Genomic DNA, 280,359 nt, shown 5'->3' on the forward strand with positions numbered 1-280,359 from the left:
GCTCGTGGGGCAAGTGTTTCGTTCCGTTTTTGTTTTCTTCGTGCTTCCGCACGCGCCTTTTGGAACTCGCGTTCGCTACTCGAAGACGCGTCCGGTGAAAGGATCCATCCAAATAACGCATCGTCCTGCTCATGGGATGCGTGTGTATATGTGGCCTTGGCTGCAAGAGAAGAGAAGAGGATGCCCGAGATCAGTAGGTTATGTGAAACGGTGTTCTTGGGTGAAATCAAATCAGTAAAACGGCCTCCCCTAGAAACAAGAGCGCGCCCTCACCCTGAACGGGGTGAAAGGGAGTGAAGGAAGCGACACACACACACACACACGCACTGGGAGTGGAGCGAAGGACATCGATAAGGACATCGGGAGTATGGTGGGCCCAAAACAAAAAAAAAGAAAGCCAGCAGGGAGAAGCACGCAATTTGTGCGCGCGTTTATTGAAATTAATCCCCGACGGATTTGATGTGATATATTGTTTGTCCTTCCCGTGCGATGTCCTTCGTCCTTCGCCGGTCCTCTTTTATACCGGTGGGAGTGTTCCGTTCGGTGGATGCGTCCGGATGTTGATGACGGTGCAGATAAATTTTTGTGCGAAGCCCGCTCAATTAAAACCCACGAGCGAAATGGGCGCCCTTTCGGTTGGCCCTTTTGGCTTTTTGTGGGTGACTTTCGGCGCCGGCTTAGAGGTCGGAGACGCCACTTTCGCTAATCCTTTCGCTTCGGTCTTCTAATCGACACGTGAAGTGAGCTGTCCCCAAAAACGATGCGTCCTTCGTTTCTCCCTACTGGCCCTGCAACCTTCCGAGAAGCTATAAAACTTGCACTACAACCTTGAAATGTGCTCTTGCGCCCAGCAGCGAAAGGGCGGAAAAGAAAAGCCATCGCTATTCGGGACGCAAATGAAATGCGCCCGGCATGATGATGGCGGTTGGCAGTAAGTAGAAGTTAATTAAATTACCACAAATAAAAGGGGATCATTTGCATGTCTTCTGGCAGGTAATAAAAAGCCAGAAGAAGTCCCGAACCGCCGGAGCGATGCTCCGATGCTCAATCAACGCGGCGATTCAGGTCGAGCGCAACTTGCCCCTTTTTGCGCTCTTACACGTGCCCGAGCGCGCTCCCCGGGGAGTTTGTCCCGCACTAGGGGGTGAGTGAAATAAAAAAAAAGAAAACACATTTCATAAACGGGTTTTGCGACTCGAGACTCCGGTGATTTCGAAGGGTGGAATCGACATAAGACGGTATGGAGGAATACAATCGGCTCACCCTTCGAAAGGGCCCCTGGGCGGATGTGAAGATAATGCGACATTAATATACACACTCGTACACCGGGCGGGCGACACTTGCGCCCTGAAGGCAGGATGTAAGGAATCGTCCCCGACTCCAAGGCGCCCGAGCTGCGGTTTTCGGCGGGAGTTTGATATGACTCACGTACCCTTGTCCTGCGTGAAAGAGGGGCTCCGGAAGGGTGTGGGTGGGGTACGAGGGTGCACCAGGTGCCAACTGAGGGCCAGCTGTATGGCACAGGGTGACGGGAGTACGGTGAGTGCGGGGATTTTGCGAGCGACCGCATTATTGCCGCTTGTCTTCCGTGTTGCCTACCTTTCGGGCGCGCACGTCGAGCCGGGTGACGCTCGATTTAATCAGCACAAACCGAGCGCAGGTGCTCATCGGTAAAACCAATTTAAAGTTTTACATATTCCATTTCGAAGATTTGCTGTTCCTGTTGCGCGTGTGTGTGTGTGTGATTGCGACGTTTGCTCATGTGTATTTACAGTAGCGGAAGCCAGCCTGCTGCTCTTGCTCTAGCGAATCGAAGGTAAAGCATCCGCCGAATCGGACCGATTCCCAACCGACCGAAGGATAAAGCCCGTCGGTGGGGTGGATCGGGTCCATAAAATTCATTGTCCCTGCCCTGGACCGGAGTTCGAGCACTCGCTTCAGCAAAAGGGCAGCAAGCGCAACGGCGAAGGATCGAAATCACTTCACACTTGCCGCCTGTGCCACCGAAGCGACTCGGAACCGTTCGAATCGGTATCGTTCGATTGGCAACAAAGCCCCGGACGCGCTCGGGGAGATGGAAGCAATTTAAGGGCCGATGAATAACTCGATGATTCGAAATTGAATTTTAAGTACTGCTCCAATCGACAACCCGAGGTGCAGGACTGTGTGCAGGACCTAGTCCGGGCCGTGACCATTCAGCGCATCAATTACACCGAACCGCTCTTTAACCGGCTTCCTCGGGGTCGGTTAATTTCCCGACCAGATTTAAACTCAAACACACAGCTGCGCTCGATGCGCACCGAAACTTCGATGCCACCGCAAACAGCGAACAGGAGGTTGACATACGGCTAGCAAGGACATTCCTCAACCGAAGTGGGCCGGTAAAAAGAAAGGATAATCCCTCGCCTGAAAGCACGCTAGAAATGTGACGTCTTCACACCTACCGTACCGCGACATCGGGCGTGAACAGCGACATCCTGGCGCGGGCTCGACGAATGCCACAGATGCAGCCAGGACACGCGAAGGGTGGAAATAATTTATCACGAATTTTATTCGCCCACCCCGTGTCCCTCGGATGGTTTCGCAGCTTACTTCCGTCTCATCGCGTCCGGGCGATGAATTACCCCTTGGGCGATTATGTTTTCCCGGCTCCGGTGCGCGTGTCCTCGTCGTTCGAGGATGTCGCCTCAGGCGGAATGTGTGCCGGCAAGCCAAAGCATGCCAGCACCGAATCCGCCGGCGAAAAGGTGGAAATTAGATGTCACTTAGGTGTCATCCCCCGATAAGCCGCACAAATGCACCCGCCAATCCGCCATCGCGTATCCGTGCTCGGAAGGACCAACCGCAGGCATCCTTCGGTGCTTCGGTGGCAGTTTTTTCTTTCTTTGCTCTCCCTCGCTCCCCGAGCTAGTGGGAAAATAATATCCCTTCCAGTTTATATTAATGCTTTATATAAATATTTCTTCCCGTACCTCGGAGGATGTGAATTAAAAGGCGCTCAATGTACATTGGCCAGCATCGGGTTTGTCGGCTGCCGAGCACGTGAGGAGGGGAGTTTTCCCATTTTTCTCCTTTTTCCCATTTTTTGTTGTTGTTGTTTTGCACTTCCACGTCGACCTGTCACCGGCAAAAAAGGGCCACCGGTCGGTACCTTGCGTCGGAAGCAAGCCTGAATGAAGTCAAATTAAGGTAAATCCGCCTCGGGCCCTGTCCCCCGGGGGCCGACCGAAACAATGAAGGGAAAAACCGGCGAAAACGCCTCGCCGTGCCGGAGTAAATTACACGTTTGATTGATTAAAAGTACACGCTCACTGCAGCCGTTCGTGGGTGGGTGGATGCTGACAGCTGCCCTCTGTGAAGCGTGTTTTTCCAATCCCAAGTACACTCGGCTTTTCCTCTGGCCTGCGTCCAAAACCCCGGCTCTCTGTGTGTGTGTGTAATTGATCAGATGTCAACATAACGGAAAGCAAACAAAACGCACAAAGAACCGGGCGGTGGGAGACCCAGATCGCTCGAAGTGACAACAGCGCGTTGAGGTGAGATGTAGCTGCGCCTTAAACGTCAGAGCGTCAAGGCGACATCTCGGGTGGCGAATAAGACGTGGAAAATAAAATAAAAAAGGACATTAACAGAAGCACGGGCGCACAAACACGGGAAGCAGCCAAGTGTTCGCCAAGTGGTTCGCGAGAGCAGCGTGGCATCACGAACACCAGAGGACTCGGCACGTCCTGGAGCTGACAACGTGCGCGTAAGTAATTATGGCACATCTCAGAAAATTAACCGAATATTATTTCCTTTGTGGCACGCACCGCAGCGTTCTCGAAGGGCCAGTTTTTTTTCGGCTCGCCCGGTCCCATCGTCGGTATGTGCAGGTGTAGGTGTGTATGTGTGGGTGGGTATGTGGCTGCGATGTGACAAGGACAGAGCAGGCGTAGAGCAGAATAATTTCCGGCTTATTTAAAGTTTTGTGCGAACAACTTTTTCACTTTCCGTCGACCTTTTCGCCTTGCTCCCGGCTGCAGCTTCCGGTTTGCTTCCAGCGAGCGAGGATCATTGTTCCGTCGACGTTCTTGTGTGTGTGTGAGTTGAAGGAAGGGGGGGGGAGGAGGTTGGGTTTTCATTTCCTCGTTGGCAGGCACCTTTATGCATCGCTTTACATATGACACTTTGAGAAGCATCGAAAAATGACATCCCTCGTCATAGCCCTAGCAGACGTCTATATCTGTTGAGAATGCATCGCTCTTTTGGTAGTTCTTAAATTGGTAGTATTTAATCTCTATTGAACGTTCTTATTATGTTCGACAAGTCAAGAAAACTACGTCCTCTGGTAAAAGTCCTCTTCGACGTTGTGAGTTTTCCCGATTGCTGTCATAAGCTAGCCAATTATGTTGATTGTTTGGTCGACTCTTACTATGAATACTTTGAATTTAGATGACACTTGCAGTTGCTTACAACATTGGAAATATACAAAATATCTTTTCCTTGGCAAAAATCTTCACAAAACAAAATATCCTTACAATTTCAAAATTATTCCTCTCGCAAATGGCAGTTTTGGATAAGTAAAAAAGACGTCCTTTTCACGACCCTTAGTAATGATGCATTTGTGGTACCCACATCAAGATACTGCTCTTCACCCTTAGGCATTACTTTCTCCAGTACTCTCGCCAAAAAAGGGCATCTGTTTTACATCCCCACCTTTCATCGGTGGATCGGGAAATTTAGCATAATCACACGGTTCGGCCGCGTGCCGCAAGTGAACTAATTCGTTAATTCGGTGAAATGAGATTAACCGGCGGGCCCCGGGGGCGAGCACCTTAATTGAATTAATCCCGCCGACGGCACGACTGGCCCCATTAACGGCGAAGGACGACAGAAAGAGGGAGACCTGCCGCCCACCCAGCCCGTGTTCCCGGTGACACAAAACAGGTTAAAATTTTAATTAGATTCCACACCCAAGCCGAGGGATGTAGTGGGAAAATGCTGCCACTCTGCGTTTGCGGTTCCACTGTTGCGAGCGCGTGAGGGTGATTACTCCAACCTCCCCCCAGGAAAAACCTACCAGGAGCCACCGTTCGCACGCGTATTACACGCGTTTACGGCCTTGCCCGGCCCTTCGTACCTGATGCTGGCAGATAATGCCGCCCGGAACCGCGGCAGGGGTGTGTTTTAAAAAACCACATAAAACGGCGTTACGAGCGCGTTGATGGCGGCGCGTTAGGTTTGAATTACTTCCTGGCTCCGTACGGCTGGCGGCTCCCACAAATGGGGCTCATGTTCATGGTCGGGTAGGTACTACTCCTGCTACTACCGCTTTCACCCGACCGGCCGATTCCCAATCGCTTAATTTCAATCGAGCCGGTTGGCGTGGTTTGGGAAATATGTCTCACTCTCACCCGCACGGTAAATGATAATGACACTGATAAAGACGCGAGCCGCTTTTCGCGAGGGAAAACCTGTACTTTGGGTGCACCGGACGGGCGTGTGTGGTGTCGCTTTCCCGGTGTGGGCCGCGAAACGGTGGCATTTTGCGTGTGCCATTAATTTCGATTTATTTTCTCGCCCCGTCATGCCAGACGCCCGCGTGTCGCTGGCGCGTCGATGAGTGAATCTTTCTTTAATGCCGTGCTGCTTACTTTTTTCTTCCTCTTCTTCTTCTCCTTCTTCTTTTTAATGCCGACCCTCCCTCCGAGCCCTTGGACCGAGGGCCGTGACTTTCACCCGTCGGAGTTTGACGCCGTTGATGTTGCTGCTGGCTTTTTTCCACCAACAAAAGGTTCCCTATTTACACAGCCCTCTGCCGTTCCCTTCAGCTCGCTTTTATCGATTCCTCCCACCCAAGCCTCTCCCCACGACCCCGTCCACCCTCTCGTCCTTGGAGGACGATGCGCGACAGGATGGCGCCCCCGGGAAAGCCCGACAGCGTGCGGAAAAACAGCAGCCACCCGAACGCGGACGCACATTTCGAAGGTAGCTAATGTGTTTATAAATTATCGGCTACCACTACTTATCGCAGATGACGTGGCACAGTGGCCGCCTCGCAGGGTGGCGCACTTTCGACGCACTCGTTTGATGTTTGACGTGCGAGAGCGTGATGGTGCGATGGCGCACAGTGCGCGAATACGAGACGCACGCGGGCGATCTTGTCAGCTTCGCGCCACTGCTCGACATTTTGCGTCATTCCACGACCATCCTTGGGGGGGGGGGGCAGAAATCGGCCAGAAATCGGCCAGCATCTTCCCTTTTGCCATCCCCTTCACGCCGCGTTTTGACAATTTGCCAGCGACCGAAACGGCCGGCTTTAATGACTTTAACGAAATGTGCCGTGGCCGGATCGATTTCCAAGCCGGAGCGTTTCCGTTACGCCGTTTCGGTTCCCGAGTGACAGCGAACCCCCGTAATCGATTTGACGTTCGATCGTGGAGGCTGTGTCGGATGTATGTATCAAGGCGGAGACCGACCCGTCAATGGAGCGGGCTGGCCGTGGAAAAAAACAGGACATCATTTAAATGGATTGATCTCACGCCAGGCATTGAAGATGGTATCGACGGGCAGGACGAAATGTAAACGAGCAGCCGTTGAATCGTACAGCTCCCGGAACCAAGCTCCTAGAAACCTAAAACGAGTCCCTTCTTCCGGTTTCCGGAGTCCGGAGTCTGGAGACACCTTACCAGAGGTGAAATGGGACAAAATAAAGCGAGCTGCAAAAGCGAAGGCATTAGTTTATTAATCGCCTTCGGAAAAGTTCAAGCCCAAAACACGCTTCCTGTACCGCCCCAAAGTGCTCGAGCGAAAAACTGCTGACCTCGGTGTCGATGCTGGCAGCCGGGCGATTGTTTTCGGCCCATGCCAGAAATTCCCTCAGCTGTCAGGACACCGATAATGTTGTAGCGAAGGATTTAAGCTGCTCGAGCCGCCCACCCTTCGTGTTTTCTCGTTCGCGCTCTCCTTTTCTTGCTCACTCGCGCAAATCAGCAGTCCTCATCCCGAAAGGATCCGAGGCGTGCCCTTTGCCTTTCGCCTTGGAGTGTTCGCTCGCTTTTCCAGCAGCGCAGGTTTTCCGCCGGCGTGGCCCTTGGCCAGCACCTGTTCCGTCCGGGCTGGCGAGGAGATTATTTTTCGTGAGATTATTTTCAATTTCTGTTTACACTCGGCATTAGCAATACGGAGCACCTGCGCAAAATTCCATCCATCCATTTATTTGCCTCCCTCCTCCCCACGAGGACCTTCAAGGACAGCGGCGTGGAAATTGGACAACCGTAGGCACTTTGAAACTTTCCCCGAAATGCCAATTGCTTTCATTTCGGGAGCGACGGGCCATTTTTACGCTTCAATTTGCGCGACGGCGGCAATTTCCTAGTCGCAGTTGAATTTTCCGAATGCGCTCGCTGGCTGCAAATAATCCCCCAAAATCCAGTGCCCTTCGGGCCCTTTTTCCGGGCGGCTCTCGAAACCGGCACAAAAATGCCCTACCATTTCCGGCAGGCGTGCATCTGTTTACCGTTCGCCTTTCTTACCATCCGGCGAGTTCAAACCCACCAGCAGTTGAATGAATGCATTGCCACCCTGCCGAAGGTTAGGATGAGACAGGGTTGATTTAAACGCTCCCACCACCGGATGTGCATCTGCTCAGCCAAGAAACGCTAATGATGATGCTGCTCGTTTGCCATCAAACACTCCCGGCTGTGTGTGTCCCGGCACGCGTGAGACGAGAGTCAACGCTACTAACGTGCGCTAGACCTGCTACAGCAGGTCCACACGGGAATCCACATCACTCTGCTGGCTTAGATGGCTCGATGAAGCGCGGTGTACAGGTGTAGCGGATGCAATATTCCCTCCTGCAAACACCGAGTAAATCCGGCATTTGTCACACTCCGTCGTCGTTGTCGGATCCACGTTCTGCTGACATCGACAAATCCATCATCCTTGGCTCCCACGTGGCGGTAGCCCGGACCACGACGACCCAGCCTGTCAGGAGTGGCTTTTGCGTAGCTTGATAAATTGGAACATTGAATAATTTTACTCCCCAAGGTTCGGCACCACCCTGAGATGACGACGGAGGCCTCCGACACCAGCACCAAGGGTTCGCGGGTGAAGATTTCCGCAAGATTCGTACCCCTCACCGGAACACAACCGCTGCCTGCAATAAAATCGAATATATTTCATGCTCCGATTCGAAATCTGCAAAAGTTGCTGTTTTCCGAATTTGATATACAGGCGGTTTGCAAGCCCCCTTTCTGCTCGTCCACACCTGCTCACTCTCGTGGCACGTGGCATTACGGTTCTGTATGTATAGCCGCTGCTTGATTAATGCATCAGAAAGTGACTGGAACCTTTTCCGAACCTGTCTGGCACCCTTTGTGCCGTGCAGTTTCAGTTTCCCTTGCGTGAATTAAAGTCCTTTTTCGGGCGTCCCTTTCCACCTTCGGATGAACGAACGGTACGATTGATAAATGCTTCAAACAATCAGACTTTATTCAGCAACCGCAAAGCGGGATTCGATGCTTTCATGTGATCGATTTTCTTTCTACTTCAAGTTTAACATACACGCGATGTCACACAACAAGCACGTTTCTTGACATCGCTCGGTGAATCCTGTTCCAGCACAGCTTGATCTTAGGTGACATCTTGCAAACTTTCTCCTTTTTGGAGGTAAACACGCCGTTGACTCCTCTTCTCGAAGTACAATCCGCATAATGGTGCCTCTGTCGCAGATGAGCGTCTAGAGTGGGCGATCTGCAGTACCAGGCGGGTGTTTTTTTCTGTTTCAAGCACAGAAGCGAAACCCAGCTGAAGTGGTTTAATTTTCGCTGATGGAGCCTGTCACTAGACGTTGCGGCTGATGGGTGGCATGATGCGCTGCTCCATAATGGAAGCGTAGGCCGTTCTCAACCCCTTTTCCCGAACAATACAGGAAAGCTTAGATAAACGAGACCCGCAAAAACCGTATCAAAATCAGTCTTTCTTCCTTTGTTGCGAACTAAGCGTAACAAAAGGGTGTTTCAAACGAGGACTCCAAGACGAACCAAGGAAAAGGAGTGTTTTGTTTCGGTTTTTTATCTTTGAAAAAAAAAACGGTGCCACCTACGGGTTTTCTTAACGCGACATTTCTCGCATTCCTCCACATTTGCGACATGTGAGTGAGTGTGTGAATGGCTTGTTTTTTTTTTAAATCCCTTTGCACAAGGCCCTTTGCAAACAGATATCAAATTATTTCATGTCAAGAGATTACGAGGTGTCTCTAGAAAGCGTGCTCCGATCGTTTGAAAGGTGCCGTGCTATCGTGGATGGAATCGGAAAGAAAATTCCTACCCAACTCTTCTAAAACGTGTGTGTTTCTAAAGAACCATCAGCGAGGCGCAATCAAATGGATGTTTTTCGTTTGTTAGATTTTTTTGTTCTTGTATTTGTTTCATGTTACGAAGTCATAGAAAAAATGCAGAACGAAGCCCGGAACGTAAAAGGCAAGGTATGAATGGCAATGCTGATAATTGTGGAACCTAGTGGAGGTGGTATACTATGGCGACGTGCAACAAAGAGCCTCTCGCGCCAATTTTGGTAAAACGTGCGATAAAACTACGCGTACGGCCTACTGCTTCACCACGCTACCGTGACGGGATGGGTTCTTTGATGTTTCCTGACCTAAGGATGCTAACAAAGAATTCGGCTTCAGAGAGTGTTTAGAAAGGAAACCCGGGAAAATCTCGGCACCCTTTGTTGTGGCCGTTCAGAATTACTGCTCATCCGGCGGATCGTAATATGACGCTACCGAATTCCATGACCAGGCGCAAATCACTATTGATATCACTTTGCTAGCTGATGGAATGATGGTAAATGGTGGTAATATTTATTTATGCCTTTTCCTCAATTCAATATTCAGTTGTATAAACGAGCACGTTTCAATGTACTTCTACCTAGTTCTGATTTTTAGAAATCACGTTCGAGTGGTATAAAAAACGAATTTTTAATTAATTTACCACACTCATATACACTCACATGTATATCATATGAAAGCAAAGAGAGATACAGATGATTTCTGTCGAAAAGATTGCGCGGTTTTTCGCTTTCCTTGTGCAACGAACATCCTTATAAAACCACCCGCTTAATCTTAAACGGTTCTGTGGAATCTTGAAGCTATGACGAAAATCTCACTGCTTTCCTATCAACTGTAGCATGGGGCCATATGCCGATAGAATGCTAACGAAAATGGCAGTCTGCAACGTGAAGGTCTAACGACTGGCTTGACGAATTCCTTATCAGATTCTTTACCCATCCTGCCCACCTTGCTGCCCCATAGCAGGATGTTTGATTACTGATAGTTGGCCAATTCGCAATCCAGTCTAATAAACACACACATCCACACGAACACTCGCACACATGCAGACGGGCGAAGATTGAAGCGACTGCACCATGATTCCCCTGTCGAGAGGGTTTTTATCGATAACCGTGGTATTTGAAGTTTGCCGAGTGTTCCTGGCAACGGCACGCTGCGCACGTGGCTGCGCTGTACCACAAGAACTCTGCATTCGGGGGGTATCCATGTGCATTTAACGGAATTTGGTGGCAGTAACCGTTTTGGTGCCGCTGTAAGAACGCAATAAATTTTGCAGTATTTTGTTCGGCAGAATGCTGATCCAGTTACGTTACAACAAAGATATATATTTGTTTGCAAAATAGTTCCTTTAACCTATTGTGTTTAGGCCTAATTAGTGGAAATCTTAATACAAATGTAATTTGTCATTTAGAATCCTTTATCCGCGATAAACTTAGATCAGTCAAATATTTTTGGATGCTTTTTTCTTAATAAATATTGTAAAATTCATGACTAAACAGAATTAATTGGAAAAGATTCTGCCCATACAAATGCCCAACAGCTACATCAAAATAAATTCATCTACTTTTAAGCGTTTTCGACGATTTCATGATTAGTCGATGAAAACGCTTCAATCATTCATTCGTAATCGATCATATCGCTTATCTTTCTTAGAGCTGCTATATTTCACTTCAAATTCACTGTTATGTCACCATTACCCAAGGATTTTAAACCTTTTTACAATAAACATACAGTTACTTAAGAAAAAGAACAAATACATTAACTAGCAAATCGATAATGATCCGAAATGTAAATCAAACTCGATACACGTGGCCTGAACACGTGGAATATTTTCGAACAGCAAGCGTTTCAAAGCCCTCCTAAAATTTTTCCTAGTTCCCTCATGATGTTCTTGAATGAAACAATAAATTATTATGTTATTAAACTTAACATGTTGTGCTTACAAGTACCATTCTAGCCGTTAACGCTCTTCGATTACGGGTTCGTTCACTGACAGCTGCTACGCGATGAAAACATGCTTTCGCGTAGCCACAGCCTCATAATTTTGACAGCGCACAGTGTGGCATTTGTCCAGAAAGGTCTCTTTTTCCGTGCGTGCCAGCACAATATTCGTCAAGTTTTCCGGCATTTCGTTTAATTAACACCTTGCCGCCCGTCTTCGGTCGTTAGTTGTTGTTTTTTGTTTAATCTTTTGGTCAAAGTCACGGTTAATGCCATTTAGCCAGTCCAATCCAGAGTGTGTGTTCGTGTTCATGTTTTAAAGTGGTGTTTTTTAATATAATTCGTTCTCGATATAACTACGCAAGTAATAACTACTGCCACAATTACCGCACCAAGAAAGCACAAAAATTACAGCAACCAACCAAAAACCAACCAACCAAGAAACCCACATCAACCTCTTTCTTTCTCTCTTTCGCTCTGTTGATCGCTCTGTTTTATGTACCATGTGTATTTGATAGAAATCGAGACATCTTGCGTTTTATCATTTTGGGGCTAAGTGATTGATACACTGCTAGTCATAACTATAGCAACTGCAACGGGTTGTGCAACATACTTCCGGGGTGCATGCGTTTCACTCCATTGGCTCCATTTGAAACTGCATTTCTTTTGCTCACCGACGATGCACTCTCGACAAGCCCATTCTCGCCCCGAAACCCATCTCGTACCACCCCATCGCTCATTGCACCCGAACTGCATCGGCTCCATCCCTCATGTTTTTAAATTATTCCAAAACCTTCGGTTCACGCCAACACCAAAGGGTGGCATTATGATTAGCGGTGTATAAATTAACGCTGCCTTTTGGTCAAGCAATCAAGCCCGCGGGAACGCCAGTGTATGCGTTCCCGCCCCAAGGCGTTTTATTAGCATAACAACAACGGAGGACTGACGAATTTATATCGCCTCGCGATATATCGTCCCTCCGACCACGCCACGGGCGCATTGCCGAGCTGATTTTATCGTTTCTTTTCCAACATGCTTACAGACCGACCGATATTCGCACGTCCGTTTGTATCATATTCCAAATAAACACCGAGGTCAAGAAGTCTACGTGAGTTTTGTGTTCGACCTTTTCTTTCGTTTATTGGCTGCAAATCTGCACACAAAATAAATAAAAAGCGTCTCTCGTCTAACGTTGCCGGACGCGCAGTGTTGAAGCCGATTAGAGAAGAGAAATAAAAAAGATGCTTCTCAGCCGAAATAAGTAATTGTTGATTTTACCTTCCTTTTATTTAACTTTTTTTCAATTTTTTTCTTCCTCCTTTTCCAACCGCCTTACTTCTTGCCAGACGCCTTGACACAATAGCCCCCAGAGCCCATGTTCATCCCGCAGCAACCCCTTCGGTCAACTAATCAATTCTTATACTAATTTGTTTTTATCATACTACTCAACTGCATGCTTCTTTAACATTGGGTCCATCAGTTTGCTGAAACTGAATCGGATGAAACTAGTTCAGGAAGCTCCGTAGCGAAATGAAGCGCCTCGTTTCGCGACGGGCTTCACAATAAACGAGCTAAACTAATCACAACCTAGAAATATGTACTGTTTGCCTGTAAATGTATGTTAATGGATTAGTTAGCCCTTCGCTATTGTTAATATATATTTCAATTATTAAAGTAATCATGCCGTCAGAGTTAGCCATTCAGCTTCGTTAACCTCTTAGAACATTGCGTTGCCAACATAACTAATGCCATTTTCGTATCCGACCTCTATGCCGGCAATGTGAATAATGTTCACCACCCATTCAGACTCGGAAGTATACGTCCGGCGAAGCATTTAAAGCTCGAAAGCATGGATGCTCCGGCAACATCCGACATCGTCATCATCAATGGAAACTCACACCCGGATCTAGCGAATTTGATTGCCAAGTATGCCGTACCAACGATACGTAAAACTTTAAAAAGGACGAACATGATGGTGCCTGCAAAAGCTCCGAAATGGTCCAGTTAGTCGCGACAATGCCTCCGTTGTCCGAAAACGTCTCCTAGTCACGGGTCGCAAACAGCTGCAGACACTTTCTTTCGTATTTTAAAAGCTGTCTGTCGCCAGCAATACCATGACGGGTTCAATATCGATCAAACGGAGTCTTTTGCATGTACCTTCGATCTATCCTTTGCCTCGCAAGGCCATGGCTTCGTCCTAGAAGGTAAATGTGTTCCCCAGAGTGCACTATTTTCAATCCTTTTTTTTGTATTCTTTTTACCAAAAAAAAACCCTCTGCGGCAGTCGGCTTGGTGTGGCAAATGGGGGATGCGCGGTTTATCACAAAACTAATCGTGAAACCATGGTAGAAATTGGCGATTCCGTGCGAGGCAAAGATATCTATATCATACAGACCGGAACAAAGTGAGTACGAGGTCCGACCCAGTGGCACTGGAACTCGTTTCCAGTAGGTATTGTCGTACAATCCACCCAGAAATCGTATACGGAAGCTTTGCGAACACAGCAGATGAATATTCATCATCAATTTTCTTTACTCCCCTGCGCAGAGACGTCAACAACAACATTATGGAGCTGCTCATTATGGCCTACGCCTGCAAAACCTCGTCGGCGAAATCGATTGTCGGTGTCATCCCCTATCTGCCGTACTCAAAGCAATGCAAAATGCGCAAACGAGGCTGCATCGTTTCCAAGCTGCTAGCGAAGATGATGTGCACGTCCGGACTGTCGCACGTCATCACGATGGACCTGCACCAGAAGGAAATCCAGGGCTTCTTCGACTGCCCGGTCGATAACCTGCGCGCCTCACCGTTCCTGTTGCAGTACATCCAGGAGAGTATCCCCGACTACCGGAACTCCGTGATCGTCGCCCGGAATCCGGGTTCCGCCAAGAAGGCCACCTCGTACGCGGAACGGTTGCGTCTCGGCATTGCCGTCATCCACGGTGAACAGAAAGAATCCGAGGCGGACGAGGTGGATGGCCGCAACTCTCCCCCGACACTACCGAAATCGCGCACAATGGACGTGTCCGGGGGTGTGCCGATTCACCCAGCGAAGGAAAAACCCCCCATCAACGTGGTGGGTGACGTGGGCGGTCGGATCGCGATCATGGTAGATGACATGATCGACGACGTGCAGTCGTTCGTGGCCGCCGCCGAGGTGTTAAAGGATCGAGGCGCCTACAAGATCTATGTGCTGGCTACGCACGGACTTCTGAGCCAGGACGCACCCCGGCTGATCGAGGACTCCGCGATCGATGTGGTGGTGGTGACAAACACGATACCACACGAGATCCAGAAGATGCAGTGTCACAAGATCAAAACGATCGATATCAGTATTCTACTAGCGGAGGCCATCAGGCGCATACACAACAAAGAATCGATGTCGTATCTGTTCAAAAACGTCACGCTTGAGGACTAAAGCCGAGAGGCTAACCAGGCCTAGCGATCTGGGGCCGGCGTGCCCGTAGATGGTTCCGTATGGGACCGGTTCTTTTTGGTTTCCGTATGCGTTTTAATTTCCCTCATTCTGGTGTCCCGGCGAACGCATTTACTGTTGCATCCTGCACCCCGCAGAGACCACGATAGATCGGCAGAGGCCGGAAGGGCGACTGCAGGGACCAGCACTTTATATATTCTCATGAAGATTTTTTTTTATGCAATTGTATCATTTATCCCACTTTTAAACGATTTATCACTTTTTGTCACACCTTCCCAGCAATTTCTTATGTTTGAAATTTGCTCAAATCTGTTTGCCTCTCCCTTCCCGGTTCCTCTCTATCCTCCCCAAACCCCCAATACACACGAACACAATCACTTATATATGATAGTATAGTCAATATAGTGTAGCAATATAGAAGTTAGAGGATACAGTTGCAGGATATAACAATCTGTGAAAAAGGTGACAAAATTGCGAATTTGTGCGGCAAGCAAGACTTGCTACCATTTTGTTTTGTTCTCCTCCACACACAAACCCCCCCCCCCCCCTTCTTCCTTTCCCTATCCCCAACTCTCCTCGCAGAAGAGATGTTTAGGCAGATCGCTGGATAATAAAGTACACGCAATGATTTTGGAATTTTATTCCGTTGTTAGATAAACTTGCTGCTCTCGCTGCCATCCGATGGGTGTAATGCCGTGTTCCGCTGTATTCTTGTTTCTCTTTCGTTTTCAATCCCACTCCTGGCCTCCTGCTTCCGTTCCGAAAAGGACTCTCGCCAAGGTAACGAGTAGACGAATGCTGGGCGGAAATGCGTGACAACACAACCGCTATAACATGGCCAATGCAAATCGGAGCCCGAATGAATGCACCTCAGTTCGAAAAGAGCTTCCGACTTTTTGTTCTTTTTTTTTTCTTTTAATAATTTCAGATGTGACAGGGAGTAAAATGTGTTGTAGAGTAACATTTGTTGCTTGCTTTGGTAACATGGGACATCTACCGGATGATCACGGTCGGGTATCTTGATATCGTTCTATCTTTGGTGTGTTTCCTGTGCTGTCTTCGGTTGTTTGAAGATGCGGGGAGCTTGAAGATTTCAACAATTCACCTGAACATAACGTGCTCGCTTGATCACGATATATTCCCCTCTCTATATTTCTCGAAGCACTCGCATCCTGAATCCTTGGTCTCTTCTGCCTGATCGGGATGTGCTTTAGTTCGTGAATTCCTTGGGCTATGGGCGCTACAGTACTGGATATGCTTCGACGTCCTCGCGAAGGTTTGGTCACGGCTATACATGTACACACACACACACAACGCACACATACATCCCCTTACATTTCGCAGATTACCGTCGCCAGCCGGAGGTCAGATTCGTCGGCCATGCGGATAGTCACCATCGCCTGGTTGTTATGTCGTCCACTCGAGATAAGCCGCACAGAAGTCGTACCGCAGAGGATCGTCTGCTCGAGGTCCATACGTCCACGGCTGCGACCACAGATCGTGCTAGATCGCATCAGCTGGTAGGACGGATCGAGTCCTGTTGATCCTCCAATCTCGAGCTTATCATCCACCCTAACGCGCTCGCACTACGTGGAAGTTGTAGAAAGCAGTCGAGATGAGCTAAGGTAGATGGTACGACCTACCAGGAGTACTTACGTAATGGACACTCTCATTGATTTCTCCTACTTCCATGGCGATCACGGAGACGACGGCAGGAAACAAAGCGATCAGAGTGCAGTTCCGACGGTGGCCATAGTTGCGGAGCATGTAATACGGAGCCAGTCCTTCAGCCATGATGTTGCAAGCTGGAAAAGCACGAACACGCACGTTAGATCCACGACACCCACGTTCACAGGAGTTACAGCATACTAACGTTTCGCGTTATAGAGGAAACGAGCCGACAGTACGAACGATCCACGCACCGGAATACGATATTGCATAAGGGCTGCATTCTGACTGGACCGGAATACCCAAGTATTAGAGGCCGCAGCCTTCACAGGCCACGGCCCACCACTATGCTCATTGCAGAACTCCTGCACACGAAGATCCAGCGGTTTCTCGTGATCCCGTTCACCCGGGAAGTACTGCCCATTCAGTTCCCAACCATCGACGAATGCCATCAACCCTCCTGAGTGGCAATCCACGTTGACCTGCTTCATCGTCACCTCGATTATCTGATCTGGATCGGCGACGAAATAGATACCGCACACGGTAGAGGCCGCAGCATCGACGTCCACCGCAGATGAGTCACCGGTTTCTGCGGTCAAACCGCCGGTTTCAACCTCCACCGTATCCCTGTGCGCCATCCAGTGGGCATGCTTCGGTGTGGATCGCATCGGTGGTAACTTAACGAACGAGAACTCGCCTTCCTCAGATGTTACGTGCATGCAATCTGCTCCATCCGGCGGCGGGAAAACAGAAGAGATGGAAGACAAACACGATAAAGCAAACAGGCAGCGCCACTCCACAGGGCAGAGGATGTCGTTAACCCGCAACACCGCACGCAGGAGCATGAGCTGCTGTCAATTGCAGAAAAGTTATGTTGCCTCAAGCAGTTGGTGGGCATTTCCCATCCTCGGGCCCGTGACAACCATCAACCGGCTTAACAGTTACATCTTGTGTTTGTCTTCTTCATGCGGCATGTCCTCTTCATCACACTCAAGCCCGCGAGCCTGTCATGTCACGAGTCCTTCAACCTCCTGTACGGCACAGGGTTGTTCTGCGTGACGCGCTCGGCAGGATTACGCTGTTCGTGAAGGGCGTTGGGGGCAGGCTTTGGGAGTTTGGCACAAGTGGGCCGCTGGTTCCTGCCCCATCCACCTCACTTCCCCTCGAGTGCCATCCACCCACCCCACAATGATCTCCATCAAAACGGCGGCCACCTCTTCGCGACTCACCCCAACCATTTGTACCTACCCGAAACGAGATGAACTTTCTCCTGGGATGCCGCCTGCTCCAGCTCGAACGATCGTCGTACAGCATGCCAGGCCTGTAAAGATGAGCGCTTCCGTTAAACAAAGATTAGCTTTTGTGCTCCCGCGAAATTGGGCCCTCTCGGAAAGGGTCCCAATTTCGGGTGCTCGAAGCTGAACTAACGTAAATAAAAAGCCCAATAAATTGCTACGAAAACAGCGCTCCATGCTATTAAGCAGCTGTGTGTGTGTGTATGTATGTATGTTTGTGGGGGGGTTTTTATAACATCCGCCGGCCCTTTCCTGTTGGCAGGCTCCTTTCGTTAGGGGAATTGAGCCATTAATAGGACCAAACATCCCTTTTACCCTTTTCTCTGCTCAAACAAAGGATGCCGAAAAAATGTCCACTTTGAAATTAGTTTTTCTTGCGCCCTCCTACCAGGATTCCCCCCTCCCTCCTACCTCCTATCCCCTACCGTTCCGCAACAGGCAGACATCGAAAGGCGCACAACACCAAGATAGAACCATCCACCGCACGGAAGCACCGTTTTATTGCAATTAATTCGGTTTCAAAATGCACAAAAGCGATGGGGAAAATTAATTACAAAAAAGGGCAATCCCCGCCCAGGGAGAGGAGGATTTTTCTCCCTTCGCACCCACCATTTTCGGGCCGGTGTTTCGCGTGCTAATGGGAAAAGGAAAAGTTGCGCACACCTCGCAGCGCCGGCGGACGCCATACCGCGAAATGAAACGCAAATATAGCATAATGAAATTGTGCACAAATATTCAATTTGCCCCCTTCGCGGCTCGCTAGGTCACGAGCCCGAGGCTCCTAGGACTCGAACGAACCGAACGCCCTCCTTCACGGGGTCCGACTGTATGTTTGCTTAAATATTGATTCCGACAGGCAACCTTCGCGCTAGGACGTCCTGTGGTTGATTTTAATAGCATTAAAATGTACACCGCTGGTACTGCAGATAGTTTTCCATCAGCCCAGGGCCCAGGATGAGGCCCTTAGAACCCACACTCGATCGCAACTCGTGTTGAAACGCATGTTCGCACACCTTTAATATTAAATCACAGCTCCAACTGCGAAGATAGGCGTATTCTACCTTCTACGGGTACGGTTCGGATTCAATTATGAGCGAAATGTGCCCAGAAAAGTGGCAACATGTGCAAAATCGGGCAGCCCCCTAAGGGCTCGTGGCTTTTGCCGAGCAGCGCGAATGCAAATCGAGCAAATGGCGAGGACTCACCTCGAGCCGTGGGGTGGGCAAAAGGAGCTAAAATGCAAATGCAAACCAACTTTCAAAGGCATATCCTCGCGCGCCCCCGAGAAACCCCCGAGGACCACAGAAGCGAGTCCGTATGCAGATCCTCGAAACCACGCGTTCCGTAGCTCGGTTCGCATATGCTCATGAAATATGCAACGGAAAGGCGATGGTGCTGGTGCTGGAAAACGCGCTCGGGAAAGGGATACTGAATACTGAGAGGAATACACACATACGCGCACGCACACACGTGCATTGTTGGCTCCACGAAGGCTCGGGAAATGTCACGCTCGGGTGGAAAAACAGCCGATTTGAACTACTGCCAACCGGGCGCATGCAACAGGTGGAGTCAATGGTGGAGTCCTTGCACCGATCACGGGGCAGAGGAATGCCATCAAATGGAATAAATTAAACCCGAACAAAATAAAACTAAACGAGCCGCTCTGCGTGGACACGGTTTGCAATCCTACCTTCGCCTGGAAGCAGAGTATCAGGACCTGAAAAAACAACATCATCACACCTCGCATGGCCATCCTTCGTTGGGTGCAGGATTCGCTCGCCTGCCGTTGTCGTCTTTGCTGCCCTGGTCGATTGTGTGGCACCGTAGCCCATACATGGAGACCGAAACGCGTGAGGCAAAAAGGACGAGAGAAAGAAAAGACGGAATTAAGCAAACAGTTCACATTACCACAGTTCGCAGCTCGAGGAAAAGGATGCTCGAATCCAGGCAGCATGTTCTGTGGGTGCTAGATCCTTTTTTCAGTCGATTCCGGCGATGCTCATTTCACTTTACTTTCAAATTCAAATTAACAACCCCAAACGCTCGTGCTCAAACTCACTCACGGAAACACACACTTAACTCACTCACTCACTCAATGAACTGAAGTTTGAAGACGTGCGAATTTTCCGGCTCCTTTGACCCTTGGAGGCAGCTCGTTGCGTGGCGCAGCAGATCACAAACCTCGCAATTGATCGTATTGCTCAGTTAACCCGTCGAACTCGCAGACGCCGTGATATTTTTTCACGTTTTCCCGCAGTGACCAAGCACTATTTTGAACCCATCCAAAAGGGCCACAACAGCCTGGTGATTGATGGAAGATGATTGCTGGATGCTAACGTTGAAGAAACACACTGTTCTACTGGTTCGCAACTCCGCAACGCACTGCCAGCATCCGGTCGGTCAATTTTTACGACGACGAATGCGACCCACCGGCGGCGGTTGGGCCCGTTTTAAAGCGCACCGTCCTTCGCCCTTTGCACCCATCCGGCGAACCATCCCTCGGTTGTGGCCTCTCTCACGCGCGCTCTCTCGCTCCCTCATTCTGTCTGGCCAAAGTGCTCCCTGTCTGTTCCACGTGAAACACTGGGCGCCTCCATCGTGGTAGGATCTCGCATTGGCTTGAGTAAATTCACCCATCTCTCTCACTCTCAAGCCAGCATCCTTCTTCTCTCTCGCTTCCTCTTGTTTCCTCTCGTAATCTCACCGCGTGCAGGCAGGAAATGCTGAGGAAAACTCCTGGAGCGAACGGTAAAAAGAACTCGCCAACCGATCAGCGAGCGAATTCAAATATTTTGGTCTCGTTCGCACCGACTGCACGCAATTCGCAGCATCCATCGCTGGCGTTGCGTGTTCCCCCGCTCTCCCCTTTGTGTATCGACCCTTCCCACACGCCCTTTCCCATGCTCCAGAGACTGCTCGGTAGCGGTTACGAATCGCGCGCTCTCCATACGGTACGAGAAGCGATGAAGATAAAAAAAACTCCACCCCCAACGGAACCTCCCAAGCGCAGCCTTGGAGCCTAGCGTTTAGGAAGTCGGGTGAGCGAGCTGTATGAGTGCACATTTTCTTACCGCGCCGTTTCTGCGGATGTGGAAACTTTGCGTAACGTAAAACTTTCACTCGAGCGACTTGAACTTCGTGACGTTTTGTGACCCGGGGCGAGGATCCGCTGGAAAGGCGGGCCTCGGGAGAGCGGTGCAGAGGTTCCATCAACGGCAAACAATGGTATCGCGACAACAAGAGCGATAATATTACACCCCGCTCGAACTAATGATAAATGTTTTGGGAAAGGAATTTGCAATTAACTCCCGCTCCTGGGAAATGGACGCCAGTGGAAACGAATTAGGATCAGGCCCCGCACGGGTACGGGTTTTAATGGAGCCACTACTTGCTGCCGTCACCGTCAAGGGCATGCGGGTGGTTCGTTCGTCATCCGGTCTGTATCCTGTTGCATGGCCGCTGGACCACCCACGCCGAACAGGAGGCCTCCGCGAGGTCGGAAAATAAAACTCCCAACATGCGAGCGCGATGGAAAAGCCTGGTTTTCCCGCACCCGCATCGAAAGAGCGTCGAATATAAGATCTATATTTTCGGTCTTTTATGGCTCACCCTGCCCCTGAAAGCAAACAAAAACGCAAACTCCCCCCGAGCGTCGTGCTGCAAGCGAGATCTATATTTGCGGTTTGGCGGGAAAATCGAAGCCCACCCCGAAGCGACTAGCTATAAAAGCGAAAAAAGGGGCGCAATAAATAAACGATAACGGGTCCCGGCGCTGCCGCGGGGTCAGCGTGAAGGGCCGAGACGGTTGACAAGTGGCGCCATCGCTCCGCCGACACCAGAGTTGCTGCGAGGTCCGTCAGGATAAAGACCAACCTCTGCTCGATCGTACAGCAACGGTCCAGGTCCGAGATGGGAGTGTTGATGCAACGGTGGAGCAGGATGATCGACGGCATGGTACAGTCCGTAATGCACCCCGGCGGAAGCGACCTGCAGGATGTCGAAGAGCGACCTTTTTATTCGCAACTGAAGCGAGACAGAGACACACCGGGTGTCGCTACTTACCCAGCGCTAGCTTACCCGTTTAAGCCCATTCATGGAGGCGAGCAGCAGGGCCAGCTTCGCCATAAGGAACGCTTTACCGCTGAGGGCTGTGAGGAACTGAAATGCGATCGGGATGATGAACATCCCAAACACCGTCACACCGAAGATCATCATCGGAATCATCTGCTGCCGGCGTCGGTGTCGTCCTGTGGAAGAACCATCGCCAGGAAGCACGAGTTATCGACGCAAAGCAAAACTGAACACGTGTCTCGAAACCACAGGTGGTACGAACCTTCACTTCTGCTGGTGGTACTGGAAGTTCCAAGCAGACGTTGGTCGCCAAACCGTACCGCCAATACCGTTCGTTGGCCACGCAATCCTGTCCCTTCCGACAACGGCAAATCGATCTCGAGCACGTGCGTTTCCAGCAATCGTCGAAGTGCGTCCAACACGGAATGGCTCCACGTGCTCGCGCCAACATCCTGAGCTTCGGAGTGTTTCCTGTGGGTGATAGACACGCAGTGTGATTAAAAGCGAATGCTTGAAATCCAACGTTGTGGGATAATTCACCCCGAGATGACATCGTTGAGCGACTCGTGCGCTTGCACTAGCTGGATGCCGTCAAGCAGCGTTATACGGGGTGCTAGTGAAAAATGCCGAACGGCTGCTAGACTCTGGTTTTTGACGCAATCCCACCGGGACACGGGTGCCCGATCCAGGCAGGTTCTCGCCAGGTCGCTGGCCTCTATGGCGAGATCACGCACCAACGAACTGTGCACTGGTGCGACCACCATCAACAGGAAAACAGCAGCCAGCAGCAATGCTGACCGTTCGATTGCTGGTGACATTGAGGAAGCGAAAGAAAGATCCACGGCTTGCGACTGAGTTCCCGCAGATCTGAGCGGAGGTTGTCTTATATACCACCTGGCCAAGCATCGTCTGGAGGGCAGTGAACCGAACAAAGGCAATGATCTCGATAGTTCCAGTTGCCCGATTATGTTCCCGATCCCAGAACGTAATTGAAGAGCGTTTCGGATGAATGAATCGTGGCAATGCTCGGATGCTTCCAACTGACCGGTAAATGATGGGTTTCGGAATCCCGGGAACCGTATAATTGTCGACTCCCAATCGTTTCTAACCCTTTACTGTCGTAGGAGTACAGAATATATGAGGAATAATCAGTACAACATCTAGCAAATGGTCGGTGCCACTTGCAACAAACTTGTGGTGCTTCTCAAAGGGTTATCTAACTCAGAAAACGATTTATATACATCGGTCGGTGAACGACATTGCTCAGAGTAGCCTTATATATTGTTGCAGTAAAGCTGGTCCTTTGGTAGCTCGTTCTGTTAAAGTCTTATTCGGGAAAAGCATATTTATTCATCCGATTCAACTGATATACTGAGATCTGTTCACCCAATCAACCAACTATCAGTCACCTAAAAAGTCATCTCAATGTTCAATATCACCAAGCAACTACATCCCCGCCATTGCCAAAAGAACCAGTAGGTGAACCGAGTGGTGCTGTAAAAACAATCCTTATACACTTGCTGTTTATAATAATAATTTTATTTGTCTACTTATCGGACTACTTAGCGATGAGGTGATTTTGTTATTTTGCCCGTTTTTCTTTATTCACGCTTGTTTCATCTTCATCACGATCGTTTGGTATCGTGCACTATAGTAGTATATCATCACAAACCACACGATGCTCAGTAACATGCTCTCCGCTTCGAAATGGCGAGATAATGTGCTCGTGGTGTCTGTGGATGCATACATCTCATAATAACGTAGCTATGTGAGCAGACGCGTGCGTTCCTGTTATGCAAAGTGCCACCTATCCTCTAGAGCCGATGGCGCACAGCAAAATGCTAGGCAAAATGGCAAACAGCTTACATTTCGATATCCTTCATCGACTTTGGTCGACAACAAAACTTATCCAAAAAATGCCGTGATTGCTGTGTAAAAGATGACTGGTAGTGAGTGACAACACGCGGCTCTCACTGCTAGCGAACGGTGCGTTCGCTAAGGCGAATAAATTCGTAATATGTGTTGCCATGAAGGTTGTAGTAACACAAGTCGTAGCAGCAAAAGTAGTAATAGTAATAACCGTACAAGATATAATTTGTGTTCTGTTCTGTAGGAAATATGCAGTAACAACAGCAGCGCCAGCAGGCCTCTCAGGAGTGCGTGCCAGCCTTATCATGAGGCTTGGCGTTTGAGCACCGTGCTACCGAAACGTGGTAGGCTTAGGCCAAACTTTGTCTCAATGCCATTCAACATGGGCAGGGCCGCCTGGTAGCCACCGATGTGGTCCGGATTTAGCCGTGCTACATCGACCTTCGACTTCGCCACATCAGAGCCGGCCGGACGCGATCCTCCGAAGTCGACATACAGCATGCGCTGCAGCAACTCGTACGTCACCAGCGTTACACCGAACTGCGGGGACGACCGAAACACGCGAGCTGTGGAGATATGACAGGTGTCAGTGTTATCGGGATCTTATAGAATATTGGAAAGGTTGTTAGAACCTACCAACTGTTCCCTTCCAAAAGGCACGCGGGCCCTCCTCGGCCATAATTTTCCGCGCGGCGTCCATCACTCCGTTGTAGGTCGTCTGGCCAGTACGCGCCACCACCTGCAGTCTCGTCTTGATAACGTCCGCTGGTGTAACAAGCGAGGCTGCTGGAATACCCGCGATGGCACCAGCTGCCAGCAGTGTCAGTGGATGGTTATAGCCTTCCTCGTCAGCAAAAGCCGCCTTCGTATGTGCGTACATCGGAAAGTATATGGCGGAGAACGGCACGTCTCGCAACAAACAGGCCCGAGCCCCTTTGTAGAGTCCGAACAGGCCAAGTTCACGTACTACGCTGAGGGCGCGAACCTTGGCACCTCCCGCAATCTCACCCGCGACTTGCAATCGAATTTTGACAATTTCCAGTGGGTTCGTAAAAATCACTTGAGATCCTCCGGCCTGCAAGGTGAAATGAAAAGTATTGAGAAGTAGTACAAGGCTCCTTGATAAACCCACAAGCCCTTGATCCAGGGCAGCTAGCAAACTCACACAAGCACCAGCTAGCACCTCGGCCCAGGTCGGAATGTTTCCCTGCTTATCCGTCAGCTTATCACGCACTAAATCATTCACCGTCAGCTTGATGGCCTTCTCTGGAGCAACACCCATCAGTTGCGGAACCAATCCTCGGTACAGTCCTAGAAAGCCCTCATGGCGAATAACCTGTTGAGGAGTAGAATTGAATCATGAGCTATGACTTCTCAAAGTAAACTGCACTAGAGCGTGACTTTACCTTTTTACAGCAATCCCACGAGTTTCGATAGGCCACTTCTCCGATGAACGATCCGGTGCGTTGGTTTTGCATACGAGTTTTCACCAAATCGATGGGATAAACGGCCGTGGCACCGACAGCTACACGGGAATCATTCACCAATGAAATGATACAATCAATAAGCAATATGTTTTACAATCAACTGTCAATTATCATCATCTACCTCCGGCAACGGAGCCAAGCGTAAACCGGTAAGTGCTCTCCAGCATCTGAATCAGGAACGATCGATCTGCAGGTGATTCGACGGCCTTGATTTCTGCCAACCGATGGGTTATGTTTTTAATGTAATGCTCAGGAGCAATGTTGCTCAGATCATTGTACACGATGCGCCTGTCGTTATCAAATTCGAGTAAATCAAAAGCAAAATTGCATTAATATATAAACTATCATGCCCAGCATCAGTGCATGTATCAATCAAACGAAAATATTCGTATGTGCAAAATAAAACAAATGTACAGATATAGCAACATGCAGCTAACATAAAAAGCATTTCTACTACTCAACTACAATATTAAATTATAATAACAGCAACGCTTGCGACAAACGAACGAAAGGACAAACTTATGTAAAGCTCTCAAATTTTGAAATGAACAAACAAACAGAGCAAATATACATTAATAATGTGTTCGTTCCAATCTAGTTCATAGTACGCTGTGCTAATAGATCGTTTCCACGATTTTATTTTCAAATTTACATACTATACATAAACTCCGTATCGCTGTTGCATTATTTTGTGTTATATGCAAACATTAGTATTGGGCCACGTGACTCAATAAATCGCATTATTAGTACACAAACCCAAAGTATATTACACTCGAAATACTTATAAAAATGGCCATATGATTCTTTTAATTCATTTGCTGTGTTGAAAAGTTAATAAAGCAAACAAATATGAGTGAATAGAAAGTTATCAATGTGTATCAATGTTTATGCATATAAAAGAATGTGCCAAACGGAAAGTCAAATTTATGCTCTTTTATAATTAGATCGTAGAGCTACAGCTGAGATAATTGAGAAACTAATTCTTTGGTCAATATGGTTACAGTTACGAGAGATAGCACTTGCCTATTTTTGTCTATCGTTTTGCTATGCCGCCACCAAATCGATGTACTACACACGAGTTAGGTGATGTATAATGATAATTATTGAGTTAGTTGGTTTTAGTGGTTGGTTGCAGTTGTGGAGTAGCGCACATGGCAATTGATGGAGATAAAGGGTGAGTTTCGTTCGTGGCAGGTTGGTGCGTGTGTGGCAAAAGAGAAGTAGAAAAGAGACAAAGATAAAAGAAATTGATATTCAACAGTTGATAACACGTAAAGAGAAGAACAGCAGAGTCACTAAATCCAATTCAACTCATCTCCATCTCTGTTTGCGCAATATTCGGCAATATCTTTCTCGTAAACAAAATGTAAAACATTACTCATAATTCGTATGGAAACTAGTTAAACAGCATTGTAATTATTCACAACACCTGGACGTAAAAGAACACAGAAAACAACAAATGATGAATGCAAACTAAACTCAAAAACGCAATGAAAATCGTAGAGCGTAGAGAGCATTATAGAGAGGGTGTGTAAAGTGATGTTATGTACCTTTGCAGCCAACAGTGTTATACCATAATGATCGAACGTTGAAGAACGCGAAGGATCTGCTTGCGTTAAGCCTTTAGGTTAATATTCATTGCCTCTGCACATCGCTTTAAAAGCAGCGCCAGGCAACACTGAGCTTGATTTTTTTCAAAATGCTGTACATTGCATTGCGGACATGAGCAACAATGAATGACGATGATCTGTGCAAGACGTAGACGTCGACGATAACCTTTTTCGATGACGATGAACAACGGCAACAACGATGAACGAAAGAGCATATTATGAAGAGAAATTAACAAGAAAAAAATACGAATGCATAGTAAACACAAACGGGTACAGTTGTTGTGTGGGATGTAGGAGTAGTAACAGTAATTAGCGATGCTAACTTATACATTCAATATAGACTGCTAACAGACGTCCTTTGCTTGCCAGAGGTTTTTTTTACAGTACATCAGTGATTCAATAATGTTAAAGAAAAAAGAAACATTAAACAGTACCACACGACGGCGGAAAACAATATGAAGGAAAACCGATAACCGAAAGGACATCGACATTCAATTAAGGAGGTAATCAGGAGATGATGAGCACCGATTCAGGTATGAGTTTGGTGTGATTTGGAGCACTGTGATCCGAGGGACATTTACGGTACATACCCACTTTGATGGATCACGCCGGTCAGCTTGAACAGGATGTCGATTTCGAGCGGTGTGATTTGGCTCATCGTTTGCGCGGAATGCAGCAGTTCGTCCTTGGTAATCGGCTCGAGCCGGTTACCGCTCGTGGCGTTCAGGTAAATGCGTTTGATCAATTCCATGTTGTTGAGAAGCGAGTTAAATGCCATAAAGTAGGGAAAGCTCACTCTGTGCCCCTCAGTAACCTGTGAAAATGGCAAACATGAGCTCCTGCAACGTGCAAATAAGCGAAAATTTGTCGTCTACTCACCGCTACCAAATTATCTCGCACTTCATTCGTCAGCAGGTGTTTCTTCACGTTTAGCATGATATCCTGAAAGTCGAGGGCCGAGATAAACCCGGAGCCAGAGGTGTCCTTCAAACGGAACGCCTCCATCGCACACTCCTCATGGAAGTCGTGCAAAAACTGGCTAAACTCGACGTAATTTATATCACGCTGCCGATCCTTGCCGAAGTAAAGCTGTATGAAAGGGCCGTCCAGTTTGAACGGGATTTTAGCGTGCAGATCTGTCTTTTTGAAAACATCGACAAACTCACTGTACGTGACCGAGCCGTTACCGTTACGGTCGAACAGCTGGAAGGCGGTTTTGTACAGAGCGTCCGGTGTGCAGAGCAACCCCTCGAACGCCTGAAATTCGGCGAACGAGATAAGTCCGTCCTTGCTAGTGTCGGCAATGCCGGCGATCAGTTTGGTGGACTCCTAAAAGGCGGAAAAGCCAACGAAAAGAAAAACACACTATTGAAAACTATCCTTCGCAAATGTCTGTTTAGCTCGAGCAGTCTCGAGCCGGCCCGAGTCTGAGGGCGATGCGAGTGTGGAACTGCAGCAAATGCAGTTGCTGAATTTGATTGTAGAAATACGCCGAGCGATCATGGTGCTAGCGATTTTGATGGGGGAATGGTGCAAACTAATTCGATTGACTCGTGGAACCCAGTCACCTCATTGTACGATTGTCCGAGAAAGCTCTTTACGAAGTCCTCGCTGGTCATGAGCAGCTCGCCGTTGATTTGTTGCGTCGCATATTTGGTGAATATTTCCCGCAGCTTGTCCGTTGATGCACGCTTTATATGCATCAGATTCTAAAACGAATGGAGATAGAGAGGAAAAACAAGTGAAAATCGCTTAGCTAGCGTAACAGGCGCAGTTTCACAAACAAGAAGTTTGTTCCCCAGATGGAGGCAAAACAGAGAGGAATAAATAGGAATAAATAAAAAAAAATATAGATACGATTAAATTACGCAACTCTTCGGTCACGTTACATAAGAAAAGGTTACTAAGGGTCACCCTAGACCGAGATGTTACACACTTTTTCATCCTTCTCCTCATCACGATTTTCCTTATTGGCCATGTTAGTCATAACGTTGAAGTCGAGGTTGTTTTTAATCAAAAACACACTGCTCTAACACATTCACAAAGACAAATACACAGTACTAATGGTAAGAAAAATTAAATAAAATTAAATACAGCCCAAGATAACTCGCTAAACCAGTTGACTACACTACAGAGAGGCTAGCAAATATGACAAAATTGCAGTTCACTTAGATTTGATTCCACACAAAACGGGAGCTTAGACAGATTGATACGAGGATTGATATGAGTGATCAACAGCCACAAGGGTCAGAAACAACATGTAAATTTCAGCAAATGTGCGCTACAGGCATCTTTTACTATGATGGCAAATGATAACGACGAAGTAAATGTTCGTTCTAGAGATCCTTCCACGGTGTGTTCCAACAAACCGGGAACCAAATCGAAGAACCGCGAAACGCGATAAGAATCTAGTTCGTTCACTTCGAGCGGGAAACAGTCGTAAACTGAAAACTGGCGAGCAACTGGGTCTGGGAAAATCGCAGGTGTTCGCAGCGTACAAGCTGAAAAATACTCTGATGAACACTTGAGCAGCGCCGAGCTGCTTGAGTACGCATTTTTGCAGTTTCTTTTTCAAATCCTAGGGGTGGTTCAGGCATTTTTCGCATTTAAATATTCTCGTACATCCTGTTACGCGTGCGCCGTAATCACGCTCACCGTGCGTGAATTGAGCCGAACGCAGCTGCCCTGAAAGAATGCCCGCAAGGTTTTGCCAGTGTGAGAGCTGGATATTACACGAAGCTACGCAGGTCTATCTTGGGACGGTACGGGCGAACGTTTTTACAAACAGTACCATCAGTAGTTGCGTAAGGTGTGCATCGTCAGTCTCGATTAGTTCCCACCCAGAACGCCAAATTCCGCGGGTATTTAACCTTCGCAATAGTATCCCTCAGAATTATTCAGCAAAATAGCAAATAAACCGGGCTAGCATCTGGGTATTACTCTCCCGGCACAAGGTGACCTGCCCCAAACCCTAGTGGAATTATACGTTATCCCTGAGTAGATAAAATGATATCAATATTGCTGGATAAGAACCCCGCTGATGTACATACATTAGGTAATGACTCTCATTTTACAGTCCGTTCCACGGCGAGAAGGCAAGATGGAATGCGCAATAGGAAGGCAAAATTGAGAGATGCATCTAATTCACAGCATGCTGCAAATCAAATTGACTAACAAATCTAACACTTCTGCTGTGCGTTACCCCTACAAATGCCTTATAATTGATTAGCATTGATTTCTGCATTAGTCTGTTCGTTAATTTAAAGGCTACTCTGTTTTATTACGTAAACTGTATGTTTAATTTTACTTTTTTTATGGATCAAGATCTCGATTCAGTATCAATTATTAAAAGTATGGTAAAAATGTCACCCTATTTGTTGTATCGATAATACATTCAAAACTTTCAACTGTTGTTAATAGTTTGTTTTCGTGTTCCCATTCCTGAAACCCAAAGACTCCGTGATCCATTGCATGCAACCCAGGCGAAACTTCGACAAACATGCAACCCTGCCTTTTAATGAGTGAAAAACAACCGTCACTAACGTCATATCTGACCTTAAAGTAACCGTAGGGAGATAGGAAGGAAAAACAACAACAATATTCGCAGCAGAAAGCCCTTGAAGAAATGTTCCATGGACACTGCTGCTATTTTACACCAAGTCATTCATTATGGATATAGATATTATCTAAAGGACCTCAGAATCCTTCCGCAAGCTAGGCAGCAGCGATTCTCACGCTTGTATTCGAGGCCACGTTCGAACCGTCGCCTCCGAACAGAGGTCATGAACAAATATCAATACTGATTCATCGACACAATGCAAACCTATTCAAATCAATAGCACATCGATTCTCAAAGAACGACACCGATTGAGCTGATAAAAAAACCGTCAAAAACTGATAATTAACTGTCCATTACCATCTTGAGGATCTCCGTTCAATGTGTCACATCATACGCAAGTTAGACGCATCCGACTCGCCTTTATCAGTTGCAGCTAATCGTGCCAGGGGCAGAAACCCTTTGGCGAACTGCAGGGAAAATCCTAAATGTGACTGGCATGCTGGAGGGCGATGACTTCAAGGGCTATTTCGTGTTATGCTAACGACTGAATGGGAACATCGCACAAGGTCAAACCGGTTGTTTTCGGTAGGATCAATACCGAACAGTACATGTAATACTCTTCTGCACCGCAGCCTCTGATTGCCGGCATTATCGTTTACCTCTGATATTGGTCGCGATTCCAGCTTCATGATTAGACCGCAGCTTGATATCCGCTCGTTCGTTCGCCTCAAACACGCGCACGTTGGCAAATGGCTCGCTGACGCTGCGGATTAAGCCTAATCAGTTAGACCTTCGACGGATGATGGTGCTCCCGCTCCAAGCGCTCGCTGGGCCCTCTCCTGCGGCCTTTTGATCGTGGTCTGAACTTCGAATGGCTGACGAATGGTCCTTGCCACTAGACGGGAATCTGCACGTCGGCTGCCTCAGACCACGCAAACCACACAAACGCGCGCACACGGCAACTGCGATGAAAACACGGCGAAGAAACGGGCTTCAGCGGAATGCAAACAAACGTTTCGTCCGATTGTGGTGATGGAAGGAACAGTACTAATCGTACCCGTATTGTTTCTAGCGCTCTGCCTGGCTAATCGCTTGTCAGATTCCAACAGCTAGTGCCGTTGGCCAACGGCTACGTTTGCTGTGCGTTATTCCGCGACTGGAACGTGGCTGGGCTGGCGAGCGCGACTGGTACAAGGCCACTATGACAAAACAGCCTGTCCTCGCGATTTTCGCCGTCCCGAGAAAAGTTCCGAGAAAAATTGCGATTATTAAAAAAAACGAAACGCAACTGTCAACCGACCGGAAATTTCCAACTGTCAAAATCGAAAATCTTGCAGGCTAATGGAAGAATTATTTTCACAAATCATAATGATTCATCTTTTTACCGTACATCGTTTCTTTCGAGTTCTTTAATATTCGTAGGGTAGCTTATGCTGCACAATCATTGGAGTAATTTAGTATATCGCCAAATCAAAATTGGCTGGAAAACATGATGTTTGTCAAAGGTTCACGAACTGCGTCTCGTAATCGACCAAGTAGTTCATCCTACGTATCTTTTTTATCATGCCATTACTGATAACCACATAGAAGCGTAACATGCGCTATTTGCATTAGCGTTTTATTCATAATCACAACGCTAGCCCAATTTCTTTCATGTACTATATCAGAAAAAATCGTACAGTGAGATACATTTATATTTTAGTTCTCGAATCGCTTCGTCTTACAATTCATACAAACACTCCTCACGTGCTGAGATGGTAACGCTCAAATTCTACATGTCCTTCAAAAGCCAATGAAAGTGATTTCGTTTGGGATGAAATGGTATCAAAACTGTTCAACGCTCATTAAACGGCGCGTATGAGTCCCTCTTCGTTGTAGATCTAAGTAGGTGTAAGTTATTATAATACAAATGGTAAGCAATATACCAACAGCTAAGCGACGCTCGCGAAACAATCTATAAATTCAGCGTTCCAAATATAGTTCTTATTAGATAAATAAAGCGCAAGAGAAAACATCAACAATCATACGATTTAAATGTTACAGCGTATAGTTGGAGCCATGCGACACGCATTGTTTCGGCGAAAGCTGTATATAAAAGTAGGCACAATTAATTATCGTAAATCGATTATTTTCGCATCACGAATATCGCTCATAACAATATGCTGGGCCTCCTGCAACATTGGAATGGATAGGGAATTAATTTTGAGTATAAAATTTTGCTCTGGGTTTTAATCTCACTCACGACAAACAACGATTGCCCATTTGTGTGCGGGTGAAATCCTGTTTGACGACACTGCGAAATATAATCCATCCCGTACGAAGTGAGATTGAAGAATCCAGTTCTGAAAAATGTATGAACAATAAATAACCAAACAGTAATCAGTCCTGCGTAAGGGATGTGGGGGGGGGGGGGCTCAGACGAGATTCGATACTATCGGGTGTTTGTGCCGCACGCTAATGCTTCGGCTATCGAGAACCCCTAAATCTTAGTATCGGTCTAAAAACTTACTCTCCATACTTAGGCGAGCACACAATGGCGATAGCTTCCTCCAACATCAGTTGATAGGAACAATGCGTGTGCAAATCCACTGAAGAAAGAAATGCTGTTTGAGATGGATGAGTCTGTAAATGGATAAGGAGAATTATAAATCGTACTTAACATTACCGCAGACTATTGCAGATATTACATGAATCCATCCAAGCGTGATCAGATTGTACTGATCCTGCACAACCGCGATTTCCTCTTCATTCATTGTGTTACAACTATCTGATGTACCGCTCTGCTTTGGAAATATCACATGAGTTAAGCTAAAACCATTGTCTTCGAATCTACCAGCCAATATGGCGCACGTTTCCAAGTTTGCTGCCGTGTTGGCAGCGGCTAACTCCAGAAATTTCTGCATCGTGTTGGACGGCACAACTATAGACCGGAACTCGGAAGCAAGACTTGCTGGTTGACGCATGGTTTGTGGTTTTAATGCACGGTCGAAACGTCGGTCTTCTCCTGCTAGCAGTAGCCCTGTTGTTGGGAGCGCGCTTGAATGACTTCTGTCTGTTAGAAAGTCGCTTGGATATAGAACTTGGTTGATCAGCTTAACGTCATTGTCCGAAATAACTGCCACTTGACTTGGCGCACTAGCTGCATAAGAAACGGTTGGAGCAACTTTTGACGTGCTGGGTTCCAGTGCTTGCAACGTTTTAGCTTTTTTACGATCTTCTTCTTCTTGCTCAGCCTGCAACTTCAAATGTTTTACATACAACTCATACTCGGCAAGGTATTTTTCCAAGAGTTTTTTACGAATCTCTTCAGCCCTTGGGATTATTTTTTTGATTTTCTCCTTTGTTTGCTGCTTGTCCACAGGCAACACGGACTTGTAACCCGGATGATCTAGGATTAACTCTACAAATATGGTGACAAAACGGAGATAAAACGTAAACGCTTTCTCTAGGTTGCCTTCCCGCAGCGATCGATCAGCCGTTTCGACTATTTGATTGCCCGAACGGTAATACCGCGTGATGGGCATTGTCGGATCGATCGAAACGCGTTGACTATCAGCGATTAACTTCTGTAGTCGCTGATTTGGTTCGATCGGCCCCATTTGCACTGGGTGAGACTGCTTTTGCGACATTTTCTACTTGTTAACGTTCACCATTGGGGCAAATTCGGAGGATCCTGAAGTTTTATTTTGTTTTTGTCTTTTGCTTATTACTCATTGCGAGCAGCAGCGACGTATTTTGACAATACTGACATTTTGGATGAGTAAGAAACAACAACAAATAATGACACTTCTTCTGAAAATCAACTCGCATCTACACATAGTCGGTCAAGCGAATTCGAAAACCATATCATTTAAAGCAAGAACAAAACAATCACTACAAACAATCATTGTAGATTACAGAATCAATTTTCCCTAGATTTGACCTATCAAACCTAATCCAACATGATGTAACTCTCAACAGATGTATGAAATGCGTTGAGTGCGAGTTAACTAGCAATAGTGATTGATAATTTAATTATGGAATTTGTTCATGCTTTTGTGCAAAACTACTCATCGTTTTACTCATTAGCAAGCCGTACATATCAATTTAATTCCCAGAAAACCGTTAAAAATACCAATTTAGGTGCACGGATGACAGTTCGAACTAGTCGTTAATCGTCAAAGCCACAGCAATGTCAAACAGGATCGAAATTTTCCCTGAGAGCACTCTCGATAAACAAGATCTCATAGGCTGCGTATTGTGAGATACTGTGGCCAGCAGTTGCACGTACCGAGGCGTATGGCTGAAATTAAACGTCTTATCTACTTATCAGTGCGTTGGTGTCTTTGCTTTGTGTACTGAACCCTCGTTTTGCAGTAAGTATAGCTCTAGGTGCTCGAGTTGGTGACAGTTTAAGTCAATTTATTTGTATTTCGAGCCATTGTTGCCTGCAGATGTTCGCAAGCCATTTTCAACGGCAATGTGTGCGTATCGTGAGTGTCGAGCCAACCAAGAATTGAACGACAGGCAAGAATTGAAGATGAAAAAGAAAACAATGAACGCTCTATCGCGTGAGCGACCTGTTGTGAGTGGTAATGAAAATTAGAGGAAAAAAGAAAACAGCGTTTTCACATGCTCCTTCACAAAGCTGAAAGGAACCCATCGGGGTTCACCTGCCGCACGGCGTGTCCCTAGCCCTTCGCGTGTGTACACGCGTGGGACCTGCTTGGGCATAATTTCGCGTACGCCTTCCTGGAACAGGATCCGCGATAGCGCCCTTTCCCCGTACAGCCTTCAGCAAGTGCCGCTCGCTCTATCATCGCGAGTACGCAACGGATGCAATGTTTGCTTTTCTCGCCTGTACACGCACACTCACGCGCACGCGAGAGAGATTCATATCGGTCGCGTACGCGTCACTCATTTCGACATGCATTTTCCACCAAATCGCAGCCGTTTGTGATATAGAAGGAAAGCCAGTGTGATTGGTAGTGGAAGGGGGAAGAGGGAAGGGAGAGGGGGAGAAATGAGAAGAGAGTGCAAGTGCAGAGCCTTTTGTACTACCCTCCTTCTTGCCCCATTCTTTACCATCACGCACCAACCCTTGCAGTGAGTTCCACCCTGCGCGTGTACCAAACAAACGCCCCGCGTACGTGCGCGCGTGTATGCGTGAAGTTGCGCCCAGCAGCCGTAAAGTGGTCGATCCGCCAACCTGCATGAGTGCGCCCGGAGTAACTGTTTTGTGTTTCTTTTTTCTTCCTCTCTTCCTATGTCTCTCTCCCTTGCGCGCACGCGCTCCTGGCTGCCAAACGTCGACCGACGGGTGGCGCTGCAGCAGCTGTACCAGCAGAGTGACAAGCACAACGCGTGCCATCTCGCTCGCACTCCACCGGGCGCTCGTGCACCCGATCGCCCATCAACCAATATACTCACCGCAGCTCCAGCCCAAGCCAGCCGTGCCAGCAGCAGTAGTTCATGTACGCGCTCATGAACGGCCACGGCAAGAGCGCCAACATCGACAGCTCCACTATCACCAATCAAACGTTTATCAATAATTCCAACAAATAGACTTCGCCGTGCGTTCCGCTTTTCGCTGGCTTCTTCATTACGCTCTAACTCCGCTGGACGCGGCCAGGAAAGTGCGGCCTCGGAACCGTCCATCGTTCGTGTGTGTATTTGAGTGCGTACGTGTATGCGAGTGCGTGTTGCGCAGTGCTAAGCATCACCGTGTTAGCAGCAGGCGAACACCGGATCTCGAACGCGAACCAGGTCAGCCTCCGGAGCCTCCAGGCTGGTCAGAGACGGTCCCCCGTTCAACTACTGCACCTGACGAATTTCGGCAAAGGTAGGTGTCTGATAACGGAGCGGTCTCACTGCGAACTTTCGCCGGCCTGTCTGCATTAGGCCAGTGCAAACCCACGGTTTCTTGGCTATCGGGTACAGGGAAGATAACAGCTGCTGCCGTATATGCCGCTACAAGAGGAGGTGTTGCGAGGCCAAGAGGTGCGTGATACCATTGGAAATTTGTTCCTATCAGCTGAACCATACACCAACCGGCTGATAAGCGGTTTGAGTTCGCTACCAACAAGCACGTCGGTAGTGTGTGTGGTTTTTGACGGCCGAAAATGTGGCCTGCCCCATGTGGTTAGAGGCCGAGGCTTCTGAACCGCAAGGTCGGTTGCTTCGAATATTTGCACTTACGCTGCTAGAGGTCTTCCGGATGCGCCATTATCACAGACCTCCCTGAAAAAGCAACCTTTAGTTAGCGCCTTTGAAACTCACTCGAGCGACGTCTTTTCGGACCAAACGAACGCATGAGATCGAGTTTTCCGGTAGAAGCGTGAGGGTTTTCTAAAGTATCAAGTATAATAGCTAGCGCATCCGGCTAGATCAGGGGTGGCCCACTTGAAATTCTCAGGAAACTCGCCAATATCACGTCATCCTGGAGGCGTATTCTGACTGCACAGCCTTTAAAAATAGAAAATTTGTTATTTTCTTGGGAACAGCAATCCCCAACCAAAGCCCTTTTGAACTGTGTTTCGTGTTGCTATAAGTCTACCTGTTCGGTTAAGCCCTTTATGCCTTTAAGCCCCTACGGTTTCTGAACACTGTACCAAGCGGAAGCATCGAAGAATAAGACATTTATTAGAATTCACCTTTGCTTCTGAACGCTCTAGCCGCGAAAACCCCGGTCAAGTATCAGGTGATACAGTTGAAGGCAGTCCCCTTTTTGCAGGTTCTGAGAATTACCGATCGGGTTGCAGGTCCGAGTCTTTTTCACGATCGCACAAAGCGAACTTCCCCACCTTCCTACTGACCATCGTTCACACCTACACCCACATGCACAGGTTATCTACCCGCCCGTCAGTTCTTCCTGTGACTCACCCGCACCGTCGCTTTCACAGCGACCATTTGCATTTGACTTGCCTGAGTTATGTTTTCCCGCTTGCAAGCCCGATTTATGAGCCCTCGCACGTGCCTCTGAGCTGGAGTGCTAACCCCATAGAAGGTCGCCCAGCTTCACTAATCTTTCGCCTTTCCCCGGTTAGAGCGCCGTTAGCCCCGGTTAAAGCGCGATGTGCTGACGACGGATTTACGTCGGATGTGTTGATCCGATCTATGCTCCAGCAAACGTCAGCAGAACTTTTCTCTCTCTCTCTCTTGGTTGAGTGGCATGCGCGGAAAGATCGATTATGCTAATCGTTCTTTGGCCTCGTTCCACAGTTCAAACTCCGGTGCAGGGCCTCTGTGCATCTTCTTGAAACAGAGCATTCTTCGATCGTTGGGGTGTGTGATCGGACATATCGAGAACCAACCACTCAGAAAAGAGGTGAATTTTTACGATCACACCGGTTTCACACTCGTTACATGATTTTCCAGTGCCACCAGAGCTCAACTAAACCCGAGAAGATGAACCCTCTCTGGGAGTGGATTTGCTTAATGCACTTTACTTGAAACACTTCATCGTTAAATGCATCCCGTTTCGTCGCCCTCTAACTTGATGTTTAATGACCGCGAGAAATGCATAAGGGCCACGATCGGGAAGTGCAAATTGCTTTTGCGCAAGTCCTGAACGAGCGTCGTGGGTGTTTTTTTATTGCAAATTACCCCGTTTGGTGAGGGTTTTCCACGGAAACCAAGAGCGACATGCCGGCATTCTCTTGGACTCATGCAATTTCGGTTTATGATATTCACTTGCCTCGCGCTTGCAATGTGCATTCCTCGGACCACAAGGTCCTTCGAACCCACCCGAACCGGCGATTCTGATGGGCCATAAATGTGCCAGAAGTTTATTTCCGATGTTTTTCCCGCCACACCAATTAGCCGTCCTGTTTTCTTGAGCTTTCATCTTAGCGACTCATCCGTCACACCGCGCAATGTAAGGGTGTGAGTGAACGGGAACGGGGGATTAAGGGTGGCTTTTGTGATAAAAACAGCGTACCCTTTGTTGCTATAAATCTACCGTGAAATGATGAAAATATTACCTCCTTATACCTCCTCCTCCTCCTACTTTATATTTACCGCCGCGCTGCAGCATGGAAATGTCTTGAGATGTTCGCTTAAGACTGTGCGCACGCACACGAGAGAGAACGAGAGAGAGAGAGAGAGAGAGAGAGAGAGAGAGAGAGAGAGCGAGGTGTATGTAGAATTAGTCATACATTTTAATGTTATCAACAGTCATTGGTTATGGGGCCCTTTTTTGTTTCGCAATGCAAAAATAAGAAAACCCTCAATGCCTCGTCTCGTTCTGGCACGAATAAGCAAAACTTTAGCAAACATTCCAAACATGGATAAGCATTATATTTATTGCAATTATAGTCGGTGAGACTTCCCGAATTTTTTTGCAAACAATTTTTCTATTTTATATAATCTACCAATCACAAGAACGCTTGCAAATATGCTGCAAACATCGCTTTTAAGCTCGACTCACAGTCCACCACAGTGTTCGAATAATGAACTATAAAAACTGTCCTAAACATGTAAAACCCCCTTCTTACCAGACCCTCACCGGTGCCTCCTATCGTCTAACATTGACCTCTTGGTTCATTTTAGGCATTCGCGGTACGATAATCGGCAGAACAATCACAAAACGATCGATCAAGCAGAGCGATCAAGCCCCGCGTCTTGGGTTGTAAACCGATCCAATAAACCCATGCACTGCTGCAAGAGCGAGACGTACCCGAAGAACGAAAGAGAGAAAGAGCAACCGTAAACCCGTCGGTTGATTGATTTCCCGTGCAACGGTTCTCGCGTAAAAGGAGGCCCACGTGCAGCGTCACAGTTCCCGAGAACAGATCAGTTGCAGTTGAACAGTTCGATCGGCAAGACGCTCGTTGTTCGTGCAGGTGTTCGGGAGCAATATTACTCAGGTGGAACACATAACAACGGCAGTGCACATGCGGCAGCAGGACGCACAACCACACCAGGATCGTACGCACCGTTCGCAGTCGCTTGTTCCGACAGGATCGCGCGTGTTAAAATGCGAAAGCTAAGCCACAGCACGAGCGCAGGCATGTCACGACAATCGAAGAGTGTACCGCAGGCCAAGAAGGTGATGCCGCCTGCCGTACCGGACATGTACGGTAAGGTTGGGATGAGTAACGGCAACGGGGGCACCGGTACGGGTGTCCTGGGCCTTTCAACGGCAGTGATTTACGACACTGGGGACGGTGCGGGGCGTAATGGGGGCGGTGCAGTGGTCGCAGGGACGATTATCCTCGAGCATCATCATCACCTTGGAGCGGACACTGGCAGTGGAGTTGGAGGTCCTGGCCAGGGTGCAGTAGTTGGAGGTACAGGCTCGACGGGAGCTGTTGGTCCTTCGGTGAGTACGGTTGGGGCGGTGGCGGGATCAACGGCGGCGGCTCCTTCCACTCTGATGCTTCGTTGTGGTCCTGATGGAGTCGTCGACTACGGGCTGGATGATCAAGGCATCGACTTGACACAATCACCTGGGCGGGATAGCCCAGTGTCACTTTCCGGATCTGCCGGATCCGGATCACGACATTCGACCGCCAGTCTGGATTCAGGACGTGCCTCGTCGTACCTGACAGGAGCCTCGAACTCCTCCAATCGAAGTGTTAGCGGTGTTGGCAGCTACGGTGGGCTGTCTTCGCCTCGTTGCTCGGTGAGCTCCTGTTCGATTGGCTCCGGAAGTGGCGGTGGAACGGCTAATGGAGGAGGAGTTGGTGCAGGTGGATGTAGCCATCGGTTGAGTAATCATTCGTCAGGAGGAGGCCGCAATGATCACGATGTTATCTCGGAGTGGTTGATGGAGATCCACTTCCACGAGTACACTTACCTGTTTCTGGAGGCCGGGTACGACCTGCCAACAATCGCACGGATGACTCCCGAAGATCTGACGGCGATTGGCATCCGGAAACCGAATCACCGGGAACGGCTCAAGCGGCACATTGATGCACTCAAGCTGCCGGATTCCTTGCCGGGTTACGTACCTGGTTCGATCGACGAATGGCTTCGGTTGTTACGTCTGGACGAGTACGTCCAACCGTTGCTGGCTCAAGGATACCAAACGGTACATGACGTTACGCAGTTGACCTGGGAGGACCTGGAAGACATCGGGATAGTGAAGTTAGGCCACCAAAAGAAGATATTGCTGGCCATCAAGCGCGTCAAGGACATCATCAGCGGGAAGATGATGATTGCCAGTGGTGGCGGAAGTTGCGTCATGCCAGGTTATACCCTTTCACCGACGATTGCTCGGTCGCCGGCAGGACTCGTACGTGCGCATTACGACGACATGAGCATTGGGTTGCGATCGGACTCCTCCAAGCCACACCTGGCCGTGGCAGGATCGTACAGCACGTTCCTGCGCCAGCAATCGGCGCCTCCACCACCAGCTCTAACAACAGGAACCGGTGACTATGGCCACGGACATGCCGGATCACTACACCACCATCAGATGATAACCTATCCACATGTGCATTTTGACGGTACACAGGCCGTGTATCGTCGCAGCTCGTACGACGACAGTGACATTACGCCGACGAACGAAAAGACCACGGCGCTGTTGGCGCTTTCCGAGCACCATTTTGCGGCACAACAGGGTGCCGCTGGTGCTCAGCAACAGCAGCAGCAAGCTTGGCTGATGCACTCGCAGCAACAGCAGCAAATGCTACAGCAGCACCAACAACTTGTGCAGCATCAGCAACAGCAGTACTATCAAGGTGGTGGTACGCTTCCGAGACAACACCAACGTCACAACTACGGTGCTCGATTGGCCCTGCTTGGTGGACCACCTGTTACGGCCTCTACCACTGCTCGACAGCGGCCAATCGCTAAAATCGTAGCCAACAACCTAAAGCTACCAGGAGGTGGTGTTCCAGGTGGCGTATCTCCGGCCATTGACGAAGGTGCCGGAGGTGTTGGGGACGGTTGCGAAGGAGCAGGAGTACCGACGGGTTATCCAATGACGTTGCCAATCCCTCTGCCTCCAATGCTGGGTCAAATCGAAAACGTCGAAATGGCCACCGCCGCCCTGGAAGCGATGCACTTCTCCAAGTACACCAGCTCGCCTTACGTCGTCTCCGTCCAGCACCATCACCTGCATCACCATGCTAAGGAGCTGGGGTCCGGACCTTCCGGAGTGGCCCCATCTGTGGTGGGTCAGCAACAGCAACAACAGCAGCAGCCCATCTACCACAACCATCAGTCGATGTTGTTGCAGTCGCAATCGCAACAACAGCTGCCACATCATCACTCGACTTCAGCACAATCGACACCGTCACCGCCGACGCTTGTGCCTGTATGTCCAGGAGGAGTCACAGGTCCTGGAGGACAACCGCATCTACACGCCATGGCTCCTTTTGGTTACGCCGGTCAGACACTCCAAACGACGGCTGAAGTACACAAGGTGTGTGGCCATGATAACAAATCGAATTCGAGTCTGGAATCGATCGACCAGATCCCGTTCGCCAACGAGAACGCCGGAACTATCAAGCAACGATCCTCGCTGAACAGAATCGAACATCAGTTCCAGCCACCGGCACCGTCCCAACAGACACAACAGCAACATCATCCACTGTTGCTGCCAACACTGTCCTCGTCATCTTCGACGTCATCATCGTCCTCGTCACTAACGGGGTCCATTACGACCACACTTGCATCAGGATGCATTCAGCAGCAGTTGTCTCCGTCGGCCAGTGCACCGACAACATCCGGTGGTAGTGGTGTGCCGGTGTTGGCATCTCCATCAGCATCAGCAGGTGCCGGTGTTGGTGTCCCTAGTGGACTTCCGGTGACGGGAATCGATGAGCCAACTGGAGCTGGAGCTGGAGAACCCTCTCAGGACATTTACGGCACCAACGTGCTGAACGACATCGGTAGTATGCTGGCCAATCTGACCGACGAGCTGGACGCGATGCTCGAGGAGGAAAAGTGCGCTGGCATCAGTGATAACGAGTAGAAGGTGGTCAGTGAGAACTCCCTCATCCAGGGCGTTTGTGTGTGATAGAGCGTCGAACGTCCGTATTTGTGATACGTACGATAGCCGAGTTGTGGGCAGATTTAGTGCCTCTTATTGGGCGTAGTTGATTGCCGGAAAGCTGGTAATGGCTTGGGGTTGGTCATCGAAAATATTTTGAAATTTATGTTAAGCTTTGTTCCTCACCCAATCCAACGCCGATGGTTGGGTGCAGGAATCATCACTTCATTTCCACAAGTTCCAAGCAACATTTTCTCTAACATTTCCATTCACTATCCATCGTGCAAGCACTCCGTTGGATAGTGGAGTAGGTTAAGGTGTTCGTATTTTGCTTGCATTTAGTTTAGGTTGATTTTTTTTATAATAATTTTTTTATGAACGATATCCCTTTGATACCACGATTATTTGGTTATTTTATTAATCTTTACTTGGCGAGTTGGCGCGACATGTGTTCCGTTTATTATTGTTGTGCGAAAATGCAAGCCATTTCCCTTGATAATGGTCCACAACATAACCGACAGCTCTGCCTTGATCGCAGGTTATAATTGCAATTTCCTTCGATTGAAAGAGCAGAAATGCAGCTTTGAAATAAGAGAAAGAGAAAGAGAGGGGACGACATAATGGGGAAAATAAATTGCGCGCAGCTACAAGTTTATGGCAAGATTGAACCCGAGGTGAATAGCTGAATTAAATTTGAAATTGCATTTGGATGCATCGAATGCGCAACGCAGTAAATTCGCCAATATATTGCCAGGTAAAGGAAACCTATCTGCATGGTGTGGTGTAGGTTACAAGAGAAGGGGATTTTTTATAACAGCAATATAACTTCGTATTCAATAATGCAAGCAAGATCAGACATTATCCATGGAAGACCCACTGTTAGGCGTATCGTCAGATAACGGAGCAAGTGAATGAGAGAAAGAGAGACTAAATGGGTTATAGCAGATACTAAATGGAAGACAGATGACGGGTTAATACATTCTTTTTTTTTCTTTTTTTTTACATAAATTTTAGAAATTGTGCTTAGATTACACGAATGTTCGTTTTATCTAGTAGTTAGTGTTGTTCATTGATGGCCGTTTTTGTCTTTCTCATATATTCCTCAAATCATACTAGGCAAACAAAAGAATACCTAAACCTTGCCCATAGAGTTAAATAATTGTATTGTTTATAAACAAAAAAAAGGAATAACTATTCGAATTCTATAGCCATATACAATGTGCGTCAGTTGAGAGAGTTGGACTTTGCCGGGCCATTTGCTCTAACAATTAGCACACAACAGGATGAACTGCGACAAGAACCTCAGAATATTAGCACTTGGGATGGAAAGTAGTTTCTCATAAAAAACAGAAATAACATTAAGACCTGCTATTTTGCGGGCGACAACCCAACCTTTCAGATAATAAATGAAACATAAAACGAGACTTTGGCAACGTGGCACCTCGTCGAGAATAATGATTCCCCAAATGCATATAGAACACGAATAGTAGAATAGCAGTTAGCCGATGTTGCGGTAGCAGTAGTACTAGCAGTAGTATTTAAATGCGGGGAGAAGTACATTTTGGAACATTTGTCCAAGCTGAATTACACACATGCAAGAGGAATAATATGGCCGATGTTTTTGCGAATTTATCGAAACGGCTCACATTTTGTACTAACTTATCGGTATCTTTAATAGGCAAAGTTTAATTTAAACTTTTTATTTTCGTTACTTTACAAGAATAACTAGAAGCGCGCTCTATATAATATACAAATAAGTATACATACATACACAAGCATACATTCATAGGACCATAGATTTGGAAAATTATACTGATTTGTGAATCCTTCCATTCTCACGATCCTGACTGTGCTGTGAAAGAGCTTTGAAATTTTTCATGGCGAAAAGTTGTAGCTTAGATGGAAAACGCAGAACAGGAAGTGAATATATACACAACACGATCCAATCTAATGATAAAGTAAAAAAGCAGAAAGAAAAACGAGAATAGGGTAGATAATTTCAATCAACCTTCTCGACACATTGTTGACGAGCGATGGCGAAGTTATATTGTGCATTGCTACTCTACTATCATTTCAATAAAGATATTTTAATTTGTAAAAAAAGCATTATACGCGGACTCACAACAGCGGTAACGGGGACAGCAAAAAGAAGGAGAACATTTTTGTTCCGATAGCTTGGCTGCTCCTTCTTTTAAGTTTAACGGTAGCTTTTCTAAGATTTTTTTTTCATTTATCTGAGATAGTGGCAGGCAGCCGATGATAGGAAAATATGCTAAAAATAAAAAAAAAAACATCACATTAATCCTTACTGTAGTGTACCGATAAAATAATGACGTTAAAATAACAAACCGCTATATATCCATTCCTATACGAAATAGATAAAAGAAACGCCACGCCAGATGTTTGCAGTAGCATTTTTCGCTCGACAAGTAGTGTGTGTGTGCGCGCGCGAGAGCGTATGTGTGTATGTACGTACGTGTCCCGAAGGACGATTCGATGATGTCTCGCCTGATGGTGAGAAAGCAAATCCGAGGCAGTGTAGAGTAGACAAGCCTTCATGTTTAGACGAGGAATTCCACAAACTCTTATATGTGAAACATACGGCAGCGAACGATGCATTCTTCCGGTATAAATCGTTTTGTAAGTGCGCATGTAAGTACATGTAAGTGAGACTTTTGCATACCACGGCGACCGAAACGGAGAGCGAAGGATGATTATTATAGTAGAATAGGCTAGCGGAGCAAAAGAAGGAAGTAGGAAAATATACAACCGCCAAGACTTCGCTTTTTTTGAGGGACAACCTTGGAGTAATAGCATTAATTGAAGTACGAAAGTGGGCGGCAGCTGAAGAGCACACAAGCAAAAAAGGGCATGCATCCAGTTAAATCATCCTTTTACCACAACATCGTCCACATCTTCACGCCACGCTCATCAACGCGCACTTGTCGCGTGCAGGATAATGGACGTTCTTTTCATTCCATTAAGGTGCTTTTAATTTAGCAGTACGTAGGGTTGTGGTGGTTGGTGATCATGCTCAGTGATCTGATTCATATTTATTCACCTTTAGTTTTTCACCGAGTTGCTTCGCAATGTGGCAAACATTGTAATACTGGCGATGGAGAAGTAGCACTGTAGTGCATCTTTCAATGCAGGCAAATGAGTGGTAGAATTCAGATTTCATTCATCGACGCTAGGGTGAAGGGTTTTGCGTAAGAAGAGAGCAATTTATTCATCTCATGCACACGCTTCCAACGAAAGTCATCGTTTTTCGTGACTAGTCCAATCTTAGTGCATTGACTATTGCTGTCTCTTTCTTTTTTACGGTTTATGGACACATTAGCATACGGGGAAGGATTGCACACTTCGTTGCACTTAAGGGATGCCAAGGACACCCAGTTCAATGCATACACACACACATACACAGTGCCGATGTCGGTAGCGGGAGTGATCACGTTTTGAATTCGCCAGACTCACGATCGTTCCTGGGGTAGGAAAAGTTTGCCACATAAGCGAACAAGGACATCTGGCCACTTGGACCCTTTGACCTTCCGTCCTGTCCGAACTCCGCTGTATTTGGAGGTCGGTTTTTCGTGAGAAATTCATTCTTGGCACTTCGTGGTTTGTAGCGTCAGTAATATGTGTTCAGTTAGTACGACAACTATCTCCTAAAGATCTGATCAGTTGAAATTGAACCATCAAATGAATACGAGGATCATGAGCATGCGAGAGAGAAGCTTTGGGCAAAGAAAAAGGGCGAAAGCGAATGCTGGCTGGAGGCAAAGAATAAGCAAAAATGCGGATACAAAACAGGTCCTCGATTGTCGAGTATGACACGGAAGCAAACTAACGCAGCCCTTCTTTTTGCGTAAAACGGCAAACCTTAAAAAGTGAGGAATTTACAATAGCACGTCATATAGAGCAGCTGATACGCAGGAGCCTAGGTATGAAAGGGAAAAAAAACAAAAAAACGTAACAGCATAAAACGTAAGCAAAAAAATATTCAATACAATTTGAAAGAATATATAATACAATAAAAATGTAACGAAAAATCAAAACCATACGTGACGGAATGGATTTGCGTTTTAATTAAAGAAAGAAAAAGGAAATGAACATTCTACTTTTCTTTCTGCAGTCGATAAAACAGGTCTATATTTGGAAATTATTTGAATAATTTATTTCGAACATAATTCAACCGTTTCGGTTTTTTTTATTTTATTCATGCTTGATTTACTCTATCCCGGTGTGTTGCTGTTTGCTTTACGCGGTTTTTTGCCTTCCGCTTCTGTTGTTTTGCTGTCGTTTAGGTTGATTAATTCATTTTCATAGTTTGATTTTCCGGTGACTGTTTTTCTTCTTCCTCTCTTCTTTTTAACGTTACGCTTCTGCACTCTACTTTCTTTCCTCGTTTTGCTAACAAATCGCTTACAACCATTGTTGAACGTTTCAAAATGCAATGATTGATTTATGCTCTCACTATGCAATCTATGAAAACTCGCTAATCATCACCTCCCCCTTCCGCCTTCCTTCGCCATCTCGCGTCACGAAACTCCCCCGCCGCCCTACTCGTGCCTTCTCCTTCTCCTCTGCTGCGCCCAAGGGGGCATGTCCTTTTTCCAATACTTTTTTTTTAAATTTATTTTCTGTTCCGTCTCGTGCTAGCCTCCTCCGAAGGGTTTCGTTTTGGTTACGCACGGCTTCAGGTCTGAGATTATGTGTGTGTGTTTTCCTGTTTATAAAATGTGTCTGTCTCACCGAACGCCTCGCCTCAAACCGTACACCGCGTCCTCTGCGGCCCTTCGGGTTCGCGTTGTTGCTGAGCTGTTTGCGCAACACGCCGATCGTCTCCGGTTTCTTTTGCAGTTTGTTTTAATGTGCTGTTGTCTGGCTCACGGAAACATGAATCATAGTTGCTACTTTTAAACGGAGGGGAAAGGGCCAATGTATACTTGAGTCGCTTGGTTTTTTTTTTGGGGTTCTTCTTTCCTTCTCGCGCGTGCTTTTAACGCCGTTCCTTTATCGCCAATCGTCCCTTCGCGTTGTCCTCTTTGATTTAGTTTCTTAAGATAGAAGTAGTCAAACATTCAAACTCGGGTTGTGTAATGTGTACGTACAGCCGGGAGGTTGGCCTTTTTCGTGTGTTTTGTAGTATTTTTTTGTGTTTAGTTTTGTTTTGTTTGGGTTTTTTAGTTTGATTTGCATTGCACGAACGATCACTAACATGTGCGCAAGTGTGTAACTACATAATTGAAACTGATTTATCAACTGGTTTAGGTTAGACTTGAGTAGCGTTGATCGTGTTTTGTTTTGTTAGGTATAAAAACGTTTAGAGCCGTACATTTAGAGCCTTACACGGTGTATCCGTGGCACGTAGATTTTGCGTTCACCCTGACTGTAGCTTGGCAGACTTTTTCATCGTGTTTTTTTTGTCTCTTCTATTTGGCTAAAACCTTCGCTGGCTTCTTCGCACCCTCTGGCGGCTCGAACGAAGCTCGTACCTCGCGCGTAGGCTGCACATCTCACATCTGCATCGTTCTTAAGTTAATTTAAAATTTGCCATTGAAAAAGTGCGTTTTTGAAAAGTGCGAATGTGGAGTAATGACAACATGGTGAACAGTTGATTTTCCCAATCACGGAGAATGGCACCAAATTTGGCGACTAACCGAGAGTGAATTTGGCGTCCGAGGATGGTGAACTGAAACTGCATCTGTGACGTAAAACCCCAACCCACTAAGGGCCAAAAGGGTGGCCAATGGCGAACACAAATCCAACATTTGGCTACGTCGATTCCGGAAAGTGTCTTTTCTTTTTAAATGTCGTTAAATTAATCGCTAGTGTTATGTTAGTCGTTTTGGCACGAGCAGCTCGAATCGCAGCCTCCGGGGTTTGGCTTCCTGTTCCGGTGAATGGGAAATGAATTGACTATATTTGGCTACACCTACACCCTTCGGCGGGAAGCTTCCCTTCGCAGCGGGTTTTACTTTTTTTTTTCAGAACCACCTCACGCTGCCCGTGGATAGAAGTTCGGTCATTGCGTTCGCATTTATGATAACCCTAAAAAAAGCCCCCCCTCCCCCCCCCCCGAGCAATGAAAAATCCCTTCCCACTATATGTGTACTTGCTGCTGTTTGCTCGTTCCAAACAAACCTTTTTCCGTGGCGGATTTTTCAAAGCTCCCGCCAAAAGCATAAACCTAGTTAACCCAATGTTTCGGTTCCCCCAGAGGGGAAAGATTAATTATGTTAACGCCCTATGCTATAATGCGACTAATCCGAACCGAACCAATTTTCCGATAACCATTTTCCACACCCGAGCCCGCCAAACGAAACACAACGGTGTCGTTGTTTTTATCAGTGTGCTTGCGTATGCGGATGTTTTTGGTTTCGTTAATTGAGTTTTTGTTTGTATTTTTTTGTTGTTGTTTAATTTGCGTTCGGTTAAGAGGCTACGTTATTTAGCTTTTCCACCCAGCTTAGCGTGGCCCGCGGGGTCAATGAACCACCCCGCGGCAGGGTGGCGGAGGAGAAAAAGAAGGGAGTGAAGGAGGGTTGTAAGAGGTTACTCGCGGACATGTTTGCTTCTTTACATGATGTTATTTTCCCTTTTTTCCACACCTCATTGATGCCGCCTTCTTGGCAGTTGTCCCTCAAATCGAGCATGTACGATATGTGTGAGGCGACGGGTATTTGTGTATGTGTGCATGAGTGTTTGTGTGCTCGGAAAGAAGGGAGGGGAGGAAGGGATACACAATTGCACTACTGTAACATGCGATCAACGCAAAGGAAGCTGCCAAGAGGTGGCTACCCTATTTTTTTACATTTTTCCGCATTTTCTTCCGCCTTCCACTCTTCTTACTCCCCTTCCTCTCCCTCCCTAACCCCTGTCCAACCCCTTTTCCACAGGTGAGGAAAAGTACTCGAATGCTTAACGTGTTTAATTTATCTGATTTAGACATTTATGCTTTACTTTCGATCATTTTTATGTATATATACTTTTTTTAATATGTTTAATTAAAATAGCTGTGTTAGTGTTACGTGCTGCATTTAGTGCTTATCGAGTTGGATAACCGTGTACGGTGTGTGTGTATGTGTTTGTGTGTGTGTTTGTGTGTGTGTACATGTGTGTATGTGAAATGTATGGCTAGTTGAACGATAGCTAAAATGAGTTTGAATCTGCCCGCCCAAAACCAAAGGATAACGGACTCGCGCGATCGCAAGGGATCGCAAGGATCGCCTGGGAATCGGACCCACGCTCCCGAACACTGGTGGGTGGGCAGGACCGGGAAGTATAGTATAAAGAGGGAAGTACTGCCGGTGCCGTTGTCCTTAAAGCCAGGATTAATATAGGTGCACCGTGTAGCTTCAATCATAGTTTAAAATGGCACTCTTTCAGCAGGACGAACATCCTGGACATCCTGCCTTTGCCGTGTATAATTAGGCGATACGCGTCCCTGCTGCTCCCCTTGCCACCCAGGCGATACACGGAACGGGCGTGGATCTTGGTGTTCGTGTCCTGCGCGTGTCCTTTTCGTACTGGGGGCTCGCACTATGCTGCACAGTGCTGATATCGCGTGCTTTCTCGCTCTCGTTCTATTCGCTGGAAGACCGGTTTTTATTCAATCGATAGCCATCGTTCACCTTCCGACTCGTGCCGGCCTAGCTTAAACTAGTATATCCACGCGTCCATCACGGGAACGTGCTACTGGTATTACTTAGAGACCGATGTATAAGGATAACAAGAGAGGGGCCAAGTGCGCAAGGACATGACATTCCGGGCGAACATGCGGGGTTACTGATTATCGGATTAAGGAAGAATTACACTCTCGAGATTCCTGGACGCGCGCTAGGCTTTCTTGGTGGAGGCGTGCTTCAGGAACACCTGCATCTCCACCTTCAACACCTGCACGCGTACGCTGGAGGAGAAGAATCGGGAGAGATCTAACGCTAAGAGACCGTCGACGCCATTCGTGGAAGGATATTTGGGTGGAAATAAAACTAATGACCGAGTCGCCATCCGACCTACGGAAACATGCCCTAATTCCCTTTTCGCCAGGACGAGATGAACTAACCTACCCCCCCCCCCCCCTAACCGCACCTACTGCCATGCCCTTCCCTTCGGCCAACGAGTCAGTTTGCTTTTGTCGCGCCGAAGTTTCACCGACCGTTGAGCGTATTCGCTGTTGCTCCTGGGTTTGCTTACTTGTAACTTTGCTTATATGTTAGCTCCGGTTCTGCACGGCCTTGCTCTAGTTTAATACCACATTATGAGCTTACGTACTAGTCATTTGATTTAACAGTTTTTTTTTGCTTCTTTTTGCTTACTTGTTTATGAGATAGTCCTGGGGCTAGACCTACAGTCTAGGACCGGTTTTGATTTATCGGGTTGTCACCGCGCATCACTCACTTCTCTGAAACGTCTCGAAGCACGTTAAGTGGCATCGATTAGTATTTTGATGTGTGTGTGTGCGTGCGTGTATGTGTTTTCCTTTTTTAGTTTCGCTTTTGATTTTTTTTAAATGTATAAAAATGTAACAACAGTTTCCGCCTGGATTTAGTAGTAATGCGCGCTTCCGTTCACTTCTTCCGGATTTTAATGTTTTTATTCGAAGTACATCCGAAGGGCACACGTGCAACAAGTAGAAGGGCTGATATTTGCTGCTAAATATCGTTTACAAATCGTTGGATTTAAGTTGAATATTTAAACATTTCTTTGATTGTGTCTCCGTTCGGTGTTTGATTTTTTTCTCTTCTTTCTTTGTTTAGCTTGAGTATCGGGTATTTATGTGTTTATATGTGGTTTCTTGTTACATTATGTTTTAACGTAGTTGCATCGTTTATAGTCATATAAATACGCTTACATGCAGGTTATAGTTTTGTGTTTTTTTTTTGTTTTACGTTCTCCCCTTCTTGGGTTTATGCCTTTTTGTTTTGTGTGTTATATTAGATTCAACTCTGCGCCACATGCAGATGTTAAAGCTAGCCGCAACTTTTGCGCGAAGAACGCCATTGCATCGCGTTGCAGTGAGGTGCAGATTATTGAAAACGTTTTCCTTCGGCTCGACCTTCCTGCAGGAAGCGTTGCGAAGTACCTTGCATTCATCGCTTATCAGCGCAGGGTTGGTGTATTTTTGTTTACTTTTTATATTAGTTCTTCGCCTCGTTTTACTTCCATTAGCTATCGTGAACAAGTTTTACGTTTTAAGTTTTCTTTTCTTTAGTTAGAAGGGCCTTTATTTAATACTAATTTTCAATTACCAGCCCATCCGTGTGATTGTTTTCGTTAAATTTTGCCTTGCCCCCGGCGCCGCGCGTTGCATTATTGCATTGAAAAGTGATGTTTTCCGTAACAAGAGTTGCCTTATGTTGCTGCCATTTATTGTTAGTTTGCTTGTGGTTTGTTTGTTTAGATTACGGGGGTTATTTTTTGGGGTGGCCATGCCGCAGTTTATACGAAGTAGCTTTTTAATTGTTTTATTATGAATGAGTTGTAGCAACCCCTCGTTTACGGGACCACTGTTGACTGTAGCCATGTTGAAGCCTCCTTCGGCCTATGCATCCCTTTCCATATTTTTTGTTTTGTTTAGTGGTTATCACAGCATTTATCTTGCATCTGCCCACCTCGCTCGCGTTCGCTTGTTGCCCTTTCGCGCCACAATGTTGCGTTGTTAACATACTACTTCCGCTCCGTGGTCGAGCTGAACGTCACCTCCATCGCCTCGCATTGTGCCTGTCTCGACGATCACACTACCACAACAGGCGTCAAACAGTGCTTCAATTTGCTACATGTTGGGTGAATCCCCAACAAAATTAGATTAGCAACAACTACGTAAAACGTGCGACTCAATGCCGATGCAACGGTGCCGAAATTGAGCTACTAACTGCGAATGCGAACTGCTGGCATCAGCGTCTGCAACCGTGTACTCACAACGTCGTTTCGTTCGTCTCTAACTCTACTCTCGTAACGCCTACTCTAAACAGCTAACGAAAACCATGAACCAAAACCACATGCAAGAAGTGTTGTTGGCAGAAGAACATCAATGAAAGCATTTCGTAGTCTAGGCACTGTAAACTGTCAAATGTGTTGTGGTAGCGTTCCCTGCTCGCTTATCGCTTCCGTTCGATTGCCCAAAACTGCGCCAATTTCGGGCCCCAATTCGACCCTATCTCGACTCTTGTGTTCGACCTCTCTATCTCTAGCGCGTTCTCTCTCTTTCTCGCTTTCGTGCTGCCAGTCTGTGGCCTGGTGCGAGACCGTCTCGCTAATCAATTAACACCTCTTCTTCTTCCACCGTGATCGCACCTCAAGTGATTTGTCTCGCATGTCTATGCGGAATCTGCGCCTCCTTCCCGAGATGATTTGCACCTCGACCTGGTGGGCTCGCAGGGGTACTGCTTCTGCTACATCTTCATTTTCGCTAGGTAGTTTGAGTACGAGCGTCGCTCCTTCGCTCCTCGGTCGTGCCAGCGCAACGAACTAGCACCCTTTTGTGAACCATTTTTTCCTAGCATCACAGTTAGCCAGCCCGCTGACTGGGGGTGGATGAGTCGTGGGTTCTGCTGGGTAGTTTGCTATCTAGGATGACAACGCATGGGTGCGAGCTTTATCGCCAAAACCCTAGCTCGTGCTTGATGGATGGTGACTAGGGTTTGCTGTTGGAACGATACACCTACCGTGCACAAAGGCCGGTGTGGATGAATGTGAACGGAGCTGCGTAGTTGGCAAACCCCGGCAGTACGTGTGGGAACGATAAACAACAGTTAAAAACGTGCAGCAGTACTACTATTTTCCTGCGCAATTTTCTACTAGCCGTCTCGGCTGACTTCATCGACGCGCAGTGATGTCAATGGCAATATCAAGTCGTTGCCGGTAGCGTGTCTACGACGTTCTCTACACTGCTCAGTTCCTAGTTCTGGCTTCTTCCCGAATCTAGAGCCTCTAGAGCCTCTAACCTCGCAGTACTTGCACACTTCCTGTTGCTCCGATGCCTGCGATGGTTATTCGTATCAATATTTGGGCGACACTCCCACGAACCCAACACAGCTGCATTATAATGTATACGGATGTGTATGCGTGCTCCTCTCGTCAGCCTCTCGGATCTCTGTACCCGCGCACCACCGTCGGCCTGTGTGTACTCTTCTTCTAGGATCAATTAGCACAGCCTAAGGATAGATGGCGCCGTAGCTGTAGAAATGTTAATCATAATAGTTGCAATAGTAGAAGCAGTAGTAGGTTGCCCGCGTAATTATAGTAGTTATTAGTAGTTGGCGTAGTAATAGTAACAGTAGTATGAGTAGCACTATTATTAAAATGTCGCTGACGGTAGTAATGGTACTGGGTAGTGTCCGTTCCTCGCCAGTCGCCCCGGTGACCGTAGGCATACCTCGCCAAGCACTTCTCTGTCCCGTGTGCAGTGTTGATGCCTGGGCTGTCGATTTTCGGTTAGCTGCGACGTGTGCGGATGTGTGTGTGTTTGCGCATGTCGGGGGCGTTTAGGTTCAGGTGCAAGGAAGCAAACAAATAAAAGTGTTTTAGCAACAGTTCAGCCCTGTGCTCTGTGCTCTCGCGCCTATGCGTTGTTGATGAGCTTCAGCTGCTTGACGAACACGTGCACGTACCGCCGCAATCGGAAGTCGGCCACAGCAATTACCTGCGCTAGACCTTGGCCGATGGTGTGTCGCCTGCGCATCACCCACCAGCAGGACACCAGCAGTACTGCACCGCCCAGCAGGACGAACAGCGGCAGGCGATGGCGTGATTCGCATCTTTCATCATCACTCGAGGCATATGGATCCGAGAGAGAGCACGGGGAGGAAGAGGACGAAGACGAGGAGGTGGAGGGGGGTGTGTGGGAGGAGGACCAAGGACCTTCAAGGTGACCGTTATAGCCGGTGTGCCGCCGTGCTGATGGTTGTTATGAAACAATGAAGTGAGGAGCAGAGAACAGGACAGCCAGCGTGGCGATGATCGTGAACAGCGTGAATATGATAAGGCACAGACGATCGACTACCATGGCGGCGAACTTCCATTCGCGCGTGATCTCGCCACTCTCGTCCTCCTTGCGCAGCTGCTTGGTTGGGGAGTAATGCGGTGTGGCGTTAAAGGAGAAAGCAAGAAAGAAGAATTTCGTCAGTAATCGAGCTGGAGCACGCGGTGTTGAGAAGCGTTGCTGCATCTCACCTGATCAGTGATGTAGCGCAACTCTTTCAGGATCAGGGCCAGCTCGTACTCTGCAGAAGAGCTGAGACAGGTGTGCGAGGATACGGTCTCGTGGAGTCGACCACCTCCAGCACTGATTGTGCCGAGTCCAGCCGTACGTCCGATTGTGTCCGTGGCTCCAATTGGACCTACGCTGCCATCCTCGCCCTGGCGGTACATCGTCCGGTAGTAGGTGGGGTTGTGCGGCAACGTGTTACACCGATGGTTGCACCGGAAGTCGTCATCGATGTCGAGTACATTCGCCAACAGTGACTTCGAGGAGCTGTTCATAGCGATTCAAACAAGAGGAATAAGAGCTCAAAGGATCTAGCGAAAGAACGCCTTCAACTCTATGCCTTACCGTTCGCGCATCTCAACCTCCTGCAGTTGTTTGTTTTTCTCATCTACCGTCGGTCTGCACGGATGGGGATACGGTTCGCCTGGGCGACTCATCCTCAGGATGAACGGCAACCAGATGAGGAACACCACACGGATCTGGAAAAGTGAGTGTCAGTAAGGGAGCAAAAACAGAGATTGTGGACGTGTCACGAAAGAACCTACCCATTCGGACATCTCGTGCGTGTCGGAGTTGCGATGATGGTAGTTCAGGATCAGAATCGTCGACACAACCGATGAGGCAACCATGAACATGATACAATTGAAGTAGGTTCCTATGGGTCGAGAACGTTAATGGGAGAACCAGAAGGACCCTAATGGTGGACTCCACTCACCTAGAAGAGGCACTGCGTCCGATGTAGCCGGCATCGTCTCGGCGACCATGTTGAGGAAGACTGTGAGTGATAGCAGAATCGTAACGCCTGTGGTAAGGAAGGCGAGAAAAAGGACCAAAAAACCATTGGTTACAATTCCAGTTACATCGGGTAACACACGCTTGCAGGTTCGAGTGGCTCGTTCGAGAAGAGTGCACCATCGGTCGGTGTATTCTCTGTGGTATGGAGCCTGATTGCATTCATTATGCAGCATCGTGCACGGGGCTTTTCGTGACAAATGTGTTACGGCGCAAAACGATCGATTTGGCAACCGCAAAGCAGCCGACATACACCAGCACGCAGGAGTAGCACAAAAAAAAACAAGCAGGACGACCCAAGCGACAAAGCCCTACACAGTGATGTGTGTGTGTGTGTTCAGCTGGGTTGCTCGAATGTCCTTGCCATCCTTTTTCACCGTCCGTTTGACCGATATCCGATACGAAAGCCCCAAAGCAAGCGAATGCTGCCGGTGGCATTGCAATTGCATCGGACATCGGGGTTATCGTTGGCAAATTGCCATCTTGAGCTCTGACACGGCTAGCCCATGGGACGTCGGCAGTCAGGGCCGTCAGGGCGCAGCAGAACCCAAAAGCGTGCCCTTTTCCTCGCAGTTCTTGCCCCTTTTCCTAACGGCCGGCCCCAAAGGAGCCGATATATTTTATCGATGCAAATGCAATTTTGGGACAGGCTTCCGAGCTGTGTTTTTTCTTCTCTCCGTCTCTCTCGGTCTCTCTCGCTTGCTCCTTTTCAGCCAGCTCGCTCTCGCTCACACACACACACACACGCGCGCGCGCGTTTTGGTTCCACAGAGTTTCCACAGCACTGTCCCACATCACTGCGTTGAGATAATTTATAGCAGCGATGGCTCGTATTTCATTGAAATATTTGTGCAGTCTTTGGGTGAAGCGACATTCCCATCATTCCGGGCCACCCTTAAACCGGAAGGGCGCATCGTCCCTGGCGGAGATCTTCTTCCTCTTCAACCTCCCCCCCCCCCACTTACTTACCCAGCGACAGTTTCTCACCCGAGTCGGGTGGAAGCGTGAAGCCCAGTAGAGCCATCGAAGCGATCAGCACGCACGGTACGATCAGGTTAAAGAAGTAGTACAGCGTCTTGCGTCGGATGAGTATCGCGAAGGTGATATCGATGTACGGCTCCGGGCAGCAGTTGTAGTAAATCTCGTTTCGCTTCCCCGGGACGCCTGTGGGTGAGAAAAGGAGCGCGCGAGTGAGTGAATGCCGCAGTAAATGCTGGTTTGCAATCTTACCCAAAAGCTCCCATTCGCCGTTGGTGATGAAACTGCTGATGTCGCCCCCGGATTCATCCTGCAGTTGTAGATCGAGCTAGAACGATAACGGAAGGACATTAGTGAGTGCATTCCGAGTATTATCGGAGTGTTTCCAGTGAGTGCACAAAAGCGCTAAGCTCGAGGTCGCTGGGCGAATTCAGGCTGCAGAAAGGACGACCATTTTCGCGGCATTGTTCGCAACTCAATCCCGTATTTTGTGACCATCTGGAAAAGCTCGCTTCGGCAGACTCCGTGAAAGGGCCCAACCCAAACAACCAGCGCATAATTATCGCCATTTTCCGAGGGAATTTTCCGAACGAACCGCGTTTTTGATTGTGACTCATTTGATTGAGCTGCACCTGACGGGAATGGGCGATGAGACAGTAAATTAATGCTCGTGAAGTAACACTCGTGGAGAGAAGGAGCAACGGTGGGTTGGAAAAACATAGGGTGGCTCGGTGGGTGGCACGACCCATCGCTGGGTGCTATTTTTACATCACAATCAATGACGACGAAGGATGCCTCGAATTCAAATCGCCTACTGGCTCCCTGAGGCGTAGAGCACCATGGCACGATGGCACGCGCGTGGCTGCGGCGTGGAAAACCACCCGGGCGGAAAATTGAATTGATGCTCGATGCGCGGGAATCGAATTTCGCGTACACCGCTATGATCGATGTCTGCTCGGTCGGGCTGAAAAATTCGATTATAGCCCTCAGCTATTGCCGACAAACAGCGCATGGTGCGACAGGTTAGCATCGAGACGAAGGACTCGTCGAAGGGTCGGGCCGGAGAGCCGAAGAGCCGGAGGGCCGGTGAATCGTGCGCGCGTGTCTGGTTTCCGATGTTAATTTCAATTAATTACAGACCGCCGCTCCTTTCTGTCCCCAAGACGGTGAAGATGAATTACTCGCCGTCCCGGTGGACTTGCCGTTGGAGCGAAACTCGAAGGTGCAAGTGGTTTGGGTAGAATTTAATTTGCCATGACTTAATTTAATTGATTGTTTACACAATCATCGTACCGGTCGGTGATGGTGGCGCGATTAGCCGGAGGAAATCAGGGAAACAAACCCAAGCGCTTGATGTTGCCATCCATCAAGGTGACGTTAATATTGCTGCTCTGTGAAAAGCCACATCGCGCGCTCAGATGAGATTTCGTCCCTTGACGAATAGGTGGTGGGGGAGTGATTTTTGCTGGGTTTAATTCCAACGGTCCTTGAGGGAGTAGGAAAGCTGATCACAGCAAATATTGCCCTCTCACGTGGTCTAGGACGACGATTCGCAGGACATGCCATAGCTGGTGTTTCTCCACCACAGAGCTGTGTCATATTCGGCGTCTTTTCAATGTTCGGTGTAATTTTGTAAATAGCACCCCTTGTCCTTCTTCCACCCACACTCTCTCCCTCACTTATCCACGTACGAGTCCTTGTTTGCGGTCGTGCTCGTGCGAGCGAACTCCAGCGCAGCTGCGCTTGAAAGCTTAACAAATTGACATTACGAGTCCCGGGCTGTTGTATATCGAACGTATCGGGCCATTCCAGGCCACACATGGCACCCCCGCTCCACTCCCCTCTTCTCCTCTACCACCTTTCCCTTCTCGCCACCCATCCGCACGGTTCAATCTGCTCCATTCCAGCCCGGGCCGTGAGCATAAATCTCCATTATGGGCGCGCCGTTTCCCCGTTGCAATTATTGTAATATCATTTCCGCGAGTGCGAACGTTGAAAATGCTGCTTCGCCCGTTCGATGTGGGTGAGCTCCATATGGCCCTTTTTACCCTTCGCTAGCGTGCGGTGATGGCGAAAATATGCATACAGTCCATACAACCAACCCAATCCACTTCACGGTGGCTGCATTCGAATGGCATTTGCAGCTAGCCGGGTCAGATTGGACACCGGTGCAGCCGGAAATGCGCATCGACCTCCGCCAGGTGGCAAAGGGCGATTACGAGGATCCCCTCCGGAGGATCCGGGGACGCACCGGGTGGGGTGGAAAAATAAAATCAATTAGAACTTTAAATTGAATAACAACATTATTCGCAGCCCATCCTCCCCCGGGGCTCGGTTGGCTTAAAGGTGACCGGGCCGGGATAGCCGGAAGTCCTTTTTTCGTCGGTCGGATGTTGGTGTGTGTGCGCGCGTGCCAGATCAGGACGACCGGACGGACATAACCACCCGGTCATTATCCGTTTGCCGGGTCACGAACGAAACCCACCATCGCCTCGATGGTGCTTGGCGCGATAATTGCGGACACAATCGAGCCAGCGGTTCGTCCCTTTGGGCTCTCGGTGACAGCGACATTCCAGGATATGTTGTCACACGAGGTAAAGGACAGCAGAGCCCAAAGGAAAAAAAAAAGGAATAACTCCCCACACACATTCGGCAGGACTCACCTGAAAGCCATCGTACGTCCACGAGCCGAACTTCATCTCGCAGCGCTGGTCGTCGAACGGGAACCAGGTGATGTCGATTTTGCAGGTGGACTTGAAAATTCCCGGCGGTACGTACAGACAGGATCCGTTGTTGCGGACGACAACGTTAGTCGGGTACGTCCCATCGAACCCTTCGTCGGCACTGTGAAAGAAAGGAGAGAGAGAGAGTGAGAAGAAAAAACGCAGGCGTGATTAATCTCGTGGACTCAGCCATTCTGGTATGCTCGGGAATGTCCTTGCTCCGGGTGTGCTATGTTGCGCAACAAATTTTCGGACGTCCTTCTCAAGGGAATGGACTCACGCATTTCCGCTCCGTTTCGTAGGACGCATCGCGTGTAATCTGCCTGGCCCAGTGGAATTGCCCGGCAAAGCAATTCTACGCCAAACCCCCATTTTTTTGGGGTAGCGAGTTGGGAAAAACCTCTTCCCAGACAGACAGACCACAGGAAGGGCCGCAATCATACGCTTCACAAATCTTTACGCCAGTCACATCTATCGGCTCGAATTACGGGCCATTTTGGGTTCCAAACCGCCCACCCAGCCGGTAAGAAACCGGCTGCCGGTGTCCTTTCTTGGATGTCCTTCGTTGGTTTGGCGAAATGTAAATGAAACTCACTTACGCTTCACTTAAGACGTAATTACCATTACCGATACGTCAGGCTTCTCCCGCCGGTTGGTGGCACAAAAACCGCCCGGTAAGCATTCTTTCGGTGTGTCCTGCGCAGGATGTGTCGCCACGTGTCCTTGCGGGCTGTTTCGCGCCACAGTTCCTGCACGCTGTTGAGTCGCGCGTCCTGCGAAGCTTCACTGGCGCAGAGGGGGCCCCCACTCAATGGAATTTTATGGCCGGACGATATTTTGTTGTCGATGCTGTCGCCATTGGTATGCGGACGCGAAATGGTAATGGAATTCTTCCGGAAAAACCCACCCTCCCGAGCCACGGTTGCACCGGCGCGGTAACCCGACGCTCGAAGGATCGTTTCCTGACCGTGGACGCTGTGCAACCGAACTCCAGGGGAATGTATGTGTGTGTGTGGTGTGTGTGTGTGTGTGATAGCGAGAACTCACTCCTCAGGGGAGGTGGTGGTCGGGAAAAACAATATCACCTTACACCGGGCACAATTTTCCGGGGCCGACGCGACGGAGGAGAGATTATGGAAATGAGGTTGAGTTTCGGAATTAAATTCTCCGGAAGCGCTTCCCTGAGCTGATGCGTGCGCAGTGTACGTTGGTGAGCGTTGGTTTATGGGCATAATATCCGGGCACAATCGTTGCGGCTATCGCCGGTAGAGGGCGTTGGCACGTGGTGGTCGCAATTGTTTCAGCTTGCGCCATAGTTTGTTTAGGATATTATTTAATATTAGCTCCATGAGTTGGCTTCGTCCGTGTGTCCGCAGTCCTCGGCAAAATGTCCCGCGGAACGGATACGGGATAACCACCCCCTACTGCAGCGACACACTGATTACGGCGAAAGGTCGCGCACGGCCAACAGCAGGAGAAAGAAGAGAAAAAAAATAGAACGCCCCAAAATCGAATAGGACACGCGGGTAGTTTATTCGGAAATCGGCAATTTCCGGCATCGGCGTCGGCCTTCCGCTCGGAGGCGTGCGCACGGATACATAGATCTTTGACTTCACCACCTTCCCGCGAGTGGCAAGGACCTCCGAGTGGTAAAAGCTGGCAGGAAATTTAATTATAACAAGATGAACGATTCTTTTCGAATGGCGCCACCGAAAGCTCGCCGGCCGGGTACGCCTCCGGATGTACTTCACGGATCATCACCTTCGCGCGCCCTTTTTTGCTTACTTCATTTAGCGCTTAATGATGGAAAAGAAACTGTAAGGCGCAATAATCAGTAAATCCAATCAGCACTGTGGGTAACCGTGGAAACGGCACACCGGATAAGCCTGCCGGATTCGCCTTCCATACGGTGGAGGCGTTCTTCGTGCGATTTATCCCTCAGCATCGTAGATCCCGCTTTACGCGGTCACAGCTCCTTCCACCGGGGCGAACGCCCGTTGTGATAGCGATCCCGATCGGCATAACGAGCCACGATTAGCTTGATTGAATCGCACGCAACGCAACCTACCTGTTGTACATCAGGACGTCGGGTTTCCAGAGCCGATGCGGTGGTATCCGCAGATCGCGCACTCCACCATACTCGGACGAGTTCCATCTGACGTTCATGTCGTTCCACTCCTGCGAAAGCAAATTAAGGATAAAGACGCATTAACTTTCGGGTGTTGGGGTTTGGTCGCCTTTTCAGCGGCAGTTCGATGTTTTATGCGATTTTCTCGCGCCGGAAAAGCGACCCTTCGGTGAAGGCGGTTTAGGTGCGAGTACATTTTATGGCCCTTTTTTTGGTGGAAAACCACCCAAGCCACACGCGAGCGCACTTCGCAGATGGAACACAATTAAAAGAAAATTCGATCCACTTTCCCGACCCACCCAGCCTTAACGGGCTTCCTATACGTGCGAGCGTGTGTTTATTTTGTCCTATAAAAAAAATCGGATGAGCAGCGCCCACAAGAGGACGCAAAAATAATCCTAAAAAAAGCAACCAAGAGACATATATTGGCCGGGGAGTGGTGGTTTTAGTTTTCTTTTACTGTCATACCGCTCACAATAAAATTTGATACTCGAATCAAGGAGGGAGGATGTTTTTTGTGGGTCTCTTCAGGCGACTCCTGTCTGCGGGCGCTATCATGTTTGGGTTGTTCCTTCGCAAACCGATTGCTTTCTTCGTCCTTTTGTCCTTGTTCAGCTTTCGCTCTCAAGCGCTCGTTTGACTGTTTCTTCGTTGTTGCTTTTTTTTTTCACTCTCGCCCAGTAGACATTTCCGGCCCCTTCCGAGAGCCTTGGGCCCTAGAGTGAAGCTCTTGCTCGCTGCGGCTCGGTGCTTGATATTTCCCCCTGAACGCAAACCCACTCGAGCCGAAACAATAAACATGAATTAGATAGTAAGCGAATGGTGAAGCAGTGAGGCAACAACAGCAACAGCAACAACGACAAAAAAACTCCTCTACAAAAAATCCTTGCCACGGGAGCAATTGGAAGTGCCGGTATCTTCGCAGGACCACGGGCTGAGACTCGAAGTGGGTGGGAGCGGCACAACAAAAAGAGGGCCGCCCGTTGCCTCACGATTGAAAATGGCCGCAAACGTTACATATGAAATTTACTAGGCCACTGGGTTCTAGGACGCCCACGGATTCGTTTGCCCTGGCGCTCGTTGTCCATGTGCCATGAAATGAAAACCTTCAGCTCCATTTGCGCGGGCTTACGATTTTATATTACTTTTTGTTTTTTCCCAACTGCCGAAGGGAGAAGGCGGTGGCCCTCGACGCGGGTATGCCACTTAACCCTTTCGCCCTGAAACCGGGGTGACGTATTTCCGAGCTGGCACGACGAACGAACGCATTCTGGTGCTCTGGGTTTTCCCACACACAGCCCAGTTTTTCCTCAACCCAGTCCACTCGAAGCCGGAGGAAAAAACTTTCGATTATCGAAAGGGATTGGAGGGAATGAAATGTTTTGTTATTATACGGAAAAACAAAATTAGCTGTCGATGGCACGAGGGAGTCGTCCTGGTTGGCTAGGTTAGCCTGGGTCCGACGCCGAGATAACGACGGTATTAGCAGCGGTTTGTTTCTCTCTTAACCCGTCGTGCGATAAAATTGACCGGGTCAACAAGTTTCCGTGCAAGGGTGGAAATTGCCAATGCCCGGCCACGGGAAAATGCCGGAAAAACGTGCCCGCTTTCTTGGGGCGTGTGGGTTTATTCATTTTTTTTTCGTTCTTTCGTGCTCTCTCACTTTTCGTTTTGTCATCAGGTGCCGCAATGCCCGACCGGGCGCAACAAGAAAAAAGAAGTAAAGAAAAAAAAGGGCGCCATCGAGGGGGTGGATAAATAAAACCGAAGAAAGAAGTAATGATTGTTGTTTTCCGACCGGCCAATATTCTCGCCTCGCCGGCTCTATCACTACGGTGCTGATATTTTGCTGTAAATATGATCTAATAAAAACCGGTTATAAACGTATTAAAGGGCTCCCAGTACGCTGTCATCGTAGCGGGCGGTCGGTTCGCCTGTTTGTGCTTTGTTTGCCTTGGTCGGGCGGAAAATGGATCCAGAAAACTTTGCTCCCACTGGCGTCACTGGCGAGAGGAAAAAAAAAACGCTCACACAAATCGCCCACATTGGCCGGAAATGTCTCGCAGTATAATTGTAATGATTTGATTACCTTCTGCTGTAACGATCCCACGCCCGATGTCAAGCGGGACCAATTGAGGGATGAATGATAGGTCCGGTTTTTCTCTGCCCCTCAATGGTTTTTCCTATTACGCAATGAAGCGCACGAGCGAAAAGCCGGACAGGGGACGACATGAACCACCAGCGTCAGGAGTTTCGGGGAAATTTGAGGTATGATTTGACAAGCAACAGACACCCCCCGGTTCGGTTGTCGGTCGGTTGTCGAGCAAAAAAGCCCACCCTAACCCTAACCCCAGCTAACTGTCACTCTTGGCACGCTTCCCACCCACGGTCGCGACACGGAATAAGCGGAAAAAGCGGAAAAAGCGGTGGAAATGGTGCCCGCGAGCTAATTTGTCTAATCACGAAACAACCACGAACGTGACACCGGCCTCTGGCGGAACCAGGTGTACGAACCCGTGGCGCGGGCGTGTAAATATTGAAGATTGAAAGTGTTCGAACGCGGCCGGAAGCATAACATGTAAAATGGCTGACGTACACGAGCGGCGCTAGATGCTGATAGCCGCGCGATACGGCTCGTAAAATGTCATGCAAAATCCTGCCGCTGGTGCCGACGGGTGTGAGAGCGAGACCCCCAAGGACATGGACAACCGAGCGAGAGAGAGAGAAAGAGCGAAAGAACGACCGAGGCCAAAAATGGTAACACTGGGTAAAGTATGACGGCATGATTTATGCATATTTTGGCATAAAATTTTCCTTACTTTCCACGCAGCCATGTCGAGCCATCCTTTTCCCCGACCGTCTCCACCCGTTGTCTGAACCCACCCCCCCTCCTCCGCACTTTCCAGCGTGCGAGGCGTTCTTTTGTTCGTAACCGAGAAGTCATTCCGCAGCCAGCGGCATGCCAACCACTGGCTTTAGGCCTCTCTTTCTCACACACTGTCACTCTCGCTCTAGCATACTCGGGCACAGGCTACAGGGTTCGGGCTCGATGGCTCCGGTTTTCCCCGAGTTAGGTTCCACCACCCAGCTTCACCATTTCCCTCCCCCCATCGAGAGGGTTTTCCCTGCGGGCGGGCTAGCACAGCGGTGGCTGCGGACTCGTTTTCCACCGTACTTGTAACTCAATAAATTAAATGAACAATAAACGGCGGCTCTGGACACGAACGGTTCGCACCTTCCCTGGCACTAGCATCCCCGTCCTCAGACAGGGCTGCAGCTTTTCCACTGTGCGGTTTTGTGCCTCGGTGGCTCTATGAGAAGGGAGTAACAGTCGTTCCCCGCAAGTGAACCGCTGCGAAAAGCCCCAACCGGCCATGAGCGGATGCGGTCGATAGAGTGAGGAAAAGCACTGTTTTTTTTTCGTTCCTCCCCATTTTGGAAAAGCCCGATAACCAGCCCAGGCTCGCTCGTTTGTTGTTCCGTTCCGGGTGGGATCAAAGCACCGAAACTTGCCCTCTGCAGGGACAGAACGGCCAGATCGCAATCCCTTACTGCGTGCTTAAAGTTTGTACACCTCTCTCGGTTGCGCTTTACATGCCACGAGCCTGGCGGGCCTATTTATAGTCGATCGTTGGAGCGCTTCATTTTGCAACCGCCATCATGCGCGCTTCATAACCGCTGCACAACATCCGGACCCTCCGGTGGGGGGTCTGACAGGAAAGAATGACAGGATATGAACGCGCCCTCACTCCCACACAAGCGTGCCATTTGCCTACGGTGACGTTTCCATCGAACTCGCTTGACGGTTGTACGGTTACGCGTAAGACGCTTATCAGGGCTTAGAACGTGTGTGGTGTTCGCCGCATGTTTGATCTGTCAGCATCTCCGCCCCCACTTGACAGTTCGTTAAATGCGCTGCCAGCCCCACCGACGGGCGCACGCTAACGTCAACTAGCTTGCGTGTGCATGCTCGCACCAGGAGACGTTCACGCGAAAGCTGTGGGCTGTCACGCCAACGCCTGAACTGCATAACCGGCTTAAAAGTACACGCTGGGAAGGGAAAAAAGGATGCTCCCGCTGCGAAAAACGGCTCACACACACACATATTCGAAAGCCTTCCTGCCACGGCTGCAGATGAGAAGAAGCTGTTCTTATTTATTTTGCGCCCACCCTTCTGGTTCGGTGCTGGCGCACCGGTAGCGTACGGTTAATTATGTTTATCAAGGAATAAAGATTCCCTTGCTGGAGGAGGGCTTTTCCGGGAGCAGCATGTGCGCTGGGGGTGGGAAAACAGGCCGGGTTTTTCGGTGTGGAATTTAACACCATCAGATGGGCTCGTATATCTTCATGACCATTTAGCCAACACCGGGCTGCTCGCCCCGTGTGAGTCTGTAGGGGATGAGCAGGAATTGGGAAAAAATTTATGACGTTCCACCGTCGCGTGCCTCACCTGCGTGTTCCGTCCTCAAGGGACCATCACCTTGCGCCTGCATTAAGGGATGTTAAGGTTTTTGGTTCTAATTTAAACTTATGCCCAGCTTCGTGTACCGTACTGTTTTTGCTGCGTTTTGATGATTTTTTCAGGTGTTTCGCTTTTTTCGACATTGAAGCTAGCAAAGGACCACCATGCACGAGATGCAACTTCATCGAATTAGCGGTATTTGACAGCCTTTAAGACAGGAACACTAAACACCGGAAATAAACGGTACACCTCCAGGGAAGCAGACGACCACCCATGGACTCCAACGGTAGGCGACCACCCACAGTAGCGCAATACTGTCCCTGTTATGACCGCATCTACATAGGTGATCGGAATATCCCGTTAGGCCTATTTCCGTGCTCGCTTTAGCCGCTTCGCCGTGAGGTCGATTTCGATCGCTGTCGTCAGTCAGTGATTGATCGCGGGTAACTGGTGACACGAAAAGGCACCATCGGAGTGAAGCGAGATTTTCGGGAGTGTGAAATTTTTTAACACCCATATATTTTTGCGCAAAATGGGTGAAAAAGGCTAACCTATCGTGCGGAGCAATAGATCTCATACGCCATCTATGCCGAATGCAGCTAATTAGTGTATTAGTGTGCTTGTTTGGGCGACATATTTGTCTAATGGCTTTTCTGGCCATTAAATCTTGGGTAAAAAGTTGAGGAAATCAAAGAAAAGTGTTCTTAATGCTGTGCTAAATGTGAAAAAGCCTGCAGCGCCACTTCCGCGTCCTAAATGGCAGCTGTGCGAATAGGTTTCGATCCTATGTTTGTCAAAAGGCCTTCTCGGCAAGTGGTTAGTGAATATCGTATAAAATATCATAAATATCGTAAAAACTGTGGCTAATGTTGCACTAAATGCAAGTGTTGAAGCTAAATGGTGCAAATCAGCGAATCGTTTCGCAAATTTCACCGTTAATTGAAAAAAGCAAGCGGCGTTACTTGCGCGTCCAAAATGGCGACCGCGCTGTATGTGTAGCGGTTTGTACCGTTATCTCTGGTCAGTGAAGCGTCGTGTTATTGAAGAAATCAATGAAAAGTATTCTTCATGCTGTGCTAAATGTGATAAAGCCTGCAGTGCCACTTCCGCGTCCTAAATAGAAGCTGTGCGAATAGGTTTCGATTCCATGTTTGTCAAAAGGCTTTCTCGGCTAGTGGTCAGTGAATATCATATAAAATATCGTAAATATCGAAAAAAAAGTGAGGCTAATGTTGCACTAAATGTAAGTGTTGAAGCTAAATGCTGCAAATCAGCGAATCGTTTCGCAAATTTCACCGTTAATTGAAAAAAGCAAGCGGCGTTACATGCGCGTCCAAAATGGCGACCGCGCTGTTTGTGTAGCGGTTTGTACCGTTATCTCTGGTCAGTGAAGCGTCGTGTTATTGAAGAAATCAATGAAAAGTATTCTTAATGCTGTGCTAAATGTGATAAAGCCTGCAGTGCCACTTCCGCGTCCTAAATAGAAGCTGTGCGAATAGGTTTCGATTCCATGTTTGTCAAAAGGCTTTCTCGGCTAGTGGTCAGTGAATATCATATAAAATATCGTAAATATCGAAAAAAAAAGTGAGGCTAATGTTGCACTAAATGTAAGTGTTGAAGCTAAATGCTGCAAATCAGCGAATCGTTTCGCAAATTTCACCGTTAATTGAAAAAAGCAAGCGGCGTTACTTGCGCGTCCAAAATGGCGACCGCGCTGTTTGTGTAGCGGTTTGTACCGTTATCTCTGGTCAGTGAAGCGTCGTGTTGCTGAAGAAATCGAAGTAAAGTGTTCTTAATATTGCGCTAAATATGAGAAGTGTTGGTTAATCGTTCCAAATGTCGATCTTGCCAAGAGGTTACCAGTGCGTATTTATGAAATGGCCTTTTCTACCAGCAATGAAATGTTGAAGAAATCTAAGAAATGTGTTCATAATGTGTTGCTAAGTGCAGTCGTTGATGTAGGTGGCTGCTAATCAGTGAAATGCTGTTGAAAAAAGGAGGCCTACAAATCTCCCTGTATTAATAGTGTATGCATTTTGGCTGTCAAGGATAAAGTTGCACACGTGCTCATCTTTCCACTATCAACCATCAAATCAACTAAGCATCTATCAAAGAGGGAGTCTCTCAGATGTCCTGCGTTTAATCAGTGAAATGTTGTTGAAAAAATCAAGAAATGTTTTTGGCAAACCTCCGATTAGGAGGCCTTCATATCTCTCTGTATTAATAGTGTATGCATTTTGGCTGTCAAGGATAAAGTTGCACAAGTGCTCATCTTTCCACTATCAACCATCAAATCAACTAAGCATCTATCAAAGAGGGTGGCTCTAAGATGCCCAGCGTGTAGTTAACTGAAAATGTGTCTGTTATATGAAAATTTGAAGAAAAGTTCCTCACGTATTGTGCATATTTCTTGCCATTGAGTTGAGTCAGTGAATCTCCAAATAAAAAAATCGAAGAAAAAAGTTGTTTAATTTCCGAATAGGAAGTTAAAAATCTCTATAGAGGTAGTGTATGTATTTTGGCTGTGAAGAATAAAGTTGCAGACGTGCTCAGATATCAATCATCAAATCAAATATCAACCATCAAATCAACTAATCTATCTATCAACTATCTAAGCTATCAAAGAAGGTGCCCCTTAGATGTCCTGTATGTAGTTGATATAAAATGCATCTGTTTGCAAAAGAGTTGCTTGCGTGTAGTGCACATTCAATTCCAACGGGATGCGTGTTTTAGTAGCAATGCAAGGCAAGTTCTCACAGCTTACTGTGGCGTTTGTGAAATCAGTGCAAAAGCGATTGTGTCATGTGGTATATTTTCCTGCAATCCTTTCTACAATCAACATGTTCGCGTTATTTCTGCCAGCTCTATTAATGCATGTAAAACAAATCCCCCAACCAATCGAAAGCAATCAACCGCTAAAGCTCGAAAAAAGCTCACGTACGCCTACGGACACGCTCGCGTGCTAGTGACATGGCTGGGTTTTCTCGTCAGGTGAGTGGACCAAAATTGAGCGCATAACGCGATCAAACCAACTCAAGCTATTCCCGTAATTGCATTGGCCTCATCGATCGAAGCAGTCGCGTCGGAAGCCACGCTCGGCGGAACCGCCTCCGGTGACAAATTGCGTTCCGAATCTCGTCTCGCTTCCGGTCGCCGGTCGCTTTTCCCTCCCAAAAAATTCACATCCAATTCCGCAATTCCGAATTGTTCGCGCCACGCCGCGTACCGAGCGCGTTTCTTCGTTTCCAGTTTTCCAAGCTGTCAACTGTTTTCCCGCACCCTTCCGACTCCACGCCGGCGTTCCTTTGGGGAGCGCAAATAAATCTCAAGTGCTTAAAAAACATACGCGCAAAATATTAACTCCCAGTTTTTCACAGTTTTTCCCACCGTCCGGACCGCGATTTCCCGCGTCCAGGTACCGAGGCGTCGCGCACGTGGGGACAGAGAATAATGCAAAAATTGAATTATGAATCAACCGAGAATACCCGTACCTTTCGCGCACGAAGGATTCGTGGCGGTATTCGCATTTTCCTGGCTTTTCTCCTACCGGTTTTGTCCTGTTTTTTCTCTGCCTCGCATTTCCGCGTCCCAACCCAACCCAAGTTTGCTTGTTTGTTTGTTCTGCTCGAGTGTTCGCGAGTTCGCGCTGTCATTGCTTTTAAAACCGTCCACCCTTAGCCACTATTTCCCGGGCGTCGTAGACCGGGCGTCTCGTACGGAGGCTTTTTATTAATTCATCAGGCAAAATAATAACAAATGGAACCGGGGGAGCGCGCTTTCGCCGCAAAAAAAACACACACCCCACACGCACGCAACCATTTCAACCATTCTCACTCCCCAAGAACCACCCCTGCTGTGATCAAAAGTTGATGTCCCATGCCTTGGTGCGAGGGATGAAAAAAAAAAGAAAACGCCGGAGCAAAACTTTAATCATTAATGGTGTCACCGGTGGAAAGCGGAAGGAAAAGCGCCGGCAAAAAATATAACGAAAGCAAATTTGGCGCTCTGACGTTGGTGCAGCGTCTCGTTATTTGTTTGAGCACACGTGTGTATGTGTGTGCGTTGGTAGTCCGAATCTTTAAATCGACCGAAGAGCACCGCCCTTCGTCATGTGCCCTTCCAGTGTGTGCCGTTTTTCTTATGCTTTCCCGCTTTCCCGAAGCTTGTTTATTAAGTTTAAAACTTTCCTTTCTGGGCCGGATCATGACGCCCTTTTGAACCCCAACGGAAAGAGTAAGTGCGAGAGCGAGAGGGCGAAAACACAGAACACCGGGAGGCTGTTATCACGAAACAAGCACTTACCGGGATACTGTCAACGCCACGCAGGATCCAGAAGGCAAAACAAAGCACACGGAACACCCGGTTTTCGAGCCTTCTTAAGTCGCAGTCGATGGGTAATCTACCGGAACTAATGCGTACGCTATCCGGCATCGCTTCCGGCCCGGTTTCGAAGGGCACATTGGGCGACGGAAATCGCCACCTGACCGACCCGCGCGTGGACGGGCGATTTTAATTTTTGAAGTAGCTTTTTCCGTCGCTTCGGCGCTCGAGTAACCCATCAGCGTTTTTTTTCCGGGGGTTCCGGTTTTTCTCAAGCCCGCAACGGTTCGGTTCGCCTGCCCGTTCGGCGCCTGTTTCCTGCCAGTGCCGGTCCCTTTTCTGACCGCGCCACCTGCGGAAAACAGCGCCCACACCATTGTGGAAAGCGACCGAGAAGCGAAAAAAAAACCACCGGCAAAAGAAAACCCCCGCAATTCCTTAAGCTTCCTTCTCGGTAAGTAGATTGCGGAGGCTGTATGAGCGGGAAATCGCACCGAGGGCTTTTTCGTGCTCCAGAGGGTGTTGGAGAGAGAGAGAAAGGGCGTGCAGTAAGGCGGGGGACGAGGGAAGTATTATCGAGAAAGGTATTCTTTACGAATGGGGCAAATAATTGGTGTACGCTCGGAGACGAAGCGTGGCGTTTTTCTTTGGGCAAGATTAAAGGATTACAGGTGGGGGTGTCCTTCAAGGATGGGGTACGAAAAAAAACCTTCTTAGAGGGGGAGGGGGGGAGGGGGACGGTTTTTCCCAGCGTATGCGCAACCACCCTTAGGACGTGAAGGGCTCGCGTGCGTTGACGAAGTGCTCCATTTAATCACGACCACTGGCGAGCAATGGAGCTCGGTTATCAGAAGTCGTTTTTCGTCCGCCCTTACACCCTTCACACACACACACACACACACATACACACACACACCATCAGAAGACTGATCGGTGTGTGTAGGAGTGCGAAAAGCGGTTGATGAATTATTCCGCCACTCGTGTAAGCGTTGGCGCTTCGTAAACAAATAAATTGCCATGGCGGTTCTCGAGCCCTTTTCTGGCAGGATAAAGATCGCTCTGCAACACCGTACGCGACCGTGCCTGAAGTACCTCCCTCGATGGTACTTTAGGCTTGATGGAGGAGCACGACCAAGAAAGAAACTCCCCCTCACCCCCCCCCCCTCCTTCCTCACGCCCTTGGACCGTTTAGTGGCTAACTATCGCGGCGTGTGCCACGAAACAACGGCCTCACCGGAAGTGGGTTGTCGTGCAAAATTAATTAATCGCTTTATTGCATTATTTATACGCTCCCGAAGGGGTGCTCGCTTACAGCGGGACATCACCAAAGCATCCAATAACCGGCCAAAGTCGAGCCACTCCGCCAGTGAGGGGTGAGTCAATTTTTCTCTTCCCTTAAGTAGCACGGGAGGTTTTTCCGGCTCACGCTCATTTGTGGCTCAGGCTTCGGTCGTCTTATGTCTGACGTCGAGGTTTCCACTTCCAGCCGGGAAAAGTTCGGGAAAGACAGTTTTTTCGTCTTCCCTCCCCGCAATGCCACCCCATCCAACCAAGAGGCATCCCACCAGCAGGCTAATTTAGATGAATGATACATTTTTATTTGCTTCGTCCAGGACCGAAGGCAATCATTCCACGCCTTGATTGGCAATTACGCATTCGGCAACCGTCTCGGGCAGACGATTCCACGAGGCAAGCGTGCGGATATGATGATTTATGGGCTCGAGTTTTCCAGCTGCGCTTCACCGTCCTCTACACGGTTGCGATGATGGCTTTTCCGGATAGTTTTCGACCATTCGTTTGGTCGAGTGTAATTTATTGTGTTCGGAATTTGGTTATTTTTTCTTCTTCCACACATCTTACGGCACGTGTGGCAGTTAAAAGTTCCTGCTCGAGGGATCAGGACCACTTGAGGGGTTTACGGGCAGAGCCGGGCATCTGGCAGGACCAAAAATCAAAAAAATTGCCTTTGCGGACGTGGAAATCGAGCTTCATTCAGCCAGAAACAACAGACGACGAGATCATTAATGCAGGCCAGCGGTGAGTAGCGTTGACGTGTGTGCGTGTGTGTGGAAACTTCCTGCACCATGTATCAATTAAAAGCTTGCTAAATTTTCCCGGCTTCTGGGGCGGTAATTTATTGCGAAACAAAACTGGACTGGCGCCAAACCAGCCAGCCTGGAAGGCCTTTCGGGAAAGCTTTGCGAAAAGCGCACGACGTCCACACGGCGCAGTAAGCCGTTCGTCAATTTAGCGTGATAAATTAGGGCTTGGATGCGCACGAGCCATGCCAAGACGCGCGCCCAGCTCGAAGGGCTGGCTCCAATCAACGGCCCAACAGACAATCAATATCAATAAAGCACGCTGCCGGCGTTCGCTCGCTCGCTCGCACGCCGATTTATGACAAAACCCGAACCGGCTCCCATCGCTCATTGTCTCGGGCCAATTATTAATGGGCCGTGACTTGGGGGCTTTTCCCGAGGGGGTGTACGATCGCCCACGCCACCAACGAGACCGCACGATGTGTCTGGGGTGTTGGAAAAAGAAAGAAAAAAAAAAGGAAAACACACGAGCTTTTCTTGGCTCACTCGCTCGCGAACGTCCTTGCCCTTTTTTCCAAGGCATGCTGCACGAACCGCACGCGCAGACGGAGCGCAATAATAATTGCGTTTTCCCAAGCGCCCGTCGGCTTTTTCCAACCCCTCATTCCCTCCCCCTCCCCCCGCTCACCTCTCCATCCGTGCCCTTAGCAACCGCGCGTGTTGTAGCGGTGGATCGGATTTCTTGCGCTGTCTGCTTGATAAATCAAAGCCACAAAGTGAGCCAAAAGGAGGGACGCGATGGTAAAGCTGACGGTCGCTTCTTTTTCCGTTCGTACAGCTCCAAGCAGCTCGAACTCCGTTTCGGAAGGATCCATTATCTGTCACGATGGTGAAAAACCGGAGACCCCAGCGTAATGTAAGCCATCCCTACAACTCGCGGAATCTGCAAGGGAGGATTTAGGACGAACCGAGCGGGCCTCAATTTTCTGCCACAGTAATCAGATATGCTTGAAAGTCCTGTTGCCACAACTGATTGATTAAGTAATGATCCAGGTTCTGGCGAGGCCATGCTTTCGAGAGAGTCGCAGTTGATTGATTCTCGGTGGGAGACCGATAATTTCCTCCAAGCCGTTCGTCGAGCCACATGGAGAGGGATATTAATTTCATTTATTGCAACTTCAATACCACCGGCCGAATGTTGCAGCCCTGAGTGCGTGGTACAACGAACACGATATGCGGCTTTATGCTTCGATTCGATCGGCTTTTGGGATGGGATTAAAGCATAGGAACGCAACGGCTTGATTACTGGACACGAGTTCGTCTTAACGCAAGTCATTAAAGCATTCCAGCACTCCCATTGAGAAGGCTCTCTCGGCAACGGACGATGTTTGTTGTCCTTCGAGCAAGCTTTGTAGAGCTTTGTAAGAGATGTTCATCAATTTCCCTGCTTGCTTCAGTTGACAGACTGCTGCAATTAGCAGGTGGGCGCGTTGCCGTTGACCCGAAGGCTCGAGTTCCATGCCCTCTAGTTGAGAAGAGCTTGTGCTTCAATGTTGCCCGATCGACGCGAGTGACGCCTGCAGCACTCGTAGTTGCATCATTTATCTCGCTCTCATTTGCATTGAATATTTTCCCCCATAAGGCTCGGGCTAGGCAAACAATCCTTGCAGGCTTCCCGACACTATCCCGTCTCGGTGTGCAATTTAATCAAAGTCAAATGCTCTTGAAATGCGTTGCAAGTAGAAGAGCAAAAAGTGCTTTTCCTTCCAGCAAAGGGCCGGTTCATCGCTTACTAACGAACTCGAAAGAGATTTGCATGAAAATGTTTCTTCCTTCCACGGTCCAACCCACCCACCGACCCACCAGACGCGTCATTAGGCGTGGGTCATCGAACCCTGGTGCTTTTAAATTTCTTATCGCTTGCCCGGAATTCCGGCCTGTCGGAGGAATTGTATGGAAGCTGTAAATTATATCTGCCACTCGCGTTAATGCGCACGAAACGGGCGTTACGGGCCAGAACCAGGGGTTGGAATCCCAGGGGAGTGCCAAAAAGAAGCTTAAGACCGATGATAGACGACTTGATTGAGTCTATTTCGGCGTTCGCGCTTTTTCTCCGAGCTTTACTTTTTGTAACTCCCCCAACGCCTTTTGAAAACGCCCGCTGACAAACGAGCCACAAAGGCTATTTCATTACCAACCCTCAAAAAAAGGAAGCTTCCAGCATCGCACACAACAAAGGTCCTTCGAACAGGATACTACCACTACGACCGGCCGGTGTAATGATGCGTCGCGATACCGATGCCAGGGCCGAAGGGCTCTAATGTAAATTAAAAAATTCGAAACGAACGGCACACACACACACACGCGCGCGCGCGCGGGTAGAGGCTCTTAACACCCTTGAACACCGTGCGGTGGCTTCCATCCTGAAGGTGATGCCTATTTTATCGGATTATTTATAGCAACCTTTCGTCGCCCTTTCGAGGGCTTTTTTTTTTTGTTGGGAAAGGGGAGTCGCGCATGTGCGCCCCACAAAGCACGCGCGTCTCGGTTGCGGCCAGAATTAAAATGAGCCACCCTGTGTGCTCAACCTCGAGCTCATCCATCCAGCTCCCGGCGTGATGCCGAAGGAAATGCTATTGATCGACACGAGCGAGACATTGTCGTTGGAGCGGTTTTCCGTGCCGGTCGCTGAATGATGCACTAAAAGAAGAAGACCAAAAAAAAGGACACGCTTTCCAAACGATCATCACCGGGTGGCTGAGGGCTGCAAGGGCCGCAGATCAGCATCCGACGGGCGATAATGTTTGCGACAGGTAATAATTTTGAATTATGGATGTGGCCGAACCGATGGTTGGGGGCTCGCTTGATGCAGCATTTTTTTTTGTTTGGCTTTTCTGTTGTCCTCCACTTTTCCGCCTGTGCGTGTGCGTGTGGCCCCGTGGCTTTCTGTGGCCGAAAGGGGGTTTTGGTGATGGGAGGGGGGGGGAGGAGGCAAAGGATCGAAAATGTTTGAACAAGCCGCCACCACACCGAGAGCGTGCGAACATAACACTGTGTAAGCGGAAAAACGTGCTTATTTGGGAGTGTTTGCAGGTCGTTGCTTCGGCCTGCGGTTTTATCCCCTTTCCGTACGAGGGACGCACTGTGGCCCTCCGCAGCATGCCCCGCATTGCACCCGGTTGCTGGCTTATTCTATTTCACTTAGACCCGCAACGGGGAAATAATCGGACGTGCGGTGAACTTTTCGGCAACACCCGAAAGCCCCACAAAAATGGGGCGGAATGTGATGGAGAATTTATGTGGCTACTCGTCGAAGGGTCCTTAGCCTGCTATGCCGGAAGCGTTAAGCGGAGTCGAGTGCTTTTTTCCTCCCCCCCCCCTCTCCCCCTCCACCCCTCTACTTTTCCTTACTTTTTCTGCCGCACTAGCTCAATATCAATTGTGCTGCAGCAATGTACAGTTGCAAATTTGTAAACTTTTCTTGCTTCAGTTTTTGCGCGAGTTTGGAGGAGGTCTTTTTTCCCTTTTTTTTGCGCGCCATTTTTCATCACATCCTCTAGAGCTTGGGTGAAGTCACAGGCAGTAGATTACACAATCGACACCACTTTCGACACGTTGGTGCTTTTTCTCTCTGCAACATCTCGGCAACAGTTATACTGCCGCACTTAATTCATAGTGAAAATTTTACGAACCTCTCACTTTCGCCTCCCAAGGGGGAAAAGTTTCATCAACCTCAAGCCCTACGAGGGGTACCGCCAAAAATTGTCTAGGGAACGGCCGAAACGTGCCCTTCCAGCTCGCCCCTGGTGGCCTTCGAGGAGTTTATTGCGTGGGGCTGAAAAGTGGGCAGGGTGACTCTTTTTATCTTGCCATTCTGCCCCGGGTGAAGCTTTATCTTTCACCGTTCTTTGTCAATAGATCGTCCTGCCGAGAGGGCTGGAGAAGTGTACTGAAATGAAGCAAAAAAAGGCCCCCTCGCATTTCACCTCCAGTGGCTGGTGAAAGTTCAAGGGACGGTATTTTATTGAAGATTTCCCAAAGATCCCGCCCACCGGTCCACCCGGAGTGTTCGTCCTTTTTTGCCACCCTGTGCGTCACCCTGTGCGAATGATGCCAATCGAGAGGACGAAATTGAACTGGAGGATGTTCAATTTATTCGGATGTTTAGATTTAGATAGATCTCTTGTAGCGCTGTTTTTTGTATACTGCCATCCTTCTCCCCTGTCCAGGCCGAAACGTCGATGTGTGGGTGTCATCATAGCTGGCAGGGATCTCTCCTTCCCCCATCTCCCACCGCCCAACCCAAAGGGGCGTTAAAAAGGGTTTCTAATCATTTTCCTGCACGCGCTCGAAGCCAGTGCCCTTTTCGAGGAGCGATTGACCGCGAGGTGGAGCGAGCTGGAGCTTAAATATTTTCGCATATTTTAGGTTCAGGTTTAGGAGACACCACACCCACTCCCACAGGGCGAACCAAAAAGATGGCGTGCGACCAAGCGAAAGGAAAGGAGCGCGAATTTCAAGCACATCAAGGACTCGAGCCGCTCATTGAGTAGTCGTTCCGCTCGACTGCGATAAGAGACGATGCGATAAGCTTTTAGGGTGCCTCTTTTTTATGCTTCTTCTTTCTCTTCCTCTTCTTTCACTTCCTTTTTCTCTCTCTCTCTCTCTCTCTATCTCTATTTTGCGACGGCCGGTGCCGCGTCGCGATTGAGCTCAAAAGATCAATCGACAAAAATCAATTCCATTACAAAGATCATCGATCATTAGGGTATCCCTTTTCCGCGTCCGGTTTCCGGTCGATCCGTTGAACCACGACGCAGAGCAACTCGCTTGATTGGTGGCCTCCCAGATAACGGCCCTTTCCCGTAGCCGAGGAAATCCAATCGAAGGTCAATTGAGGGCCTCATCCCGTCTCGCTTGCTGCAGGTCAATCGCAAAAAAAGGTACGATTAGCCCTTTTTTGTGCCCTCTGGGTGGGCGAGATAGGGAGGCCGAATTTTCCGCCCCAACCCACGCCAAGGTCAATCAGCAATCGACTTCCCTGTGACTTCCGCAATCGACTGGCAACTATCGGTTCCTCGGTTTGCTCGTTTAACTTTACAACCAAAAGCCGAGAAAGTTCCCCAAAACCACCGAGCAGTTGGTTGCGGTGTTCGGTTGCATGCTCCTCGATCGTCCTTTGGACGTCGTGTTATGGTGTTGCGGAAATCAACCCACACAAAAACCCCCCCACACTGTGGATCAACAATTTTCCGGCGATCCTGAGATGCACGTCGAAGTTGGTCGAAATTCTGCCACGAGATTTGACGACGCCTGTCAACAGACTCGTACCTGTGCTGGGGGGTCCTTTTGTTGCATTCTGCCTCTCTCTCTCTCTCTCTCTCTCTCTCTCTCGCGTCCTGTCTCTTGCGTGATTGATGGCATAAACCGAAGACCATCGTGTACTTGACAAGCCAAAGTCAAAGTGGAAAAAAGGACCAACACGGTCGTCTCTCTGGGCCATATCTCGGCGAACGGAGCAGGAAGTAGATGGCGCTGATTTATAGTCCACTTAAAGTGACAGGTCTCGGGGTCGTGGTAACTCATCATGGCAGCCGCAGGTACGGCATGCTGGCCGGTGTTGAACAAAAGTGAACACACTGCGGAGGCTGAAGCTATTCGCAATGAATGGTACTAACGTGTCCTTGTGCTGATCCTCCTTTGAGGGTCTCCCAATCGGGCGTGCCAGAGAGCGACGTCAAGGAAGTTAGCGTGGGTTTTTTCTGCTTTTTTTTTCATCTTGCGCCAGGCTGTTCTGCGACATTCAGTTGCCAACTAATGACCGACCAAGCTAAAGTGCACTTCATTCCGGACGTCAAGTGGGAAAACGGGCTGCTCGTCTCAACGTCAACCCATGGTGTGTGTGTGTGTGTGGGGGTTGAGCACAAAAAAGGGGGATGTTCCACGGGCTGGGCAACTTGGAATGAGAATCCATTCTTACCAAAACCGCCTGCTGGCGTCCTTTGCAGACGTTCCTGAGTAACCTGACAGCTTGGACGCGGTGTTCACTCGACAGGACCTCCTTCAACGACCTCTACGACCTCTAACGAGCTTCTACGGTTAATTCTAGAGATGCTTTTTAATTGGTAATTTTTGCAAAACGACGTAAAGCCTCGTCTTGGAACGTGTCTCGAGAACTGTTCCCGTTCTGGGTTGGGGCTCCCTGCTTCCTGCAAGGACCTGTACTAGGCGCCTCCATGTGAGTGTGTAGCTTTCAGCTTCCAAACCATCCACAGAGCCTGCCAAACTTATTTATGAGCCCCATTCGGTTAGCCGGTTGCCACATCATCGCACTTAACCAACCCCGGTCGTTTGCTTATTATCGAAGCTCGCACCGTAACTGATTGGACACCGAACAGAGACCAACTCGATACGCATTTCGTACATTAGTAGGTGGAGGTTGGCTTCGATTACGTGCAGTTCGAACGGGCGGCGTGCGAACAAAGGACACCGGGGGTGTCGTAAACGCAGAAACGAGCATAAAACCGTCCGCGAAACGTCTTGACCCGACGTTGCTAGGCTGAGCCGTAGATTAGTGCACGGTAACGGACACCGGCTGTAATCATCATAAACCGAAACCGGACATCACCCGCCATCGTAGGGTCGTTTCTGGTGGGTCCTTAAAGTGGTAGCGTGTCCTTCAATCGATGTTGCCATATGTCGCTGTTCGTTTCAAGTGAGCAATTTTGTGTACCTGGCTGAATTGAGCTATGTTTCGTTTGATGTCTGATGGATAATTACACACACCACGATCCGGTGTCACCAGGAAGATGGGTGAGAGAGAGAGAGAGAGGGGTGATCGGAAAACAGTCGTTTCGAAATTTTTGGCAGCGATTTTCACCAAAATTCGTTGAAAACGAAGAACTCTCCGAGAGCAATTAAACGTCACCATGTCACGTCAGCATCAACATCTGTCATTAAGGGAGCCAAGAGCAGGGGGGGGGGTCATCAATTCGATTTTCGATTTCCGCTGACCGTTTACATTCGGATTTGGGTGTCCTTTTAAATGATACGCGATGGCTGACTTCGCTGTCAGCTGCCAAAAGCACGCGAGCTCAAGAACATAACGCTTGAAACATGACACCGATGGCCGAAGTAATTACCGACTCAAGGAGAGTGGTCAATGGCAGGGGTGGAAAGGGCAGGGTGGATTTTTACCCGGACGATAGTGCGAGAAAAGGTACGCGAGATAAATGAATAAATATTGCTTTGCACTTACCAACTTGAGCCAAATGTTCGTGATGAGGAGCTGGTTTTTCTCGTCCTGGTGAGTAGAAAAAACAGAGAGAGCGAGAAAGGTAGAGTGAGTAGGGCAGATGATAATCTATTTCTAATCGTGGGTACATGAGAGAATCAACAGAACCGGCGATGGATCGAACCCAAAAAAAACTTCTTACCCGGAGAGTGATTAACGCGAACAAAAAACGAACCTTTCGGAGGTTGGCGCTTACAGGTTGGTAGTTTTTCCGACCGACGAGAGAAGCGGAGAGAGAGGGTGCCCGGGTAGGATCGCGACACCTCCTTCTGCACTCCCACCCACCCTTGTTGACGCTCGCGACATTCGGCGTGGTGGAAAATGCGTGAACGTGACTTTCGTCAACCATTTTTTAATCAAGATTGAGCCGCGGGAGGGTGGATGCTGTAGCTGAAGCGTGAGGTGATGTGTCGCGGGGGTAATTTGCGTCTTTACGATACCCCTCCCACCCCTGGTATGCCCTTCAGAGCCCCCGATATCTTGGAGCGCTCTTGGGCCTTAAAATGATCCTTGGAGTGGGAGTTTAACGCCCATGGGGGAGGGGCTCTATTGTCGGCATTCCACCTCCCTTCCTGCTGCCCTACGACCCACGGAAAGGGCGAGCGTGTTTAACTATGCGAGCGTGCCCACCGGCCCCAGTGGGAATTTAGAGGAAAATGTGCTCCTTTTTTTTCTTCTCAATCCTTCTGCAGCTGCGTCCACAGGCTGCGAGGGTGAGGAAGAAACGAGAAGGTGGGGTGGGGGGAGGGGGGAGGGCGCGTCGCCAGGTTTATGGTGCAATTCGGGTACCGAGCGAAGGGCGAAGGCGAGTCCTTCAAAAGGGGAGGACGGTGGAAAGGTAATGGTTGAAAAGAAAAACTTTCCCGAGTGCGTTGAGCGGTAAAGTTTCGCGAACGCACGCGCGTTATCCCAAGCGAGGAAAACTCGAAAAAAAACGAAAAAAGAAGAAAAAGGAAAGAAAAAAAAACCCCAAGCGCCTTCTGGCGTGGAACGGGCGCGAAAAGTGGCGAAAAGTTTTGTGCCCGCGTGCCACAGCTGTTGTGCCTGGAGTCACGCACGATGGGACACCCCACGGTCCCACCCCACGGTGGGTGGAAAGGGAGGAAATTTCCCAAACCACCCCCGGAAAAAGAAGAAGGTGCCGGGACGAATGTAGAGTCGTCGACGCGACTTCCGTGTCGCGGTTCCGGTGGCTCTGGGTGGTTTGAGGTTGGTTTCAAACTTTCAACCCCCTTCTCGAGGGTGGGTTTTTTTTCTGCTCACTCACTCACCCAACCATATGAGAGCACATGTCCCCTGGCAGTGGCTGACCAAGCCACCCCACGTGCCACGCGACAAAGTTCGTCCTTTTGCGCGGGTCGAAAAGTTCCTCACGAATCCGATTACACTGGCGTCGGTTGTTTTTCGGGGGTGGGGAGGCCATCATGACAAGCGAAGGGCGCAAAGTCGGGTGGAACGGGGCCGCAGATTTGAGACTTTTCCTGAGCAGCTGACGAACGAACGAGGGCCACGTGGCGTGAGACATGATAAATCGCAACGCGAACTAATGGGAACACGCAACACGCCTCGTCGCGGCGCATTATGAGCTCATTTGTTTCAGCAAGTTTGCTTGCGAGCGTGAGTTTGGCGTACCATTTTATTGAAGAGAAGAAAAAAACACCAGCGGCCACTTACCACGTCGATGATTTGCATCAAAGTCAGCCCAAAGCTGAGCTGCAGCGGATCCGATTCGTTGACGACGGGTCGTTCGAGCACGTTGTAGTTGTCCAGCAGGTGATGCAGCAACCTTTTCTCGTGATACCCGGCGTCAATCACTGGAAGTAGAAGTAGCAAAAGTTGTATCAGTAGGTTGTTCAAAAGTCCTTCTAGCTGACTCACGATTACAAGTTCAACGTCAAGAATCGTTCCGGAAGTTCATTTGTTCTCTCTTATCAAGACCTCAGTGTCGTCTTTATGTTTTATCTTATCCTTTTATGCTACGTTTCAATAGTTTCAATCGTTTCAGCTCGCTTTTTGATTTTAATTCCTCATTTACATCTTGCTCACAGCGCATTTGATGCTCGTTTGATTCCTACTCCACTGTCTTTTCGTTATTGTTTCCTTGTTTTCATTATTATTTTCTTCAAGAATGCAAAATGGTCGTCTTTCGGCTACATTTAATTTTAAATTGTGCAACTAGCTCTTAATTATCGCGTTATTTTCCATTGCTTCTTGTCTGCTATTTCTTTTATCTCTCGTTATATTTAAGATCTATCCGATCCTTATGAAAAGCCTAGTTGGCTAGTATGAAAATAAAAATGAAATTGAATGAAAAAACATAAAATCGTAGCATAAAAGCTCGTGCGGAAGCGGAAACGCGATCTCGGAAGCATCTTCTACACCATCAGATGACCAGGATGTGAAGTCGTTGGGTGAAAGAAAGGGTAGAAGTTCTTTCTCTTGGATCCTGGCTTCAGCATACACCGTTTACCACCCATAACTCCACCCACTACCGCCATTCTAGCTCTCAAGTGAGCTTGTTTTCCACCGAGTAGGAGCAGAAAAAAAAACAAAAAAACCTACCAACAAAGGCAAAAAAGGATACACAAACCAAAGGAAAACACACCGATTTTGCGTCATTTGCGCGCCGCGAGGCAATTTACACCGCCACCGAGACCGTGTCTTGAATTAATCTCGCGGAAAGCGAATTGCCTCCCACTTGCCATCCTCCCCCCCCTCCTCCGTGCATCAGCAACCCTCCCCTCTCCCAGGAGACCGTTGGTGTGGGCTAATTTAGCGCTCGGGGACAAACCGTCACAGGAAGATGGCGCCTTTTTTCCCTTCTTTTTTTCCATTGCTGCCAACAAGTAGCGATTAAGCTTGGCACTGATTACCGCTGAAGCGTCCCTGGAGGCGTTTTTTCGTGTTGTTGAGCGTTTTATGGGCTTTCTTCTAAACTTCGGACTTGCTTTCCAACTCCCCCTAGGGGGGTAGGAATCGTCTTTAAAATCGCGCTTTATTTGACGGCTTTGTTAAGCGTGGAACGAAACAAACAGAAAGTAAAAGCGGCTCGGTGTTATCCAACCACCTGGCAGGGGTTGCTGCAGATCCTTCGCCAACCGATCTAGCTCTCAAATGAATAGGCCATCGACCCGTTATCCTTTTTCGGGTCCATTTTTTCGGTCTCAGTCTTCGTTTCGTTTGCTAAATCCTGATCGCGGTGCGGGTCGAAAACCCAATAAAATTGTCATATCACTTAAAAGCGCCAACCCCGCGAACAGAAGTGGAAACGATGATGGAAAATGGCATCGTTCCATCGTCCCGGACCGTGGCCTGGGCGCAATATCGGTTATGGGCCCCAAATTAATATTATCGTTCCATCCCGTGCCAAGAGTCGTGCGTTCGGTGAGGGTGAGTGAGCTCGTCGCGAACAAAAGAGAAAGAGAGAGAGAACGATTGAAACCACCCGCTGGCTTTAAAAGGGATCGCGCGAGGGTCGAGAATATTCCATCGATAAATTAGGGGCAATTGGTAGTTTTCAGGGGTTTGCTCTGCTTCCCGAAACCATTAGTGTGAGATAATGTGCCTTCGTTCGCGCATTGATCCGGACTTTGGACTTCGGTTCACATTTCGAAGCCCCATGACCAACATTTGCTTAAGAAGAAAACGGCCCAATCAAGTCCCTCGCAAAAAAGTCAAAGCGTCGTAACGCGTTGGAATGACGCCAACGGCGAAGCAAAGGGTTTGGCGCATGTGAGATGTTTTTTTTTTCATTTCTTCTCTCTCTTTTAATAAAATATACGCCACCCTGCTGCACGCCCTCAGCTGCACCGGGACGAAAAGCGCACTAACGCCGGTGATAGTAAAACAAAAGCAGAACCAGAACCGATGAAGCATGGGTTCATTCAACGGATCCAGCCGGCTGTGAATTTATGGTCCGCTCGTAGCCATCGGAATCGATTCGGAAATGTTAGAGAGCGAAAGAGGAAGAGAGCTCATTTTCGGCATGTGAGCGGCATAACCCTTCTGTGACATGGCTTTTGGACTGCAAGAAAAAAGTGTCAAAAACGAGCGTAAATCTGGCCAAAAGCAAAGTCCCGAAAACAACACACCCGAGTTGGCAAGGAACAAAAAATCATCGGAAAAAAAAGAAAAGCAAATGCCTGCCTGCCAAAAAAACATCACACTTCAAATGCATGGAAAGCTAAATCCGCCAGCTCCTGCGTGTATGTCTTTGTGTGTGTGTTGCCTTGAGCATAAACTCACCCCGTTTTTGGGGGGAGAGCGAAAGTTTTAAGCCATTTCAAATCGAGTCGGATATTCGAATTGACTGGTAGCCGGCCGGTTCTCCTCTCCCTAGTACCTGCTTCTCCTCCTACTCCTTCAACACCACCATCTTTACCCCTATCGTGTGTCAGCGAGTTAAAAACAAAAGCCACGCGCTCACTTCAGGAAAACTTCTTCTCCCGCAGATCGATTTTACCGAACTGTAGCCACGTGGTGCGGAATTTTCCCAGGGTAACCGATCATGCCGGTCGTAAAATTTAACATTTAACGAACGGCTGGCACGCCACCCCGGAACGGTTTTCGTGTGCCAATTAATTTGCATCGAACCACCGGCCCGAATTTGGATCCTCGCAATTTGTCACGTGTGCCGCTTGCAAGCATGCAAAATTCAGTACCAAAGCGGGTTGATTGGTAAAACGTGTTTAGAGAATCAGAGCTCTCGGTGGACTCGGTGGAAGGAATGGTGAAACTACGCGCCACCAGGCGCCTCCATCGATGTGAACGAACGAGCGGAGCAGAGCGACAGCGTGCGAAAGGGATAGCGAGATGGACCGAAAGTGAGCTGTTGGATGTGAAATTATGCATCGGAAATGAAAAGCGCAGAGCTGTGAGGCTAGGAAATATATTTGCAGCGCGCTCGAGACAGCTGCCTCTAGCCACCCAAACACACAATCACGCGCGTCCACACACACACACACACACTCGTCCACCCACACGAAGACCCGTTTCGACGTAATCTAGTTCGGAGTGTGTTTTATGATAATAACATCTGCCAGTGACATCCCTTCTGCAAGGGGTGGATTTTTTTTGTTGCGCTTCTTCCTGCGCTTGTCGGGATTTCCGCATTTTCCGGGCGACATTTTCCCACACGCTCAACCCGATGACGGTTGGTTAGCATTTTATTTTTTTCGTTCGCTTTATCTTTCTCTCGCTTTTCAATTCAACTCCCCTGCCCCCGTCCCCGAGCCCCCTCACCAACTGAAACTTACCCCCAGAACGTGGGGGTAGTGCACTCGGAAGAGGAAAAACGCGCCAGCCGAGATTTGCGGGATCAGATTTATCGAATCGGATGTGCTGTTTTCCGAGGGGTGGGAAAACTGGAGGGGGGGGATGGTTAGGCTAAGGGTTGGAGGATGGGGGAAGTAACGCTTATATTTCTAACCCTTCCTATTGTTTGTCTGTGCCTTTCGCGAGCGCCCGGATAGCGGATAATCCGCCAGGTGCCACAACCCTTCGCCCGCACGTGCCCCTTTTTACCCATCCTACAAAGGATCAGCATGTCAGGGGTTTTTCCCCACGGCATTAAGAGTAATGCCACAAGAAGCAGCGATCCGTCCTGATCTCCCATCTGCTGCCAGGAGGAAAAACTCCCACGGAAACGTCCTCAGATCCATCGGAAGGTCCGCGATTAAATCGAGTTGGCGATTTCCGGTCCAAAGGGCCCTATGGCCCTACTTCCCACTCACTCTTCCTCCTCTCTCATTCTCTCTCTCTCTCTCTCTCTTTCTCTCTCCATCACATGCATCACACGAGCCGGATGCATGCAGATTGCGAAATAATGACGAGCAACCGAGCGATTCCGCGCGTGGCGGTGAGGGTGGACGCTGTTTGATTTGAAATTCAATTTAAGCGCTCCTTCGCTATGATAGCCATGAGGAATGCAAATATTTGGGCAGCGAGACGCCATCCACCCCGATCTGGGGTGGATTAGAAAGTCAAACAGTGGGCTCCTTCCCCACGAGCGAACTGAACGGGGTTGTGAGTGGGCGAAAGAAAAGCGCGTTACAATGGCGCGTTTTCCTTCCGTTGCCGGCCATGTTTGCATAACCGGAGCTCGCGTGGGTGGGTGGAATTACCATAAAAAATAGCTCACAATTGGCCTGCCCTCAACGGGTGCCCACGAAGCGGCGATTCGAAAAATCAGAATCCATTAGTAGGTCATCAATCCAGCTGTTTTTAGTCTCTTTTTTTCACGCTGGCTCGCTTTCCCAGACCACAGCGTGTTCTTCAAACTACCCTCGAGTGCTGGTGGTAGGAAATGAACAAGATTTATCAACTCATGGCAATTTTTTCCGCGACTAAAAGTCGATTCCGGATCGCGTAAAATGCACATTTGCATTCTGCAACGTGAGTCTCGATCGATCGTTATGGTGGTTGGAAAATGCTGCATCATCATCGGTGTGTAATAAAACCCATATCCAAGAGACATCTCTAATGCTATGGTGATCTTATACTAAGCCAGAGTTCGTTCTAAGCCAGAGGAACGTTAAACAAGCCATTTCGTGCTCTTGAAAATGACACTCGACTGGCGTTTAGTTTTGAGCCCTGGGACCGATAAAGGTGATGGCGTGCATTTCGAGTTTTGATATATACCGGCACGGTGTGGTTTCGAGCATATTGGAGCCGGTTTGGTTGGGGAAGAAAACCACCCCTAAAAAATATCAAAAAACCCCCCGACGCGGTCGTAGGACACAAAAATTAATAAATGTCCGATCGGCTCCCGCAGCCTCACGGTTTTTCCTTTGCGCGTGTCGTCGAAAAATGGGCCATCAATTTTCTTTGGACGTCGTTAATTTTATTTATTACCTTCCGCCCTTGTTCCCAAGCCCTTCACCGAGCTTCTCCGAGCCTTCAGAGTGGAGTTTTCCAATCGTGATTCAGCCCCAGGACGGGACGCATTTCTTGACAATGGCACGCTAGTTTGCCAGAACCAGCTAGCCACGAACCGGGGGTCGTAAAATCAATTAGGGCTGCAACACGGCGCGCCCTTCTAGGGGAGTTTTTTTTTCTTGACGGAATTGCGTAAAAATTGCGCTCGCATCGGCTGAACTCAATCAGAAATCGAACGCTTCTGAAGCGTGCGTGCGACATTTATGATCCAACCAGGAAGCAACGTTCTTGCGATAAAAACATACATATACACACAGAGGCCAGAAGAGCCCATGCAATGAGCCCTAAAAGGGCCAAAACACACGCTAACTATTCTGCACGCGCTTTCCAATCGATCGAGCAGGACTGGCAATTCTGCTTATATTTTTTTGGGGGAAATACTGATGGAAAATCGAGAAAATCGCCCCCAAAACATGTGCGGTGATGTTTTCCAATTGTGCGCCCCAGCGGGTGGCACAGCAAATTATGAAACAAACCACATCCCCCCAAAAGGATCACCGGATTTTCCAGGCCGCGCGTGACGAAGGTGGTCCCTCGGATGCCAGAGAGATGCAACATCTGCTTAGCCTCATTCCAGTGCTAACTAGCATTTCCGCGTCGTCCGGGAGGGAGACGAAGGCAAAATGAAATTCGAACCTCCACATCCAGCACGGCCTTCGTGCCGCTAAATTGGTAGGCTTTTCCTATTTCGCCCATTCGGGCAGGAAGGAGGATTATTGCGTTGCAAAATCGATCGACAGGCTTGCGCGTCGGAGGCTTGGAAAAGCCAGCTGGGGATCGATTTTCCCGATGGGGAGAAGGAGCTGAATTTCCCGATCGGCTGCACCTGCTTCAATCTGCTGGCCGACCCGATTTTCCCAAGCCCAGTGTGTTATGCAGCACTCGCGTGGAAAACCACCCTACAACGCACAATGGAAGGAAAAACAAGTAACACGGATCCGTTTCGCTTCACCGGCCGACCGGCAGGGGGTTTTTGCTTTCTTGTGGCTGGACAACAATCGCGTAAGAAAAACGCTCGCGCAACATTACGTAATTGTTCCAGCGCGTGAAAGAAAAACCCTGCGTGAAAGAAATTCACCGGCGTGTCGTCAATCATTCTTCTCTCCGTGCGGACAATAATTAAACTCGAACTTGTGAGAGGGAGAAACGGGGTTGGGTGGAGGAGGGGGGGTGGGGGGTGGGTGAACGGAAGACACGACGGAAAAACAGCACCAAATCGGGGCCGGTTTTCCACCATCCCCAGGCAGGAATGACACTGCAGGTCTCGCTCGTGTGAAAGAGCAAATATAAGGGCTCGTCCTTTTGTGGTCTAAAGTGCGCTCGCAGAAAGGCATCACGCTTCGTCCTTTCAGTGAGTCAGCCGAATTAAGCCGGGAAAGGTGCAGGTGGGAATTATGCCGACACTTCTGCTTAAAAATTCAGATTTTTATTTGATTCCTCCAGCTTAAGGGAACGGACAGACAGGAGGCCTTTTTTGTTGGGTGCTGCCCACGCGGTTGATTTGGGTTCTGCCGCTGTCGCTCAAGCCCTCCTAAAAGCCTTTTTCCAGCGAACGGTGAGTGAACATTTCTGCTGAACCATTTCAAGCCGACTCCGCCGGCGAATTTTCGCCCACGGGCCGCGTGAAGGGCTCCGGATTCGATAAATGTTTAATTATCCGTGAAGCGATTACGCTCCTGCATCTCTCCAGCGTGCCTGAGTTGATAATTGAATTAATCGAGATTCGTCGTGGGCACGCGTGGGCAGTCTCTGGGGTTGTACTTCCTGCTGCCCCCCCTCCCCCCCCGCCACGCTCCCATGAGAGGGCTGCCCGATTGTAGCTGGAGTCCTTGCTGCTGGCGTGTTGCGCCATTATCCGCCTCGTTTGTAATAAAAACATTTTTATTCAGCGGCTTTCGCACACAGGCGAGCTGGCCGAATGCTTCCGGCGAGGTAGGTGGTTAGGTGGGTGGCTAACCAAACAACACTTACTCCCAGCACACACACACACGTGTACGCACACATGGCGGGGCTCACGCGAGGGGCTATGATTCGGAAAATCTACACTCATCCCAAAGCAAACAATCTAACCGCGAGAGTTGCTGATATGGCTTACGGACGAGCGGGGGGGAGGGGGGGGGTGGTGAGGGATGGGAAGAAGGGGAGCTCAAGGAGCACACCCTTCCTGGCGCAGGACGAAAAACATATCCTGGTCGGTTTTCTTGGGTCGTCAGCCCTGCCTTCCGCCATTGGCATAAAGGACGGAATAAACAAATTTACGCTCCCCCCTTCCCTAACCTTCCCTCTCACCCCACCCACCCAGCCCTTTAATAAACACACCCGCACCCTCCCAGGACCCATTCGCGCGCCAGGAGTTTCAACGCAAAAACCTAGAGCCTCCTCTCGGTTTTGGCGGTTTTCCGGCCGCTTTTTCGGCCACGGTGGAAAACGCTGTCCTTGCCACCTGCCCGCCACCTCCGACCCTTCCGCATGTTTGCTCTGTCTGCTTCGCTTTATCGCTTTGGTGCACCTCGCCCATCCCGCAGCAGCAGCTCCCGTTGCGAGAAGTCGGGACTCGTTTTTCCCCGGCTAGTGGATTAGCTACAACAAAATCCATAATCAGCAAACACATGGCGCGCTCTAGCTGGCGTAAATTTGCCCTCATCTTCTGCCCCTTCGCTGAACAGGTTTTCCCAGGGGTGGTGGGTGGTGGGTGGCATGGTTCGTTCTACTTGGGTAGCATCGTTCTGATTTTCCCTTCGAAGCCACCTCCTAGCGACGGCAGGCGTCTTAGGGTGCCTTTTCTGCGAAACCACGTGCGAAAGCTCTTTTCATGCGTTTATACATACAGCTTGAAAGGTACATCGATGAAACTCAGCGCCTGAAGTGTCGGATGCGGAAGCCCATTTATAGAAATAGTTCGCGATCAATGCAGCACAGAAAGCTCTACTCCCTTAGTTATCTTTAAGGGACTCAACCCAGCAGTTGATTCCGAATAAACGCTGCTTTATCAGCAATAGAAGCTAGGGTTACGTTTTGTGAAGTCACCCCAAAAGTACCCTCCTCACTATTCTGACACGCATGGCCTCGCGAGCGTGTGGATGGCAACTTCAAGAGTGTGCGTGCCTACAAGTGGCACCAGATTCGATCGTTTTCAAGGCAAAAGAACCCAGCAAGAGTTCGACCCTTACGATGAGTGGACACACGGCAAGCTGGCGAAATCTTTGCGGGGGATTCGATTTAATCTAATCGTTTTGTCCCCGATTAAACCGGCAGCCATTAAAAGCCATAAAGCAGGCTCAGGACAACGATGCCCGGAACGGTTTTGAGGGGGTGGTGCTGAGATCCTGACAGCAACACCAAAAAAGGACACCCATTCGATGGCGACTTCCAGCAGCAGCAGCTTGCCGTCCGCAGCAACATTTGCAGCAATCATTTCTGATTCATTTTTGGGGTTTTTGGTATTTCGCTCACCCTGCTAAAGGACCTCCAGGGGGTAAGTCGCGTTTGCAATGCGCTCCCGCCCGGCACGGCTTGATAAAGGGCGCAGGCATCCTCGTGGGCTCGGTTTGTTTAAGTAACTTTAAGTTTCTCGTCTTGCGAATTGCGTGTGTCGTCTGAAACGTGCGAGCTGCGAGGGTGCAAGTTTACACACTACAACCACTACTGTGAGTGTGTGTGTCAGGTGAGTACGTACTTCCACCACCCCCACGTGTCCTTTCAACCAGCAGCGCGGAAAAAGGGCGCATTGCAAATCAACGAAGACCGAGCCTGTGCCAGGCGTGGTTCGCATGTTTTAAACTGATATCGACTCACGTGTCTCTCTGTCTCTTTTTCGCACGCTTCTCACCCACCTACCCCTTCTCACCCGCACTCTTATGAGGCCGCAATTGCGCAACATCAATTTCCGTTCGAAATGCCAGCAAAAGTCAACGTCTGGTTGGTTGTGGGAGCGGTTTTTCAGGTTATGTTTGCTCTCCAGCCCGGTGCGATGCTGGATGAGCCTTCTTCCTCACTCCCTCCCCCTCCCTCTCCCCCTTGCTCCACCTCTCACCCAGGTGGTAATGTGCGGCTGGAGGACAAAAATCCAATGTTTACCAAGCAAAGCAACGATGGCGGAGGTTCTCGGTCGATGGAACGATGCTTGGGGCTGAACCCTGGAGCCCTGGATTACACGAGAACTCCCTCCCACCCACCCGGCAACACACTCGTCACATGTCACTAATTTCGCCCAGGAGTCTCGCCCTTCGGCAAAAAAAAGAATAGGGGCGATATTTAACGCGACACCGGCAGAAGTCAACGACACGCAACTCGCCGAAAACAAACTCGTCCCAGAAAGCTGCCCAACCGCGAACGAAACGAAAAAAAAATATCTAACCCCCAAAATGGGAAAAGCCCACGCTAAAGAGGTGTCGAAAGTGCCGCCAGCCAGGAGATGCTTCATCCATGCAAAACGAAACGAAACGTTCCGAATCTTGGTACCTTGGTTGAAGCCAGCCTGGCTCCTTACAGAGCATAGCTCGAAGGTGCAGAAGGGGCTCATAAAGAAGAAGTTGAAGAGGAAAAAAAAACGAAATGAAAGCAGCGAAAAAAGCCGCGAGGCCTTGCAATCCGCAATCCGAGCTACCCGAGGGCCTAGAAAGGCGCCCATTCGGTGGCGATGAAAACACATCCCTCCATCGTTGGGGTGGTGCTGGGGATGAGACGAGAAATAATGCATAAAATATAAAGGACACCCCGACACTCCTGGCAGACGGCAGCCCTTTGGTTTTGCGATCGTTTGCGCCCACAAAGTTCGCCCGCAACATCGCGGTGTCGAAGACGTTCTCCAGGCCCCACCTGCACACACACACATACACATACACACACAAACGAAAGGAGTGTGTCAGTGTGTCCTCTTTACTTGCCCACGCGCGCACAATGAGCGGCATTGTTCGGTTGCATGGGAACGTTCCTTTTTTTTCTGCTCCTCGCTCCTTTATTTTCGTTACTGCTTCTCGCTGCTAAATAAAGGTCCTTCGGGTACGGGGGGTGGGGGTGTGCGACGGGATGCAAGCGTACACTGTTTTAATTTCTGAGTGGCAGTGGGCGCATTCCAAAGAAGTGAGCAAATAGCGGTTCGAAGCCAAACCTGAAATCTGGGCCGTTTTGTGTGCGCCCACGAAAGTCGTCCAACCAAATCGACCACGCTGCTGCTGCTGCTTCTTGAGTGCGTCATTCAGCGGCTTCTTCTTGCTCGTGAGACACGACAGGACCTCCGTTTGGGTGATCCCAACGTTCGTGCTCCATCACCTGCCTTTTAAAGCCTCGCAAATGAGCAGCAACCGTTTTTTTTTGTGGCGATTTCTCCGTTGACTCGAGTGCTTTAATCGTCTCCAGTCCGTGGTGTGAGAAGGGTGTAGGGGTAGATGGGTACCCTGCCCAACCTCTCCCCTCCCCTTCCCTCTCCCAGGCCTCACGAAAATGAAAGAGGAATGAACTCTTGCATCGCGACGAGGCGCCGGCGTGCACTGACGGTGGAAAATATCGACCGAGCCGTCCATTCAAACGGCATCCAAACAAGCTGGGGAAAGGGACTTGAAGGGTGAGAGGTGGGTGAGGGAGGGTCTTCTCGAAACGCACTCGTCAGCCACAGACCCGTCGCCCCCTCCCTTCGCCTTCTCCTCCCCTCTCCACAGCCCAAGCCCCAGGAGTATCCCACAAGTAGTATGAGCAGGGCGATTTTGGTCTTATCGGTTGCGGTCTCTTGGGGCTTTGGGTGGTTTGAAAAAGTCCCTGGAGAAGGGGATTGGGGATGGGGGGGCTGAAAACGCTTTCAAACCATTCCCTCTTTCACGCCACCGTCCCTGCACCACCCCGTGATGCATTAAAAACTCGAAGGGTTCTAGTGCCCGTGTGCAATTCTGCTTACGAGATGGCGCTTCTTTTTTTCCTCTGTGTATTTGTGTGTGGGTGTGTTTCTTCTTACAACCATCTCCCCTCCTCCACTCACCAACCACACTGGAGTGAAAAGCGGCCTGCCTAAGATGTCGAGCTGAAAATGCACTGTCACTTGTGGCTTATATATTGCTCCGACCGTTACGAAGGTTAAATGGTCTTTTTTTCTAAAGCGTTCAGTTTGCGACGCACATACACACACATGCTAGTTTTTCCTCCAAAGCGTTTACATCTTGCTCCAAAAAATGAACCGTGGTGTCTTAGAAAACCTAAGCCGGGCTGCAACTCGGTCCGGGGAAAGCTGCTTTTCCGACTCTCGCAGCAGTCGAATGTGTTTTCCAGCACGCGTTTCAGGGCGTATGGTAGTCGAGAATTTTGGGAAATTCTAAGTTTACGATTCCCATGTGGTCACCATTTTACGAGAAGCAACTATTTTACTTTACTTTAGCTACTATTTTACTACCAAAGATAGTTGCATAAGGACTTCCAAAATGCTAACGAATAGGAAGGGTGAAATCTTAGTTTAAAGTACCTCACATCGCCAGGCTCTCATGTAGTGGGATTTGAGATCAATTTTGTGTAATATTAAAACGTAGATAAATAAGTGTAATGGAGTATTTTGAATAGAAACAGCTATTTTGTAAATTTTCCAAAATCCTCCCTTCAATAAAATACTCTACGATAGAACTCACCCTTTATAGGGCTTCTTTCTGGCAGGTGCCACACGTGCCAGGCTCCCGGTTGCATCACAAATTGGCTCCCCATTCCTCCCCACACCTACACACTCCCGCACCCAGGACGTGCCAGGACACGACATGCCCACTTCCGGCATCCGCTGCATACTCGCCGTTGGGTGGGTTGTAAAAGTTCGAACAGCAGCTTCCAGCAGCAAGCCAGGCTGGTCGTTATATGGATGGAATTAATTGTTGCTGATCTCATGCTGGCGATGGCACACCGCCCCTTCGCGTGCCTTCTGTTTTCCCTGTCGCTCATTATCCTTCACCGCGTCCTAAGCCTCACCCACTAGCCTCAAAACCCCGGAGCTACCGGAGCTGTCATCTGCAGCGTCGGAAATAGTTGCGTGTGCTCGGGAAAACCCCCTCGTTCCGGTTCAACATGGCGCGCTCTGTGGGAAACCGGCACAGATAGCACAGCAGACGTCATAAAAGCTCACTCACAGGATGTATCCCCCACCTCTTCCACCCGTTCTCTCGGACCTTTTCCGCTTTTCCCATCCCACTTGGCAGCTTGTAGTGTCTTGGCCTGATTTTCAACCAACGGCTTTTCCAGCAGCAGCTGCTGCTGCTGCCGTTGTTGTCTTTGGGAATGAAGCAAAAAAAAACACAAAAAATAACGAAAGCAACCGCTCCAGTGATGGAGAAATTTATTTAATTAAATTTCCTGTAAATCTGCGCGTTCTCCGGAGACTTGCACGTGGTGATACGAAAATGGCGCGTGTTGCATCCTCCGAAAGTTGAGCTCAAACGTCGAAAATGTAGCTCACAGCCCGTAGAACCCGTAATTAATGGTCATGTAATCGCTCGTTTGTGGATGCACGGCACATCGTTAGCAAGTGGGAGTTTTTTTGCTTCGTACCTTTGAGTCGGTTAGATTTGGTCTCAAAAGAAGCCATTTTTCCCATCGATGGAAGCTCAAGTTCGATTCCTTAAACCAGCATATAGCTGCGAGGAAAAAAACAGCGCACCTTTCATCCAGGATGCGGAAAAACATTCACGAAAACCCACTCATGGGGACGGCTGCGTTGGTCAGTTTGTGTGGAATAAGTTAAGCATTAATGCAGCAAACGCGCGCGGAAAACCCCTCGCTGGAGGAGGCGCGCACGGCCGAACTTTTCCGGAGTCGCGTTTTTCTTTTCTTGTTTCCTGTTCTTCTTCATCATCTTCCTCGTGGAGGACGCTCGCCACTAGGACTTTTTTCCTCCCCGGTGTCGCTTTTCTTGCTTCCGGCTCACTTCCCTGTCGGGAAAAAACCCACCCCCGAAAGGGAAGGAATCTCCATTTCCTGCCAGCCCGGCGCCCCCCGGGGTCTTAATGTTTAACTCCGCTTAACAGCGAAATGACATCGCCTTGGCGTCGTCCTTGTCGTCCTTCTCGCGGGCTCCCAATTGGGTGGAGGGACTGAGCGGAAGGCATAGACGGAACCGACCGAGCAACGGGACGAAATCTAATTAAAACCAACGGATACACTCGTTTTCTTCTTCCTCTTGCTCCGGTGGCTGGGGAGATTAATTTTTGGCCCTGGTTGGAGATTGTGGATTTTATTTTACTCCCCTTTCCACCCATCACCCTCTAGAGGTTGCCATTTGCCGCACATTTATTTGAATTTTTGCGTCGCTGGCCATCGCTTTTTTGAGGACGCCCCGGTGGGTGATGATGATTCCTTGCGGGAAGGGGAGCATCGATTTTCCTCCATCCCCACCGCCCGCTTTTCACGCACCGGACGGAGTGCTTTATCACGCAGTTTTGGTATTTTATTTTATCTTTCTCTTTCTCTCTCTCTCTCTCTCTCTCTCTCTCTCCCACTGGCATGGGGGCTTTTCTCGCTCACTGTCAACCACCGTGGCGTATTTCCGGTCCGAAATCGACGTGACATCCGATTAGCATCGCTCGCTGGCCGGTCCGATAATTAGAGTGTCGAGATAAATTAGATTCCTTGCGCCGCATACTAAGAAGGAGCCGGCACGCGACACCAGGGCTACGAGTTGTCCCAGCAATGGTGGGTGTCGATTCAAAAATTATGATTATTTAATCTCCTCTCTGTCCCTTGCAAGAAACGTGCCCCCTTTTCGATGGAGCTGCCAAAATCCGCGCTTTCCATTTCCACCACCAGCGGAGTGGCGTGGAAAATTCCATTCCAATGCCCCCAGGTGCCCGGATACGGTCGTGTCGTTTGAGTTGGCAATTGGATCGTTAAAATCGAATTTCCTGAGTCGTTTCCACGGCACGCCGAATGGGAGCTACGGTTCGTTTTTCAATCATTGGAAGACCACGCTGCGCTTGGCGAATTAATCAACCGCATTCGGTCGGAATGGGCTCGTCTTGGTGTGGCGTGAATTTTGAATGCTCTGCCAGTGGCTGGAGTGGAGTGGTTTTTTAATCAATTCGATCGTTTTCCCCCAATCCAACCGGGGGCTCGGGGCTATAATTAATTCAAACGATATTCGACTGCCGGCCTTCGATACCGTCCCGGAGGTTTCGATTTGAATAATAAACATCAGCCAAAGATATTAATGCCTGACCTAGTGGGCGGCATTTGGTCGCTGGTGTCATGCCGTTGGAGCTCTCCTGCGACTCATTCGAGAGAAGTAATCTGTTACGGTACCCTTATAAGATGGTCCTTACAGCGTGGATGCTTTCTCGAAGCACTTATCAGGCGATTAGTGTGGCCCTTCGAACACCACACAGCCGGTCCGTTGCGTGGAGCATCTAATATTCATCTGTTCCGGATCGTCGGTGTTCGTTCTAACCTTGCAAAGCGTCAAACGGAATGAACGACCACGCAGTTTGTGTTGCAGACCTAATCACGCGCGTGGGAAAACCATCCATTGGGCCGTTTCCGGTGATCCATTTCCCGTTTTCCTCGACCAAAGCGTAATACTTCACTGCCGTGCTCGGTTAGTCGGGTAAGGAAAAAAAACATACACCCACCCGAAATGGAATGAGATGCAATTGAATTTTCATAAATTATGTCCCTTTATCGATGGGTGGAAAATGGGGTTAGCTCAGCGTTTTGTGTGCCTTTTCTCGTTCGCTTTTTTGCCCATGCTCGGTGACGTGAAATGTGTCCTTTTTTAAGTGCCTTTACGATGAAACCCGGTCTGTGACGATTATCGAAATGCGTGTTGGGAGCCATTTTGGGGAGGCTTATTCCCGAAATGGTAAGGAAAATTCCACATCCCGGACCCATTTTCCTGGGAGTGTCCACGTACTTGACGTCGATTCGAGACCACTTTAGTCGTACACGAACTGAGGGAGCAATAAAAATTAGCCCTAGGACACTTCCAACCTAGGGTTGCTCCGTTCGATGCGAATGTGTTCGTAATTGTGCTGCTAATTAGCAGCAAATAGTACTGAGTCGTCATCCTGGCACGCATGCTATGGCTCCCTTGGGGGGAAGGTGGTCGTTAAAGGAAGTAACTTCGCCTAGCCGATTTATCTGTGCTCTGTCGTAAGATGCAATCCGACCATTTCTCGCTTCTGACGATACAAATAAGATGTTGAAGAAAATTGCCCAAATTTAGAACCTTCCACGTGGCTGATGACTTCAATCAAGCCAGCGTTTGTTGCACAGAAAAAGCAAAAAAATAGATAAAAGAATCGCTATCAGTTCGCGCGCGACCTTTCGCCATCAAAAGCCCTTTTTACATTATTAAAATGTTGCGAACTAATCCCAACGGGAGCGCTTGTCTGCGCGAGTCGCGAGTTGAATCTGGCCACCTTGCAATATTCGTTCGTCCAGCGTCATTTTCACACCGATGTTGGGGTGTTTTCCCACTGCTCTGCCTCACCTTTCCCACCTTCAAAACCCCCGTTTTAATCCACACCGTTCCAGGGTAAACCCTTTGACCTGAATATTGATCCCTTCGGTTGGTTTAATCTGGGCGGTGGGGTTATTGTAAAATAACGATCGGCCTCAATGTGTTTTTCCTCTCTCTTTCTCTCTCTCTCTCTCTCGCCCGCCCGTTTGCTCGCGGTGCATGCTTAAATTATTTAACCGCATCGGATTTGTGTGCGGAGCCACAACCGAGCCGGATTCGTCCGTGTAAGCGGACTCCTTTTTCTCTCTTCTTTTTTTACCAAGCTTGGCAGGTTGTCAAGGCGCAGGCACTATTTCACCGTCACCACCGTCCCTCTGGCGACCGTCCCCGAGGGCGATTTGTTATCTCCGTTGCACTTTATCTCGCTCTCGCATATCCTTTCGGTGCATCCCAGAAACGGCACCCTATGAGGCAATCATTGATCCAAAACTCTGAGCCTCGCCACCTGCCCGGGATTGCAGGAAGATAATCAACATTTGCGCTTCCTTACCACAGCGCGGGGGGAAGAAGAAGCAGGAGGTACAGCTCTTCATCAGCCTCAGTCCTCAGCCAAAGAAATCGGCGCCAGTACCGGCGTGCTAAATCCCTTCGGTAGGCGAAGATGCTGCCAAAAGCTAGCTTGGTTGGCTCCGACGTGGCTCGCAAGGATGTTGCTCTCACACACACACACACACATACATACACACATACACACCCGGAAGCTGGCCCATTCTAGCACCAGCCGGATATCAGGTTAGCGCGTCCTGGCGCCATCCAAGCCCTCGTGGCCAGGTTAGTGTGCCGTGATTAATAGAGCCAACCCATGGAGGTTCTTACGGTGGTCCTTACGGGTAAAAGGCAGGCTGTAAATAAAATATGCATTGGCCAGCGCCACGCCGGGGTGTCTCGGGAGCTGGGCGACTTTTAGGGAGCTATTGTGAGTGCGTGACGTACTCACTCGTTAGCTCACAACAGTCCCTAAGCTCGGAAATAGGAAACCTACACGCTTGTCATTTACACCGCTTATTAGAGACGGTTATCAGAAGCAGCAGCTTCTCGCTAACAAGGTGAACCCGTGCACCTTTATGCGCCCCTCAAACAAAACGCCGATCGAGGGTGCAACTTCCGAAAGTTCATCGTCATCGCAAACGGCCATCGACGTGTTCAATTCACGATGCAGCACAATGAAATGCGCGAATCAGCCGCTGCAATCGTATACGGGTCACGGGAGAATGCAATCCCTTGCACAAAAGCCCGGAACGAGCATGAAGTTCTACTTCTTCTGTGCCTGTCACGCGTGTGTGGGTGTGTGGGAAATCGCTCCTGTTGGAGGTCCTTTCATTCGTGCCATCCGAGAGCACGGAATGTGAGAAATAGCGATGGCTACTCAGCTCAACGACGGAGACAGACTCAAATCAAGCCAATGCGTACCAAAATCGTACACATATTTTCCCATTTTCATTTCCCCGCTGCACACATACACACATAGACACAGCCACGCAGTGTTTCGTGAGACAGCCGCCTTTGATCATGCTTTTCATCCGCCACCATGACAGGCGATGGGAGAAGAAATGTTACCACAGCTAATGGAGATAAAGGGACAACAAAGGCGATTGAGGCTGACGCGAAGGGTCCTTGCGAAGTAGGCCAGCGGCGAGCACGCGGTCTAAGGGTGTGTGCCGGACGTCAATGTGCGGCATAAAGGGATATGCCGCCGGTGGATATCTCTCATCGGGCATCGGCTTGATAAGGCCTCCAAAAAGATTTTAATGCTCTCCGCAAAGAGTTCGCCCAAGCAGCTTTTTGGGAGGCAGGGCCTAGGGGCCTAGGAGGAACCAGCGAAAGGGGGAGTAAGCGAGCAAAGGGATGGCACACGCGCACACGAGAGTGATGGCCGGAATCGCTCATTTCGCAAAAGGACGTGAAAAACGTGGCTTGCTCCTGAGTTGAATGTTCCAGCGGGATTTTCGTCTGACGCTTTTATCGCTGACAAAGTTTAATAATCAAACGGAGTGCGCCATGCGGGTGCGACACAATCGCCGACCGGAAGGGGCTGTCCACCACCTTCCTCGCGTCACCCACCCGATTAGGTTGCCATTAATTTCTTCACCCCTTTTTTGTGTTTCAGCACACAGGCCACGGATAGGGTGAGTTGGTTTCGTCGCCTCCGACTGGACCGAGACCGACCTATTTTGGGGACTGAACGTGGCATTATTGGAATTACAAATGGCCGAAATGTCCTTAAGGGAGGGAGAGAGGGCTCGGGGAGATCCGGAACGACGGTTTTTCGAGAACTTTCTCCAAGCCTGCGAAGGGCGCATCCGGTTCTGTGGGTGTTCGTTGGTGTGAGTTAATAAAGCGTAGAATCGTATTCGAATTTTATCGAGCCCTCGATTTCGCCTTTATTTCCTGCCAAATGTCAACGCGTCTGTAGCCGGAACCGAAGGGCGCAACCTGGAGAGCATATTAAACTTTCACTACCGCAATTAGCAAAGCCCTTGCGTCTGTGGATAACGAAGCTGGCTAGCTTCTGCTGCCTAAGACCTGCCAAATGGTGGCCGATAACATCGCATAAATCGCTCGAACGTTGAGGGCAGAATTCGCTGCAAATTAGCTGTCGGGAACGTCTAAAGGAAAGCCACATTCCGACCGACGAGCCGTCCGAGGGTGGCTCTAGCCATGCATCAATCGGGCGCCAATGCAATCCGGAACTTGGGCGAAAAGAGATTTTTCCCGCGAAGGGTGAGTTTCGCCCCACCAAAAACCGGAGATGAGAAACCTAACGAGGGAAAGCACAGCAGCAGGAGAGCAAAATAATCAGACATGGCACGACGGCGATGGCGGCCATATCATCGGCATAATGTAATCAGAACGTAATCCCCTGCCACGCGTCTGCTGGCGCGACTCTGGTGGGGTCTGCTGAGCTATGCTTAACGAGTGCTCGCCGAGCAAACGGGTGCACAAGCAGTCGTCTACGATGCGCATTTTTGTACTATATTTATTATTTTCTCCTTTGCTGCTACGTTCGCCGAACTTCTTGTGCTTGTCTCAAATCTCGAGTTCTCCAACTTCTGGGCCGCCGAGTGGTAGTACAACACCCTCTGCGAACGCGCAGGCACGTTCAATAAATTTTGCTAAGCTTTATGGTTTGCCGGGGTTGTGCTTAATCAACTCGCTCGAGAGATTCGGTACGATCGGACGCGAATTAGTTGCACACGTTTTGACGTTTTGGGTGTGATGACGCGACTCGCAGATCTTTGCCAATGTTGGTGAATATTGACATTGAAAAACATCGCCATTGCAACTAATAGGACAATGTGCTTTTTCTTTTCAGGTCCTTTACAATTGTCCTGGCGATGCGACTAGACGGCCAGCAACACAGCTCGCTCATAAATTGTTTCTTCGTCACATTGTTGTTTCGATAATCAAGCTGAGCGAGTTGACCAGGTATTTATAATATATTTCTATTCTACATTGAAATGTACTCATAATAAACACTTTGAAATGTGCTGAAACCTATTCAATATTGAATTTCATTTTCATATTTAATGCTGATTATACTGATGTACTTGTATTATATTCATACTAATTATACTATTGTACTGATTTCGTCATATTTCATACCTATGTAATTTAATTTAATTTATGAATTTAACTTTATAAGTCTGAAGAATGTGCGACACTTAGTGAGCTCTAGGATTTCACGTAAAATTCCTGAAGTCTGTCGAATTTAATGTTCTATAGTTATCTTTAAGTATTTTTAAGTAGATGTGTCAGTACTGAACGATTGACATAAACTAAAAACTTAAATTCATCCCATTTTGCTGTCACCTGTCACCTGGGCTTCCCAAACGTAAACCTGTAATAGGTTAAAAAGAAGATTCCGAATCGATCACATAGATTCAGAATCCTCTTTTTAACTTATTTCAGGTTTACTGTGCTTTTATGGGATAGGGATGAGTGAGTATAAGAAACATACGTAGAATTTCTAAGGCCTATCACTCAGGCCTACACAAAACATTACACTATAATGTAGTATAATAATATATCTTTAAGTAGATGTGTAAGAACTGAATGATTGACGGAGTCTAAAAACTCAAAATCATCTCATTCTATTGTCACCTGTCAACCTGTCAATACCTGGGCTTCTCAAGATTCTATGTCAACGATTCGGAATCCTCTTCTCAACCTATTACGGGACAACTATACGGTTGTGGGACAGGGATAAGAGAATATCTCTAGAACCACTTGGTTCCTAAGATATCAGACCATGTTTGACAGATCTGCTTCATGCACTTGATCTAAGTTATTCTGAGTTTGTGACACTTACCAGGCAACATGGCGGCAATTCCTAGTACAAGCGGTAGTAACTGTCTCATAGAGCGCAGTACTACAGCGGTGGCAGTGTGCATACCACTACGGACGAAGGTTCCACCCTTGACGGTTGGTATAGCGCCATCTCCGATCACGAGACACGACGATAACCGCGCACCAGTGCCAGAACCACGTAGCACCAGTGCTGCCAGCGCTGCCACAACCATCGCAATGGCACAGACAGCTTCCACGAGCACAGTGACGATGTTACTGCTCACAGACAGACTCGCGGCACTCACGGCGTCAAGCGCTGTAGAGCGTTTAATGGTGGCGACGGTAAAGATGGCGGCTCGGTAGGTCGGTCGCGTAGGGATCCCGTCAGCCAACAGTGTGGTTGCTGTTGCCGCCAATGCCAGCGAGATCGCCAGCATCAGCAGTACCAGAAGTGTCACGACGTACAGCAGGTCCATACCGGTTCGGGTGTTGATGGTGCCGCCGGTCGCCGTAGCGTGCCCGTAAGTGCGACACGTACACCTCGAAACCACCGCAGGCAGTGGTCGCAGTTGCGCCGGGGCCGGCTGTTACTGCCTCTAGGCGGCTGTTGCGATCGGTTTGACGTTTAGAGGTAAGTACGTGACGTTTAGTAGGTTTTAAGTCGGTTTTGTTTGTTTTTGGTTTGATTTGGTTTGGTTTGGTTTGGTTTATCGACCGTTCGATTGGTTCGTTTTGTTTTTATATTAGTTGGGGTTTTTTTTGTTGGTTTGTTTATTTATTTTTAGCAGGTTTTATATATGCCCGAACAGGGATGCAATTGTTGCGGAAAAGTTCGTGCAGGGGTGATTTGTTTTTTTTTTGGTTTCGAGTAAATCGTACAGTGAAATAGAAAGAGAGATAGAGAGAGAGAAAGAGGAGAGCGTGAGAGCGAGACGGAGGTCTAGGTGTGTTTAGGGTATGTCGGTTCAATGTATGGCATACATGGTTCTAGAGACCTCGCTAAACGTACCGCTCCCTACTACGGTTTTGAGTGGGGATTTTTTTTAATGAGAATCGTGCGTAATTGTTTTGTTCGTTCGTTTATGTTCTCTTTTGTTTATCAAGTTAACTAGTTATCAAACTCGCTTTGTTTAAGTGAGCTGGTGCTTTGTTTTTTACGCGCTGCGCCGCTTCACATTCGCCCGTGGTGGTGTTTTTCTCTTTTTTATACTTTAGTTAGCTTGTGTTTTTGCTTCGTTTAGTTCGGTTTAACTCGCTCGCGCTCCCTCCAGGAAGGGATCTCGCTCGCCCTCGCCTTTTTTTGTTTAACTCGTTTTAGCGGGTTTGCATTAACGGGAGTGAGTGTGGGTACTTGCAAGCGATCGCTCCGGTATTTATTTTTTTATGGGTAGGATTTTTATACTTCGTTAATGACGGTGTTTAGCTCATCCAGATACGACACCCCGTGTCCGTCCGTGTTCCCTGCGGCACATGTTTAGCTTGCTGCCTTCCGCTGCTCTACCGTTTTTGGCTTTTTTTTCTCTCTTCCCCGATCGAAACGCACACGCACTGCTGCCCCAAAACGGTCACGTCACATTTGAAGAAAAACTACAGTATCAGTTTCTTTTTCGCTTTCCCGCCCCCTAGGCTTGTTTGTTCAAACTTTTTTCTTGTCTGTCTGTGAATCTGTGTGCTTGGTTTTCTGTTTTGTTTTTTTTTGTACGCGCCAAAGAGCGCTGGCTTCGAGTGCGAGTTTGAAGTTTAATCTGTATGAGCGTTTTTTTCTTACTTCGTTTGTATTTTATTTTATTTTATGTTGTTTTTTTTTTCGTTTGTCCGTTGGCACATACGTCACCGAGCGGCAGCACTAAGCCAAAGTAGCCTGGGACATCGTTGTTGCCCCTTCTGCCGGAACTATTCCCGCCCCCACCCGGCTAACCCGCCCGCCTGGACCACCCCACCGTGGCCATCGCTCTCGCACACTGTCACTGACGGCACCCGTCCCCGTGGTGTTAGTGCATTCGAACTGCTCCTGGAACGCCTGGAACGCCTTTACTGCCGCTCTACCATGTTTCTTTTTTCCCCTTTGTTTCGTTTCTTGTTTTACTCTTCGTTTTCTTCTGCTGCTGCGCTCGTATGCTAATGTTGTCTGTTGTTCTGGCTGACGTGTTGTTGGTTTTGTTGTTGTTGTTGTTGTTGTTGTAGTTGTTACTGTTGTTGTTGGCTGTGTTGATTCTCTCTCTCTCTTTCTTTCTCTGTGCCCGAATTTGCAAGCGCTTCTTACGTGACCGTGTTCGAGTTAAAAGGGAGAGGGGGGACGACTCTGGATGATATAAAAGTCTGGCTTCCGGCTTCGGTTTTAGAGGATGAGCTTTAGCGGTTTAAATGCCCTTGCGCAAGGCTTTAAAGTTTGGAGTTTGTTTTTCTTCTTTTAAACGGATGGAGGAGAGGAGTTTGTGGAGTGTGGGAAGAGGGGGGTAGGGAGGGGATTGGCAGAAGAAGGGCTAGAGGGTCAAAATGGGGTACTTAAGCTGGTTGGTGGTCTGAGAGAGAATTGGTTCACTTTACTTCATTTGCGGCCCAGCATCCGGCACGCCCGCTGCCACCGGCAGATGAATTTGTGCCGACGCAAAAATGCACTCGCGGCGCAGCTGCCATTACTTCCGGTTTACCCGCCACCACCCTCTGCCCTGCTGTGTGGCCAGCTGAGCCCGTCCGAAAAGGCTGCGCAAAGAGTTCTTTTGCCTAGCTTAGCTGTTCCGAAGGACGCCTCGATTCACTCGGCTTACGCGAACACACGCCACGCGGGAAATTTGCTAGAAAAAACCTGTCTGGCCGGCCGGCCGGCCGGGCAAGCTTACACAGCCACGCACACACGCACACACGTACACACACACACACGCCCACTGGCCGGTCGTTTGGAAGCTTCACTCCAAACGCACACCATCTGCACTGGCCAACATACTTTTCATACTCGCGCAGGCTGGTCGGGCTTGTTTTGGGGGTGAGAGGAGGTTTTCCACGACGAAGGTGGGTGACTTCCTTGTGGGTGCTCGTTGTCGCTTTTCCTGGTGGGCGCCCGTTACCACGGTAGCAGCATATTTTATCGCTCTCTCCCTCTCTTTCTCTCTCTTTTTTTTCCGCCCAGCCCAGCTCTGGAGTTTCACTTTCGCCGCACGCGTTGGGGTTTCTGGTTACTGTCCACTGAACACCCGGACACGATCGCGATGGCGGTCTCTCTGTGGATGGGGTTGAAAACAAACGAAGAATGAGAACAAACTCGAGGGAAAAAGGGCCGCGCGCGCGCGCGCGATCTTCCGTGGCTGGTTTTTCCGACGTCGATCTGTGTGCGGGTTTTCCACGCGGTAGGAAAATCCGCACCGAAACCCCAGGCACGTCCGTGCCGGTACGGCGTTACATAAACAAGCATTCAAGCCAGGATCGGCTAGCGGCTCTCGAGAGAACGCCTTCACTGTGCCCAAGGGACTGCACCATAGAACGCGGAAAAGCGCCTCGCGCGGTTGATTGTGCAGGAAAAGTGGCCCCAAGGCGCTGGCAGCGGCTGATTGTTGCGGAATCCAACGCCACGCTGCACTCGGCAACGCCTGTCGGAGTCACGCTTTCGGTGCAGTGTGCCGCAGAGCAGCTGCAGAGCCTCGAAATTGGCGTAAAAAGGATCGCTTGTTCGCCTGGCGATTGGAGAATTATTTCGCTCGAAATGGTGACACGAAAATGTGATTAGTCGATTCACTGCGATACATATTTAATCGCGCAACGGGTCCATGGCGAGAAGGTGTCGTTGTGATGCTCACACACGCACACACGCACACACATACACACGCACATGCACAAATACACCAAGCCGCCGGAAAAATGCCGCCACGGCCTTACCGAGCCAATTGTTCCTAACTCTCACTCTTTAACTGAATTTCCCTGGAAACTGGTCGGAAAAATCCGATGCAGTTAGGGGAAAATTTGATCACAACTTCTGGCAGGCGATCGACACCGCAGGTGCATGTCGCTGGGCTCAAATCAACGCAAACATTGGAACAACAACAACAAAAAAACACAACAGAAACAACTTTCTCACTGGCTGGTGGGCGGTTGTGGGGCTACTTGCGGTTGATTGTGCTCGATGAGGGGTGGGTTTTCGAATTTAGAAACGAGGAATGATCCCACTCTGCTTCCTCTCCCTCTCTCTCCCTCTTTCTCTCTCTCTCTCTCTCTCTCTCTCTCTCTAGCAGGACGAAGCACACCCGGTACACGTGCCACTGTGTCGCGTTGCCGTGTCGCACGTGTAAGGGGTTGTTGTTTTTTTTTCTCTTCTGCTCTTTTGCCTGTTGTGTGTTGTCACAAATGTACTGTTGACCGGGTGCCTGTATGTGTATGTGTGCGCGTGTGTGTGTGCCGACGTGCCACGTATTGTAAGTGCGTGCGTGATTGGTGATGTGATTGGATTGTGTAAACTGTAAGTGTGCGTGTGCGTGTAAGTGTGTGTGTGTGTGTGTGTGGGGAGTGTAAGTGTGAAGAATGCTGTACCCAGAGGGCAATCGTCGGCTTCCGAGGGGGCCTGGCAGAGCAAAAAACCCGTACGATAGGATCGAGCCGCTACGTTTAACTAACGGCAGGTTGGCGTGTCGCGCTGTACCGAACCCCGAGTGTGCATCACAAAAGCGTAGGGGCGCCCTCTGGTGGGAGGAGTGCAGCGAGAGCGGAACCCGGTCGTGTCGGGGATTTTCGGCGAAGAGCGCCGATCGAAAGGAAGCGAAATCAGCTTTTCTTCGAATCTCGGTCACCGAACCGTACGCCAGGATATCCAAGCGCAGCATCCAAGCGTGCGAAGGGGACGCAAGATGGGCACAACAAAGCACCCAAGCACGCGGTTGGGACGGGATGGGTGAGGAATTTCCACGCCGAAAGCCGAAAGCCGAACCCCCGAGTGGAAAGCGTCAGCGTGAACATCGCGCCGGCGCCCTTTTTGGGTGGCGTTGTAACGCTTGTGTAACGCATCCACGTAACGCCGACGTCATGGAGTGCGAGACGCGGGTGCCCTGAAGCCATGAATGAACACACACGCGCGTGGAAACGGGCGCGATAATGGCGGGCAAAGTGCGGCTCGGCCACGCTTCAAAATGGCGCAAAACGATGACGTGTCGTTTGGTTGGTTGCTGGTGCCAAGCAGCCGGGAAAGGGATGCTAGAAAGGATGGTGTGGAAGGGGCTTTTCCGCACCCCCCCCCCCCCCGGGCTATCGTTACGACGGCCATTTGTTTCGTGAGCCTACGCAATCGAAGCGCTCTGCTGCCTTTTGGCGTTATGTAATGCAGTAGTGCGCCGGAAAAGTGACACAAACCAAGCGCACGCACGCACACAACCAACACCCGTGTAGTGCAGATGATGGGTGACGGTAAACATCAGCATCGTCATCGACAGCATCATCATCTTCTCGGTTTCCCTCGACAGCTCGCTGCGATGATGGGAAAAGGTCAGTACCACTGAAACGATACAGAACGGGAGGGAGGGTGGCGGGAGGGACAATAACAAAGAAAAAAAATCGCACTGGACAAACCACCCGAAGGGACGCATCCGAATGAAAAACCGCAATGTACCACGTGAGACAAAAGCTCCGCTCGTAACGATCCTCGACTCGTGTGACTCCTTTCTGTGGTACGTTTTTCTTTCTCCTTTTTTCTCTCTTTCTCACACGTGCTTAGAGACGCATCCTTCAGGACGATTCCGATGGCACGTTCGGGCGCATTCGTCCTGAACTTTCATGTTTTCCACGAACGCAGGATGAACATCCCGAGCGATGAACTTCACACGAAACCGATGAATGCACGAAGCTTAAGGACACGTTGGGAATAGGGCAGTAAGCACCTCCTCTTCCTCCCCCACCCGTAGTATACCCTTCCCGCCCTGACTTAGAACAGCATAATGCACCGTCATGCAGCATCAGGGATGCAAGCGGACGAAGCCTTCATTCATCATCTGCTTTCTACATCGCGACATCGGGGAACGAGATAGTGCGGCGTGTGGAAGGAAAAAGCGGCCATTTCTACCATCCACCAGGCGTCTCCATCAGCAAAAGTGCGGCTGGAATTTGTTCCACAAACTACCAGGCACCAGGCGCCTCCACCGAGGCGAAATGGGTAAATCTGCCAATGGGTCTCATGGGAGCCCATGGTGCAAGCTAATCCGTTGCAATGTATCGCTTGCCTACTTCGCATCAATCAAAAAGCCGTACGAAACGGCAACGATGGGCCGCACCCCCGGGAGGTGCTTAGTTAGATCAGTAAAAATGTGCCGCAACCGCAAGCCACTCGAGAGCCCTTTTAGAGCCGGCTTGGATCCCTTTCGCCTCGAGGGCTTTTTTGGCACAGTTCGCTTCCAATCCCCTTCTGGTGAAGGTGCGAGCTGAAACACAAACAATCCTGTGGTATTTGGACGCAGGTTCGGACTGGCACGCCGACGGATCCTTCGTTTTGGGATGGATGCTGGCATCGGACCGGGCGCGATTTCCTTAACATTCTTGCGAGAGAAAAAACGAGCTTACACCGAAAAATGCTTGGACCATTCGGACATTCAACCGCCTGAGGGCAAGAACCATCCGGTAACGGTGGTAAGGGGTGATGATTTTTCCCACCCACTGGGCACTCCATTTGTGGGTGGGAATTGAAAATACGCCCTCCTGTGAGCGAGGAGCGCGTACGAATGCAGGCAATTGCATCGCTGGCGTTGCTGGTGCGATATTGTTTCGCGTTCAATCGAGCGCGCGTGAAACGGGCTGTGCCCGCCCGTGAAACTCCTACAGCAAAAGCTCGCCCTCACGCGCGCCCGGCTCACGTAATGCACAAAACATATTTTTCCGCTTTCTGCCGCAATGAAGCCACCAAGGTGGGTGGTGGCGATGCAGCAGGATTCGCGGGAAAATGGGCTCAAAAGTGGCTCAACTTGCGGAGAAAACATGCCACGAAAAGAAAGAGGTAAGGGGTTTGCTCAGGAGGAACCAGGAGGGAGGAGGAAGAAGAAGAGAAGGAAAAAAAAGAAAACATACACCCTCAGAAGGAAAAATTCAACGAACGAAGCAAAATGCCATGCACAGATTCCCAAGGTGATTGTGTGAGTGTTTTAGGGAAAGATTTTCCACGGAGCCGCGAGCCAGCCACCTGGAACCGAAGGGTGAGGGTGACCACTTTCCACACCACCACCGGAGCTTCCAAACCACCCCAGTGCTCGAGAAAAGGGCATTTTTAGCGCATTTAGCACTGCTGCACTTTTCGGAGGTAAGGTGCTGTGTTTGGGGGTCTTCTTCCCATTTTTTGTGTACCTTCTCCGATGCAGTACCGTCCGAGAAATGTTCCCTCACCCCAACCCCCCCTTCCCCGTGCGTTGCGACACCCCGCACCTTAAACCATGCCAAAAGGTTGCTGCGGCGCATTCGCATGGGCACAACGCCAACTGCTGGCAAGAAAGAGTGGGTTGAGGGTGGTGAAAAGTGGAGCGATGGGAGGAAGGGAGAGGCTGGGAAAATCCTTTCCGAAACCACTCGACCGTGGGCGCGCTGGCCCCGGTAAGAATCTCGATCGCCGATTCTATGAAGACTCGTGGCCGGTAGAATGTAAAATAAAACCTGAAACACCAACTCTCCCTTCCTTCCCCCCCCCGCCTACCACCCTACGTCCTGTCGATTAAATGCACGAAGGAAAAGAAGAGCGAGGGTGAGAGTGAGACGAAATCGAGCTCAAATCTCAGACGCAGTCGCTCGGACCTGTCTTTAGCACTTCATTTTTGTGGCATTCCGAGTGGTGTGTGGGAAATTTTTAAGAAGAGCTCTGGCAGCAGCACCAGCAGAAAAAAAACCAACGCCAGAACGCAACATCAAGCCGGGAAGGGCCTGCAAAAAGGGACGTTATTCAAAATGGACGCGAATCGGCGCCTTCAGTAAGCAAACACTGCAACGCGGGCTCGCTAACGAACCGAGCCAGCGCACCCGTGCGCTCACTGATTAAGCAAACGCCAGGAAATTCACCCCCAGGGAAGTAGTGGTGTGAAAGAGGAGAGAAGTGGGCACCGAATTAAGCGAGCGAGCTAAACAAATATTGCCTCAACCTTCGCACGTCGAGAGCGCAAAGCGAGTTGTCAAATCACGTTCCATCGGCAAAATCTACTGCTCCGTCAGGGTTGCCATTGTTTCCAATAATCTTTCCACCCCGTTTTTGAGGTGATGCACCCAGTCCGCCTCTGCAGATCTGTGACCACCTGCGATCGATCAAACGACGTCTGCAGGGGGGCGTTATCTGCACCAGCAGTTCGCGATTTTGAGCGTTGAGTGAGATTTTAATGAGCCGAAGCTTCGAGGGTGTCCTTGCACTAGCCTGCTGCTCATTTAGTGCCCGTGTGCGACTTCAAACGGTTGCTGGTTCGAGTGTTCATATATTAAGCAATTTGCTACCGGCACATTTCCCCCCCCCCTCCCCCCTACTTCCCTTCCGCGCGTGTTCTTTCAGGGTGCCAAATAAGGACCGGTGCGCGCTGCTGCAAACGGTTGCCCAACCAATTGCCAAAACAAACCGTGTCTTTCACCTCTCAACCTAGCATGAAGTTCGAATAGGGCTGCTGGAAATCTTTGCATCCCTTCCTCGGTCCCACCTCTCTCTTCCATAACCCCCTGCAGGCGCCGGGAAACCGTGCGAAACGCGACACGCGCGATGCAACGATATTATTGGTGTCAGGCCAGATTTTTCCACCTCCCAGGGGGCTACTGGCACCGGAAAAGCGGTCATTTATGGGGTTTTCAAGGGGGCGGAAAGACATGAACAGTGGGTGGGGAGGGGAGGGGGGGTGTGGCGGGGCGGTGCACCTTCGGTTCTTGATGACCTTCTCCGTGGAGGGCGAGCAAATCCGAGAGTGTTAATTACGCGGCGATGGCGCTGGTAGGACGAATTAAATTCTTCAACACGTATGCCTGCTCGGGGCAAACCGGCCCGAAAGAGAGATGTAGGTGGGGGCTCAGCACGCGCACATCCCACCCGTTGCCCAGTTCTCCCATTCGCAGGGTATGCGATTGAAATAAAGCGCAAACAAACGCCGTGGCACAACTTTGCGTCATCGAAAGAAGCCGGGATCGGAAAAACGTGTGGGATCGGATGTGAAAAACGAAACGTCCGGTACATCTTCCGGTTCGTCCCAGCTACCACCCGTCAACCCTGGGTATTGTTTTTAGTTTTTCCCTCCCCCGGCATGCTGTGGTGCACTAGATTATGCATTGTTTAATTAAAATTGCCCACCGACAGTGGGGCGCGCGCTGTACGCCTAGTGATGTCCTTGCGATATTTGCCTCAAAAACACAGATTGGCCCCGTTTGCCAGCGTGTAGCCTGACGTTCACACACACACACACACACACACACACACACGTACGTACGTCGACGAACATAAATGATATTCCAGTGCTGGCTGGCGAACGATTTGTCGGTCAACCTTCGGCCTGCGGGCGATCGTCCTGGTCAGGAGGGAGTTTGGTTGGGTCCCGATCCTGGCCCGGCTCTCGGTGGGCTCAAATATGATTAATGCAATGAATGTTCATGAATAATTGCGGGTCAGTTCTGTGTTTTCTCGGTCGGTGCGGGGCGAGAGGTGCGAACAGGATGTGCAAATATATACAGTAGAACATACGGGAGTGCCCACCCTGTCAGAATAACGGGCCCGGATGTATGGATAGGCAGTTGTCCTTTTGACCATGGTGTTTTAAAATAATATGCACCGTTTATCGTGGGGTCGTTCGAGTGTATGGCAGCTCGTGAGATTGAAAACTCTTCCGATACGTGGTTCAAAACCACACAATCATGCTGTCATTTATTAATAAAATTCCACTCCAAACCCGCCTAGAAAGAGGGCCAAAATGTCGCGAAAGGGCAAATTAACACGTCCAACATGTTCGGTGGTCATTTCCATCGGTTGTGCAGCGCGATTTCAGCATCCATCGCATTTGTGTGTCGCCTTCGTGTCATTCGTAACGCCACGTAACGCACCATAACGCCGTGAACGAAAGCCAATAATGAACTGGCAAATGTTCTGGTGAAACCCCACAGAAGTGTGTTTTTTTCGTCGTCCCCAGGTTCTAAAGGCACCACGCTTCATTTGATTGGATTCATCCCCCGATTCGGGAGGCCGAGCATTGCACTGCAGATTGTTCATCCTTCGGCAGGATACTTCGGACGGTGCGTTCGGATTTTCTAACAAAAAGGATCCGTCACAAAGCGACGCTTGGTCTTTTGCATTCCATCATCGGATGGATCGTGTCTCAAAACGTCTCAAATAGTTCGCGATGAGGCGTCTTACTAGGAATGCTAGATGCTTCGTTTCAACAGATGAAAGACTAATAAGGTTCTACTCCTTTGGTGTCTTATACTTAAAGTATCCCATTGACGATTCACTTTCACAAAACTTCCACTTTCCACGATCAAGCGTATCGAATGTTTTGTTTCTCAAGCCAAATATAAAACACCGCTTTGATTCGGCTCTGTTTCACTGCATTTTATTTGGCTGATCTATTTTTAAAAAATGCTACCCATCACGATCCTGCCACCTAACTAAACATCCGTGCAGATGGTGTACGGGTACGTGACGAGACGTGGTTCACTTTCGCTCACGAAAGGTAAAGATGGTATCCATCAGGAAGATCACCCCGTTGATGACCGATATCGATCCCTTGGTGATGGCGAGATCACGCGTTCGTGTGCGAAAAGCGTGCTCCCAGGCTTCGATGATGAACACACCAGATGTAAGGAAGCAACCGCATCCTAGCAAGCTGTAGAAGATGCTCAACCGACGATGTAGATGGGCTTTCATCAGGTAGCCTGTACGTTGTGGAGGATTTAGAATGGTTGACTGTTGCATTTCAGTGCGCTTGTCTTGCCAACCTACCTGCCATTATTGTGATCAATATCACTATGAACCCACAAAAGGTACCGGTGGCCAAAAAACCCGTCACCAGATCGCCATCATCGAAGCTGTAATAATGCAGCGTGGTGCAAGCAACCGCCAACGACTGCGAAGATCGAAGGGAAATGGTTAACACTGGTGTTAGGTTGATTGCATGAACGTTTCTTTCGATTTATAACACTTGTTCGGATATTACCAGCTCAAGAAATTTGATGATCGACAATGGAGGACGATATTCTCGTGGTGTGATTGGTTGAATGCCTGGCGGGAGTGGATTATGATTCATCCTCGGAGGAGGCACAACCGCGTGATCTGACATTACACTTATGTCACAACACCCTTTAGACCTCACTGTACCTAAACCACACCTTTGAAACCGCGAAGTACACGAATCAAACACGGAGACGAACCGAAAACCAACTGTTGCCGTGAATACTTCCCACCAAACTGGCAGACACAGGACGAACTCCGGAAAATGCACACTTCAAGCGTGATGTTGGACCTGCCATCCCAGATCTAGCTCAACAATGCGTTGAGTAACACGCCTTCCAGAAGGTGTAGTGGCTTACACATGCAGCATTCGATCCACGCCGCATTAATGCTGACGAAACATCCGACCGGGGTTAATGGTATCGAAAAATAACTTCCGTGTGCTGCTGATCCGTTGAAGTGCTCTGGCAAGGGCGTTTCGGCAACCCTTTTTTACTTTCGCTGCTTTCTTCATCACTCGTACAACCACTGGAGCATCATGGGGCGAGGTTTTCAGGCCAATTCTGCCGTTCAATTGCTCGCGAACGCCGCGGTTCAAGATCAGCCTTCCGGCTTCACGAGGTGCTGCAATCTCAAGTGTTGTCGTGTCGATGTTTTGCGTCGATCTCGATTTGTGCTAGACGTGGTCATTTTGCTGTTGAAACACGCATCTCCTGCTATCTTTTTGCGGTTTGTTTTACGTTGAATGCTCACACAAAATGTATGGAATTCAAAACGAAAAAAAAAACAATATATAAGCTGTTGTATTGATTCATTGTTGGGGCACCTTTTTCAACATTTTTCTCGTAGCAAGCGATGATGTTGTGTTTCTTTTGGAAAAATAGATAAAATATAGACAAAGAAGGTTATAAGACGATGGGTCTCGGTGACCGCTATAACCTTTTAATCGATATCTCAGATCGACCTACTTTCTATGCTACGTTCACGCAACATCGCAGAACGTAAGCATCGGCATGAGATGATGAAATGCTTCATCGCCACAGCTCGCGATTGACGGACTCCAATGAGACCTCAATAAAGCTGGTGCAGCAGCTTATGTACACGGTATATGAGCGCCCTCTGTGCGAGCTTCGTTTCATAAAGCTTTAAGCGTCGTAAAAGACGCAGCTTTTACACCAGATGGTGCTAATATTCGCACTTGTTTTGGTGGTTCTTTGTTCTCGCGCATTGAGAATATTATGTTAAACGAATGCTGGCATCAGTTGATTTGCAAAATGTTTCCCCTTTGTTGGCCAAACAAACTCGCATGCGCTCGGATCTCTTTGGGATAAACGACGGCGCAAAAACACACCCTTTATATTTCTCCAAACCCCATTCCATCCCACATTCTCTCTACTGCGAAACGATGCTGTCATCAAATGCTATCCAAGACAAAACACCTGATGAGCTCATCTCTGATGCAACACGCGGTTATTCGTGGTGTGTTCTACGTGCTCCATTGCTTAGAAGCCACGCTACCTAACATTCTACCAAACGAAAGGAACCTTGATGAGAATATGGCCAGCAAGCTAATGTATATGGTGCGTAGATTTCGGGTCGGATGGGAAAACGGAAACCCAACGACAATAACGACATCGGAAGCCCGGCCATCGCTATATCGAGCGTTGAAGCGGGTTGGGTAGTAAGGAATGGTAAATATATTACACGGTTTTGTGCGTCTTCGCGCCGGCGTCCGTTGGCGATGACATCATCGTGTGTTCGCCAACACGCATTTGCTCGATGTTGCGGCAACGTACCGCTGTCTGGTAGAACTCGCGCCAGGGTAACAGATCGCAGTTGCAATCGAAACGCCCAACCAAACGGTTCAGTTGTAGAAGCACCTTGCTGACGCAGTTTTGCTCATCGTTCAACTACATCTACGTCCACTCAACCAAAGCGTCTCGCAATGGCAGTCAGTCGATTATCCATCGCGAAGTTCCTGGAGTTGGTAAGTCGGAACACGTGTTTCTTGTCCACGTTTAAGTGTCAGGTTGATGACCTTTAAGTGGTTTTTTATTAAGAAGATCTTGTGCGTCTTAGTGAACCCAAGCTATCCCTGTGTGCAAAAACAGCATCCTCTTATCTTGAATTTATGTGTTCACCTCTGACACCGTTTTGTGCAGGAACAGAGAAGAGTGATTAACAATCACGAGCTGCGTGTCTGCTATTCGTTTACAACTAGCGTACATCAACCGCTTATTTTGCTCATGAACAACTTGTTTCGGTTCGATGGTGATTCACGGACAATGTAAAAGATTAAATAAAACCCCATCTCCTCGCTAGGTGCAGCGCTAAAGCTATAAAACTAAACCGCACCCAGACAGTAGGTGTGTTTTGTGATGAATTTCTATTTATGTGTAATGTTTACGTTACGCTTCTATTTACCCGTGGCTCAACGACTCGGGTTGATTCGGGGACGAATCGAATGACAGAATCCCCATCCAGCTAGCGATCGAGCTTTAACGTTATTAAAACCTAATTAAATGGACGGATGCGATTGACTGACACCCGGAAATAAAGCACGTAATCGGCACGAGTTGATGGAGTTTATCCGCACCGAACTGGGCACGGAAGAGCTGATGACATCAGCATCGGAATCGCGCTTAAAATAATTGGCCACCAACCACACTCTGCGCGCTTACGAATGATTAATGTTTGCACTGAAAATGATACCGGAGATGCTAGGCGCCTGGTAAACAGCGAGTCACAGTTTTGTTGAGGTTTTTTTTCTATTCTCAGTGATTCGTCAATAGCCCCCGGCGAGATCCGATCTGGGGTGATACAGCCTTCGAGTTGATGTTGTTTGTTTGTTTTTTTTTTATTGCATAAGTTTGCGATCCCTTCGGCATGGATCACCGATGGAACTCCAACACGTGCTCTCGTCTGAAATGGAAACATTCCGATCAGCGTGCGCATCGCCTTCGTCGCGAGAACTGGTTCAACTTGACCCAGTTCACGACGTCGCGAAGGGCGTAAGGTGTTTTAAAAATCACTACACAACCTTTGGCTCATCGTTTCGCGTGCATTCGCGTGTGCTGTTTGGCTCGTGCTCTTGCTAAGCTGCTGGAATTGCAACTAGGGTGGGGCCTTGTGCTTCACACGAACACAATGCTCATCCAGTAAACGTCTCGAGAGTCAACATTGGTAAATTCCTGCAGCGTTTGTAGTCGCTCTCGGTATGATGGTAGCTAAAAATACTATCCAGAGCTGGCAACACATGTTCCGGCTGTTGCCTTGTTCAAAAAGAACCTGCTAGTGCTGTTCTCGCTCGAGTAGGTCGACCTCAGAGACTCAAATTGAACGATAAGAAACCACTATACTGTACATGTTCGTCGATTTATTTATTTTTTAATCTTTTTCCACCGCACGGCATCGCTTCCACTCCAGGCACTGGCAATCATCTGTGTGATCTTGCACTACAAAAGTCTTGGCGAGCGCGATGACATCACCAAGTTACTCACAGCTGGCTCATTCGTCGGTTTCAGCGTGATCCTGATCGCGCTTTTCGCTGGTAAGCCTTCACCGTGCTGCCCTCGTTTCATCGCTCTTCGTCATCGTTATTTTTCCCTCCTTATTCGTCAATCTTCCGCCTTTACCTGCAGGCTACCTGCTGAGCAATCCGATCAACAAGAAGCTGGATATGTTCTTCAGCCTGATCGGGTGCGCCATGTTCATCGCGTCAGGTGTGCTGATCCTGAAGGAGTGGGAAAACGCGTGGAGCACCGACACGAAGAAGATCGCCATCTCAAAGGGTTCGTTGGCGATTGTCAACGGTGTGCTGTTCTTTTTCGACGCCATTTTCACGTTCCGTGATTAAGTTCTCCTGGTCTTTCTGAAGACGCGCCAATGCAGCTTCTGCAACACACCAACGAGCTATGATATTCCGTAATCTCATACATTATGCTATTCATTACCAACCGTTAACCCAAACCCGCACCTCATTGAATGTATGTTACGACAGTCGGCTTCATTGGCTCTTAGGGCTTAGTTCGTTCAATGTCAGACGATTTGGCATTTTAATGCCAATTGTGCGTCGACAGTACGCTTTTTGTACACCAATTTGATAACGTTAGAAGTGACCCTAGCAATTGCTCGTCGCCGTCCAAACAATTGCTTTTCATCATCCAGAACATTTGAAGCTATGTGCGCCGATTTCCCACCAGGGTGAGTGCCTGCGTCAGGATTGTTACGTGCTTGCACACAACATTGCGTACAACGTAAGCACGTTGAGCTGAAGCTCGCATCGGTTCGCCTTCGAATCCTGACGTAGCACGATTCCAGCCCATTCACAAAAACCAACCCATCGAATCTCGAAACTCAACGTAAATGACAATTCATCGAGAACAAAGGCGGCCGAGATTAACGAGCATGTTCAAATCACTCTTTCGCTCTTATACCTTGTATCGGTAAGGATGTATACCTCAATGTCTTCTACCTTATGAACGTGTGCTATTTTGATATCCGTGTATACAAATAAATTGATATAAAATGTAACTGTATTTTGGCGTACTTATGTGGGATGTTATAGACGGTATTTTATGAACTATTACTTATTGAAGTACTCCGAAGCATTGTTGTTTGACGTTATATGAAGCATCATGTATGAACCCTTTACTCTATATTTAATGGAAAATTAAAAAATACCTTGTAATTTTTATCGAACCGGAAGCGTGGTTAATAAATACAATTGCCCTTTTTAATTTTCGCAACGAGCTACTTCCTTGTTGCTTCATAAAAAAAAACCAACATCGAAGGCTCTACCGCGTTGTGATTTCGCTTGAAATTTTCCACCACAACGAAAGGATACGGGCATCGTGCAGCTAGGCGCGGAATCGATAACCATCTCGCTCCGGAAAAACAATACCGAACGCGGCAAAATGCAATTTACATCCATGGGGAGGTGGGCATCCTAGCAACCCGGCAAAACGACGATGATTAGCTGCACCGGAAGTGCCTCAAACAGGGCTGGTGAGGTGGCGTTGTTGATAGAAACATGCCTCATTGCGAGCAATAGTGTTGCAAGCCATATGCTAAATTTCGGGTTATTTCTCATGGCAAACTCGGAAATATTTCCCAAATGCTCAAAGAAAAGGCAGTAGAATTCAACAACTCATTCGCTGCTTCAACTCAGCAAATGCTCAGAATGACATTTTCCCAACCCAAGGCGAGTCAGTAAAATTCATTACGCCAGTAAATCATGCAATTAGTTCCCATCATAAAACGAGCGCTCAGCTTCACGGGGAAAGGATGCATCTCTCGGTTTCCTGGCGTGAAGATGCGGTTGGTCTTTTTCGCCCTACACCAGCCAGCATCCCTATTCGGTAAAAGAACTCCACAAGCCAAAGTTCGTGGTCGCGGAGACACACCCAACTGGCCCTATTCTGCGACACCAAGCAAGCAGCCCTTCGTTCGCTTCCCGGGAGCTTTTTTTTTCCGGTTGCCGGAAAGTCTGGGAAAGCGCTGCTCGTGGCAGGCACGGGGAGATTATTACCCACTCGCATTCTCACCAGCGGACCCTCGGTCTCGGTGAACGGTCAAGCGAACTGGTGGCTGCCGCGTGTACGCTTGCGCGTGTCCTTCGCCGGTACCCTCACGCCAACGCGCGAGCCTTTCACGAGCCACGGTTGTAGTTGTGCGCCCACAAACGCCTGCCAGGACTCGCAAGCGCGCCCGCGCACACGTTTCGTACAGCTCGCTCGTTCACGCTCGCACGGTGTTAGATCGTTTATCTCGATAAACCCTTGCCGTGGTGGTGTGACGTACAGCATCAAAAATCGCTCCCAACAACCCCGATCGCACACCAACTAAACGCTGCTGGTGCAAGGAGCAAATCGGGTGGGAGGATTTTTTTGAACTTCCCTTTTTTTCCATGGCGAAAGGATTCTCCTCATGCTACCGGGGATGTAACATAACGCTAGCGTTAAGGAACAAATAATCTTTGTTAGTAAACCTACAAAACCGCCCAGCCGGATCTAATGAAACGAAAACGGCTCTGAGTAAAATGAGGGAAAAAATGAAAGGATATTAACGGTGTATGAGCAAATCGGTCGTGCTCCTTGCGAGCCACCCGGGCCAGGGAAAATTGGGGGGGTTGTGTGGGCTCTAATACAACTACACGAGCACACTTCGCTAGTGTTCGTGCAACCATCCTGGTATTGGTATCAGCAGCAACCTGCCCGTTCGGTGAAGCCGCCTGGGCTCACGATTCGCTGCTCGCGTCGACTTCAATCCAGTGTATATTTTCCCGTGCTAGACAGGTTCATTTTTCGTCCGTTCGTACATCATCTTGATTTCGTTTTTGATTTTGTGCAATATTTGATTGATATCGAATACAACAAGCTTCCTATCAACCGGCGGCAGCAGAAAAGCATTGAAAAAATAGGCAATCTCCCCGAACCCGGGAAGTAAAGCAGCATTTTCGACTCGTTAGCCGTAGCCGGGAAAAAGCGACCGAAAACGGGTCTCAGCAAACAGCCGGATCTACGAGCTGCCCACCAACGCCCTGGCAGAGGGAGAAAAAAAGGTGAATGTGCATATTGTGCAGGTGTATCGCGTCGAGCGTACGCCTTGGGTGTGCCGTTGTGTGATGCTGTGTGACCGCAGGAGCAGAAGCTAGTCTGAAAAATCCTGGTTCGGGACTTCATCCTCCCACCATCCGGTTGCAGCACCGGAAATTCCCATCCGACAGGCATTGCAGGCTGTAAGTATGGCTATGGTTACATTTTGTTACATGGGTGGGAGTGTCCTTGCATTGGGAACCACGGCTCGGAATATCCTTGCGTCGAGAACAGGGCTTTGGGTTGGTTAACGCCCCCGGTTAGTTAGAGGGCGCTAGTGTGCTTTTGTGGGTGGTATTTTCTCACGATGAATTTGAGGTTAAGCCCGGGATTCCTTGCTTGCTTGTTGAGGTCCTTGATAGGAGGGTTGGGGGGAGAGATGGGGGAGTAACTAAGGAAAACAAAACGAGCTGCGGGTCGTTTACTTAGAACCTTCTTCGGTGCGCGAGAACGAGACAGCCCCCTGAGATCGTCTCGGCACGAATCGATCGAAATAATATATCCGAGCTATACTCAGCATCAATGGTGGATCCTGATCCCAGAGTGTCAGGACCTCATCTTCCCCCTCCCACCCCTCTCTTCTGACGAATGCGCATCGAGCGGGATGCCGATTGACGCGAGCGCCACTCGCAAAATCGCCGGCAAACGACCGAACCACACATAATGGGGGATGGAAGTTGGTGGGTGATTGCAAGGATATGCCCCCGGAACCACGAAACGTGAGCCAATTGCGTGTTTTGTCACGAACAAGCGCACACCAGCGTAACGTGCGGGCAGGCGCAACGCAGCGGCAGTAAACAAGCGATCCTTCCAGCCAAAGGACCTGCCGAAAAAGTGCTTCCAGGAGTGGTTTTTCAATGTGTATGCGTGCGTGTGAGAGAGAGTTTCGATGGAAGTGCCCAGCTAGTGGGAAATTTTTGAGAGAAACTCCAACGCCGAGAGAGAGAGAAACGGGAAAAGCCTAGCTTCAAGCCCAACTACTGCAGACTGCAGGAAGTCCTTAGCTCGTGAGCCTCCTGCCGAATCGAGAGTCGCCGTCTGTGGAGCGAAATCGAACAGTCTGATTTTATCCTTCACGGCGCGGCAGCGTGAGCCTTTCGTACGGGCACGGCTTAGGTGATAAGGAAAAATCCCCTTCTCTCTCTTCCCCTCCCGGTCATACCGCCCTCTCTCTACGTTTACATCTTTGTGAACCTGTTTTTGGATGCACTTTCGCGTCTGCCGGTTTTGCGGTTGCGACGCGTCGATGGTGAGCAGTTTTTAGACATTACAAAGTGCCCGACAGCAAAGAAAAACTGAAAAATTAAAAAGCCTTCCCTGCCTGCCCGGAAAAGTGGATCGAGCGAGCAACCACCCACTCGTAGGCCGGTGTTCTGCGCCGTTTTACTGTTAAGACAACTTTTTGGTAAGTGTCAGCGACCTCGAGGACTCTCGAGAATGGTGCAGTAGCGAGACATGCAGTAGCGCTCTCAGGGGTTGTAACGAAAGGGGATGAAACGATAGGGGCACGTATTCGTGCGTGTGTTACCCTTTTTTTCCCCCGCGACGGGGTAGTAGTGTAGTGCTGAGAATAGGCGAGAAGGGTGAAAAAGAAAAAGCTGGAAAAACTGGTCCCATCCAACCGGACACCGGAGCCTTCGAGGCAGTTTCCGTGTGCGTGTTTTTTTTTTATTCGCTCTTTTCTCCCCCGAGGGCAGTGATGCGGCCTATGAGCAGAAAAACCAGCCAACCAGAAACCACAGGACACACACAGGGCTCACGTTCGTGTCCTGGCAGCTAGCTCGAGCCCGGCGCGCCCAACACACCAATACCAATACGCTTCCCTTGTACTCCCTGCTTTAAAGAGCTCACCGGTTAGCAGCCGCGCGGGTGGAGGACGAACAAGAGAAAAGGGATATGCAAGCCGTGAAAGGGCCGGGCACGCGCACATGCGGCAATTGGCTCCAGAAGCAGGCATCGTCCCGTGACACAACACGTGTCCTCACGAGCTGAGGGAAAACCAAAGGGCGTATTTGAACTGCATCCTTGTTGCGGATGAATGACGATTGTTTAGAAGAGCACGTTGGCAGATGATGAGCTCGAATAGATGGTGGTCAGCGTTTACTCCTCGGGATTTTACATCGATAAGATGTCAATGTTCCCTGAACTACGCCTGAATACAATCTTTACTTGCATTTGATGCGTACGGTGGGCATTCTAGAAGAAGTAACAGCTCCTTTCGAACGGGATCGTAGTTCGTACTTTATTCCATTTAACAATCCCCATCGTCCAAGGTGCTGTAGAATCACTTTGGCGCAGCACAAAACCTCTCGTTTGAAGTTAACAAACTGCTAACAACCGCGAATCAGCAAACCCCAGGGCAAAAGGGCCCCTCATTCAGCAAGCAGGTGTCGGGAAGGCTAATGTCTTGAGGAAATTTATGGCTAGATTGCGTGGCAAAGGTCCGTTTTGTAACACGGTGTAACACATTACAGTCAAGCCCTCCGATCCGAAGGGTGTTCTAATTAAAACACTGCCACCTTTGCCAGCGTATACGCCCACATCCTTGCGGTATTATTTTTTCAAGCAAACAAGGGGCATTCTAGAAGGGGGTCTTATATGTGCGAGAACACGGTCCAGTCCTTCGCAAGGATCACCGCTCACCATAGGGATGTTAGCTCCCAGCTCAGGGAAACCGATCCCCAGGCAAAAAGAAATAGGTCAAGCCATGAAGCGGCCCTTTGCGTCTAGACACTCCGAAGAGCGCTAGCTACTGCTGACAGTAGTGTGAACGGGAACCTAAAGCAGCTACTCGCAGCCCTTCATGAGGGTCCTTACGGCCCTATCTCGAACCCTGCTAAAGAACGTTTGGAGCTAGGGCGGAAGTGGCAGACACGCGACGCACACTCTCGAGCCTCACGAGAGCTTGTGGGTGTTGGCAAATGGCTGTGTGTGTGTGTGTGGGTATGCGCCTGTTCACACTAAAGCCAGTGTATATGTGGCTCGTCCTTTGCCACGGCGTACGCAGGATCCCAGGCGCGGCTCTTTAAACAGCGCCTTCATATTTTCTGTAGAACGTTTCGAAGAGAATTTCCCGCATCCCGGCTGCCTGAGTGTTGAATGAGAGCGAACTACACCTCGCGTGCATGTAGCTAAATATATATATATATGTATATATATATATATATATATATATATATATATATATATATATATATATATATATATATATATATATATGTATGTGTATGTGTGTGGTGGAGTGTGAGGTTTTTTGGTATGTTTTTTCTCCGTCCCCGTTCTCAAGTGTCGACGCACTCGCGCAGCAAGCAGTGCTCTGGGAAAACGCAAAGCGAAGGTGGTAACTGTAGCACTGTAGTACTGTATCACACACACACAAACACCAAGACAGGGCAATGAATTGCATAATTTATTATATTCCACCCAGTACGAAGGAAAATACAGGGCGTTTCCTTGATCACGAGGATAGGCAATTATCTTCGCTAATCAAAACCGCCACCTCACTACTACGAAATATAAAATCTAAATTATGTAACTTGTTTCGCTTGTATTCTTTTTCGAGCAATTGTTAGATTTCGACCTATCGGAAGGCTGGGAACAATTTTCACCATATAATAGAAGTTTGAAGAGGTTTTGGGATGTATAATTTCCTAAGCATTCGAGAGCATTCCACCCAACCGTAAAAAGCGTCAAACGATTCCTTCAACTGAAGTAACTCCCCACGCGGAGTGTCCTTTTTCCGTGAATCCTTTCGGGAAGGCACAAATTGACATCACAAGTGACAAGACTCTCGGGAAATCGCTCAGTTTCAGCCCCAGCAGCAAGACTCATTCATTCGGCCATTGCCAGCAAACCAAAAACCGGTGGAAACGATTACCGTAACGCTCGGTTACTATTGCTTCATTCAGCTTACGCGAACTAGCGCACGTGAACGTAGTCGCCTGCTCACCCTATAATTAACAACGTGCGGCACGGGTTGCAATACCCATTGCCTGGCCATCTCCCGGTCAACGCACGCAACGCACAGTTTTCCGCGTGCCCTCTTGCCTCTGCGCCGAGGATAAATCTCTGCTTCGCATCCGGAGTGGTGTAGTGAGTATTGCATACATTCGGGCGCGGACGCAACTTTCCCTTTTCATTTCAACGTTCGCTCTCTCTTTGCACTCCGCGCTTGTTCTGTTTCGCGTATCGTAAGGACACGACACACACACACACAAGCGAACCCGAAAACCCGGATTAACGTACGTATTGTACGGTGTAGGGGTGTGTGCGTGTACGCGTGCTACAGGCCGGCATTTTCCGGGCGACACGCGTAGGCTCTCGCTCCTTTTCGCCATTGTTTGCTCGCTCTCATTCGTGAGAACTTTACTCCTCTCTCGACAGATGACAGATCGAGGTATCCTTTTGTCGTCCTAGCACCTCACGAGCCTTATCGCTTCGCTCACACCAGCTCATTTTCTCTCACCGGGAGAGCGTAACGGCCAATGGAGCTATATCCGGTCGCACGCACACATGAGCAAGCGAGCCGCGAGCGAGCCCGTGTCCGTGTCCTTATCGCGTCCCGCTAAGGACATAGTCGAGCGTCGAGTCCGTGAACGAGTGCTTCTGCCGTCGCTCCGTGCTCGAGCCGGGTGGATGGTAGTTTCGAGCAAACGGGAAAAAAAACAAAAATTAAGAAAAACCATTGCAAACTATCCCCGAAAGCGCGTCTGTCAACCTCAACCTCGCGAGAAGTGTACACACGGGTATGTTCTGAGGTAAAAAAAAAGAAAAGCTCGATTGGTTTTGAGCCTCGCCGGCAGTGAATGTGTGTCCGCAATCTCGTGTTAGTGAAATTGTGCGGCAGCGCGAGAAAAACTCACGGCAGGCGTTTTCCCCGTGCTATCCTGACGGTCGCGAGTGCGCACTGGGCGTCCGCAAAAAGGGGATGCGAAACAACCCCTTTCACACATCCGAGATCCGGTACATCGACCGCGCGTGGAAAACTGTCGCACATACCTGTTTTCGTAGTACGTTTTCGATCGATTCCGGGCGGGACCAAGATGGCTCTAGATTTGCAGGAGACCCATAGCTGCCCGTTTGCAAAGGATCGAGTCGGAAGCGGAGATTTTTTTATTCGCGATTCTCACTAACCGTCTCTCGATCGTCTACTTCCAGATACCAGAGATTTGACTTACATCGACGTATTTCCTCGACATATATACACAACAAGAGAGCTGTAACGCGCCGCGGGGCTCGTCAAAGCAGCGAAAGAGAGAGAGAAAGAGAGATAGAGAGAGATAGATCGAGCGAGCGAAACGCGAACAAGACAAACCATATTTACATAGGAAACCAGGACAAAGGAAAACAGTGAAAAAGATCAATTGCTTCCTATTTACAAAATTATCCTAGTAAAGATTAATTATATAATCGAACGGAGCAACAGCAAAGTATTAAAGCGACCGGTCCCGTGCAGTGGCTAGTGTGTGTGTGTGTGTGTGTATTCCTGACAACTGACACGGAAAAATCGAGCCCCCTCGGGGCGCGTAGGATCGTCGAATCTGTCGAATCGCTAGTGCAAAAGAAAACCCGGCAAACCAGAATATTCCCTTCCACGTGGCACACCGGATTCACGCCGGTAGGGCCCAACCTTCGACTTCCAGTGGCACGCCCTAGGAAGGAAGCGCAGCCAAGAGAGAGAAAGAGAGAAATTGAGAGAGAGAGAGAGAGAGAGAGAGAGAGAGAGAGAGAGAGAGAGAGCCGTACCTACTATCGTACCTTAACAGCAGGAAAAGCACTCGCCACTAGTGACGAGTGGACGTGGTAAGAAGAGGGTTCAGTGCTCCCACCTGACGGGCCACCCCAACCCTCCCACCCCCAACCCCTCAGACAGTGTACTCCCGGCGACACACGCACATAAAGTCACGAAGCCAGCTGTACGACAATCAACATTAGCATTCAAACAAACTAAGAGTGAAATTTAAATCGACAACAGCAACCCTGATCAGCCCAACCCGACTGTCGAAAGTCCGTTTAGACGAGGGTTCCATTTTTGTACACATCCAGCATCCCGCCAAACGACAGCGAACGAACCCGCTGTGCGAAATAACTAGCACCGAGAGTTTCCCGACGTGAACGCAAGCAACGAAATCAGGACGAGCGCGAGTGACAACGAGAACGAAGCGGAGAGAAAGCAAAAGCTGCAAGGAAAAATCAAGCGACGAGGAAAAGCGAAGCATTTTATTAAAAACCAAAAAACAAACAAACAAACGGCAAACTCCCTCGCTTAGAGCGGGCGTGAAAACGATAAACCCAACTGGATCGGGAAAAATACCGGAAAAAGCCCGTGTGCGAGGCTGTTTGAGCAAATTTTTACTACGAAAGTGCAAAGCGCTTCGAGCCTGTTCTTAGTCCCCCATTTTTTCGACGAGCGACCTCTGACGGTCGGCAAGTGTATTAATTAGGCGCAACAACAACAACAAAACGCAGTACATTTAACATATAGCTAGCAATTTGCGGTTTGATCCGCGATAGAGAGAGAACACTAAAGACAGAAGGAATTAGCGAACAGCCACCAACAGCCCCCCCTCCCCCCTCAACCAACGGTTCCCTTGGACCTGATACACACGCACATACATACTCACACCAACCAGCTACTAGCAACTAAATTAACGAAACGAAACGGTTTTAAAACGCAACGGAAAAGCAACGCGACGGTTGATCATTATTAGAGCAGTACGAGATTAGGTTGAGGAGCAACAGCAGCAACAGCAGCAGCAGCAGCAGTAGTAGCAACGGCGACGACGGCGTCGAAGGCGGACAAATAAAGCAACAGAGAATCCATCCATCTTTAAGATTAGCGAAACTCCACGTAGCAGCGCAGAGACCGGCGCCAGCATGATCTCAAACGGGCTAGAAACGGTGCAGCAGAATGGGCGATCGGGTTCGATTGGCAGCGGTCAGGAGGATAGCAAGACGAACCTGATCGTCAACTACCTGCCGCAGACTATGACCCAGGAGGAGGTGAAGTCGCTGTTCTCCAGCATCGGTGACGTCGAGAGCTGCAAGTTGATCCGCGACAAGGTCACAGGTACGTTTGGTGCGCTTGTAATAGGTCTCCTTTTTTTGCATGAGACTAATTGAACACCTTCAACCTCCAACAGGACAGAGCCTGGGATATGGGTTCGTCAACTACCACCGGCCAGAGGACGCTGAGAAGGCGATCAACACGTTCAACGGGCTGCGACTGCAAAATAAAACGATCAAGGTGTCATTCGCACGCCCCAGCTCGGACGCCATCAAGGGTGCCAACCTGTACGTGTCTGGGTTGTCGAAGAGCATGACGCAGCAGGACCTCGAGAACCTGTTCAACGCGTACGGGCAGATCATCACCTCCCGCATACTATGTGATAACATAACCGGCCTATCGAAGGGTGTCGGCTTCATCCGGTTCGATCAGCGTTCGGAGGCGGAACGTGCGATCCAGCAGTTGAATGGTACCACTCCAAAGGGCGCCTCGGAACCTATCACGGTGAAGTTCGCCAACAATCCTAGCAATAACATCAACAAGGCGATTCCGCCATTAGCGGCGTACCTAACACCAACACCGAACCTGCGCCGTTTCCCACCGGGACCGATACATCCGCTCAGCGGTCGATTCAGGTGAGTGTAGTACCGGAGGTTGACAGCGCTAAACGGGGCTCAAACATCCGAACGATCGGCGTCTATCAACACCGCTAATCAATCACACCGTCCAACAAACGGGCTCGATCAACTGAGAGGTGAACGTCCATCAACCAATCGATCGTCGTCTGAAAAGAGTCCTCGAAGAATTGTCGCGTACAACTTTTGAGAAGCCCTCTGATCTACAGACCTACAGACACTCTGTACACTAACACACACCTTTACCTCTCTCTCTCTCTCTCTGTCTCTCTCTTTCTCCCTATCTCCTCCGTGAAGCCTACCGTCGAACTTCAGCCGCTACTCGCCGTTGACGGGCGACCTCGGCAGCTCAGTATTATCCGCAAACGCAATCAACGGTTCCGGCTGGTGCATTTTCGTCTACAACCTCGCACCAGAGACAGAGGAGAACGTGCTTTGGCAGCTGTTCGGACCGTTCGGTGCGGTGCAGAGCGTGAAGGTGATCAAGGACCTGCAAACCAACAAGTGCAAAGGCTTCGGGTTTGTCACGATGACCAACTACGACGAGGCCGTCGTCGCCGTCCAATCGCTCAACGGCTACACGCTGGGCAACCGCGTCCTGCAGGTTAGCTTCAAGACCAACAACACCAAGTCGAAGGCCAATTAAAAATGGGAAAAATTTTAAGTTTCTTTAAAAACCGTTATATCAACCCGATCGTGACCCGGGCGTGGTAAGAGCGTGAGAGAGAGAAAGAGAGAGAGAGAGAGAGAGAGGACGCGGAATGCGCGAACATTCGCATTCGTTGGCTTTGACGCCCTTTTAATTTATATGCTTTTTTTCTTTCTTTTTTTCTGTAGATTTTTTACCAGATTTTTTATTTTATTTTATTTACTCCCCTGCGCTTGGAGCGCCAACGACGTGAAGTGGTCGGGTTTATGTGTGGATGTGTGTGTGTGTATGTGTTTGGTTGAGAGGATCGTGTGTGTGTGTTTTTTTATGGAAAAAGGCTACCAAAATTACGCACAGAGGAGGTACCGAGAGAAGAAACACGCACAAAAAGCTTGCAGAAGCTGGATACTACTTAAGCCAACGAAAGGTGCCTCCCTGGGTGTCATTTTCCTACACACGTTTGTAGGTTTTCCATTGGGCAGGATACACGCGATCCGTTCGGTTCGTTGACACCTGCAAAGGATGTCCAATAATTGGTGCAATAACGATCACTTCGCCCCCGTGGCAGGTGCACAAAATATTCGAGCGCTTCTGCTCAAAAACAGAACCGCCACCCACGTGGCCCGGTACACATACGCACACGCACACACAGACACCGGCGCTCTCTACCCCGAGTGGTGTGTCCTTTTCCCGTGGCACCTAGTGAAATTGATAAATTAGAGTCAAATTGCCCGAAATGCTCAAATAATCTTTGTAAAGAAAATATATTAAATGTAAAGAATGTATTTTAGAAAGGGACACGGCCGGGAAGAGCAAGACGAAAAATACCCTGAGATCGACGCGTGCGCGAGCGCGCTAGCTAATGGCTAACAATTAGTAACAATCTTGGCTGTAAAAGCAGTTAGAAGACGATGAGAGGATGGGTGGATGAGAGAGAAAAAAGCAAAAAATATCGCGGCCATGGAGGAAGGGGTGGACACGCGGCGGGCTTTCGTCGCAAAACCACCACTGCCGCCGCCACCGCACCGCAGTGTATATCGAGCAAGTCTAGAACAATGTGTATGTGCAATAATAATCAATCTAAGCCGGCGGCATTCGAGGAGAACTGTGAATTAATAATATATAGTTTAGTGAAATCCCTGCCACGGAAAAAGGATGCGCTCTTCGATGTGAAAAGCGGGGGTAGAACCCTACCCGGATCGGGTCACTAGTCGTGACGATAGTCGTATTTTCGTTCGGTTACCGAATTGTTCCTTGCGAGTCGTTCTCGTGGACGCTTATTTTTACGTTTTTTTTTTTGGCTTTAATTTGTCACCCGTAAGCTTACCTATTTATCGATGAGTATTTATGACTTTATTTACGTATTTATCTACCAAAGCACTACAATGTTAATAAGCTCGGCTGGTTCTGGCTTTTTCGCTGCATTTGAGCCATGCAAACGTTCCTGTAGACCGACATTCGGCTGCAGAGGAGCGTTTTGTGTGTGAGTAAGCGATCAAGTACCGAGCGGGCCCTTCTGCGGCCCAAAGGGAGAGAACAAACAAGGCAAATCGGGGTGGGAACGGGCGCCAAAATGGCGATGAACAAAGGACGAGCAGAAGCGGAACCACACGTGGTCCCACAAAATGATCGTGACTCTCATTTTTCCTCATCCTTAAACCATTTCTAATCTTATTTCATGTACGTACTCACTAATACGCCAGTATTTCTTGCATTATCATTACAATGATTCATATTATGATTATTCTCAAATGTACCGGCAAACCGTTAAGGGCCCCGGCATGTGACAAGCACACGACAAACACGCATTTCTTGATCTCAGCTTGTTCCCCAGAGCTACGACGCACGAGACAGCGAGAGAGAGAGAGAAAGAGTCAGTCAAAAGCACAGCGCTAGGGGCGAAAAAAGGGTTTGGAAATTACACTGTACGCTACAAGGATACGGAATGTTTCGTTCCAGAGTAATTTCTTTCAACCTTAGCCATTTAATTCTAATTAATCGAATAATTGTAACGTATTATCCCTATTTATATAAAAGAAGAAAAAAATGAAACATTATGAATAGTAATATTTTCCAAAACCTTCGCGCCGAGCACGGGATAGCTTCATTTTCCAGCATTACGTGCGGAGTTGGTGGCTCGGGGCTTTATGCTCCTTGCACCGGGCCTCCGAGGGCTCTGGCGTTTATAGGATTAAATAAGTTAACTAAGATGTTCGATGATTTAGATTTATGTTATTCCTAGCATGAATGGTGTGATGGTAGAGCTGGAGAAAGGGGCAAAGGTGCGTGACTAGAAGGTCGCGAAACCACACCGCCGAGGAGGCTTATCTAATTGACATTCGTTTCAGGCGATGGCACAGCAGTGGGCTGATAGAAAAATTCCAAATCCCAAAAACCCGGATCGACGTTACTGCAAATGCACACCATGGTCCTTTAAGCATGGGCCTTATGTTGCGGCATGGACGCGAAAAATACGCATGAAAACGCGTGAAAACGCGCGGAAAACGCGTGCAAAACCAAATTATCACCCTCAGACTCCCACCCTATTAGGGCGAAGGGATAATAGAAAGAAAATCTGGTGGTTGGGGAGCGGGTGGTTGGACACAGGGAAAGCAAGAGAAGAAGAAAATCTAAAAAAAGTAAAAGAGAAAGAGTGATCGAGACACGTAGGGAAGATGATATCTTGTAGTAAAATTTTTATTCTGTGACTTTTTCACTTTTTCCGTGTTTTTGTCTTCTTTGTCCATCGGTGGGTTTTTCGTTTTTTCGCTGAGAGGAGCGCTAGACGAAGGAGGAGAAAGGAAGAGAGAAGAAAAACCAAAACAAACCTTAATTCATATTTAGCCGAACTAAGTTTAATAAATGAAATCTAATTGTGCTTAAAACTAATCAATTTAATCAATCAATTTAACCTATATTTGAGAATATATGGATAATCGTATTTAAGTTGTAAAATGTATTATGCATTCACGAAACGCACATAAACGAAGCACACATACACACCTTTTGGAGGGAAAATTTGACGCGTGCGGTGCGTGTATGTACGTTCAGTGAATGTATCGTATATTTTTCTAATGAAACAATGTTATAGTCAAACCAAAAGAAGCAAAAAAAGGTGAACAGGCAAAGCAAGCAAAGCACATTCGTGGCGCATTCAAGCTTACTCAAGCGTACAGATCGATGTTGTTTTATGCGCGAACTAAAAGCACTTTACTTTTCTCTCGTCTTAATCGATTGGCGGCACATTTCCTGGTTGATTGGCCAGCCAGCGAAACGAGCAAAGGGCGCACAGCCGTAGCATAAGTTATCCTTTCCCACGCCAGCTGGGTTCCTTAAGCAATTGATTTAGAGCAAGCGAAAGAGAGAGCAGGCGCAAACGAAATTAAACAAACGATGCTGGGAAGGCGCAACATAAAAGTATTAACTGCTGTATACGCTCGAGCACAGACACACACACACGCAGCGAAACGAAAGTATGCAATCGAGCAGAAATGTTAGCAAAAAAATGCAACCGAAAGCACAACAAAAAGCGACATCCAAATGTTGGGAAACACGTGCTCCTGCTGCACACTGACTTCTCTGTTCTCTTAGTCAAAATTCTACATTTACTCCAATGGGGGCGGTGGGAAGCAGAGAAGAGTTGAAGAGGGAGGGAGGGAGGGGGAAGACATATGTGAATATGTGTGCATATTTGTGCGTTTGTGTGAGTGAGTGGGTGTTGGCCACGGTCAAGCAGGTGCACAAGGAGTCTACATATTGGCATATGGCTCAGGAGTCCTTCACAGGCGCACACGCGGAGGGAATCATATATCAATCTATTTTTACCCAAGGCAATTATGAAGGGCAAAATAAATCGCCCGATTTCTCCTCTATATTCCTCCCTCCCCCTTCACAATACGACTAGAATCTAAAAACAGGAAATAGATCTTTACGCGTACCATTAATGTCTGCCCGTTAATCTGTCCCGATAGTTGTGTATCCGCTACTTTACAATGATCCTTGTTGAATTTCCTCCCCTTCACCCTCCTTCTACTTCCTCCTAGCTCCCACCCCATTTGCGCAGTATACATAATAATCTCGATGTCTTGAACAGAAGTAAAAAAAAAAAGAAAACACACAACATAGGAAGAGGGAAACGCAGCAAACGCGAGACTTTGCAACAACAGTATGCATGTCGTTTAGTTTGTCGATGGCACCTCCACTCACACGCAGCAACACAGCTCGCATACGCGCATACAGTATATGTTTACGAATTTTACACATAATTTTACGAGCATATAAACCTAGTATTTTGTATACTAATATATTCATGCAACACCTTTATTGATCGTTACATCGTATATTTGCATAAAAAAAGCGAAGGAAAAAAAACAATTCAATATTTAAACGGCACTGTATGCAAGGTGTCGGGATTTAAATTATTAACGAAGACCCAAGGAGAAACACACCACACAAATCACCGCGATTAGAGCTAGTTTAGGTTTGGCCACTCGCCCTCGTGCTTGCTCGTCCTTGTCTCAGCGCAAAAGGACCCTTAGCATGTTCCAAGACTCAGCGTTTTGTGCATGCGCAGGACTTATCTGCGAAGGGCACAGAGAGGATGCGAAGGCGAATAGAGCTCGGAAATGCGACACACCGGACAGACACACAAACATACGAACGATGAGGATAAAGAAATCGGGAAAAAGAAAACAGGAAAACTACTACCACACAACCGCAACTACTACTACAACTACTACTACTACCTACTACTACTACTGCTACCAACACAACAGGGTTGCTCATATGTGTAAGTACATGTCGGCAGCATAGAAGCCACGATATTCCCCTTAGCTAACCGTGCAAATTGAATACCTTACCATAAATGGGCAAGATGTAATTATGTAACGTTTTGCGAGAAGCCGTGGTGTGTTAGACAAGCAACAGCAACTGCAAAGTTCTTTTCTACAAAATAGCTGGGAACGAGCGGTGCCATTTCTAGCAGACACAGTGAATTTCATTTTACCACAAAACCGCAGGAAAGAAACGAGCGAAAGATAGACAGGAAAATCAAGACAGCAGCAGAATTGGGACGCAAAACAGAACGCAGAAGTATGAGAGGGCGAAAAAAGGAAAAAGAAAATACCAAAACTCGTGCAATAGGTCAATCAAAGGGCAATCGAAATATACCAAAATGGAAGAAAACACAACCGTAGCGATCTCGATCTTATTTTCTGTATGTTGTATGTTTGCATTTGCTGTTTTTGATACAAAATCGCTTCCCAAGCGCGCTTTCAACCGATTTCGTTGATCGCAAAGAGGCAGTCAAACCCGCGGAAACGTACTAGACTATCCGTAGGTCCGGAGCGGGACGCCAAAAAGAAAGAAACACAGGGAAACGTGAGCTGGGTTGGTTTAAAGGGCCAAGTCCTTGGTAGACTTATGCTCGGTTTGGTTCACCAGCTCCGTTTTGAGGATATGTTTATATCACAACTCGTCCAACTAGACTGTACGGACGGTTCTGAAACAATTGCGATCACTTTTCTTAGAGGAAGGATCCTTGCTAAATGTCATGAGTGTTTTTTTTTTGTTATGTGAATGGGAATATTGCCCACATGGCAGCATATTTTAGTCTCGTTCTCTTGGGGATCAATGTCAGCACGGCTCGGACACGTGGGAGAAACCAGGAAGCTAGTAGGCAGGTGAAGCGGAAAGAAAAAGCACAGCAAGAAAAAACAACATAGAGAGACTGGACTGTTGATGTGACTATGTATAGATGTGAGACTATGTAATATTGTATAATGATGTATTTTCCGACGTGGTATTGCATGGAAATAAACCAACCAACCAAAGGCAAGCGAGTAATCGTCCAAACGGTTAGCGTATTGTGCGTGTATGGGCGGTGACGCATTGCTTTACCCGAATGCGTGATACAGCAATGCTCCAGCGTGAGCAATAAGTCCAGACCGCTGACCACATACGGTGGGGAAATAATCAGTTTTTGAATATTTGAATGTTATTATATGCAATGAATGCTAAGGCAGAAATTATACAACAACAAAAATGGATGTAGTTTGTTTAGGACAAATTTTATAAATTCATATGTAATACACTTACTAAACATACGAAACCGTGAAATGGCGGGCGAGGCGTGGGAGATCAAATTTCTTCCACCCAAACCTGGACAGTTTTAAATCGAATGTATAAACAAATAACGGCCAAGACGGTTGTTTACTTGTAAACTAGCACTGTGTGAAAAAAAAAAAAACAAAATGCAATAAACGTAAAGCAAAACCAATCTATACGCATGCAACGAGAACATAATCCAGAGCTATAAAGAAGAGGAAAAAAATTAATAAAGAACCCAACTCATTTTTGATTGGAGTACCAAAAGAATGTACCAATTCTAGTAACCTTGCAACCGATCGACAAAACCACCCTAATCGGTGTTGGCTTAGCGTAGGGAAGTATTACAAAAGATTTGGAAAAAAGAAAAAAGAAAAACGAAAACAGAACACCAACATGATTTGTGAAACAAATGGACGAGTGATAAAAAAAAACTTAAACTAGAGTTAATACTGGCTATCGAATATTGCACACTAAAGGCAAGCTAACCGGAATTTGCGGCAACATGGAACGTTCATCTTCCTGCCTAGTGGCGTAAAATCGAAACTGTAGCTTAAGCATCTGGCCAGAAAAGCGAGTCTCTTCGACCGAATGCAGCTGGGATGAAACACAACAAAAACAGAAAACCACGAGTCATCGAGTCAAACCAGTAGAAGTCTGTTTCCGCTAGCACACACAAAGAAAAAAAGATACGAGACTAATGTTTCTATTACTTAGCAAGGGAACAGATAGCTGTAAGTAAGAGAGACAAAAGAAAACTAACTAGTGAATATTCTAACCATTGCGTATGTGCACCTTTACTTCCTCTATGTTCACCACTAGTCGTAGGCTGTACATTCCGGTGAATATATGGGGAAGCGGTCCGGTCCACCGGAAGGGTTGTCAGTGTCGCATTACATGTGTTTTTGTGTCGTTAGTGCTTTCGGCTCGTTTTACACCAATAGCTAGAACCGTAGGGGCGTAGCTCCGATCAGCAGCGGGGGAAAGGGGGGGAGAGGGGAGATCAGAATCACACTCCATTTTCGTTTCTCTTGTTCCCCTTGATCGATTGATATGCACCGTCTCGTTCAAAGCAATCGGACAGATCGAATATAAAGGCAGTATCTAATAATCATGCAGCAGACAATTAACCACTCCAGCATAACCGGTGGTGGGTGCAAAGGCAGCCAGAGGCCGCAGAACAATATATCAGTATTCAACGTCACCAAATCAATTCAATCATCTAGCTATCCAGAGAGGGATGTCTAGGCAGGCTAAAGGATCGTGTAGTAAAGCCAAAAGCCTACCCTAAGCAAATCAATCATTACAAAAGAAACCCGTTATTTGTATGTCATTTCAAAGCGTGGGTGTTTGGGGCAATAACAGAGCATCATCGGTAATAAAACAGCAGATAAAAGCAACTCCAATGCACCTCGGGGAAAAAAGATTGAGAAATCGGCGTTCATCGCGCATGTCGGCTTAATGTGCTGGACTGCTTGAAAAGTCAAGCGCTAGCTTGTATGCAAGTTTGTTGATTCGAGCAGCATGCGGTAAGTAGGCGAAGCACAGTCCCCATCACCGTACACGATCACGCCTGAGAGCGTGGGGCCACCTTCTCAGATACAAGGTCTCCTGGTATTTTCGCTAGCACGCTAGCGATAGCAGACTCTCGATTCCTCACAATCGCCGAAACCGATCAAGCCTGGGAGCGCGGGACGACCTTTGCAGTTATGGTCTCTTGGTATTTTCGCTAGCACGCTAGCGACAGCGACTTCTCGATTTCTGTAGCGGACAGTAGTCAGGTGAGTTGATCCACAGGGTAGCTTTGCATTCACGATTGAACTGAGAAAACTAGTTCGATTGTCGGCTCAACTCCGTTAACCTGTTTTTATATCCTCATTTTTTTCCATTTTTATAAACCTTATTAAAAGCAATTCCGTCATAACATAGCAGTGGTAGAATTTATCACATATTCGTCGTCGGAAAATAGCATATTTTCAAGCACCTATAGTTTACGAGACAGAAACACCCCAAGACAGCTTGCTCAATCGTGCTCAGAATCGTAACTGGCCGTAAGTGTTGGAAGCAAGCCACGAGAGCGTCAACTAGACGACCATCAGGACGCGCATGCCCACGGTCATGCGAAGGACACCGTGGCGTTCAAACCGCCCCAAAGTAACTAACACCAACGAAGCTACGCTTTCTTTCTTTGGGATTCGCAATTTCGCTCTCCATCTGACATGCGCCCTTCTCCCGTGTGCGTCCTCTTATCGTGTTTTGGGGGTATCCTTTCACATTACACGAGGCCTCTCCAATCGATCTCGCGCCGAGAGCCAACAGTCAGCAGCTCGCGTTGTTATCAGCAACAGCAGCAGCAGGAGCAGCAGCAGCTCTGCCGTGGGTCGCGTCACCATCGGAGCAACTCAACGCCACCTGCACCAATCAGTTGTAAGTGTCCTTCTTTAGTTCCAGATTCCCTGTATACTTTTCTGCTTGTAAGAGGTCCTAACCGGGACCAAGGCAGGTGCAATTTTCCGGCCCACGCGGTAACCCACATTGGGGCCATTCCTTCGCCACTCTCTCTCTCTCTCTCTCTCTCACTCTCTCCTGTGTCCTCTCTCGTTCTCTCACACACCCATACGCACGCACGCTTAAATGCACCCGTGTGCACACGATAAGGAGAGCTTGAGAAAAATCGATAAATCATGTCCGCAGCAGTTCGGGGCTCACATAAACGTGCCGTTTCTCGCTTTCCACTACAACAACTAGGCGGCGGCAGCCCACGGACGCAACCGGAAGCAACACCAAGGTGGATCCGCCCAGGCTCTTTCGGAGCGTGAGTCTCATCGCTATAAAGGAGTGCTCTACGACGGTTTTAGTGCAAAAATACGCCCAAAATCGAGCGCCATCGGGACTGCCTGCGAGTCAACCAAAACGACGAGCCCACGTCGCGGCGAAGAACGAATCAGCAACCCACCGTTGGGCTTCAGCAAAAAGGGTGCGGTGTTGTTGCGAATCCCTACGAGCCCTTACGTGCAAGTGGAAGTGCATCCGGAACGGTGATGGCCAGCTAAAACGATCCGTAGGCGTTGGTGCACGCTCTCGCCACACGCTCGCAAGGCGTTTCCCTCAGTTTCCCTTAGTGGGGCCTTTTTTCTCGCCTCATCCCACCCACCCACCGCCCACTCTTCCCCCTCCGTCCCTTCCTCGTGTGGTTCTCGCCAGCGTCCTCCATTCGGTTGGAAAGCGATCCTCGTAGAGGAGTTCCTCCAAAAATAGGGTCCGAAGGTGAATGTGGGCGTTCGTGATTGCGACACAGTGAAAAGCAGCCAGCTCAGGCGGGCATTTGTCTCGCCATTCTAGTCGCCATTGGCCACTAGATTGGGGTGCAGGCTTGGGGCTGGTGTGTGACGACACGTAGTGTGAAGGGGCAGGTGTTGGTCCTTGGCGTGGCGTGCATCATCGGAAGAAACGGGTACAAGCGACGATGCGTCCGAGCGTGCTGATCCTGTCAGTGCTGCTAGCGCTGCTGCAGTACCTACGACCGGGTAAGTGAACGTTGTCTATCTAAGAGACACCTCTGAGAGGTTTATCACGCATTATTGGAAGAACCCAAAACGTACGAGATCGAAGCTCTTACGACACATTTTGGGTGATTTTTACCAAAGACCCTTGTCTGTTTACCGACCCATTAAGGGTTGAATTGCATGTCCTGTGCCACTTACAACACTCTCTCACTTCAACAGGATCATGCTCAGAGGACGAAGAACGGCTAGTGCGGGATCTATTCCGCGGTTACAACAAACTCATTCGCCCAGTGCAAAATATGACACAAAAGGTGGACGTGCGATTCGGATTGGCCTTCGTGCAGCTAATCAACGTGGTGCGTATCCTGTCCGGTTGCGCATCCTGCAACAGTCAACCTCCTCACAACAAATTCACACACTCTTCTCACTCTCGCCCGCAGAATGAGAAGAATCAAATCATGAAATCAAACGTGTGGCTGAGACTGGTGTGGAGCGATTACCAGCTGCAGTGGGATGAAGCCGATTACGGTGGCATCGGTGTACTGCGATTACCACCCGACAAAGTCTGGAAGCCCGACATCGTGCTGTTCAATAAGTGAGCAATCGTTGATCAGTGTTCAGAAAGCCTGGTTTCGCTGCTATGTTCGTCTGGAACAAACACGTCTTTTCTCCCATTTCAGCGCCGACGGTAACTACGAGGTGCGCTACAAATCAAACGTGCTAATCTACCCAAACGGTGAGGTCCTGTGGGTACCACCGGCCATCTATCAAAGCTCGTGCACCATCGATGTCACCTACTTCCCGTTCGATCAGCAAACCTGCATCATGAAATTCGGCTCGTGGACGTTCAACGGGGACCAAGTATCGCTCGCCCTGTACAACAATAAAAACTTCGTCGATCTGTCCGACTACTGGAAGTCGGGCACCTGGGATATCATCGAAGTGCCCGCCTACCTCAACGTGTACGAGGGTAATCCGACGGAGACGGACATTACGTTCTACATCATCATACGCCGCAAAACGCTCTTCTACACGGTCAACTTGATCCTGCCGACGGTGTTGATTTCCTTCCTCTGCGTGCTTGTCTTCTATCTACCGGCAGAGGCCGGTGAGAAAGTGACGCTCGGTATCAGCATTCTCCTGTCACTGGTTGTGTTTCTGTTGCTCGTGTCGAAGATCCTGCCACCGACATCACTCGTGCTGCCGCTGATCGCCAAGTATTTGCTGTTCACCTTCATCATGAACACGGTCTCCATCTTGGTGACGGTCATCATCATTAACTGGAATTTCCGAGGGCCACGTACACATCGCATGCCGATGTGGATACGGTCGGTGTTTTTGCACTATCTGCCTGCGATGTTGCTAATGAAGCGTCCTCGCAAAACACGCCTTCGTTGGATGATGGAAATGCCTGGTATGAGTGTTCCACCACAACCGCATACACATCCATCTTACGGCTCACCGGCTGAGATACCGAAGCACATCAGTGCGCTTGGTGCCAAGCAGTCCAAGATGGAGGTGATGGAGCTGTCTGATCTGCATCATCCCAACTGCAAGATGAACCGCAAGCTGAACAGTGGTGATCTCGGTATTGGGGCGGATAGTTGTCGTCGCGAGAGCGAGAGTTCGGACTCGATCCTGTTGTCACCCGAAGCGAGCAAGGCTACGGAAGCCGTCGAGTTCATCGCGGAACATCTGCGCAATGAAGATCTCTATATTCAGGTAAGTACGCTGGAATCGTGCAGGTGATGAAGCCTACATGTGTGCTTGATATACCTTTACACCAGACCCGGGAAGACTGGAAGTATGTGGCGATGGTGATCGATCGATTGCAGTTGTACATTTTCTTCATCGTCACCACGGCCGGTACAGTTGGGATTTTGATGGATGCACCGCACATCTTCGAGTACGTCGATCAGGATCGCATCATCGAGATCTACCGTGGCAAGTAAGAAGGGCTCCAGAGCCGAACCGATGGCGCAGCTGGACCGAAACGAGGTGAAACAATGACACAGTTTGAGCAGCCTTATACGTTCCTTGGATAACAATTTTCAGACTTCATACCTTTTCCCATAGCTTGAGAGGTGCCGTAGACAACCGTGAACCATATTCCGATTTCTTTCACTTTTCCACTCCTCCAAGCACGTCACAGCACGTCTGTACACGCCAACCCCTACTCCTCCAGACAACAAACAGTTGCCTACAACCGATCATACGCTCGTGCGGTGCGAGTGAGAGTTTGCAGAAGTTGATGCGGGCGTTTCGGTAGATATGCGAATTATCCTAGTTGGCAAATGGTCCACTGCTGGATTGCGCACTTCGCACTGGAAGTCTCACTTGTTGAACGCAAATGCTTTGAGCGTAGCGAAGCAGTACGGGTTTTGAAACCATAAGCAAACAATGGCCGAACAGAAACAAAAATATATTCTTAACAAACAAAAAAATGCGCACATTTACACTTACTAGACAAAAACAAACAATGGAAAAACAGCTCTAAACAATTAAGTACACCTTACAGTAGGACCGATCCGCACACTACTCGTCAAGTGTCTGTTGTATCATATGTCAGTTGAACCGAGTATCTGCAACTCCCCCAAATTCGTCAGTTGCCATACCTCAACTCAACGTAGGCACGCTTGGAGTTAACTAGAGTTAAGGAGCGCGTCCAGCCGCGCCTTTAACCAAAACGCCAAAATGGATCGTAAACGGGATGGTAGCAATTTGCCAAGGTCGTTGACTGTTAATTTTTATATCGAATAAAATTTAAGTAGCTCAATATTAATTATTCGTTAACGTATGAACCACGGAGGGTGACCATAGCGAATAGCAGATATCAGTATCTTGAATGATTAACCGAGGGAGTGAAGTCAGGTAGGGAGGGAAGGTTGGGGAGATATATTAACAAAAACAAAAAAAAACTAACAAATGGCAATACGTGTTTTCAAAAAGGGGCTCGCCTCGCGGCGCAGCACGAAACGAGTCTAAAAGCTAGTCAACTGCAATTTCTACAACGTCGTGTTTAAAATAAGTTAAAAGAAAACATAAAGTAAGACTATTTAGTGTGATGTTTCCACGCGGCGTGACTGTACGCGTCCAGTTGTGTACGGCTAACAATAAGCTCGAGCTTTGTTTAAGATGTTAATGAACAGGTTTTTTAAGTTTTGTATTTGTCATGTTGTTCAACCTAGTCAAACTATCCTATAATTTAAGCTATTAACCTGTAAGCAATTGTATCGAATTAAACCCCTAAACAAGGTGGGATGAGATGTCGCTCTCACCCGAAAAGGATCGCATGCGTTGATGTGAGAAAATTACAAAAAAGAGTATTTTATTATCGTCTACATCTTAGCATTTCAAATAACGTTTATGTGCGAGAAAACAAAAACACATGATATCATAAGGCGTGAATAAGGCAGAAATCGGAATCCACACAAAAGCAAACAACCACAATCGCAAAGCAAACAAAAAAAGTACACTCATACTCATACGTATACATCAAACAAAATCCTTATACGAACAGCATATTATTATATAAAATAGGACCCTATAATAGCAATGCATACGTCGTAACCGCCAACTAAGTCGTGGGAAGCAAGCGAGATAACAGGCTCATCGGAGCCAGTCCTAGGGTAAAACTTTCATGAATGTTTTCTATGAACTAAAGAAAAACCACAAACCAACACAAAACAACACAAATAATACCGACATTTTAGGCAAATGGGCTACAGAAGGGGGTAGATGAAAAATCAAACGAATTTTCCGACGTAACAATCACGAATAGCAAAATGTGGTAGCCTAATACCATTCTAGTGAGGACGGAACAGCGGCCCCTCGGTACGGAAAAACGGTTCGACACAAATACCAGAAACTTGGCAACGTGATATACAATTCACAATAATTTAGTAAATAATAAAGCAACGAGCAAACAGTTACGTGTAACTATGTTAAACATTTAAGAAGTACACAGACACAGCAATGATGGTAAAGAAAACAAGATAACACTTGATATTAAACGACGCCCATGCAAAACAAGCAAGCAAAACCAACAAAGCAAACCGAAACTAACAAACCACAACAAAGCAAAACAAACGAATCATACAAATAAGCACAATGTGAAGAGAAACGTGCAGGTTAACTCAAACGTAACGCAAGCTCTAATTGGTTGGCATAAACGGAAATCTATGAGAGCAAGTTAATAAATACTATCTAGGCAATCTAGGCAATATGTTAAGATACGCATACAGATGATAAACTCGACGGGTCACTCTTGCCGCGGACGCAGCGTGCCCTTTTCGGGACGTACGGTTTGAGGCAGCCGAAGGGCCGAAGGGAAGGAGATAATAAGAAGCAGAATTTGCGGCTAATGCTGTTATTGATTGGTTCGATCGAAGACCCTTTTCCTACCGAGGATTTTTTAAATTAATTCCACCCCCGTTATCGGTATCAATCGAAGCAGACGACAGGGTTGACCGTTTATACTTTCTTCCAGACAAACAAACAAAACAAAAAAACAAAAAATACCCACACATGGAGAACAGAACGTACGGGCCGTTAGCTGTGCAACATTTCTCATTCGAACCAGTATGTGACTCCATTTCATTCGATCTATCGTGATGACGCAACGCAGCATAGTTAACCACGAGCAACACAAGCAAACATAGTAAGCATAACTATATAAGCATTAACAAAATCCTAAACCCCACAGTTGCAGTTTCCACGTGCATAACGGATAATGAATTGATTAATTGACGCGTGAACAGCTGCAGCGGCGACACGAAATCGGTGTGGGGATTGCGATTCAATTAACAAAATTACGAGTAATATTGTATTGGATACACATTTTTAATGAAACATTGCAAAAAATAGTGGATAATTTTAACTAATCAGCGTTTTTTGTATTTCTCTTTTACCTTTTCGTACACTAATTCACAAGTATCTCGCTTAATTTCTCTCTTATTGTGGTGCTTTTGCTTGTATCCTTTGGGGGGAGCTTTATCCTAGGGCTTATCTCACCGTTCTAAATCGTCGATTGAAGAAAATCGAGTATCACATCTCGGGAGTATTCCATTCACGGTGTAATTTTACTTTCCTGAGTTAAAATTGTCCTGTCAGTGAGCGATGCGATTGATAGCATTTTTTTTATCCTCGACAACGACCCAAAAAATGTCCGCTGAAATGTCCGTTAGCTATGCAAAAAACTAGCATCCGTTTTGTTGGTTTTACAACGAAATCTTCCGATTGAACAACGGAATGTTGGCACCTCTACTCGATATACATCATCTGACGTGTGTCGAATCGAAATGAATGAAATGAAAAATGAATGTTCGATTGAAAACTCCGTGAGAAATCAAATAAAACAATTTATTTGTTTTAGCACTTCAGCGAAATAATCCTAACAAACTCAAAAAACACGTTTCGAATAAATCACTCCTTGGTGTGCGAATGTACCACCTTGGTGCGGTAAAACGTGGGGTCTATACGTTATAAGGTAGATTCTGTACACTCGTTGGCAGATAAAATAATACATGATCATGCGTAAGACGACTCTGGCTGATGTCGGCTGTTGTATCGCTGCGCTCTTAGCTCTTTTCGTGTTTCTCGTATCAGCTGTTTGGTGGTCGTTTCGTCCGCGTCGTCCCAACCGCTCCTATCACCTTCGTTCCAGTCTTCTAGTTCGTTCTACGAAGAAAGCAAGACTAAAGTCAAACTGTCATCTCTCAAACTTCTGCACCACCAGAGCTTACCACAATGGGAATGTCTATTTTCGCAACAAGGCGGCTAAAGTCGCTCGGCTCGGATTCCGTGGCTATGCAGATTTTCTGCTGCGAGGAGATCTGTGGCGTCATATCCTGAAAGTAGTCCATTTCCACCGGTGCCTCCACTGGGGCCGGTGGTTTGGCCAGCGTTTCCCGGTATCGCTCGATGTGCTCTTCGACCGTTTTCGGCGAGTCGTCCCAAGAGTTCCAGTCCTTTTCCGTGACGTTCTTGCCACCGCGGGACGTGCTTGAGTGCCGATCAACGCTTACCGAGCTCAGGACCTCACACTCGCCGACAGACATTCTTCGGCGCCGTGAGAAGCAACACATCGCCCGCTTCAACACGCCTATAAACGCTAGCAACAGCTGCCGGATGCGGTTCATCACGAGCTCTGTAATCATTCTAGGCCGCTTTACTTCGAGCCCTTGCGAGCGTGTTGCCGTATGTGTTTGGTAGTTGAGCCTCCTGAAAAACAAGCAATGAGACCGGGATTTAGCGGTTCAAGCTCGGCACAAACACGGAAATCTCAAGCGAATCGCACGACCGTACGTGTGCCGCACGAAAAAGGTTATTTGTCTGCTCGATCTTGCCCGTAATTACGTGTACGGAGCATGAAATATCTTCGGGATGAGATTACACGAAGGAAATATTGTATACTTACGAGGAGATAAACTTTTAAAACCTTTTTTTCATCTTCTGTGCTGCACCACACTCCCGCTGATGACAGTACTAATGTTTACGTACGGCATCGTCTTGACAGCTGAATTCTGTCATACTCGTGCACATCGTCCTGTGTGCTCGATATAGGTTGACGTTTACCGAGCATCTCATAAACGAAGCAGGCGCGATGAGCATTGAAATTCGGATGTTTTCAATTCAGTCAAATGAAACGGATTATATATTTGAAAAATCAAATGGGGACATATATTTCTCGATTAATTTTACAGCATTTACTTAAAATTACTCACCCCCGAGGGATACTTTTAAATGAATTGGTATAACACTGCAATTTGTGTTACCCTTTGTCATCGCTTGCTATCGAATGACCCTGTTCTACTTGGTGTTAACAACATAGTTTAAAACGCAAAGCTTGCTGAAGTGCAGCGGTCTCGTTTGCACTACGCATGCGCTCTCATCCTAGCAGCCACAATCCGACCTATGTTTGTAACACGACCACCCAATGCCGCTACCAGCTCAGCAAGCGGCAAGCTATAGCTGGAACCGGGTGCTAGAGGTTTATCGCATTACTTCCTGCGAACCTGGTATCGTCAGGGCGTTAAACATTCGACGAAAACAAAGCACACCCGGTGTTTGTAACCGATTTAACGCTGTTAACGTGTGTACCCTGTGCGAGTGTATAACACTGAATTACAAAAATCGCTGCTGATGAGCCGATTTCAATTATAAATAAAACCTATGGAATTGGGTGCTTTTTCAACTTTGTTCAGCTATTCTATTGTTTAAATAATCCCATAATTGAATTAAATATCCACTAATTAATTACTATCATCTATATCTTTGCAGTTCAAATAATGTTTATTTGAAACAGTAAAACGATCAACAGAAACCATAATCAACTCGAAAGCAAACAAAAAAAGGTTACTGGATCGCATACGTATACAACAAATTAAATATTTTTATGCAGGCCATGGAGCTGAAAATCAAGCGAATTTCCCGGCGTTACAATCACGAAGAGCAAAACGTTTTTAATTAATACAATCCTAATGAGGTCAGAATAGCGGCCTCGCGATGCTGAAAATAATTCAAAACAAATGCCAGAATCTTGGCAAAGTGAAACACAATTCACAATAATTTAGAAATTAATATTTCCCCACAGTAATTATAAAAGAAATATGATAACGCCAAAGCTATCTCTGCCGTCGGTCACAAGTTACCCTGTGTCATCGCTTGCATTCGATTAGCTCGACCGTACAGGGTGTCGGTAGCATAGTTTAAACCGCAAGGTTTACCAGGCTCGTGCAGCGGTCTCGTTTACTCCACGCATGCGCTTTCATCTTAGCGGCCGCAATCAGTCATATGTTTTCAACACGAGCACCCGATGCCGCTGGCAGATCAGAAAGCGGAAAGCTATAGCTGGAACCGGTTGCAAGATGATGCTGATAATAATGTATGCGATCCTGGTATCGTCAGGGCGTTAAACATTCGACGAAAACAAAGCACACCCGGTGTTTGTAACCGATTTAACGCTGTTAACGTGTGTACCCTGTGCGAGTGTATAACACTGAATTACAAAAATCGCTGCTGATGAGCCGATTTCAATTATTATTAAAACCTATGGAAATGGGTGCTTTTTCAGCTTTGTTCAGCTATTCTATTGTTTAAATAATCCCATAATTGAATTAAATATCCACTAATTAATTACTATCATCTATATCTTTGCAGTTCAAATAATGTTTATTTGAAACAGTAAAACGATCAACAGAAACCATAATCAACTCGAAAGCAAACAAAAAAAGGTTACTGGATCGCATACGTATACAACAAATTAAATATTTTTATGCAGGCCATGGAGCTGAAAATCAAGCGAATTTCCCGGCGTTACAATCACGAAGAGCAAAACGTTTTTAATTAATACAATCCTAATGAGGTCAGAATAGCGGCCTCGCGATGCTGAAAATAATTCAAAACAAATGCCAGAATCTTGGCAAAGTGAAACACAATTCACAATAATTTAGAAATTAATATTTCCCCACAGTAATTATAAAAGAAATATGATAACGCCAAAGCTATCTCTGCCGTCGGTCACAAGTTACCCTGTGTCATCGCTTGCATTCGATTAGCTCGACCGTACAGGGTGTCGGTAGCATAGTTTAAACCGCAAGGTTTACCAGGCTCGTGCAGCGGTCTCGTTTACTCCACGCATGCGCTTTCATCTTAGCGGCCGCAATCAGTCATATGTTTTCAACACGAGCACCCGATGCCGCTGGCAGATCAGAAAGCGGAAATCTATAGCTGGAACCGGTTGCAAGATGATGCTGATAATAATGTATGCGATCCTGGTATCGTCAGGGCGTTAAACATTCGACGAAAACAAAGCACACCCGGTGTTTGTAACCGATTTAACGCTGTTAACGTGTGTACCCTGTGCGAGTGTATAACACTGAATTACAAAAATCGCTGCTGATGTGCCGTTTTCAATTATAAATAAAACCTATGGAATTGGGTGCTTTTTCAACTTTGTTCAGCTATTCTATTGTTTAAATAATCCCATAATTGAATTAAATATCCACTAATTAATTACTATCATCTTTATCTTTGCAGTTCAAATAATGTTTATTTCCTAAACAACGATCAACAGCAACCATTATCAACTCGAAAGCAAACAAAAAAAGGTTACTGCATCGCATACGTATACAACAAACTAAATATTTTTATGCAGGCCATGGAGCTGAAAATCAAGCGAATTTCCTGGCGTTACAATCACGAAGAGCAAATCGTAGTTAATAAATACAATCCTATTGAGAACAGAAAAGCGGCCTCGCGATGCTGAAAATAATTCAAAACAAATGCCAGAATCTTGGCAAAGTGAAACACAATTCACAATAATTTAGAAATTAATATTTTCCCACAGTGATTATAAAAGAAATATGATAACGCCAAACCTATCTCTGCCGTCGGTCACAAGTTACCCTGTGTCATCGCTTGCATTCGATTAGCTCGACCGTACAGGGTGTCGGTAGCATAGTTTAAACCGCAAGGTTTACCAGGCTCGTGCAGCGGTCTCGTTTACTCCACCATGCGCTTTCATTCTAGCGCTACCATCAGACGTATACGTTTTCAACACGAGCACCCGATGCCGCTGGCAGATCAGAAAGCGGGAAGCTATAGTTGCAATCGGGTGCTAGCAGCATCTAGCGCTATTTCCTGCGATCCTGGTACCGCGAGGGCGTCGAGCATTCGAGAAAAACAATGCACACCCGGTGTTTGTAGACGATTTAACGCTGTCAACTTGTATCCCTGTGCGAAGTACCAAACAAAACGCAGAAATCGCTTTTGGAAAGCCGATTTTAACTCCCACAGAAATCATGGAACAGGGTGCTCGCTTTGATGCTATAGCGGCCTGTATTGCTAGATTATCCGTCGATATTGCGCCGAAGCTGCAGCAGCCAACAGAGGGAGCTCGCGGGCCATGGCGCAGCTCGAATGCGGTCGCTAGCCATACTTGTAAAAAAGATGAATCCCGCAAAATCACGCCGTTTGGTGTCTTATAAGCGCTCTTTAGCACCAAGAGTGCAGCACTAAAGTAGGTTTCCATAACGTCAATTCTACCAGCCAGCTGGTACTTCTGCTAGCGCGCACGACTGGTCGCGCATAGCCTGCTGTCTCGCTTTTTCCGCTGACATTCCTCTACTGTGCAAGCGAGACCATCACTCATTCGCAACAGTAGTTGGTTAGATGCAAGTGTACGGTTGTGATGAGCAAAATTAAATGCATTAAGCTGCATTTCGGAAATTTCTTCTTCATTTTATAAAAATGTCCTAGTTCAACTACATCATTTCCATAACATTTGGTACAAAAACACGAAATAAATCAACCGGATAATGTTATTACACCAACTGTATTGTTCATTAGCACCAGCATACTGTAGAGGAATGTCATTCTCATTTTACCCACTCGTTCGTGAGTGTGAACGAGCCAGCTGACATGGAGCAGGCGCCGGGTGTCTCTCTCGCTCTCGCCCGTACACAACACTCGCCGACTATGACGCAACCGGCAAATAACCTTCACCGAACCCAGCGTTGGGAACCGAATGATCTTCAACGAGTCCACGGGTCCGCGGGTCGCATACAAAACAGAGGTGCATGTTGCGTCCGTATGGGTGGAGCTTTTCGAAGGCCACCCGCGGTATCGTGTGCCGCGATGTTGGACGAGCTCACGGGCAACCTGCTACTCGTACACCAGCACGTCTGCTCGCCTGTTCGAATGAGTCTCCACAACACTTGCTGGGGAAATTTCGCTTTCGGCTCGAGCAACGGTTTTGCCCCCACCCAGGACAACTGAAGCATCAGAGAGCGATCGTCATCGTCAGTGCTGCGAGTGGTTGGTCGCTGTTGGAGGGGCATTTGTCCGTACCCTAAGGCTAAATGCCAATCAGTGGAACAAGCGCTCGAACAGATCTCAGTGGCAGGGATTGCAAGCATTCTGGCCTTCTGGCGCGAAAAAGGGTTCGCGGCCGCATAAACGCCATCCGGGGAATATGGCATTAGAAACCTCACCATGTGCTCGCTTTGCTAGGATTACAGCAGCACTAGGAGGCGACGGTTAACCACGCGTCTAACACCTGCGCATTGTCTTTGAAGGGATGCTGTTTTTCTCTCTTTCTCCTTCTGGCACGTTAGAAGCGTGTTTCATATTAAAAGAGTCACCTAGACCGGAGACCGAGACCGAGACGAACTACGGCGAGAAACTACTGCCGCCTAATCACACCAATGACGCGCCCAATCAATGATAGTTTTTCTAAGCCCGCGTTGATTAGAAAACCGATTCTACACACCCATCAGGCGCTCATGGTTGAAGGAGTAGTTGGCATGGGCTACGGTCGTCTAATAGTATTTCTCATCTAATAGTATGGTAACGCCACAACGGCCCTCGGCACTACCACACACAACGAGCTCGCTGACGAGTTGATGCTGCACATGCGTTTGGCTTGGCTTTCGGCTCTCTCGCTCTAACCATAAGCGCTGGGACAGACGGCATCGAGCGTCCAGTGAGAAGAGTACGCTGTTCCCCTCAATATACTTCGCTCGCTTACACTCACTGGTTGCGCAGTAGAAACCTCGACTGGTCGATGTTTGCGCAGCTGTTACTTGCTGGAGCTCTGTCAGCCTGGTCGCAAGCTCGAAGCTTGACCTGCACCAAACCAATCCTGCTTCGTCGCGCATAGAAAATGCGCATCCCCTACGTATCTGACGTCAGTGGCGTTCGTTCACACGCTCTTACATTTGCACTTCGCCGTGTGGTGTCTTTCTCACACACGTGGCATCTCGCTCGAACTCCTGCGCTCTTGGTACGCAATGAACGATGAACGACTTGTTCGCTGCCAGAGCCGATGAACCCGGCGAAAGCGACGAACGAGCAGCGTGTGATTTTTCCCGCATCGAGAAGGAGGACTTCGAAAGCCCTCACGGACCTCCGTCGATCGAGGGTGAGCAAGCAAGGCGGTGGAGGGGAGGAAAACCAATCAAATCAATCGAATTGGGAAGCAATCGATACCGAAACCGATCGGTTTAGCGCCATCGACTCGGCGAACGCTTATCAGGCGTGCAGGAATCCCACAGCTGCCTCGAATGGGGCAAACTCCAACGTGCGTACGCGAGTAAGGGTGGGGTGAAGAGAGAAAGACGTGTAAAAGGGAAGCGGGGGGTGGGGGGGGGGGGAAGTTGCATTTCATCGAAACCCGAAGATATGGGCGGTGGGGAATGATGGGAATGAAATCAACACGCATACGCACTCTGCAGCATGATGCAGGGGCTCATCGATTTCAAGCAAGCTGTCTGTCGGTTTGAGGTTTTTCGTTCGCTGCAACACAGGCATTTTCGCTCCCCTTCCTCTTTGGGTGTTACGCAGTACGCACGCACACGCACTGACGCACAAACACGCACGCACGCACACAGGCAAACACGGAGAGATGTGACGCAAATCGGTCACAAGCGCAGTGGCATTTTGCGTCCCACGGATGGGCATTTTCCACGATGCAGCTTCGCTGGTAGTGCTGATGGAGGAGTCATTTTGATAGTGTGCAGCAGACGGCAGGTTGATAGAAGTGCAATTTCCCGGAGGGCGACAAGAAATAAAAACAAAACAAAAAAAATAACCCAACCACAAGCGGCCATTGACCGCAATCACCAACAACGCGCAGCAGCCATCCTCATCGATCTGAGGCAGAGTGGTGTGTGTCTGCATTTTCTCTACACCACGCCAGGCGAGGTTGTGCTCTCGCTTCTCTCTCACTCACGCACGCTCCATCTCACGTGCTCTCGCGACCGTGGTCGCTCAACCAAATATGGGCACCCTTGTTGTTGAAGCCACCCTTTTTTCCACCGCGCGTGGGGGTTGCGTCACATCCCCTCTACCGTGCCAAGGAGGCGAACATGCGCATTTGAGATCTCTTCTCCTCTCTTTGGCTACCACCACCCCTAGCCACCACCACAAACATCGGATGAGAGCATAAACCCCTAAATCGTTTTCAACATTTCGTTTCTCAGCACGGGGCATTATTTAATCGACGCTACGAGAAGCGAAAGTGTGCGCCCTTTTTTCCGTTGCCATTTGTGCGTTTGCATCTCACGAGAGATGGTGAAAGCGAGATTTCGATTAAACTACCACAGGGCAACGTACTGAACGTGTGCTGTTCGCGGAAAAGGTTGAGCGACTTTTCCGGAGAGAAATCTCGACTCCACAGTCGGCAGAAAACCGATAAGATCAATTCTCCTTTGCAGCTTGCATACGAAGTTAGGACGGGGATTTTCTCGCTTATACCCGGTCTATTTGAGCCACCACACATAGCACGAGCATAACCGGCAATGCGTAATGTGAAGACCCGCCAAAAAAGAAAAAAAGCCCCCGGAAACCGCACAACAGCTGTGCATGTAAACGGATTTAGTTCGGCTACTTTAATGTTTCATTGACGCCTGGTAGACCTGCCTGCTTCGGGCATTGATTTTTCAACCTTCTACCCCCGAACAACTTCCCGAAGCGCATATTGATTACGCGATGCTATGTTCATTTGCGGGGCGATGAGTACGGATAGATTACTCACTTTCCGTTGGGTTAGAATATAGCAGCTCATCGTATTCATCAAGCGCGATACGCCGATTAGAGCGCGCAGCTCGAGAACAGTTTAACGACCATTGGTCACATGGCCAATAGGTTCAGCGTCTTAAATGAATTAAGTCAACTAGATTGAATGAGTCACGTTAACGAGGGAAACTGCCAGTTGCCAGGGCGTTATACGATAAGACACCGGCATCAACGCAGCAGCAGGATGAGGGACAAATGGCCGAAACGCAAATCCAATTAACGCCATATGCGCACAAATCCGCAGTATTGTCGATGCCACCGACAGCGATTCTGTCTCTTGCTAGCAGGATGTGACCATCCGGAAGGCAAAAGGCTACGGTTCATGACCGTACGTGGCCTAAATTGTGTGGTGTTTCAGAGCGTTTTTGAGAGTGTTGCACGCAGTTTCTTTACTCGGACAATTCTGCTACCCTTACCAGACGGCGAGGTCTTAATTGGGTCTCATTTGCTCCGGTGGTTCCGTGGGACGTATGGTCGCGTCGCTTGAGCTGCACCATTAACGAGCATTGTCGCTCATCAAGTCAAGACACTATGCTCGGGATAAGAGCATAAGCATCTTCAATATATCTAAAGTCATTCGAGTCAACACCATCATTTTCGAGAATATGCCAGCGGTTTGGCCTAGAAAAGGCAGTTTATTAGTAGCTTTCCGAGGATGGGGTAAAATAGTTAAGCTGTATACATTATCTAGCCAAGTAAAAGTTAATTAATTGATGGATGTAAAAGAAGAAGATAGACGACATTTTGATCACTGTGTAATTCACGGCCTTTTTACATATATTTAGATGTTCATATCGTCAAGCCAAAAAATCCTTTCGCAGCATGCTTATCGTACGATCGTTACCTACTAATATTGACACTGTCTAAATACAAAACAACAAGGAAACTATGTAAGGCTATGTAGTTCGCTAGTCTAAGCTAGACATAATTCTTTTTTTTTTGTTTTGCTGCCAGAACTACACATTCTGAATAAGGCTAATAAGGTATGGAATAAATTCAAGCGGTAGAAATTCTCAGACTCTTGTATGTGCCTCCTGTTTGTTACACGACACGTTACCATTCCGCAATACACATTTGTTACTTTAGATTTGGCAATGCTTACACTTTGAATCATATCCTACGTAGAGAGAAGAGTAGTATCAAAATACGACTAATATATACGAATGACGGTTTCCGTAAATTGAAACAAACGAGGCATGCACTTGCTCCCTCCAATACTACGTTGCCCTGGTTTTGGTTCAGAGTTCCTACATACAGTTCCAAGTTGTACATACTCTCAGTCAAGCGGCTGCACAAAGCGAAACCATTTCGTCCCTTTTGGTCTTGCTCATTCGATTTGCATCGTGGCCTGAATGGAAGTATATGCAGCAGGATAACCTGATTATGATCTTTCTGGTTGTATATTAGGTTGTATATTATTAAGGCACACGAAAACATCGAAATAGGTACGGATATAGTATATGAAAAGCTGGAAAAAGTGTGCTCTCTTTCTCTCTCTGCACTATCGCTGGTTGGTGAATTGAAAATTCAAGGCAAACCGAAACACCAAACCAGCTCACAAAACGAACATTATCAGCCAAATAATGTTGCACAAATGCTTTAACTTAACTAACGTACTTTCTACATTTTAAATCCTTTTGAAACGTGAACATTCCTATCATCATTCGTTCACATAATTCTTGCAAATTATTAAATGCAATCCGACAAGAGAAAACCAACAACATAGCTGTGAGTATACGACCGAGATTGTTTGCGGAAGTAGTTAACTCTTTTTTTAAATAATTCTTTATCCACCGCAGAGGGGTGTGTACAGCACAGACAAAAATTCTCTCTGTGTAGCTATGTCGTTGATTTTCGTCGTTCGATAATTTGCATGGGCTTTGTGGAAAAATATTGTTGAGATTCTCTCCGAGCTTGATAAGCCACGTTAAATCACTTCGAATGGCGCAATGTTGGAAAATACTATCGCCATGAGGAGCATCACAGTGCCGTAAAAGTGTGTCGCTTGAAATCCTTTAGAAGCACCGCTTGCATTTACATCATGCACGTCCAGAAAAGGTGCATCAATCACGTGGATCAATCCGTTGGTGCATTCGACGTTGGCACGGAACACCGAGATCCATTTGTTCGTTCGCTTCCACTGTATGAAGAATCCTATTAAGAGTGAAAAAACAGTTAGAAGTTCAACACACTGGTATTTTATTCATCACTACTTACGGTTATCTTCCTCCTTGATTCGGACCTCCAGGTTGTCTGCTCCGTCCGTGGGAAGGATCAATGAATCATGGGACATATTTCTGAGCTCTCCCATCGTAAATGCACGATCAGCGATAACAAGATGCCGCGCCAGAACCAATCGAGACTAGTAAAGAAGAAACAACAAAAATTAGTGCATCGTGATCATTCGGAAAAAAAAACATGTCTCACACACCACTTCGTTGTTTCGCATAAATTCTTCCATATCCGGGGTCGGATGTTCAGCGAACCACTGCATCCAGGCCTTGTCTCGTGGCACAAAGTAAGTGAACCGCTGGGTGGTTTTGTTCAGCTGATCGTTGAAATTGTTCTGCATTCCCATTCTGTTCATAATCCTGAAAAAAGAGCAGTACATGGATGAGGAAAGTCAAGTCTTTCATCATTTAAACACTGCATAGCATACCGCATAGTTTGATCTATCCGAAGCTTGTCCTGGACCGAGGTGTAGGAAACACCTAGCATGTGATCGATGATGTGAATGTATCCGTCTATGGCTCCGATGTCGCCTAGAATAACGGAAGCATTCACTCCTCCAGCCTCGACGGTCACGTTTCTAACACGGCTGGTGAGGTTATCATGCGCGTTGAAATAAATCAACTGACGCTTGTGTAACGTCACAGTCTGAAAAATCTGCACGAGAACAACACAAAATCGGTTAGGTTAAACGAAAAGCACCAACAAAGCTAGACGATTGTATGACTTACTGAATTCTGATTCTTCTGCTTAATTTTTTCAGTCGAAAGAACTCCGGGAACTACGTGCATCAGCAAAATTTCTCGCAGCTTCTTCCGATTGCTACGGACAGGAGAAGCAGGATATATGCATCAGTCTTGTTCAAACAACAATTCAGGACATAAACTACTCATACTTACCTCATGAAGTTAGTTTGCATCATCTGTAAGACGGCTTCGTCCTGAGGCAAGAATATTGTCTTCAACGGCGTATTTCGAAGGGTCTGCTGAAAGTCTGGGACGTAATCCTCGATCAAATCACGGAACTTTGACCAAAGTGCGTGGCTGTTTTCCTGTTTTATTGATAGAAATTTAGAAATTAATATGGACGAAAGTACAATATGCACCTCTTGTGGCGTTCTTATGAAAAAAGCAAGCAAATAAAACGGTTAAACACTACCAATCGTGCTGTATGTTATATATTGCTCTATCAAAGAATTAAAAGAGAGCCCTTTCGAGCTTTAGTATAAGAAGTGCAGAATATAATATTTATTTATAATGATAGGAATATTACAATATATCACTATTACTCACCTCTAACCGATAAGACTAGTTGAAAAAAAAAATGAGCATAATTTCGAAGTAGTTACCCAAGCGTGCAAAATATCAAGCAACAAATAAGTGTTAAAAGAAAAGAAAATATAAATATATACATAAATGCGCAATCCGAGTATGCCCGGGATAAGGCAAAGAAAGCAGGGAGGAAATGCCCGAAGAAGTTATTCACTGTCGAGATGAGTCGACATTGAATGATGTGAATAAAATACGTGCACCAAAACTACGTCGCAAAACTAAGTTAATGAATGCTTGCAGGGATACCATACCATCAGCAACTCCATCACAGTCATATTGACCAAAACGAGAGGCCGATGAATCAGGTGCATCATACCATTTTCCAAGGGTATGTTAGGCTTCACTACTTCAGCAATCACGGAGCCTCCTGTGTACCGTGAATTTCCAGACACCGAGTGAGAAATGACAAACACTGGGAAAATGAGGAGCAGAAACAAGATATCAAACCATATTAGCACACAAAAAACACCTATCTGGGGATATAAGACAGCCAGCTAACCTCGAGGATTCCTGTCTGTGTTGTGGGTGTAAAATCTTAACGTAACACGTAGATCATCCGTTACAGCTAGTGTATCCAATTGAAAGTTGTTTGGTACAGTTCTCGGACACACAACTTTGCCCCCGATGATGTGGCCATCAATCATTCTGAAGTCGATCCTGTTGACGGGTTGATGTCCTTGTATCTGCATAGAGCAATGAGAGGTCACGGTATCAGTATCGGATGGGAGAAAGTTCGTGATCCAATGAGGTACATTGCTAGTGGAACATTTACTCCACCTTATTGCCGACCTCGACGGGAACGAAGTAGGTGTTGTTGCCGGGCATCTTGTACGACTGATCCTTATCCTGTTCCAGCACAATTTTGCGGAAGGCTCTGTCGGAAATAGGTACAAAGGATGTAAGAAAATTGGGAAAATTCAACCACCAAATCGAACGTATCTATAGCTTACCTTACTCGATGCGAATCTATCTGGAAGTTCTCGCTATTGTCAAGTATTCCCCATGCATCCGTACTAGCTGGTATTCTCGTCTTCATGGTCGTCACCGGTTGCAGGACATCGTCGATGATATGCAAAATCTGCAAAAGCCCCCAAAATCCAACGACCATCAAAAGCAAGTTCACTAGAATTGGCACAACAAGCCAGTAGAAATTAACGAAGTAACACGCACCTGCATACCGCCCTTTTCGTTTCGAAACGTTAGATCTGACCGATCGCGGATGATTTTGGCGTTGTTGATGAACATATCACCTGTCCCAAATTTCTTCCAATCACCCGGGCGTGTGATGTACATCGGAGGTGCTTCGTAGGCGACCGAACGTATCTTTCTTGGCATATTGTTTGTTTTGTACGCTTGATAGGCTTCAGAAGAATGCAGAATAATAGCTCGTTTTATTAACCAAGCCTTTCGAGGAGCGTGCGTTTGAGCCACTTACCTATGTGATATTCAACGTACGTAACGTTGTTGGAATATCGCTGGAAGGCCTTGTTTGTGGGTGCGAATATCGTCAGTTGGTTAAGTTTCAGCTTCATCATCGTTTCTTCATCTCGCTCCATAAGCGAATAGAACTGCATACGAAAGACAAGAAAAGAGGATATAAAACGATTTTCATGGAGCTGTCGAATAGCAATACATTAGACGCCACTTATTCCGCCATTAAAATATGTTGCGCTTTCTCGAGCAGCTATCTTTTATTCGAAAATATCTGCCCAAACCCCATCTCTGAAAACGTGAGTAATAGTGTTCGCCGGGAGCATCATAGTTTGGGTGCATATCCAATTTTAAATCGCTTTCTTTCACCCAACGTACAAAGGACGAGACAGCCAGTGCCTTTAGGAGGAGGTCGCGCATAAAAGGAGTATTCGCAGTTTGCCCCCCCTTAAAGGACGACAGTAATCTTGTGCGAAGAGCATGCGCTCGTGAGTTGGTGTGCGTAGGCAAGACTTCCTGGCGCCATCCGTCGTCCTTTTCGAGACTAGGTCGCCAACGGCAACGTGCGCAGCGAGTGACGTGGGAAAACCCTCCTTTTTCTTTGCCAAAAAAACGTATCAAACTGCATACACACACACACGCGGGCGCACACTGACGCACTTTCTCGCACCGAGAACGCGTGAACGAGCATCTATCGGCTAGCAAAACCAAAGGGAGTGAAAACTGCCAGCGAAATGTCGTTGGGGGAACCGAACTGATTGGCATAAAAAAGGACGAACGATGGGAAAGGAGGGGTACTATCAATCCCCCACACCCCCGCAAGCCGAAGGACGACGAACGCACTGACACATCTCCACCCCCTGGAGTGGCGCCAACTATCGCACGAGCGAGAGTAATAATGAAACACAGGGCGTCCTGTTTTGCAAAGCCACCCCCCTAAACGGTGGCCACATCCGGGAAATACCCCGACGGCATGTGGCATGGGGCAGGAAAAGTGAGAAGAGGAAAACGGATAGCAACGGCAACCAGCCGGCAGAGCCGCGTGTGTTTGAAAACGAAAGAAAAGCAATTTCAAACAGGGTGAGAAATGCAACGGTCGCTTGAGCGGGGTGGTGGATGAAACAGGACGGTTAGGGTTAGGTTACGCGGGGATCAAACTCTCCTATAGCCTTATTTGTCAGTCCTTTTGCGTGTCTCTCCCACCCCTCATCCCCTCTCCACTCTCCCTGCGGGCGAGTTCAATTTTCAGGCTAGTGTTTTAACACTATCGCGTGTATCAGCTATCGGGGTCGCAAAATTATTCCTCCCGTTTCTCTATCCTGCGCGCACATACACACACGCGCACGGTATCAGTTTTGCGCCCTTCCGTCATGGTCGAAAACCCGCGCACGTGGTGGAAAACCGGAGCAAGAGGCGGGAAAAATCGAGCCCGACGCGTGACTCATCACCCAACGAGCGCGCGAGATGATATTCGCATTGATTTTTCGTCTATTTTTACTCCAGCGAAGTCCGACCCCAAATTGAATTTTAAGCCCACCACCAACCCTCTGTTGGCCAGAAGTCAGAGGGCTGGGTGTGGACCACCTGAAAGCGCAATCAAAAGCGCCTACAAAACACCCACACACGTGCCACTTGAGGGTGAGCATATTTTGCCGTGAACAGCAATAAAAAAATGGTGCTAATTTTCGCCACACAAAAACCGATCGATGCTCTACCCGCGGCCAGTTTCGCGAAGGCACGTCTAAAAGGCACCGAAATTGCAACTGTGGAATGAAAGGAAATTCTCGATAAGAAGCAAGTGTTGCCGTAGGTGCACACGCCCATACACAGGTCTGGGCTTCGTTTTCTTGGTGTGATTGCTCGTGAGCAAAAAAAAAACGATAGAAGTTGTATTTCAAAGACGAGAGAAACGATTGTCCACTCGGAAGCCCTTTCTAGGAAATTGATACCACACGATAGACGGAAACGCTCAAGAAACAGGTGGATATTAACAAAAGCCCGAAGCAAACGGGTAGTTCGTGGGGGGCCATACGGATTAGAAGGAATGAAGGTAGAAATGAAGGAATGTTAAATACAAAGTGTCTTTCAGATTCAGCGAATTTAGCACACTATAGAATAATGCTCAGCACTTACCTCCGACAGGTCCGGATCTTCGCGCACGTGAGACTCGAGGGTCTTTTCCGAGGATCCCGTAGAAGCCACTGCGAGAAGAATTAGCCACGACCGACAGAAGACCACAAAAAGCCGGCTATTTGCCTTGGACGCCATCGTGCGGGAATGAACGACCCAAATGGCACGAGATGATTGATCGCAGAAAACACTGATCGTGGAGTTGTTTGAGCGCTTGTGATCACCTGAGACTGAAGATCGTGGGTTTCGATTAGCTTGAGACTGACATAGTCCACGCGTGGTTGGATAAAGAAAAACTCACGAAAAACCTCACGAAACTCCACCAAAGAACGTCACAAAAAGAACTCGAACGTAAATCACGGCCCCTTTCTAAACAAAAGCGCACCTCGACTGAGGGAGCCCACAAGCAGACTTTGAAGGGCTTCGACGGCTTAACAGTGCCCTATCGGTGGGCAAGTGTTGCTTCTGCTCAACCACTGTGGGCTGTTTGCTTTCAGGTAGCGTCGTACAAAACTTCCAACTCTCCGGAGACACGCGCGAACACTGAAGCGATCACAGACGTTATCCACCACTTCCAACGATCGAGTGACGACGCTCGGGTGGGGCCAGCTCAGGTAGTCCCCAACAGCTACAGCGAGCACACCTTCACGCTATTAATCCGCCTCGTTCGAGGAATCGAACTTAGCTGGTATGATTCCGGACACACTTTTTCGCAGGATGGTTAGCAACAAAACTGGACGAATTTCCAAAGTTCACAAAAACACAATGCCTCCAACAGACACTGACGCGGCACGTCCGCGCGACTCAAAGGTTGTTCTGCGAATGGAGCGAGAAAGCGAATGAGGTGGTGTAAGAGAGAGAGCTGTGTAGACAAGTGAGCGGTTTTGTTCTCGATCGGTGGATTCGAAGAAAACAGGAAAAAATCAAACCAATGCACGAATTTTTCAATTCAAACCAGCAATAGGAATTTTTAATTCCCTCTTCGAGAACTTGATTCGTGATGAAGTTTTAATTTTGAATTCAGTTCAACACCTGAAGGAATGAACTGTTTTCGAAAATAATCCTCAAAATATTTGGCTAAATTATAAACTTACAATAACTCTTATTACCATTGCAAATTATTCATGTTACATGCTCATTTTGTAGCTTTGTGTGTAAATTTATATTTTGGAGCTTTGTATGAAAAAAACATGATTTATCGTAAAAATACAATTATTTTGACCAATCGAAAATATTTGAACACACAAGTGTTCAGGTTTCATACTCTTCCTGTGCAGTGGGTTCGCTCTCTTGCTTCTACAGCCTCTCCGGCTCAAGCAGGAAAACCGTTTAACGAGTGAAAGAGAGAGCGTATACGACTCATAGGTTGCCTCTTGTTTCACAGTTTTCTTTTTAGATGTTTCTTTCTCCTTTCCTCTTTCAATATTTCTCTGTCTTGGCGCATTTAAACCCCTGACTGTAAAGCGATGCCAACTATCAGACGAGGAAAACTGGCGTCCTAGAAGCTTGCAAATCTGTTTCAAGCCAGATGAAATTTGAAATAACCTATGACGAATCGGATCGAATCCTTCGAGAGCAACGATTTATGGCCCAATGGTTGATAACAGACATACATTTTTTATACTAGCTACGTCCCTTTTAGAAAAGATATATCCTGTTATGTATTTGGAAATAGTTTTTTGGAGGAAAGGCATAATTAAATTAGATAGGAACAAAGAACTTTGTTTCGGGAACATTTGTTTTGCTTTTACTGCTTTTCGTCAGGAGTAGAGTGATCACCTTATGTGACTTGACAAGAGGTTGTTAGCACTAAGAACCATTAATTCTACCGAGTAGGCCCGGGATAAGGTCCAATCAATGGGAGGAAATGCTCATTGTTTTACAAATAATAAGGATGCAGCAAAAAAGGATTTATTTTACATAGTTCAGGGCATACGAATTTTTCGGATATATATTCATGGACAAATGAACGCCAAACATGGGTTTTGCTTACATTTTATTTATACCATAAACATTCTATAATGAATAATTTAAAAACTTCCACGGTTTGTTTGCTTTCACGTAGTTTTTATCCGTTGCGTCGAAGCGAGTCGAATATCATCTAAAACATAAAAAAAGTTGCACACGCACGCGTGCCGCGTTTCCACACGCACGAATATTGCCACGCGCATTTTGAAAAGCCACTTCCACAGAGCGAAGTTGGCGGTTCGGTTTTTTCACCGCTGTCACACTCCATTCCTGCCTTTTCAGCTGTAGCATAAATAGCATAAACGGTTCCTCTCCTGTCCGTCGCGCGATGGCGAGCCGATTTGAAGGGAATCTCGTTTATTGGCAGGCAAATATCGCGTCTTTTCGCTTTGTGTAACGAGCCTCCACTACCAGGCAAAGGATGCAGTATAATGGGACGCCTTCGCCCGTCCCGAATATTGTGATGTCTAGCTAGTCTAACAGGAATTCGCTGCGGGTTCTAAAAACCGAAGTCTGAAGGATAAAACTGTCTGCGCATGAAGCTGATGATAAAAAAGAAAGCAAAATAGCCGCCAATCCTGCACCGAATGCATGAGCGCGTCCTGCGAGTGGAGGTATGGGGCTCAGAATTGTTTGTCGCAAGGATGTTTGATTCGTTTCAACACCTAGAGTAAAGGCGAGAGGTGCATCGAGTGACTAATTTTGATGTGTTCTTCGTTCAGGTGTTGCTGAGTCCACATGTTCGCAGGGCGTTGCTAGTGACGCGTCGTTCGAAGGGCAAACAACCTCCCGGGATTCGCATACGTTGGTACTGCGTTGCGCCTGTGCATGCAGTTGCAGACGGTTGGATGTGTGATGTAGGGGTCTACTTGCGCTGGTTCAGTCGGGCCTGGCGTACTGTGGAGAGAGAAATAAGAGAAACGAATTGGTACACCGTTGCTACGGATAAGGGAACGTACATATTGAGGCTAGTATATGCAAACGAACACGATCCAAACAAGTTATTTTGTCATGCGGTAGCATTGGCAGTCACGAGAAGGAACCCAGGCAGTTAAATGCACGCTAATGCATATCGATACACACTCACACTGGTCGGTTTGTTTGTTTGTTGTTTTTTTTCAATTTCATAGTTAACATGTGAAGCTGTCAATCTAGCTCACTCGTACGCTATCAAGAGTAGTATAGTGTAATCGTTAAATGGCACGCACAACTCTACGGAAAGAGTTATGTATGATTAAGTGCTGCAGCAAGACGGAACATTACGCTACTTCTGCTCGCTCGCTAAGATGATGCATGTATACAGGCGTTTGAGTTGGTTAGCAAGAGTAGTATGTTACGGGTTTTGTTTATTAATTGGGTTTTAGTTGTTCATACTCTAAACACATTATCGTCAGTAGAAAAAAAAACAAGCAAGAGATCGGTAAAGAATCGTCATACACAATTCGTAGTAGGACATTTGCTGCAGGCGATCCTGAGTTCAGTTTCTGCAGCTTTTCGTCCACGCTGAGATGTCCTGTTCGAGTTGCCTGTTGTAGCCAGGATCTCTGGCCCGATTGATCCATTGCGTTGATGCATTTCTGCGACACCGTTGGTCAGTTGGCCAACTCCAACACCGATACCGACACCATCACCACGAAACCATGTACAACAGCCAAACACGCGCTTCGAATCACTTGCTACGAGCATATGAACTTCTAAGAGAACTCAACTGTCACACGTTCGTCTCCTACATTATTCTAGAAAAGCCTTGCTAACCTCGAAACTATGATTTATGATCGACTCGGGATGTGGAAGAACTGTGGAAATGACCGAACAAACACGCTGCCCAAGGCGCTCTAACTGTGTCCTTATAATACGATTTATGATTGATATTGACCGAAGATGCAGTATATATTCAACGCTTTACATACATGTATACATAAGAAAGCAACTGGCAGGAACGAACTGCTGCATGAGAGTTCGAATTCGCGCAATGGATGGCAAAAGCTGCCATTTTCCGCGCATTGAAAATATTTCCCGATCCGCGCAGGAACATGAGCGAAAAAAAAGGTAAATTTTGATAAAGAAAATTTACCGTATTTGCTCGAACCATGCATCTAATTACATCTGTGATGGACGCGATACCATTTGCTTTGATATTTCCCTCATTTCTGCTCTGATCTTTCATCGCAGTATCCTTTCTCTATTACGTTTGTTTCCTACGCGACGCATAATAATGTTTATTAATAAAACTGGTAAAATTGTATACTTTGATGGACAAACTGGGTTACACACTACCTACAAAAATAAACAAGCCTAAAAGTCATGATAACTAATCAACTACGAAGAGACCTCTGGGCATGTTCTCTCATATGTTCAACCTTTAGGTTACTCTCATCGTAATTGCAGGAGCAAAAAGCTTGAATGCTACATGATGTAATGTAATCATTTATTTAGGGCCTCGCTGAAGGGTATCTTTTCTGGCGATGAAAACATATGTGACAAAAACGTGGGCACATGTCTATTTTATTTCTTTAAGCTTCCTACTGAGGGAGAGGCTATTGATGTGCACTTTCATGGTAAACTACCTTAATTTGTTCACTTTTTTTCTTTTATTTTAATGATTTTTTCAATGATCCGACAACTTCAAATTTTTCATCCTTCAAGCAAACCAGTAAATGATAAGATTTGTTTATTCTACAGGATGAGGACAGGAGTCTTGAGGTTATGAGGGTAATACACGGTATAATGTATCAAATATTCTCATGTCTTACGAGGTAGGAAAACGAAACGAAATATTCTCGTAACCAATAAAATCAAAAAACAAAGTAAAACAAACAATATCGCTCACTAACAAGATCGTTGGAAGCGTTGAAACGAACCATCACTGTGCATTAGATTATGGTTTCGTGAAACAACAAAAATTGTACATAAATATACAAAACTAGCAAATTTCAACACGATACACTGCGTTGGAATCAACGGGGGCATCTCGTTGTCCTTCAATGATTCCTATTTAGAGAACAATACACAAAGATAGTACACCTGCTAGAGGATTTTGTTGTTGTTATGCTTTCAAGAAGTAATTATCCTGATCTCGTATGCTACACTTCCGCATTTCTAAATTACATTCTTCGGTATCTTATAGTGTGATCTTCGAGCTGATCGTGAACCAAATCATTAACAAACCAATAACAAAATATGGCACGTGCAGCATGACACACGGCCGAGATCGATGAGCGTTGTAGAAGTTTTAACGAGTTTCGCAGGAAAAAATACAAGAATAAATAAAAAAAAAGAGAAAATTAATATCAAACGCTATACCTCTCTCGAACGGGAGCAAGGTTTAAAGAAACAATAAAACAAATAGTAGAAAAGAAACAATCAAACGAACACGATAAAGAAAACAAGCTGAACGTAGATTAAATCCGAGGAGCAATCATAGGTAAAATAGAGGAACAACGAAAAACAACAGAAATTAAAAAACAAACGAAATGGGTCAACTTAACAACTAAAATAACACAACACTAGTTTCAACTTTTCTCTCTCAAAAATCAGCTAATGAATGACAGCGCAGTGAAGAATTAAAATGGGATAAAAGTTGAGATGAGTTGATTAAAGTGGTGCAAAATCGCATGACAACCGATAGAAGGAAGAACTAGACAGAAATGGGCAGACACAAGGTGCAGATAGACAAGTGATAACGGAAAGGGTAAGAAATGTGACCGTGGTGAATTGAACTAGGTGAATGTGAAATGTGAGGTGCGTGGGCTTGTAGAAATGTAAAAAGTTAATCAAGAAAAACTTAATTCTTTTGATGGTTAAATTTCACACAACACATAAAATTTAAAAAGCAGAGCGTGCAAGTCAATTTGATTTAGTTTAGCTGTGAACTACCTGACTAATTATGATATGACAAACTTGAAAAAATACCCTAATTAATACCTAGTGTTTAAGTAAAGCCGTTATCACTGATAAAACCGATTTCGGCTTCTCACAGATTGGTGTGCTATTGGTAAATAACGTGTAAATGCGATTCCTTATAAAGCTTCCACTTTACTGATGCTATAAAAGCTTCAAAGCGCAAAGGTTGTTTAATGAGTAACAATTAAAAAACTCATTAGAAGAATGCCAATCAAAGTAATAATTGCCCATTGAAAAGTAGAAAAGAGCAGGACGTAGGAAAACAATTTAGAAAACAAGTTTAGCATTAGTTGGAACAGGTTTAAGGTATTACGAGAAAGAATGCCAACAGCATTGGTTACAGGTGAACTCAAACATGGCAACACTTATAGTATACCTCCGTCAAGATATTCTCCATTAAATTTTCTTCTTTACAAATGGTTACGTGGTTTTTCTGCATTGATTTGTTTTACACTTTTAATAGTCTGTCGAAACGGCAGAATATATCTTTCGTCTCTCTTTTATCTTTCTCTCTCCTTCTCTTTCAATCTTCCCAATATTGGATTGGTTTCTTCTTAGATTAACGAATATCATTAAACTTTGTGGTGAGGTTTTCTCGTATGTTTGGTTGCTTCGCCTTGAGATTAAAACGGGGTGGTGATCCTTGTTTTTACATTGGAGGCGGTGTACCTGCCTAGGATGTACACGGTTCTGTTTGTAGAAGTAGTACCCTACTGGTAGTGGTGAATAGTAGTTACAGGTCGTGAAGAGTGTCGGGGGGAAGAAATCAGAGGGCGAGAGCGAGATGATCGCATCGTCAAATGCGTCACGCATCTCACTGGACCATAGCCGTTTGTTTTCTATGCATGTTTTGAAAAAATCTAAACTGCAGCCGCTGTGAGAGATTTTTTCTTACTGGAAATAGGATGGGAAAAACGAGACAATAAAAGACAGATGATACAAAACAACATATACAGAGACAGCGCGGCAGCACGGTGTTCGCATGATGGCACAGCGTTGGAAAGCAAGGATACTGAGATGCTCGCTGGAGCAGCATTTTTCCCGGCTAGGGTTGTCTATATTCCCGCCTTCGTTCTCGGTCCGAGTGTTCCGCGAGCTGGTAGATAGATCTATGTTAGCACGTGGTCATTCACTAACGCACTCCGGCACACGATTGCTACAACATTGCAGCTTGTGCCCAGAACGAATCAAACTCGATGCATGCGCAAAAAAAATCACGGCATGAATGATACACGGGTGTTACACGAGCCAATATACATGGGAACTATACGCAACGGGGCATTCAGTGTACAACAATCCCAGTTTACAGTAGATGTATGCATGGGCGTTCAGAAAACGTTATTAACATGTACGACGAACGGATTATGAGAGGTAAATGTGCGACCTATACTACCGCTGGGTCTTTCGAAAAACCATCGGTAGATGAACAGAACTTCCGGAGGAACACAGTTGACGTTGCTTTACAACTAACTTGAATGCGGTGCGAATGTTTGGGCAGTGCTGCTTTTGTACATTATTTAACACTGACGTGTAGCTCCAATCGTTCCAATGTGGTTAGCCAATACTGACATTTAAATGCTGCATTGCACCAACTCGCACAGAGAGCTCTAATCTAAAGCACATAGTATCTAGACACAGAGTATCGATGTGGTTCAATCAACATTTAAGGGCACCGATCGTGGTTTAAGGTCATTTCGTTCTCCCCGTTATACAAGGGATTAAAGGTTGATTGAATGTGTAACGTATCAACAGTCTTTGTGTGAGCCCCGCCGGTCTGAATTATGTATGCATGTTTCGTATATTTGTAGGAATGGTGTTCAACATAGGAAAGATGATGTAATACATTTTACGACAGTCGACAAGAGGTGGTGGTGGTTGGGCAGGGGAGGGGGTTGAGAGGGGGAGGGCGGGGGGCAGATACAGTTGGGGAAACAAGAGTCAATGGAAGCCAACAGGAAAAGTAAAACACGTGGTTAAGTATATATCGAAGCAGCTGAAGTCAACTTCAGCAAACCAACTGATTTTGTGAGCACCAAAACGGCCAACGATACCTTTTACATGGCAACAGCTGTGAAGGGACATCCGGAGGGTTTTTTTTCCACGGCACCGATTTAATTTAGGAAAGTCATAATTCCATGCGTTCTATCTGTATATGTGTTTATCGCCGTATAAATAGCAGTAGGATGGGGGGACAGAGCCACAGAGCGAGAAGAGACAGCTCGTAAGGGTCAAAAAGAATCGGGGCTGTTCGATAGATGGATTCGAATGATGCGAGAACACTGAAAGCTCGCATGCACATGCACACGGAAATAGGGATGATAGGTGACACGCGCTTAAGCTCTCATGGTGGTGTTTCGTGACCAGGTGCGAAATTGTACATCAATTGCAGTCAAGTGCTTTCCTTCGAATTGGAAGTGCGCAAGTATCAGGCCAGCAGGCAGCAAACTAGACACAATAAAAATGGATTAATACAAAATATACCATAATACACTCACTCTTCTATTCAAAAGGTTCTACTTATTGTCCGTAGAATCGATTCCGACATAATCAAATGTCGCCAGCTCGTAATGTATGGTATTCGCTACTAAACGATAAAAGCAGTGCTGATATCACGCGAACCGTTTCGAACGATGTAATTGCAACCAAAAATGCATTCTTGAAGTGCCAAACTCATTAAAAGAGATTACACGAATGAATTAAACAAGTACAAAAACGAAAATAATTACCGACTCAAAAAAGAACAAAAATGAACTAAAAAATAAATTATTACAAACAGTTCATTAACTCGCATGTAAAGACGGAACCGTTAGAATGTTTGCTCTGAGCTAAAATTCAAAACACAGACACATGAAACACCTGGCAGTGGCAAGGGATCGAGGATCCTTAACGTTAGCTATTATTCGTAGTATTTACACAAACGCTCATCTATATTGCAGGGCTGTCTTCAGTGCATAAGGCAAAGAGACACGGAAATGACTACAGGCGTAAGTGAGCAGCTAGTGCTAGCGGAAGTAGACAGTAGTGACAGTAGTAGATAGTAGTAGATAGTGATAAAGGAAAGAGCAAATAATAGACACACACTCTGAGCCTTGTGAAAGATTGTTCTCTCTATTAAAACATAGTTTCATCGTCGTCTCGTCCCTGTTGCTTATGGCGTTATGGGTGTTTTAGTTGCGTGGAGCGAAACACGAGATAAAGAAAAGGACACAGCGCGCGAGATAGGAGGAGGCTGGCGATTTGCTTTTCTGGCGCTTGGCGTTTCGATGTATGTATGTATGTATGTGTATATATGTGTGTGCCTTGTGTATGTGTGAACGGGAGTGTGTGTGTGTTATTTTTCCGGTGGCGAAATTTACATATCTTCGTCGTCAGACGGTGGTGGACGGATCACCACATTGTCGGGATCCTCCTCCACGTCGTAGTCCTCCGCCTGCACTTCGACTTCCGGTTCCTCCTCCGGTTCTTCCTCGACGTCGGACATTTCTGCGGCGAGCTCCTGCTCCTCCTCAATGCGCACAGGCCGATAGTAGCTGCCGCGGGACGAACGACCATCGCGCTTATCGACTCGAACTGTCGGGGTATTTAACGTTGGGTCCATTGAGCATTTGTATGTTTTTTTAGGCGAGCGAAAGGGTCAGGTAATGAGTGAGAAGGATTGGTAGTGATCGCGAGAGACATAGAGAAAACGGGTTTAGTTGAAGAAGAAACAAAGCCAACCCCCATGAGAAGTGAATCGGGGGAAGAAAAAAAAACTCCACAGCCCACCGAAAACACCGCAAGGATGCATCAAGATGACAGCAAAGAGATCATCGGTGTCTCACGGTGTCAGTTGAAAGTTGAAGGAAATAGTTAAAGGATAGAGAGAGGTGCAAAGAGACAATAATATGACACATATACAGATAGAAGAATTTTTCCAACTCTATAAACGATTAAGTCGAACGTTAACTTACTACTGAGAGAAAAGATTTAGACGAATATGATACCAAGATGCACGGGTACATCAGGTTCAGCACCAACACGGAGTTGTAACAATCTAATGCATTCTTTGGGGACATCACAGGCATTTACAATACATGATTAAAGTAGACAAGAGTAGACACAATCATCCATACCGTTGGTTACGGGCGATTTTCCCAACACAGAATCGGAACGGTCACACATTGGGATTTCATTAGAGACATGTCAGGAGACACTTGCGACATCCGAGATTAGAAAACCTTCATTCGCAGTGCGAAAGGATGTTATTACGTTGCTTAAATTTGTTCGTTGAAAAGGAGAACAATTGTCAGCGACCGGAAAAAAAAACACATTAGACGAACCTGCCCTGCTAGATTTTCACTCGTTAATATGACAAGAGAAGCTTTCGTTGTCAACTCTGGCTTCGAGCACCACTAGAATCACCGCCGCAGAGAAGTCTAAGAACCACAAAGAACAGCGGAAAATTGGCAGCATTGCAGCGCCTGTTCCGGCTAAGGAAGCTCCTCCCAGGAGCGCTTCGTCGGGACCGGTTCGGTCGGGATTGGGACGTGAAGAAACCGATAGTACGGGATCGGATGGCAATGCTCCGGATCGTCTAGGAGTCGAGCCAACGTTGGTTTGTATCGGAGCAGAAAAATAGATAGCATTATGAGACGTAAGCGGAGAAGTAGAGATAGTAGATGTTTGCAGATGGAAAGGTTTAAACCAAATGTTACGATCGAATCCGAGACTCTTCTTCCGATGATTGCGAAAATATTCGCAACGTTGCTTCACATAACTCGATAAGTCTTAAATCGAAAACCTCAACCCATTTTCCAGCAGGCCAATCATTTGATCATTGCCCTGCTGAAAAGCATCTTCCCGAAATGCTGAGGAACCCCAGAATTACTCCGGGCTCCAGTGATGAAGCTAAAAAACTGATGCATAGTGAAGATGAACGATGAAGCACACCGATCCATACTCACTTCTGTCGATGTTGCGCTGCAAATGGGCGGCTACCCGATGCCGGGCATCGTTGAACTCCAAATGCAAACCCAGCCGCAACAGCGTGGTGTTCTTCTCGACCAGCTCCGTGATCTCCATCTCGATCTTGTTGCCGAACACTTGCGATCGCTGCAGCACGATGCGGCGCGGATTCGCGTTTGATTGAGTCGTTTGAGGCAATTGCGCGTCCCGTGGTTGATTGGTTGAGTTGATCGTTGATTGAAGAGTTGCGTTGGCGGCAGCAAGGGTTGACACAGCAGCAAGGGTCAACAAAAAAGTCGCGCGGGAGAACAAAAAACGAGAATGTCAGAAATGGCACAATTCGGGGAATGGTGATAAGCGCACAACACCGAAAGCCAAGGAAATCAAGGCTCTCGTACCTGGTTCGAGGCACGGAACTCCTCGATCGTCATCTGCGTTAGAAGGCTCTTCACCAGCGTCACGATCACCGTCGGGCTGATGAAGTTCGTCTCGACGTTCAACACCCGCAGGGCGTGGTTCTGTTCGAGGGCAGCAGCCAGCATGAGTGCGGTGCGATCCGTCAGACCGACGTTCGTGAGCGACAACACCTCCAGGTGTGTGTTGGATTTCAACGCCTCGAACAGCTTGTCGAACTGCTCATCCGAAATGGTCTGCAGAACGGGATGGGATGGATGGGAGAGATCTTCATCTAGAGCTTCGTCTCGAGCCCACCCAGATAGCTACCTTGATGTTGTTCAGGTTAACCTCAACCAGCTTGCTGTCATCGCTCTTGATGCGCTGGATCGTTTCCTCAGGATCGGTCGCGTTTGGTGCTTCGGCCGGGAATATCTTCGGTATGGCGGACTTGGTTATGCCATCCCAACCGAGCCCAACGGGTTGGCCCTTGTTGAGCAGTGAGGCGTGGTATTGATCCTGGTTCATCATCGAGTGGAAACCAAGGATAGCGGCCAGATCGATGATCTCCTCCTGTGTCGCATCGGTCAGCGCTTGTTCGTACTCATCACCCAGATCGATTGCGATCTGCTCATCAGCTGCCTGCAGCTTAGCCGCTGGTGGTGGTGGAATCCACTGAGAAGGCGAACAAAAAAACCCCAATCACTGTAAGGAACTGAAAAGAAAACTCCCGAAAAAAGGCTCCTTACCTTCTTGCCTCGCACAACACCCGGCACAAAGGGCTCCAGTTCCGGGCGATCCGGTGTCTCAAGGGCTTGCTTGTTGATGTGATCGATCAGCTTCTTACGATCGAGTGGCCCAGTTGGGGCCTTTTCACACTCGTAGTTCGTACGCTGGCTCGGCGGCAGGAAGGAATCCTGTGAATGAAACAAAAAAAGGTGGTCGGTGACGCGCGCGAACGTGCGAGAAAATCTCACCCAACTACTTACGTCCGGATCGACCTCCTTCGCGAGCATGGAAATCTCCTCCGGAGACAGCTGAGCGAGCAGCTCATCCACGTCGATGTCATCGTACGCACCGACATCCTTGCCGTACAGCTTCGCCGGAGTCGTTATGGTCTTGGTCGTGGTCGATGACGACGTCTGGAGCGATGAGATCATCCCAGGCAACCCAGGCGAGAATGATCCAGCCGGAAACGAAAGACGCACAGATCGTTAAGAAGGGCACACAGGGCGGGCGAACATACACACACACACACACGCGCGCGCACACACACACGCAGAGTGAAACAAGTCTCGCGAGGAGACACCACAAAAATGGTCACGTCGCCGTCCTCGTTAGCATAGTCGGTTGTTCAACCGCGGTTTATAGGCCACATCATACTGCACTCTCGTGATTAGCACTAGTAACATGGCGGTGTTGGTATGTGTGGTAAGTGTGGTGGTGGTGGTGGTGGTGGTGGTGGAGGTGTGGCGGTGTGGTAGTGGAGATGTAAAGAAGTTATGACAGGCAGCAGTAACACAGCGGTTGACCTCCTTTGTAGCTCCTTCGCACCGTGAAAACATAATTAAACCGCGCTCGCGATGTGCATGCGATGTAGCCGATCCCACCAGGGTGAGGTGGTGGGAATCGAGGGAGGAGGTGAATTGAGCCGTTAGCATCCCCACCCCTCCCTCCCCGGGACCCACGGATCTCCATGGCAACGAAAGAGTGACCATTTTCGATGCTTTTCCACGGCTCGTGGCGGCAGCAACACTTCGTTTGCCTTGTTACATGTGCCTATGGTGTACGTGTAAGTGTATGGTGGGTGGGTGGGTGGGTGGATGTGTTCAAAATGGGCACGAAGTCGTGGGCTACCGCAGCACAGCAAAGATTGTGAAACAACACCGCCAGGCTGCGAAAAGGGTGCTCTCTCGAGCATAGGAGCCATCTGCAACCCTAGCATTAAGACAACGGCAGTTGGGTTTGGTGGCATGGAGGGAGATGCACATTCTCACTATCCTTCTCTGTCCCCCCCCCCTCCCCCTTTCTGTCTTCATTCTCGTCATGCTTCCCTGCGCTCGCAACTCCCTACTACGTCACGATTCTAGCCCAAATGCGCCGCTTGGCTGGGCTGTGTGTTGTAAATCCTATTACATCGAACTGCCTGCTTCTACTTGCGTAGCTGGTGGAGCCCTGTCACTTTTTGGAGTAATCGCCCTATGCGGCTTCCTTGTGTGCGATAGGACAACAACGAAAAAAATTAAATAAAAAAAAACACCGTCTGCCGGTTCGCCCCGACGAGCCATGTGATGGATGATTAACAAAGAAAGGGAAAAAAACAACATATTCCTCCGCAAAAGCGAGCCAACCTGCACGATTCGGTGCGTTTAACAAAACCAATAGACGTAACGCAAGCAAACAACATTCAATCAACGCTAAACGAAACAAAAACAAAAAAAAAACAAATCAACCAACGACTCAGCAGCAACACCTTACGAGCTGAAAGGATGCGCGGTAACAAAGAAGGGGCCATTTTTGGGCGTTGGGTGGAGTTGCAGTTTAGATGCAGCAGATGCAGATGCAACCAAGGGTGTTAGAAGTAAACGATTAATACCAAGATGACACACGCAGCCGGGCGCTAAGCACACCCTTCTCTCCCTCCCCCCGACCAGCGCCCCTAAAAAAGGGCTCGCGATGATAAGTGCGTTCGTGCGTGCAATCAAAACGGAAACGATCCAATTTTATTCCACATACACACACAAACACACACACGCGCGGGCACACGCAACGTCTGCCTTGTCGAATTTGCTGTCGTTCGAGATGCTGGCGGGTCGAAACATAAATTAGGTGCAAATTATGATGACTATTGAAAGCTTACCATGTTGCTCTAGGGCTTTCGTGGGCTAGGTACGTGGGTTATGCGGCGTTGCCAGAGAGAACACACCCTGCTTATATGACTCTTTTTTTTCTTCTCTTCTGCCTTATGATTTCACGCTTATCTATCTCTGTTTGGCGTGCGTGCACATACACACAACACACATACGCGCGCACGGAAAACACACTCGCCCTCTTTATCTCTCTCTTTTTCTCGTTTGTTCGCTCGCTTGAAGTCTTGGATTCGCGGGCGGTGGGCCAAAAAAAAAAGGAGCAATATTTACACTGGCGCAGAGACGAGGTTAGCTAATGGGCTAGACGAATTTTCGCGGCTGAGATTTCCTTATCGGCTGGATGGGTCGGTCGATCGGTCGGTCGGTTTTTGGATCTTGCACCGAAAAAGGCAGAGCCTTTTACTCGCTTATCGGGCGCCTGGGAGCCTTGCTTTCACTGAAACGTGGAGTGGCGGCGGCGTTTTTTGCGCGGGGAGGTTGCGTTACATGGGAGGAAAACGATAGAAGGAGGAAAACAGTTTGGTTGGTCTCACGTTAATCGAGCACGGGAAACAGAGAGGCGAGCGGTGAGAAACGAAAAACAAAATGCACCACGACCGAGGGAAAAGCCGTGAAAATTCGGGTCTAGGGCCTCACTCGGAGGAGGCGAATTGATTTACCCTTTTTTTTTCGAGAGAAAGAGGCAGAAGATGATGAAGGAAAATAACACACAAAATCGATGCGCGCCGAAAGCGATGCGAACACACACTCCGAACGGTAGTTTTGAGGCCAGCCGCCACTAGAAGCCGCTAGAAAAGCTCTTGTCTAGCGCGGATCGCGAGACTCGTCGGGGGAATGTAAAATAAAACACAAAATAGTCACAATTATCACACAAACAGGTAACACGGAATGTGGCACGGAACGGCACCGAGCTTTTGGGACAACCGATTGGGAGTCACACGCAGCCTCGCGCACTGTCAGATTCACTGTGAATTAACAGAAATCTACTATTGCTCTGGTGCCCTGACGGGACGCGAAATGCAGTGCCTATGCTTCAAACCGTACGCACACAGGCACACACTGCGGATGACGTACGTCCATGACGATTCCCGGCTCGCGATTACGAGCGGAAGTTGAGTACTCGACATGAGCGAAAGGGTGGCTCGTGCTGTGGAAAACAAACGTCTGCTTTGTTTTCCAGCATCTTTATGGCTTGGGAACACCCTTTGGTTTTTTGTTCATAACTCTCTTACACCTGCATGAGCCCAATCGCTTAGTCACATCCAGCACCCTGCATCGTTCTGTTCGCTTCGAATGACTCATTGGCAGCTCACCGAAGGGTGGTAAAGTTTACAGTCTGAAGTTTACTTCTTCATCGTTTCGGTGGCTCTGCCAAGAAACGACGAATTGGGGTGGTTTTTTTTGCTGGAGATATGATTTTAAATTCAAATACTACACGCCTTTTACGGCGGTAGCATTTTCTTCCCATCACAGACTGAGCGATGAAGACTTTCGCAGGGTTTTGGCGAGCACCACTCGAGTGGCCATTGTGTCCCACCCCCTTGGTAAGGGTGTGAAAAATAAAAAAATCGTTGCAAAGATTTCGATGCGGTGGGAAGTCGTGTTCCACTCGATGATGAAACCGAAACCAGCTTGCGTAAGCTTCTGCCGGAACAATCGTTCCCTTCGCTCGCAAGGGCACCATGGGAGGATGACCTTCTGACGGAGCAGAAGCTGTACATCTGCGGGTGGAGGTCACGCAATCACCTTCTCTCATAGCCCGATGATGTAATTATGAATCTTTGCCTAACAAGGTAAAGGAAGGCTCTAGACCCGTGGGGTTCCTGTCTCACAGAAATAGCCTGGCTGTCCGTTTAGCAGCTGTATATGGCTAAAACTTCTGCAGCAGCCTCAATGTGTCGTATTCTGCCTCGTTGTTTGGAGACAATTTTCTCAGTAGGACGTGTGTGTGTGTTTTCGTTCGGAGAATCATTGCAAACAAATTAGAGAAAGGGTAGCGCAAATGGCGAAGGGCTTCCAGGAAGGGCACTGTGGTCAAGAACGCACGTTATTCAGGGGTTTGAAGGATGGGTTTCCGAAGAAAGCACACGGGGCTCGTCAAGAGGCTGAAAACATATATTTGCGTTGCCCTAAAGGCACTCTGTATCACCCCTAATGGGCAGCACGTTGCACGTGGGGTTGTAGGGCTGCAGGGAGGAAGCGCGTGAAGTGTTTGCCACCCTCTGGGTGCGTCTTGGGTTTGCAAAAAAAACAACGTGCTGGAGGAAAAGGGCGACGAAGGGCTTGGCTCCACTGCAATCGCGTGCAAGCCTCTCACGTGCGTACTTCAGCTGTATGTCTGACGATCTAAGAAGGCTACCCACTTCGTGGCTCTAAATCTACTGCTACTGCTGCTGCTTTTCTAACCCCTTTCTAAATCACTCAACACCGCTCGCTTTTGGGGTCGTAACCAAGCGCGCATGATTGCAAAAGATGACCTTAAACTACCTCGTGAAGGGAACGGGCAACTTCTAGCACACGCGTTCCCACCAAACGACTTGTGTGTGTATGTGTGTGCATGTGGTGTGTGTGTAGTTTAATACCCCAAAGAATAGTGGGGTGGCTGGCGAGCAATTGCATGTTTTATGTTGATTTTTTTCTGTGTACTGCACAAAAAAAAGGAGCGGCAAGAGAAGGGCCAGCCAAAATTAAACGCAAAAAGAAGCGACACCACCGAGGACGAGGGTCATGTCCTGAAAAGGGGAAACGAAGTGGCTCGCAATGTCGTGACTAGTTCGACATCAAAAAAAAAATCCCTAGCCAAAGCAACGTCATTCGCTGCCGTTGATTGATTAATTCTATTGTGTCATTTGTGTGTTGCTGGAGCTACTGTTGATGGGCGCGTCCAGCCTGTGTGTCGATCGACGTTGGCTCGTTTTGATTGATGCTGTTTCGCTGCACAACTTACCTAAAACACGGAATGAGGGTTAGAGAGAGGAGAGAGAGAGAGAGAGAAAAAGAAAGAGAGAGAAAGATAGATAGGGATAAACGAATGTTAGAACATATTACACATGAGCGCATAACCACGAGGAAGCACCAGGGGGAAATTAAGCGAATTAAAAAAACACACAACCCCCACATCAAGAAAACCGGAAGTAACAACAAATTGCACCCAAATTCAGCCACCCCAAAGTCGCAACTTCAAAAAAAAAACCCCACCCACAATTCTCACACCCAACCACCCTGAATGGGCGGCTCTGAGATCATTACGTAACGCGAACGATCGCCCCACGACATTAGAAGGGCTGGGTGGTGCGTTTCCGCAACTCGGTGCAACTCGATGAAGTAAATCATACACCGCACATCGAAATAGAAACCCCTGCCCCTCTCTCCCCCTTTCGTCCTACCGTCGTACCCGGGCAGACGAAAGTCAACATCCGCAGGGCAGGCCAGACTAGGTTTGGTGAACTACCGACGACGCAATGGTCGTGTCGTCGACTCTGACTTTGGCTGCGCTCTGCAAACGTCTCTCATCGCCGTACATTGCAGGGTATGTTCGAAAATCAACAACCAAAACACAAAACATGCCCCGACACCCGACGCGTCCCGGAAGGGGTTTGGGGTGGGGATGTGGGGGGTTGGTGGGTGGTTGGGTGGCGCACTGCAAAATGGCGCCCCGCGAAGATCCCGAGCAGTGGTTTTGAACTTGTCTTTCGTCGGTTACCATCATTGTCGTCACGGGGGTGGCGAGAGACACTACCTTTCACTGGCACCCTCTCGTGGACCACCTCCCAACCCCCGCCCGACCCCTGTCATTCTAATAGCGACCTCCATGGACGCTGGCGTGTCCTCGGACCGGCTGGCGTTGTCCGTTTATTCTCCGCCGGGGTGTTACTTTCGAGGTTATGTTTACCGGGGAAGGTGATCAATCTTGAGGCGAGGTCTTTCGTCGAAGGTGTCCCGATAAGTGGTAACGGTGTGTGCAGGTAACCGGGCGGGAAAGCCGCCCGCAAAGGTTCGTTTTCCACGCGTTTTCCCAGCAGCACGATCAAAATAAAGGAAGCAACAAGAGGACACAGAGAAGGGAGCGAGAAAAAAAAGCGGAACCGGGAACGACAACAACACAAACAAGACAACAACAAACCGTCACCCGAAAAGGGAGCACACCCCTACCGGGCCGACCCCATACACCCACGGATCACGGGGTGGGGGGTTGGGTTTCCAAGCGCCAGCGAAAGTTTTTCGCAAAACCCCAAACCAGCGCCAGTGACAGATGCGGAAGATGCCCGCACCGATGGAAAAGCGCGTTCGCGAGCATGAGGATCACTCCTCGTTAGGCCGCGGAGATGTATTATCTAAATTTAAACCCCGTAGGGGTATATTTAACCCGAGTCGGCAACACGCAGACAAAACCGCGGCCAGTGCGCGAACTCTACAGCTGTCCCCGTGCGGCAATGTGGCGCCCTCTGGTGAGCCACCATCATGTGCACCGGGAGCGTGCGCGCGTGCATTCGTGCGTGCGTGAGTGCGTGCGCCCGCCGGTCGTTGTGTGCGTGTGAGATGGGGGTAGAATCAACATTTAAAAATAGTCAAACAGAGCGCCCGTTGTTGTTTCGCGCTCGTCGTACGGTTGTCGCACATGCTGTCTCGCTCGCACCGCAACCCCTATTGTGGCGGGGTGGGTTTCGTCTTCGTATCGCCCTGCATCCACTAGAGCCACTTGTGCGGCGAGATTCTCGCGGCGTTGTTGTACTGCGTGTGGGTGGGTGGTCCGCAGGATAAGGCACATATAAAATGTGAACTCAAGAGCTCCTTCAGAGGGCGGGGGGGGGGGGTACACCAAGGGACCAAGGGAAGGGGGAGGGGGGTGGGGTGGGGGTTGGCGCACCAAGATGCTTTGGCCGTCGTATTTCCACCCCAACGACAAAGCAAACGACTCACACCGTGACATGAAAGAGAGAAAGAAAAAAAAACGCAAAGCACCCGGGTGGGGTGAGAGTTCGAGAAAAAAGGGAGCTGGGGAGGTGTGCGGGGCAGGGAAAACCCGGTCCCGTTCGGGGTCGCGTTTGCAGCGGAGTGGCACGCAGAAAGAAGTGAAATAAAATACAACACTTAGCGAGCAGCAAAACGTTTGAAAATAAATACTACACAATGTTGGAAGCGGCTGCAAAGTGCGCAATCGAACATTGGCCGCGGTCCTTGCAGCGAACGCAGCGGCTGCCGGCTACGTTGTTGGTGGGCGAGGGAAGAGGAAAGGGGGAGAAGGATGCGTGGGGATGGCCGGCGGATCGGCTTGCTTACTTACTTCCTCGATCTTGAAGGTGGTCTTTCTGGTGACATGATGCGTCTCCTCGTACTCCTCGTACGTTTCGGCCATAATTGGAAATCGAATCGTCCTCAAATCACTTCAATTTCTATTTTTATAAGCCTTATATTACGGTTCTAGGTTTACACGCCTGAATAGGTACGTAAATATATATATATATATGTATAAATTTTATATATATGTACGTAAAATGATATTTATATATTTCGTTAGCGGGATGGATTATTTGTGTATACGCCTGGCACAGGTGTTGATTTCGTCTTCGCGATGCTGCTTTCTCTTTCGCTCGCTTTCCCTACACGATCCGTCTCTCCTACTCTATCACACACACACACACTTGCCCGCACACACATACACACTCACACACACACACACACACACAAACGCACACTCCGCTAGGGTCTCCGTGTCACGCGCGTCCGTCGGGAAACTTCAAATGGGGGGAAAAATACGCGTATCTGCTGGATAGAAGCGTTTCCAACTGACCGATTAGTTCGCGAGCCGCGGCCTAACTAGCCTGCGCAATATTCGTCCACTCGCGGGTGCGTGTGTATGCGTGCGCTCGCGCTTGAAGCGTGTGTATGGTTTATTGATGGACGAACGGATGGATGGATTACATAAATACAGAATTTTCCTCGGTCTAGGGCCCGTCGAAACGTCGCATTATAATGAGCCGTTTCTGGCAGCACAACAGTGTGGTACAAAACATTCGCACAGGTGCACACACAAACACTGGATGCTGGGACGGAGAAGATGTCCTCAAAGTTCGTCCGTGCGATAAGGTTCAAAGCGATCACGAAGAACTTGCTTGGCAGCTCTTATTGCGAGCATCTGTTCAGGTTGAGAGCGTAGTCTTTAAATGGTAGTCCTTATTGACAGATTGGAAAATCAAACACACACGTGACCGACGAAGAAGCACACATACATCACGGACGAACGCACAAACACACACACACACATGCGCGCAAGGATCCAAATCGTTCAAAAATCGTTTGAGATCGATGGCTGGCGCTGCTACCAAAACATGGCTATATATGTACTTCGAGCTGGGGAATGGAAAAAACTGCGGGAAAATCGCCACAGATATCCAACCCCTATCTAATTTCTCCTGCACACATACACACGTTTCCGACGTTTGCGGTTCACACTAGCTGCCCTTGTCTAGTCGTCGTTCTCTTTCGTGTTATCCTGCTTGCTAGCCACCAAATTAGATATCACTCTCACTCCGCCGGTCTTCTGCGAGGTGTAACCCCTTCACTGGCGAGGATTGAGGGTTAGGAGGGTGGGCTTTTCACGCGGTGCACGGTCTCTAGCACTACCGGTCTCATGTATGTGCATGTGAAAGAGAACGAACAGGGACAAGGATAACCAAACGTAGGGTGAATGTTGATCAATGTAATTGATAGTAGTTCGCAAGGATACGATCCTTAAATGTCCAGTGCTCGATAGTGCGGTAACAGGCCAGCATACACTTGACTACACAATTTTCACCGTCTTAAGGCCCTCGGCTCAAGGAAAGCGATAGCGAAAGAGAGAGAGACAAAGCTCGGAGCTCGACTTGTAGAAAAGGATAAGAAATGCGACAGCAAAGCGAAGGACACCACCGTCACGGGAAACTATCCGCGGGGACGGATTTCACGGCGCGGATATTTCGGGAATGGCGTGAAAAGAAAACCGTCAAAAAAAAAGCCAACAAAATCACCAGAAAATTTCGACTGTTCTGCAAAACCCTCGTGGCTCGCGCACGATCGCGGCTCGAATCAAGCGGAAACCGTTCCGAAACGTTAATTTCTACGAAACACCCGTGTTGGGGGAAAAACTACATAAACTAAATAATTTTCCGCACCAAAAACCGAACAGGTAACGAACGAATCGTAGCAGAAGCGGGCTCGCGATCACAACTAGCAGCAGAACTGACGATCAAGCAATCGAGCAGCACGGTCCGCTTGGGTCGCCGCGCACGATTTTCCAAATCTCACGGAAGCTGCAGCTGCAACAACACTACTACTCTGGCCTCACGCTGGCACCGGGACACTAACACGGCACACACTGTCGGTTGATGTGGCGTAAACCCAGCAGCCAAGGTGCGGTCATGGCGCGATCGACGCGTGAGAAGCTGCGAGCGGTTCACACTCAGTCGGTGCACTATGGTCAAGGATATGACAAGGTGTTGGTCAAAATAGAAGGTGGATATTGTCGTTTACTCTGATCTCTATCCCAACACGCGATAGAAGCTGTCTTCGAAGGAGAAACCTTCATCTGATGGAAGGAGTTGGTTTTTCATGAACGGAGTTGTTGGCCAAATCGGGAGAAGGATATGATGTTTGTTCTTATCTCTATCCCAACATCTACAAGAAGCTGTCTTTATGTGAAGTGAGTGTGATGGAGAAAGCAAAAACTATGTGGAGATCCAGGTCGAAGCATGGAAAAGGAGTCACACAACTTTTGAGCTGTCCCCATAGGATCGACAATATCCCTTACCTTCGATTACTAACATCTACCATCAACTATAGTGCGCTACGGTTGAAGTGGCGCGTGCTCCCAAGCGAATGAGGATGCGCATCAATCTCAGCTCGAACATCCTAACGCAGGAGTGAAACAAATCGAGCTCAATCTTCGTTTCATCTCTCTTGCACGTTCGCTCGTGGTACGTGCTTTTGCATCATCCGTCCGGTGGAAATGAACGAACTTCGTCGGTTGCACGATAGAGCGCCACCCGTGATATCGTGCGGAAATTTTCCATCTCAACTTCAGTCGTTGAAAGTCCTTCGTTTTGAGGGGTTTGGTCCTGCTGACAGACATATCCAGCGTTCGGTAGGGTAAAGGACATGCACCTGGATATGCTAACAACCAAACAGCAGATAATGAAGTCACAGTAGAACGTTCTACACCAGCAACTTATCGTTCCACCCACGGCCCGATTATTCCAAGACATTGATTTCCTTTGTGACGCGTGGTGCAACTTTCTTTGTAATGTGTTCGATGAACTGCGCGTCCGACGACAGACGAATGGCATAAATAATTATGACGAAACAGGGTGGACTGGGTTGGTTGGGTGGCGCAGTGGGTGGGGGTCACAGATCCGCACACACGCGTGTACATAGCCCATGTACGTGCGAGGCCGTCTCGTAGGATTTCATAAGCACAGCATTTACGACCGCAGGATGGGTGCGTGTGTTTTGGATTTGGGGCGGTTTGTTTGACGATGTTGAGGAGCAAAAAAAGCAAAAAAAAGGGAGGTCGTTGAAAAGTGGTCGCCCCACGCGGGATCACATCCACGAGGGCACGATGAGTTGATCCAGATGGACAGAATATGTCAAATTAATTTCGGACGAGTTTCCGCACCGCTTAAATTGCGCGATTACATCCTCGGGATTTTAATATCCTTGTCCCCAATCGTAGCCACCGGGACTGGGACCGAAACAAAAGCACCCATCTCGAGTACGGCGAGCGGATCCGCCGTTGGTTCGAATTTTGCTTCCTGCATTTTCCCACAAATTGAAAAGTGGGTTTCCGACCCGCTTCCGGTGCGCCGCTGGGCGGCTGTTTGTTTTTCTTTCGCATTTTTTCTCGAACCCCATACGGCGCTCGCATGCACGCTTTCTCGCGGGAGGAAAAACGCAGATCATCTTTTTGCCGTTTCTACCCTGCCCCTCCCCATTGCCACGTTTTCCACCCATCCTTTGCAGCGCAGAGCGCTTCCTAGAAAGCCTGTAAATTCGCAACCCGCTACGATACGGTTGTGTTCGTACGTACAAAAGGCTGCCCGAAACCCGGGTCCCGGGGTGGTTGCGATAGCGCAAGGGGGATGACATATTCGAGGGTGGATTAATGTTAAATCGGTTGAAAATTTTCCATAACTCATCCTCCGATATGGCGCACGAGCGTCACCGTGAAAATAGAGCGCGCTCGCTTGTTGCCCGTTTGGAGAGAAAACGGCATATTTGTTCTACAGCCCGTTTCGTCTCCCTCCGCGCTCCTCAACCAACCCACCCCACCCCACCACACCCACATCTACTTCATCTTGATTCCCCCACCCACGGCTGGCAGCGGCTTTCCATTGCTTGCTCGGATTTTCCTTTAATAACACTCACTGTTGCTCTGGTGGTGTTTTTCCAACGCGCTCGTCACAGAACACCACGGGCACAGCGGCGAGGACACCGGTGGCTTGCGTGTGTGTGTGTGTGTGTGCTTGAATGGTGGAAAACTGCATCAGAATTGCTGGCACGGAATATGCCCGGGGTGCAAAGAGCAGAGGCCCGCAGTAGTTGTTGCATGCAGGGCGTCTATTTTTCATATTAAATAGTGCATTTGCAAAATATTCATGATATTTATATTTGCTTTTGCAGCCAAACGGTGACGCGAGAAAAGAACCGTCGAGCTGTGGCGTGAGCGAGACAGTGGGAGAGAGAGAGAGATAAAACGAGAGAGAGAGAGAGAGAGAGACAGAAATAAAGAAAACCGAGTAAAGCCGAGATGCAGCTTCAAGAGCATGGACGTTGCAGATGAAATCTGGGCAGATTGTAGACGTATTTCAAAGAACACATCGAGCAGGGATTTGATGGAAAATGTTTTTCATTCCGCTCCACCCTTGGAGCCGTTTACCCAGCTGTGGAAAACCCCCAACCCATGGGGTCGCGGAAAATGGGGTCGGCGCAATGTGTGCGATTGGTGCAAGCGTTCGCCGTTGCTTTGCGTTGTTGCTGGTTATCAACTATCAACAAACACACGAACCTCTCGATGTCCTGTCTCGAAGGAGCTACGCGGAGTAGCGGTTGGTGTACAGGGAGCGAAGGGGAGGAAAAATAATGGAGCTGGCGCTTGGGAATTGGAGCGCTTTCCACGGTGTGGGGCTCGTCAGTAAGCCAGCTGTGAAACGATGCGCAAATATATGGCCTGCGACAGTGCGGAAAAGTGCGAAACGAGAAAAAGAGATAGAGAAGAGACCGCGTACAGGGACCTAGAAAGAGATGTGTGTGCGTCGCAGAAAACGAACGAAAACCACCCGCCCCCCCCCCCCCCCCCGTGGCGTTGGATGAGTGAAAGACAAACACCGAATAACGCCGCTATCAGAAAGTTTCCCAATTTCGTTCTCCTTGAGCTCGTCCCGACGACACGGCCAGATCCTTGCAGCATGCAGTGGGCCTTTCTCCGCCCCCTCAATGTCAAGCTGCTCATCACGGGGTGGTGTATTTCCATCGGTTTCCGCTCGCCACTTAATTTGATTGCTTTTCCAGCCCCCCCCCCCACCCCCTCCTAACCATGTCCTGACGCGGGAAAATGCCGCCTTCCAGCCTGGGCCCGGTCGCAATTACGATTCCATCATCGTATCGCATGACCTTCCGGTGAAGAAAGGACTGGTGGGAGGGGTGAACAGACAGGGGAAAAATGGAAAACATCTTCTTGCGAAGCCACAAGCGCACGTTCCGTGGATTTTCCCATTTTTTGTTTGTGTGATACGACGCAAAAAAAGGCGAAGGGCAAGCTACGACGCGAACGTGAAAAAGAAAGGAACAAGACATCCTCATCCCGGTGCGCTGAGACGGATTGAGCGAGATTTACGATGGCCGGGAACGGTTCCAGAGAAAAGCGCGCCAACAAAGCCGTGTCCTTGCACAAGCGGACGGGTTTTTCGCGTACGCCACGCTTTGACGGCCCTTTTACTCTTTATTAGCTGGCTATATTCGCCACACGCCGCACGGTTTTCGTTGCTAGGGGTTGGGGCGTTTTTCCGGACTCGCTTTTCCAGCTACTACCCACTTGAGAAACGGCAACCCCAGCAACCGTGCGCGACGCTAAGCAAGGGTTTGCAATTTTTTTGCACGCGGTTTTTTTTTGCTTTATCGAACTCACTTCTCGTGATTTTCTCGCTTTCCTCGACGCGCGGCTCCAACGACTGCCAAAAGTGCGACGACTGCTTTCAAGGAAAAATATCCCCCACCCCATCCCTCTCCCCCTTCCCGCTCCTCTTCACCCTGGCACTCTCACGCTCTCACCACCCCGCGGTTCCGTACAAGGAAGATAAATAAAACTATTTTTAATCCGATCAATTAGTCAATGTCACTCGCGTGCAGCTGACGTTCTCGGGCGGGTTTCGCTCGCTTTGTTTGCTGTTTTGTGACATACCGATGGTAAGGGCAGCTAGGCATCGCCTTCGCTTTCTAAATCGCTTGCCAGCACAGCGGCTACGTAACCTCGCTGCGATCGGAGATCTTTGTTTCCGGCACGCACACGCTCTGTTTGGGGTCGCTTAAGGAGGTTTGCGAGCCACCAGCACGAGGGTGTAGGTTATTACTCCCAACGAGCGCCACCGGCCTTTAAGAGTAGTCTTAATTTGGAACGGAACACAGCACAGCGGAAATAACGACCGCTGGGAATGGTACACCGTTTATCGATTTGATGCTGGAGGCGAATTCGCGCCCCTAAAGCCCGAAGGGGGTGGCCCGTTGATGGGCTTCCAAATTGAACTTTGCGTGATCGACTCAATTCCGGCAGGTATCGGAACGCTCGTCCACACACACGCACACACACACACACACACACACACAAAAGACCATCCGACGGGAACTGCGGCCGAGGAAAAGCGCTCGAGAAAATATTGATCCCAAACAGGGAGCAACGTGGGCGCTGCTTCATTCCGTGTGCAAAAAGGATGAAAACGAACAAAAAAAAAAGATAACACGCCATCCTGCGGCCCGGATCCTCATCGTTCATCGTTTTCATTGAACACGCTCGACGGATATTTCCTCCCTGTCAGGGTCCTGGTGCGGCTCCCCTCTGTGCCCTGTACGTGTCACTTCCGCTGCGGCGTTCAGCACAGGCTATTAATGGAAGCACCTGCGAGCGGTTCTGGCGCTCGTTGGTCGAATTCTAAAACGAAACAAGACGAAACGAAACGTCTTTTTGTGCCCGCTGCTGGAACGCTGTGAACGGGATGTGAAAACTCCACCCAGCAAAAGCGCACCCACCCCAAAGGACCCGAAAGTGGCGAAGGATTAAGCGAACGGTGCGACTGGGAACAGGAAGAAGCAAATTAAGTCCTGTTGCTTCGGGGCTCGATTGGCGGAAGTGAGGGAACGGAGCGGAGCCAGAACATGCCAGCGATCACTGCTCGTTAGTAGTCCTGCAGCCTATTCATCCAGCAAAAAAAAAAGCACACCGAACGAGGACGATGGTGATGTGAATGGCGAACTAGCGCCCATTGTTAGGCGAAATAGTAAGCGTCGGCCTATTGCTGATGGCGGGAGAAAACAGCCTGGGAAAATCGCGGGAAAAAGTGTTACCCCTCTGGGGAAAATGCGGTCGCATCAAAACTGCGGGCAACAGGATTCACACCAGCCTCAATATGCTGTGTGTGTGTGTGTGTTCGCAGGTTTGGTCAGCGATTGGGCTTTCCAGGCTTAGGGTGCTTAAAACATCGATGAAAGCCGCACTGGGGCAGGAGAGACGGGTTTAAACGTGGTTATTTTTAGAACACGGATGCTCGGGCGGAACTCGAGCTCTCTCATGGACAGGCGAAGGCTCAAACAGCCTCACGGGAGCAAGGATTGGGAATGGTGGATAAGTTTTAAAAAGGATGATCCTGGCAGAAGCTGGTAAAAAGCACGAGTTCAAGCGATTCTGCACACCTTTAAGCTTAAACAGGCCGCTCTGAACACGCGCGGAATTGGGGATTTTGAATTCCGGTTTGATATTTTATAATTAACACCGACAAACGTGGGTCGTAAAACCCCCACCGTACGGGAAACCCTCGTTTTCTCAGATCGTTGGTATGTGTTAAAAACAACCCCTTTTTCGCTGGTAAATTAGCTAGTCTAATTGTCTTGCACGCTCTGGCATACATAAATAATCGCAATTAATGCCGCACGGGACGAGGTTCGCCCGGAATTCGACAGGTTCTCGGTTTCGCTGTAATCACCAGGCCCAGGAGTACCTTGGCGGTTCGTTACATTTGCGCCAAACCTCATGCTCACCGCTCATCGATCGACTTTGGAAAGCTCTGTCTGAGCCTGACCCGGCCCTGGGTCTACTGGGGAGCCTTCGTTCGCGCTCTCTGTGCCTTCTATTTCGCTCTCTCTCTCTCTCTCACTCGTGCCTTCTCGCTCTCTATCTCGCTGTCTCGCTCTGGTAGCACATCGGCGCAGCATTCGCTCGCGGGGCTTTTTGTGGCAGTCTCGCCAGGGCTGGCGCTCTTGGGGCTATCAGCTAGCGAACGGTCACGACTCTCAGGGCGAAGATGTAAACGACCTGTTCCATTCAGTCCAGGTCGATCAGAGGCGCCTGCCGGAGGTTCTCGAGTCCGCAAAACGCTAACCCCTAGTCAGTACTGCTGCACACGTTCACACGGCCACAGGCACGACACGTACGAGAAACACACATACAAACGCAGACGTGTTCGGAGTGTGTTTGACTGGCCGAGGGTCAGTTTGGGGCAACTCGATCGTCTAGTAAGTGTCCCTAAAGTCTAGTGTGAGGCTGTGCACCGTTGGTGAGCTGGTGTGTGTACGTCGCGTAGTGTGTGACTCACAGTTGCGTCGCAATCGCGCCATTCGCGCCGTTCGAATAAATTGGCAAAAATCCCCTTTGGAACGTCGTCAATCAAACACTTCACTTCACTGGAAACATTCCAAACCAGCTCACGAGCCAAACCGCTGAAACGCTGAAAAAGAAACTCGTCCCCTTTGTGTGGCTGTGTGTTTGGAAAAGAAAAAAGGGAAAGTACGCGCTGATTTGTGCCGCTCGGTGTTTGTGTTTGGCTGACCCGAACCGGAGGGTGTCCATTGCACACGGCAAGGTCATACGTCTGGTGGTACTGGTCGCACATCAACGAAGGTACAAACCCACAACCGCTAATCACCGAAACGGGCCCAAGGTGCTTACACAGCTTGCCGGTTTGTTGCAGTGCGGCGCGGCGCGGGAAAACAAGCTCCAATCAACAAACCGGGCCCTTCAGATTCGGTGCATACACACACACCCACACACGCGCACATCACCCACGTCGCCACCTCAGCAACTCAAGCAAAGCGGTTGCTGCTGCCAAACAATGAGCGGAGTCGACGAAATTCTCACGTACAAGCGTGACTCGAAGGAGGATCTGTACGCGTTGCTAAACTGCAGCGAATCATCCACGGTAGGTAGAAAGGTGCCAAAATGCAATCAACGTGTGGGAAGTGCATTGCGGTTGAGCACACAAACACACACACACACACACACACCGCTGCAGGGCCATCCTTGAGGGAATCGATATTTGAACGTTACTTCCTCCAGAAGTATCGCTCAGTTAATCCTTTCCAGGTGCAGCAACGCCAGACGCCAGACAGAGAGGCGCAAAGGGAGAAGGCTGTGATAGAGAGAGACGAAGTACGAGAGAGAGCGTGCAGTTTTAAACAAAACGTTACACCAAAGCAAGGATAGAACGTGGGCTGGGCAAGTGTAGCAGAATATGGCAAACGGTTTCTCTTTCCGGGAGTTTTCCGAGCATCCCGAGGCCGTTCAAGAATGGCCCTGGATTTTGCACACAAGCGTGCGATGCACCTGATGGGGGTGGTGGTGAAAAATACCAACACCAGCGCCGGGGAGGAGGCGAGTAAAGGCGAGAAAAAAAATACAAAGTGACCTCAACCCCGCGATGTTGGCGACTTTTTTGCGCATTGTATATAATTAGTTATTGCATTCCGTGAAGCTGCATTCATTTGCTGGTGAAGTCGTGTTTGCGGTTCATTTTTAACTGTTTTTGTAACACAGAAACCTTCATCGGTTTGCTGGCTTTTCCATTTTCCACCCTGCGCGCTCGAGCGGTGGACTCGTTTCGCTTTAAATAAATGCCATCGTCCCGATGTAATGCGCCACACGGACGTCCAATGAACTACCCTGGGGATAAATAAACTCCAGTGCGGAGCCTGAGGCGCGCTAGTGTGTGTGTGTGTATGTATGTGGGCATGCATCCATGCGCGCTTACATGCCGTATATTATTAATGAACCATCCTCACAAAGTCCTTGGACTGGTGGTCGCTGAAGGCGATGAATGAATGTGCGGACAGATGAGAGGGATCCGGTGGGGTTGGTGGAGGCTGGAACGAAATAGCCAAGATAGGGCCAGGAGAAAAAAAATCCCCTACTGCATGAAGCATGACGACGGGTCGTTCATTCTACTAACGACTATGTCCCGTTGTTTAACGCTTTTCCAACCGCTTTCCCAGCCGCTTTCATCCATACACCCCTCACACATGCACACACATGTTCACTAGCGCACAAAAAGGTGCACTTGGGAGGCACATGTTTGTGCAATGCAATCTTTTCTTTTTAACAGGATACGCTTTTCCGTTCACCCTCACGGTCGGGCATTAATTGCAAAGTATTTTTCTTCTTCGCTGTGTTTCTTTTGCCAATACGCAGGTTGACCAAATTCAGGCCGAGTTTAAAATACTCGCTCTGCAGTACCATCCGGACAAGAACGCCGGGGACAAGGAGTCGGAGGCCAAGTTCCAACAGCTCAAGGTAATTACAGCGACGATGAACGCTGCGTCCTTTTCATTTGAAACCGTCCGTTATCGTGTTGCGTCCTCTTGTTGTGTGTGTTTTTTTTTGTCTTCTTCACCTCCATGCACCAGGAAGCCAAGGAGATCCTGTGTGACCCGGAAAAACGCGCCAGCTATGACAAGTGGCGTGGCAGTGGCATCCAGATCAGCTACAAGAACTGGCTCGGCATGAAGGAGCACGTGCAGCAGAGCATGCACTGGGCCATCCCGAAGACCAAGGATCGCATGCTGCCGGAGGGAGGCACCGGGACTGGGTCCGGGACTGGTTCTGGAACAGGATCCGGTCTGAGTGCGGCCCAACCCAACCCAGCCCATCGCCGTGCGTCGGAGGGTGGTGCAGCCCTTTACTATGGTGGGCGTAAGGGTGAGTGGGGCTCGGAAAACTCGAGTGAAGTCGTCAGCAAGTTCCGCAACTACGAGATCTAAACACCGTGCTAAAAGTGACATTACATTCCTCGCATCCGTTCGGTTCCTTTGGCTACCTGCAGGGATTCGTCCGCAAGATGGGTGTCCTGTTGGTGGCTGGTGGAATAGAAAAAGGGTCGTTCTTTGTCCGCCAACCTCGTGCAATCTTTCCCAGCCCAATGGGGCCGAGTTTCGTCTTTGAGAGTCCTTGAGAGGTATATTGCGAGCGCGTCCTGACGCTGGAGAAACACCCATTAACATAAACGCCTCGTTTCCATTGCTCTCCCGAGAGCGTTCTGCTATTTCCTGTCCTATTCGACAGGATGGTGAATTTAATGAACTCACGGTTGAATTGATAAATGGAGCAGACACGTCCGTGTGTCAAGTGCTGGGCCTGGGGGTTAGGGGACGAAATGAACCGGACTTTGCCCAGGTCGGGTCCTTTGTGGTCCATGAACATCTCCTCTCTTATATGTGCTACTTTCAAAAACCCCGCTTAGTTGCAGGGATACATGTCCTGCCCACTCAACGATCGTTATGTTACTTTGCTCCCCGACGCGGTGATGTGGAAATGACTTATAATCAATTGTAATGCGAACTACTTTGAAGTGAGATGCTAAACTGGGCCGGAATTGCAATCAGTGCTTAACATAACTTGAATCAATGAACGAAGTAAGGATGGAGATATTCTACTAACAATGAAAGCAAATTACGTTGGCTTGGGTGACTATCGAAGGGATGAAATAACTCTTAAAATTGAACAATTAAACTTCTTGCGTGACGATATGGGAGAGATGAATAAGAGTCGAAAATCATTAGAAAAAATGTCCGTAAGGAAACCAAAAAAAAGGAATTATATCAATGATAATGAATATCGCACCATAGGAAGATGGTAAATGCTAATGTCCTCCAATTGCCAAAAGCGTCGCATGCCCTTACGTTCCTCTGAATCAATGTGTTATATGGTTGTTATTGTTGTTGTTACGCATTAAACAAGGGTTCCCGCTGCTTGCGAAGGGTGGGAAGCCGAATAGAGGCGATCATCCCCGGCGAATCAACGTTGCACAGACGACAAACTAGACAGACGCGGTACATTATTAATGAGAACCAAAGCGAGCAACGGAAAAACGTGCCGCTAAACGCCAGATAAGAGCCTGGAGGGGGCAAAACACAGCACCATGATGCGATAATGATGTAAGACGACAAAAAGAATACAAGAGTAATGATTTCCATGCGGTGCTAGCATTAACGGCTAACATTGAAACGGTGTACGCCCGACACGCGCTCTAACGAACATACTAGCCCACGAGCAGCAGAAACAAAAGCCAAAGGCCGCTCGTGATGCTCTCTAACAATTTTATAGTAATGCGATATCAAAATGCATATTACTACCTTGAACACACACAATCAAACATATTTTTGTTACCTAATATACCTAAGCAACTAAGGATATGACATTGTATTTATCTATTTCAATCAAGCTGTGTAGATGATAATATATTGATGTTAATGGTGGAATGATAGTCCATTTCCTCTCGTATAGGTATATATTTTTCCGTAGGCAAAGAGGACGGCACATACAGGATACAATCACTGGCGCATCACGCATGCAATGTTAGCGAGTAAGAAATTGGAACGTAATAATCTGTCAGACGCAGTGCACCACATTGCTTCACCCCAGTGTGTTATCCCGAGCCCCACGCATTTCTGTCCGTGGCTGTCGGATGCATGGTGTGGAGGCGATGGAAAATTTGGCCAATCGTCTCGAGCAACCGAACAGAGTGTGCACCATCGTTATCCTTACTCAATTAAATCAAAAGCAGAAAACAGAACAAAAAATAAAATGAGATAAAATCGATGTTTGATACGAGATTGTGATGAGTGCGGCTTTTTCCCCGGTACCTCGGAAATGCGGTTGGCATGCCCTCGAAATTATTGACTTACCTAAACGACCTTTTTAAGATTTGGATATCCTTTTATACTGAACCGAGAGAGCGAGTTTTCGCTTGTTTCGCTGACGTGATCGCGCGAAAGAGGGCTGATGAAACAAACAGAAAATAATGAAGACAAATCAAATGAGCATATGATAAACCAAACCCTTCACACGTAACTTACGTAATATCAATGAAACCGAACAGGATATCAACCGATACTATATACACATCAATGTTTACCCTCTCAAGACGCTTCCGTGAAAAAAAATTGAACTTTTTCCCACATAATGATAGATTGTTTGAAAGGACATGAGGAAGCAAAAGCAGGGTGAACACAGAACTGGAGCAAAAAGCAGGGATGCGGTCGAGTTGAAAGTGAAAGTTAAATTACATTATTGTGTGACCGTGAAATTGCGCAGGAAGCGCGTAGGGCGCGATACGCCCACACACACACACGCGGCGCGATCGTAGGACACCCACCCACCCACGATGATGGGGTGATTCCTGATGTGATTTTTAGTTGCCTCTCTCCCGTTCTTCTCCGAGCATACCACTTTTGACCACTGCACAACGCGTGAGAAGGGAGATAATCAGATTAGATGCTAGGGAACTGCAGCAAGGCGTATTTAGCAAGATAGCGATATACATTCGTAACATGAAAGCAGAATTATATGACTATATACATAATAACTGTGTCTCGAGCAGCAACCATGCCGGGGCTGGCAGATAAATGCAACATATTATAATCTATTAGATGGATTTATTTGTGTGCGAATGATGTTTGATATACTATACAGATGAAAACTATACACGAACACAAGCTCTCCCCTCAAGGCGCCACCGTTTGCTCGGTGCATCGTGCATGTCTGTAGTACCACTGCACACGAACCAGCCCACACGTGCAGCAGAAAGAAAGAAGAAACGACACAGAAGTCAATAAAGTATTAATATTTATGTCATAGCAAAAGGACTCCGCTCCTGCCCTCTGAGCTGTAATAATCACTCCAGAACATCACAAAACTATCCAGATATATTAGTGTTGGAAACTGTTTTTTTGTGGTCAAAGCAGATACCCCTTGAACACTGAATAAAGCTATATTTCGCAATAATGAGAAGTGAAAACGTGTGTGTGTGTGAATAAAATTCGTGTGTAGAAGCAAACAACGTAGTAACTTTTCCAACAATGTTATTTTACGTAAAAACGGTTTATTCCATGGAGTAGTTTGGCATTTCTAGTTCATCGTCCGTACAGTCTACTTATTCTTCTGCTCGCCTTCATCGAATACAGTGCTCACGTGATATGAAAACTGCACAACACCGTAAAAAAAGACGACGCAACTTTTTCCCGATGCTTCTTTCAGTTGAAAATTAAGGTACGGCTTTCTAGCAGCTAATTTTTTTTCGTGTGCTGTCGTTTGGTAGCTTGGTCATATTACAACACATTAATTTCGTTTTGGTGTTTTGGTTGTTTCTTAAACGTAATATCGTCGAAAAATTATGATGAATACAGGATTTGAACGTTGAGTAGAGCTTTCGAGCAAATGGCGACTGGAGGTAAGATTAAAAGGTTATAAAACTAAGCCAGACTTTAGCTTAATATAAGTCTTCGTAAAATATGGTTAATAAAAGGAACGACAAACACATTTGATATCTTAAATGTAGAATTAGATGGAAGCCTCCAAAGAATGGCATTTTAAAAACTGAGAGTATTTAAGGAAAATCTGGCTTTTATACTCTTCTAGATGGCGTCAATTCTAGGCGAACGATTTACTGCCCTTCTGATGGCTAGTCTCTTTTCTCACTCTCTTTCGCTAAAAATTCTCTAGTACAATAGAAAAAATGATCAATTTTTGTTAGATCTTAAATCAAAGATTAATACGAGAATTGGCAATGGCAACTTAGTATACATGGTAGTAGTATTGCGTTAGATGAACGTACCGGAGCAATAGAGCGCTCCACGTCGATTAACCTACAAAATAAATCCTATAATGGCTAGAATCGAATCATAAACCATGGCAGATTCGTTTGGTTTTGGGTCATGGTTATGCTAAATTCGACTCCTCCACGGGCGATCAGCAAGCAGTCGCACTGGCACTATCAAAACTCTTCCACCTGATGGTCCGCATAGAGCTTGCACGGTCTTCGAAACTCCTGGCCGCGTTCATGAATCCATTTGTTAGAAACTGCATGGAAAAAGAAGTGAACGTTTGTGGTCAATGTCCTGATTTTTTGGGGGTAGAATTATGCTCTAACTAACCCCATTTGGTTCCAGTCAGCACTGGGCAGGCAGCATGCCTCGTTGCGTAGTCACCGTGACCCGAAGCATGCAAATTGTACCAGAAAGCTGCAGTTCCCTTTCGCGGCCACAATGCCAAATGCAGCGATGGAAACACGGTTGCTCCACCCTGCGTGACATCACTCATCTGTAAGTTGTAAAAGAACGTTAAGCAGCCGTTAAAAACTCTAAATTTCAAAATGCTGGAACTACTTACATAAAAGAGCACGGTGGCGATTCGATTGCCAGTGCCAAGGCTCTTGAAAGCGTTGCGTTCTTCACGACGTGCGAAGTCAAAGTGTGGCTCGTAATGGCCTCCTATGCCGTAGTTGACCACCTGTAACTCCTCGGCTGACTCCATCGTCAGACCCGTCATATCCTCAACGCGTCGGCTGATGGTGCGAATCATATCGTCCTCGGCATCCTTCAGCCAGGCAGATTTGCTAATGCGATAGTTGGCAAACTCGAGCTCACCCGTCTTGTAGTTTTGTACCGTAGCACGACGGAATCGTGGCCGAGCGTACTGCTTTATGCGATCAATCTCGTGGTCTGACATGACATCGTGGTAGATTACGATATAGGGCCTCAGGTAGGCTTCCTCAAGCTTCAGTGGACCGATGCGCAAGAACGCTGATCGGTTGGTAGTGTATCGACAAACTAATTTAGAGCGCAGCTCAATAGGCGGCTGTTGTTCACCGCGACATAGCTGTTCATATAGCTTTCGCTCGTTGGAATCGTACACGTGTGCTGTAGCTTCTTTTTGGATTTTCTGGGGAGAAAAGAGCAGTAGATTTTATCGAATGATGCAATCCCTTGATAAGTGTTCTACAACCCATACCGTGGTGGTGTCGATGGGCACCTCCTCACTGCCGTCATCGCCACGTAGAATCTTTTGCTGTGCCTCCTTCTGAAGCTCCTTCTCGTAATACGCCTTGTTGCTGACAGCTCGCTCATGATCTGGCACTAATTCCAGCAGTTCCTCCGTCATTGAGAGGGCCGTTTGGATGTTACCTGCAATTCACGGCAATTCGCGGGAATGAGAAATCCTTTTGCTCTCACACACACACAGCTCCTTACCTTGTTTGAAAGTGGAAAATGCCAAGTACTCCAAAACGTCCTCTTTTGTGGCTGTTCGGTTGACTTCGCTGGTGAGTCGATCCATCGCCTCACGCATCCACAGAACCGTGTGGTAGTAGTCCCCGTTAAGATAACTTTGACGTCCCAGCTCGAAACAATCTCCAGCAGTCAGCTCGGTGCTGTACTGGACCCCGTTCAGCATACCTCGAGCCACACTGGCCGTGTCGAGGTTGTACGTGTCCTGCAGGCGCATTAAAGCCACCGCAGCACCGTTGAGATCTTCATCGGAGGGAAACTTCAGCACACTCCGGTAGCTGGTCACATTCTCCAGGAACTCTTTACCGACCTCATACGTCATGAGGTTTTCCACGTACCGCCAATCCGTCGTTAGTCGCTTCGTTAGCAGAAAGGCGTTCACCGGATTCGACAGGTACGTGCTGACATCCCGCGCAGCTTCCGTATGTTCCCGCCGGTACTCGTGGACTTTTCTGTGGAAAATACAAGCTTCATTAACGGTGTTCTCGTTGGTGTGTAAAACGAGGGATAGCTGCATTCCACTTGTAACATTTATCACCAGCGGACGTTGCACTTACTGCCGTAACTGCATCAGTTTGTCCTCCTGCGCTTGGACATAATTGTCCAGATTGGTGATCAGCACAGCCTCGGTTTCCAGCAGCTCCTCCATCTCGGCGAGGGCTGTGAAAAGTTCGCCATCCACCGTTGAGTGGAGATGCAGGAGAATGATAAGCGTCGTAGTCCAAATCGGCGTCATTATCTTGCCCTGCTAGTACCGTGCGGCTGTTCTACTGCGAAGCTGTGGGAAGAATAAAGGATTAGATTACTTCTTGACGGTCTGAGAAAACATTACAGAGTCACAGAGAGATTGCTAAAACTTCAAAGAGGTTCAAAAGAGTATCGAAAATAGCAGCAAATTTCGTACACGTGGCTACTGGCCCTATTCCGCAGTCAATCCTTTCCACGTAGCCGGTCACTATTTTCCCTTTACACGTTCACCCGCGTAAGCAAGCATAAGCGATATGTTGACCGTTGCCCTCGTCGTGGCGTACGTGAGCTACGAGACTGTACCACCAGATGTTGCTTCGCTCGAAGGCAACGACCATGTGCGGATGCTGGAGTAAACCCACCCAGACCGACTGAGCCGCCGCCTTTGATAACGATCATAACATATTCCTGCCCAAGCCGCTGGCTGAAAACAGGAAGTGTGGTAGCATAAGAATCGAAGCTAGGCGTTCAAAGCCCTACCCCGGTTTTAGTTCGTTTGGTTGATAGCTGAGCATACTGCGAGGGAGGTTGGTACGACGGGCATCATGTGGCTAACACATTACTATTGCGCCCGTTTGCTAGCGAGGAATGTTCGCGTTTGATGTCGGTACGGTTTATGGACGAGCGAAAGGGTTGAATGGTGGGTGGGTGGAACGTCTTGGAGTATGCTCGCTTCTCGGTGATGCATGTGGGCTGTGGAAAAACAACCACCGTCTCGTGTTGGGAACCGAATGGACGTTTCAAAGACGGCGAAAAACCAGGGGAAAATGTTTTTCGCCCACCCGGCACCACTTGCGGAATGTTCGCCTACTTTCAGCGACACCTTGCGATGTACTTTGCCACGTATTCACACTTTTATCCCAACTTTTTGGTGACGATTCTGTACGTGTAATGCACCTCTAACAATAACAACCGATTCCTTTCGCTTTTTTCCCCTCGATGCACTGCAGCGGCTCAACCCACCTTAACACATTGGCCAAACGTACCGAAACGAATATTTATAATAACAATAAAACACACACTTTCTAACCTTCGAACGGTAGCGGAGACGCTTGATGCAAAGCAAAGCAGGCTGAGTAAGATGCAATTTTGGAAAATGCTTACTTCTTAGGTGCCGCTGGTGCAGCAAAATCTTCCGGCGGCGAACGCAGCACTCTTTGTTGTATGCGTTTTGATCCAAGTGACAGCGAGAGTAAATTGTTTCAGCTCGCGGTGCAGCAGCTTGTCCAGAGCAAGAGCAAGAGTTGATTAGTGCGAGAGCGGGATAGGGTGCTGAGAGAAAGAGAGAAGGACCGTCAGCAGGATTTTTGACAGTTCTCTGTGTACATTCCGTGTAACTATGGATGCAGTTACCACGGCAAAACTGTAAACATTGCCTCCTTTGATTGTGCCAGGATGCTGTCAGCACAAGAAAACCCGCTTTTCTCCGGTTCTTGTAACACGCCATTTTGTGAAAATGCATGGGGGAAAATCGTTCTATCGATCCGTTGGCCACAGGAATCGAACATCCCTTTTTCAACCACTCGTAAATCCCATCGTGCGAGGCTATAGCGAACCGAAGCTAGAGCGAGACAACATGTGTGCATCCCTCGTGCGCTCTCGCTCTCTGTCTCTCCGTCGTGGTTCGCGTTCGCCGCTACGCATCACACGCATCATTCCTTCCTGCCGCGGTTCGAGATCAAGTTTGTTGTCATTTTTAGGCAAGTGACCGTGCGTTTGTTTGTGTTTTATCGTCGTTTAATTTCTTCCGTTCACCGTGGAGCTTGTGAAGTGTGCGCTGAGGCTGAGGGTTTTGCACTGACCTCTTCCCTGTGATATCGAAAAAACCGCGCAGTGCGAGACCGAGACCTGGGTTGGGTCATGTTCCGTGCATCGCGGATGCGCTAACTAACGACCAACTGCTTTTCGGAGTGCCCGTGTAATGTTGCAACGCATCCACTACGTACAGCCCGAATGCAAGCTGTTCAATGTAAGTGTCTGGTGGGAAGGATATACCCTTGCGAACATCGGTCAACATATATCCCATGCGGGTCTGCAATCAAACCTCGCCAGCCTGGCGTGCAGCTGCCTGGCACAGATCGGACCCCCGAAAAAAAGAGGCCCAAATCAATAGCGAGTATTAGGTAATGATGCGCACGATCGCGCTGGACGCTCAATCGAGAGCAGATAGAGCTGTTGGCTTTCGAATGCGAACAACACCGCGGCACGCAAGCGAACATCTGCGAATGTGGTCTTGTTTGAACAGTCGACCGAGATTCGGTTACCAGCGCGATTATGCCGGCCCAATGGGTGGATATTTTCCGCTTCCTGAATTTCGTTTCACTGGACGATCGATTTCCTCACACCAACGAAAGTGCCTTATGCTTCCGGAGATGGCACGGGGCAGCTTTCGTTTTTATTTCCCTTTCACGGGGCTAAAATGTCGGTAAAAGTCGAACGAAATGCTGCCGACTGACCGCTGACACACAATTCTGGTCTGTTACGTTGCGATACCGTTGGATTGGTAGACGACCTCGCGACGAACGATTGTGCGCTCCCCCGGTCTTGTTCCCGAGGAGTGACAGTTGATTTCCTTGGAGTAGGAGAGCAAAAAAAGAAAAAAAAAAGAACTGCATCGCTGCAACAGCGCATGCCATCGCTCGAGGAATTTAGCACTCTCTATCCACTTGATATACGGGAGTTCGTTGTGCCAGTGGGACTAAAGTGGCTGCAGTCCCGTGGAACCCGTTAAGAATAGTCCTCTGCTTATTTGCGAGGATTAAGATGGATTCTCGCGATTACTATGCGGAACCAGCAGTGGTTTCCTCGAGTGGAGCACAGCACAATAAACATCAATATTACGCCTGGTTATCAACGACAATCTGGATCTCTTTGATACATTGAGCTTGAAGTTGAACGTCTCAACTTCAGTCGATTCGCGATGTTTATCACCTGAAGGGTTTGAATGTAAATCGAACGAAGATAGGAAAACCACTCGAGCAGAAGACTGTGGGTAATTTGCGTAGTTACTTATCAGATAAAACACCCTGTTGAATATGTATTATAAGCAGTCGTCATTGCTTGAATACAGTAGATACCCTTTAGCTATCTGTGCCAGTAGTGCATAATAAACCTCGGTTATTATTTTGAATTTTAGTAGTTTATTTGCAAGTTTGCCTAATCAGTGAGATTTTATTGTTGTCCTATAAAGGTATGACGAGGGAGTTTGGGATTAGTTTGAGTGAAGCGATTAAACGAATTCAATTATGGGATTCAATTTTCCTGAGTCCGTCGATCACGCGCAATATCCTGAGCTCAAGAACAACATGCGCGGTTTACATTTCTTTAGGCAAAGAGCGAAACCGCACATGGCAGGCGTGCCGCGTGGAGCATATAAAACGCTCCACAATGAGAGCATGGTCAGACAGTGCTACTTCGCTCCTTCGAGGTGTATAGCTTCTGGAGGGAGGAATATGGGACATGCGGCTCAAACGGCGCACATGCGATCGTGCACGTCCAACGTCGTGGTCAACTTTAACTAGACCGTTGACGGAATTGACTCGTGCTGATGCACAAAAATTGAACTGCATGTGTAGCTGTACAGTGTGGGCAAAAAAGGCACATTTGCCGGAAAATAGTGCGGTCGGTTTTAAGGAGCTATTTGGGGTGAAGGTTTTGGAGTTAATCTTCCAATCTACTGGCCCAAGATGCCATCGTGCCTTTTGCACTGGATCAGTCCCATTTTGACGGTCGAGTCTTCCGTTCGTCACTGTGGCATTCGGTAACAAACGGAGGCGCGTTACATAATCAAACAACGATACATACTGGTTTGGAGCGTTTTCGATGCGACTAATAATAGCGAACCGAATGGTGGTGGTTGTATCTGTGAATCGTTGTCTCGTTTAGATGCACAAAAACCATTGGTGTCGGGCTAAATATTCCGGAATACCAGCCCGATGGAATATCGAGCACGAGCTGGAACGCAAAAGAGGGAGTTTGGCATGCAAACGCTACCGAATGAGGTGGCAATGGAACTTAATGTGGCATTTACAAAAAAAACAGAACAATAGGTTTGCTAAAAAAATCACAAAAATCCCTAGCAACAAGCGGAACCACCAGCGCAAGCATTATTTAATCAAGCAAGCTGAAAAAAATAGCTACATGAAGTGCGTGTAAATTGAGAGCCTGTATGCCGTTGACGATGGTGTGGCTTTCGATTATGGGTAATTGGTCTAATTAACTGGTAATTTCTAATGGGGAGCTTGTGGTATTTGGTGCCGATTGCCGCAGATAGCATGGGCATGTAATTTACAAACAGAAAACGTCAACCTCGGGCTCCAAAGATGGATGCCGGAAATGGCATCCCGCGTGGTGTGTGGTCAGCAACTGTTGCCGGTGTTGTCGCTTATCGGCACCCATCATGTATGTGGTTTACTCTCACGCCATCACAACAGCATCACGATTAACTCCTCTGGGAAGCTGCTCTCCATCGAGACGACGAGATGTGCCAGACGAATGCATGCTGTTACATGCTCGTTTTATCTGCCAGCTGAGCGTCAAAACGGGGAAATCGTGTTAAATCGCAGTGAACAGCGAAGAGTTGCAGCACTATCGCACGATCGAAGCCGGAAACTGCGTCACGGTGTGAATGCAGAAGAGCCGGGTTCATTTACGTCCAGCTCTCCCGGTCTGTTTGCGAATCTGAAACATGATCCGACCGGCTTTGTTTTTGCGTATTTTTACAGACATCAGCAGGCCATCCGCAATCAATCGCTCGCAGTATGCCGGCCGTCGACGTCGTCGTCGCCGTGCATGTCTCATCACAGTGAACCATCTAGCGGAGTTGTTGCAGTGCCGGTGACTCGCCTTTCATTCAGGCTCGCAGCCTTCTTCGATCAACACCTTTGAGCTACAAGCAACTGTTTGAGAGAAGAAAGTACTTGTTCCTTGCATCTATCAAGCTCGAAAATGCAGAGTCGCTCAGGTAGGCCAACGTTCGAGAAAAATGGTCTCACAGCATGCTGTCTTCTTGCGATGATGATTTTCTCACTGGTCATCGGGACAACCGGCGCATACAAGGTTGGCGTAGGACGAGCTGATTGCACGGGGCCTTCGGTGGAAATAACGTTTGTAAGCTTAAACAATTTTTCCCAAAATACGTCAAACTAACGTTACGGTATCTGTATCTCAACTCTAGATGGGATATGCTCAGCTAACGCAGCGTGGAACCGGCATTCATCTGCGTCAATATGCGCGTTCCTTCGTTGTGGAGGACGAAGAAGGCGCACGTGTGGTGTTTGTCAGTGTAGATGCCGGTATGATGGGTCATGCAGTGAAACGAGACGTGCTAGCTGTGTTGCAGAAGAAGTATGGCGAACTGTACACGCACGAGAACGTCGTCATTAGTGGGACACACACCCACTCTACTCCGGGCGGGTTCTTGATGTACTTGCTGTATGATCTAACCTCGCTTGGATTCGTCCCAGAGACGTTCAACGCGCTCGTCCACGGTATCGCACAGAGCGTCATTCGCGCGCATAATAACATGGTTGATGCGCGCATTTACGTCGCAGAAACAGAAGTGTTGGACGCCAACATCAACCGTAGTCCCAGTGCGTATGAGAACAACCCAGAAGAGGAGCGCGCTCAGTATCAGTACAACGTGGAGAAGACGCTTGTACAGCTGCAGTTCGTACACGCTCGTGATGGGGCACCATTTGGAGCGATCAATTGGTTTGCCGTTCATCCCACATCGATGAACAACACCAACCGGCTTGTATCGAGTGACAACGTTGGTTTGGCTGCGGTATTGCTCGAACAGGAGATGAACCCAGGTGCGATGGTTGGTAAAGGCGACTTTGTGGGTGCTTTTGCGTCCAGTAATTTGGGCGATTCTTCTCCGAATATAAACGGACCAAAGTGTGAAAAGACCGGGTTGCCGTGTGACGTTCTCACCTCATCCTGTCCGTCTGGAGCTGGAGCCTGTTTTGCATCCGGTCCAGGTCGCGACATGTTCGAGAGCACGGAGATCATCGCAGGACGTCTCCACAAAGCTGCATCAGGTCTGCTCAGCTCGCGTGGTAGCGAAGCCCGTGAAGTAACAGGACCAGTTGGGTTTATGCACCAGTACGTGGACATGACTACGGCTGAAACTGTGCACTTCGATAGAACAACACGTAGTGCAGTGAGAGTAAGAGGTTGTCTGCCTGCGATGGGCTACAGCTTTGCGGCTGGTACTACAGATGGACCAGGTGCGTTTGACTTCCAACAAGGCACCATCACCGACAACGTGTTGTGGAATGCAGTACGTGACTTCATCGCTGAACCGACACAGGACGACAAGGACTGTCAGGCACCAAAGCCTATACTGCTTGCGACAGGACGGGCTCGCTTTCCTTACGACTGGCAGCCAAAGGTCGTGCCCACTCAATTGCTGGTGGTGGGTGACTTCGCAATGGCGGCAGTACCGGGAGAATTCACCACAATGGCTGGACGTAGGCTCCGAAACGCAGTATCGCGGGCTTCGGTAGCTGCCGGAGGACGCGATCTGCAGGTCGTAGTGGCTGGGTTGTCAAACATGTACACGAGCTATATAACAACACCGGAAGAGTATGAAATCCAGCGTTATGAAGGAGCCTCAACTCTGTACGGGCCACACACGTTGACGTTGTATTTGGAGCAATATAAGCGACTAGTGGGAGCTCTAGTGCGAAATGAATCGCTTCCGGCTGGCCCAACACCTCCGTACGAAGACGACAAGCAGATATCGCTCACCACAGGTGTTATCTTCGATTCACATCCACTTGGAAAAGACTTTGGAGAGGTGAAGGTGCAACCCGAGCCGACGTACGAAAGAGGTTCGACGGTCAGTGTAGTTTTCATTTCAGGAAATCCTCGCAATAATCTGATGCACGACAAGAGCTTTTTCACAGTTGAACAGCTGCAATCGGACGGTAACTGGAACGTTATCGCTACCGATGCCAACTGGGAGACAAGGTAGTAGAATGCTGGCATGAATGCTGCCATAAAAACCTGTACTATATCGTGTTTTTGATTTTAGGTTTCGATGGGAACGGACTTCCACTATATTGGGCTTCAGTGATATTGAGTTTAGCTGGACGATTCCTTCCAACACGCCAAAGGGAACATACCGAATCCGGCATTTTGGGTACTACCGTTACATTCTTGGCGGCGTTTATCCCTACGTCGGTGTGACTAGCACCTTTTCTGTCAACTAATGAAACTGAGGCAAAAATGTTATAATGTCGCCATATTGGAATGAAATATCTGGATGGGTGGGGTTTTAAACAGCAAAGAAACAAAAGCATACTATTTAGAGAATATGTAACAAAAGGAGTTCTGCGAACGGGGCCGTTTGTCTGCCGTCTTCGTGGCTGGAGATGTGATCAAATTTGATTTTAGATACACGCTGTATCACTACTATAACATAGGAATTATTACAGCATTAGTAATCGCTCGTGGAAGGTTTATGAATTCCACGTCATTAGAGTTGTTCACATCAACGTTACAATCGTAGCTTATTATAATGAAGGATACGATGGGATAAAATATGAGTCGAAAGGTTCCCCAGTGAGTGTGTGGAGGAGACAAGGAGACAAGCGACAGCGAAAACAAAAGCATTCCATACCTATTTTGCAACCAAATAGACTAGTCACTGTACGTTTGCGATTAGTTAGAAGTTATTCACCGATTTTGAATTTTAAATAAAACCCAATAAAATGAAACATTCTATGTTTTTGTTCGTCTGATGATATGAGCCTAAGAATGAGTATATTTTGTGTACAAGATAACGTGCAAGCCGAATATCACTTTGTGCAGGGTGTGTTCAAAGGCTGATTAAATTCATGCAGCAAATCTACGTGCTATGATGCATGAAATGCGGGCCAAAACATGTTATATTTCAATAAATGGAGATGGAATAGTATAAATAAATTTAAATAAGTCTTTTACTGGAACGTTTCGGGAGTTGTTTAATTTATAAAATGATGAAGCTTATGATTGCACCCTGGATTGGCTAGCGCACAGGAATATGTGTACCTCTTTGCACACTAACGCCACCTAGCCGTCAGATGGTATTTAAGAGGTTGCGAAGAGTGCAAATGCTCTTTGAACGATATCCCTTCGAAAAATCAAGAATTTAGCCTACAAACGTTCAAATTTAATGTCCATTTAATCTGTAGTCTCGCTCGCTTTCATCGATTGCCGACCACCAGCAAAGATGCATTGACCAGCGCGGATCAAGCCGGCTTCCTCTTCCTGCTATCACTGCAGCTAGCGGATTAAATAAAGCGAAAGATCATTCTACCATAAAATTTGCATTTTGATGGCTTAATTAGTTGGTGTGATGCGACTTTATGCGGGAGCGTCGTCACCTTCCATCGTTGCAGCATCGCATTCCACGGGAAAAATGCCATTCACCGGCCATGCAACTCGCACGAGGATGCAACCGTTTTGGTGGGCTTTGATTTTGAGACAAAAAAGATGCACCAATAATGGGGCTAAAGAGAAGGGCAGCAAACGCCACGCGGGACGGCAAACCGAAGCTGGCATCTCACTGGAATGGATTCGTCTGCTAAATGGACCGTAAAATCTGCCGTGGCATTCGAACGGCGGCATTCGTGTGCCACCAGCGTTAACGCGATTAGTTTTCCATTCGGGCATGAAAATGGCGCTCGTGGCGTACGAGGGAACTGTTTCATTTTCGCAGAACGCTCGCTGGGGGCGAAATTACCAGCCCCCGATGTTAGACCACCCAGCCAGGCAGCGTTCTAGGGGATGCGTAATTTTCCGTTCGTTCTGGACGCGCGGGCGACGGGCAATGAAAGCTCAAAAAGCTCGAGCGAAATTGATTCGATGCGGCAGATTTGCTGCGCTACTGACGCGCATTTGCCTGTCAAGTGCCGTGCCAATCGATCGGGGTGGTCTGACGGAGTCTCGGAAGTCGGAAGTAACCAGCCAGGAAGGCTCCATTCAGGTTCTGATCAGGTTGAGAGAGAAGAGTTGTGCCTTTGGCGAAGACCCGCATCGATGAGACCTCCGGAGGACTCATCGTCCTGCGGTGCGGTTTTTTGAAAAAAAAAAACGGATTCTGCTGCATCATACCGTTCGGAGAGGAAAAAAAAACCCCTTCGAGTTCTTCCTTTCGAGGAGGTTCCGAGAAATTCCTCGCATTCCACGTCGCCTAACAGCGGGACGGTAGAGTTCGGTTTGGGTCGGGTTGATCATTCAATTAAAAAGCACCCGCGAAGACGCGGCTAGTGAACGAGCACACACCGCAAAAGGACCTCCAAAGTGGGTCGAAAATGATCGTGTCATTCGCCCAGGCACGGGTTATCGCCACTGGCGCACCAAACTTCGCTTACAGATTCCGGTTTTTCTCGGTTCTGTCCCTAGGCGAGTTGTCACGCAACGGGGGTTATGGATGCAATCGCCGAGAAACGCATCGGTTGATGATTCCATTAAAAGTGTCGAGATTCGGAAGCGCATCGAATCGACCCTACCGGTGGGCCTCCTGCTGGTTTAACATCTTTTCCAACGGGGCGCGATCCGGGACGGATTGCCGAATCCCACACCCCATCGTGGTCCTGCTCTCGACGATCGTCGTTCGTGGATTTATTTATTTTGGCTCGATCCGCGTAGCCGCGTTTTTTTTCCGCTCCATTCGCTTGAGATCGAAACCGACGTTCCCGAATTGAATCGCTTAATTTAGCGCCAATTTGCTACAGATAGATTTCGATCTTCGCCTCGCGACTGGCCGGTGGTGGTCCTGAACTCAAACCCCAAAACCCGCGTATTCTCAACCCCAAAACTCAGCGGCTAACGAGAGGACATGGAGCGCGCACGCGTGCGTGTGAGCGTGGGCTCGAGCACTTTTTTTTGCCCCTACCGCTTTCACATTAATGGGGCTTCTGGTGCTTCCGATTTATCGATCGTATCGCGCATCGATCGGGAGTGTGTTGGACGTTTTCTCTCGCTGTTCGTTCTGGTCTTTGCCTTCACCCGGCTAGCGTCATCTGCGTTGACAACTCAACTTCCAGCTCGTCGACACGATCGTCGGCGCATCCTTGCTGGGGCGGGATTTTGGGAGTTTTGCTGGTTGATCGCTATGAATGGCCGGCACCTCGCCGTCGTTAGAGTTCCGGAGTTCCGAGGCCCAATTATTCATGTCTGCGTTCTAGCTACAGCAACGTGTCGCTCGCTCGGGAAGGCTCGCTCGTTTTATCTGGAAGCAAATTTCGAGTCAACGCAACGTTTATACGCTCTTGTTCGCCGTTGATCGATGATCGAAGATAAAACCGGCGCACACGCAGATCCTCGTCTGAGATTGCATTTCGCAGGCTCTCGGTACGGCTGCACCACCATCGTCGTCGTCGTTGTCGTCATTCGATATCTTGATTGTGATCCTGTGATAACGACCGGACCCGGAACGGACGAGTGTGTTTTTGCGCGGACCACATTGGGTCCGTCTTTAGGTTCGTTTTGAGTTCTTCCGTTTCGCTTCTTTTCCGGTTCACAGTTCGCTATTGGCACTTTTCAGGAGGGCAGCTCGTGTGGTGCAGCTTATTTGCATGTGCCACCGATGGCGGTTGGATGCAGGACCTCCCTGGGGTCCTTTAGCTTGAAGCGTGAAAAGAGTCTAAACCACGAACGCCGCCATGCGGTTCCTAGACGATATCAGGTGATGATGAAACACACCGGTATGTCTCCCGAAACTGAAAAAGAAAAACCCCTCTGTGGCATCCTTGTTCGGGTTTTGCCCTCACCTGTTCACACCAATCGATATGATCTGGAGCGGGATTGTCACCAGCTGCTCATACAGAAACCGTCACCAACCGTGCGCGTGGATGCGTCGCCGTGTCGGTTTTTCGGTCGTTTCTTTTCGGCCCAATGCAGAAGGTGCGATTGATTGGTTGCATGCGGGCGCATTTGCAATTTACGCCGGCAATTTATTGCCGCACGGAGTAGCGCAGATGTCCGCGACGATCGTGGCTTTTCACCGGTACGGTAACGATCGAACGCACGCATCCGCCACCTTTTAGTCGGCTCGATAGCGCAATGGGTTTGGCGAATGTGATCGCGCGCTTCGTCTGCTCCTGCGGAACGGAAAATAGTCCCAACCGCGTAGGCGAACCCGGTCAGGACGAACGAAATGGCAGGCAGAAGGACAGCTGGCAGGGGGTGACATTTATTGTTTTCCTCACCACCACCAGTTGGGAGCGCAAATTAATGAGTTTCGAAAATTTTAATTTCGCCAACTTACCCGCGCGCTGCATCATCATAATCATCATCACCGGCGGCACCTCGCCGGCAGCAAAACGAAAGACTGCAACCGATGCAAGCGACGAACCCGAACGGTGGCACGTTTGGTGACTTTCCCATCGCTGCGTTCGCTTCCGGGGCTTGCAATTCGCCTGCGGATAAGAGCGAGAGAGAGAGAGAGAGAGAGAGAGAAGTGCTCCACAATTTTTCGACTCCTTGTTCTCTCTCTCTCTCTCTCTCTCTCTATCTCATTGCCCCATCTCCCATTCTCCACCCCCATTCGAAGGGGTTTGAGCTGCAGCCGATCGCTGCTGGCGTTACGTAGCTGGTGCAATCTCACAACCGGCACAAATTTACACCTACCTATTTCGGGTGCCGTTCGTCATTACGTCGCGGAGGAACCGTACCCACACGAAAGTAAACACTCGATTAAGTGTGCTGTCACCAGCGCATCTAGGTGTCGCTTATGCCGGTCAATTTATGCGGATTTATTGACGAAACCGGTGGGATGGCTCCCGATCGAACGCAAGCTGGCGAGCTCAGCCACCCTTCTTTGGGGTGGTTGGAGCTGTGAAAATTGCCGCATATAATTGGTGCTAATTATATGCCCGCCTCGTAGTGGTGCGTAATGATAGCTTCGCTTTTAATCAGGTGTCAGAAGTCTAGTTTTGTGACGCTTTAGTGAGCTGGCTTGGTTGCTGTGTCTGGGATATAGTGGCTTGCTGTGATAAATATATGTGTTGGTTTTTTTAATTGCAATAGCAAGCAGCTCAACCGAGTAGGACCAGGATAAGGCCCCTAAAATTGGGAGGCAATGCCCAGTGTTTCTGTATACCGATTCACATAATTTAAATAAAAATTTCAAGCTACCGTCTGCTGTTTGAAATGTACAAGCCGCCTCTAGCGTGCAATATCCTTTGGATGAAGCAGTCAGGGATCCAAAGAGCCTTTAGAAATTTGATTGCTTCAAGGTCGTTTTGGTCCGGGAGACTCACGCAATTCCCCGACAAGGTGTAAAGGATCGCAGCGAGCTTTGTGGCAATTCGATTTGGGCCTAAACAGGAAACCAACTCTACCCCGGTAGGACTCGCGTTCCGGAAACGTGATCGCGGGACCCGTAAAATAGTCGATTTATCGTCACAAACGCCCCGCTTCGAGCTGTCTGTCGGTGTGTTTCGATATTTTATGCTCCACACACGGCCGAACCACCATTAGCGGGGTTAATCGATGTTAATTCCAACTCCGTGTTCCTATTTCTAGCAAACATGGGTTATCGGAGCCGATTTTGATTAGCTCGTGCCCCCTGGCGGCGAGAAATCGCCACCCTTTCCCGAAATGCGCGTGGCTCGCGGGGTTTATGCGCCGCATAAATTAGCCCGCGACGGAAATTCCGTGCCAGCATCGGGTTCGGACGCCGGCGGTGGTCATCTAATTCAATTAACAAATAGCCCAACAACCACGTGCGCGCAGCAAGCGAACCGAACCGTAGGGCGTATAATTATTATGACATCAAATTAACATGTAATAAATTGATCCGAGCGCCCAATCGTCGCCCTACCGAAGGGCTCGCAGGGTCCGTGTTCGATAGAAACATTAAAATAAACAACCCGGCGTACGCGCATCGGTCCCGCGATGGGCTATGCAAATGAAGGGACCGCGAAGGGACAATGTTAATTGCTTAACAAGCATATCCACCCGTGCCCCCGTTTCGGGAGGTTTGTTTTTGTTTCTACTTAATGAATCATGTCGGATTCCTGCTTTATTTGGCTTCACCATCGCGGACCGCCCGAGAGCCACCGTTTTGCCCTTGGTTCTTGGCCCTTGGGTCCTGTTTCGGACTGGGAAATCAAACCACGCGTGCGCGCGCGCACATTCTCGGAAGGACAGCACCGTGAGAAAGCTCGAGGTCAAACCGATTTGTGACTCGCACGGTGCAAATTGACCGGAAGCATCGGGCTGGCGAGCAATTACTCGCAATTTTCGGTGGCCTGGTGACAAACTGCCGCTTCCGTTTCGTTGCTGCACCGGCTTCCGTGGTGTCTGAAATATGCAAATTGCATAATGGGTTGCGTTGGCTGGATCCTGGGAGCTTCACCGCAAAACGCATTAGGGATAGCTATGACAGCTCACCATGGGAAAGGGAGAGGGCGCTTTTTTTGGTGAACTTTAGGCCCTTTTGTGTAGGTCCTTCACTTGGGTCACAAAGGCGCAGCGTAAGGGCACGGTGAGGTGTCGCAGGGTTTTCTCGACCCAATCGAGCTCCAAAACCTGTTCAGGAAGCCAGCCACGAGGATTAAACGCAAACCCCTCATTACTCGGGGTGGCAAAGCGAACTCGAGAAGGTCCGTGAAGGTCCGTGAAGGGCCGCGAAGGGCCAACATCGACGTGCTGCCGGGATCGCGGGTTTTAACTTCGAAATCGTGAGGCGATCGTATGAATTATCACTTTTGATTTTTATTTAACTCAACATGACATGATCAACAGGAACCAGCAGCATCGTCAGTTCCTTGGGTCAGTTCCTTGTGCGTCTCTTCACCTCCTGCCACACGCTACCCTTCCTCCCCACTCGTCCAGACGTTAATTTTCGGCCGGTTCATCCTGCAACACGGAACTCGCAGGACTTTTGTCTCATTCGCCCTTGCGTCCGTTTTTCACTTGTTTTCGTCTGGTGCTGTTTGATATCGCCGGGACGCATCGTCGGAGTCGCGTGGCCCATCTTCCCACCGCTTCCTTGCTTGCCGCCCTTCATCTCCTCTCCTCATCCACCCCACCCCACTCGTCCACCGAGCACTGGCTGCACTTTTATCGTCCGCTCCCGTTTCGAGGCGCGGTTTCGCGTGGCTCGAAATAAATAAATAAAGCCAGCAAGGAAAAAACGGCCCCCAAAACGTGATACGAGCGCGTTCCCGGGGACCAAGCAGCGCCAAAGGTGGAGCCGGTTTTTGGCGAAGGATAGAAAACGAAACACGAAAAGGGGGGGGGGGGGGGAAATCGTACACAAACACACACACAAGCGCGCGAGCCTTTCCTGCCGCCCGGTGCATCCCCAACATGCGTATCCAACGGTTGGTCGGTCGGTTGGCGTAAAATTATTCGCCAGCGGGCTTAGGAAGGGATGCAACAAACACGCAAAAATACCTCCCTTTGCGTCCCACCCGCGGGCTCCCACCTCACCCCCCCCCCCGCCGAGGGAGGAAAGCCAATTTTCGGAGCCCGTATTTGATTGGGACGCCGCAGTCGAACGCATCGTCCCTTTTTGTGCCGCAGCCTGCTGGCCTTATCGTGGATATCATCATTCGTCATTAGCGTAGGTCCAGCCCGAAGTGGGAGGGCAAGGAGAGCTAGGACACGGGCAGGGGATCTAAGGCGAAACGCGAAAACAATGTTTGCAAATCGCATGTCACCTTGTCCACGATAATTGTGCCGTTTGCTGGATAAGCTTGGTGGATGCATTTCGCGATTCCTGCAAGAGGACCACCCATTTGCCGACGTCAGGTCTGAGGTGCATTAGAAACCGAGCCGGTTGCCAATGTTGAGGTACAGGACCACCTCGACAACGAGCCTTTTGCCTTTTAATATCACGCTGATCGGTTCGTTGCCTATCGCTCGCTTTGGCGTTGGAAATGTCACCGACACAGTCTCTCGCTAATCCGTTGGACGCTTATCCGCCTGAGGATGTTCTGCTTCAGGGCAGGATGCAGTTTTATGGCAGAATGTGGCGAGCAGCAAAATGCAATTATTTTCGGTCGGAGTTAATGAGTTGCCCAAAAGTGTGCCCTCGGGTTGTGGTGGTCCTTAAAGGTGGTGGAAATAATTGCTCCAGTATCGACGTACCTAGGCCCTTATTTTTGCGGAGATGAGCTGCAAAGCTCATCGATTGGAATTTCATTAACGTCTCGGTGTGGCGTCCTGTGAGGTCCGGTTACTTGGGGCTTTAAGGAATGCAATAGAAGCTGCATTTTTCGAGGGAGGAGCGTCATTTTTTTGCTCCCAAGTAATTGGATTTTGGCTCAACCGTGGAACCTTAGCCGGGGAAGCGAAGAACCCAGGCTCTGGAGACTCTGGAAGAGCTCTGGATAGCAATTAAAAGTCACTTAGGACAGCGAACGACTCCCGCCGTGACAGCCTCTTAACGAGATGCTGTCATCACGCGGTCAAATTTGTCCCTTCCATGTGTGTGTGTGTGTGTGTGTTTGTGCGTGTTTTATGCATTTTTTGTTGGTTCGAGAGGCTTTTTCTGGTCGGGATGAGGCTAAAAAAAGGGAATCATCGAGGTGAAATTATAAGCAAATCTCTCCCGCCCCAATCTCCGACGTTGATGAATTGGTTCAAGGGGCTGTGAAAATCGCCGGAAAAGGGCCCAATGTTTCGTGTGTGTGTGTCACTCTGTAGCTAATGGCGTTCGCAAATGTGTTACCACAAAACCACCAAGCGAGCAGAGCATCGATGTTGCATTCGATCGACAACCTCAGCGATCAAAAGCGAAAAACCAAGCCCTTCCGTTAGAAGGGTGGGTTTAATTTTGAGGCGCATCATTGCTCCCCAGCACCCGACTGGCCATCCCCAATTACCGATTACCGGTGAGCCGATGGGAGACACAACCAAAAAAAACGAAAAGGTTAAACCGTTTATCACTCCGAGGCCAGCTTCGCATGATGACAGAAAATTATACGGCGTGTTGCGCGAGCATTAGATTTATAAGATTACCAGCTCTGGGGCTCCCGCGGCACGCAGGGCTTTCTCGAAGGGCTAAGCTGACTCCTGCAGGAGCCTTGCGTGCGGGCTCAATTACCGGTTTCGGCGGCATTTACGCAGTGCGGCCAAAAGGCTCGTTCTCGGAACGACCGGACGCAGCTCGGTTTTGGCCTGAGATGAGGTGTCAAATGCCGTTGCCACCACGACCCCGAGCAGGAGCTCTGAGCTGGTCTGGCTGTCTGGCATGGAAATGATGGGTTCGGATATGCAGCGAGTGGATTCGCGAATTATCGCGCAGATCCAAGAAGGCCCGCTCAAAAGCACGCTTTCATTTCGACGGTTACGTACCCAGCCACCAAACAGCTGCCGGGTGGAAGACGTTTTTCGGCGCCACGTAAAAGCTTCACGTTTTTCACGGCTGCTGTCATTTCCCGGATGCATCCGATAAAGCTGTCAGCCAACTGTCAACATGTGGGTCGATCATCTAAAACGACGACGCGCGGATCGAAACATCATGAACCCATTATGAAGCTCTCTTTTTTTTTTTTGGTAGTCAAAGCCCATCAGCAAGCTAACGATGCGTGTCGCCTGCTCCCGGATCACGATTACTTGCGCTTTCGCCCCGTCTTCGCCTTAAGTGGATGCGTTTTACCGGCTTTCGTCTTCTAACTCCTTCGCTGTTAGGGGGCAACACGAGATTGGACAAATATTTGACCGTGCGGGACGAATTTCCTTACCCAAATGGTGGGCATTTTGGGCCGCCAACAACACGGAAGCTGACCTTTTTCGTGCGCTGGGGATACGCCTGTTTGGTTAGGCCGGAATCGATCGGAAGTCCCGGAAGTGGCGCAGCGATGGGTTGTTTAATTTTCTCATACAAAAAGCCACGCGATGCTGCAGCCTGCAACTCAAGTCCCCGTTTTTTTAGGCTGTTGCTCCCGCCGTTTCGTTGTTTGATTTCCTTCGAAGTTTTGGGCGAAGAAAAGGGCCCGGAAAAAATACAAAAAAATAAAGGATTGTACGCATGGGAGTACGCCTGATCGACCAAGCGGCGGTAAAACCTTCGCTTAGCTGGGTTATATATTTTTTTTCAGTGAGATTGGCCCATTTTTCACCCGATATTCGATATCCTCCTCGATCGAGGATCCCTACCGCTCTGCCAGCCCGTTGACTTCCGGAGCTGCGAGGGTTTTCACATCGTGGGGCGAATTCGTTTCAGAATTGATTTTCTTAGAACGCAAACGCGTTCTCTCTCGCGTGCACTCCAGCCTGCGAACCGTACGCGAACGTGAAGCCCAAAAAAAGGCAGCCATACGTATGCGCAAGAACACGCATAATTAAATTTCCGACCATGCCTCGCGGAACCAGCGGCGGCGTGGTAATCCAACCCAGGCGTACGCACGCCGCTCGCGAGTAAGTAAAACAAAAAACCATAAAAAAAGAGGCGCATAAACCGATAAATAAATTCGCCACGCGAAACGTCAGCCCTGCCACGCTTCCACGCGGGTTTTTCGGGCTTCTCACGCCGCGACGCCACGGCCAGGGCTATTTAAGATACGCGCCACGCGAACACGGCTGCTGCTCCACTTGCGCGTGATGGATCGGCCCTGCGCTGGGAGGGGAGCAAAAGCAATAAAAAAAGTAAAAAAACGCGAACGAAAACAGAGAAAAGAGAAAGAAAAAAAAGCGCAACTTACAGCCCCCAAAAGTGCAGCGAAAGGCCCTCCGGGAGGCAGAGCGCAGAAATTGGCGCAATAACAACTGACCGCGGACTACCGCACCAGGGTCCCCGTGATCGGTAAGTCACGATCCACGAAAAGCCACATAAATTACCCGTGGCGATACGGCCACGTCCAGCATCCTCGGAATATAAATATATAACCAAATAAATTAAGACCGCTCGCGGTGAATGCGGGAATGGTGGGCTTGCGGTGCGGTAAATGAACTTGTTGCACCATCCTAATGCACCAGGTCAGGTGCGACGACTCCACCAGAAACGATGCGGGCAGAATGGCTCAGGTTGAAGCCAGAGGTATATTGAAAAGTATGAGAAATCGAAGCCGCCGGCGACTGGTCAGCGTTATTCTTGGCTCGGTGTTTTTTCGTGTGGTGAATTTTATTTTTGTTTCCACAACGTCTGCAACACAGCACCTTCTGAGAGATCGCAGAAGCGGCTAGATCAAGCACACCGGCGTGCTGCAGTGCGGTCAGGGGAATAGTAGGCAGGTCATCAACGCCTCGTTTGGTGTTAAGAATCGATCGAAAAGAACCGAGAACTCGCAGCCACCGGATATGTATATCATGCTCAGGATCTACGTCCGACCTCGCCAAACGGAGATCAATACCCATCCTGCGGCTGCGTGCGAGGATCTGCTTTAATGCCGTTGTTGCTTTGTTTTTGCAAACGGCATAATTGGAGTGGAGCTCGCGGAGGGCATTCGTTTCCTGTTTCCTGGAACACGCCTGCGGGCGCTTCTTATTTTTTTGGGTGGGATATTTTCGTTCTACCGAATCGTTCGTTGCGTTCTCGTTTGGTTTGAGCAAGCGGGCTTGAGTCCAGGACGAGCGTACGAGCCAACGTAGTCTGACTCGTAGATCGTGTTCTTCTCGCATTGTTAGCTGCAGTTTTATGAAATATCTTCATTAGAAAAGCAACCATTTGGCTCCAGAGCGCATCAACACGAGACGCGTGTGTTTTCTATTGCACACCCCAAGACCTGCGTCGTCCTTTCGGACTCGATTAAAGGATTGTAATAGCACAGCGATCCTTTCAGCCAGCATAATAGATTACGCCCGATCGCGATAACCGCTTCAATATGATCCGTTAATCGATCGTGTTGTCTGCAAAGTGCAGTTTCATCGCCACACCGTTATCGCGCCCTTCATTTGACGTCCATCATCGAGGCGTATTTGTGCTGCTTCATCCCCTAAATCGGGTTCGGATTATGCGCGCCTTTCTTCCCTTTGGCAGATGCACACGAGATGCATTTCCCCGAGTCGTAGCATGAGTAATTTTGTTTTTCAGCTTTAGAATTTCTTGCAGCCGTTCAACCGGTGTTCCAGGTGTGCAGACAGTGCCGTTTTGAGGGCGAAGGGTTGACACCGTTATGAGGTCGATATTGCAAATTGTCGCAGACGAAAGGATACCTGAATCAGTCGGTGCAGCCTCTCAAAATAGCGATCTAACGGGTCTATTGAGATCTAACGGGGAAAATGAAAAAAAAAGCCCCCGGAAACCGTTGCAATCTCGGCTCAAGGTGTCACGCGGTAAAGGCCCTTTGCAAGGGCGACAAATACAGGCAGACGCGGGCTCGTATTTGCACCATCCAAGCGCCCTTCGCGTCAGCTGCAGTTCCGTGCGCAACACCCCGGAAGGGCGCAAATAGGGCGCGCGCTAGATCAATATTTGCGCGGCCTAGGCCGGATGTCGGCATGCGTGGGCGTCTCGTTGGGCTACCAGCTGTACCGGGGATCCGTCCCTAGCGCCCGTTATCAGCCGGAGCCCTAGCGAGGTGCCTTTGGCCGCTGGGCTAGGTCGTGTAGGGCATCTCGATCCCCAGGTGCTGGAGTCCTGCAGGAATCGAGTTCGACGCGTGCCCTCGCTCTTGCTTGGGTCACCTGCTCAAACAACCCGCCAGGAGACTCACTGGTGAAGAAGGTGAGAGAGGGAGCCGGGGAAGTGCACGAAAAAAAAAAACGAAAAAAAGCCAAATCCCAATTCGAACGCGTGGCTCGTTTTTGTTTCGCGCTAATCGGGGCCCTTTTCTGCGGGTTTTATTTTGCGTAAAATCGTTCCATTATGCGCCCCAGGTCGTAGGTACGCGTATGAGGTGAGGTACCAAAGCGTCGCTTGTGTGCAGAAAAGAAAAGAAGAGAGCAAAAAAAACAAAAAACAAAAGCAAGCTCATCTCCCGCTCGAAGCCGCCATTGGATTCGGTTGCCTTCTTGGCCACGCTGGACCTTAATCTCGCATCGGGTTTCCTTTCGGCTGTGTCGTCCTTCTGCCGGTTTGTAGTGCCGTGATTAGGATCGTCGTGCGTCGTGGGCTTGCGTTTTTCAATTATTTCCCCCACCCCCAGGACACACACACACATATATGCGTGTCTTGAAGACGCACAAAGACGACCCGCGCGCAATACGGTTTGGGTATTGTTTTTCCTCCCTTTTCTTGTGTGTTGTTTAATCAAAAAACCTAGAAGAAAGCCGGCTGCCATAATTGCTTTTCGGCGGTTTCGTTTGCTCACCGGCCTCTCGGCGCTTGTCGTCCTTCTACGTGCGTGAAAAACACACCCCCCTTAACGGAGAATGTGAAGGGAGCATGTAAAGAAGCACCAAACGCCGCATCACCTCACGAAAATCACACAAAACCGAGCCGATTCAAGAACCTCGAATGCGTTCGAACGTCTCACGTGCTCATTCGCGTACGGTTCGCGTATCGCGCCGACGTAATCGCGCATCCAGTTCGGCTTTTCGAAGGAATTTTCCGTCAAATCCACGCGAAACCACGCCGATCCGGGGCTAATTTCGGGCTTCTTGCGCGGATCTTATCCTTTACCGGTCGCCTGCACGTGCGCGTGTGCGAAGGAGTGGATGCAGTGGAGCTGGAAGGGAAGATCGGTGGAGGAGAAGGGGGTGGGGGTAGGAGAGAGGGGATCGAGGAGGGCTCAAATCGATCGCATCGCCAAGCCTGCAAGGCGAAACGCTCGCAACACTCTCTCGTATCGCTTCATGTCTCGGCAGGTGTACCTAAGCCTTCTGGTGCCCTTCTGCTCGCACGTCCTTTCTCTTCGCGTTTCGATCACCCCTCCCCACATCCCTTCACCCCTCATCATATCCCCCCTCCCCCTCCCACCAACCCCGATCAGATGGGTTACTATTCTCTCTCTCTCTCTCTCTGTTTCCCTTACACGGCGTTCGATCGCGCTTCTCATCCTGGTATAACTCAGCTATCTTTCTGCTCGCTCCACGAAGGGCTTCCGAGGGGCTAGATCAGGACACACGCCGCACAACCGGGTGGCGAACAGTGTAAAGGGGAGCAAAGGGCGGGGCAGATAGCCGGCACACGCCACATAAATTGGGGTAGGAACTCGACCCGGGGGTTGAGATCGAGGGAAGATTGCGCCTGCCCTGAGCCCACAGGGCAGCTGCTGTGTTTGTGGGCTTTTTTTGGGCTTGCGCCTTGTGCTTCCGGATGTGGCCCTTTTTTGAGTGAAGCACTTCGAAACTCCTTTTTTGGACAGGGGTGGTGCTTAATTATCGTCAATTTGTCACCAAGGGCATGTAGCGAACTGTGAAGATGAGCTAATAGACGCAAGCACCCTTTAATGGTTCGCGTGGGTGGTTGAATCCTGATCGCGCATCCTTAATCCTGTGCATCCTTTTTCGAGGACCCGTCACCTTCTCGCTGCACGTCAAAATTTCACTCTCGCAAACTGTCCCCATTCGCGACGTGTCGCCCTTTCCGCGAAGGTACATTCTTCATCAATGTGTGCAGGGCCGTGTGCCTTCCTTTTTTTTTTAGCGCTCGTCTGTTTTGGGTCCGTAATTTATTGCGGACATTCTTAAACATGTTCACGTCGTCCCCGTTCCCGAGACCTCAGTGGCGGGTTTCGGTTAGGAGAGAATTCCACGCGCAACGAACGAAACGCTACTAATGGCGCTCTGCTGCAGGCTCTTTCAGGGCTTCATGCGTGTGTGTGTGTGTGTGTCTGGTGCCCTTATCATCGCCGTAGGGTTGCGTTCGTTTCGCGAGCCTCACGCAACATAATGAATAATTTATGCCGTCCAAATGCCCTGCTGGACGCGTTTCACCGCGACTTCCCGAAAGCTCTCGAAAGTGACAGTTGCTGCGTGCGTTTGTGGGATGCGAAGGATGAAGAGGGGATAGAAGGATAGAGGGGAGTGGGGGTATTTGGAAGCTCGTCGCCTTTTTTACTTCCCCTCACTGGGATGGAAGAAAAAAAAGGGTACATTTTGGTGCCGTTTCGTTATCACTTTCGATGGCGATTCCGAGCAAACGCCAACGGAAAAACAAGAAAAAAAAATCCTGCAGGATGATGCGCTTGCAATTATGATTTGAAAATGCGGCCCGAGATGCGCTTGCAGGTTTATGGAGCGTCCATTCGCCGTCCCATCGCTGGCATGATAATAATAGTTATATTCGAACCATGATCCGTCCCCCGCAGGAGTCGACGCATCCTTAGAATAGGAGCACGAAATTGATCGCTTCCCAGCGAGCTCTTGAGAGCGGCCTCGATTTTTATCGCCCCTTTTTTGTCCTTTCCCGAGCTTGCGCGTCCTGCAACAGGCAACGAACCAAACCATCCAATAAATCATGTTCCAGCCGGCCCTTTTCCCTAGGCCCGAGGGCGAGGTTTCTATGGCCGGTAATTTTGGTAGCTCATAAAACAATAAAGCAAGCGAAAGGGACTTTCCTCGAACGGGGGCGCATTTTCCTGGCCCTTCGACATCGCCACCACCAGCGCCATTTTCTTCCCCCGAAGTGAAGGGGCAACAGAGGGCCGGATTTATGATAGCGCGACCAACGCAGGATACGCGTCCGGATGTGGCTCGGGCGTACAATTAGCTAGGACTGTGCGCAATCAAAATTGCAGGGCAGCGCATCCGGAACCGGGCCGAACGCATCCGGTGGCTGCAGCAGCGCAAACGACAGGAAGCCCTTATCGAGCCCGGTGCGTTCGATAAGCTTTCGAAAAGGAGAAAAAAACACACGCACACCGGGGTGGTGAAATTCGAGAAATTCACCTTAATTGTCAGCTTTCTTTCGGGACGAACGTGTCGCCGATAAGAACGGGCCACCTCCCCCAGGGGCGAACCACCCGGCCGAAAAAAAAGGGAACCAAGCGAAAACGGCTGATAATAACGCCGCGAAAAAGGGCGAACGAGGGCGAGCACGCGCTCGCTGACCATTGATAACAATTACGCGTAATTATATGCGTGGATGGCCGCGTTTCCCGGTGTGGGCCTTCTTTTTTTTGCAACAACAGAGCCGCGAGCCCTAGCCGGTCCGGTTTTTTTTCGGGCTAGGGCGTTCATTTCCCGTTCGGTGCGGAGGAAAAAGTTGCGTTAATATGCATCCCCTACTTTCGCCTGCTGGTCGACGGGTTGTGAGCTGGGTGAGTCGGCGTAGGGCCAAAGGATGAAAGGACGCAGGAAAATATCGCTAAACGCATCCCGCCGGAACTGTCCCCGGAAGGGAGATCGCGTTTGTCATTGCGTGGATGCGCTTTCGTGAAAATAAAATAAAGAGAAGCAAACGCACACAGACATGATCTTTCCTAGGATGCGCGACCCTTTTCCGCAGGAGCCAGTTTGGTTCGATCGTGCGCCTCAAAGGGCAAGGCCTGCAATTTTCATGCGCCCCGGTCGGGTCGCGCGGACGATAATCGATTGCACTTGAACCTGAAAAAAAGTGCGAATGGATGCCCTCAAGGAAGGGTGGAAGGGCACGATCATACGCACAAAAGCGCGCGCGCGAGAGAGAGAGAGAGAGAGAGAGAGAGAGAGAGAGAGAGTGAGACGAAAGCACGCGATAGCATGCGAACGTGCGAGGATGTGCGAGAAAGGGCTAACGAGGAAGGAAAAAGGGCGAATCGAGCGACTTTCTTTCCGATGTCCTTTTCCCGCGCCCGTGAAAGCTTCTTTGTACCACCCCTCCCCCCCCCCCCTCACAGCTCCACTTTACAACTCCGCCTCCCTCCCCCTATCATTGCGTCCCTTGAGGGAAGCGGCCGCCGATTCTTGGGTGGAAAGTACCGTTTTCGTATTAAAGGCTCCCGTTGTCGCACTGGGAGGGCTTTGGGACGGTGCGAAAGGGACCCGGGGCCTAATTGGCGAACGGTGGCACGCGTGTGCGTGCGTGTGTGTGTGTGTGTGTGAAGCGGTGTGCCAAGAGGACCGCGAGGAAGGGCCGAAAATTGATCGAGTGACCCATTTCGAAATGGTATGTTATGCATGCGACCGTTGATGCGTGGCGTGGTGCGTTATCCTCGGTCCTTAGGGAGGAGGCAGGAAGGCACCCGCGGAAGGGTGAAGGTAAACCGCGGTATCGCGGAAGCGCATAATTATGTTGCGCATTTTCGGCGAAGGGCTCGCGCTTGCTTGGGATCGGGTTCACATTTCGCGCGGGGATGCTATTAAGCTGCTGGCTCGAGGGTCTCTGCCCTTTAGGCGAGCCCCCAAGGGTGGGTGAGAAACGGTGGGACGCATGAAGGAAGAGGAAAGAGGCCCAGGGGGTTTTCCGCGGTCTCTTCTAAGGGCTTCCGTTTGCTGCAGGCAAAGGATGATCAATAAAACGCACTCGCACGAGCATTCCATTTCGCTTCACTGGCCTTTGCTAACGAGACGCCCTTCGGAAAAAGGGTTCGCGCGATTTTATCGTCAAATGTGTTTCTCTTGAAACATCCCCTCTAGGGCCCTTTCCAACTCGTCCTGGCCCACGAGCATCGTCACAATATGATGCACTTTGCATGCTGCACCGGCGAATCGGCGGGATGCTATCAAATGTCAATAACGGCGTAATTACCTGCTTGTGGGATTAATTTCGGTGCCGTTCAGACCGCGATCCTGCATCTCCCTCATCTCTCTTCTCCTCACTTTCCTCCTCCTCACTTCAGTTTTCGGCCGCGTGTCTTGTTTCCTAGGTAATTTGTGTAACGGTACAGCCGCCCAGGATGCGCCGGCGCATAAGTGCCGCCGCGCTTAATTTGCTGTTTGTGCAGCCCCGCGTGCGTGCGTGTGTGTGTCTGCACGTGTGTATGTGGTTGGGGTTTTTTTTGCTTGTTTCTGTGCTTTTGTTTGACGAATCGAGCCCACCGATCGCAAATTACGCCCAAGAACGGAGCATGTTTTGGCACATTATGTCATCGGCATCACCGCGCGAAAAGGGATGGTGGAAAAAGAAAGGGATTGGGTAGAGAAGGGATGCGTTCTCCAAGCGGGAGGGGGGTCGAGAACCAAGAACCGAGGCCGCGTTATGTAATCGAATAATCTTCTCGGACGCTACTTTGTGCAACGTGATCATTACGGCGCGAGCATGCAATCATAAAATGTACCGTTTTTTGTTTTTTTTTTGCTGAAGAGAATGTCACCGTTATGGGAAGGATGTATGGGAGGGAAATGAAGGTCCTGGGCGTGCGTTCGACAGATGCATTAGCCGAACGGGCCATCCCCGGCGGGTCAACGCACTCGAGTGCACTTGGGAATGGTCGCGCATTAAAGCTCAATTGCGAGTCCTTTTTTATGCTGCAGGTTTGTATGGAAATATTCGTGCCACGTGTACAATAGGGATAGGGATCGTATGCAGGCACCAAAACGATGGACACCAGTCTTCATGGTTATTATGTTCTTTGATTCAGGGTTGTACGAACCATGAGCCTTTTCGAGGGCTTGCTTGTTTCAGAGACAGATGCATTTTTGATCTATTTTTGAAAATCATAAACTATTATTTAGAGACAAGAAATATTGAACCACCTTCACCTGCAGTCAGTGTCCAACACACTACCCAGTAGGCTTCGCTGGCCGTCCATAATTACGCACATAATAATAACCGTGTTTAGTGTTCGGTCAGCCGAAAGGATGCGCATTAGAATGGGTCCTCTTGCAGAGTTTGCTCTCCCTCTTTTTTGCTCTTTTTGCTCTCTCACCTACGTTGAAGGACATCCGCACGGTCCTTCTCGTACCTGACCCAAGCGGCTAGTGTGAAGTAGTTCAAGGCTCAAGGCGTGCTCCGGGCGCTAATTGCTGCCGGCACAGGGCGTGGGAGTGAGCCAAAGGGAAAGAGAGAGAGAGAGAGAGAGAGAGAGTGCGAGAGAGATGAATAAAAAAAGGATGTCCGAAGCGCTCGTTAGGGACGGGCCCATCCCAAATTGGTGGTTTTACTTTCGGCGATCGGAGCCGCGTGCCAAAACCGGCAAGTTGGGACGCGTTGCCAAAAAAGCCCCTGACCAAAAAGTGAGCTATGAGCCGACTCATCCGCTTAGGATCGATTGGGCGGAGTCGCTGGGTCGAAGGACCACTGCCCACTTCCGGTCCGTGGCTAACGATCGTGGCGCGAGTGCAACAATGTGTCAAAATCCATCACATTGACGCGGGTAATGATGGGTTTTGGTTTGTGGCGTCGGTAGGATTCTAGCCCTTAATGCAGTCGAGGACGTTCGCAGGACTCTCGCAGGACGATCGACGTCGAACAATGATGTCGGCAAATTGTTTCATCCGATGTTAATCTGCTTAATCCACCGGTGGTGTAGGTTTTTGGCGTCATCGATGCACGTGCAGTGGTTGCTTTTTTGGCGCATAATTGCGATACCTTCATTTGTGAGTGCATTTTTGAGCCGAAATCTCTTGATTAGTGGTGGACTTTTCCTGCTTCAATTTGTGATATTATTTTGGGAACGCAAACCAAACGCAAACGCGAACGCAAACGCGGTGAATAAGGATCGACTGATGCGATTGCAACCGCCACTAACGGAGCCAATTAGAATCAAGGTTTTCCCGGGAAGCGGGAATTAATCACCCCAAAACGCCAGCCAGCCTTGAAGGCAACGGATCCGGCGTCTCGTGGCAGCGCGCTGTCATTAAATGATCATCGCCTTAAGTTGTTATCACGAGCGCACACCGTCCCTTTGTGGGGTGTTTTTTTTTGTGGGGTTTTCGTCCTGTCCAGCCAATAACAAAAACCCTTTCGGACGCGCGCGCCTTTCGAGGGAAAAATGGTACTTTAATTTATGTAGCATAATCGAGCCCCGGAGCCACCGAAACCGTCGACACAAACCCCTTCGGCGCCGCACTGCCGCCAGTCAATCGTGGCCCAGCATTAGCCATAATTTAATATCAATAATGTGCGCATAAATAATAAACATAAATTTCCAGCCCGCTGCTGCCACGACGGCATTAGACCCGAGCCCAAGCCAAAGGGGGTTTGTTTCTCGTCCAATTTTTAGCCTCAAAAGACCTTCAGTGGCCATCATTTAGGCAGCGATCCGAGCTGGAATTGGGCCCCCAAGCATACCATTAAGGGGCATCTATTGTGCCGCCGCTGCCGTCAGCGGCGACGCGACGAAACTCGACTGCGATGGAAAGAGCTGCGCGATGCCGCCAGCGACGAACCCGCTTGCGGCTGAAGGGCAGCGAAACGAAGAAATTAATGAGAAAAAAAGGGCAAACCGCAATCATACACCTGGCGCTCGGTGGGGGCTCCGTGCTGGCGCGTGCCACCGGGCGGGAGCCCTTTTGCGAGACGTTGGGCCAATGGCGGAAGCCGATCCTCACCCGAGTAGGGCTTCCCCTCCCCATTCGAGGACTCGCGATTGAGCTGAGGGTTTGAAAAAAAAATCCCCAAAAAATACAAACAAGGTTTGGTTCGCGCACGGCTGCAAACAAAGAAAAAAAGGGAATCTTTTGGGCATGATTTCGGTCGGGAAACGATTCCGATTCCGATTGATGGTTCTGTTAGCACAAGGGAGCGTAATACGAATTTAATCGACCACTATTAGGCCCTTTCGGAAAAGGTCTAGCGTGTGTATTTTTTTGCGCCTCTCCCTCAAACATTGTTATTTCTGGCGCGGGTCTGCACCGCGATCAGGAACCCGATCGAAGCGCTTGATCAGTGCCGAAAAAGGCGGCAGGATAAAACACTGTTTAATTGAGATTAGCTACGCTTCCCTAATGGTGAACCGGCGGCGGCTTCCGACAGAGCTGCAGTTTTCGTGCAGTTGTCTACCTTTGAGCGCTTTTCGGATCTAAAATCCCTCCCCCATAATCAAGCGTTGATGCTTTTCGCTCCCTGCTCCAGTCGGCATTTGGCGCTGGTTTATGAGCGCACGTAATAAATAACGAAATTAATCGACGGCCAAGGGAGCCGCAGGATCGGGATCAGACACCCGTGGGTTCGCGATTCGTTACGGTCGATTGCGGTGCAGCTCGCGATTCGATCCGGGCTCAATCGGGTTAGCTCGATCGTGCTGGGAAATGGCCGTGGAAAACGATGTGGCCAACCGTGGCCCTTGCCGACGCTAATCGGCGTGATAATCACGCTGGTAAAAAGCTTCGAGCGGCAGGTAAGTGGGTCCACGGAATCGTCGATCAGTTTTTCGAGGCTTTAGCTCACCATATTGTACTGCCCAAATGTGCAGCTTCAACGAAATGGAGCCCTTCAGCTGCCCTTCGTGACGATCGTTCGTGATCGTGGTGCGCAAAAAAAGGAAAACTCCTCCTGCTATTACGGGCGATTAGATCGCTCAGCCGTAATTAGGTCGAAAAGGACGATCGATCGGTGCACGGACCGGTCTCTCATTAGCGCAAAATAGGCTTTGAAATGGGAAATAGGTGTTAACATTACATTTCCGGCCGGGGGTCGTCCTATCGGGCTTGAGAAATCACGCGCAGGTAAACGCGCAGATAACGGCACACCCGAGAAGGACTAAACACACCGAAAAGGACCGGGTCCAGCGTTCTTCGTCACTTGCTGTCGTGTTTTATTACTTCCGCCTTCGAGACGGGAGCCGAGCGTGCTGGCAGGATCCGGAAAAGCGGTCCAGAATTCGATACTCACGCACGTTGCTTTGTTAAACGCCCACGGATCCGGTGGGTACGGAAGCAGAAAAAAAAAGCCTGACCTTCAAGATTTCACTTTCCGCTACCGGTTGTGGTTCGTTTGCAGTACGCTTGCGAGTACGTCTACCTCGAGGAAGATGAGCCTTTTTTATCAAAGCTCAATTGAATGGCCCGGACGGGGGTTTGATCGATTCGTCTCGAATAAACGATCGCTCATCATTCATCCGCCTTCGATCGGTGGATTATCCTGCCCCCGGAAATGGCGTGTCGGATGAAAGTGAGAATGTTCGTTCGATCAGGATGCAGGATTTTTTATTCCCTCAAGCCGTGGTATTTTTTTCCTTCGAAACCGCTTCCTGCTTCGATTTTGCCGCCTATCAGCGTTCGACTGACGGCTAATTTGTTGGAAAAGATTTTAGCTTTGTTTCGAGCTCGATCTGACGAGCGCCAGGCAGCTGCCCGTTATCGGTGGGAACGAATCTTGCGATCACTTCCGGCACTGTGCAACAGCAAGAGTGCAGTAAGAGAAAACCTCAATCATCGGGTAGGATCCGCTAGAGATAAGCGCGCCCTAATAGCGGCCAAACTGCGGGCGACAGCATGATAAATGGTGCCAGCGTGAGGAGTCAAAAGTCCCGGAAAGCCTTTTCTCGAAAGGGAAACGCATCCTTTTCGGTTTCCCAACGTGCTCCAGTGACCTCTTGATATCGGCCCAGGATAAGAACGGTGTTAATGAGATCCTGGAAGGTTTGATCCTGCGTGTTTTTCACGCGTTCAGTCGCAGCGTTATTCCGAACGTCCGGTTCGCAGGACGAAGGGCTTAGTGAAGGCCTCAAAATAAGGGCTTGATCGTTTCTTAATTTCCTGTGCCAGTCGTGTGTTTGTTTGTTTTCATTTCATTAGCCGAATTTCGCTTGAGGCAAAGCTAATTAGGTCTCTCCGGAGGCTCAGGCGTCTGGGGGCGTCTTCACACCTAGACGACTGCTCGACGACGCCACACGAAACCCACTCTCCAGAGGCTCCTTTCAACACCCGGCAAAGCAACAATCAAAGCAGTACGCAGCACACGCAAGCCTTTTGATCGCTTGCTGGCGGTTTCAACCTATCCCAGGTGGGGTTTGCTCTTTAATTTGAATAATTACCGACAGCTTATGCGGACCACACGAAATCCGACCTCGAGTCTTGAAGCCCCAAAGCCCTGCCTGGCCACCCCAATTACGGGCGATGATGAATGGGTTTATAAGTGGTTGAAACGGTGCTTCCACGCGAGTCAAATTAGGGGAAGGATTTAGGGCGTGCACCCATCCAATGGGGCATGGATCTTTGGAGTTGTCGGGTCGATTAGGGGGACGTGTACTTTGAGCTCATCGATCCGCTGTTTTGACGCTGATGGCCGGTGTCGATGAAGGAGTCCAGCGTGATCCTTTCAAGAGACGGCGTGCTCGCATATCCTTTATGGCACCGGCACGTTAGCAGCTGGCTTCGTTTGACGATGGCTTGACCTTCACCGGGTGCCCGTAAATTTACGCTCGCGGTCGGTTAAATGCACCCTCGAAAAAGGGTTTAATTGTTGGTTTGGGATCAAGCTCACCCTTGTTTGGTTCACGCCTTCCGCGGTTTTTGTGACATGATTTAAGTCCTTTCAAAGCGAAGTTCCTTGATGGCGCCGGTTCTCCTGCATTCAGCCTGGATGAGTTCTCGTCGGCTTTAGAAGGAGGTCCCGATGTGTCCTGCCCTCTCGGATGATGTCATCAAACGATTTACGGTGTGTCCTTGCGTTGTGGGAAGACAAAAATGATCAGCCCGGGCCACGCGAGTATGCCCAATGGGCTTCTCTAAAGGTCGTTAGAATAACTCCTTTTTGACGTTCGAGGGGCGGCAAATGAAGAAGTTCGAGATTTAGCGCCACAGGATTTGTTCCCGGACCCGAACGCGGCGGGTGCCCTTGAACGAGCCCTTGTGGGAGTGATCCTTGGCCTCAGAACGACGAAAGACTCAGAAGTAAGAGTGAGACGAAAATCAGAACCCGAGCGCGGCAGGATATCGAGTCCTGCGGGCGAGTTATTTATGGAGCGCGTGACGGAGAAGGCAGGTTACGTTTGATGTTCGGCCGAGGATTCGCTTTCGAGGATTCGAGGAATTCCGTCCCGAGCCTGGGCCGGTGGGAGTGGTGAGGTCCTTTTTTTTTTTCCCTTCGGTGCGTTCAATCGCCTTTTTTATGGGTTTATCTATGAACATAAAATTAATACGCTTCGTAAGAAAGCGAGCCCGCCGCTTTCGAGACACTCGCATTCTGAGGTTGTGCGCAGCAAAGGATCGCCGCAAGGGACGATGCAACGCAATTGTGAGCCTGCACGCAGCAACCGATCGATGTGCGCGTTGATTGATCGATGCGTCGGGTTGATGAAATTAATTTTGCTGAATCAGAAAGCGTTCGATCGGTGGTTCGGTCGCTTCGGCGCAAATAATTTGACGGAATAACCGAAAGCGTACGCGCAACTGGCCACGCGCGTGCCTGCGTACGAACACGCGGTGTAAGCGCAACCGATGAAGCGCGCCTTTTGGACGACCCTTAGCGGATCGATCATCGAACGGTCGCTCGAAATTATCGACCAACCTCGTCAATGTCGATCCGGGGCGCAGAAACGGAAGCCCGATACGTGAAGGACGTAAAGCATGGCCTGTCGTCGCAGAAGCGATCGTTCGATTTGCGACATGCGACATGCAAAGTGCATTTACCGGTTCGCTCCGTTCCGGCGTGTTTCACTGCATAATTAGAGCCCTTTGGAGTCATCGCATGGGCATCGCAATTTATGCTTTGAAATTGATTGCCCACCCGTCCCCGTTGGAGTCGCAATTCGGCTGTAATCAGCTCGTTTCGTGCGCGAACGCGGACCATGCGGGGGCAATTTTATTGCGTTCCTGGTTTTGTGCTGGAGCTGCAATCTTCCTCCCTGGGCCATCGAGAACCGAGATGATGGCGTTGGTGTGACGAGATCGCTCGCGCTCAAAGCAAAAACGTGCAGCTTCTCGAAGAAGCAGCCGCCAAAAGGGCCAGATCCTTCCGCGGACCATAGTGTCTGTGACGCGCGCAACTCTAATGCGCATTTTATTTCCTCTTTTTTTCACACCGATGCGCATCGCCGGCAGCTTGGGAGCTGTTCGCAGGTCGCGCGAAAGCCTTAACGAGCTTTTAAAAGCCCGTAATCAGCGTCAGCGTACCCCCGCGAGCGTCTGTTAGAAGTGGCCAGGGACATTTTGACGCCTGATCAAAACCCGAATATCCGCGCGTAATTTCGCACGCAACTGCCCGGCCACTGGCGGTCGATTGTGCGTCCTGGGATGCTCTTGAGGAAGACTTCTAGGTGCTGGAAGTTGCTGACATCGAGACATTACGCCTCGTTCCGGAGAAAGAGAGAGAGAGAGAGAGAGAGAGTCCTTCATTTGCGCGATCCTGCCGCATGGTAATTTGCGAGACATTTCATTTCATTGAGGGGAAAATTCCACCAAAGAAAAAAAAAACCAACCGCTCATTCGTTCTTATCCTCCCTCCGACAAGGTGCGATCATCTTTCCCAATCGCGGACAGGATCGTGACCGAGGACCGCTTTCTCGTACCACGGACGGGCCATGTCCGCGTCGACGGGAGCTTGATTTATGTGGGACACGCGTCACGGGGACGCGCGCGCGCGAGAGCCTCGGATTCTGGTTTTCTGACCCGGCCGTGTCGACATTATTTAATACCGGCATCGAAGCGGCGCGTTGCGTTATTCATTGCGGCCCCAAGCAGTGCTGTGGGAAACGAGAATGAGGAAGTAGAATTGCACCGGGCCCCGGGTGGTATGGAATCATTATCCTTTAGCGCCGCGTGGCTGGGGTTTTTGGGGCTTTTTTTTTCGGCTCTCTCGCGGTCGGTACAGCCGCCACCGTGGGACCCAGGATGTTGTTGACCGGACCCTATCCTTTTAAGGTCATGAGCAACTGGGCAGAGAATGTGGACCGTCTGCGGCCCAGAACGTTTTGCTCGGTGAGAGGCGAAAAGTTTTTGCAAAAAAAAAAGGCCAACAACGTTCAGCCTCAGCAAAGGACCGTTAAATCGCTCGGGTGGAGTCCAGAGCCTCGAATTGAGACAAGCGAAAATAAAGAAAAAAAAATCCCCCAATGTGAGGTTCATTATGGGGAGGAATAATAATTTATTTGTTCTACCTCGCCACGCGTTATCAGCGTCTAGGACCGTCAGGAGTCCTACCGTCGCTCAAAAAAGGGCCAGGAAGAAAAAGAAAGCGACCCGAACCGGCTTCCGTCCCATGAAGCAACGCCAGGCGGAAAACGCCCGCGGGATAAGCCCCCGCGGAAGAAACCCATCCCTTTCCCCGGAGGCTACGCGTGGCTGCTTTTTCGCGGAAGAAAGTCACCATCCGCAGGATAGGCGCGCTAGGCACATAAACTGCACCGATACCAACCTGCTCCAGAGCAGCTGGTCGAAAGTTTTTCCACCGGCGCCCACCTGCACGGTGACCACTCGCGAGGCCCCATAAATGCCCTACAATGTTGGGACGCCATCTTTCTGCGCCCTCGATAAGCAAGTGAAGTCGAGAGTCGCCGATAATTGGCGCAACATATGTTTACCTTGTGTCATTACGATTTTGGGCGAACTTCGCGATCGCGAGGTCCTGCTTCCTGCCTTGCGTGCTGGCGGTCTGCTTTTTTGTTTTTTGCTCCCGATCTCTCCCTCTCTCTCTCTCTCTCTCTCTCGCTCTCTTGCACACTCTCGCGCTGCCGAGCGTTCATCAAACAATCAGCGGGCCCCGAAACCGGTGCAATAAATTATAATACGCGTCCTGCCGCGGCGCGAACGGTAGCAGATGCAAATGGGGTGGAGGCTGCATCAGGAGCTTGAGCTCGAGCGCGCGCGCGCCAACTTCTCCGGCTGCGGGTGCATCTGCGCGTGCGTGCGTGCGCCCAGGTTGCATCTGCCTGTTGCAGCTCGTTGCACCTTGCACGCGTCCTGGTTTGTCCTTAATGGGTTTGTCGATGTCTATGGGATGGGGATGAGCTCTCGCATTTCGTGGACTAGATCCGTCGATCGCGACTGATCGCGATTAATTTCACGATTGACACCATCGCTCCAGCCGCTTTCTCTCGCTGCTGGAGTTTGTTGACATTTGAGTGAATGTCCTGACGGGCGAGCAACCGAACAGGGACGCATTTTATGCCCCCACGAACCATGATTGATGGGGCGGTGGATTTTGAAACAACATCCTTAAAACAAGGGAAAAAAAGAGGACCGTCACGGTAATAACACGGACATTGCGCTTGCGACGTTTTGCTTCGCTTTCGCTGAATTTGTCAGCTGGGTCCCCGCTCCCCTACAACCACCTCCGTCGGTCGCTCGTCTACCTCGCTCATTAAATCATAATAAAATCAAAAGTCCTCGAACCGTCGCGCTATCGGAGCGCCATCGAGCGAAAGGAAAATCGAAGGAAAGCGAAACGAGCGAGAAATTTGGAACCCGTTAGAAGTGCGGGCTCGCGGCTGAGGCTCCCCACCCTTGGAGGGTAGCTTGATTGATGTCCACACGTGGTCCTTCCTTTTCGGAAGTCGAGGGTTTCGCTTTTTTTTGTGGGTCCCGCACGTCCTTTGCGCCTTTGCCCCGCCCGTGCATAATTAGCTGGCCTTTCTTTGTACGCGGAGTGCTCGGTGGCTTCTTTGTCGTGTGTTGTTTTTTTTGTGCCTTTGTGAGAAACCCCCAGGGCAGAAGATCCTGTTCTCGGTCGAAGACCAGGACATAGACCCCACGGCCGTCGGTAATTGATCACTTTCGCGAGTTCCTGCGAGTCGCGAGCCCACCACTGAAGGAAGTGCAGGAAACGTTCGCGAGGACGGCGCGCGCGTATCACTCGTGGAGGAAATTATTTCCCAGCCAGGCGTTTCTCCTTTTTTTCTGCTCTCTCTCTCTCCCTCTCTCTCACTTGCACTCCCAAGGGGACCTTCCTTGCTGCTGCAAGCCTCGATAGAAGGATCGAACGCGCGCGCGACGCAAAACAAACTACACCCGAAGCGATCGGCAAGCACTCTCGTTGTTTTATGTGGCATTTTTTAATTTGCTCCTGCGAGCGCAAACTAAAAAGGTTTTTTTTGGACCCCGCGCCGGACCAGTGCCGTGTTCGCATTCCGAAGCCCTGGGCCGCGCGTAGGGATTCATTAGCCCTCGTGGTCATGATTCATGATGCAGTTTCCTTGGCCGGTTTCCTCGCGGGCACGTGCAGCCTCGTGCAGCTTTGTTATTATTTCGCCCAGGAACGCAAGACACACCAAGGGATGGTTGGTGCATTTTATTTGCTTTCGCATTTTTGGTCAGTCGTGGTCTTGCAGGCGGTAAATTAAACTTTGCGTATCATGCGAACGGCACGCCAGAAAGTTCCCTTGGGCGGTTGTTTTAGGGTGTTTCAGGAAAATGGGAAAGCATCTAGTGAAGGTCTTTGCTCGGAGCAAGCCACTTTTACCTAGCACTTAAAGAAGTTTAAGCTTCTCGCTGTAAAAGCCTTATGCATTATGCATGTTTGAAGAAGCGAAACTCAAACCGGGTGCACCACGAGCGAGGTGAAGGACACCGGATGCAATAAGACGCCCGCAGACGATTCTCTAGAACGTTTTACAGCCGTCGAAAGTGGTTTGGGAGCGCATGCAAAAACGTCGACCGTTCGGGTGAAATGCGACGCAAAGCTGAGCGTAAAGTAAATGAGCTGGCAACCGCGAAAAGGCAAACAAAAAAGCAGTAAAAACAATGGCTCCGCAAGTCGTCAAAAATAAAAACCAAACAAAGCACACATCCAACGAAACAAAAAAGCGGGCACCCAAACAAACGCCCGAAACCAAGGCGATAAAAACGCTACAATGTCAGGGCATGGCATCGTGTGGATGCTGCTCCAGATTCGGAAAGGGATGCATGTCCTGGCGCGTGATGGATGCGTGCTGGTCGGCGTAAAGGGCTGGCTTGCGGTCGGTTTACATGCCGGGTGGCTGCCACGAGACGTGCCAAAGGTCCAAGGTCGGCAAAAGTAGGTCTCGGCGCGTGGAATTCTCGTGGCAGCGCGTGTACGATAATGTTCACAAATTGCCCTTTTTTTTTGCAGCCACAAACCCTCGCTGGTGGTGCGACTTTCTCTTGAAGGGTTGCGCGTGGAAACTCAACACGCGCGTTGGCCTGCTAAATGAGAACGAAGCAAAACGGAAGCCTTTCCAGCACGATCGTGCCTGAAGCATCGCTGGAAGTCTCGCTTGGATCTTCTTCGGGACGTCGCATCAATTGCCGAGGACAAAAATGCCTAATTGCTGGCCCTTTTGTGGCGGGTGGAATTCGATTTGTTTTAATTGATATTCGATTAGAAGCTTTGAACGAGACCGCCATCGTGCCAGTCAATGTCTCCGTCTAGTGCTCGCTCAAACCCTCAGCAGGATCGACGCAAAGCGCCGAAGGGCCGATGCAAGGAGAAAATAATGAAATGGACCGCAGCGACAGGACGAACGCTCGTCCTGCAAGGAAGCGGATGCGTTCAGCTGCCGTTTTTCCGTTCCCGTCTCGGGCAGGTGCATGCGCGTGCGCGCGTTCGTACGCCGTGGACCTCGTGGGCCCTTTTGCTGAGCCTTCGGCGGCACACGACCCAGCGAGCGGGATCCTTTCGCCGTCGCGCAGGTGTGTGTGAGTGGGATGTTGTTTTTTTGGGTTTTCTTCATTTCCTTCCAGGCAGCTCTGAACTCGGGCAGGGGATCAGGATCAAATGATGTGGCTGGCTATGAATATGGATAGCACCACATCGATAGGTGTTCCTTCCAAAGGACCCACTCGAGGATCATTTGTAACAGGGTGAGCTTGGAAACGCGCTTAGAACTGCGGGTTTGCGAGTCGAATATTCCCCCTCCAAACGATCAGGAAATAATCCGCCGGCAGCTACGTGGATGCACCCTCTTTTTGGGCCCCTTTTTCGCGCTCCGGGGGTTGGGATTTTCTTTCTTGCTTTCCAACGCGCGCGCCAGGAACAGGTGAAACGCTAAGCCAACGCCTGAACGTGCAAGAGCTCGCAACGCAGTCGACTTGCGTGGAGCATCGCGATCGCGCACCGGGCCACGCTGTTCGTGCTGGTTTATTGGGGGGGGGGGAGGGGGGGGGGGGGCGGTAGAGGTGGGAGAAGAGGTTTTTGAGATGAAGGGAAAACGGAAAAAGGGAAAAGGCACAGGGTGATGGGGCAAAAGCTGACCGCTGATTGGTCGCTGACACGAGCCGGCTCAAACCACCGCCGTGCGTAGCGTGACGGCTCAATGCTGGTTTTTTATTGCTACCCGCGTGCTCCCTTGGCAAATGTGGTGGGGGGAGGATGAAAGAAGAGCGAGAGATTGTGTGTCTCCTTCTCGTCCTTTTGCAGGCGCGCATTGCATCGAGTAGCGAGTGCAGCGAACGATCGAGTGCATTCACGCGTGGCGCGATGGGTAAATTTGGTGTGAAATGAGTTCAGTTTTGGCATTACAGGCCGCATTTCTGTGCCCTTTTGCTTCAGCCATCCCTTTCTCCTTCCACTGCCTCTGATTCGTCCTTCTGCCGTGGTTTAGAGGGAAAAAATGTCCGCTTTTTGGGCATCGGAATTCTTAAACTTTTTTTAGGTAGTACGTTTTGAGAGTGTTGTGTCCTTGCGATAAAGGTTAGAATGAATAAGTTGGGCATTTTCGATCCTTGTTCCTCACCACCATGCACCTAGAGGTGTCCTTGCTGGATAATGCTCTGAAAATAGCTGAAGAACAACTGGAAAAGAGCAATTTCTCTATCCTTTTCGCAACTTCGAAGCCTTTTCAAAATCACTCTCGTGAGTGTATTATTTTTCCCCGTGCTACCCCCCTTTCAATTCCGATCCTTGCAGCCCCCTCACCCTTTCCCGGTCCCTCTCTTCACTCCTAGCGAGCATAGTCGCGTGCGCGATAAATGAAGTCAGCCCTGGTACAGGTGTTTTTCGGGAGCACTCATGCCCAATTGCCTTTCGCTTTTGAGCGACAGATGAGCTCAAACAGCCCTCCAGGACAGGTGTTCGGGCTGAGGGGAGGAGATATCACGCGAGAGGGGGCATATAAAAAATCCGGTTTATCCACAAGCCCCCCTAACAACCTCCCCCCCCTTCCCCCCTTTTGCCCATCGCGAGTGCCAAAACGCGCCGATAATCTCCACCCAGAGCCAGCTTTTGGGGGTGATCTCGTCCATGGCTGGCTGACGGGGGATCGTCCTCTGGACGCGTGCCAATCTAACGGAACTGAGGGAAGCCGAATCCGGTTTTTACCCTTCTCTCCCGATAGCACATTTCTCCGCGCTTTTGTCCTAGGCCGCGCGCGGAAAAAGGGGCCCGAAAAAAGGGACTCTAAGAATGATTATTGGCTTTCGACGAAAAGAGAGAGAGAGAGAGAGAGAGAGAGAAAGAAAGAGATCAATTTGTCACTTACACCTGCCACTGCGCCGGCCCGGTGTGAAGGTTCTCTGTGCCTCTTCCCCAAACCACCCCCTCACCCTTCCGACGATTCTGTGGAAACTTCGAAACAGGTCAGGGAAAGGAGCCTTCGATGTTTAGGCGATCGTCGATTGCTCGCGGGTGGAGCTTGAGCTTGAGCTCGAGCTCGACAAAACGTGACCTCGATGAAAGGCGCAATTCCCTTCCACAGCCCACCCCTCCCCCCCTCCTCCCTCCCTCCCCATCCACAGGGGAGAAGCGTGGCTGGCGGTATTTGATTCCGGTGGCTTTTTACCGTAGCACATTAACCGCCGCTCGTAAAACGGGACGGTCGCAGATGAAAACATAAAATAAAACGATCCCCCGCCTTGAGGGGGGGGGGGGGATCATTTCCACGGTGGGCGCATATCGCGGGTGCACACGCGGTGGTCAATGACGCTCTCGCCATAAATCGATTTGGCGTTAATGGGCCGCGAGTGCGAAAACGAAAAATTGCCTACAAAAGCCCGCCCCAGCGGGTGGCTTGTGGACGGATGGGCCTGAGGGGTAAAGATGGAGAGGCTGGTCGCGGGGTGAGGTTTTCCCCTGTTCCGTTTTGATCGCGCGCTTCCGTGGCAGTCCTCGCGAGCCACCGTCGCGGTGGGAAAATAAATAAAATTTAATTAAATCGCTTACGCCGTGTCGCGAGCTCACGATTCCGCTGCCGCCGACGACGACGTTGCCGCCAGTACGGGAGATGTTACTGATTTTTATTATTTTAAATTCTCCTCCCCACAATGCACATCCCTCAACCTCCCCCCCCCCCCCACATGCCCAGCCAGCCCTTCGAAGGCTCCCGCTGGGGCAATTAGGCCGACCGAATGGCGGAAAATGCGTACCAAAACGAAACGCTCGAGATCGCGAGCAGGCTTCTGGGAAGTGGTTTCTTCTCGGGCGATGTCGCCGGCTCATCGGAATCGATGTCTTCATTAGAGCCTCGCTTTTGGAAACCCTGCGAGGACATATGCGATCTATTCGAGATTAAAATCGGCATTCCAGCACGAAAACCGAAGCCCGGCCGGGATCGATTAGCCAGCCAGCGAGCGACATTAAAAGGAGCTGGTGGCTTCTGCGGGCTGTATGACGCGCGGATTAGATTGTGTCATAAAAGCTGCTGTCCTGCGTGACGTGTCCTTAGCGTCCTTAACGCTGTGTGCTCCTCGAACATTCTACTGCGCTGAGTTTCACGCCGAGATACGCGTTCCCGCGAGTCCCTTTTTCAAGCGTGTCGGCGTAACATCAAAGGCCCACAATCGACTCCACGCGGGTTCGAAATCGATTGGCAAATTGAGACGAATTTATTTCCCGCTTCCACCGAAATCCTGAACGCGCGACATTTTGGCGATTGGGCGAAGCTCTCTTTACATTGTTTTTCGAAGCGCTTCGATCGGCCACGATCAACCCCTTCGTTGGATTTATCTCGGTTAGCTCACTGCCGGCATCGAGTTCGAGTGCATTCCCGCGGTGCATCGGTGCATTCCGGAGATGACGCTCGGCCCGGTGCATAATTAATCCTCCCGCGAGCGTGTGTCGCTGAGTCAGGACCATTTTCGAAGATCACCTTTCGGCGCATTTGTCTCGCGGGCTACGCTCGCGTGTAATTGATGGCAGTCGATTTTTCACCCGCCAATGAGCGTGGAGCCTGCACGTGTTACGATGCACCAATGCACCGATGCACCGATGCACCACGGTGTGCACGCATTCCATCCGCTCGTGGGCTTTGAGAAAAAGAGCAAGTCCCGAATTCAAACCGCGTGATTCTATCGACCATTCCACGGTTGGCCACTCTGATAAATGATGGCAAATTTTCACTCCCGAACGAAGCTTCAAAGGGCCCGTGTTCGGTCGCGAGTCACGCGCCCGCTGAGTCCGGTGAAAAATGGCCGCCCGAAAGCCCGGGTATGTTTTATTTGTTTTTTACACTTCCACTCTACCCGACCGCTGTGTTTCTCCCGAGGGCGCGCGAGAACGCCCTCCCGCAAAAGGAAACGTTCGGGAAAAGCGATCGATCATGCGCCCAGGGGTGCATGCCCTTTTGGTGCCCTTTCGACCCAACTGGGCGCTTCCTGCGTGCTGCCGTTAGCTCATCTACGCTTCCAGGTCGCGGACAGAACGAATTGCAGGCGCCTAAGGGCTTCCCTCGGCGAGGTCGCAATTTATTATACAAATAATTTATAATCGATTAAAATCCATTCCCAGTAAAATGGCCCTTGGTCCGTTTGCTCTTTCGCGTTGCTTTTCCCTCGTAATCGACGTGTTGATTAAATTTTTCTCCATTTGACCATTTTCCACTGGATTGTAGCTTGCCTGGATCCTGCGTCAGAGACGTGGAACACCTTCAATCACCCTCTAGAAGACCTAGAGGATGATGAGCTCGCGTGACGGAAACGGAACTGACACCGGAAGAAGCGGATCCGATCCTGTGCCTCAGCGGGTCGCATCACCCGAGTCCCAAGGACCACCGGCGTGCCAGCAGGAGAAATCTCCAGCCAGGACGTTCTCCCTGACGTCATGCGACGTCATTATCGTCCATCAGGATCAACCGAAGCCAGGTCTCGATTCCGGAAGGAAGAAACGGCACGCAAAGCGAAACCCCACCGAGTGCTTTCGAAGCTCAATAATGGCTCAATTAGACCACCTTCCTGGCCCACGGGTCAAGGGACGCACTGTGAGAGGGAGACAGCAAATGTTGGCCCGAAAAGCGAGACAGATCGCAATCCGGAACGGATACATAAATCGATGGTCAGCCGCTTTTTTTTCCTCTCTCCCATCTCGCGATCCCGGTTCAGTCAATCAACTGCACTCGGGACTCGGTCTCGCTGGACTTTTTGCGTGTGTCCTTTGTGGCCAACTCGTGTGTCCTTATTCTAACAGGTACTGCAGCACCGTACGCTCGTATATTACCCGCTTTTGTGCGTTGGTTCAGACTTTTTGTTGCTTTTGTTTCGACCACCGAAACTGCCTCGCTAATGCACGTCGTCGATCGCTCCAAAGAAAGTCGAGACCGGATCTGCATCGACGTCGACAAAAAAACCCTCGACATCATAATACGAAATGAAATACACGCCAGCGGAAGAGCATGGTCAACTATCCCAAGCACACAAACACACGGACGGATGGACGAGGAACGACCATCATACATCATAAGGCGGAGGAAGATTTAGGACAGCGACTTGACGGAGATCCTTCTAGCTGATGTCATCATTACGGGCTCAGCGTTTGCTTTATTAAACGGCGCTTGATCGATCGCCTTGTGCGACATTTTTCCGGTGGGTTTTCCGGACGCTCGCACGGTCGAACGAAACGCGCAGCACAGAGCAATCGGCAAAAATTTAATTGTATCTCATTTGATTACATTCATAATAAATCAAAACCGCCAACGAGCAGGCTGATGACTTTATTTCCCTCGGCGAGGGACGAATGTGTGTTGTGCTTAAACTTTCTCCTTTGGAAATTTGGAGATGGTTTCCAGCGAAAAAAAATACACAAACGAAACCATCGGAACACCCTGTGCGTGCCTGGATTCCAATAAGAACTCGATCGTCACGCGCCACAGGACCCTTCTAGCGGTTTCCCATTTTTTTCCCCGGTGTTCCTTCACGAGCCCTTCGTTTGGTTTCTAACTCCGTCCTACGGGCACGCAGGCTCAAGATTGAACCGCTCGATAGCCCGCAAGCTGGTTGGGGAGATCTAAATTTAAAATTGAGCAGACATATATTTTTTGTATCCCTCGATCGCGCTCGGTTCGAATTTGCGCACATATTTATTCACGTCGCTGCCGGTCGCCTGGGCCGGTGCTACTAGGTAATTTAATTTCCATCTCCGTCATCTGGCCGCCCCACAATCCCTCTCCAAACTCCATGGCCATCATTCCTCCCTCCAACCCCCCCCCCCCGCCCCAGGTCCTAGGCCTCTTCTCTCCACTGGCAGACGCCCGCCGAGGAGGCCGCGTTATTATATAAAATTTCATAAGCTATGCAATTCCACGCCGTCACGTCACGGCCCGTCGTTTCGGGGGATGCGAGATTTGAGATTTGAATTTGCCCCGTCAAAAAATATGCTAAGCATATTCATAAGAAATATGCCCCGCGGCCCCTGCACCCACCAATGCACCCCTGCGAACCCTAGAACGGTACAGCTTCTCGTCGCAGACAACCGACGGTCACCAATCATTCTGCGTCGATCCCTTTGCACCAGAATCCATTGTTCGAACCCGAGGGTGGCCTCGCGTGGGCTCGATTTGATGCGAACTTCGCCTGTGAACTCGGTCCGCAAGCGAGTTTTGTACCCACGTTGTCCTTTTTGGCTCCCTAATCGAAGCTCTGCATTGATCGGCGATCGATGGCCACGAGAATGGATGACGGATCCGCATCCCTGCTTCGGCTTCTTTTGTGGTGTGGTGTGTGCTCGCGTATCCTTGCTCGAGTCCCTTTTTTTCAGCCGTATTGGAATAAAAGGCAACCAACCAACCCGATCGATCGGGGCGAATAAAGCCCGCATGACAATCGAAACGGGACAAGAAAATGAAAAGGGCCGGATCCTTTGGGGCAAGCCGCGAGCAATGGAAAAGGATTAAGACACATCCTAGCCGCGGTCGGGTTGTGACCCTTTCTTTCAGGACACGCACCCACGCGCACGCCGTTCGAAAGCGCGCACCGATCGGCGCTCTGGCTTCAGGACACTGTCCAAAAAGGACACACCGACGATGGATCAATTCTCGGCTCCGAAGCCAGCTGGGCGAAAAATCCAGATTCCGGCGGCAGGACGAACCGATCCGTTCTGCTCCTGGCGGTCGAACACCGAAGGACGCGTCACGGTTCGTTTGCACCGTCGCCGAACCCGGGGCCAAGGACATTCCCAGCACAAAAGCGGCCCGATTCGCTAGGGTTTCGTCCAGTTCTGACCAGAGTGGGTGGTCGCGCGGTCCTGGCGACCACGGGCTTAGCCCTCGATCCGGTAATTAGCCCTCGGAAAAGCGGCCTCCGACAATGGCCGGCAAATTAGCTCGCACACAATGCGCCAATACCTGCGCGACGCAAGAAAGATCTAAGATTCGGCCAGCTGGGCTCGAAGGTGTCCTAAGACGCATGGAGAACCGCTCGAGCGGATCTTTGAGCTTCGCTACGCTCGACGGCAAGGGGATTTGCGTTTTCTGCGGAGGTGTGACCGCAAGGTTCGGTATGCAAACGCGCGCCCTTCGTCCTTACGACGGCTGGACAAACAAATTAGTTCAATCCCTCGGTCCCTCGATCGCGGTGCGAAACAATTATGTAATGAAGACCCGATGGTGAGCTTCTGATTGCCGAAAGGCGTCTTCAAAGATGCATCCGAAACCGCAGCCGCCTGAAGGCGGCTTCTTTGACTGAAGGACTATCTCACTTTCTCTCTCTCTCTCTTTCTTTGGGTAGGAGGACCTCGTGGACGAGATTCCCATGACCTACGTTCGAACTCGCAGCAGCATGTCATAAATCCATCCACTGCACTTTTACAACATCTACCCACAAAACCGGGGAGCCTCGACAGCTCGATGGAGCATGTTCCCACGCGCGTTAGAAGCAATATAAATCGGATTTGGGGATCACGGGCCATAAAACTCACTCCGATCCACCTGAACATCCTTTCGGAGGCTGTAAACTAATAAACCAATCACATCGAGAACGTTGCATTCCTGCCAAATTAATCACACCAAGTAGCAGATCCCGTGGGGCTAAAAAGCATCTCGAAAGCATCAAAAGAACCGGCGAGAGCGATGATTAATGGTGGGCAGCCGTGGTTGATCCCAAAACCTCCCACAACCCAGCCCTTGCGTCGTGACGTGAGCATTCCCGGTTGCGATGGCACGCGAGCCGCTTATTTGTTTTTAATTTATCAATTCCCTCGCCTCATGCAGTGATCGTGAGATGCAAAAAAAAAACGAAAACAACACACGCTCGCGCGCGAATAAAGCCGCCGGGTGGCTAACAGCTTTGGGACGCAAATTTGGGGCCGCACAAAAACGGAAATGTGCCATGTGCCGGGTGCAGTTTTTGTCGCTCAAACCTGGCTGACGGCACGCGAACGGGACGGACTTCGGGGTTGCGCCAAATTTTGCATACTTAATTGTGACGGCGTCTGCGAATCGCGGGAGATAAAAATGCTAATGGCGCCCGCGAAGGGGTCGCAAAGATCACAGGCCAAGCCGCATGGTTCCATAGCGCACGCCTACCGGCTCCGATGCACCGGATGTGGCGCGTTTGAGCCGTCTCTTTCTGACGTGCAGCCGTGGATCCTTGGGGCAGATGCTCAGAGTGAACTACACCCGTCCAAGGTGCGTTCCGAGACCTTGCAGGGATTAGATTTTTGCCCTAGAATTAACCACTGCCGGTTGCTGACGTTGCAACCCTTTGTGCTAAATTCAGGTCCGGATCGGGGGCGACCTGTGGTTGTGAAATTTTGGGAAAAGGAGAACACCCCGGGACCGAAATCCACCCGTGCCAGGTGAGGGCTGTGACACATGACAGGTTTGGCGAGGCACCCTTTGCCAACTTTTGCAGCCATTCAAAGGATTAAACGATCCGAGCTCAACCCAAGGATACTATTGTTTGCGTTTTTCGATTCGAGCGAGGTGGAAATTTGATGGAAAAGTCCCAGTTTTAGCAGGTCATGGACGCGTTAGTACCGTGAGAAAGTGAATTGAGCCTGGTCTCGTCGATGAAACTTGGTTGGATGCTCTCCGATATCGCGAAATTATCCAAAGTCCCTAGGTGTGCAAGGTCCCTTAATTCGAAAAATTCCAAAATCCCGGGAATCCGCGCCAGAAGAGTCATCGCTCGGTGTCTCCAGAGTCGTGGATTCCTGGAATCGTCCTGACGACATCCTTGAGCATCGCGAAGCACGCATCCTAGATTCCGAGGACCCGGAACGGCAGCCGCGTCTCGAATCGATTAAAGATCCAGGTCAGTTTCGGTCAGTAGCCACGCAAAGGGCCCACGGGTCGTAACGCAATGTCGGGATAATCTCCCATTTTTTTCCTTCTCCACCCGAACCGAAGGACGAAGGTGGGGGCGGTGGGCACATTGTGCAGGCACCCAGCGCTCGTGGTGATACTTTATTCTAAGGACCGTTTCTTGAAAGAGCTTTGTAGTGTTTTCTTTCGATTTTCAAGGCTCCTATCAAACGGAGATCCCATCGATGAGAACCGGATCCCTTTTGCTCTGTGCCCTGCTTCGGGCCGGGCCGTCTTCCAGGACACTTTTCGGGACACGCTCCGGGTGTGTGGATGGATGGAGGTCGAAAAGAATGAAAGGAAAACTGAGCCTTTGCCCGGGACCTCGCAGCGATTCCCTCCAGTCGTGCTCATTGTCCAAATGAAAGCCCAACGTGAAGACGATCGCAGCAAAAGAGGCCCAGGTAGCTGGGCCGAAACCCCGAGGAATACCCCTCTGGACGTAGATTTCTTATAAAGTATGCCTTTCTACGTCTTCTCCGCCGTCCCTGCTTTGTCTGGGTTGTTTTACTTTTTTATTTTTATTTTTTGCTTCGCCCTACCAGTATTGCGTGGATGGTACAAGATTACACCATATTTCAACCATGAATGCAGTTGCTGCAAGATTCGCCCAAAAGATGCCGAGGACTCGCCCAAGAAAAAGGGATCCGCAACGATCCCGATCCGTAACGGCGCGCGTCCTTCGGGAGGGAAATCCGAAGCTTAGTGCGGAGATTGCGAGGTGCCTACCTGTTTGACGGTGTTTGTTGCAAAATCATTGCGCACAGCTTCACCGACGTCCACTACCTGTCGATGGCCCTTCTGAGGGAGGTTCATTAGATCCCGAGCAACGGAGCGTTACCGAGCCGGAGGCTCTACTGGCCGGCTAACTCCAATCAGGAAAACAAATAGATAAACGCATGTCGATCGACACCTTCGACCCGTGCTCGTGCCTGCGTGCGCCATCTGGTGGCCAACATATTTTAGCATATCCTGAGAAGCTCACCCACGGAAGCCGATCCCGGTGGTCGTGAAAATGGCTTTTAGGCTGCGTGATATTGCGACATATGCGCATGTGTCCATTTTCCCGAAAAGAGGTAATGTGTGACGAACCAAGCAGGCGGATCCAGGCAGCGAGATTGAAGATTTTCCGAATGTAACACTTCCTCGTAGTCGCTTAATCTCGCCGGCTTCGGTGTAAGAAGGCGTCGAAGTTGCCGCAGGACGACGGCGTTGGGTTACAACTCCGGCTGCCACACGGCTTAGTCGACTCGAATAACGCAATTCGAGTTCCTTTCGGGGCTCGACTGCGCTCTTTCGAACAGGCTCGTGGTTAAGGAAAATGCAGGCGCAACAGGACGCTCGCATATGGCGTGTGTCGCTGAGCTGCTCATGTTGCTGAACCTCGACCCCCGGGTGTCAATGTTTGAGCTTTACCATATGTTTTTCATTCGCTACGCGCGCCCAGCGAAAACGTCTCAATCGCAGCCCTTAATGAACGCGCGCGAGCGCGGTATTTGTCGTGTGTTTTCTTGTTTTTCTGTGTCTGTGTGTGTGCTTTTTTCATCTCTCGCTTCTCTCGGTTTGTTTGCAAAATCCGGACGAGCTGGCTGCGATTAGTCGGCGGCAAAGGAGGGCCAAAAGAAAAAAAAAAACAAAATAAAAATGAAAAACAGCGACCAAACAACCCGCGCGAGCAGCTAGCATCAATGAATCATTTAGGCGAATGAATAATTCAATGGTTCTCGCTTGGTGGCGAAGGTGCCGATGAAGGGCCGCACCGGTTCCGCCCGCTTTCCGAAGGGACCTCGCGCAAGTCCCTTTTTTGCATGGCGATCAACGAATCGGCTGCAGCGTCTGCGAATGGGCGCACCTGGTCCCGAAGGATCGAGACGATGCCCGGTGATGAGCTGCTGAGCCTGATGGTGATGCGTATTTGATGCTTCTGTTCCTGTGCTAGGGCAGGTGGGCACCGACTGCTCCTCGGGACCGCAAACATCCTTCAAATGCCGCCGGAAGCTCGAATGGGGGAACTGCGCCAAAAAAGACAAAAAATACCAAGCGAATGGGATACGAGAATCACGACCAACGAAAGTGCCTAGGGCTAGGGTGGATAAGGCCAGGAAAGCCGACTCGAAAGCCATCCTGTCGTTAACGTACGATGCATTGCTGCGCTCGCCAACTCACCATAAAGCGAGCAAATGCACGGGCGAAAAATAATTGCTTCAGGATTTACGAGCAGCGCGTTCGGTTTGCGCTTTTGCGTTTGCTTGAAACCGTCGAACGCATTTTTGGCAGGCGTCGATGAGGAGCTGTCTGTCGGTGGCGACAACGACTATTCGTTTGATGTGGAGCTGGAAATGGGGAGTGAAAAGTAGCAGCAAGCGGAAAAGAAAACCAACGCATGAAGGGAGAAAGAAAAAAAATGCACGAAATAAATATTTCGGCCCCCGAAAGAACCGATGCGTGGAGGATGACGATGTTACGCAGAGTCAGGCTCAGGCTCAGGCTCAGGCAGGCTGAAAGAGTAGGTGAGGATGTACGACTACTCGATCCTGCATCTGCCGGTGTTGAATCTGCCGCTCGAACCTCATCCTCGAGCCCCCGCTGGGACCCGCATTCGTGGTGATCAGTGTTCCGTGAGTGCGAGCGTGACAGAACAAAAATGCGATCGTCTCAAAAGCCACAAACGCAACGGAAAGCTGAATGCGGCACGCGACCGACTCGCCGTGGAAGCGTGCGCGCGCGCGATCTCTCATATGCCGGCTCTTGATCGCGCTAACGCAATGCGTCTGATCCTTTGGCCTCCGGTAGCACTACATCCCTGGCGCATGCATACAACCACGTGCACGAGAGCGAGAGAGAGAGCGCGCGCGTGTGCGCGAGCGAGATGGGCTTACACGATCGTGAGAGCGATCGAGCGTTTGTGTGCAGCGAAAAAGGATTCTCTCGATCGGAGTACGATCGGAGTGAGTGAGAGCGTGCGTGAAAAACCCCACCGGTTAGAGCGAGCAAAAGCAACCGTCAGAGTGTATGGGTAGCCACCGATCGAGCCTACGATAGTGAGAAAGAGACGCTAAACACACCGACACTGAGCGCAAGGCACGTGTTCGCTCTCCGCTCAGGGCTCCAGGTGGCAAACAGCCAGTGTATGTGCACCCGCACTGGTGTAGTGGTGTCGAATAGCCAGAGAAACCCAAATAGGGGCCGAAAAACTGTACAAAACGCGATGCCCTTCACCCAGAGGGTCCATTTCGGAAGCGACTACGGCTGCGTGCACAGCATCTTCTCAGCATTAGCAGGTCTCACAGTGAAGCAGCAGTGCATTCTCAGGATCAGATAGACTTGCCGAAACCGATCAGTGGTGAAAAGTGTATGCGGCGCAGTTGTGTGTTGAGAACGTGTGTGCAGTGTGTCGAGGACGAACCGGTGTTCACGCGCGCAGTGTAAACAGACGCAGCTTCATTCGCTTGGCGATCGTCAGCCGAGCAACACGTGGTTCGAGGATCCTTTCGTCGAGAGTCACCTCAAACTCTGCAATCAATCAAGCGCCCCGACAATCTCGGTCGAATTTTCTTGTGCAAGTGTGAAGCGACAGTGAGAAGTTAGTTGATCCTTCGTGGGGCAGGATACGCCACTAGGTCCTTAATCCATTCGATGGCAGCAGCAGTGCGCAGTATGGCGCTTGGTCAGAACATTCACAACATCATGTCCGGAAACTGTGGATTGCCTCTCGGTGCTCAGAAGCCACTCGTTGCAGCACAACTCGCCGGAACCGGCAGTTTGCTTGGCAAAAGGCCACTTGCACAGGCACCGAACGTTTTAGGCCATCGTGGCCCCAAAGTAATGGTCGGCCCAGCTACCGGTCAAGTGGTGAGCAGCAGCAGCGCTAAGAAGTACGCCTATTGTGGTCTACCATACGCAACACCTCAACAATCAGCCTCAGTGCAGCGACGTAATGCGCGTGAGCGTAATCGCGTTAAGCAGGTGAATAATGGCTTTGCCAACCTGCGCCAGCACATCCCATCAACCGTGGTGACTGCACTGACGAACGGGACACGTGGTGCCAACAAGAAGCTCAGCAAGGTGGACACACTTCGCCTGGCTGTGGAGTACATTCGGAGTCTGCAGCGCATGCTAGATGAGAACGGTGGTGAGCTGGGACCTGTGAGCAAGCAGCAACAACAGCAGCAAGTCGTTGCTGGTGGTACCAATCAACTATCTGCCGTATCAGTCTGTTCAGCTTCATCTGGAGGTTCTACGTACTACGGAACGATGTCTGAGCCTTCGAACGCATCCTCACCAACTCCATCACACCTCTCGGATCACTCCTCGCACGGAGGTCCTGCAGGTGGTTGCTACGGACCCATTTCGGGTGGGTTCAAGCACGAACCCTACGACATTTATGTCGACCCATCGAGCTCTCCAACACCTTCGTTCGGTTCAGATCACGGTATTGGCAGTGTGGCTTCCTCCGTACACCTGCATGCGACAACCGTCCTTCCTGGACACACGTCCGATAACAACAACTACATCCTAGCGCAGCAACACGCCCCTCAACAACACGCCCCCCAACAACACGCTCCTCAGCCACAGCAGCAGTACCACGGCCACACCTCACACCACGTGCAGTTCAAGACCGAGATGTACGAAGATTCGCCTTACGACGAAGAGCTCAGCCCACAGAATCCCGACGATGAGGAGCTGTTGGATGCCATCTCGTGGTGGCAACAGCAGTAAGGATCTTCCTGAAGGTCCTTGCTATCTTCTCTCTCGCTCAAACGGTAAGTGTCACAAGAAAGAGTGGTCGAAGGCTCAATCACACCTGCAGCACTGATCTAACCTTTTGAATATCTTCTTCTCGCGTCATTCACAGACCTGCCTATCTACCGGTCGCTGAGCGGGTTTCCGAGGGATCGGTCTAGTCAACGTGTGGGAGTATGCGCTCCACCAACACCACTGCGCAGCGGCCAATGTCCCCGCGGTACAGAAGGAGTCCCGCCCGAAACCACCACGTGTGCCTTTAGCGTAGAGCGTTAGCCGGATGTCTGTTCAAGTTATGCCGATGTTGTGGAGCCACGTGCCTATACCTATTGTCGCTACTATCGACGCAATGTTTAGTTGCTATTTATAGTTCGTATCCTTATTATTGCGATCCCCGAGTAGCCGAGGACGCTTGTATAGTCGGCTACAGCTGCGGGCAGAGCGCAGCAAACTGCTACCAGTGAGAAGCGTTGGAAGGTTAAGTTTTCTATCCCTTGCTCCTATTGCGGTCTAGTTAGTCTAGTGCGTAAGTTGTTAAGTACCTTTGGCGGCCATCATACGCAATTATCTATGTTGAAGAATTTATTATATATATTACTATACGCGCAATGCGAGAACTTGAACAAGCACCACCATCGCACAGATGAATGTGTGGGAAAATATATTCAAATCGTAAACCTAGTTGGGTGTTTTCTTTGATACAAGTTTTTTATATTTCAACGTAGGTTGTTTCGCAAAATATTTCTTTTCATTTTTCAGCATTCAAGCGCGATATTTTCATCATTCAAATCACACTCACCCGATCCTTATTGAAGATTTCTATTCAATCTATATGAATTTGATACGATGCATAAAAATCGTTTTACGGTTGGATGAGACATTCTCTGACGTTGCAACGGAGGAAGCGTTTGGATACTTGGTTCAATGAAGGGAAGAAAGAAAATGGGATTTAGAAAGTCATTTTACATCCGGTAATAAAAAGTCAGTGAAAAAAGAACTTCATTTTCCACAGTGACTTCGTCACATGTGTAAATAGCGTGTAGTTGTACCAACTAGCGTCACGTGGAAATTGATGATATTGATGACAATTCGATGGTATCGATCATCACTATATTTCCCCACTAGGTTTCACTCATTATGGCGATTATTAGAAAGCATTTCGACAGCTTTTCGATAGCAGTTTCCCAATGGACCTGCGAACGACGACCGGAAATGCATCTCTCGGCTCCGAAATGGGCGCATTGGGACCCTTGGCGAGTGCCTGGAAAGCCTTAGGCACATCTCAGGATGCGATCCCAATGCATCAAGTGTCCCGGACTCGCCAGACCGGAAGCCAGGCTCGAGAAGAACGACACCAAGAACGCGCATGAATGCACACCCGAAACAGGATGCGGAAAAGGCCAAACGAACGACAAAACGTTCATCTTCCAGCGGCTCATGATGGATGGGAATGTTGTGGTTAACAAATAAAAACAGCGATTCGAGTATCGATGTCAGTTTGGACTCTCTTGTTGATGGTTTGCTGGAAGTTTGAGGCTGGCAGAGTCGGTAGTGACGTCGATAGAAGTACGCATTCAAGTGATGGCCGTTTCAAGTACAATCGATGCGTCTGTTCTAGACGTATCTTATCTATTGGCCCGTTTTCGCTAACCTATCGGGTTTGGGGATGGGAGTTTTTCTTCATGACTCTGTCGCTAGTTTGTATGCGGGTATGTTAGCCCGTGGGCGGGCTTAAATTTGTGGCCAAATTTAATCTCCCAAAGTAAACGGAGCTATTTCGAGAAGCAGTTAAATCGCGATCCCTACGAACTCGGCAGAGGATCTATGGTGTTTTCTAAATACCAAATCCACACTAGGCCGAGGTGTTACCCCTGAAAGGGTCCATTGCCTTCACCACAAGTTCCGACGAAGCCACGGGCGTTGTGAATTGGTTCTATTGATCTCAGATATCACGGCCACGCCAATGGATCGCTTTCCCCTTGCGCGTGGTCCTTTGACACTTTAATGCGGAAGTGACGCCTGATAAGCGCCGACAACGGTATGTCCCACTGAGATATTCTACTGATAGATACCATCCAGTGTCGCTTCCGGAGAGAGCGCACTATTTCACGGCACCCGTCAGTGCCTGCGCTTTGATTGATAAGCCTCATTGTCAAGCCGCAAATCATCATACTGGCCTCTTTCTTCTGCTTCGAAACATCTGACACCTCCGTGGAACGACAGCGAAGTCGCTCAGCTCTCGTGCAAATATTGACCACCAAGTAAATCGATCTCCGGCCCAAGAAATCCACGCTTTTGACATGCGACTGCTCGTGGATATGGCAAACAAGATACCGAGTCGTGCGCACGCCCCAACTATAATGTTGTGGTGTTGCGCCGCGGGAAGGATTAGTCACTGAGCGGTCCTTCAATAAGAAGGGCAATAAGGTCTGTAATTCTTGCCCGTGGCTGAAAACGCCGTTAGGTTGCAGAATTTGCGCAAGTGCAGCATCAGAGCCTCCAGCAGCACCCTGAATTTCCAGCAACTGAAAACAAACTCACGCCCATCATAATGAGAGATTCTTTGGAAGCAGGAACAATCCGATCGGTCGATCGAGAACTGCCTCAATGTGTTTGGGTTTCTGGCACCACCCGCTGGCATGCCAACGATGGATTGCTTGGAAATGTGTCAAAGCAATGGCGAAAAAACGGGTCGACCACACGTACGATGAGGCCTGAGATGGGAAGTTGGTTTGGGTCCTGGTTCCTGGCGTGTGGCTTACCACCGAGGGCAATTATGTGCGTTTTTTTGGCAACACCACAACGACGGATAGACCGAGAAGAAACGCAGAAGAAGAAGCCCTCCCGCTAGCTGATCGCAATCGCATATAGTCCTTGCATTCGGAGCTCAGGAAGTCTGGAGTTATTCTAACATTCCAGCTCATCTAGTGTAAAATGCAATGGGACGCTTTTTTTTGTTTTCATGCTCGCCATTGAACCATTGGTTGATGAATGCAAAACATGCCATCGTGGGTTGTAATTGAGACCTTCAGGACCTATTTGGACACCCAGGCTTTGTGCTAGGAAGACAGTTCTTCACAGCTAGAACGAAAGAAGACTGCGACTTTAACACAGCATTTGAACCAAATGAAGACGTTCTAGGTGTTTCTTGCAGGCAAATGAACAGCAGGTCGCAGGTCACGTGGCCGATGTGTGGTCTTGCCCTGTTCAACAGCGGGTGTTCGCAGACGTAAGGGCGATGTTTGCCAAACACGACCCGCAGGGGTGTACCCAGATAATGCACAGCGCCACGAACGCTGGTCAGCAGACGGTTGCTAGGACGAAGGGCTCGTGTAGGTGTTGATATCGATGTTTGCGCTCGCGCGGGCGCGCGCGTTGATGAATGCGATGAAAGCGAAGGAACGCGAAAAAGAGCGAAAAAGCAAGGTGGAAGAAGGTGTTGCTCGATGCGTATCAGATCACCCCCGCAGCGCACGTGTGTGTGAATGTATATAGCAACATGGGTGAAAGGTGATCATTCAAGCTGTTCTGCTATCGTGATCGACCGCAGTGAGGACATTTTTCAAAGCAGCCTATTAGAAGGACCTTCGAAGGAGCTGGTCTATTGAAGGTGTCCACGCGCCCAATCGATTGCGCAACAAGCCCAAAACATTTGCCCTTCGAAGCCCTGCTGAGAGGGAGGTTCGTTGAGCGTCCTGCTTTGCTGATAGCGAAGTGTGTGTGTGTGTGTGTGTGTCGTTTTCGATAAAGAGGTGGAAAAATAAACCCTTAAAAGGTGAGAAAAAAAGCGTAGGTGGTTTTGAGACTCCGTTGAACTTTCGTCACCACTCGTTTACACAGTGCTCCTTGCTTCCACACCAAGTTGATTCCCTTCATACGCAAATAGCGCAGAAGAGTACACACGATACGACAGTTATAAACGTTGTCCTGGTGGTATCGTTGCTTGTAGCCGCTTGGTGCATGATAACAGCTATTTACGAAGTATAAAATGCGACTGTTCGCATTGCGTAGCCGAGCGTTGAAACCTACTGTCCAACTCACCGACTTTTAACATGCGATAGGTGCGATTGATTCTTGGAATTACTCAACGATGTTCTTTTGCTTCGCCATTAGCCTAAGCACCTTTTCATGGCGTTTGAAGAGACGGTCAATAAAACTGACCGGTTCACCCGACAGCGAATCAGCTCGTAAGATCTACTCACTCACTTAACGCAACTCCAAGGGCTAGATTTTAACAAGCTCAACCCGAAGCTGATATCTAAATAACGAATAGTAGAAATGACGATATTTTATCTCAAAAGCGCTCTTCGGGACGAGAGTTGAGCCATCGCAAATGGGTTCAATTGATGGATTTTGACACATGTACCGATTATGGCAGCAGATTCAGCGCTTCGAGCAGGAACCATCGCTCGGTCCGGTAATAAAGCTGTACGAAGCTTAAACGGTACCAGTCCGAAAAGGTCCTGTCTGCCGAGATAGCGCAATCCTTTCGCGGACGACACAAACACAGGTAGCCCGTTGGGTTCGGGACCCTCGTAAGTGAGCCTTTCGTTGCGGAAGATCGACCGATGGATAAGGTTATCGATTCGCTTTCGTTTATTTCCATGTAGTCTGAGCTCTTAACGCAGTGAGATTATGGTTAGCAAGCGTTCGCCTCGTCCTGGCCTGGCCGGCAGGGGAACGTTTTAACGCGTCTGCCTTTCGGGTCTTCGGTTCTTCTGCTGCCGTCGCCATCGAGGCCTGTCTGGGGACGTCCGCGACGTCTCTTATCATGCCCTCGGCTCCAGCTGAATCTGGAACCCGTCCGTGCGCTTCAGGATGATGTCCGCCTGCAACTTGAAGTCCTTCTCGGTGAGGTTCGACACCACGCGATAGTGCCGCAGGATGGTCGAAAGTAGAACCTTCAGCTTGAGCATGGCGTACTTTCTACCTGTAAGGGCGTGCGAGATGGGCGCGATTAGGTGACAGGTCCTGGCGAGAAAGTGCGAGCGAGTCCTCGCGGGTGTTATCCTTACCAACGCAGCTTCGCGGGCCCGCGCTGAACGGGATGTAGCTGTAGTAGTGCCGGTTTTGGGTGCGTTCGGGCAGGAAGTTGTCCGGGTTGAAGGTTTCAGGATGTGGATAGAGATCCTCGCGTCGGTGGATCTTGTACGTACCGATGACGACCGTTGTACCCGCCGGGATGGTGTAGTTCTTCGATGCCAGCTGCACATCTTCGTTGATCTTACGCGCGATCATCGGCACCGGTGGGAACATGCGCAGTGTCTCAAAGATCACTCGTTCCAGGTACTTCATCTCGAGCGTGTCACCGAATGTGGCCTTACGCTTCGAGTCACCGAAGATTTGGCGCAACTCCGCGTACACCTGGTCTTGCACATTCTGGTGAATACCGAGAAGGCACAGTACGAAGCTTGACCCAGCCGCCGTTGTGTCGTGACCTTCGAACATGATCGTGTCCACTTCCTCCTTGATTTCTTCATCACTGATGTTAGCTCCGTTGTTGGCCGTCTCAATCATGAGGTCCAGGAAGGCTAGTCGACGCTTCTCACCAATGTCGTTCTCATCGTTGTCATCCAAATCATCCCGCAGCATTGAACCCTGCGAGATGAAGGCAGGAGAACCTCCGAGACCACCTTCACCAGGCTTTTCCTCCTTGCCGATGATCTCCGTAAGTGAGGGTGATGGCAACCTGCCTTCAGCAAGCTGGCGCTCGAACAACTGCTTCTTCTCACGCACTACCTTGCGCGTGAGTCCGTGGATGATCTGCAGCAGGCGTTCCTGTTCCTTCTTGACACCCGTCAAGTTGAACAGTGGGTCCAATCGCAGGTGGATCTTCAGCTGGCGCTTGTGAAGGATGTCACACATTCTGCGAGAGAAAGCACACCTCAAATAGAGCCGTTTCGGGACTCATACGGGACATGTCATACTTACTTCATGACAGCCATGGCATACTCGAAGCCTTCCTTATTCTCGCCAGTCCTCGTGGAACCCATCGCCGTCTCGAGCAGGATATCAACCGTCACTTCGCTCATGTAATCGTGGCAATCGAACACCTTACCCACCTCCTTCGACATGCGTTCAACCACCGCCAGGCTGTTGTCGTTGAACACATCGATAAACGTCTTCAGCACGTTCTGGTGGAAGGCAGGAGCGATCAGCTTGCGGTGCGACTTCCACTTGTCACCTGAGCTGATCAGCAGTCCATCTCCGAGCCATGGCTTGAAGAAGCGGTACTCGTTCGACTTCTCGAGGTGCACGTAGCTGTTCAGGATGATCTCGACGTCAGCCGGCTCGGTAAGGAACACGACCAAATGATAGCCGAGCCATCCACGTGCCACGGTTCCATACACGTAGCTCAGTTCCATCGCTTTCTCCATGATTTGATTGTGCGTTTTGCCGAGCAGCATGTTCGCGTTACCAACGAGTGGATACGCAACCGGTCCCGGGATCAAATTGCCCAGCTTCACGTATCGACGAGTCTGCATCCACAGGTGAAACAGTGTGCCAGCCGCTGCCAGCAACACCGCCACCACCGTCAGAGACAACACCCAACTGCCTGGAGCCGCCCCGACATCTCCCGCCATGCGCTCCGTAATGGTCTCAAGACTCATGGTCACTGATTCGCTTCTTGACACCTCAAACACGCACTACTCGTGGAATCACTACCGCACTGCTGCTACTGCTGCGGGTGTTATTCCGCTAACCCTGAAGCCCAGAAATCTGGAGATGTCGTTGTTGGAAACGCGAACAAAAAGATGGTCCGGATGTTCCGAAATGCGCGAACTGAAGGCGAAAACGCGTACAGTAATGCACCACGGACGGTCTCAGCTGCCGCTCTGCCAGGTTTTCGCCACTGGGCGAGGTATTTATAATCGAGTTGCAACTCAGCGAACGCCTGTTCCATTATACCCCCGGTGCAGTCTGACCTGCGGGGTGCATACGATCGGTGTTGGGCGCGCAAACAAAACGGCGAAAAAACCTCGCAAATCGCACAAAAAGCAACCGCCCGGACGTACCGGTGTCTACAGGGTCTTGGGGAGCTGTTGTAGCAATAAACTGTTCATCAATTATAAACGGCAATGGTTATTCATCAACCTGAACCTGGCTACGCCGGTCACATGGCAGGCACCTCAGCGTAGACCGGCAGCAGCGACAAACGTCTATGGCCGGCCGGCCAGTGTGCAGGCACCGAAGGTGTTCGTGCCAGTGTGTGTTGAGTGGAGTTCAACCGTGCGCTTCTTCTGCGATGTCAACCAATCAAACGAACCCTTCACCGATCAACCTGTGGGATTTCTCTCATCTCAATCAACGTTTCATTCCCTTCACGTTCCAAGAGATCCCAAGGGATAGCCCTTTTAGCGACATACACGTATGGTTCGATCGATGCGAAATTCGCCGCCTCAGCTGGTTCGCTGAATTTGCCAAACAACGCGCCAGCGAACGACCGCAATTTACATACGCTCCTGACCTTCGGCTCGCGATAGGGGTGGGTTTTTCGCGTGCACCGGCTGATTGACCCCACACGGATTGGGGCCCGACTTCAACGGGCCGTGGACGAGTCAATCAAACCGCACATTTCACGCGTTGCAGCGCATGCATTAACGTAGCGTTAGGCCTGACGAAAGCCGTCCACCCTAAGGATCAAACCGCGGACGCGTGCCCGGGTGGTGGGAGGTGGGTTGGATGTACCTTTTCGAAGCGGTTCGGTCGACACTTCGGTTGTCGACACCGAGGGGGCTCCCGAAACGGGGACGCTGGCCACGTGACCGCATGCAGGGCCGAAAGGGCTCACATTCCGATTCTGCATATATGCGCTAATTGTGCCGACTAATGAACGGGAATCGGCCCTTTGACGGGAGGACGCGCGGGCGAATTAATGCGCTTCCGCATTTCAAAGTTTTCGGTGCGCGTAGTGGTGAAGATGAACACCGGCACGTGACCCTAGCCCTACACCTGAACCTACACCGGCAGCTGGCCCTGAGAGTTTGGCCCTTTGTATTGGCACGTACGTTAAGGCTTCCATTAGCGGCCTGGCAGGTTGGTATCAGCCGCATGGCACACGTCTGAGGGATTAGACGGTCTGGATCTCGTTCTTCGTCCCTTCACCTACACCTCTCGCCCCCTCGTCCCCTCGTCCCCTCGCCAAACCGCCACGCACCGCGGGCCACAGATCATCCGTGAAATTACATAACAATCGCGTAAGCTGCGGTTTAATTAATCCGGGTTCTCTCTTTTTTTTGAGTGTGCTGTGCTTAATTTTCTCAAGTGTCATCCGCGCTTTCGGTTCAGTGGGGTGGTCCGACGGGTGAAGCGAGGGGGGGGGGGGGCGGAGGATGAAAGGGTCACCGCCACCACCATCACTGCAGATGCAGTTCGGAAGCAGCACACGCGCACAAAAACGAAAGACAAACCCCTTTTTCCAACGATGGGTATGCTAAGCGGATTATCCCGTTCTGCTTCACGAGCCGCTCCTGTCGATGGTGCGAAGAGACAAGAGAGGGGTTGGGGAGAGGGGGGGAGGGGGGGGGGAGGGGGAGAGGGTGCATCAGAAGGGGCGAAAGTGCATTCACTGCAACCGCAGACCGGTGGAGTTCGCGAACGTACAAAGGATTCGCAGCGACCGCCAATGAAGCCATCACCGGGAATGGTCGCCATTAGGTCAATGGCGTAATCTCGTCAGCGGTTGTCGGGATTATTCTGCTGAGTGAGCGGATTATTCTTCTGCTTCTGATCGGCCGGTTTGAAGGGCCAGTGCACTGTGGGGGAGTAACCCTGCCGGCAGGAGGGCCTGGACAACAATTATCCCGTCGACAGCCGGGCTAATTGAGTATTTCCGAACCGATTGTTGCGACACTCGCGTGGTCCGGCTTAAGCCCTTCTTTTTCAGTGACCGCGGGCTAGGGTTTAGAGCGGTTGATGAAGGGCTAAAGGGCGAAACCCTCACTACTAAACGGTGTTCTCGCACGTGGAGCAGGTGTCGCTAAGCGGCAGCTGTTGGAGCTGAGAGTGAGGCGTGAAAATTGTACAAATAAATACCAGTAAATGCGACGGGTTTTGGGCCCTTCGTCGGGCGGCTTCCGATGCGGCGGACGAAAATCCGACACGTCCGATCGACCGGAAGCGAAATCGAAATCGGTCCCGAAGGGCTCGAGACTCGCGAAGGGCGAGGATGATTCGATCGATCCGCAGGGGATGCTTTTCCACGCGAGCCTTTCAAAGGATCTTTGTGTGTGTGTCCCTCTCTCTTTCTCTCTCTCTCTCTCTCTCTCTCTCTCTCTATGTAGGACATTACTCGCCCCTGCGTAGATTGGATTGGAGGATTTATTATGTACGTTTATTTTATTTCTTCAAATTATTGGGAAGCAGCCGAATCCAATCCATCATTCGTTCCACACGCCCTCCCGGTTGCCGTCGGGTTGCGCAAGGCTTTTTTTGTTATCCGTGGTACAGAGCAGCTTTGAAAAGCTGGAAAAAATCTCCCGAATCCTCGCGCCGCTCCGCTTTTGGAAGGCTTTTCGCGCCATTCGGATGGAAGCTTGTGTTTGCGTTGGGCATTTTCCAAGCTTGCGCAACCGAAATTGGATGCCGGGCGAGCTGATCGCGGGACAGAGGGAGACCGAAAGAGAAGGAGAGATTTTCCTGAAGGTCCTTAGGCTCGCGAGCGCATCCTTGAGAATGGAAATGACGTCCTTTGTGCAGGAGCATTCCTAACAAACGTGCTCGAGCGTGGGTTTGAATTCGAAAGCGAACTCCCAAACCCGCACAGTTTGTGGCGTCGATGGTACTTTTTCTCGTCGCCTTTTTCCTCCTGTTTTTCACTAGGACGAGGATGAGGATGAGGATCTAAGGACGAGATTTACGATCGAAAAAATACGACCCGGCAATCTCGATCGCAGCCGTGTTTACGTTTGTCATTTTTGGCTGGCCCGCTTTGATGAAACCCGAATGAAGCGGAACGATAGGGAGGGAAACGAATGGGATGTATGGGTACGCGAGAGAAAGAGGGAGCGAGAAAGTGAGAGAGAACCATGGAAAAAGGATCCCCCAGCAACATCTCGCTAGACAGGCACGCTTGCTAGCGGAACCGATAATCCTTTGCCACGGATTAATCAAACTTTCTTTTCGTCCTTTGCAAGAGGGGTCGAAGAGAGGAAAGGAAGAGTGTGTGAGTGTGTGTGACAGAGGAAAGCATCCCGTGGAGTTACGAAAAAATGTCACACAGCGATTGAGTGTCGATCCTTTTGCTGTCCCTTCGCTTTGCTTCACGTTCGACGTTCGTGTCCCAAGGACCTCCGTGAGGATGACCCAAGGGACGAAGGGATTGGGGTGGGATGTTGCGACGAAAGTGGTGCATAGCAGGACGGGCCGAAGATGGCGCGCTCCGGATCCTTATCTCGGCGTGTTCCCGTAAATGAGCTGCCCGAGGATCGAGCGGCGGAATAATAAAAGTGTATCAATATAACCGCAGCCGGATCGGAGATGATACCCGGGGTGGAGGGGGAGGGGGGAGGGGTTCGTCGAAGGACGAACAGGGAGAGGACGGCGTTCCAGGACACAAACTGCATCTGGATACATCAACACACACACAAATTCGAGAACCAATGTTGGGTATTTTCGTTAGCATTAGATCGTTTTTCCCTACACACGAGAGTAAAAGTAGCGTTGTAAGGACATTCGACGGAGTTGTCCCAAAAAATCGGTACGCTCAGTGGTAATAAAATCATAAACGCAACAGCGAACCCTTCGAGGGTGCATCCGTACGTCATTACGAATGCGCCCCCAAACCGGATTCCGCTCGAGGACGTGGAAAATTGGAAATAATGACGTAAAAAAAAAGTGTCCTAGCAAGGACTCGCGCTTTCCCCGCTCGAGCGGGCACGTACGGGTCCACTCGGGCGTAAAGCACCGGAAGGGCACCATCATTTCCGGTCACCACAGCACGATCGAAGGGGTGATCGATCGTCCGCGACCGTATCGTGTTGGGCTTGGCGTCCTTGGAAACGACGCGCAGTAAACAAAAAAGTAAAGGGCGCTTTCGTACTCCGGAGGATTCCGGGGGTAATTTTGCGGACACGATTGCCCTTCCCTTACCCCGTGCACCAGTTCCGGTGGCCCTGCGACAGTGTATTTGCGGTTTTTATGCTCCAAGACCGGTCTTCGGGTTCAAGCAAACTGTTTTATTTTTTTGTCATATTCATTTTTCGGTGGGCCGCTCCCTTCGAGACTGTGAGGATCTACAAGGGTGTGCAGGAGGTGGAGGTGAGAGAGAGAGCAAGGAAACCTAAAACGCGCCCGCCGGAACCCGACTCGCACAAAACCGCACTTCCTTCAGCGGGACGAAACGCGTCTTCAATTTCGAGCCCTCAAACATCCGCTTCCTGAGCTGCGGACAACTTGCTCGAGAATAAGAGACGCTATTGGACGTTGTATTGCCTTAGCATTAGCCCTTCGAGAGCAGAAAGTCCGGCGTGGTTCCGTGGTCGAACAGGCGTTCTTCACCGGAACTCTGGCGACAACAACACGAGCCTTATGAGTTGGCCAGTGAGCAAAGGACCACTCGAGGTTCGCGGAAATCAAGGCTTGTAGGGGTGTAGGGTTTCCGCCCATGCGCCTGGCGCTGTAACAGGACCCTCGGAACTTGGGCTCGCACGAGCCTACTCGGACACTTGGACCCGAAGCTAATGAGCTCGAGAGATCCGCAGTTTTAGGGCTTCCCGGTGTTGGCTACGCGTGCCATTAAGGGCTCGTTGGAGCTGCGTTTAATTTGCACCACACACACACTTGCATAGTGCATCCTCGTCACCAGCCAAGTGAATGCAAGTGCGTTTTCCGCGCGCACACACGTGTTGCACTCAGCGAGGGTGCGTAAAGGCGAGCGTTTTCCGGGAAAAACTGCCGCGGACTGCGGATTCCGATGCGTCCCAGATGCGGCTTCAGCCGGCGACCATATGTGAACCATTACGCTGAGGATGCCGCGGCACTTACGAGCTAATGGAACGCCGCACACATGCGGATGAGGCGCGTGTTTTTTGCTGCTCCTTTTGCTACTGTTGTTTTCCTTCCTTCATTTTCGCTTTCCCATTCATTTGCTTGTTTGCCCGTCTCGGTTTGCGATTTGATCGTGGGCTCTAGCGTTCTATTTTTGGGTGGCATCTTCACTCAAAAATCCGCGAGGTTGATTCATCAACCCAAACGATTCCGTGCGCTTCCTGTCGTGCCTCCCGACCGTTGGTTTGGGTTTTTTGTTTTATTATTTTTACCCAAACGTTTCCAGTTTTTTCCCGCAAGTTAGCACATTAAGTCCTGACTCACGCGGGGCTGTTGTAATGAAGAATCAAACATACGCACACCAGGACGTGTGTGTGTGTTGCTGTCGCATTCCCGCTTAGCGGGCGCGTCGATCATCGTTCATCGGTACGGATTTTCAACGGCTTTTTCTGGTGTAGTGTCTCGCTGTGCCCATTCCCTTGAGGGTCCTTATTTTCTGGCGGCGCGAGAGGTTCAAGCGAAGCGTCTTCAGGCTACCACACGCATGTAGCGGAATCTCGAGTGCCATCGTCGGGCAGGAATAAAAGAAAAGGACAGAAAATCGCACCGCGATTCCTTGAGCACGCCATTCAAAGTGCAGCTAGGAGGGTTGTTTTCGTCATCGGGAGAGCGCCGCTAGGTCGATTTTGGTTCTTACGCATGCGCGCTTTAGTCACCGGAAGCGAAGCCAAAAATCGGTACAACCCCTGCGTTAGCGAATATAATGCTGACATGAGGACATGTGCGGCTGTGTGCGAGTCCCTTATGTTTAACGGTGTGACTAGACGCAAATAATTCCACCAGGGACCGGGTTCCCTGGCCATGTACAATTTCGATACATACCGAGGGCGCAGAACAATAAGGGACGCGTTCTCGGGATTCTGGCGCAACTCGAGCGAGGGAAAAGCACCTCCACGTGGTGCAACCAACAAAAAAAAAACAAAGCCATTCGCCCTATAACGAACCTCGCCCTGAAAGGACCCTATGTACATAGGACCCTATGTGCGTCACACACGCACGTACACACACGCGCATGTGAAAGGGACGGCCAGGTGTGATGCCCGCTCGCTTCTGATCACATAGGCCGGCTGCAAGTCCTGGGCACGCGACACGCTACCATAACAGTTTCGCTTTTCGGTGACTTCGGATGTGCGTTCCAACATCGGTGTGGAGGCCGTCCGCGACTCATCAGCTAGCAGCTCTTCAACCCTACACACGATGACAACGCAACCCTGCAACGCGAAGTGGCCCACGCAGAAGGAGAACCAGCTTGGGGTTCGTCATCAGCTCGAGGATACTCCGCACAAGCGCAAGCAACCGCTAGGCAACTACAACCCGGTGGAGAATGTTGTGCGTCTTACGGCAAAGCTAGTGAAGAGTCCAGAACGAAAGGAACCCGTTTCAAGAAGCGTGAGTCCTGCCTCAGCCGTGGAACGACGTAACGCACGTGAACGCAATCGAGTGCAGCAGATGAACAATGCGTTCGCGGTTCTTCGTAAACGCATCCCGGAAAAGATCGTAGATGAGTTTCAGACAGGTTCGGCTGGTCGAGGACAACCCAAGAAGTTGAGCAAGGTCGAGACGCTTCGGATGGCGGTAGAGTACATCAAGAGCTTAGAGCAAATGATCGATGGTGGCACTCGCAAGCCACATTTTGGGGATGATCAACCAGAGTTGCCTGCAACACCTCCACCAGAGCCTACAGGACAAACTGGGAACTTCTTCCACGCGATCAATCCTCAAAGAGTACGTGATATCGATGATCCAACGCAGATCACCATCGTGAATGGACAACAGTACGTGCGTATCCCGGGGACAAACACGCTCCGCTATCTCGATCCTGGTCGGTTGGTTGAATACGATCCGGAACAGGACGAGTTGTACGAGGATGATGTGTTGGACCAGCAAGACTCCAGCTCGAATGATGCAGATCTTCTGTGTGAATCGGCAGTGGCTCTTTCACCGCAGAGTAACTTCACACTCGAGCCTGATTCGGACTCAAAGCGGGATGTGGACGCGCTTCATCAGTCACTGGCGGTTCCTGAAGGTGTACCAGCCTTCAATCAGCAGCAGTACGAGGATCTGATGCTGATGAAGTCGGAGTTACAGGAAGAATCCGATGATTGGTTCCAGACCTGGTTCGAAGCCAATCACCAGCCTCAGGAACACTTGCAGCAGGCTCATCCGCAGTGATCGCCTTCAACCAGCTGCTCTACGATCAACCTAAGGGAGCTCTGGACAATCCACCAAACGTGCCGTGGTGGCGAAAAGACCGCTAGCCCAGTTGTACATACGTTCGTTTTGGCGGTTGCTATTTATTAGACTATTTATAAGACGCGCGCCGTGGCAGACCTCGACTGTTTATATTACCCCGTACCAGGCTACCGGCGCATGTCCCAGATACGTTGAAGTACTTCAATAAACGTTTCAAAAGTAAACCCAAACCCGCGTTGGTGTTGTGTGATTTTGGCGCTGTGTTCGAACGGAGTCACGAAAGGTCAGGAAAATGTGCTCTGACGCTAGCGAATCGCTAGAGTCGCGACTGTTCGGGGTCCTTTTGCGAGGTTGTGCTTCCTGCGGGGATGGGTTTTTGGGCCACCAGATTAATGCGGCCGCGAAAAGCGAACGGCGACAAAGGGAAGGAAAACATCACGAAGGGATGGAAAAAGTACCGAAGCGCGATAATGGTAAAAACGGGCTCATGTGCGCAAGAGTAATGGTAGCAGCTAAAATAATAATAAGCTATGGGTATGGTGGGATTGGGACATGAAGACACCGCGCACACGCACACTATCGTTAAACGCATACGCACAGATGCTGGAATTCACACGGCTAGGCGGAAGGGCGAGAATGGGAAGGGCGAGCACACACACACACACACACACACACCACATTGCTCCGGGAGGACAAGCAAGGACTATGTGCAGATCGCAAATCAAATCTTCGCGGGTTTTAATCGAGCCACCCTGTGGGCATTCGAGTCCTTGGAGCTCCTTCGAGGTCCTTTGTTGAACGTTCATTAGCGACCCAATCAGGCGAGCAGGGGGTGGTCCTGCTGAGCCAGGATGGGCGCACTTACCTGAAAGCGACCCAAAAGCCAACCCCCAGCAGGGGTCTCGTGAATCTCGGGAATAACAGCAAACGAAACAAAGGATCCGAGAGAGAGGGAGAGAGAGAGAGAGAGAGAGAGAGAGAGAGAGAGAGAGCGCGATGAAAAGGACGCCGAATGTGGTGAAAAACGTAGAGAAGAAAGATGGAATGGAAGAAGCGGGACCAGCGGATAAGCGTGCCGTCGAGGATCCCGTGAGGCACACGACCCACACATATCCTGCAATCCTGCAGCTTGCAGCGGGCGCTCGAGACTCGAGGAGCAGCTGAAACCGGCCCTTTGGGAAGGGCAACACGAACAAAGATCGGTACGATAGGCACAAGGACGAAGGACCGCGCACGAAACAACGCGCATCTGCGTGTCTGCGATCCGTTTCGTTGCGATGACTTCGTCCTTGGGTGTAAGGATACGCGGGTGCACGATAAGCGATCAAGGCGACGAAGGGCCACGACGTGATCGAGGCGGCGTAATTTATTCCTCCCCGTGCACGCGTCCCTCGAGCCCCTGAAAGGGCTGGTTTGCTAGCGCACCTAGCGCACCTAGACCCTGAAACCGGAAGTGGGCCGGTTCGGCGTGTGAGTGCCGGAAGGAGTCGCGCTACTGAATCCGCGTGCGCACGTGGCACTGGCGGTGTAGGGTTTTTGGCGTAAGTGCGAGCGCGTGCAGATCGACTTTGGGGTTTTCTTTTTGTTGAAGGGACTCGAGCTCGAGATTTCCATCCACCGCCCGCATCAAAGAAGGACCTTCGTCCTGACGTTCTGAAGGTGTGTAATGGGGCAGATGTTTTTTTGGCTTCGAGCGCAACCGTTAGAGGGCTCGAGGTGTCCATCCAGGTGTTTGGGCGCCTCTATTCCACATCGAAGGACTGAAACAAACACCAGCACGCTCACGCACACGCGCTAATGAATCGAACCTATCATTCAACTCTCAATCGGGCCGCATTTCACTTCTGACAGCCTCAAGAGCGTCCTTTTTCGTGTGTCGAGTCGCTGGCGAAGGTTTACTTTCGCGTATCCTGCGTGGTTCGATAACGCCCGCGCGTTGATTGGATGAGATGGTAATGGTGGCGCACACAACTTTGTTGCGTTTATCTTCAACAAACCCGCGCTTCTCGGTGGCCCGTACAATCTACGGAAAAGCTACAGGACCGTAGCTCGAAAGAGCCAAAAGGAAGAGTAAAAAAATCAACCGCTCGTACCGTCGTTTCGCGTGGCGCGCCATAATTAGAACAAACTCCCGAATCCCCGTCTTAGGGCCATGGCTTTCCACCGGTTCCACCCCTCGGAGCCACGTTCGCAATTATAATAATATTATAATAACAATAACAATAATGATAAAAAACACTGGCTCCGGTGGACGGCGCGCGATAAGGGCCAGGGCATCGAAGGGACTCCGCGGGACAGAAGTGATAACCCGCCTGTCTGTGTGTGTGTGTGTATGTGCGCACGCGCGTGCCTCTGAAAAGAAGCGAAGAAGGCAAACCAGCGAAAATAGGAGGAAAAAAGGGACACAAAAAACGCCCCAAAGCAATAAAAAAACGCATCCCTCCGCCCGAACTGCGGGTATTCAATTTTTGCGCGAAAACCGCGCGCCGTGCGGGAGCATTATTTTAATTTTGCTTCCACGCGGCAATTCGCGGGGTTTTCGTTATCGGGCCACAGGCACGCCGCTGCCCATTTATGAGCCCGCGGACGAAATTTAAAGCGATAAAAATAAAGCGAAAAAAGACACAAAGAGCAAGAAAGAGAAACGAACCGGCAGGTCTCGCGCACGCCCAACGCACGGTAAGGACTCGCGCACTGCTTAGGCCGCGGATTTTTTTTTGGACCTTCATTAGACGTGTGGCGATCTGTATTATGTTGCGCTTCTTTTCTGCACGCTGCGCCGAAAACGAACACGGCTCTCGCGGCGTTTTATGTGGCGATATTAAGGCGCTCCGGTGCAGTTGCAAATAAATTGGCGCACGGCCTTTGCGAGGCGAGTTTGTTATTTTCGATCGTCGTGCCGCGGGCTGCGTGAAGGAGAATTGGGTTTTTCGGCTACGGGGGAAGGCTTTTCGATATTTTCTCATGGCCGCAATCCACTGCAGGGTTGATGTTTGTTTTTATTTGACGTTATCCTGCAATCATCCCAGCTCGAGTGCCGGTGTAATGAAACCTGAGCAAGATCTAAGCTTCGATGGTCTTGAGCAGGTTCGTTTGCGAGTGTATTAAAATACACAAGCGTAGCACACGCTTTATTTCCCATTGCGTGACGCTCACAGTTAATCAAAGCTTCGACGTCACCCGGTCGCTTTGGGGTTCGTCGCTTGCCAGCCGTTGGAGTCTTTCGATTTTTTTAATTCATTAGCGAATCGGCGCAATGCGGTGCATTAATCGTCGCTTTTGCAAACATGCTGCTGGTGCACTGAAGTTTGGCTTCTTTGTCGATGTTGAAGCGCAGCTTCTAACATTGCTCCGATTTCTTGCGCTTTACGCTTCGAGGCCTGCTCGAGAGGTGACGATCGTATGTTTCTCAGGTTTCCGCCCAGATGCCAGCTCGGCTGCTCGTGCCCGAATCCCGGGCTCAGGCTTTTCTTTCATCTCGGTTTCACGCTTTCGAAACAGTTGGCCGTTGTTTGTGCCGCATCCCGAGAAAAAGGATGCCGCGGTGTAGATTTTGCATCCGAAAAAGGGTTGACCTGCCTGCCATGTGGACTGTACAGATGGACCGTGTCCTCGTGATGAGGCACTTTTTCGGCACTCGCCCTGAACAATACTGATTCATCAGCGCAGGCAAAGGGTGACAAGGCTCGCAAGTGCTATTTTTTTTTCGCAGAATCGGTGTGGCTTTTCCCTCGGCGGCCATATGGTGGTTTTTCGCTCACAACACAGCAGACACCCGCAAAGGAATGCTCGGTGGGATTCGATGGGTGCACTCGAGCTAGGGAATTGCAAATTAAACGAGCCGTCCTAGAGCGATTGAAGCGTGAAATGGAAATGAAGGTCCAGCAAATGTAGAAGTCGCCATCAATCACGGCTAAGCTGCCGGGTTTACATTATTTGTTTTGACTACAAGCGCATTGTTTCGGGGCGAGTAATTACTTCGGCTGCTCTTTTTTCGGTCTCCCGCGCCGGGCTCTGGTTTCCGATGGCCTGAGGATTATGGCAGCACCCCGAGGTGCCAGGTATGCAGGCCCAGTTGGCCTGATGTACCTTCAAAATAATAGCACAAATCCTGCCGACCGGCTTAGCAGTTAATCCTGGTTCGGGGACGATGTTCATTTCCAGCTACGACGCGCATCTGCGGACGACACACGAACTGGCGCGAACTGCGAATTTCAGGATCAAGACGGTGGCACTTCCGGCCGGCGAGACTGTCGTGGTTCAACCGCGAACAATGCCACCGCCCCCTCCAAGGTTAAGGGCAACGGAAGTGCGGCTGTTCGATGCGCGGCACTGGAATGCAAATGGCAACTTCCTGGCTCTGGCTCAGGCACGCATTGTCTGCAGCATCCCGAGCCGGCTCCTGGGCTGCAACCGAACGGAAGAAACAATGAGCGCACAATAAAAGCTAGTAAAAAGAAGCACAAAATAAGAAGCAAAGGGCCAAAGCGAGCCGAAAGCGAAGCCAAGCGGAAGGACCATCCGAGAGGAAGCGAAACGGGCCCTAAATAAGGCTCCCGGCTTCAGGAGCGAGCTTGAATCTTCTTCCTCGAGCTGCAATGGCGTGCTGTTCCGGTTGACTTTTCTTCCCCCTTCGAGCGGGCGCATCCCGCAGCAGGTCCTTCGCAACAAAGGCGCTCGAGCGCAGGGACAAAAGGACCAAGCGGGCACACATTTGCATCACCGCCCGGGCAGCCCAATCCGCACACACACACACGCGTACGCTAGCGAGATGCATCGCATTCGGAAACCGGCAAAACCGAAACAGGAAGTGCGAAACGAACGAGGACGAGTAAAGGACGATCGTCTGACGGGCGGGAACAATACCGGAAAAATTATAAAAGATTGATTTTTTTCCTTTTATTTTCTCTCCCCCTCCCCCTCCCTCTGCCTGGCGAGGAAATTGCTTTTGTGGATTAAGTTTTGTTCGCCGAACGAGCGAATCCTGGCAGGATTCGAGCCGGCGTTTTATTTCTCTCGCTTTTTGCCTCGTCGGTTTCGTTGGTCCTTTTTTTATTATTATTTGCCTGTCCCGATCCCGGGCCTGATCGCTCGATATCCTTCGCTGGGTCGGTTTCGTTCCATTTCCATACAAATCCGACCGGTTCGCTGTTGCTAGATTCTCGAATCAATCGCGCGCATTTGTGCCACATCACGGGCGATCTTTTCTGTCTGCGCTGATGCGAGCTAGAAAGGACTACAACGTGGCCGTTCGATTCAACCTAGCACAGGCTATTCGCATTGCGATTCAGCGCAATCGAGCGAGTTCCCGTTCGACTTCTAATTGCAATAATTACTGGCCTTTTTTTGCCTTCTCGGCGGCCCGTATTTGTGCCATCAACCTGGAGAGCGCTTCCAAGAAGTTAGCTCTAATCACCCTTCAGCAACCAAAACCCCTTTCCGAGTGCTTTTTTATTATTATTTCAGCTCTTCTGCCGCCGGTTCTGGTTTCGAGATGCACTCGCTTTTTTTCGCTTTCCTCCGGTTTCGAGCTTGTCTACGAAATTTGTGGTATAAAAAAGCGCGCCCGAACGGAGAGGTAAATTAATAAGCCGAAAGTAGGTTACGGGAGCTCGAAATGAGGCATCCTTATCGGTTGGGATCCTTCTCACGCGCTACGGAAAAGGAAAGAGAGAAAAAAAGGGCACGAAATTCGAACCCTAGCGCCCAGGCTGAAGGCCTCGAAAGGGCCCTAATGGCTCTCGAATGACCGTTTTGCACTCCCGGCGCTGCCAGAGGAGCTAATCCTTTGCGCTGGTGCAGGGCCACGTTTTCGGGGTCCTTCATTTTCCCGAATCGGGGTTTGTGCGCCCTCTAAAATCAATACCACGCCATGGCGTTCGCGCTGATCGATCGATCGCGTTGTGGATCGTTTTCACACACGATGGCTCCGAAAGCCCTTTTTCGAAAAAAAAACTAATCGAAATCAGATGAAACCGGGCCCTGGGTGCGGTCGCTCTGAAGGATTCAGTGCCCACCCCGAGGGTACAATGTGGAAAATCGTCCGTAATCGCATCGTTTAAGACAAAAGTGGGGCCCTCGTTCAGCGTGTCTTGGATTCCTTAGGTTTATCTGACGGTCGTGGGTCGGGCGTAATTAGAAAATTAGAGAACATGATTCAAATATTTTTATTGCTTCATTATCCTTTCCGCGGTGGGTCCTGCCGGTGGCTGTGCGTCACCGCTTATCGAGTTTAATTGTCGGCCTAAAACCAGCTCGATCCTTTACTTTTACGTGCCCTTAAACGCCTCCCAAAGCACGCGCTCCTCTTCAGCGGGCGCACGATCTTGGCATTTTAATTGGCATATCCTTGTACCGAGATCCTGCCCCAGACAAGGGACCACTTTCAATCGCGTGGGATTGAGATTAAGAGCGGCAGGACATAGCGTTGATCGATGGCATTGGACCACCGGTAAAGGAATTCAGGATGGCTTATCCTTAAAGGGTAACTTGATCCTACCTCCGACGCAACGTGGGCAGCCATTTTGACGTGGTTTCCATGTCCGCGAGGTGTCACAACGAGAACCGGCCCATGAATCACTCGTCGCGGGCTGTTAGTAAGCCCTTTCGTCGGTCTCTTTGGTCCTGATAATCGTCCCATCGTCGAACCTCTTGCGCTTCAGATATCTGTCATCGAGCTGCTACTTTAACCCAAGTGCAACGCGGGCGTAAGTGCGTCGAGGTCCTTACGAGGACATCGTAAAACTTTACAGCGTTAACGAAAACGCTCAGAAGGACGATTTACGAGTGGTTGAGAGACGAAGCCCATCTGGTGCTCAAACCAATCGGTAAATGCAAATCATTGAAGGACATCGGGAGCTCGAACTCCTTCGAGACATGGATTGTCGCTTGATGGTAGCACAGCTCAAGGACGTGCTTGTAAGGACTAACGAGCTTCGAATGATGCTCGCGAAAGCAACCGAAGGACACATCACTCCCTCCGGGATCAGGATCAATACCTTGGAGTTTGTGATTGATTCTCCCGCAAGCCGCATTCCACAGAGGACCTCGTAGACCAGCCTGCTTGTCGGAAAGGACATGCCCCGGGCGCATCGGTTCCGGGTATTCCGACAAAGCCACCAGAACAGTGGGACGTACCGCCACACCAGGACAAAGCCTCGACAATACACGGCAGCTAAGGCAGTAGGACTCGACCATTAGAATGACAATGGCGATGACACCGACTGGTTGTCTCGTCGACGCAACTGGCGAGAGTGCGCTGGTTTCCCTCATTTAAGACCAGCCGCCAAGACAATGGCCAGCAGGCAGCAAAAGCAAAAAAGGACACAGAGCTCGATCGACGGGGGTGCCGACATGCGGACCACGGCACGCTTTAATGAGCGAACGATTACGAACAAATAACCATGCCAAATCGGTGGCTCGGTGACCCAGCTGGCGAGATTGCGCCATGCCGTGCGCCAGTACGCAAGCTCCATTGTTGTTGTGTTCCTTTTTGCAACACTTTCTCGAACCGTTGGTCCCAGCACGAGCTCGACAGGACATCGCAAAATGCCACCTGCTGGCGTCGGTGGAAACTTCAATCGACTAAAAGCTGAAAAGTGCTAGACTAGTGAAGCCTCTCGGGCGTGATTAGTTACTCACTAATGCCAGGACCTTCTAGGCTCCAAAAAGAGTCCCAGATCAAAAAGGAAGCCAGATTAATTCGAAGAGCCGCTAGCGAGTTGGAAAACGTTTCGCAACCCCCGGAGCGCAGGGCTCCAGGGACACCTGGCGGGGTTTCCGGTCCATAGAAACAAAACCCACCACCAGGGGGCGCTGTGGCCTTTTGTTGGCTCAAAAAAAAGCCAGACTGCATGGTTTGATGCACCGCACCAAATTGCGCTTCGATATGGGCTGGTCGGTTGTTGGCAAAGCACACCATTCGTTACGACGCCAAAGCCCTTTTCGCTCGAGGCGTTCGTAAGCTGCGAAGCCTTCAACGCGCGCGGTCGCCACTTTTGCCAAAAACAAACATATAATCACGCTCGCGAGACTGCTCCCGCCGACAGGATACGGGCGGGATCACTTGATTCATGCGTTTGATGCTATCGCGCTCGAGATAGGCCGCACTGGATAAGGACTCGAAGGTGCGCGTGGTTTAGCGAGACGTAATCTTATCGCTGGCTGGACTCCGTTTGGGGTCCTTGGTGTCCTGGGGGACGACTGGAAAGTCCATCGTATCGACGTCTAATGATGGTAATGCCGAGCTGCGGAACCTATCATTTCGCATCGGAAAGAATTATGCGCGTGGAGCCAACTGGCGTCGGAGTGCTTTGGATTTGCGTGTTCGTTCGCGCGCCGGTATGGAAATTTGATTTCGAGCGAGTAATTAATACGCGCCTCTTTCTCTCTCTTCCCCCTAATTCGGAGGGCTGTTAAGGACACGCAAAGGGTGTTTAGTTCACCTGCGAAAAAAAAGAGCACCAGAGACACGACAACCAACAGCGATATCCTTCCGAATCCGAGCTGCTAGAAGGGTCTCGATGCCCTTAACGTGTTGCGCGTGCTCTTACGCGCGCGCGCGTCCAATTTTGGGTTCCCCAGCGAAAGGGCATTTGTCACTCTCCACCCTTCTCCCACTAGCCCTCTTCCCGTGATGCCATCCATCGGATGAGTTTCGTTCCGCATCACGCCTCAGGCGCCGGAATGAGGCAGGACGGCAGATTGTGAAATTTGTTCGCAAAACAATTTGAAAATCGCTCGGCATTTGTTTTCTTATGCAGGCAGTTTTTAGACCCTCTCCCTCTCCCTCACTGTTACGCACACACACACGCATCCTCCCTCTCTCTTCCTGTCTCCCTTGGGGCTTCCGTGTGGAGGCCAGCCTCGAGAAACAAACGAGATCGAGTCGTGCGAACGGCAGGCCTCGGCACACGCTTATGCATACTGATGAGCTGCATATGCGGTGCATCGTGTTGGGTGTTTTCTTCCTTTTTCCTTCCTGCCTTCGAGGGAGGGAGAAAGGGGGATGAGAGAGGGCGCTTTTCGTCCATTCCGCCTGTGGTTCATTCGCTCCACCGCGTGTTAAAGAGCGTGTGAAAAACACGCCGCCCTGTGTTGGGGTTGTGCGGTCGCAGCATAAAAGGACTCGCGCGCGACAAGTGCAGCCATGCAGCCGATGCAGTCGATGCAACCGATGCAGCAGGAGCAAGCGAGCTAATTTCACCCCGCCGAGATCGATCGTCGGCTGGAACAGGTTTTTGTGGGCTCACGTTCGCGTTCTCGGAGTTTCGGATCAGATCAGACGCGATGAAGACTCGCTTAAGGGTGACTGAGGTTGGTGAAGATTCGTCCTGAAGGCTCAAGGGTTTAAAAAAAAGTCTTGAGCCATCCTAGGGACGTCCTATCAGGGACTGTTAGATGCGGAAAGAAATGTCTATCTCTTCGCAACCTCTCATTGACGTCGTGCAAAAGGCTCACGAGTCACTTCAAAGTCGCAACCCGCGCACTTGACACATGTCGCACTCGTGCGACGACAGACGAAAGAGGCCTTTTTTGCGCTTCGTCCTCGCACTAAAATAAAAAAAAAAAAACAAACATTTAAACCGGGCCATCGCGAGCAATAACTCATCCGTTTTATTACTCCCAGGCTAATGACGGAGTGTGCGATGACGAACAATGCCGCCGTTCGCGGCCGGATGGGATCTTCTTGCCAAAAGAGGTCTCTTGAAACCGCGTAGGGCCGCGTGACAGCTCGCGGCGGCATCCGAAGGGAGGCCCAAAATCAGAACACAATCGTTCGATCGCTCGCTTGGCTCGACGTTAGAAAACCCTGCCACGATTCACCCCTCGAGGGCATTGTGGCGGGAGATAATTTATTTAACCGGCAAGTTGTCATTAATAACGCTGAGCTAAGGATGATTGCTGGGTGGGTTGGGTTGCTAGAGAGGGGAAGGGCAAAAAAGCGCTCCAAGATTCGCGGTTCGATCAGTTTCAGCGAATTGAATGCATCCGCTTGCTGGCGGCTTCCGTCCGGTGGCGCGAGTGTCCTTTCTCGGGGACATAAATAATCGCTCTAACGTGCGAGGGAACGACGGCATGAAGGATTATTTATACTCGCTGCTTAATGCATCGAGTGGCCCTTGCGATGGAGCGAAGGGTGGGCTAAAAAAAATAAAAAGAGCAAAAGGAAAGAAAAACAACGCTCATATGTGTCAGCGGAGACAAAGCGGAAACAAATTTTGCGAATTTTATTTCGTATATTCCGGTTGGCCCTTGGTGCAAGGGCTCCGCTTTGGAGCCCTTTGCCGCAATCAGTCATACGCGCCCGATCATCCGTCAAGGCCCGCAAGATCGCGCCTTTTTCCTGGCTGAAAGCGGTGGAAAAAACTCGTTGGGCATGTAGGGGCGAAGGGCGGTGGGCTCGCGAGGATGAAGGGCCAGAATCGAACATCCGCCGTACCACCGCCGTAACACCGCTCACCGAGCAGGCGTACAGAAGTAAATCAAATATTGATTTTCTAAGCCGATTTGAGGCCCTTTGCAAAAAGCGCAAGGGACGAAGGCGGCTCACAAAAACCAGGGGCCAAGACAAAGGGAGCGAATACGCACACACGCAGCGTACGTAGGTAGGCGCGTCCGAAGGGCCCGAGCAGTGTACACAAAAGGGACAATAGGGATCGAGGTTTCAGGGTTCGATCGAGCCGGTGAACACAATGCGCACGCCTCGATCACTCCCTCGGGTGGATGGGAACCCTTCGGAAGCGTGTGGAAAAGGGCCGGTTTTGCGAGCCACAACTGTGAAGGGCTCACCCTACGGGCCTGTTTGGTGGTGGTTCGCGCGTTTCTGCAACGGTCGCTGTGTCGCCAGGAGTCACCTGGGTGAACGTGGAGTTTCACCCTATGGACGCACCCTTTGACCAGCCCTGCGTCAAGTGGCGGCGTTTGGCGGCGAAGGGCTTTGCGAGCGCGATCGTCCTCGACGCACGTGCTTTGGCGGCTAATCCTTGCCGCTCCGACGAGTGAAAGCGAATCCTTTGGCTGCAAAGCTCAAGTGGGCTGACGGTCGGTTGCCCTTACGTGTTGCGCCGACACCGACGCACTTAATGAGACGAACGCGGGCCACTTACAAGGATGAACCGGTAAGGGCTGCGTCGGCGGCCGGATCACGTTTCACGTCACGTTCCATGTCTGCTCTGGCACATCTGGCTCAGTTCAGTATGGCAGCACCTGCAGACTGTGTAGCTAAGGACCCACGCGAAGGGCCGCTGAGTTGAGCGCGTGAAATCGATCGTTTTTCCCGAGCCCAAACCCGGAGAGCTGAGTCAACAAGCGAACATGGAAAATCCTTCCGGAGACATCGTGGGTGTTCGTAGATCATAAAGCGTTCATTCCCAGCGCTCGCGAGCGTTGATAATTGCAAACTGTGACTTATGCGGTCGCCGTGGACATTCAAAAACCATACGACTCAGCCGCAGGAGTGTCTCCGGGTCGGCGAAAGGGCAGATGTTGGTCGTGTAACGCGTGCCGGGTGAGCTGCCGGCACGAATTGGCACGGGACTTATTTATGCTGCGTGCGTCGGAATGGCCAGATGCGCCCAATGGTGACAATTATCCGATGCAGGCATCGTTGGCACCCTTCAGCTGTCGGTTAAGGGTGATGTATTATGATTACGTTTGCGTAAATTGTGCTCATTTGTAGGTTTTTCGTGTGAGTTTAAGCAAGGGTTGCTTGGTTTACGCCTGGTAGTATGCAATCAATGTAACACGTGAAAGGTTTTCCCAGCTACAATGCAAATGTTTAAGCTAAAACGCCATCTAGTGAGTGATGGCGCAAACGTGGGCTGATGCATTCGTCTCAAGATGCACTCACCCTCCCGACATGCATTTCATGCCTGTCCAATACAACATAAATGTTTTCTTTTACCAGCTGCACCCCACTACAGTAGCGCCCTCTATTGAGTGCTAGCATGAAACTGAGCTGATGCAATGCAATCTACAGATGCACTCACCTCAAGATGCACTCACCTCAACATACACCAACTGCAGCCCCTACTCATGCAGCTTCATAAACGCTTATTAAACGATGTGTATGCTTTATATTAATTCTCAATTCCGAGCTCCAAACTCAGACAGACCGTAATTATTTTTACGACTTTCCAATGATCCAGTTTCGAGCCGACCGTTCGATTCCGATTTAACGATCCACGCCGTCTCACGCGCCCTCGAGGCCGGTTCATTAACAAACCCCCACGGCAGCCTTTCGCGAGGGCGCACATTCCACACGAGTCTCGGAAAGCTGCGTAAAACTCCGCAAGTAGCTCCACACGACAGCTCACGGATGGTCAACTTCGCTTAGCGAGCGAAGGACTGAACTCGCAGCCACCGCGGTTGGATTTTAATTAATGATAACCGCGTCATTTGCACACCTAATGCTGTACAAATAGGAAGGAAATCGAGCCCGCTCGGGGAGGGCGTTCGAAAATAAAATGACCGGTTGTCATATTCGGGCCGAGATTAATGCGCCACCGTGGTTCACGTTAACGGCCGCTGCGTGCGCGCGTTTTTACGCCAATCGGCCCGTTTGGGGAGGCTTTGCGTGCGCACTTGATGGTAATCGACTGGCCGCTTTGAGCTGCCAGTTGCTCCACATCGACGCAGCAAACACAAACACCGGAGAGGTGGAGACAAACAAAAACAAAAAAAAATCGCTATCTAGCGCACAGCGTTGGCCGGATGTTTTGCGGAAGTGTGCAAACGGGCGCGGATCGATTTCAGTGAGGGGGGTTTTAATGGGTAGCAAGGCACATATTTTTTGTGTCTATCTCCTCTGGTTGATGTCGCTCAAGAGGTGGAGAATGCTGCCTTCCAGTTCGAAGGAGGAGAGTGAAGAAAAATAAAACCAGTGGAAAAAGCAACCCTCGAAGCGAATGCGAGCTGACCTTCGGAGTTTGTAACGCGAATTTCGCAACGTACGTCTGCGTGCCGCGACGTCTGGTCGCAAGAGGGCGCTTAATCTGGCCCTCGGTTGAGCCCTTCAGACGAGAGAAAGCCCTCGTTTTTTTTTTGGTTAGGTAAACGCCACCGGTAATCCGCCTGGTTGTGCCTTTTACGACGAGCTGCCCAGCGCGACCGGCCGGCACAAAGTGGCCCTTTCCAGACGGCCCTTTTGCAGTACCTTGTTCGAGCCCTCTTAAGCAAGTGTCCAACTCAATCGAATTCACCCAACCCCCAGGGGTGTCCCACGATGACAGGGGTGGTTCGTTTTCGTTTTCGTTTCCGTTTTTATTATCGCTCTAACGTAGGGAACAATTTACAAATCTTCGCTCTCTCGCTCTCTCTCTCTCTCTCTCTCTCGATCGATCGACGCCATCGTCGACGCTTCCTCTGCGGGGGCTCCTCGGGGAGGTGTGAGGTGCGGTGTGTGCGGGGGAAGGGGAGTTTTGCTCGGGCATGTTTTTTTTTCCTCCATTTTCCTTAACCTAAACGCGTGAGTGTATATGTGAGTGTGTTTGTGTGCGCGAGTGCATGGACGTGCGCTGTCAAACCGGGCGGCTAATAAGGCGGCCCTCAGATAAGGCATCTAATAGAAGTACTGCTTCCAGGAGTCCTGCTTCTTGTGCGCCCCACTCCAGTACCCACCTCGGTGCCCCCCGTAGTGACCCTCACCCTCATGTTCCGCGTGGTGGTAGCCTCCTGGGTGATGCCCGTGAGCCTGGAACTCCACACCGTGGTACTTGTTGTAGGCATACGCCTTAGCCGTAGTTGGGTAGGACTGTGTCGAGTACATATGTGAGGTCGGTGTCTCATACCCAGTCGTGAATTTCGGTGCCTGTGGAGCTACCGTTGGCGTGTAGGTCAGCGAAGGTGTATATCCACCTGACAGCGGCTGAGCATACGTCGTCGGCAACAATGTCGCATCGGTGTTGTAACTCGTCGTCACGTCTCCACCTCCAAACTTCGGCTGGATAGCTCCAGCGGTGAAAGGCTGCTGGACGTCACAAACCGTGCCAGCGACAAGAGACGCAAGTGGAGCCGAGAAAATGCGGAAGTTGACATCACTGTAATCGAGATCGGCGATCAGGAAGACGGGCATACGATCGGAGATAACCCAGACTTGCTCCTCTTCGTCAATCTTCACGTCTGCGGGGAACACTAGCTCAACATCATCCCGATCGACGACTCCATGATACTCAGGTGCATAAGGCAGCGACGAATGCCAACAACCAACCGCGTTCTGATCGATCAGATTGAACAACTGCAGTCCCGTCTCACTCATCACCCGCGAAGTCGTATGGCTGTTAGGTCCACGCTCCTTCAGGTACTGGAAATCGTGGAAACTCTCCTCAACGCGGCTCTCATCACGCAGGACGCGCGTAGACACGGTGAACTCGCGATGACTCGCAAGTGGCGAGAAGTACAGCGTCCGGAACCCGTCAGCCTGCAGTGGAGTCAACGACATACCGAAGATACCTTCTTCGCCCCATTGGAAGTTCAACCCAGCCACATTGAAGTCACCACGCAGTGGATCCGGGAAGAAGAAGCTGTGAGCAAATCTCCACGACTTGTTCTGTTCGAAGGAGTACACGATCAGTCCATAACCCAGCTCGTCCGACATGTACGCGAAGGTGTCGTCACAGCTGCGACCCATATCGATGGCGATGTTAGCGATGAAGGTGTTGGCGTTAGTGTCATCAGGACGAAGTTCATATCGTCGCAGGCGTCGGTTCGTCTTCAGATCCCATACATTGAGTGCGTACGGGCACAGCTGTTGCGTGGTGTTGCCGATACCAACAGTACCTGTGTCGAGGGCCCAGAGTCGACCACACTTATCTGCCTTGATGCGGTACACCGTTGAGAGACCGTTCGAACAGTCACCGGCTACGTTCGAAGACCAATCCGGGTAGGGGATGAGTGCTGGTGAACCCGACGGTGTTTGGTTCATGTCGATGTAGTTGAGCGTCGAGGGGATGCCTGTGGATGCGAGAGAACGGTCAGATGGTCAGATCCTGATGCAAAGTGTTATGGGCTATCGGAGTTCAACAATGCGGCCTCTACGAGCCTGCCTCAACGCCAAGGGCGTCCAGCTTGCAGCTCGCTATTGCCTCCCAAAAACCATCAACTCATGGTTCGGTCGGGTAGGTCTGGTCTAGCGTTCGCTCTAGCAGTGGCCATTACGCTTTATGTCCTTGAACTTGCGCTCGCCACAAAATGGCTGCAAAACAAATGAAGAAAAAAAAGGCGAACATGCCGAAATCCGCACCTCGCGCAACGGCACGGCAAATGTGATCCTATTCCGCGTGAGCGAGCGGAAAACCTGTTCACAGTGGTAGGGAGAGGTGGAGGGGGGGGGGGGAGGGTAGGTAGGCAGACCTAATCGTGTCCCTCTCCCTCCTCTCCGGTCGTACCTCTATTGCTTCACTCCTTCGCAGCGGTTTAAGGGTTGAAATGAGAGCGACACATTTGGCAGATCCGGCGTTTTGGTTTTGGATTCCGTTCCGGCCCACTCACGGTGGTGAAGAAGGAGATGGGGGAAGTGAGAGAAGGATGATAAATTATGCAAATCCCCCCCCCCCCCCAACCCCTCAGTCTCTTGCTTTTCACCCTAACAAGCATGCATTGAATGCGCCTCGGAAAGCGCATTTGGAGTAATTTTTCATATCTTTCCATTTTGACAGTGATACAGAAGGGAGGGTTGGTAGATTCGTTTTAGCTCCCTCTCTCTTCTTTTCCTCCTTAACCCCCCTCTCGAAGCTAAGACGAATCCACTTTGACGCAGTTTATGAGCGTGAACCGCAACCAGGGTGGCTAATCACTAACGCGAACGGTCAGACAAACAAACAGCCAACGCAAAGCAGAACTCGCGAGAAACTTCACGGGGGTTGCGGAGGTTGCAACCATTTAAGCCACCCTCTCCCCATCCCCAACACGAGGGGTGAGAAAGAGTGCACCATCTTTCGGGGTATGTGAGGGTTTTTCTTTTTTTTTGAAAGATTTTAGTTTCGAAAAAAAAAGGCCCAACAATTCGTCGCATTCGGCCCACAAATGACCACTGGACCGTCCCAGGGATCGTTCCGCAACACCACTGGTGTTAGAACCCACCGTCAGATGGCGCACGATGGACCGATCTACCGTCAGTCTGGCCGTTCGCGAATTATCGGAGCACAGCCAAGGGAACCGAAGCGAATAGGTGGCCCGTAGCCGCCCAAGCACAAATGTCCTAGTTAAGCACCGTTGCGGTTGCGGCGCGTTTGCGTAAGGATGGCGCTGCGTGTTGCGCTGTGGCTGTGTGGAGTAACGCGAAGCTACCACCGACAAGATAACGCCCATGTTCGACAACACCTGCAAACCGGGGCCTATCTGGCTGACAACCCAGTGGGTCCGATGAGCCCGCGGATGTGTCGCAGGCACGCAGGAACCTCGAAGTTGGTGAATGTCCCGTGTGATGTAATAGGAGTTTCGCGTGATAGGGTCCTTGAGCCGGAACGAACATCCAGACGCTTTCACTGGGCACGTTGGGCCATTCGAAAGGAGCGAGCTCCCGCATTTGGTTGCGTCCGGTTCATTGGCGATTCGGCCCTTCATTCTCGGGCCCTTATCGACGCCCGGGAAAAGGGATCAGTGAGGTCCTCAAAAAATAAACAAAACGAAACCAGGGTCGAAAACAATCAAAACGGTCACGATTCGATCGGTTTTTTTTTTTGCGCCGACGCAGCAACATCGTGGCGTTGCTTTCGTTTATGGTGCCCTTTATTTTTTTTTTCCATTCGGTGGGGAGGGCTCCATTTTGCAGTGGAAACCCTCACGCAACCGCGAATGGCGCAAATCGCGTGAGGAAGCAAAAGCAAGCACCAGCACATCGCGCAATTGCGGGTGCGTCAGCAGGCCGAAAATTAACTCAACCACCTCGTCGGTCGTCGGTTCTCGGACCTGGGGGTTCAATTTCGCTGACGCCGCACCGAGTTCCTGCTCGCGGGCGGAAAAACCACCCCAAAAAAGAAAAAACTCCCCGCACCGCCACCGCACGTATATTAGATTAAATTGATCGACGGATCATGCGGGCCACCTTTCACGCATTGATTGCTTGTGCACCGTGGAGGCGTAACGTAACTGCAATAAATTAACGCCCCCGCGTGATGCGTTATCAGACCTCCCACATGTGTGTAGTGGTGGAGAGGGGGGGGAGGGAGAGGGGGTGGCGGTTCACTTCGGCAACACCGCGTAACACCCAGCCACAGGACACGTAACCTTCGGAAGAGGAATCGCAAGTGATCCTCCCGAGAATGCGCATAATTTCAGGCGTCTCACAGCTTTTTTTCCACCCTTTTTCAAACACCTGCGCTAGGACGAATCACACCAATGTTGGAGGGTAACAAAAAAAAAACAAGGACTTACCGTCCTTCCAACGCGGCACGGACACGAACAGTTTGTTCTCCCAGCGCTCGATACCGACGGGCAGACCATTTGTCGGGACGTAATCACCCCGAGCAAGGGCCTGTTGCTTGAGACGTTGATTGGGGAAGACGAAGTCCAACTGCTGCCAGCTATATCGCTCCTGGAGCTTCTGTGTGGCGCTCACACAAGCGGCCACGAGCAGCAGCACCAACGCTGCTCCGTACATCGATCCCCGCTGCATTGCACTAAACTCCTTGGACACAGGACTTGTAAAGGTGTACGATCGGTTTGGCTGAGTCTCGCAGGCCACTACTCGCTGTCAGCACCACTGAACACCGACTGATGGTTGCTCGAACGCTCGCACTGGGGTTATATCAACAACGTCCGGTGCTGCGATCTCCCACCACCGATCGAGAGCAAGAGCGAGAGAGAGAGAGTGTGCGCGTGCGTTCAAGCGCTCGAGCGAGAGCCACCGAGAGCCGAGAACATGGGCTGAAGAATGACAGGTGTACCGCAATAAGGCCCCGGAATAAGAAGTCGATGATTGCGATTTGCAGCCTAATGAAGTCGCGCGGAATTGTGGAGGCTCATTTTCGGGAGCAATCAACTCGTTCGCGCTAAAAGCTAATAAACGCCACTCGGAAACCAGGCGGCCGGAAACCGCATCGAATCGCGATTCGGTCCACCCTGAGGTCGCCACACACGGGATCAGCTCATCGTTTGTCGTGCAACCGGTTTGTGGGTTTCTCTTCTTCTCAGGGCGTGTGACGTTAGCGTCCCCAAAAACTCGAAATTCCCGACATGCAGTGCGCGACTCGGGATGGTCGGGAAATTCCATGCTCTAGCGATGTGCGCGGTTGGGATTTCCAACCACACCTTGACCCTTTCTGCAGTCACCTCTTCGTGGGGCCACCTAAAGCCAGCCCACCGGAACGGCCTGCGCGTTCTAGCGCGTCTGCAACTGCCCAACCAGAAGGACACGACCCCGTGATTTCACTCGGCCTGACCGATCGGCGATTTTCCGCTCGACCGCTTTAACTCGACAGCCGTCTCGCGTCTAGACGCCTTCCTCCGGCGGGCTAATGTTTTCCTCGTGATCCTCGCGGTCGTTTTCCCAATCTCACGCACTCACGACGCCACGCCGTGCTCGAGTGAAAAAAAAAGAACTAAAGCCACATCATACAGCCAGCCACCCACCAAATCCGGGCACAATCTCTCGAGCACGAAGCGATCGGTTATCGATGGGATTTGAATGCCGGTGTTGGAGATTTCGTTTTTATTGCACCATGAAAGACCCATTTCCCGGGACGGGTGCAAAACCCCACCGACCGAGGGTTGAGAGTCGTGCAAAAGGTGGTAAAAATGAGCTGCCATTTGCCTGCCAAACCTACCCGGGTAGCCCTTCTCTGAGGACCCCCTCCTGAGCAGGTGAATGTCACGAAATTTTATGAACCCAATTTGACGTTACGACGTGCTGGGTAATGCGTCTATTGAGACGCTTATTGTGCTCGGGTAGAACGTTCTCTTCGACAGGTAAGGGTCTTGGGGTGCGTAAGGTAGTGCGTCCTCGAGTTAAGGGTGAGATAGGGCAGTCGTTACTCGATGCAAGGGATATTATGCACCGAACTCTGCCGTTTGACTGCAGAACCTCGAAAGGCGTCGCAATTATTGGGCTCTGTTTCTCGCGTCCAAAGCGAACCATTCCGCAGCGTACGTGAAAGCCGATCTGGTGACCCATCTCGGTGAGTGCGCAAAAGTGCCGGATAATAAAAAGGAAGCCTCCTGCAAAACCACTTTGCGAGCAGCAAATAGCAAAGCAAAGCAACAAAAAAAAATACAGCGGGACGCGTTTTTATATTAATTTAATTTCGTCTACAAGCGACACACGAAACGGTGGCTCCATCTGCGGGTCGATTTCGAGTGGTTTCGTTGCGCGATCCCCCCCCCCAACCCTCTCCCTCCCTCCCTCCTTTCATTAAGGGGATGGGGTGACGAGAGGGTGCCACAAAAAGTAACCTCAAAAAGTGTCTTCGAAACACTCGAAACCGACAGCGAAGCGCGGAGAGACACCCGTCGTTCAATTATACCCGCCCCGAGCCACCGAAGCTGAATCGAATTATTCTCCACCCCATTCGTAGACGTGTGTGAGTGTACCCGCCCCCCCTTCCCCCCACTCCACCTTTCCATCCAGATATAGCGCCTAATATCGTAATGTAATCGATAATCTGCCGGCATTTCGACGGGGAGGTCCCCGAGCACTGAACGCAGCTAATTGGTGGCCGCGCCGGCGTGATTTCGACAATTATCGGCGTTTTCCCGCGCACCCCTCACAGAGGGGTGTTTCGGACCCCGGCCCCCCTTTAGCCATCGAACCGTTTCACCTAGGTCGTGGCTCGGAATCGATCAAAATACTGCGCTCGATTGCATGCGAGGTCATCGTGAAAACCTAGCGGCTCGAGGGATTGTGCATTTTTTTTTTCGTTGCTCACCATTTCAACCCCTAACCGGCGCATCATCAACCCTCGATTGGGTTGCTTCCGCACAAACATCGCTCACGGTACTGTTGTTCTAGGTCTAGGTACGATGTGGTCTCAAGATCGACGTAAAACAGCTGCCAACCGGCTAGAAACCTAAGCCGGCCTTTGCCCACTGAACCGCGGCCATGTTTCGGATCTTCTTTTGCTTCTTTGAAGCCTTCCCCGGTGCGTGGAAAACATCCCGATCGTCCGAGAACGCCACGGTTCGATGGCGCCGTCCGCGAAAGCCCTAGCAAAAATAGTCGATTTTGGGGCACTTTTTTTCGTTTTTTTTTCTGAGGAGGCCTTCGCAAAGCCCTGCTTGCCACCTTGATCATTAATCTTACACACACACACACACCCGCGGGACGGCCGAAAAATTCTTCCCCCCAAACGGCGATTCGCCCATTTCGTGCCCAATGACGCAACGCGCCCTCGCGAGTAATCGCGAGGCTCCCATCTGAGGCTCGATCTGAGGCAAAGTGAGCGTTAGGCTGTTTTTTTTTGCTAAATTTGTGGTCCTCCTGTTCCCTCATTCTTGGGTGTTCCGGGCGCTCGTGGTGAAAGGTGGCCCGAGAGCACGAGAAATGGATCGATGGTGGTGTCTTGTTTCGGGCTTTTTTTATTGCACCAGCACCGCGGGACTTGGCCATAAATCTCGTAATTGATTTCCGCTTTTTAGCGCGCCCCCTGGTGCCCGTTCTTGTTCATGGAGAGTGGGTTGGAGTCTTCAAACCACCAGTGGAATAAGCAAACGAACGAACCATCCCGCACCGGATGCGTATGGACGTGAAAGAGCCACCTTCATGGTGCATGTTCGTGTTTTACCCGCCAAAAAAGGGCATCGAAAGGCAGTGCCAAAAGGTCCACCCACGACTTCGACCGTCAGCGGAATGGCGTGAACTCGCTTTTCCTCGCTTTTGCTCAATACCGTCGCCGATTAGCGGCTCGGAATCGAGCTGACGGACAGGGGCAAGGCCCTCGAGAACGCCCAGGGCCGTCAGTGGGCCACCATTGGGCTCATTCCATCAATCATTGATCTGAAAATTGGCCCGAAAAAAACCGACAAAAAACCGTCTCCGATGCGGCAAAGGCGAAGCCCACCCCCACCGGCCCAAAAAAAAATCGACGCTCGTGACAATGTGCGCGGGCGTATGCGAGCAACGGGATGTGGCAGAATGGTCCTAGAATCAGGTGATTTATGGCACACCCTGTACGGGGGCACTCCCCTTGGGGACGGTCGAAAACAAAAGATTAAATTTCATTTCGATCGCTCGACGGGGAGCTTGAAAATAAGCCTAACGCCAGACGCCTCGGGGGTTGTTTTTTAGACGCCCTCCCCCTCCATAATAGGGGTGCGCTTTCCGAACCAGATCCCGGCTTTCCATAAACCGGCTTAAGGGGTGCGTGAAAAAGATCCACAAATCGATAACACGAATGGGACCGATCGGAAGTGAGCTCGAAACTTCGACGAGCAACAATAAACCCATTATGCAACTGCACCCGAGACATCTGAATAGGCCTTTTTGATTGGCCAGCATTGGCCTGCTTCACAAGCAACATGTCTGTGTCACCCTGTGCAAACAACGCCATCCATGGCACGCACGAAGCCACCCGGTGATTACCATGCGGCTCTACCGTTGCAATGCACTGCAGTTGGGGTGCCTGCAGAATTACAAAAACGCTGCAACTTTCACCCAACGTGTGAGGCGACCGTCCGAGAGGAAGTTCATTAATGCAGCGAGGCCCAACGCCAGCGTCATGACAGACGCTTGCCTAACGTGGCTTCAAGAGGCTCCGGAGACGGTCCGCACAGCGTTACTCGCGACCAACACCTGCAGCATTTGGAGGACCATTTCGCACCTCGTTAAAGTGTCGCTAAACCCTTCGCACGGGCGCACGTTGCATTGGCGTACGGTTGCGTGCCATAATTAGTCCCGCTCGGTTGCTTGGTCGCGGGAAATGCAACCACAGAACTGGACCGTTCTGAGGAGCCTGGGACTCCTGAGACGCCACCGAAACCCCGCTTGGTGAAGGGTGGTCTCGTCCCTCAAGAGTTAAGGGAATCCAACCGGCGGAATGCAGCGCAATCGCATCGCACAGCGCAATTTGATGCATTCGCACCGCAACCGGCGAGCTCATAAGCGATCATTTATCCACACCGGGCTTTGCGACGTAAGCGACGGATTGTGTGTGTGTGTGTGGTACGGTTCGTGGCGTGACCTGAGTGCTCGAAAGAGGCCGCATGAAACCATCCACGCTGGGGGTTTACGCGAACAGATCAATCTTTGGGGCTGGCGGGCCGTCCTTCCCGTTCGATACGGGGCGTTTGAATCGGTGCAGCGAACGACGACTGGCTTGCCTTGGCGGCTAGTTTTATGCGATCACCGAGCTGAGATGCGGGTGCAGTGGTGGAGTGGTGGGTTTTTGCGAAGAATACCTTCAGGGTCTGGGGTCTGGGCAGGGGGTAATAACTGCATCGTACACCGTGTCGAAGGAGAAAGCCACCGCGAACAGTGTAATTTGGCTACGACCCGGTTTTTGAATCCTTTTTTGGGTCAGGGTTCGGGTTCGGGCGGTTTTGCGCGATAATGTAAAATAGATCGCACGTTGAGGCACAATTTCGGGATCCGGAGTGAGCGCTTTTTTTTTCGCTCCTCTCCTCTTCTGCTGTTGCTTTTTGCTCTCACGGGCGTGCCGGACGAAGGACGTCCCGTGGACGCATAACGTGCCTCATATTATCGTCATTTCGTGCCGTACGAATGCCCGTGTGGGTGGCAACGAGTAGAAGTAGAAACCATTCAAGCCTGAAAACGCTCGAATTGATCATTTGTTGCATCGTGCGATTGAGGGCCATAAAGAAAACACGACCGAGCGGTGAATTGGTACAAAAGACTT

The 280,359-nt window shown here is 49.5% G+C and overlaps 21 protein-coding genes across 30 annotated transcripts; 9 read left to right on the forward strand and 12 right to left on the reverse strand.

The window, feature by feature from the left end:
* Positions 1-11,516: 11,516 nt before the first annotated feature.
* On the forward strand, positions 11,517-15,208 carry LOC128729249 (phosphoribosyl pyrophosphate synthase-associated protein 2). Of its 2 annotated transcripts, none has more exons than XM_053822916.1 (4): positions 11,517-11,636; positions 13,079-13,198; positions 13,557-13,676; positions 13,820-15,208. In XM_053822916.1, exons 2-4 carry the CDS (start codon positions 13,122-13,124, stop codon positions 14,688-14,690), a joined length of 1,068 nt encoding a protein of 355 aa, XP_053678891.1. In that variant the 5' UTR covers positions 11,517-11,636; positions 13,079-13,121; the 3' UTR covers positions 14,691-15,208. The 2 variants fall into 2 exon arrangements, with proteins under 2 accessions (XP_053678891.1, XP_053678890.1); XM_053822915.1 differs by lacking the exon at positions 11,517-11,636 and adding an exon at positions 12,514-12,533.
* A 566-nt stretch (positions 15,209-15,774) lies between these two features.
* Positions 15,775-19,870, reverse strand: LOC128729250 (corticotropin-releasing factor-binding protein). Its single transcript, XM_053822917.1, has 6 exons — positions 19,764-19,870; positions 19,362-19,474; positions 17,625-17,697; positions 16,582-17,100; positions 16,365-16,513; positions 15,775-16,294 (listed from the first exon to the last, which is right to left on the reverse strand). The coding sequence occupies exons 2-6, from the start codon at positions 19,422-19,424 to the stop codon at positions 16,040-16,042; spliced, it is 1,059 nt and encodes a 352-aa protein (XP_053678892.1). The 5' UTR covers positions 19,425-19,474; positions 19,764-19,870; the 3' UTR covers positions 15,775-16,039.
* Positions 19,871-21,454: 1,584 nt separating this feature from the next.
* On the reverse strand, positions 21,455-22,560 carry LOC128728349 (uncharacterized). Its single transcript, XM_053821973.1, has 4 exons — positions 22,283-22,560; positions 22,005-22,213; positions 21,749-21,918; positions 21,455-21,658 (listed from the first exon to the last, which is right to left on the reverse strand). The coding sequence occupies exons 1-4, from the start codon at positions 22,558-22,560 to the stop codon at positions 21,455-21,457; spliced, it is 861 nt and encodes a 286-aa protein (XP_053677948.1).
* A 705-nt stretch (positions 22,561-23,265) lies between these two features.
* LOC128729290 (calcium-binding mitochondrial carrier protein Aralar1) lies at positions 23,266-29,049 on the reverse strand. The gene is made up of 11 exons (XM_053822956.1): positions 29,007-29,049; positions 28,645-28,768; positions 28,277-28,417; positions 27,588-28,037; positions 27,299-27,522; positions 26,122-26,166; positions 25,220-25,386; positions 25,018-25,136; positions 24,777-24,947; positions 24,248-24,686; positions 23,266-24,177 (listed from the first exon to the last, which is right to left on the reverse strand). The coding sequence occupies exons 2-11, from the start codon at positions 28,693-28,695 to the stop codon at positions 23,915-23,917; spliced, it is 2,070 nt and encodes a 689-aa protein (XP_053678931.1). The 5' UTR covers positions 28,696-28,768; positions 29,007-29,049; the 3' UTR covers positions 23,266-23,914.
* A 2,970-nt stretch (positions 29,050-32,019) lies between these two features.
* On the reverse strand, positions 32,020-33,896 carry LOC128728796 (STAM-binding protein). Its single transcript, XM_053822442.1, has 4 exons — positions 32,955-33,896; positions 32,777-32,889; positions 32,510-32,609; positions 32,020-32,438 (listed from the first exon to the last, which is right to left on the reverse strand). The coding sequence occupies exons 1-4, from the start codon at positions 33,894-33,896 to the stop codon at positions 32,379-32,381; spliced, it is 1,215 nt and encodes a 404-aa protein (XP_053678417.1). The 3' UTR covers positions 32,020-32,378.
* A 5,327-nt stretch (positions 33,897-39,223) lies between these two features.
* LOC128728884 (uncharacterized) lies at positions 39,224-42,169 on the forward strand. The gene has a single exon (XM_053822535.1). It carries the CDS (start codon positions 39,224-39,226, stop codon positions 42,167-42,169), a length of 2,946 nt encoding a protein of 981 aa, XP_053678510.1.
* Positions 42,170-54,095: 11,926 nt separating this feature from the next.
* On the reverse strand, positions 54,096-102,747 carry LOC128729322 (neuronal acetylcholine receptor subunit alpha-7-like). The gene is made up of 13 exons (XM_053822994.1): positions 100,851-102,747; positions 80,806-80,945; positions 79,096-79,140; positions 60,957-61,066; positions 58,829-59,009; positions 56,418-56,493; positions 56,157-56,351; positions 55,111-55,197; positions 54,941-55,050; positions 54,741-54,874; positions 54,499-54,662; positions 54,362-54,411; positions 54,096-54,248 (listed from the first exon to the last, which is right to left on the reverse strand). Exons 1-13 carry the CDS (start codon positions 101,302-101,304, stop codon positions 54,096-54,098), a joined length of 1,899 nt encoding a protein of 632 aa, XP_053678969.1. The 5' UTR covers positions 101,305-102,747.
* Positions 102,748-111,443: 8,696 nt separating this feature from the next.
* Positions 111,444-112,068, reverse strand: LOC128729065 (uncharacterized). Its single transcript, XM_053822716.1, has 3 exons — positions 111,946-112,068; positions 111,732-111,855; positions 111,444-111,664 (listed from the first exon to the last, which is right to left on the reverse strand). The coding sequence occupies exons 1-3, from the start codon at positions 112,066-112,068 to the stop codon at positions 111,444-111,446; spliced, it is 468 nt and encodes a 155-aa protein (XP_053678691.1).
* Positions 112,069-113,806: 1,738 nt separating this feature from the next.
* LOC128728505 (uncharacterized) lies at positions 113,807-116,497 on the forward strand. The gene is made up of 3 exons (XM_053822131.1): positions 113,807-113,946; positions 115,386-115,509; positions 115,601-116,497. The coding sequence occupies exons 1-3, from the start codon at positions 113,905-113,907 to the stop codon at positions 115,813-115,815; spliced, it is 381 nt and encodes a 126-aa protein (XP_053678106.1). The 5' UTR covers positions 113,807-113,904; the 3' UTR covers positions 115,816-116,497.
* An 8,934-nt stretch (positions 116,498-125,431) lies between these two features.
* On the forward strand, positions 125,432-126,939 carry LOC128728271 (ELAV-like protein 2). The gene is made up of 3 exons (XM_053821890.1): positions 125,432-125,624; positions 125,698-126,196; positions 126,494-126,939. The coding sequence occupies exons 1-3, from the start codon at positions 125,432-125,434 to the stop codon at positions 126,840-126,842; spliced, it is 1,041 nt and encodes a 346-aa protein (XP_053677865.1). The 3' UTR covers positions 126,843-126,939.
* Positions 126,940-136,362: 9,423 nt separating this feature from the next.
* Positions 136,363-138,408, forward strand: LOC128728888 (acetylcholine receptor subunit beta-like 1). Its single transcript, XM_053822538.1, has 5 exons — positions 136,363-136,477; positions 136,676-136,812; positions 136,897-137,051; positions 137,137-138,178; positions 138,244-138,408. The coding sequence occupies exons 1-5, from the start codon at positions 136,417-136,419 to the stop codon at positions 138,406-138,408; spliced, it is 1,560 nt and encodes a 519-aa protein (XP_053678513.1). The 5' UTR covers positions 136,363-136,416.
* Positions 138,409-141,792: 3,384 nt separating this feature from the next.
* Positions 141,793-142,614, reverse strand: LOC128728876 (receptor-binding cancer antigen expressed on SiSo cells). The gene is made up of 2 exons (XM_053822525.1): positions 142,201-142,614; positions 141,793-142,135 (listed from the first exon to the last, which is right to left on the reverse strand). The coding sequence occupies exons 1-2, from the start codon at positions 142,612-142,614 to the stop codon at positions 141,986-141,988; spliced, it is 564 nt and encodes a 187-aa protein (XP_053678500.1). The 3' UTR covers positions 141,793-141,985.
* A 9,347-nt stretch (positions 142,615-151,961) lies between these two features.
* On the reverse strand, positions 151,962-157,293 carry LOC128728350 (fasciclin-1). The gene is made up of 13 exons (XM_053821974.1): positions 157,159-157,293; positions 155,030-155,162; positions 154,765-154,955; positions 154,545-154,672; positions 154,372-154,468; positions 154,094-154,277; positions 153,846-154,006; positions 153,163-153,314; positions 152,995-153,085; positions 152,694-152,920; positions 152,466-152,625; positions 152,252-152,396; positions 151,962-152,188 (listed from the first exon to the last, which is right to left on the reverse strand). Exons 1-13 carry the CDS (start codon positions 157,291-157,293, stop codon positions 151,962-151,964), a joined length of 2,031 nt encoding a protein of 676 aa, XP_053677949.1.
* Positions 157,294-159,140: 1,847 nt separating this feature from the next.
* On the reverse strand, positions 159,141-178,580 carry LOC128729231 (tropomodulin). 9 transcript variants are annotated; one of them, XR_008411059.1, is made up of 10 exons: positions 178,518-178,580; positions 176,518-176,668; positions 169,353-169,505; positions 169,113-169,280; positions 168,694-169,038; positions 168,369-168,620; positions 167,970-168,117; positions 167,346-167,599; positions 160,561-162,263; positions 159,141-160,020 (listed from the first exon to the last, which is right to left on the reverse strand). XR_008411059.1 is itself a non-coding variant. In XM_053822887.1 (9 exons), the coding sequence occupies exons 2-9, from the start codon at positions 176,587-176,589 to the stop codon at positions 163,887-163,889; spliced, it is 1,386 nt and encodes a 461-aa protein (XP_053678862.1). In that variant the 5' UTR covers positions 176,590-176,668; positions 178,518-178,580; the 3' UTR covers positions 163,845-163,886. The 9 variants fall into 9 exon arrangements, 6 of the variants coding, with proteins under 6 accessions (XP_053678868.1, XP_053678867.1, XP_053678862.1 ...); XR_008411061.1 differs by lacking the exon at positions 167,346-167,599; XR_008411060.1 differs by lacking the exon at positions 160,561-162,263.
* Positions 178,581-185,581: 7,001 nt separating this feature from the next.
* On the forward strand, positions 185,582-190,797 carry LOC128729306 (J domain-containing protein). The gene is made up of 3 exons (XM_053822976.1): positions 185,582-185,668; positions 186,934-187,035; positions 187,149-190,797. Exons 1-3 carry the CDS (start codon positions 185,582-185,584, stop codon positions 187,500-187,502), a joined length of 543 nt encoding a protein of 180 aa, XP_053678951.1. The 3' UTR covers positions 187,503-190,797.
* Positions 190,798-191,512: 715 nt separating this feature from the next.
* Positions 191,513-195,567, reverse strand: LOC128728353 (prolyl 4-hydroxylase subunit alpha-1-like). Its single transcript, XM_053821976.1, has 8 exons — positions 195,450-195,567; positions 194,608-194,653; positions 193,361-193,486; positions 192,768-193,255; positions 192,529-192,701; positions 191,908-192,459; positions 191,673-191,838; positions 191,513-191,598 (listed from the first exon to the last, which is right to left on the reverse strand). Exons 1-8 carry the CDS (start codon positions 195,565-195,567, stop codon positions 191,513-191,515), a joined length of 1,755 nt encoding a protein of 584 aa, XP_053677951.1.
* A 2,993-nt stretch (positions 195,568-198,560) lies between these two features.
* Positions 198,561-201,268, forward strand: LOC128728358 (neutral ceramidase). Its single transcript, XM_053821981.1, has 3 exons — positions 198,561-198,659; positions 198,727-200,525; positions 200,590-201,268. Exons 1-3 carry the CDS (start codon positions 198,564-198,566, stop codon positions 200,765-200,767), a joined length of 2,073 nt encoding a protein of 690 aa, XP_053677956.1. The 5' UTR covers positions 198,561-198,563; the 3' UTR covers positions 200,768-201,268.
* A 40,956-nt stretch (positions 201,269-242,224) lies between these two features.
* LOC128728638 (achaete-scute complex protein T4-like) lies at positions 242,225-243,307 on the forward strand. The gene has a single exon (XM_053822266.1). The coding sequence runs from the start codon at positions 242,225-242,227 to the stop codon at positions 243,305-243,307; it is 1,083 nt and encodes a 360-aa protein (XP_053678241.1).
* Positions 243,308-247,914: 4,607 nt separating this feature from the next.
* On the reverse strand, positions 247,915-249,942 carry LOC128728637 (cytochrome P450 4g15-like). Its single transcript, XM_053822265.1, has 3 exons — positions 249,263-249,942; positions 248,347-249,197; positions 247,915-248,261 (listed from the first exon to the last, which is right to left on the reverse strand). Exons 1-3 carry the CDS (start codon positions 249,940-249,942, stop codon positions 248,101-248,103), a joined length of 1,692 nt encoding a protein of 563 aa, XP_053678240.1. The 3' UTR covers positions 247,915-248,100.
* Positions 249,943-256,576: 6,634 nt separating this feature from the next.
* Positions 256,577-257,551, forward strand: LOC128728360 (uncharacterized). The gene has a single exon (XM_053821982.1). The coding sequence runs from the start codon at positions 256,577-256,579 to the stop codon at positions 257,549-257,551; it is 975 nt and encodes a 324-aa protein (XP_053677957.1).
* A 13,415-nt stretch (positions 257,552-270,966) lies between these two features.
* LOC128729147 (protein yellow) lies at positions 270,967-275,171 on the reverse strand. The gene is made up of 2 exons (XM_053822799.1): positions 274,946-275,171; positions 270,967-272,524 (listed from the first exon to the last, which is right to left on the reverse strand). Exons 1-2 carry the CDS (start codon positions 275,169-275,171, stop codon positions 271,134-271,136), a joined length of 1,617 nt encoding a protein of 538 aa, XP_053678774.1. The 3' UTR covers positions 270,967-271,133.
* Positions 275,172-280,359: the final 5,188 nt, after the last annotated feature.

Source organism: Anopheles nili, chromosome X, assembly GCF_943737925.1.
Source record: "Anopheles nili chromosome X, idAnoNiliSN_F5_01, whole genome shotgun sequence".
Lineage (NCBI taxonomy): Eukaryota > Metazoa > Arthropoda > Insecta > Diptera > Culicidae > Anopheles > Anopheles nili.

Excerpts from the sequence above, each read along its gene's own strand:
- LOC128728358 (XM_053821981.1), top strand. The coding sequence starts at position 198,564 with ATGATGATTTTCTCACTGGTCATCGGGACAACCGGCGCATACAAGGTT. Across the intron at positions 198,660-198,726 it reads CTTCGGTGGAAATAACGTTT|ATGGGATATGCTCAGCTAAC; the intron begins GTAAGCTTAAAC and ends TCTCAACTCTAG. Across the intron at positions 200,526-200,589 it reads GATGCCAACTGGGAGACAAG|GTTTCGATGGGAACGGACTT; the intron begins GTAGTAGAATGC and ends TTTTGATTTTAG.
- LOC128729249 (XM_053822915.1), top strand. The coding sequence starts at position 12,514 with ATGCTTCTCAGCCGAAATAA. Across the intron at positions 12,534-13,078 it reads ATGCTTCTCAGCCGAAATAA|ACTCGGAAGTATACGTCCGG; the intron begins GTAATTGTTGAT and ends CCACCCATTCAG. Across the intron at positions 13,199-13,556 it reads CTAGCGAATTTGATTGCCAA|TCGGCTTGGTGTGGCAAATG; the intron begins GTATGCCGTACC and ends CCTCTGCGGCAG.
- LOC128728271 (XM_053821890.1), top strand. The coding sequence starts at position 125,432 with ATGATCTCAAACGGGCTAGAAACGGTGCAGCAGAATGGGCGATCGGGT. Across the intron at positions 125,625-125,697 it reads GATCCGCGACAAGGTCACAG|GACAGAGCCTGGGATATGGG; the intron begins GTACGTTTGGTG and ends AACCTCCAACAG. Across the intron at positions 126,197-126,493 it reads CCGCTCAGCGGTCGATTCAG|CCTACCGTCGAACTTCAGCC; the intron begins GTGAGTGTAGTA and ends TCCTCCGTGAAG.
- LOC128728637 (XM_053822265.1), bottom strand. The coding sequence starts at position 249,942 with ATGAGTCTTGAGACCATTACGGAGCGCATGGCGGGAGATGTCGGGGCG. Across the intron at positions 249,198-249,262 it reads TATGCCATGGCTGTCATGAA|AATGTGTGACATCCTTCACA; the intron begins GTAAGTATGACA and ends TTTCTCTCGCAG. Across the intron at positions 248,262-248,346 it reads GGGCCCGCGAAGCTGCGTTG|GTAGAAAGTACGCCATGCTC; the intron begins GTAAGGATAACA and ends ACGCCCTTACAG.
- LOC128728349 (XM_053821973.1), bottom strand. The coding sequence starts at position 22,560 with ATGTCACCAGCAATCGAACGGTCAGCATTGCTGCTGGCTGCTGTTTTC. Across the intron at positions 22,214-22,282 it reads CTCAACGATGTCATCTCGGG|GAAACACTCCGAAGCTCAGG; the intron begins GTGAATTATCCC and ends TATCACCCACAG. Across the intron at positions 21,659-21,748 it reads CCATGAATGGGCTTAAACGG|GTCGCTTCCGCCGGGGTGCA; the intron begins GTAAGCTAGCGC and ends GACATCCTGCAG.
- LOC128728796 (XM_053822442.1), bottom strand. The coding sequence starts at position 33,896 with ATGTCGCAAAAGCAGTCTCACCCAGTGCAAATGGGGCCGATCGAACCA. Across the intron at positions 32,890-32,954 it reads TCACGCTTGGATGGATTCAT|ACTCATCCATCTCAAACAGC; the intron begins GTAATATCTGCA and ends ATCCATTTACAG. Across the intron at positions 32,439-32,509 it reads ATGGGCAATCGTTGTTTGTC|GAGGCCCAGCATATTGTTAT; the intron begins GTGAGTGAGATT and ends CCAATGTTGCAG.
- LOC128728350 (XM_053821974.1), bottom strand. The coding sequence starts at position 157,293 with ATGGCGTCCAAGGCAAATAGCCGGCTTTTTGTGGTCTTCTGTCGGTCG. Across the intron at positions 155,163-157,158 it reads AAGATCCGGACCTGTCGGAG|TTCTATTCGCTTATGGAGCG; the intron begins GTAAGTGCTGAG and ends TTTCGTATGCAG. Across the intron at positions 154,007-154,093 it reads CACAGACAGGAATCCTCGAG|TGTTTGTCATTTCTCACTCG; the intron begins GTTAGCTGGCTG and ends TCATTTTCCCAG.
- LOC128728888 (XM_053822538.1), top strand. The coding sequence starts at position 136,417 with ATGCGTCCGAGCGTGCTGATCCTGTCAGTGCTGCTAGCGCTGCTGCAG. Across the intron at positions 136,813-136,896 it reads TCGTGCAGCTAATCAACGTG|AATGAGAAGAATCAAATCAT; the intron begins GTGCGTATCCTG and ends TCTCGCCCGCAG. Across the intron at positions 138,179-138,243 it reads ATGAAGATCTCTATATTCAG|ACCCGGGAAGACTGGAAGTA; the intron begins GTAAGTACGCTG and ends CCTTTACACCAG.
- LOC128728360 (XM_053821982.1), top strand. The coding sequence starts at position 256,577 with ATGACAACGCAACCCTGCAACGCGAAGTGGCCCACGCAGAAGGAGAAC.
- LOC128728876 (XM_053822525.1), bottom strand. The coding sequence starts at position 142,614 with ATGATTACAGAGCTCGTGATGAACCGCATCCGGCAGCTGTTGCTAGCG. Across the intron at positions 142,136-142,200 it reads AAATAGACATTCCCATTGTG|AACGAACTAGAAGACTGGAA; the intron begins GTAAGCTCTGGT and ends CTTTCTTCGTAG.
- LOC128729306 (XM_053822976.1), top strand. The coding sequence starts at position 185,582 with ATGAGCGGAGTCGACGAAATTCTCACGTACAAGCGTGACTCGAAGGAG. Across the intron at positions 185,669-186,933 it reads ACTGCAGCGAATCATCCACG|GTTGACCAAATTCAGGCCGA; the intron begins GTAGGTAGAAAG and ends GCCAATACGCAG. Across the intron at positions 187,036-187,148 it reads CCAAGTTCCAACAGCTCAAG|GAAGCCAAGGAGATCCTGTG; the intron begins GTAATTACAGCG and ends TCCATGCACCAG.
- LOC128729290 (XM_053822956.1), bottom strand. The coding sequence starts at position 28,695 with ATGACTAACATGGCCAATAAGGAAAATCGTGATGAGGAGAAGGATGAA. Across the intron at positions 27,523-27,587 it reads TGCGAGATAATTTGGTAGCG|GTTACTGAGGGGCACAGAGT; the intron begins GTGAGTAGACGA and ends CCATTTTCACAG. Across the intron at positions 24,687-24,776 it reads AGGTGCTAGCTGGTGCTTGT|GCCGGAGGATCTCAAGTGAT; the intron begins GTGAGTTTGCTA and ends TTCACCTTGCAG.
- LOC128728638 (XM_053822266.1), top strand. The coding sequence starts at position 242,225 with ATGGCAGCAGCAGTGCGCAGTATGGCGCTTGGTCAGAACATTCACAAC.
- LOC128729065 (XM_053822716.1), bottom strand. The coding sequence starts at position 112,068 with ATGTCAGATCACGCGGTTGTGCCTCCTCCGAGGATGAATCATAATCCA. Across the intron at positions 111,856-111,945 it reads TCATCAAATTTCTTGAGCTG|TCGTTGGCGGTTGCTTGCAC; the intron begins GTAATATCCGAA and ends CGATCTTCGCAG. Across the intron at positions 111,665-111,731 it reads ATTGATCACAATAATGGCAG|GCTACCTGATGAAAGCCCAT; the intron begins GTAGGTTGGCAA and ends CACAACGTACAG.
- LOC128729147 (XM_053822799.1), bottom strand. The coding sequence starts at position 275,171 with ATGTACGGAGCAGCGTTGGTGCTGCTGCTCGTGGCCGCTTGTGTGAGC. Across the intron at positions 272,525-274,945 it reads CGTGCCGCGTTGGAAGGACG|GCATCCCCTCGACGCTCAAC; the intron begins GTAAGTCCTTGT and ends TCGCATCCACAG.
- LOC128728353 (XM_053821976.1), bottom strand. The coding sequence starts at position 195,567 with ATGTTGACCGATGTTCGCAAGGGTATATCCTTCCCACCAGACACTTAC. Across the intron at positions 192,460-192,528 it reads TGCCCATCGACACCACCACG|AAAATCCAAAAAGAAGCTAC; the intron begins GTATGGGTTGTA and ends TTTTCTCCCCAG. Across the intron at positions 191,839-191,907 it reads TCGCCACCGTGCTCTTTTAT|ATGAGTGATGTCACGCAGGG; the intron begins GTAAGTAGTTCC and ends TACAACTTACAG.
- LOC128729322 (XM_053822994.1), bottom strand. The coding sequence starts at position 101,304 with ATGGACCTGCTGTACGTCGTGACACTTCTGGTACTGCTGATGCTGGCG. Across the intron at positions 59,010-60,956 it reads GACGTCCTGATGTACAACAG|TGCCGACGAAGGGTTCGATG; the intron begins GTAGGTTGCGTT and ends TTTCTTTCACAG. Across the intron at positions 56,494-58,828 it reads GGACGTACGATGGCTTTCAG|CTCGATCTACAACTGCAGGA; the intron begins GTGAGTCCTGCC and ends TTATCGTTCTAG.
- LOC128729231 (XM_053822887.1), bottom strand. The coding sequence starts at position 176,589 with ATGGCCGAAACGTACGAGGAGTACGAGGAGACGCATCATGTCACCAGA. Across the intron at positions 168,118-168,368 it reads AGTTCCGTGCCTCGAACCAG|CGATCGCAAGTGTTCGGCAA; the intron begins GTACGAGAGCCT and ends ATCGTGCTGCAG. Across the intron at positions 166,597-167,969 it reads GCAGCGCAACATCGACAGAA|TTCGAGTCGATAAGCGCGAT; the intron begins GTGAGTATGGAT and ends ATACCCCGACAG.
- LOC128729250 (XM_053822917.1), bottom strand. The coding sequence starts at position 19,424 with ATGGCCATGCGAGGTGTGATGATGTTGTTTTTTCAGGTCCTGATACTC. Across the intron at positions 17,698-19,361 it reads TACTCTGCTTCCAGGCGAAG|GCCTGGCATGCTGTACGACG; the intron begins GTAGGATTGCAA and ends TCATCTTTACAG. Across the intron at positions 17,101-17,624 it reads GAAAGTTCATCTCGTTTCGG|ATTGCATGCACGTAACATCT; the intron begins GTAGGTACAAAT and ends CGGATGGAGCAG.
- LOC128728505 (XM_053822131.1), top strand. The coding sequence starts at position 113,905 with ATGGCAGTCAGTCGATTATCCATCGCGAAGTTCCTGGAGTTG. Across the intron at positions 113,947-115,385 it reads TCGCGAAGTTCCTGGAGTTG|GCACTGGCAATCATCTGTGT; the intron begins GTAAGTCGGAAC and ends CTTCCACTCCAG. Across the intron at positions 115,510-115,600 it reads CCTGATCGCGCTTTTCGCTG|GCTACCTGCTGAGCAATCCG; the intron begins GTAAGCCTTCAC and ends CTTTACCTGCAG.
- LOC128728884 (XM_053822535.1), top strand. The coding sequence starts at position 39,224 with ATGCGAAAGCTAAGCCACAGCACGAGCGCAGGCATGTCACGACAATCG.